Here is a 288,358-nt window from a genome sequence, read left to right as displayed (position 1 = left end):
TCCCTAACACCATACACAAAAATAAACTCAAAATGGATTAAAGACCTAAATGTAAGACCAGACACTATAAAACTCTTAGAGGAAACATAGGCAGAACACTCTATTTATTTATTTATTTATTTTTGGCTGCATTGGGTCTTCATTGCTATGTGCGGGCTTTCTCTAGTTGCGTTGAGTGGGGGCTGCTCTTCATTGTGGTGCACGGGCTTCTCATTGCAGTGGCTTCTCTTGTTCCAGAGCACAGGCTGTAGGCGCACGGGCTTCAGTAGTTGTGACAGGCGGGCTCAGTATTTGTGGCTTGTGGGCTCAGTAGTTGTGGCTTGCAGGCTCTAGAGCGCAGGCTCAGTAGTGTGGCACACAGGCTTAGTTGCTCTGCGGCATGTGAGATCTTCCCGGACCAGGGCTTGAACTCATGTCCCCTGCATTGGCAGGCGGGTTCTTAACCACTGCACCACCAAGGAAGTCCCCAGAACACTCTTTGACATAAAACACAGCAACATCTTTTTTGACCCACTTCCTAGAGTAATGAAAATTAAAACAAAAATAAACAAATGGGACCTAATTAAACTTAAAAACTTTTGCACAGCAAAGGAGACCATAAACAGGATGAAAAGACAACCCTCAGAATGGGAGAAAATATTTGCAAATGAAGTAACTGACAACGGATTAATCTCCAAAATATACAGGCAGCTCATACAGCTCAATATCAAAAAAACAAACAACCCAATCAAAAAGTGGGCAGAAGACCTAAATAAACATTTCTCCAAAGAAGACATACAGATGGCCAAGAAGCACACTAAAAGCTGCTCAACATCACTAATTATTAGAGAAATGCAAATCAAAACTCCAATGAGGTGCCATGTCACATCAGTTAGAATAGGCATCATCAGAAAATCTACAAACAAATGCTGGAGAGGGTGTGGAGAAAGGGGAACCCTCATACACTGTTGGTGGGAATGTAAATTGGTACAGCCACTATGGAGAACAGCATGGAGGTTCCTTAAAAAACTAAAAATAGAACTACCATATGACCCAGCAATCCCACTACTGGGCATATACCCTGAGAAAACCATAATTCAAAAAGTCACATGCACCCCAATGTTCATAGCAGCACTATTTACAATAGCCAGGACATGGAAGCAACCTAAATGCCCATCGACGAATGGATAAAGATGATATGGTACATATATACAATGGAATATTACTCAGCCATAAAAAGGAATGAAATTGGATCATTTGTGGAGGTGTGGTTGGACTTAGAGAGTGTCATACAGAGTGAAGTATGTCAGAAAGAGAAAAGCAAATATATAATAACGCATATTATGTGGAATTTAGAAAAATGGTATAGGTGATTTTAGTTGCAAAGCAGAAATAGAGACACAGACGTAGAGAACAAATGTATTGATACCAAGGGGGAAAGGGGTGGGGTGGGAGGAATTGGGAGACTGGGATTGGCACACATACATTATTGATACTATGTATAAGATGGACAACTGATGGGAAAATGCTGTACAGCACAGGAAACTCACCTAGTGCACTGTGGCAACCTAAATGGGAGGGAAGTCCAAAAGGGAAGGGATGTCTGTATGTGTATGGCTGACTCATTTTGTTATGCAGTGGAGGCTAACACAACATTGTAAAGCAACCATACTCCAATAAAAATTAATTAAAAAAAAAAATAAGAGATTCTGATTCTCGAGGTGTGGGTTAGAGCCCAGAAATCTGAATTTCTTTGTGTTTCTCCAAGTGATTTTTGGCTGTGTCGGGTCTTTAGTTGTGGCACACGGGATCTTTCATTGAGGCACGTGGGCTTCTCTCTAGTTGTGGCGTGCAGGTTTTATCTCTCTAGTTGTGGCGCGCAGGCTCCAGAGTGCATGGGTTCTGTGGCACACAGTCTCTCTAGTTGAGGTGCCTGAGCTCAGTAGTTGTGGCACGTGGACTTAGTTGCCCTGTGGCATGTGGGATCTCAGTTCCCTGACCAGGGATCGAATCCACATCTCCTGCACTGGAAGGCAGATTCTTTACCGCTGGACCACCAGGGAAGTCCCGTGATTTCTAATAGAACAACTGAACCCATGGTCACAAAGGTCTCCCAGCTCTAACACTCTACGGTCCCACGAAGTTTTTTTGACTCAAGACTTTGGGAAAAAGAAGAGAAGGAACAAAGAAGAGAAAATAAGGCAACCAAAAGGAAGACACAATAATGGAAGCATAAATAATGATTACCAAGCTATATGGCTCTGTACAGTTTGCAGTGCCCCTTCACACATGTATCCCATGTGACATGCACAGCAATCCTGGGGTGTAGGCAGGTCAGGTATTATCAGTATCCCATTTTACAGATGGGGGCACTGAGGTTCAGAGAGACTAAGTCCTTGGAATGACTTACCCAGTTTGTAAATGGCAGAGCTGGGATTACAGTCCTCGGCTGTCTGACCCCACAGCCAATGCTTTTTCTGCCATTGGGGACATGAAATGTTTTCCTTACTGTGATCATCACAGATTGTGTTTATAGTTTAATGGTACCGAATAGCTTTTCACAGAAAAAAAGGGAGACAGAAAGCATAACAATAACTGACATTTAATAAGCGCTTACTCTGTTCCAGGTCCTGTGCTAAGCACTTTTCATGCAGTATCACTGTTAATCCTAAAATAAGCCAATCAAGTAGGTACTATTTTCACCCCCATTTTATAGATGATAAAACTGAGGCTCAGAGAGGTTAAATAACTACCCCACATGGATAAAAGTTGGTAGTGGGATTGAACCCAAGTCTTCTATCTGAAGAAAAGAAGCAGATAACGAGAAAGGAAGCGGGAAGAAAGTGACAGAGCAATGGGTGTGTTCTGATCTCCAGTTTCTCAAAGCTGTCATCATCCCACACAGCAAGGGCTCCCAGGGACCTTTCAGAAGGAAGGCTCAACCCACTGCCCAGCCCAGCACTGCCGGGCTGCCGGCCAGCCTCCCTCCCTCCCACAGTATATTTCCTTTGCCTACATTGATAGGTATCCAGTTTCACCAAAGGCTCCAAGCTCCTGGATCTGGTTTTAATCAGGAACTAGAGCTGAGCCCTAGAGCAGTTGCCTGGCAGTCTTCGGTGAGGCCCCGATGGAGGCCAGCCACCTTCTCTTCCCCAGAGGCTTCCTGGAGAAAGGTGCTTGATTTCTGGAGCCTCTGCCTTGGGTGGTAGCCATGTGGATGCACCTTTCAAGGCTTCTTCCTTTGGGGAATATCTCCAGAGGCTGCGTGAGGGGAGATAGACAGAAGATGCACAGATCAGGCCAACAGTCTTTTGTGACCAAAGTGCAGGGCTCATGTTCCCCTGTAATTGACTTGGGCAGCCACAGCTAGGAGAGAGGCTGTGGCAGCAGGGAGGACAATTCTGTTCTCTTCCCATCCACTGAACAGATCCCGCCTGTGCATCCCTCCTGCCAGCCAGGAAGGGGAGCTCAGACCCACTCCATGTCCTCGTGGAGCCTGTCTTCAGCCAGATGAGGAGACACAGATGAGGAATCACAACTGTTCAATTGTAAGATCATGACTGAGGCAGAAGTCATAATTCTGAGGGCTTATGGGGAACTCATGGCTCATCCCAGCCAGTTCATGGAGGAGTAGGCATTCGAACAAGGACATGAAGAATGAGGAGGGGTTTTCCAGGCAGTCTTGAAGCACTGGGGAAAGGAAAGCGTGGTCGACTTTGTAAAGCCCAGCAGTAGTCCACATGGCCACCTTTGTGTGAATTAGAAAAAGGAACACCCTCTGGGAAAATACGGAAGGCACCCCATCCTCCCTTGCACAGTGTACAAACTGTGTAACTGTTCTAGCGGCCCTGGGACCGTGGCAGCTAACTTTTGTCTGCCCTTCACATTTTCTTTTTCCATTCTAGTTACAGAACCCTTATTTCTTTCTTTCTTTTTTTTTTTTTTTTTAGGTTATAAGAAAAATTTAATGCAGTTATTCAGCCAAAGACACCATTTTCAAAAGTGAACACAGAGGCCATGAGTTCAACTTCTAAGAATGGTGAAGGAGCAGGTAATTTTAAACAATAAACACCCTGAAAATGATACAAAATATTTGAAAATCTACAACTCTTATTTCTTATTTATTTATTTATTTATTTATCTTTGGCTGCATTGGGTCTTCATTGCTGTGTGCAGGCTTTCTCTAGTTGCCGCGAGCGGGGGCTACTCTCCGTTGCGGTGCGTGGACTTCCCATTGCAGTGGCTTCTCTTGCTGCAGAATACGGGCTGTAGGGTGCACGGGCTTCGGTAGTTGCAGCACACGGGCTCAGTAGTTGTGGCTCGCAGGATCTAGAGCACAGGCTCCGTAGTTGTGGCGCACGGGCTTCCTTGCTCTGCGGCATGTGCGATTTTCCCAGACCAGGGCTTGAACTCGTGTCCCCTGCCTTGGCAGGCAGATTCTTAACCACTGAGCCACCAGGGAAGTCCCTAGAACCCTTATTTCTTGAAATGAAGTGATTCTATGTGGTAACTGCAGGGCTAAAAACTAACCCTTAACCCCTACTAGGGGTTAGCTTGATTCAGTCACAGCCAGTCAGAATACTACACGTTTGTGGCCCTGGTGATTGGATCTGGGAAGGGCATATGATCGGAGCTGGGCCAATCAGAACCCTCTTTGGGAAGGAAGCTCGAGCGTTTGGGGAAGAAGAGCCGTTTGCTGCCTCTCAGTATTAAATAGTTAAGCCTAGAGTTATCCAAGCTACTGATCGTTACTTTTGAGGAGATGCTACCTGAAAATGAAGTCAACACAGAAAAAATGCAGAGCTGAGAAATTGAGAGGAAGAGATAGAATTCTGGTATTGTTTAAGCTCCATGATTTGTTTCTAGAACATTCTAGTTACAAGAACCAATAATTTCCCTTTTTTGTTTAATCTAGTCTGAGTTTTTACGCCTGGAATCAAAAGAACTAACCATTATGGAAAGAATTGCTGGGATTCAAGCCAACAGACACAGAGCCTTCAGTGCTTTGAAAAACCAAACCAAGAAAATTTTGGCTGGGCCTCAGTGGCTTCTAAATCAAGAGCTGAAGATGAGAACATGGACGTGGGGAAGGACTAGACTCTATTCAAGCCTCTCCCAGGTGGCATCTCCCTGTGTGCTCACTACGGCCTGGGGAGCCAAGTGAGACCGCTGGGACGTGGATTTGCCACTCAAGCCCTGATCCGGATGAGCCCTCTGTAGAGGAGCTGGTGTCTGAGCTCTGGGCCCCAGCAGTCTGGGGAGGACCAGCAGAGGATGGCTGCCTGCTGAGAGGCAGGAAGGATATCTTTGCTGAGCTCCTAGGAAATCTGATAGGACTTATTTCATGTAATACAATCCATTCTTGTGTCCCCGGGCTTTTGCATATGCTGATCCCTCAGCCTGGGACACCCTCCACACTTTGTCCATCTGGCAAATTTCTAGTTTGCCTTCAAAATTTAGCTCAGAGAATATCTCTTCCAAAAAACTTCTGTGACAGTTTGAAAACATGGCCGCAATGGGGGTTTTTTTGTTTGTTGTTTTGTTTTTGTTTTTGTTTTTTTGCTTCTCCTCCCATCAAGAGGTAGATTCTACAACCCCATCCTTTGAATCTTGTTGGTCTTTTTTTTTTTTTTTTTAAATAAATGTATTTATTTATTTATTTATGGCTGTGTTGGGTCTTCATTGCTGTGCGTGGGCTTTCTCTAGTTGCGGTGAGTGGGAACTACTCTTTGTTGTGGTGCGTGGGCTTCTCATTGTGGTGGTTTCTCTTGTGGCGGAGCACGGGCTCTAGGTGCGTGGGCTTCAGTAGTTGTAGCACACAGGCTCAGTAGTTGTGGCTGGCAGGCTCTAGAGCACAGGCTCAGTAGTTGTTGCACACAGGCTTAGTTGCTCCATGGCATGTGGGCTCTTCCCAGACCAGGGTTCAAACCCATGTCCCCTACATTGGCAGACGGATTCTTAACCACTGTGCAACCAGGGAGGTCCCTCTGGTTGGTCTTATGACTGCTTGACTCGTAGAGCATGTTGGAAGAAATACTGCATGTCTTCTGAGGCTAAGTCGTAAAAGGCCATGCAGCTTCTGCTTTATTCACTGGGAACACTCAATCTTGAACCCCTGAGACACCATGTAAAAAGTCCGACTACCTTGAGACCACCATTCTGGAGAGGCCACAAGTAGGCACTTTGGTCGACAGTCCCAGCTGAGCTCATTCTTCAGCCAGCCCAGCCCAGACACCCAATCTTCAAGTCACCTCCAGCCATTAGAGTCACCCCCACTGAGGCCCCAGGCATCATAGAGCAGGGAAGACACAGCCCCACAGTGCCCTGTCCAAATTCCTGATCTACAGAATCTGCAAACACACATGGTTGTTTTGTGCCACTAAGTTTTGGGGTGGTTTGTTTTGGAGCAAGAGATAACTGGAACACCACCCTTGACTCCTCTGGGCAAACTTCAATGCTTCTTCCCTTATTGTTTTTTTCAGAGTTCCTCGTGCATCGCTCCAACAGAACCCTGGCCTACTGGGCTGTAGTTGTCTCAATACATGCCTGTCTCTTCTGCTCAACTACGAAGTCCTGGGGAGACAGGAGACCAGGGTCTGTATCTCCTTCATCTCCATATTTCCATGCCCAGGAGCTGCACTTATCAGACATTAGCAGATGAGAGAGAGAGAGAGAGAGAGAGAGAATGAGGATGGCTTGGGGAAGCCCTCGGCAGGTCCAGCTGTTACAGGCAACAAGGGAAGTCTAGCCAGGTGAGCATCTGCAGGATCCCGTGGGAGCTGACACAGCAGAGGTAGCACTCTAGGCGGGAGGCCACAGTGAGACCCACAGCAAGGATGACCTGAAATTAAGCCACTGAGGTAAGTGGCAGCCTCAGGCTCCTTCCATTGGTACCAGCCATTGACAGAATCAGTCTCAGAGGCTGGAGAGGGGCTGAGCCCACGATGAGGGTGAAGTGGCCTCCATCACACAGAAAGGAGAGCTCTGGGGCCAGGAGCCAGGGAGACTCATTTGAGAAACAAAGGTTACAACCAGCCCCGTTCAATAATAGATCTGGTTGCTTATTTAGATCATCATGATCTGGGGGTGGGGAGGGGGTGGGGAGGGGGCAGGTATGAGGGAGCTGAGCAGAGCCCCAGGTGTGCTAACAGAAGTTCATCTGCCAGAGAACCCACTTAGCCCTGCCTTTGAGCGGTGTGAGGCTCAAGCTGAGAGAGCGTTTTCATTTCTTTTTCTTAGGAAAATTGTTCAGAATTTACTTGGGAACGCAGTCCTGGAAATGTTAATAGCAGGGAAAGTTAACCCAACCTGCACTCACTGCCTTGAGTTAGGAGGAGAGACGGCATGCCAAGTGAATCTGGATCTGGATTTCAGGGTAGAAGGATTCAGGATGCAGAGCCCAGCTCCCAGGCCTGCCCATGGGACGTTTTGGCATAGCCCGAGGCTTCTGGAGAGAGGGCAGTGTTCTTGTTTGAGCCTCAAGCAACCTGTGAGGTTTCAGAACAAGGATACAAAAGAGGAGGAAGAAGGGGATTCATATTTGTTGAGACATATGTGCCAGAAGCATTACAGTCGTTGGCAAACGATCCTCATCATAACCTTTTAGACGTGTATTTGTGGTCCCACCTTACAGCCAAGAAAACCGAGATTCAGAGAGCTTCAGCGAGGAATTGCTGCAGTCTGATTTGGGATCCCCTAAGGGACAAGGGAGGAAGCACAGAAGGGCACAGACCCCTGGGCAGATGTCTCTGTGACCCCCTTGTTGGCCTCGGAGTTCCTGTCTGCACAGAGAGAGGGCTGGACTCGTGATTCCACCCCGATCTCAGTTGAATCCCGCCCCTGCCACTCACAAGCAGTGCGACCTTGGGCAAGTCGCTTACACTTCCTGTGCCTCTGCTTTCTCGTCACAGAGTTCAACAAGAGTTAATTTTCAAAGAGAAGAGGGGGCCCCCTCCCTTCTTCCACTGCCCTTCTTTATGGAGTATTGAATATAGAACGTGGCATCAGTCAAGGGCAGAGCCCAAGAATACAGGGACCCACACCATCCTCCCCGTGGGCGTCTGGGGCTTTGGCCGTGGCAGGCAGTGTGCGCTGTTCCCTGGGGAAGGGTAAGAGCCCCACGTCGGAGCAGCCGCCCCTCCACGGAGGTGGTAAGCCCTGTGCTCTGACAGGCAGGCGCCGCTCTGGGCTGTGAGCTGAGGCCTTCCGGCAGGCAGTTCTCTAAGTGGCTACAGATGTGGTGTGAGATCATCAGCAGGCCAGCTGCTGACGAGAGGAAAAGATCCTCCAGCTCTCAGGCCTCCGCTCAGGGCTGCGCTTCCACCTCTCAGGGATGGGGCAGTGAAAGGAGGGATGGGAAGAAGACACTTGTGAAAAAGACCCACAGAAAAACTGCTGTGCTGTCTAGGGGTGGGCTGTGTAATCACAGGAGGTTTGGGGGGAGATTTTGCTGGCACGTTTTTTCCAGGATGTTTTCCAATGAAAAAATTTAACAGCCTTGCCCTTTCTGATGTACTAAATATGAATGTCAGGCAGGCATCTTATTCCAAATAGGCAATATGGTACAAAATTGAGAAGTACCAGGGGGAACTTAATACAAACTAGGTCTCCCTCCCAAGTCCCCAACTCCTAGAGGCCATACCATTACTACTTCTTATGTGGCCTCTGGGAGATACGGTCTCCCTCCCAAGTCCCCAGCTCCTAGATGCCATACCGTTACTACTTCTTTTGTGGCCTCTGGGAGATACTCCGCATTTTATAAGCATGTACTCATGCTCATGACTGTTACACTAGCCCACAGGTCCACGCCTTGCTCTCCCCTGCTCTTCTTTGTACCCGAAGAGGCTGCCCCTCACAGGCTACTGTTTCCAAGGTACTGGGTCAGCTGGCTTCAGGTTGAGCACAGGTCAAGGGGAGGCACCCGGCAGGAGATAAAGGGCAGAAGGGGAAGAAAAAAGGTCCTCTCTTCCCCTCCCTCTCTGCCTTGGGTGGTTTCTCGGCAGCAGCTGCGTCTCCTGCATGGATGGGCGACAGGTCTTCCAGGATTCCAGACCCACTGAGACTCCAGCCCCTCAGCCCCAAGGACAGCCTCATTCATTTGTCCCTCCAGTGGACAGGTCCAGCAGCTTCCTTGAGCCGCTAGTTTCTGAGGTGCCTTGCCTTCCGCTATTTGATTTCTCAGCTCTTGCCTCACGTGTCTAATCAATTTCCTGAATTAAATTCTCTCTGTCTAAAACACCTTGGGTGGTTTCTGTTTTTCTAACTGGACAGACTGATTTCCTCATTTTTTAAAACTCTTGCGCAGCTGAATACTCATGGGTTCACATAAATATTTCTCCTTTTTTCACCTAAATTTTGACATGTTATATATGGTTCTGCATCTTCCCCACCCCCCCTTTTTATTGTTTACTGATATGCCTTGTAGGATTGTTGTTGGGTTTTTAAAATATATATATATATAAACCTATATAGAGCTACCTCTTTTTTTTTTTAATAGCTGCATAGCATTCCTTTGTGTGCACTACAGTTTATTCAACCAGTCCCTATGATGATCACTGAGGCTTTTTCAGATGTTTACTATTATAAATAATTTCTTGGTTAATATCCTTTCCTTATGTTACTTCACTCATATGGAGATCTAGCTGCAGGATAAATACCTAGAAGTAGACATGCTGAGTAGGTACATTTACAATTTTGATAATGTTGCCAACTTGCCCTGCAGAGAAGTTGTGCCAACTCAGTCCCTTGTGCAGCATCCTGCATTGAGAGGCTTGTGAAACCCTGGACTATAAGTGTCCTGAGGGCAGAGACTTTGTCTCTTTTGCTCAGTGCCCAGCATGGTGAAAGACTCTCAATAAATATTGTTGAGTGAAATTGGTAAATGGAAAGGTGTATGGATGAGGCCAGGTCAGCAGCCTGCTGGTCTTGAACAAGTCCCTTGGATGTCATGATCTCAGAGCCCCCTCCAGCTCTGGGATCAAGGGCTTCCAAACCTGGCAGAGCATCAGAATCATTGGGAGAGCTTTAAAAATGAAAGGTCCTGGACTCCATGCAGGGATTCAGCTGCAGTGGGCCTGGGGTGGAGCCTCTGTTGGACTGTGAACCATCCCCCAGATCCCGCTCAGGAATGAATGGCTTTCTCCGCCAGCTTCTGGGAGTGCTGCTGGCAGGGAGTCCTCAGCTGCCAGCTCTCTCTGGAAAATGTCTTGGCTGGAAGAGCAGCCTTGCCCAAGGTCATATCGCTTTCCGGGGGCAACTGCATCTAATAACTGGTCAACGTGGGGATATAAAGGCCTGGCCCCGATACTTCAACTCATGACAAATTTGAAGAGTCATCCCAGCCTCAGAACTATACACAGGGCCAGCTGAGGCTTCTCTGGAGACTACATCTTTTCCCTCTGCCCAATCCTGCTTCCATCCTCTCCTTTCCACAGGTGTTGATTCCAAAGGCACTTCCTCATAAACCCCATCTCAGAGTTAGCTTCCCAGAGAACCCAACCTGTGACAAGGCCCTGGAATCTGTATCTTAACCCCCTCCCCCTCAGTGATGTGACCTGTAGCTTCTGCCCACTGTGAAGGTTATTCTGGATGCATGAGATCTTAATGGTTTTACTTTCTTGGTGCCATAGACCACCTTCTCAGAATAATGCTTTTAAATACAAAAAATAAAATACATAGGATTGCAAATGAAAGCAATTATATTGAAATATGGTAATCAAAATATTTTTTGAATTCTGATATAGTCATGTTCGTTTCTTTATTAACCCCTCAGTTAGGATCCAGCAACACATCTAACAACTACCCTAATTTTGAAGTAGTGAGGAGCATAAACCATATCTCAAGGTACCCACGACAACTGTAATGTGATAGGAAAGTATCGGTGATTTCTGTGGGGACAGAATTCCAAGTGCTGCTAATACTACTGGGGTTTGTTGCTTGCATTCACGATGGGACAAAATGCTGAATTACATTTAGAGGTTAGGGAAAATAAAGGTGTCATTTTTGTGTGTCTAAGTCCACAGACCCCTCTGAATTCTATCTGCAAATCTCTGCTCCAGTGGGTGACCTGCTCCAGTGGGTCCCTTGATCTAGTGGGTTCCTTGGTCTAGTGGCTGTTCTCACTGTAAGTCTCCAGGTGGGATCTACTGCCAAACTGAGGGCAGACGGTTTTTAAACAAAGGGTGGGTGGGACGTCTGGGGGCCTCTCTAATCTCTGCCCTTCGGCGGGGAGCAGGCAGAGAAAGCTGAGCCTAGAGCACCATCGCTCAGCAGTGCAGGGGAAACCACGCCTCCCGGTCAGAGCAGGTTTCTGGTTACACCCAGAACAAGGCGCCAAAATGTTTTCCAAGTCCTCCAACTGGGCTGCCTCTTCCTCCTGTCAGCAGGGGTTGAGTTTCATCTGCTTTTGGCCCTGATGCCCCGTGAAAGGCCAGCCAGCTCCTGCCCAGGTGGGATGGCCCTTAGCCTAGACCCACAGCAAATGCACTGGCTTGTTAAATTAAGGGCAAAATCCATTCAGGGCATGTTAATTCCCTCACTCCTTTGAATAAGTAATTGTGATTTATCTGCCCTGAAGCCTGTAATGTGGAACCTAATGTAATGATGCTGGGGGCGGGGGGTGTTGACTGAGTGTCTTAGAGATGTGATCCATCAGAAAAAGAGGGAAAAGTGAGAATGCTGAAGAGGGCAGGGAGGGGTGGGGAAAGTGGGTAGCTTTCTAAAGAGGAGCCTCCTGAAGTCTGGGCCTCTGGCAGCAAGTGACAAGATGGAAAGCTTGCCTGCTACAATGCGTGCCCCACTCCCTGCTCCAGGGCCACCTTGCACTGAGTGATGTCACAAAGGCGGCAGTTCTACATCCAGCCCCATCTCGTACTAGCCAGCTGACATTGGCAAGTCATTCACGTCTTTTAGCATCAGTTTTCTCATCTCTAAAATGGGACAGTAATACCAACATGGCCAATCTCGCAGGGTTGTTGTGAGGATTGAGTGAGAGGACATGGGGGAATACTCTGAGAGTTTGTAAACACTGAACTTCTGTGAAATAAGTTCATTATTGGGGCGGGGGTGATACAGCTGGGTGAGCAGGGCTGCTGTGTCCAAATCTACATGTTATTGACTGTTCAAGGGAGTCTGGCATCCAGCTCCTACCCTACTTGCCAAGCCATTCACCCTGGCACAGGACCGTGGAGGGATGCCTTTTTATGGTACACAGAGTGTCCCTGCCTGTCCTTGCAAACCCAGGCCACATCCAGCTGGAGGGAGGGAAATGAACTTCTGCCTTTTCTCTAATGGGCTTTTGTGGCGCTCTTAGACTATAACTATTTAGTGGAGACATAACCGCAACAATCTCAACTTGTTATTATCTATAGAGATAATTTTTAAAAACAGTACATAGGGTTTTTGTTGTTGTTGTTGTTGTTTTTACAGCTTAGTACGTAGTAAATGCAGCTGCAGTTCAGAAGGCAGACTGTCCCGTACTGAGGAGAGGTGGCTGTGACCTGGCTGTGTGGCAGGCAGATGTCACACTTGCTTTGTGGACTACCCACAAGCAACCAGATCGTCAGAGCTGCCTTTAAATTCTCCCTCCTGACTTCCTGATTCCCCAATATATTACTGTTTTCAGTATAAAAATCCTAGTTTGGGAGGTTTGCAAAACTTTCCCTTGCTCTTTCTGATCCCCGACACAGAACAGGGTCGGTCCCCCATAGTTACAAGGGATGTGGTGGCTGGGGGAAAGGGTAGCCAGCTCTCAGCAAGGGGTGATATCTCGGGTCCCAGGGGCTGAGGGGAATGGGAACTGCGGTAGACTGAATGATGTCCCCCAAGAATAGATTCCATATATATGTGTTAGCATATGGTATTTGTTTTTCTCTTTCTGATTTACTTCATTCTGTATGACAGACTCTAGGTCCATCCACCTCACTACAAATAACTCAATTTCGTTTCTCTTTTTTTTTAGATGCTAAATATCATTAAATTATTATATAATTTAGACAGTAAATATGGTCTGTTTTTGCTTCTTTCCAATAGAATACATTTGATCACATTTTTACCAAAGAAATATGTCGGGATAAAGTTACTACTCGTATTAAAAAATAAATTATAATATTTTAAAACTTAGCTTAACCATGTGTATTTACTTTATCATAAAAATAATTTTTTCATCTTTGATTTTATTACTCATTGTTAGACATGTGTTCATTCATACCACCACAAAACATAAAATCTGAAGTACTATTTTCTTCGTATTTTGAAGGTGCGTCATCAAATTCTGGGTGTATGTCAGAAGATGCAGCTGGTCTGTAAATGTCAGCAGAAGTAAGTTTGAGAGGCATTTTTTTACAGTAAGCCACAGCTGCAAGATATTCTGCTACAAAAAGAGCTATCCTGTGTCATTGCATTTCTACAAACCAATGTCTAGGGCATGGCAGTGAGGAAAGTGAACTGAAGATTGTAACACTAAATGGTAAATAATATCTTTTTTTTTTTTTGCCAATGGTAATGGATATGTAAGGATATTGACAACAACATTGGAATAGCAGAGGAATTGAAAATGCTATACATTGATCAATGGGAAACTAGCTAAATTAATTATATTGCATATATACAATAAAATACCGTGAAGAAAGCAAACACATATATAGTCTTTGGTTGAATCATATACCATTCTAAGTGCTCTACATTACATATACTATCTCACATAATTTCCCAACAATACTACTACTATCCCATTTTACATATGAGACAAGAAGTCAAGTAACATGCCCAAGATGACACACATATATATATATTTTTCTATGTCATAATATTGACATTCAGTCCAGTAATCCTCCACTGTAACAGCTCCTTTACTTTGCAGTGAAAATTGATTTGTATATTTTTTGCCTCTGAGTCCTTGTGGGATTTTTTTTTTTAATTCAAACAGAAAGTCACAAAAATTATAATCATCCTCATCAGTTCACTCAGTCCCACGTAATTAATTTTTTTTCATCTTGATCTTTTGTTAGCACTTTTATGAATTCATCAGTTTTCCATTAGAGTTCTGAAAATGCTTATTCATTCAGTTCAACAGTATAGTCAGTTACCAGAAACCTGTACTTGTCAGAGTCTTTTCTATGAATTCCTTGAAGATGAAACCCTTTTATAGGAACATTTTTGCAAAAGTATCAGAGTACACCCAGTACTGCCTGTAAATGACAAAACACTTAAAAATGACCACGGTTAAAGATTTGATGAAAGTTCATAATAATGCAACTGACAAGGAAATTTAGTTATTTCTGAGATATACATTTTAAAGTAATAACTAGAATTATGAATTATTACATTATACCAGAACATATAAGATTTTTAGAAATTTCATGTAATGTCTGAAACATTTATATTAACATATTTCCATACAAATAACCCAAAGAAAGTTTAGTATTAGTTGCTTTTTGTCTGTTTGTTTGTTTGTTTTATACTGCAGGTTCTTATTAGTCATCAATTTTATATACATCAGTGTATACATGTCAATCACAATCACCCAATTCAGCACACCACCATCCCCACCCCACCGCAGTTTTCCCCCCTTGGTGTGCATAAGTTTGTTCTCTACATCTGTGTCTCAGCTTCTGCCCTGCAAACTGGTTCATCTGTACCATTTTTCTAGGTTCCACATATATGCATTAATATACGATATTTGTTTTTCTCTTTCTGACTTACTTCACTCTGTATGACGGTCTCTAGATCCATCCACGTCTCAACAAATGACTCAATTTCATTTCTCTTTATGGCTGAGTAATATTCCATTGTATAAATATGTGCCACATCTTCTTTATCCATTCATCTGTCGATGGACACTTAGGTTGCTTCCATGTCCTGGCTATTGTAAATAGAGCTGCAATGAACATTGTGGTATATATCTCTTTTTGAATTATGGTTTTCTCTGGGTATATGCCCAGTAGTGCGATTTCTGGGTCGTATGGTAGTTCTATTTTTAGTTTTTTAAGGAACCTCCATACTGTTCTCCATAGTGGCTGTATCAATTTACATTCCCACCAACAGTGCAAGAGGGTTCCCTTTTCTCCACACCCTCTCCAGCATTTATTGTCTGTAGATTTTTTGATGATGGCCATTCTGACTGGTGTGAGGTGATACCTCATTGTGGTTTTGATTTGCATTTCTCTCATGATTAGTGATGCTGAACATTCTTTCATGTGTTTGTTGGCAATCTGTATATCTTCTTTGGAGAAATGTCTATTTAGGTCTTCTGCCCATTTTTGGTTTGGGTTGTTTGTTTTTTTGATATTGAGCTGCATGAGCTGCTTGTAAATTTTGGAGATTAATCCTTTGACAGTTGCTTCATTTGCACATATTTTCTCCCATTCTGAGGGTTGTCTTTTCGTTTTGTTTATGGTTTCCTTTGCTGTGCAAAAGCTTTTAAGTTTCATTAGGTCCCATTTGTTTATTTTTGTTTTTATTTCCATTTCTCTAGGAGTCATTATTTACTGAGAACCTGCTATGTGCCGGGCATGATGCTAGGTCATTCTTTTTTTTTTTTTTCAACTTTATTTAGGTATAATTTACATATTGTAACACTCATCCATTTCAAGTATACAATTCAATGATATTTAGTAGATTTAATGAGTTGTATAACTACCACCTTAATCCAGTTTTAGAACATGTATAAGATCCCTCTGCCCACTTACAGTTAGTCTCTATTCCCACGTGTAGCCGCAGGCAACTGCTAAGCGATTCTGTCTCTATAGATTTAGCTTCATTCTGATCTCTTTGATTGCACAATTTGGGTTGTACCTCACAATGGCAGCCCTTCTTGGTGTCGCTCAGGGCATTCATAGCAATCCTTGGCCCTTTAACACCCCAGTGCCAACAGCCCAATGCCAATACCCCTTTGCCCATATGCCATCATTACCAACCCAGTGCCAATATCCACAGCCAGCACCCCAAATCCACACATCCATCCCATTACCAATATATCCCACTGCCCCATCACCAACAGCTCTTCCAAGAACTAGGTGGTCCTTTGTTGCCAGGTGCCCTTCTAAATGCCTGGTAATGCCATCTCTGTCCCATTCATGTGTTTCCATGCCACCCCACTTTCTGACAGTCCCTCACCACCAATAAGTATCCAAGGAGCCAAAAGAGCACAGATGAAAGACTTCTCTGCCAAAGAAGAATCAAGGCAGACCTCCAAATGCAGAGGGACCCAAATGAAAAGGAAGTAATTCCACCCCCTCGCTCCCAGAGACACCCTCCCCTCAACTACTGCACTTCGATTTTATGACCCCAGACTTCAAGTGGACACTCAGTACTGCTAAACAAACCTATCACAGCTGCCCTAGGAAATTTATTTTTCCACTCCCTAGAATAACCATTTCATACACTCCTCTTGAATCTCCAATATCTTCTCCCACACCCAGTCACACTTAACTGATGGTCTCATCATCCCACCATCTATTCACCATCCCACTGTACTTAAGCCTACACCCCACCTTCCTTTCTGTTACATGAGATGAACTGTCAGTCTAATGGCAGCCCCTACCCCCCACTCACCCCTCGCTCCGGATCCCATCCCATCTCTGTGGCCTCTTGCAGGATCTTGCTCCTGCAGCCATCCCCTCCCCTTCCTATATTACCCATTTCCCCCTCTCTGCCTGGCCACTCTCATCAATGTATAAACATCCTTTAAAGAAAGCTTTGCTGATGCCACAGCAACCCATTTCTCTCTTCCTTTTCACAGGAAAACATCTCCCGAGTGTTGTCTCTATTTGATATCCCCCTCTTGTTTTACTGCCCATTCTTTCCTCAACCCATTGGGGCATTTTGAATAGGTGCTTGTAACAGTGTATAAAAGAAACACAAAATGATATACAGTGAAAAGGAAGGTTATCCCCTTCCCCTGCTCCCAGCAACCCAGTTTCCCTCCCCAGAGGCAATTGATAGTCCTCGTTTCTCATTCCACATAGAAGTAAATACCTCAATCCAGTCTGAATCTACTTTTATCTCCACCCACACTAGTGACCTCTCTCAGGCCAGAGACAGTTCTCTGTCTCCATCTTACTCAAGTTCTCAGCAGCATTTGACATGGTCCACCATTTCTACTGTATTTTCCTCCTTTCTCTCTCTGGCCATTTTTTCCCAGTCTCCTTCATTAACTCCTCCATCTCCTTTCGTTCTCTAAGTGGTGGTGTGCCCTGAGTCTCAGTCTTTGATCTTATCCCTCTCTAGCCATTCTCTGTTCTCAGGTGACCCTGCAGCTCCAAATCTTTTCTATATGCTGACAACAACCACATTTTAAAAATCTCCAGCCCAAGATCTGGAGCTCCAGACTCCTAAATGTTAACCCCTTGCATATCTGAATGGCATCTCTGACTTAGAGAAATACTGATTTCCTGCTCCAAATATTTTCCTTTCAGGAAGTGATGGCATCATTCACCCATTTGCTCAGACAACCAAGCTTGACCTTCCCACAAGCATCCAATTCACCGGAAGACCTGTCTGCCCCCTTTTCAGGATATATCTTGAATCCAGCCTCTTCTTACACCTCCACTATGACCCCCCAACCCAAGTCTCCATCTTCTGTCATCTGGAACACAAGAGCCTCTTCCCTGTTCTCCCTGCTTCTGTTCTTCCCCCCAAAGCTACAGTCCTTTCTCCATACGGCAGCCAGAGTGAGTTGGAAAATATGACTCCTCTGCTTGAGACACAAGCCTTCTAATGGTTTCCTGCTTTGCTTAGAATAAAATCCCACCACTTTACTGTGGCCTAGCATGATCCACCCTACTCTCCCCGCCACCAACCCTCCACGCCCATCCCCTGTCATTCTCCTTGGAATTCTTTTCTCTCAGACCTTCAGGGGCTGCCTTTTCTCACTACCTCTAAGGACACAACTCAAATGTCACTTCCTCCAGGAAGCCCTCTCTGACCACTATCACACCTCTCTACTTGTTTTTTTCTTCTTTACAACCCTTCTCAGTTCCTGAAATTACTTGTGTACATGTCTATGCCCCACTGGAATGCAAACTCCTTGAGGATGGGGTCTGTGATTTGTTTCATACTTTTTAATCCCTCAACACCTAGAACAGTGCCTGGCACATGGAAGGAGCTCAATCCATGTTTGCTGATTGACTCTTAAAATGAAAGAGCAAGCTTATCAGTGAAGGGTAGGGTCTGTAAGGGCTGGAAGCCCTTCCAAGCATTGTCAGATCATCTGTGGTCTCTTTAGAGTTAAAAAAAAATTCTCCAGTGCAACCTTCCCCATCAGTCCCACCAGAGACTTGGCAGAGGTCAGAAAGGTAGTCTTATTTAACTCCTTCCTCCACTGTCCTCACACCCACAAACCCAATAGAATCTGCATCTGGCTGCATCGTACTACAGGCTTGTAAATGTAAAGCCTCCTCTCCCCCCACCCTTCCTTTCCCTCTCTCTCCATATTTCCCCTGTGATGTCAAGGGGAAACAAGCTGGCTTCACATCAGACGCAGAAGTGGGAAAGACTTCTACACTAACTTATCTCCCCACAGGGAGATGCAAAATTTGCCCATATATAAAAGATTTTATTATTTAGCTTCAACATTAAATTTCATTGGTCTACAGCATGTGTTTCATTACAGCAGACACTAACATGTACTTTAAAATGAAATTCTGAAATGCAGCCCTGGCTTGCAGAATTCTAGCAGAGATTCCAGTGTGGTCTTAGAGAGATGCTCCAGATTTCACCTTCCCAAACAGCACTGGTCATCGTGATTGTTACATTCGCAGGGCACTTTGTGCTGATTAAACATGTGGCATTAGAGGCGTCAAAGATGCTCCCATAGTGCCTCTAGCTGCTTCTATCTACTGCTGCTTCCAATCTACTGCAGGCTGGGGAAAAAAAAAATCCCGCAGCCAACGATGTTAGAATGGACTCCTAAGTAAGCATCAAGACCTCCCAAATGAGAGCTGAGAATTCTATGTGAAAGACACAAAGACTTCATGATAGCTGTTCTTTCTGTCCGCTAGCCTTTCCTTTCTTTCTTTTTTAAAACCTTCTTTGTTCTTGACTGTGCTCCAGAGAAATGCTTCTCAATTGTAAATATGCATCACCTGGGATCTTGTTACAATGCAAGTCTGATTCAATAGGTCTGGGTGAGGCTTAGGTCTAATAAGCTCTCAGGTGATGCTGATATGCTGGTCACTGGAACGCACTTTGAGTAGCAAAACCCTGGAAGTGCCCTCTCCAATATGATAGCCACTAGTCATGTGTGGCTATTTAAATTAAAACTAATTAAAATTAAATGCAATTCAAAATTTAGTTCCTTGGTTGCACTAGCCACGTTTCAAGGGCTCAACAGCCACATGTGGCCAGGTGCTACCATCCTGGACAACACAGATGTTGAACGTTTCCATCATTGCAGGAAGTCCAATTGGACAGCACTGCTCTCCAGAGCTGAAGGAGTTGGAAACATAACCCCCAAAGTGTGATATGTGACATTCCCTGACACCCCCAGAGTGGCCAAGGGCAGACAAAAATCTACTTGAGATCAAATGCATAAGCACAGGTATCATTCTTTCCAGATGAAGTCCTCAGTCTTACACTGCATTTTTCCTCTTCCTCACGGCCAGGCCCACCACTATAGGTGCACCTTGGTCAGTCATGACCGTGGCCGTCACTTCTGGGAGACGTGGAGCAGTGATTCAGTGCAGAGGGAAGGTTTACAACCTGCCCCCACCCACCCCACCTCCCTTCCCCTCTTTATTTGCTAGAGGGTCTGGAATGTGGAGGGGAGTTTACAGGACAAACTGCAAAGAAACTGAGGCCCTTTGTCTACTGCTTCCACTTCTCTGAGCATCTTCATTCCACGAAGAGGAGGGGAGAAGAGAATGCCAGAGAACTGAGTTGATTCCACACACATTGGAGTAATAAAGCAACGAGACCCAGCCCCCTCCACTCAAACCGATCTGGGCCGCCAATTGCTGCAATAATTCACAGCACAAAATTCTCCAGCAGGGGAATGAGGGAGGGCGGAGAGATTTTCCAAGAATGCCTTTCATGTGGACCCAGAGCTGTCATTTTCCCAGCAATTCTGTGAACCAAGACCTGGGGCAATTGCCCGGAGTGCATTTGGTGAACACGTGGCCAGCTGTAGCAATCACCCCGAGAGGCGCATAACTTGGGGCCCCAGAAATGCCTGCCTCACCACCCTCAGAGTTCATGGCTCAGCAGGGCTGGAAAGGACCAGAGAATGGGGCCGCCTTGCTGTCTGCCTGGGGAACTGTTGTCCACAGCTAAGCAGTGAAAGGCTGGCCTGGAGCTGAACCCAAGCAGCCTCCTTCCTTGGGCAAGGACTCTGCTAATTTGCATTGGAACTGCAGCCTTATGTCTATAGGTTCACAAGCAAGGCTGATGCCGTCCATCCCAAATAGTCGGGTTAATCCTTCAACCAACCAGTAGAGATGTAGCGGAAAGAATGCTGGTGCCTGAGTCAGAAGAACTGGATTCAAAGCCCGCCTCTGGCCCTTACAAAGCATGGGATTTTGAGCAATTCTCCTTTCCTCTCTGGGTCTCAGTTTACTTCTCTGTAAAGGAAGGATAATACCTATTTTTCGGGGTTACTCAGCATTTGGTACACAGGCCCCGGTGCTCAGTGAAGGTTGACCTACACATTCCATACTTACTAAGTGCCAGGTGCTAGACAAGACAGTGGGGGAGATGATGGTGACACAGTCCCTGTCCTCATAGACTTGACTGTGTGGAGAGGGAGACAGACACTCATCAAAGAGGCACATGAAAAAGCATAAAATGACAACTGTGGCAGATGCAACAAGGAGAGCAACAACCTACAATGAGAATCTGTTTTGGGGAAACTGACCTAGTCAGGGACTTCTCTGAGGATGTGATGACTGAACTGAGCGCTCAAAAGTTATACAGGTTAACTAGGCAAGTAAGGGGGTGGGGGGGAAGGACACTCTAGGCTTAGGGAAGATATGTACAAAGGTCCTGTGGCAGGAGAGTACTTGGTTGTCCGAGGATCAGTGAGTCAGAGGACACGTGGAGGGAAGAGAGACTGGAAAGGGTGTTGAGATAAAACTCCGCATCTACCTCCTAGGACCCTATGCTAGGTCTTGGAGGTCAAGCCGATTATAAACATGCCTGCCCTCAAGGAGCTTACAATCTATTAAAACAGGATGATAACTGCTAAAAGTTTCCTTTCAGTGTTCTTTGGTGTATCAAATACATTATTGCATCTTGGCCCATGGCCTGTAAGAAATTAAGATGATGTCAAACTTGCCCACTTGGAATTTCTAAAACCCCTGACCTCTTACACACACACCTAGCTCATCTGCAAGGAACCGAGAATGAATCAGACCTAGCTTCCCAAAGAGGTCCAGAGATGGTTACAGAGAATGAATCCAGCCTGACCAGAAATGTCCCTTCTCTGCAAAATGCCCTGCCTTCTCCATACAGGCCTCTTGAAAAAGAAGGTAGAAAGTCCATGTGAATCACATCCCATTTTCCTTCTGACTACACAAATGGTTTGCATTAGGCGACCATAGTGCTTTGCTGCCTTCATTCTTTCCAGATGAGTGTAGGACTGCAGGCATAATTGGATGAGTGAGTGGGGTGATTGATGCCTCCAGCCAATCGGAGGGAGCTTTCTGCTGGAGACAAGAGAAGTGCCCCAACCCAACCCACTTGGAATGGCTTAACCTAAGAATGAGAAACCCTTGACCGGGGAAGAGGAAGCTGTATTCCCAGTAATAGGTATATCTTTGTTCTTACCCTAGGTGTGGTGGCACCCTTTCCTGCTCCATAGCAGGCAGCCTAATGGTGGTGACAGTGGCAGGAGAAGCAGCAACAGCAGGGAGTAGCGCTGCAGTACTAGGTGGTTATTGGAATGGGAATGAATGTTAGTCCACAAACACTTTATTAATCTATAACTGAACTAAATTTGACTGGTGAGCCCCCTTCTAGCAGGTGGTAGAAATTTAATCTCAGTCAATTTGCAAGTTTCCCTCCCTGTTTTATTTGGATTGTGCCTAAGCTTTGGGGAGGTTGATGGGGAGCCAGGGGTGGGGGGCGGGGAGTGGGTGGTTCGATATGGAATCTGATCCTCAGTGCGGTCAAGGATCCATGGGGGCATCATCCACCAAGGCAGCCTGATCTTAGCAATACAGTGGAGTGGTTAAAGGAACAGATGCCAGAGCCGGACTGCCTGGGTTTAAAACCTAGCCGTCTCTTTTACTGGCCCTGGGACCTTAGCTAAGTTATTTATCCTCCCAGTTTCCTCATCTGTAAAATGGAGATAATAATAGTGCCTACCTTACTGGATTGTTGTGAGGACTAAATGAGTTAATGCATGTGAAGTGCTTTAGAATAAATGCTATATATAATGAATATTTACTCCTCTTTATATGGGGGTTTGACATTGTCTTCCTCCCCCATGCCCAGTGGCCTGGCCTCTCTGCGTTCCCAGGACCCCATCCAGGCCATTTTTAATCACACAGGACTAAATGTGGTACCAGCATCAAGCTGGACCCAGAGGGCTTGGGGAAGACTCTCTGCGACCCCAGCTGGCCTGGACACACCCCACAGCCACCCCTTCTGCCCCCATTCCACACCGGGGACTTGATCTAGAAGAGGGCAGAGCACAGACCCCATTCAATGCCACCACCCAGACTCCAGTATCCACAGTCTTCATTTTCCTCTGCCTCCCCTCCCACCTCCCAACCATAAACTTGTTTCGCCTCACTCACGCTCATGTCTTAGTGCCATAAATATTGCCAGGACCTTGGCGTTTGTGACTCATAGCCAAAAAAACTGTTTTGGGGGGTTCTGCTGTGTCATCTCTTCCAACAAGGAGCAAGGGAGGAATCCTTTGACTGGTAGAAAGGGGAAGGGCCAAGAGGTGGAAGGAATGTTGGGGGTTGGGGAAACAGGGCCCAAATAAGATGTCAAATGTTTTCTCCCCACATGTGTTGTCACCTTACTGAGGATTCTGCTCAGGGCTAGTGCCTGGTTGTAGGAATAGTGGTGTTAGTGCTGGAGGCCTGCTGCTACGGGACCATGCTGTACCTCTATACACTCCAAACAGAGCTGCAGAGCCCTTTAGGTCAAAGGCGGGAGCACTTGAGAATCCCTGCAGTCAGTGTGTCAGGAAGCATGTTCTCAGCACAGCCAACTGGTCCAGCCAACGACTGTCCCCAGGTGCACTGGGCACTCTGCCAGCTGCTGATGCCAGCATTGCAGAGTGTTTCTTGCTAACCAGCCCTATCAAGCTGATTCTGATTACACAATGGTACTTACCCGTGGCAGAGAGGACCAGCTATATACATCCTTCTAGAGCCAGTTTCTATGGAAACCTACTGCTCTTCCTTTCCTTTCTAGCCCTACTGTCCTCCTTACTGGGCCTTGAACACACCAAGCTTGCGACCACCCCAGGGCCTTTGCATTAGCTGTTCCTTCTGTTCTGATAGCTCTTTCCCCAGATATCCACATAGTTGTCTCCTTCACCTCCTTCAGATCTTTGATCAATTGTCATCTTATCAGTGCGGCTTTCTCTAAGCATCCTATTTCAAACCGTTATCTCACCCCTTCCCATTCTCCATGCCCTTCCTTAATTTATTGTTCTCCAAGGCATTTAGCACCATCTCTCCTATTTATTGTTTATTCTTTCTCCCCACCCAAAGAGGGCAGGGACTTTGTCGGTCTTATTCACGGCTTTATGAAAGAAAGATGAGATGAAAGGGCCTCACAAGAGCTCTCTGCCTTCTCTGTATTGTGTACACAAAGCAATAAAGCCCAGAGAGGTTAGGTGACTTGTCCAAGACCACACAGCCATTAAAAAGAGAAGGGGAATCTCTCCTAGTTAATTTCTAGTGAACTTGCACATCCTGCTTTTTCCAGGCTTCCTGTGGGTTTCTCACACATTGCCAGTACCTGTCATTCACTCCTTTCCATCTCTAGCTGTAGAAACCCCTCATCCTTCCAGGCACAGCTCAAAGCCTTCCTGGGTGCCCTCGTTGGGAGTGACCCTTCCCTCCTGGGAACTCCAGGTTCTCTTTCTCTGCCTCATGAAGGCACTTCCCGGAGTCAGCCTTGTATTATAGTTGTTTGTGTACTGACTAGGCCTTGTGCAACCCGAGGAAGGGGCTGCACTTCCCATCTCAGTATCTCCCGTCTGCACCAGCCCCCAGGAAGGGAGTACAAGTATGAAAACAGACTCTCTTCAGCTTCAGTCCTTCCACATCCGCCCCCAAACTTCCATTTCTACCTGAGAGCTCGAGAGAAGGATAGGGACTTGGTGACAGATTACTGACCCAGAACATGAAAGAATGAACGGTGGGATGACTCTCTCTGACCTCTTTCTAGATTGTTCTTTCCTTATGGGCAGCATTTGTGTGTGGTAATTCTTCGAAGCCCCCCACAGTACCTGCCTCTGGGTTTGCAAGAGGCGTTTAGCCCTCCTTATGAAAGGAAAAATGGAAGGAATGGTAGAACGAGGTCCAGACCCGTTTCAAGTTCAGTTCTGGTACTGTGACTGTGCTGTCAGCTCTTTCCCGATGCTTTGCCCCACACCCCACACCCCCCAATGGGAGGGTCCGGCCCAAGTCAAATGCTCCGCCCCCAAGCCCAGCGGGGCTGGCAGGTCCGCAGCAGGTGCACCCAAAGGGCGGGACCACGGCTCTCGGGGAGACTCCAACAGGGCCAACATCAACAGGGAAAGGATGAGGGGGGTTGCAAACAGACTTTCCTGGGCCTTAGTTCTCCTGTCTCCCCCCAGCACAAATCTAAACAATTCAAGCACCCGCTGACAGCTGAGATTGGAGAGGCAAACCCCGGCTGGGGCTTCCAGCTTGGATTTCACATAATGAGCCTCTGGAATCTGGGAAGTGATTACAAGCCCACTGGGGAGGGACCACCTACAGGTCCTGGAACCTTTCATCGCTCTCCCACATGTGGTTCGACGGATGTTGGGCTCACCACGAAGCTGCACTTAGATGAGAAAGATGCAAAACACAGACTCCATAACAGCACAATTCAGCAGGGCAGGGCTTGAGAATTCTGTGATGGAGGCAGGGACACTGTAGGGTGAGCCCAGGGGAAGAGGGATTGGGTCTTGGTTTTCAGCATTCTCCAAGAGGCGAGGCTTGAGGAGGGCCCAGAATGCACCCTAGCAACTCCACATCTCGTGCAAGTCCCATCTACCGGCCCGGATGCGTTTACTGAGTACCTGTTTTAAAATCAGGGAGCTGGAGAGAACTTGGGTTTCACAGTCAGACTGCCTCATTTACAGATGAGACCACCAAGACAGAGAGAAGGAAGGTGGGTTGCCTGGCATCATACAGGCTGCGAGGGGCTCAGCCAGGCCTCGGTCTCAGGCTCCTGTCCTGGTGCTGTTAGCCCACCTGGCCATCCTCACCCAGTTTAGAGCCAAGAGGGAACCAAGCCAGGCTGGGATCCTACCCACTCATTCCTTGTCTGAGGAGCTGAGCTACTGGAAGCCCAGCCCCTTGATGGGTGCTAGGGTTGGGTTGGGGGGGACCAGTGACAACCCTGTATGCTGGTCACTGTGCCAGGTACTTTACCACATCCTCTCACTTCCTCCCTAGACTCCTAGGAGGTGGTGGGACTCGTGTTCTTTATTTTACAGATGAGGCAACTATGGCTCAAAGAGGTTAAGTCACTTGCCCACGGTCATACAGCTGGAAAGTAGTGAAGATGTGATTCGAACCCAGGCCAATCTGACACCAAGCCTTTGCCCTTCCAGTGTGCTAGGCTCAGGGAAGATCACCTGGTACAGCTGAGGCAGAAGCTGTCATACAAGGTTAGGAAGAACTTTGGGAACTACAGCTAGGAAGAGAGAAAATGGCATCTTTGAGGCCAGAGATTCTTAATCACAGAGGTATTAAGAGGTTACCAGGCCCCCAGGTGGTCACATAACCTCTCTGGGCAGCTTTTTTCTGCTCTGACTACAAACACAGAAACACAGATTCTCCAGCCAAGAAAGGCCAGCTCGTAAAACAGAAAGCTTCACAGAGATGGGGCTTCAGGGAAAGGTCACAGGAATCGTCCTCAGGTTCCTCTGGGGAGGCCGAGGAGTTCAGGGATGCTGGCAACAAGATAATACCAGCCTGGGTATCTAGAGGGCACTGGCCAGGGTGAGGCTCAAGGGAGCAGGCAGGGCAGGGGACGTGGAAGCCCACCAGAGTCCAGCCTGGCCTTGGGCCAGGCCCAGAAACCAGTCCTGTTAAGCAAAGCATTGCACAACCACCTCACTAACTACATCAATTGAGAAGGTCAACTAACTCATTCCAGCTCTGTGAGGCTCTGGTCAGAGGGGGTGGGAGAGGGCAGACTCCTGAGTTCCAGGGCAGTGTGTCCATGTTGGTTTAATTAGCTGCATGATTTCTGCTTCCCTTGGGCAGAGCCTCGCATGCCAGGCCCCTGGCAGCTGCCTGGCATCCTTAGAGGAGCCAGGAAAAGAGAGGTATACCCTAGGGCAGTGGGCGGCGTGCAGACGGGAGTGGATTGCTTGCCCAGGGCAGCCAGGGCAGGAAGTCTGGGGTGGCAGAGCAGTAATACAAAGACCAAGGCTGGAGGTGCTGTTGGTAGAGCTCAGGTCAAAAGGACCAAGAGAGGGCTTCCCTGGTGGCGCAGTGGTTAAGAATCCGCCTGCCAACGCAGGGGACATGGGTTTGAGCCCTGCTCTGGGAAGATCCCCCATGCCACAGAGCAACCAAGCCCGTGCGCCACAACTACTGAGCCTGCGCTCTAGAGCCCACGTGCCACAACTACTAAAGCCTCCACGTCTAGACCCCGTGCTCCGTAACGAGAAGCCACAGCAATGAGAAGCCCGCTCACCGCAAAGAAGAGTAGCCCCCGCTCACTCCAACCAGAGAAAAGCCCACGTGCAACAACGAAGACACAACGCAGCCAAAAACAAAATAAAATAAATAAATTTTTTTAAAAAAGAGAAAATGCTTAACTTTAAAAAAAAAAAAAAAGGGCCAGGAGAGGTTGTCAGTGGGAAAATGAGACCAGCAAGCTTGCCTTGTAAGGCAAGTCAAGGCAACCAGTTCAAGACAGAGTCATAGGAATGCAAGGGTATCATTGGCCAAGTTTGGGGCATTGCCAGCTATGCATATGACAGACTACAGGCCCTCAGCAGCACTGAATTTTCACAAGCAATTAGGACTGCAGACCTCTAGAAAAGTCACAGAACTCAAAGGATGCTAATAAAGGTAATGAAAAAATTGGGAAACTAGAACAATGGTTCTCAAAGTGCAGTCCTGAATCTGTAGCATTAGGGTCACCTGAGAACTTCTTAGAAATGCAAATTATCAGGTCCCACCCTAGGTCTACAGAATCAGAAAATCTGGGAGTGGGGCCCAGCAACATGTGTTTTACACCAACCTACAGGTGATTCAGATGCATGTTAAAGTTTGAGAACCACTTGGCTACTCAAAGTGTGGTCCACAGACCAACATCATCAGATCACCTGTAAGCTTGTTAGAAATGCAGAATCTCAGGCCTGGCCCCAGACCTACTGAATCAGACTCCACAGTTTAACAAGATCCCTAGGGGGTTCACATGTACCATACAGTTTGACACCTGAGCTCCAGCCCTGGGATTCTTTGGTCTGAGTATGGATGGGTCTGTAGGACAAATAGATGCAGATGACAAGTGGGCCACATAGATCCTGTCATAAGCAAGGACTGGCCTCGTCTCTTCATGAATCCACGCTACTCCCAGAAGATGTCGCCGAGAAGAATAATGGCTTCACTAAGCCTGCAAGCATGCCCCACCTGGACATTGTGCCGAAAGCAGATTGCAAAGGCGACATTACAAACAGCCTGATGGGAATATTGATATTCCACAGGAGACAGCTGGGGCCCCCGAGATGCAGGCAGGCTCCCGGTCCTCTGTGATGTGGAGATGATTTAAGGAGAAGCAGCTGAGGGTGGCTGCAAGCAAGTGAAAGACCCGCAGAGACACTCCTGGGAAGACAAAGCTGCTGAGACAGGAGGCTGGACCCATGACCTGTCATCCTGTCTGCCCACGGTGACCCGGGTTCTCATTCTTTCCAGGGAAACCAGCAGGGCAGCAGTGGTGATGAATTATAGGAGAGGAGCTTGCCTCTGAGGGCTCTAAGCCAGAATATGAATGGCTTTATCCTCATGACACCAGAAATAATCCCTTTCTCTCCCATCTCCCTGCTGGCTTCCTGGTGCCTGATTCTATCAGACTAGCCTTTCCATACCCGTTAATAATAGCTGCTAATTATTATTTAGTGAGAGTTTACTCTGTGCCAGGCTCTGGGTTAAGTACTATGTACCTACTTTTTTCACTTAATCCTTTTAACAATTCCATTAAGTAGATAGCACTATTTGGGGTTTTCACTAATAATTAGGCATTTACTAAATACTACTAGGATTTACTACTCTACCGATGGGGAAATTGAGACTAGGAGAAGTTAAGTAGCTTTCCAAAAGTCAGCTGGATGGAAAGGTGGCCAGACATCCTGACTCCAGCTTCTCCACCAAACCACTGTCTCTGTTACTCAGAGTGCGGTCCTAGGGCCAGCAGTTTCAGCATCCATTTGGAAGCTCGTTATGCAGGACCCAGACTGGTACAAACTCAGACTCTGCATTTTAACAAGATCCCCCAGGATTGATATGCACGTTACAGTTTGAGAAACATGCCTGGTTATAAATGCCTCCCTCCCTCCCTTGTAAGGATGCAAATCCCACTCGCGTGAGGGACACAGCTGATATAAGTCAGAGACACTTCAACAGGGATGTTTCAGATTGTCTTTGGGGAGCAGGATGTTAGGAACCCAGAGGGAGCACTGGGTTCTAGAGGGACACAAGGGAGGGGGAGGGAGGGAGAGAGAGAGAGAGAGAGAGAGGGAAGGAGGGAGGGAGAGAGAGGGAGAGAGAGAGGGAGGGAGGGAGGGAGGGAGGGAGAGAGGGAGAGGAGAGAAGTGCATGCCTTCTTTAGAAACACATTGTCCTAGAAATCCGCCTTCCCAGGGTGAAGTTCTGCCTGCTTTTGTTTTCTGCATGTTGCAGTCTGGAGAATTGATGGCTCCTGCAGACACCAGTGAGAAAGAGATGCAAGAAAGCATTTCTGAGTTTCACTTTCCTTGGGCCTCAGCAACCTTATCTGGTGCGGATCATAACCCTGCCCACCTCCCTCGCAGGTGTGATTTAAGGCCTGCCAGTGTGGGAAACGGTTCACAGGGTTCAGAGTAGAACACAGTCCTTATTATTAGGTTGACCAGGTGCCTGATCCCTCTGCCCTGCAAAGCCGCATTATAAAATTATTTGCTGAAAGGCCAGATCTGGATCCCTCTCAGTGCTACCCCCACTCCCCTCTGCTCCTCGCACTAACTCGAGGGCACTCCTGGACCAGCTTCCTCTCTCCTGATACTGGCACAAAAACAGCATCTGCCTGTTTATGATTCTGCTCTTTCTCATGGAGTGTGGTCCTTTCAAGGCCTTTGATGACCGTGCCTTATGTCCTTCATGGTCACTGCATCACAGATCCGATTCCAAAGGTCAGTGTTACCTGTGTTTAAGAGTTCAGGATCAGGGGACTTCCCTGGCGGTCCAGTGGTTAAGACTTCACCTTCTAATGCAGGGGGTGCAGGTCGGGGAGATAAGATCCCACATGCCTCGTGGCCAAAAAAATCAAAACATAAGACAGAAGCAATATTGTAACAAATTCAATAAAGACTTTAAAAATGGTCCACTTCAAAAAAAAAATCTTAAAAAAAAAAAAAAGAGTTCAGGATCATCAGAGCTTAAGTCCCAGCTCCGCTATTTATTAGGTGTATGATCCTGAGTGAGTTTCTTAATCTCTCTGTGACTCGGTTTTCTCATTTGCAAAGAGGGAATAATAATAGTCCCTAATTTACAGGATTACTGAGAATATTAAATAAAATACTACATGTAAAAAACTTAGCGAGTGCCAGCATTTAGCTGATACCCAGTAGCTATTATTTATTAAACTGTATTTCAAAGTCTCTTAAGATACATCAATTGTGAGACATCGTAATTTCAGAGATGTTAAAATATTTTTATTCATTCAATGGGAAAAGTGTTCCAAAGCCAAAGATGTTTGGGAAACATCAAGTTTCTTTCCTGCCAGATATCTCTGAACCTTTAAATGCTGCCTTCCAGTGTGATTTCCAGGGTAGTTATGGCATTCAGTATTTCCCAGACTTAGTAGACAGGAACCCCTTTTCCACGGAGCATGTAGAGCATTCTGTGGAGTACAGTTTTGGAAGTGCTGACCTAGCCCAATGCTCTAATTTCATAGATGGGGAAACTGAGGCCAGAACTGAGAACAGAAGAGGCTTCCTGAAGTTAGCTGGTTAAGTGGTGGAGCCCAGGTCACTGAACAGCCCAGCTGGAGCCTCCTCTGCTAAACCACTTCTCCCCCACACTTAACCTATCACCTGTGGCACTCCTCACGCTAACCCTGAGAGGTCCCAGGGAAAGGGACCCTCTCCATTGTACAGACACAGTCCCCTGGACACAGGGTGATGGGCAGAAGTGGAACCCAGATCCGATTCCTTGGCTTCCTGCTGTATTTTCTTAATACCCTAAAAACTGTGACTCTGGAGGGAATGAGGTACGGGACTGGGAGGGAGCAAGTGAGGAAGGAAGGTCTGAAAGGCCTGGGGCAGGAGGTGGTCTCAGTACAGACAGGCTCCAAACCAGGCTGACCTCACTTCCTGAAGCAGTATTTCTGGGCCAATCCTGTCCTCTCCCCTGGTGGGCTGAGATGCAGGCCATCATCCGTCTGCGCCACCAATCTTGGTCAAACAGTGGGGGGTGGGATGAGGGAGGAGGTACCAGAGGTACTGCCCCTCATTTCACATCTGCCCATGTGCAGAGCCCTGTGGAATGGAGGGCGGACCTCCAGGTTCAATGTTATTCCATCGCCAAAGAACAGCCACAGGGACTCACTGGGCAGATCAAACCACATATATGAAGTCCACTGGGAAGTTCTTTCAGCACAGCAGTTAATTTGATGACTGCTTTGTTTTAAGAGCAGTTTGTGTTTCACTGGCTAAGGTGAATTACTCTGAGGAGTTGTTAAGCAATTCTTCAACTTTTAAACCTCAGTATGATGTTTGTGGTCAAACATGATTATTTTCACAGACTGAGTGACTCACAACCTTTTCCCCTTTGAGATGCACATGATGGATGATGTTTATCCACGTGCTTGACCCACCCCCAATGGGAATAGACTCCCTCGGATCAGCAAAAATGGTAAAGAATGGCCGCCCCAAGTGTTGGTGGGAAAAGTTAACTTTTATACATTGCTAGTGAGAGTATAAATTGATATAGACCCAATAGAGAACAATTTGGCTGCACCTGATGAAACAAAACATGTAATTTCGACTGTTTTCCCTATAAGCCTGCAATTCCATCTTTAAGGATGTTCCAGAGAGGAGTTCAGCTTGTACACAGGAAACACCTCCAAGGATAGTCACTACAGGCTGTTGGTATTCATAGAAAACTGAAAACAACTCAAATGTCCATCAATAGGAGAGAGACTAAGCAAAATATGGTATAGTCACATAATGGAATATTTCACAGCAGTTGAAAGGAATGAATTAAATCTATACGTATCATTTGGGATAGATCCCAAAAATATATTGTTAAGTGAAAACAGAAAATTACTGTTTGATACAAAATTTAAATTCTATTTATATAAATTCTCAAATAGAAAAATCAGTACTACATATTTATCATAGATGTATACAAATTTATAAATGTAAAAGAGAATAAAACAGCCTGAAAGGAACATACCACATACATGATAGTGGTCGTCCCTGAAAAGGGGGAAAGGAGTGGGATGGTCTGAAGGACAAAGGGAACTTCACTTTCTCTGTAAAGCTATCATGTCAGTTGCATCTGATGAATCTCAGATTCTCCTGACTTCCTCTGTCTCCTGAAACCTTGACCACTTGCTCTGCCTCTGGCACTCCACAGCAACTGACGCTCCGCAGGCCCACCAGATTCCACCTAAGGCTGACTGGCCGCATGCCCAGAATCTTGGGTTCTCCCATCATTTCTGGGTTTGAATGAAACAGAACCTGGGATCTGCAGCAGGGCCTGGGGTCTGGCTTCCTCAGTGGCCACCCAAAGGGGCCAGGCATAATGCAGTTGTTCTCAGCTGGGGTGATTTTCCCCCGCAGGGGATATTTGGCAATGTCTAGAGACATTTTTGGTCGTTAGACCTGGGTGTGTGTGGGGGGTACTACTGGTATCCAGAGGGAAGAGGCCAGGGATGCTGCTAAACAGCCTACAAGGCACAGGATAGCCCCCCTACAATAAAGATTCATCTGGTCCAATGCCCATGGTGCTGGAGTTGAGAAACCCCGGTGTAGCGGTTAAGAACAAAGTCTCTAGAAAGACTAGCTGTGTGACCTCAGACGAGTTACTTCACCTCTCTGTGCTTCAGTTTCCTCATCTGTAAAAAGAGCATAATAACTGTATCTACTTCATATGGTTGTTGTGAGAATTAAATGTATTAATAATTAAATACATTAATAATTTAAAAAATAAATTTATTTACTTATTTAAGTTTTGGCTGTGTTGGGTCTTCGTTGCTGCGTGTGGGCTTTCTCTAGTTGCGGCAAGCAGGGGCTACTCTTCATTGCGGCGTGCAGGCTTCTCATTGTGGTGGCTTCTCTTGTTGTAGAGCACAGGCTTCTAGGCACGCAGGCTTCACTAGTTGTGGCTTGCGGGCTCTAGAACGCAGGCTCAGTAGTTGTGGTGCATGGGCTTAGTTGCTCCGTGGCATGTGGGATCTCCCCAGACCAGGGCTCGAACCTGTGTCCCCTGCATTGGCAGGTGGATTCTTAACCACTAGCCCCACCAGGGAAGTCCCTTAAATACATTAATAATTTATGTCAGTGAATGTCACTTCGAGAATGTAATAGTAATAATAGTAGTAGTAACTCTGCCATGGAGAATAGTAACATTGAACACAGTAATATTTTTCAAGGAAGCCACTCACAAATTTCAAGCTTCAATAGTTACAAATATTTCACAATATACTTCACAAGTTATGAATTCTTAAATGCACACTTTCCCCACACTTTGACCTCTCTGTACTCAGGGTGTATCATACAATCATGGTTGGCAGGTGGCCATCACACAGAGCTGTCACTGTCTGCACATGTGCATAAAACTTGGAAGGAAATTCTGGAGACAGCAGAGAAGACCCCCTTTTAAGAATGGTGCATCGGGCTTCCCTGGTGGTGCAGTGGTTAGGAATCCGCCTGCCAGTGCAGGGGACTCAGGTTCGAGCCCTGGTCAGGGAAGATCCCACGTGCTTCGGATCAACTAAGCCCGTGTGCCACAACTACTGAGCCTGCTCTCTAGAGCCCATGAGCCACAACTACTGAGCCCACATGCCACAACTACTGAACCCTGCACGCCTAGAGCCCGTGCTCTGCAACAAGAGAAGCCACCGCAATGAGAAGCCGGCGCACCGCAACGAAGAGCAGCCCCGGCTCGCCGCAACTAGAGAAAGCCCGCATGTAGCAACGAAGACCCAATGCAGCCCTAAATAAATAAATAAATAAATTTTTTAAAAAAAGAAATGGTGCATCACTCACTGTTGATGGCTCAGAGGACAATATTATGTGAAAATATGGTCATTAGTGATGCTGAATCAAAAAGTGACCCAAGATTTGCACTCTTCTGAAGGGAATTCATTTTGCTTACACATTTCTTCTTATGTATGTACAAAAGTGATATATTATCAAACACCCATGTCTAAATAAATGAGAGATTTTTTAATAAGGACATGTTTAAAAATTCTACATGAGAAAACCTTGTGCCATTGTTTACTAGGTAATGTTCTTTTTCTAGTGGTACATAAAATAATGGTGCATCTTACAATTTATGACATCATAGATTTGATGAAATGTGCAATAATCATACTGTCATTTACTGAGTCCTTATAATGTGTTAATCAGACTGTATATATTACCTCATTTAATCCTCTTAACAGCCCTATAATGTATGTACTATTATTGTTCATACTTTGCTAGTGAATAAACTGAGACTCAGAAGTGAAATAACTTGTCCAAGGTCAACAGCTGATAAGCAGAGCTGGGACTCCAAAGCCTTGGGGCTCAACCTTTGAATCCTGGTTCAGAACTACAGTCAGAGCCTGTGTCTTATTTTCCAGGTGTTAGCAGCCTAATGCATGGATAGTAAAAACAGAAGGTAGCTGAGCCAATGCTCAGCAACCTGTGGGCTGGTCTTCCCGCTGCTATTTGTCCTTCCCTACCCCCGTTTCTTAGCACCACCAGACCTTCCCCAGCATAGCTCCCTTGCCCAGTCCAATGGTAGAATACAACCAGAACTGTGATCAACATGGAGCACCACATTTCAGAGACTGCTGGTCTCCAGGCTTCCCTAAGGAAGGAAAGTTCATGTGCTGCACAGCTGAGAAGGGCTTAAAAGGATGGAGATGTTTTACAAGCTTTGGATAAAAATCGTGTGGTCCTAGGCTGAACCACATCTTTGGAATTTTTCATTTATTTTCTCCCTTATAGTAAACTTCTGTCTCTGCAGATTCCAGCAAATTGCAGAGCAAAACACAGAGTCATTGTAACGAAACATCCAAAGGTAATTATACAACGGCATTACCAATGTGCAAATAATAAAAGCCCAATTGTGAAGCCTAGCAGATGTATCCTATTAGCATCACCAAGACTTAATTCCAAACTGTGTCTCCTCTCCAGCAGCACAGGCCTTCCCAAGTCTCCCTGTGTGTTGGTGGAAGGGAAGATCGGCTGTTTGCAGGGGGTGTGGGGAGATGGTAAGCATTGCACCGGGAATCGAGAGACCCGTGTTCTTAAAGCTTGTGTGACCTTGAGCAAGACACTTGACTGTCTATGCCTCATTCTCCCCTCCTTTAAAATGTGTGCCTTCCCCCCGCTACCCCAGTTTCTAAAACTAAATGGCAGCTCTAGTTTACTCTCTCCCATAACGCTGTGGAATCTGGTTTTCATTCTCATCATCTTACAGGGCCTCTGAGCAAGTTCCTGTGCCCTGTTTCTCTCAACAAGGATAACTACTTCCACCTGCCTTTGTAATTGGTTCCTGGGACAAGAAAAGCCTCTTGACAAGCCTGGGCTGCCTCGCGTGTGTTGGATAAATGCTTGAAGTATGGACTTTCTCCCCCCTCACACACCCGTCCCCAGGGTTCAGAGCTGAATGCATCAAGAAGTGCTGCTGTTGGCATTGCAGGAGCAGAAGTTTTGCTTTTCCTCTGCTTTGTGACTCACTCACTCTGATGAGCAATGAAAAGATTGGGGTCTAGACAGTCTTGGATTATTTCCCGCCCCATTCTCCCACTCAGGTCATGGAAGTTGGCAACTTCAACCACTCTTTGCACAGAGGCCTAGAGAGGGGACGATTTTCTCAGTGTCTCACAGCAACTTATGGCTGAACTGGGATGTCAGTCCTGGTGGTCTGACTCCAAGTCCAATGATCAGAGTGAGAGAGTCAGAAGAGTCTGGGCTATGGATTCAAACTGACCTGAATTTAAACCCAGCATTGCCACTGGCTCACTGTGTCTCCTCCGCTTCCTCATCCCTGAAATGGAAATAATAACCACCTCACAGAACTGTGAGCATCAGACAGGATAATGTACATGGCACTCATGTTGTCTTGGGCTTAAAACTAGAAAAGGCCCAAGTGACAACTGCTGGCACTTTAATGGGGATAGAGAGGAAGTGTTATTGCCCCACAAAAACGGGGAATTTAGGTTAAGGTAAGATACCTAGCAGGACAGGACTCTTTTTACTTGAAGGACCTTAAAACACTCCCCCATCACTTAAACATATGAAGAGATAGGAGTCTCACTTGTTAAAGGGAGAAGTGTGAATCAAAACTACCCTGAGTATCATACGTAAATCATACCTAAATAAAGCTAATTTTAAAAAAACTACCCACAGACCTACCAGAGAATGGACTTGAGGATATGGGGAGGGGGAAGGTTAAGCTGGGATGAAGTGAGAGAGTGGCATGGACATATATACACTACCAAACGGAAAATAGCTAGCTAGTGGGAAGCAGCTGCATAGCACAGGGAGATCAGCTCGGTGCTTTGTGATCACCTAGAGGGGTGGGATAGGGAGGGTGGGAGGGAGGGAGATGCAAGAGGGAAGAGATATGGGAACATATGTATGTGTATAACTGATTCACTTTGCTATAAAGCAGAAACTAACACACCACTGTAAAACAATTATACTCCAATAAAGATGTTAAAAATAAAAAAACACCCTGAAATTGGTAAAGATCAAAATTCCTGGTAACAGACGGGTATCAATGGGTGTGGGGAAGTGGGGGCATCCAATGCAAAGTCCGAGGGGGGCAACTTGGCAAGAGTCATCAAAATCAGTAATGTCCACGCTGTTGGGTGCAGCAATTGCACTAGCGGTAGCTGGTTGCAGACGGCCCCTCCGCCAGTGCGGTAACGACCTCGGCTCCTTTGGTATAAAACACGCCACCCGCACTCGAGGGTGGAGTGGGCAGAGGCAGCTTCACTTAGAACTGGTTGGGGTATGGGTGAGGTGATGGGCGTTGTTAGTACCTTGAGGGGAAACAGTTTTGTGCCACTAGAGTCGCAGAGGGGGCTGGGGCTGGGGAGCAGCTCCTGGCCACGAGGGGACCACTCTGGGAGGGCTTGGAATCTGGCAGACCTGCCCATTCGTCCCTGCTCTGCTACCTACTAGCTGTATGGTCTAACACAAGTCACTTTGAGTTGCTTTTCTCCATCTGCTCACTGAAGATGGTACCACCTTCCATGAAGAGTTGACGTGAGGATTAAATGAAATCCACAGGAGGACCTGGCTCAGTGTCTAGTGTCTGGCCAGCAAGCAGTGAAGGTTTTTCTCTTCTCCAGTTTATCCGTGTATCCCTCTTCCTATCTTTTTCTCTTCACCTCTCTGTTGCCTTTTTTGTAGTTGTGGCCAACACTCCCCTGCATCACACCCCAGCAGCTTGGAAGAGCATATTTCAGACAGTGATGGACCCAAGAGGCAACGGCTCACGCCTTAGCCTGAAGCTCCAACCTGTTCTGTCCTCCCTCCCTCCCCCTGGTCCTGAATGCCTGGTACACTGAGTTGGCTTGAGCCTTGCCTTAGGCGCCTGGATTTCCTCCACTCCCTGACAGGGCCCCCAGCCAGCTCCCCAGTGTGGTTTCGGTTTGGCTTACACCTCTGGTGCCGGCTTCTTCCTTTGTCTGACTGTGGAACCTCCCCCAACCACACACCTTAGCAGAGGAGGTGGGAATTCAGACCCTGTCTCCACTAGTCATATCAAAAACAATGCGCTTTAGAAACAAACAAACAGCCCTTTTATTTTAAAATAATTATAATCTTGCAGAAAGTTGCAAAAATAATACAGAGGTCCTATGTACCCTCCACCCAGCTTCCTCCTATGGGGACATTTTACATGTCAGCATTACACTTCTAAAATATGTGTTTGGGCTTCCCTGGTGGCACAGTGGTTGAGATTCCGCCTGCCAATGCAGGGGACACGGGTTTGAGCCCTGGTCCGGGAAGATGCCACATGCCACGGAGCATCTAAGTCCGTGAGCCACAACTACTGAAACCTGTGCGCCTAGAGCCCGTGCCCCACAACAAGAGAAGCCACCACAATGAGAAGCTCGTGCACCACAACGAATAGTAGCCCCCGCTCGCCATAACTAGAGAAAGCCCCTGCACAAGAACGAACACCCAACGCAACCAAAAATAAATAAATTAAATAAATAAATAAATAAAATATGTGTTTGGTACTTGTACCATCTGGGCAAGGATCTAGTATAGAAAGAAGATTTAGTGGTTCAAACCTTGTCATTGCAAATCTTCTGTTCCATCCCTCCCTGAAAGGCCTGGTCTTTCCTTTCTCCAGGACATTGTTCACTCACTGCTTCTGCCCAGAAAGTATTCTTTATCATCCAGAGACTCAGGTGAGCTTAAGTCAAAATGGAATTTACTGGAAAGCTATTGAACTGCACCAGAATCCGTGGGAAGACCGGGAGGCAGAGCAGGAGCCAGGAGAAGGACCAGGGCATCCAGAACTCCTTGGTCACTTCCTCAGAATGCTCCCAGGGCAAGGAGCAAATGTCCACTGCTTTGTTTTGTGCTGTTTTTCCTGTCCTTTGCCATCTCTTTGTGAAGCGTTTCCACTTCACCCCAGGCAGAAGTGGCTCACACATACAGCCCTTCCCAGCTGGACTGTGTTTCTTCGGGGTCAAGTTCTCGGTCTCTATATAATCCATAATATTTATTCAACATAGGCAACCAAGAAGTATTACAAATAAATACATTTGGCACCAGAGGCAGTTAATTTATTTTACCGAATTCTTTGGCCTTCATACATCACCAAAATGAGGGGAAAACTGCCTCTTTTCTCTTCATTTTTGACTCAGTGAGAGTGCCAAAGCAGTCAGTGAGTGAATTGGGCTTTTAAAATCATTAACAAAGCTTTTAAGGAGCCCATGAACTTGTAAATAACAGCTACAGAAGGTTTTAATTAGCATGATGTGAAAAAAAGTCACTTGACCTCTAGGTGCCCTTCTTTAAAAAGTGGGATAATGAGAGTGGCCACCTGCCTAGCTCACGGAGGCACTAGTTCATTAATGAGACCAGTGGTAGCAAGGTGCTTGGAGCACTTTGGATGAAAGAAGGAGGATAAAGCTCTCCTGATACTAACTGTTATAATGATGGTTTTAGCCAAAAGTCCTATTATATCTAGACTCCCTCTGGTGACCAATTTAGCATACTGTATATAACACATTCTGAATTAATTAGTTTCTACTGCCTCTCGGTAGACTGGGAGTTGCCAAATGACGGTGGTTATGCCTTTGCTGAGCCACCATGAATATATTCTCTTGGTGGTTAGCCCTGCCATCTTTTTCATGCCGGGCCATCTCTCTGCCTTTGCTTTGGTGCTTTGCTCTCCTCGACAGTTTTCCATTTGAAAGCCAGGCTTTTCAGTGCTGCTGTGCAGTTTGGGGAACATCATCGTCACCATCCTTAGATCTCTGGACATGGACACAGGAACTGATTCATTCTGTTTGGTGCCAGAAAGCAAAACTGGCACAGGTGAGACAGAGAAGCACAGGTTTCAGCCCAACATAGAAAACGTTTTCATAGCCACACTTGCATATTCAATGGGCATCTCGTAGTCAGTGCCCTGTCCCCAGAGACAGAGCCTGTTTGACAAGGGTCCTTGGTTTGTAGACATCCAAATGTGCTCCAGTGAGTTTTAACAGAAAAGAGTTTATACAGGTAGACTGTGCTTAACGTTGACTCCCTTCCGCCTTCATGTGTGCCTTCCTCTAACGGCAAGGCCGGAAAGCTAGTCTGTGTTTCCCAGGCTGGCAGATGGGCTGGCACAGAAGGTAGAGGTGAGGAGGAAGCCACAATTCTGCTGGGTCTACTGATTTTTTCAGTGGCCCTTGCAGAAATTCCAGTGTCCAATCACTAGCTTTATGAGTACTGGGAAGCAGAGCACAAGGCATTCACTGGTGTAGACGAACAGGCACAGTGTGACTCTGTGGTGGAGCTGCAGCGCTGGTTGTGGTTTCTGATCATGGTGGCGTCCTGATTGTGACAGCTTGATAACCATAGAGGCTTCTGGACTGTGGCAGCATCCGTGTGGTGCTGGAACCAGTGGCGTCCTGATCACAGACGAGGTAGCAGCTCTCTTGGCCCCTCTGAGAGTCATTCACGTGACTTCAGCCTAGAGTCGTGTCTACAGCTCTGCCATCAACTCTAAGCCCTTTCATACCCTATAGTGGATCATTTTCTGCTTAAATGAACTAGAATGGACTCTGTCCTCTGTTATAGAGCCCTAGCCGATACAAAAAGATACATAGAGCCTAACAAATCACTGGGACTCTGTCTAGGGTGAGTTTACAGGAACAATTCACAAAACTACCCTGCAGATCTGAGCTACCAAGGGAGCTGTTATTATGTGACAATCAGGACTCTGTCCTCACCTGCTCACCCCAGAATCATGCCAAATCTACCCCGTCCTGTGCCAGCAAAACAGATGTCCATGCGCCACCTCCTTCTCCACATAATTCAGTTCTGAAACAGAGTCTCACACGGATGCATTTGACCAGCAGAATATAAATCACAACCAGATCCTGACCTGCAGAGGAGCCTTGGAAACGTAGTCATTAGTGGTTTAGCCTCTACAGTTCAGAAAGGAATCATGTGAGCCAGTCCACAGTATGTACTACAGAATCACTGACTTTTAGGGCTGGGAGAGATTTTAGAGAGGAGGATAGTTCAGCCTTCAGAGACAGATGAACTGGGGTTGTCCAAGTTAGAGTCAAAATTACAGCTGGTTAGAGACAAAATCCATGAGTACGAACATCTGACCCTGTCTACCTGCTCCACTTTCTCCCTCTGAAACTCTGACGGGTTCCAGAAGGAATCCCTGCATTTGTTGGAAGTCTAGACCATATATACACAGTGTCCAGGGATCCATATCATTTTTCCAAAAGGAAACACTATGGGATTTGGAAAACTTCTTTCCTGTGAGTTAGGCTAAACTGGTTTCAAATCCTGACCGCTACATGTCGTCGGTGTGGCCTTAGACAAGTCACTTACCCTCTCTGAGCTTCAGTTTCCTCTTGAGCAAAGTGGGCAATTGTAATGTCTGTTTTAATGGGTTTTTGCAAAGAGTGAAATGTCAAAAGCATCTGACATACAGTAAGTGCTCAATAAATATTAGTCCTGTGATTCCCAACTCTTTGGTATTCAGTCAACATGTAGTTATATTTTTATGCAACATGAAGATATTTCCTAAAAGAGCAACAGAATTTAGAATTCTCAGAATTTGCCATGGAAACTTAACCCTTCAGTTACTGCATAAGCCTGCAAACATCTCCAGGCCCATTCTTATGTTGGCAATTTTTCAGGCAAATGCCCCAGTGTAAGCTATATCTAAGATGAGAGTTACTGGGAAAGTTTAGTGCCTTCCATAAATTTGGTGTTTATTCATTATGAAGCAGAAGGGAGGTCCATTAGGACCTGTTGCAGGAGCACACACTGACTGAGAACTGTTCCTAAGATGTATGACTTGGAGCTGAACCAAAGGAAGCCTTCAACTTAGGGCAGTTTGATGTTTCCCACGGGAAACACAGGCTCTCCCAATTCTGACTTCTTTCTTATTCTTTCCAGGGACAACTGGTGAGGCTCAGAGGAAAGAGTTGTGCCCCAGGAATCACTGGAAAGCTAGATCTCACCTCCCCTTTTCTCTCTCTCTGGGCCTCAGTTGCTTCATCTAACAAAAAGGGCTAGGGCTAGAGGGACTTCCCTGGTGGTCCAGTGGATAAGAGTCTGCGCTTCCACTGCAGGGGGCACGGGTTCGATCCCTGGTCAGGAACTAAGGTCCCGCATGCCACTCCCCCCCCCCAAAAAAAAAGAGGGCTAGAAGACTGTTATATCCTCGTGCCAGCCCCCACCTCCCTCCCAGTGCTCAGATCTGTGATTCCAAGGCTTAATGGTGGGCTCACACCCTAGAGGGGAAGCATCCTGGGACTCAGGAGATAGTATACAAAGGCAAAGGTCTCTACCTATGCAGAGCAGCTATTTGTTCAAACAGAGTCTTAATTCCTAATGAGCTCACGAACTATACATATTGGACTCATAGCTCATACAGGGTTAGGTCTTAAAGTCAGGACTTAAAGTAAAAATCCTCTTTAGTCAAAATTACTCTTGAAAATCCCCAAGGTTGTATCTGCATTGCGTGACAATATCATCTTTCAATAAGATCAATACAGCCAGTTTTTCCTCTCATTTGGGATATTTGAACACCAAATATAGTAGTGGGCTTGTGTCTGGGGGCTGTGTTGTATGAAAATAGAAAATGTTCAATGCTATAGACACATCCAGTGCTGGGAGATAGATGCTCACGTTATGAAAGGTTGAGTTCCACTGAGGCGAGAGATGCAGGGGCTGGGCAGGCAAAGGGAAGTCCAGAGGAAGGACAGGAATGGTCCTTGACACCAGGAGCAAGGGGAGTGTGTAGGGTGGGACTCCAAAAGGTCAAAGGCCAGCATGTTGGGGGAGGGGCTCCAGAGATGAGGCCAAAGTGACGCAGTGATGCTGAAGGGGTCCTCAGCAACCCTGCCAAGCGCCCTCCAACCCAACCACCCTTCTGCTCAGCACTGCTTGGTCTTAAAGGGCCCTTCCCCTAGGTCTGCAAAGAGATCTTCAGAAAAGGCTCAGATAATTATGTCATCTACGTTGAGAGAGAAGTGATCTTACTGAGATGTGGAAGGTTGGGAAGACTTCGGGGAGAACAAGGGTGCTGGGTGGGTCTGCATAGCCGGGGAGGATGGGGGCAGCATTCTGGCATGGGAGACAAGTGGGAGGCGGGGCAAAAAGTGCAAAAGCAGAAATGCTGAGTTGGGGAAGCTCAGGACCTGTTAGATGGCCAGGTGAGCCAGGAAGGTGAGACATTACCTTCCTGGAAACAGGTGTCCTGAGCCAGGTACCAGAAGGCTCAAATATCAGGCTAGAGACTTTGGACTTTGGCCTTTGTGTAGAGACTAGGGGTTTTGAGCAGGAAAATTACTGTAATCAAAGTTGATTCTCCTGGAAGCCCAGCTGGTCAGTGGGGTGCAGGTGGATGCCAGTTAGGAGGTCAGACAGGAACCCAGGCTAGAGATAATCCAGGTCCCAGATGGGGTAGTGGTGAGAGCATGGAAAGGGAGAAGGTAGGAGAAGGATGCAGCATGCTCCGAGCTCAGGTACCTGGGAGCCAAACTTCAATTCCTTCCATGTAACACTATGTTGATCCCCTACAGTTCTTTCTGAATGTCAGGACCAAGTCACCCCATTTCCAGAGACAAAGCTTCTTGCTTTAGGAACACACAAAAGTATTCTGGGTCCTAAAACTAAGAGAGAGTGTGAGCTTTTGTGACCTCTGGCCCAGCACTGAGAAGTCTTCCCTAGAGCTATGGGGCTCTCTGCTGCATGGATTTGAGGAGTCTCAGCTTGTATGGCTTCTGCTTTTAAACATTTTCCCACCATCACTGCTGCTGACACCATAGGCATACTCTCAACCGGGAAAAACCTTTCCAATTTGAAACTTTAAGCACTCAGCTAACTAAGGTCACAGAGACGGATCTGACCAGAGATCGGTAGAGGTCCCTGCCTCTGATGTTCTCCACTCTGTGTTCAGAAAAACAAAGTAAGTACTCTCTGAGCTTGCGTATGGGGTGAATTGATTCATGTATCCACTCAACAAGTATGAACTGAACACCTACCACGTGCCAATTCTAGGCACTTGGGATACAAGAGTGAATGAAACAATCAAGTCCCTGTCCCCATGGAGTCCACATTCTAGTAGGGGATAGACAAAAAACAGTGAGTTAAATGTACAGCACGTGAGATCATGATAAGTGCTACAGAGAGGAATAAAGCAGAATAATAAGCATAAGCAATGCTGGGATTTGCCATTTGTGTTGAGTGGTCAGGATGGGCCTCAATGAGCAGGTCAAATTGGAGCGGGGACCCAGAGAAAGTGGAGGGCAAGTCATATGGGTGTCTGGGAGGCGTGTTCCAGGCAGAGAGACCTGCAAGTGCAGAGGCCTGGAGAATGGATTGGGCTGGGTGCTCAAGGAATAGCAAAGAGGCCAGTGAGGCTAATGTGGAGTCAGGCGGGGAGAGGGGTAGGAGGTGAGGTCAAGAAGGAGCGGGCAGATCGCGGAGGGCCTTGGAGGCCACGGTAAGGACTTTGGCTTTTTCTCCAAGTGAGATGAGAGCCGGTGTGGACTTCTGAGCAGAGGATGACAAGAGCTGGTTCCCATCTGGACAGACTCCCTCTGGCTGTTGTTTTGAGACCAATCAGGAGGCCACTACCATAATCTGGTGGTTGTTCAGATCAGGGTGATCTTATCAGTGGGGGAAGAGCAGACGTTTGTAGGAGTAAGGCCCAGGGCACCTGAGATTTGGGGAGGAAAGGTCAGATTTTAACATTATGAGCTTTAGATGAACAGCCCCCGAACAGCTGCTCGCCCTCAAGCCTGACCCTTCTAGTCCAGCCCTGGGCTCTGAGGGCTGTTCTGAGAGAAGAGCTGCTGCAGTGTTCTGAGTGGGGACAAACTTTTTCTCTTTTTTAATTAATTAATTTATGTTTTGCTGCATTGGGTCTTCGTTGCAGTGCGTGGGCTCTAGGCGCACGGGCTTCAGTAATTATGGCACATGGGCTTAGTAGTTGTGGCTTGCAGGCTCTAGAGCGCAGGCTCAGTAGTTGTGACGCACGGGCTTAGTTGCTCTGCGGCATGAGGGATCTTCCCGGACCAGGGCTCGAACCCGTGTCCCCTGCATTGGCAGGCGGATTCTTAACCACTGCGCCACCAGGGAAGCCCAGGGACAAACTCTTTTAGAATAGATATCAAGCCTAGCAGGATGGCTGCTTTGAAAGGGCCTTCTGGGTGTCCTAAGTGTAAAAAAGAAAATCAGTTTTCATTGCCACGTTAGAGGACACAATTGGGAACTTCATTCCCTGATTGCTCCCTCAGTGTTTCATTCACCACTGGTGCCAAGGTCATTCATTCAGTCCTTAATGTCGCTGTCATTCGAAGGGACAATGCCTCATGCTGCTGCCCCCCAGAGGCTACTAGTCTAATTGCAGCCCAGGCTGTACCTCCCAGACTTCACCGTGTTTTCTGAGCACAAACCATGGGCTCCACGTGCAGAGCAGCATGGCAGAGCCCTCAGAGAACTGAGACCAGAGGGGTGACTCTCTAAGATGCCCAACCTCGGGGCATCTGGCCTGCATTCCCATAAGGGATGTGGGACTGGGGGCCCAGAATCTGGTTTCCCATTCCTGCTTGGCTCTCATCTCACTGGATAACTCACCGTGGAACTCAACCAAGACCCATGCTCAAATAGCAAGCCCTTAAACTGGACAGTTTCTCATTTTCCCTTCCTGCTCTGACATTTTAAAAGTGCTTATGGAATCTATACATTAAATGGAGTATGGTCTCCATATCATCCCCAATTCCTTTAGAGATTCTTGCACCCTTCATCTCTCTCTCCTCAAACATCCCTCCTGGCACCCAAGGAAACCTGGGAAACCACACTGCAAGGCTCCTTCTGGGCCTGCCTTTCCTGCCTGTACCCCAAGATTTTTGGAGCTTTTTTTCTTCTTTTGCTCATCAAAACTGACCACTCCTAGTTCCATCAACTAACTAATGAGTGCTAATGAGGGATCATATTTTTCCACATCTCTGGAACCTCGGTTTTTAAATCTGTACAACACAGCTAATAATAATATTTATCTTCAGGGTTATTATGAGGATTACAAATTCTTTATGCAAACTGTCTGGCAGAGTGTCTGAGGTATTCGATAAATGGCAGACATTAGTCTAGAATGGACTCAGCTTAGACATCATCTTCTCTAAGAAATCTTCTTTGATTCCCACCAAGTGGGGTTAAATGTTTGTCATCTGTGCTTTAAAGACTATGGAAGTAATTCATTGAGTACTGGATACATGTCCACAACAGGCTAGACACCTATGGTCAGCAGAATAATCCCCTCTACCCCCGACTCCCAAGATGTCCACATCCTAATCCCTGGAACCTGTGGGTATGTTACCTTACATGGCAAGAGGGAATTAAGGCTGCAGATGGAATTAAGTTTGTTAATCAGCTGACTTTAAGATGGAGAGATTATCCTGGATTATCCAGTTGGCCCAATATAATCACACATCTCCTTAAAAAGTAAAAGAGGGAGGCAGGAGAGTCAGAGGAAGAGATGTGATGACAGAAGCGGAGGTCTGAGTGAGACCATTGCTGGCATTGAAGATGAAAGGGAGAGCGGAGCCAAGGAATGAGAGCAGCCTCTAGAAACCAGAAAAGGTAAGAAAATGGATTCTCCCCTAGAGCTTCCAGCAGGAATGCAGCCCTGCTGACTCCTTGATTTTAACCCAGTGAGACCCATTTCAGACTTCTGGTCTCCAGAGCTATAAGATTATAAAACTGTGTTGTTTTAAGCCACTAAATTTGTGGTAATTTGTTACAGCCACTGTTAGGAACTAATACAACCCCTCACATACATCTAATTTGTACAATTATCCAAGTCATCATTGTTATTGTTACCACTTTACAAGTGAAAAACCTGCAGCTCAGAGAAGTAATTTGTCGAAAACTGCACAGCTAATAAATAGCTATCAGATCTTTCAATGCAAGTTACAGAAAACAAACAAACAAAACACAGATTGGCTCAACCTATCAGGGGGAGTGGGTATTGGCTCAACCTGTCGGGGGGTGGGTATTGGCTCATATAACTGAAAAAACATTCCAGAGGAGGTACTTGTGGAGACCAGGCAAGGCTTGATCCACAAGCTAAAAGGATGACACCAAAAGTCCAGTATTTCTCTATCTCTTGTGTCTGTTTTCAGAATCTTGGCTTCATTCTCAGGTTCCACACAGTGGACCCCATGGCTCCAGGCTCACCACTGTGGTGGCAAAAATGGCTACAGCAATTCCAGATGTCACAACCTCACTCCCCACAACTTCTAGAGGAAAAAAGAAAGCTTCCCTTTTTCAGACGGCCCAGCAAAACTCTTGTAGTAATTTTTTGCTTCTAATTATGTTAAACCCCAATTCCTGGGCTAAATACTGAGCCCCATGGTGGACCTGTGAATGAGGGGTGGGGAAGGGTTGAATTGCCTGAAAGGAGATCAGAGTCCTTTGGGCAGGAGAAACAGGAAATTGATATCAAATGTCCACAGTGCTGGCTAGGAAAGGTCCACCACAAAGTTTCTGAGTTCAAACACTACTGCTTCCCAGTAAAGTCATTTTCTGACTCTTTGGACACATGGTCATTGTCTGTTTATCTTTCAGTGAGACTAAGGGACAAGCCTGGAGCCATCCTAATCTCCTCTGTGTTCCCAGCCCCTACCCCATGGCCTAGCTGAGATCGATCATCAGAGAAATGTTTGTTGGTCACTGCGGCTGCTCTCTCCAGGGAAGTGAGCCATTTAGGAAGTGTTACCTTTCTCTGATTCTGTGTGAAGCTGTGATGGTGCTTAAGCAAGCTAAATGTTTCTGAGATAATGTAAGTACTCCAATGGATATAAGCAGTGGCCTGGATTTAAGCCAGTTTGAGTTTGATGTTTCTTTTACTTGCAGCTAAAAACATCCTAACAGTTACAAATGCCTTATGGGGTGGGTGTTGTGAGGATTTAAATGAGATAATGCATGTAAAGTATTTAAACACGTTTAACAGGTGTTAGCTATTATTATTTTTATTACCACTTATAATGACATTATTTATGAGTTCCTCAAGGGCAGGTTGAATCCTGCCCATTCTGGAATGTAGTTAATAATATTTAGGTAATGGTTGAAACAAATTGAAGTATCCAGGGCACCACTTTACAAGGGTTAAGTTTCCATCAATCGAATTTTTAAATGCGAGTTATATTTTCAAATTCACTAAGATAACTTGCTATTTACAGAATTTTCCTGTAGAAAATTATTTTTCAAAGATAAGTCATTTCATAATTCAAATCATTTATGTTTAATTCGCCTGTTGTACAAATTTGGAAATTCTTATATGCATGATCAGGTTTCTTTCATTTATTCAGTAGTTCACTCATCCATTCATTTACTCAGCAACTTTTTGGAGCAACTGTCATATGCCAAGCCCTGTGCTAGGACATAGGCAGATAGAGTTAAAACTTGGCCCCTGTGTTCAGGGAGTTCACAGTCTAATGAATGAACAGACAATAAACCAAGAATTACAGCAAGGTGGCTAGGAGGGCAAGAAAGAGGAAGCCCAGGGCAGAGGTGGTGGGAAGTGGGTGAAAGCAGTGAAAGCTTCGTAAAGAGGAGCCTCTACTGTTCCTGAAGGACAACTAGAAGTTAGCTGGTGAATGTGCAAAGGCTTGAGGTAACATAAAGCTTATTTTCAGGGAAATCCAAGTATTGACAGCATTGGTTCTGTATGGGTACAGCTTATGTAAGAATGGCGCTTGTGTCAAGAGGTAAGACGGAGAATAGGTGAGGATGAGGTCCAAAGGGCCTCAAATGCTGTGCGGGAAAGTTCAGATTTTATCTTGAAGACAATGGGGAGAACTTTGAGGGATTTTAAGCAAACATGATCAGATTCGTGTTTCAGAAAGACTATCTTGGTGGTGATAAAAAGGGTGATTGGAGCTGTGGCAAGAGGGTAGAGGAGGCAAGCCTGAAGCAGTCAGGGGGAGACCAGTTAGGAAATGACTGTTAGGTGGAACCATGTAAAATCGTGATTTTTTTTTTTTAGAAAATGGTCAAATGTCATCAATTCCATATGGTTCAACCTAATACATGGTCCAGATAAGAAATGATCAGAGCCCCAGTGAAGGCAGAGGCAGAGGAGATGAAACTAAGAGACATTTAGGAAGTCTAATTTGATAGGATACCATGATTTCTTTGGTGAGAGGGACAAAGGAAAAGGCATATGTCCTAAACTGGAAATATACAATCACAGACTATATAAAATAATTCTTGAACCTAGAAGAACAGTTACTTCAATTAGTCTTACAGCTGAGGACTGATAAATTCATTCATTTGGATACAGCAACACAGTGTGTTTGGGGCTGAGTTGGGATTGAAACCCAGGTCTCCTGACTATTCTACTATTCTAGCTTCACTGCACCTTGGATATTCCAAGAAGATATTTGTGTTAGTTTCCTGGGGCTACCATAACAAAATACAACTAACTGGGTGGCTTAAACAACAGAAATTTATTGTCTCACAGTTTTGGAGGCTGGAAACCTGAAAACAAGGTGTTGATAGTGTTGGTTCCTTCAGAGGGCTGTGGGGGAGATTCTGTTCCAGGCCTTTCTCCTTAGTTTGTAGGCACGTCACCCTGATCTTTGCCTTCATGTTCACATGGCATTCTCCCTGAGTGTGTGTATGTGTGTGTGTGCCCGTCTCTTCACATGGCTGCCTCCACTTTGTATATCCATGTCCCTGTTTTCTCTTATAAGGACACCAGTCCTTAGTGTCCCCACAGGAGACACAGTCATAAGGACAGAGTCATAAGACCCACCCCACTCCAGTATGACATCATCTAAACTAATTACATCTTCAACGACCCTATTTCCAAATAAGGTCACATTCTGAGGTACTGGGGGTTAGGGCTTCAACATATGAATTTGGAGGGGGGCACAGTTCAACTCATAACACTACTTCTGAAAGTCCTATGTCATGTTACTGGTGGTAATTCTGTCTTTTCCCTTGGAAAAGGAAATACGGATCTGAGGAATAAGAGTCTTTTTAAGGAAATAAGAGTCTTTTCCTTCCTTTATATCTTATCACAATGCCAAGGATAGCGTTCTACCCTTCAAGTCTGCGTTGACATACCTGCTGGCAAGAGACAGGGATTTCAGTGAGCTTCTAAAAATTTTACTGTGTGGTCTACTCTTATTGGCGGAAAGAAAAAACTCTTAACTGCATTCCATTTGACTAGATGGGCAGAACATGTGGTTACCTGCTTTGGGTGTACAATGGTTCCCTTTGATTTCATATGCCAAAGGCAGGCAGCCAACTGCTCTTACTTTACCTGTGATCAGGCTCAGCAGTGGCTTCCAAGGGGAGCTGAGGAATGGCAGGTGTTCGTGTTCATCATGATGTTGGTTTTTTAAGACATGGCCTTTATTTTGGAACTATCAATAATCAAATAGGCTTTCTCTGGGTAGAATTAAAATGTAGGTTAGAAGGACACTCAGGGCTTAGCTATTGAGAGGCCTTACTGAGAAGATTTAGAAAAGTGTTGGAGTCTCCACCCCACCACTCACAGTAACTGAGACCATGTTTAACCACAAAGCTGTGGATGGGTAAAAACATGGGCTCTAGAGTCCCACAGACTTGGGCTTGAAACTCTGCCTTGATTTTACATTAAGAGTTGGCTTAGTTACCAAAAAGGGAACTAAGTAAAATCAGGTGCCTCCTGATATGATGCACTGAAAAGGACACAACATTGCTTATATAGTGCCCCCACCAAAAGCGCATAATCTAAATTTAATCATAGAGAAACAACTGGGCAAGCCCAAATTAAAGGACATGCTGCAAAACAATAGGTATTCTTTGAAAACGTCAATGTCATAAAAGAAAATGAAAGGCAGGAACTTCCCTGGTGGTCCAGTGGGTAAGACTCTGCACTCCCAATGCAGGGGGCCCGGGTTTGATCCCTGTTCAGGGAACTAGATCCCGAATACTGCAACTAAGACCCAGTGCAGCCAAATAAATAAATAAATATTAAAAAAAGAAAAGAAACTGAAAGGTAGAGGAACTGTTCCAGATTATAGGAGACTAAAGAGACATGACATCTAACGCAATACTCGATCCTGAATTAGATTCTGGATTGGGGGAAAAAGTTTCTTGAAAGAGCAATATTGGGAAAATTGGCAAAATTTGAATATGGATTATAAATTAGATAATAGTATTGTAGCAATGTTAAGTTTCCTGAATTTGATCATCATACTGTGGTTATGTAAGAGATTTTCCTTGTTTTGGGGAGATACATGATGTATTTAGGGTTGAAGTGTTATAATTTCTGTAATTTACTCTTAAGTGGTTCAGGAATAAAACTAGAATAAAAAATAATGAGGATTGGTAATTATACTTAAAAATACTGCACTGATATTTGAAAGTCACTAAGAGAGTAAATCTTAAAAGTTCTCACTACCAGAGAAAAAGGTAACTATGTGAGGTGACGGATGTGTTAACTAACTTTATTGTAGTAATCATTTTACAACATATATGTATTATCAAATCATCACGTTGTGCACCTTAAACTTACACAGTGTTGTATGTGAATTGTACATCAATTAAGCTGAAAAATAAATAAATAAACCCCCCAAAATAATGAGGATCTTATTTATGTAATATGTAAATAGAGAGAGAGAGAAAGCAAATGTGGCAAAGGGTTAACATTAAATAAATCTAGGTGAAGTGTATTAGAAAATTTATTATAATTTTCTCACAATTTTTCTCTATCCTTGAATTTTTCCAAAATAAAAAGTTTAATTAAAAAAGAAGAGATGAACCAGACTGGATATTGTCCAAGACACTGAGCTAAAAAGGTGCAAAAGTATTACTGGAGTGTTAAAAATCTAACTAGAAATGTAACTTGAAAAAAACATATTGTGAAAACTTCTCTTTGGAGAATACGAATGTGATTGGGAAAAAATGCTTATACAACTCACTTGTGGTCGAGAGATGAAGTTCCTAAGGGCAAAGCAAAGGATCCGTGGACAGTTACTGTCATTTTTGGCTTTTTAGGGAAGGTCCTCCTTCTCTACCGCTCCCCTGTGAAGTTCTCAGTCTCTCTTCTAAATAAAAATGAATTACATATTTTTTTTAATGTTTAAAAGAGAACCAAATTACCAGCCTCTCTTTTTAATCTGGTTCTGCCAGTTGTACAACCTTGAACAAGTCACTTCATCCATTCAACAAAGGTTTATTTAGTACCCACTCTATGCCAGGTACTGTTTAGATGTTGGAGACTTGGCATTGAATAACATAGATATGGCACCTGCCCTCATGGAGTTTACAGAGCAGTGATATGTGACAGATACTAGGGGTTGCCAACATTACAGGAATTTCCTTTTCTTCCTTGCTAATAAAACTCCAATTTTGCAGAAAGCAATGTGTGAGGGGGAAAGCCATGTGTGCTACAGATTGGGAGAAAATAGTTGCAAACCACATATCTGACGAAGGACTAGTATCTAGAATGTATAAGGAACTCTCAAAAGTAACGAAAGGAAGAAAGAAAGAAAGAAAGAAAGAAAGAAAGAAAGAAAGAAAGAAAGAAAGAAAGAAAGAAAGAAAGAAAGAAAGAGAGAGAGAGAGAGAGAGAGAGAGAAAGAAAGAAAGAAAGAAAGAAAGAAAGAAAGAAAGAAAGAAAGAAAGAAAGGAAGGAAGGAAGGAAGGAAGGAAGGAAGGAAGGAAGGAAGGGAGAAAGAAAGAAAGGAAGGGAGAAAGAAAGAAAGAAATCACTCCAATTAGAAAATGGGCAAAAACATAACACACTTTTTACCAAAGTGGATATAGAGATGGCAAATAACCACACGAAAAGGTGTTCAATCGCATTAGTCATTAGCAAACTGGAAATTAAAACCACAATGAGATATCACTTCATCCTTATCAGAATGGCTAACATAAAAATAGTGACATCACCAAATGCTGGTAAGGATGTGGAAAAACTGGATCAATGGACCACTCATATCTTGCTAGTGGGAATGTAAAATGGCGCAGTCACTTTGGAACAGTTTGGTAGGTTCTTTAAGCACTAAATAGGCAACTACCATACAACTCAACAACTGCACTCTTGGGCATTTATTACAGAGAAGTAAACATTTATGTTTATGCAAAAACTTGTACATGAATGTTCAAAGCAGCTTTATTCATAATAGCCCCAAACTTAAGTCAACCCAAATGTTTTTCAGTGATAGTTGAACAAACTGTGGTACAACCACATCATGGAATACATCCAGCAATAAAAATGAACCACCTAGTGATACAATAACCTGGATAGATCCCCAGGGAATGATGCTGTGTGAAAAGAAGCCAATCCCAAAACGTTATATACAGTGTGATTCCATTTGTATAACATTCTTGAAATGACAAATTATAGAAATGGAGAACAGATTGGTGGTTACCACGGGTTAGGGGGATGATGGGGTATAGCCTAGAAGAAATGTGGATGTGGTTATAAAAGGGCAACATGTGGGATCTTTGGAAATGTTCTGTATCTTCACTGTGCTGGTGGTCACACAAATCTACACATGTGATAAAATCACATAGAATTAAATACACACATGTTCCCAACAAAAGAGTGCTTGTAAAACTGCTGAAATCTGTTTAAGAACTGGGGAAGACTGGGTGAAGTGTTGTATGGAATCTCCATTACTCCTTTTTTTTTTAATTTATTTTTATTTTACTTATTTTTGGCTGCGTTGGGTTTTCGTTGCTGCGCGCGGGCTTTCTCTAGTTGTGGCGAGCGGGTGCTACTCTTGGTTGCTGTGCGCAGGCTTCTCATTGTGGTGGCTTCTCTTGTTGCAGAGCACAGGCTCTAGAGTGCAGGCTCAGTAGTTGTGGCACATGGGCTCAGTAGTTGTGGTGCACGGGCTTAGTTGCTCCGCGGCAGGTGGGATCTTCCAGAACCAGGGCTCGAACCCGAGTCCCCTGCACTGGCAGGAGGATTCTTAACCACTGCGCCACCAGGGAAGCCCTCCATTACTTCTTATAACTGCGTGTAAATCTACAATTATCACAAAATAAAAAGTGTTTTATATGGGTGACTTAAATCTCAGTAAACCTGTTAAAAAAACACACACCAGAAAATGGGAGGGTGTTTTTGATTGTCACCATGGGAGGGAAGCACTTTTAGAATTTAATGGATGTGAGATTCCCATATTCCATAGGACAGAATTTTACAACAAAGAATCAACCTCCCCCATGGAACATGCTGCCAGATATTCAGGTAGATAACACACACACAAACAGAAGAACAGTAACAACATATATGTTTATACTTATCTGAACCTAGAACTTAATCCCATTTACAAATAAATGTAAAAGTAATCTGTGTATTATTTTAATACACTCTGAATTTTCCAGGAATGCTAATATTGTGTAAAAAGAGGAAAAGTTGTTATTTTGTTTTGCTTGGAACTTTGCCAAGAATTGTTCCTCATTCCAGAAAATCAACAATGACAATGCTTCCAATAATATTTGAGTCACCAATACATTTCATTAGCCTCCATTTAAGCTGGTCATTCATGATATATATACACATATGTGATTTATTATATAAATGCATTTATTATATACATGCATTCATTATATATATGTATATAAATATATATATATATATATATATATATATATATATATATATATATATTTTTTTTTTTTTGCCACATGGCATGCAGGATCTTAGTTCCCTGACCAGAGATCAAACCTGTGCCCCCTGCAGTGGAAGTGCAGAGTTGTAACCACTGAACCACCAGGGTAGTCCCATGATATATATTTTTGAATGATATATGTATTTAGTCCTTATTTTGAAATGTCAAATATAAAGTGTTGACTATATTTGGTTAAATATTATCTTATGTTCTGTAAAATCATTATAAGTAGATGCAAGCATCTGATTGCATCATGTTGTGTAATGTAGATGTGCCTGTGTACCTCCATATTGTAATACATATTATTTTCTAATAAATTACTTTTAATACTTTTAAAATACTATTAAAATACTTTTAATACTTTCTAATAAGTTTCTAAAAAACTACTTTTATTTCTCCTTTATATTACAGTTAGGGCATTGTATAGATTATTTGTAATATGTGTAATATTACACATTACATTACACATATTTGTAATATATGTAAGTTACATTATCTATGAGTTTCATGCCAGGATGAGTAAAGGAGACATTACAAAATATGTGTCTTGAAAAGAGGGTGTTGAGTTTGATAGAGTTGAGAACTACTAGTCTAATTTCTGGTCAATGAGAGGTCTGTGGAGGATCTTCAGGAAAATATTTTATTCTCCGATAAAAAAAAGAGAGGGGCTCTGCACCACTTTCCCTCCCTCTTTTGGAAGTTCTAGGACAACATAATGCTTCTGTATGATGCAGTCATCTTGCAACCAGGAGGCAACAAGTCTGAGAAACAAAAATTAAAATGCTGAGAAGTGTGGGGCCAAAAAACAAGAAGTATGGAACGAGCCTGGGTATTTGATGGTGTCACTATCTGTTGCACTAATCCTAGAACTGCCGGCTGTGGATAATTATAGGTCTGCATTGTTTAACCCACTGTTAGTCAGGTATTCTCTTGCACGCAGCTAAAAGTATCTAACCAAGATATGGAGAATACAGTAAATGGGCAATTACAATCAAGTATAATAAAGTGCTCTAATTGAAATAGAGGAAGATAGGGAAGCATTTCTTCACATTCCCAACCCAAACTGGGGGTTGGGGGGTTGTCAGTGAATATTTCCTGTAGGAAATACCTGGTCTAAGGCCTGAAGAATGAGTAGGGGGTTAGCAGGACAGGGCACAGGAGAGTGTTCCATATAGAGAGAACAGCAAGTGAAATACTACAGAGTGACAGAGCAATGATTCTGCCAGAAAGGAGGTTTCCTGAAAAAGGTATAAACAATAGGTATGAGATACCAGATCAAATCCTGACTCAGTCACTTGGTAACTGTAAGTTACTTAGCCTCTCTGAGTTCCAGTTTCATCATCATGAAAATGACAGTTATGGTAGTTCTCATGTCCTAGGGTCTTTTTGAGGAGAAGATTGTCACAATCATCTAGACAGGATATGTTCAAATCTAGACCTGGGTGGTTATAAAGGTGCATAAATAGAGGAAACATACTGGGGTTTGCTTCGACAAGGCTTGTTGAGTCAGTGTTTAAAGGGAGAGGGTACAGGATCAAGGATGATGTGTTGGTTTCTGGCATGGGTAACTGAGTGGTTGATGTGCCATTCACTGTTCCAGGCAATACAAAAGGAGTAGTGGATTTTAAGGGGGAAATTACAGGGTTCCGTTTTGCAGATTTTGAGTCTGGGGTGCCTGTGGGATGTGGAGGCATCCAATAGGTACTAGAATATACACCTCTGAGCTTAGGAGATGTGTTTGGGTTGCGGGTAGACAGGGAAGCAACAGCATATAACTAATAACTGAAACCAAAGGAGAAGGTGGGATGTGCCGGGACAAATGGTGAGAGGTGGTGTAAGGCCAGAGCCCTGAGGTATATGTAATACCCAGGACATTTAATGGCTGGGTAGAGGAAGAGGGGCCTGCGGAGGAAACTGAGACGGAGCACCCTTAAGGATAGGAAGAAAAAACAAGAAGTAGCGTCTGAGATCACGAAAGCTGATAGAAGAATATTTCTCAACAAGGGGAGAGATCAAGTAGAGTAAGAGTTGAGAAACGTGAGATTAACAAGTGGAGTTATGGCTGACCTTGACCAGAGGCGTTTCTAGGGGGTGGAAGGCAGATTGGAGAGAGATAAGGAGTGGGAGGGGAAGGACGAACACAAGCAGCTCTTTCTGCAAAGTTGGCTGCCAACGGGAGATAAGACGGCAGAGAAGAACGTAGGGACTTGAGGAGCGGAGGTGGAGGAGGGATGGAGGCTTAAGCATGATTAACTGCCACTGGGAAGGAGCCAGTAGAAAGGGAGAGACTGAAGCTACAGGAATGTAAGGAAAATTCATTCAACAATTAGTTGAGCGCTTCCTACGTGCCAGATCAGTTCTCCCATCCTCTCCAGAGAATACGCGTGTAGGCTACACATATGACAGGTTTAACCTAAGGCTTTATCTTCAAGGGAAAGAGGGTCTCAAGCTGTTTTTCGTAGGAGTTCCAATTCTGCCCCTCTGCCCCTCCCCCCACCCTACCCCCCACATCACCGGATACCCCGAAGGAGCCCCAACACCGCTGGATCTCACAACCTCAATTGGACACTTGAAGCCACAACTAACGGGTCTCTAAGAAGGCCAAACTAGTGACGCCAACGCCACAGCCTCCCCGGCGTTTCGCCCCAGCTCGCGAGAACAGAAGCGATTACGCAAGGAATCGCCTTCTGGCTGGCTCCGCCCCTTTCCTTTCTTTGTTTCCAAGCCCGAGGATCTCGCGAGAGTTGGGCGGCAAATCCCGCGAGCTGAGACCTGGGGCCGGTTCTGCGGCTCTCGCGGTGTTTGCGCGAGACTGCTCCTTTCCTGCTTCCCTTGCCGGTCCGGCTGCTTTCCTCCCCCTCTTCCCCGCCCGACCTCCCCCTCCTTCCCCCGCGGGCCCCCTCCCCGCAGGGATAATATGGTCTCCGGCGATGGACGCCCCAAGTGCAGGTTAGTTTCAGTTCACCGACTGGATCTGGCAGCTGGAGACGCGCGCTGCCCCGGCCCCGAGTTCTTTGCTTCTCTCTCCTGGAGTTTCTCGGCCGGCGCCGGGGCCCTCCGGGCTCAGGTTGTGCTCCCTTGGGGCCTGCCTGCTGGGCCGCACTCTCTGCGCCCAGGCCTCGAGGGCCCGGCCTCGCCGCCCTCGCCCCTCAGCGTGACCCCACCAAGGGCCGTCCGCTCCGCCGCTGGCCTTGACCCGTGCCGGCCTCGGCCCGTTGGCCACTGCTGGCTGCCAGCGGCTTCTCGGTACTCCTCAGTAGCATTAGGGTCGAGGAAAGGCCCACCATCTTCTCCCCGCCCCCCATTTGTAAGAGATGAGGGTGGGGGCTAGTGTCTCCTTGGTGGCGTCTCACGTAGCTAGTTGTTTATTCCGCTGTCCAGCCTCGAGCCCCTCCCTCTCTCTTTGCCTTTAGAAGCAGAGGTGGGGGGTGGTCAAGGCCGAACACTGGTCAGCCAGTTCTCGGACCATTTATTGCAGCGCTGGATCTCCTCCCCCCATCCACCTCCCTCGCTTAATCCTCAGTAAAAAAGGGAAAACATTATATAGTCTCAAAAAGTGAACAGTGCTTATCGCTTCTCATTTCGGACCAAGGTCCTAGCAGTGTTGGGGGTCCTGCCCACCTACTGCAGTGAATCTGCACAAAAGATCTGAAGGTTCTTTAACCTCAAGGCTGCCTCCCCGCCACTTCCCCCAAGAACCTTAGGAGCTGGGGCACATTCAAATAAGTCCCCTGGGTCTTTGACTTTGTAGTTAAGCTTCAATTCGTACAAAACCAGAAAGACGTGTGTTTTAGGGAGAATCTGCTAATTTACCCAGATATTTTGTTGTTCACCTTTACCTTTAGTCTTAAGGCCTGTGAAGGTCTTACCTGATAAGTTGTTTGTTTTGGTTTGGTTTTGGTTTTATTCCTGTTGTTGAATGCTGTGTAAAAGTCCATCTTTTGGTTATTTTTTTAAAAATCAGTTCTTCTAACATAATTGTGGCGTTGTCCTGTCTGTATTTATGCAATTTTCAGGACATGTCTTCACAAAACATGCCTATTCATCCTTTAAATCATTCTTATTGTCCCTTTCTAGGTATTCTTTATTATCACATTTTCAGGAGTTAATTATTTTACTTTCTAGGTATTCTTGTCCCTTTCTAGGTATTCTTTATTATCACATTTTCAGGAGTTAATTATTTTACCAGTTTTTATTTGACAAGGGTCATGGCTTAGAGTTTTACTATCCAATACAGTGGATACCAGCCACATGTGACTATTTAAATTTAAATTAATTAAATAAAATTAAAAACTCTGTTCCTCAGTCGCTGTAACCACATTTCAAGTGCTCAATGGCCACGGCTACCTATAGAAAATATAGGTAATATAGCGCAAATATAGAAAATTTGCGCCATTACAGAAAATTCTTTTGGACAAAGCCGGTTTCTAGGTATTTTCACTTTGAATAAGGTAATTTGTAGCAGTGTTTAATGAAAGTATAATTTTTTTTTTCAGGATATGCCTTTGAGTACCTTATTGAGACATTAAATGACAGTTCACGTAAGAAGTTCTTCAATGTACCTAGACTTGGAGGCACCAAGTATGGTAATGTTGCTTAAATTTTCTTGGATTTGTTTAGTTTCTAATAATAAAAATGCATTTGTTGAGCTGAGTTGAAGAAATTTTAAATTTATTCCCACCATGTCGTAGCAGGTACACCTACACATACGTCTAACATTTTAAAAGCTTCTTGGGCTAGCTTTTGTTTGAGGAGGATGTAAGCCCATACCATAGCTTCTCATTTTAAAATCTAAGTTAGTTTAGTAATGATTTTTACCCCCAAGAAATTACTAGTACAATTTTAAAAACAACAGAAACCTGCCGGATGATATTCTAGAGCTATTAAATGTATATTTTAATTTTCCAAGTGAACAGTGCCACTATCCTTTGAATAGGAATCATCAGCAGGGCCCACTGATTTGAGTTGTTGACCAGGGCATGGTTTGCCCTGGCTTGTGCCCTGACACTCTTGGCAGACCTTTGCAGGCGCCTGACCAGGATCAAACCTTTCACTGAGATTTCAGAAGAGTGAACTTGGCGGAACCTCAGAGTATTGGATGGAAGTCTTTACTTTTTGACCACTGAGTAATTTTCTCAACCAGGCCGGTGAAGGGAAGACCTGTTTGGAAGAGTGATTTAGATTATTCTTTTCTGACTTTTCAGTGAAAAGAAAAATTAAATGCCAAATCTGTTGCAGTTTTGGAGGGAGCTTTTCCTTAACCTTGGTTATGTTTTTGTTTTTGTTTTTTCCTTCTTCTTGTGTTACTTAAGAAGATTGCTTTTGTGATTTTTCTGTAGATTTTGGTGGGTTTAAATGTTCTAGACTAGCAGTATTTTCTTGTACATTCTGAGAAGATTTGGATATTTTAGAGTATATTTTGGAGAAGATCCCTATCCTAGAATTAGGTTGCCATTTAAAAATAAACAGTTCACCAAAATCCTTTCTTTACCTTGCATGTTTAGTTGCTGTGATTTGTATTGAGAGGTTGGTCTTTTCTTAGTGCCATGTGTCTTTCATTCACATTTATTTTATTTCTTCACTGAAGATGAGTTTGTATTAATTTTGAAAAGGGAACAGCTAAGTTGATTATATACAAGAAAGATCTTTTATTTCCCTTCTCTCAAATATCTAGTGATTCTGGCCTGGAAGTTTCTTAACCCACATTTTATAGTTTAGTAAAGTAAAAGAACATATATGAGGATGTTTTTTAATTTGAGTATAAGTTCTTTCTATGGATAATTTGTGGAAATGTGCCTACTTGAAGATAGCCTGTATTTCCCAAATGCAGGAAATCAGTGGGAAACTATCAAAACAACTGTAAAATGCATTGAAAGAGTGATTAATAAAGTAAGAGCTATATTATCTCTGGAAAATAAGCTGTCACAGGCATCTGTACATAACTGAGTTCCAGAGTACCAGGGTTTTTATAACCATGATAAATTAATAAGAGAATACCTGTAAATACAAATGCCTTTAAAACAGAAATTTGGTGGTTTTTTTTTTTAATATTTATTTATTTATTTTTATTTTATGGCTGTGTTGGGTCTTCGTTTCTGTGCAAGGGCTTTCTCCAGTTGTGGCAAGTGGGGACCACTCTTCATCGCGGTGCGCGGGCCTCTCACCATTGTGGCCTCTCTTGTTGTGGAGCACAGGCTCCAGACGCGCAGGCTCAGTAATTGTGGCTCACGGGCCTAGTTGCTCCGCGGCATGTGGGATGCTTCCCAGACCAGGGCTCGAACCCGTGTCCCCTGCACTGGCAGGCAGACTCTCAACCACTGCGCCACCAGGGAAGCCCCCAGAAATTTGGTTTTTATTTCTGTGGGGTTAAAACATTGTTTTTAATAGAATGGTTTTATGAGAGGTTTATTAAGTAATTACCTAAATAATTTCTTAGTAATTACTTAGTAGGGAATAAAATTTGAAAGAAGAATTGACTTTGAAAGAAAGGAGCAACTTGAGTAGAAAAACAAAAAATCCTTGCTGCATTTTTGGAGGGACCAGATTGAATGGCCTCCCAGACATGTGCTTAGGAGACATTGCTTTGGTAATCACCAGGGTTCTGGACCACTGCCCTCTCTGCTTCCCACATTCGGATGCCTACCAGGCTGAGAATCACAGTTGTAGTGAGTAACTTAATGAAGGGCAAGTGTTCTAGCTCTCTTATATGTTGGTGAGGAAAGATAGTTGAGAGCGCTCTTCGAAGCTCCCTGCGAACTGTATCAGGAATGCCTGCAGCTGCAAGGAACCGAAAACCTACTGTACAGTGACTCTAACAAATAGGGGTTTATTTTTCTCACCTAACAAGAAGTCTGGATGTGGACATACTGGGACTGTATAGCACCAACATCAGCAAGGACCTAGGCTTCTCACTTTTTTCTGTTTTGCTTTCATTTTTGGGGTTGCAAATAGCTGATGTACCTGCATTAGGTCCATGTTCTAGGCAGCTGGAAGAGCAAAACAGAAAGAAAAGCCCACCCCAGGAGCTTTCGCCTGTATCTCCTTGGCCAAAATGTCATCTCCACTCTCGGCTTTAAAGGCTGAAAGATGGTGTATTTAGCTTTCTGGATTTTGCAGTAGAGAAAGACAAGGGAGAAGTGGTTGAAGTGGTTGGGAGTGAGTAGTGAGTGAACTAGCCTAGACTATCTGCCTCACTAACAGTACCTTCCCTTATTAAGTCTGTCTTTAGATAGAATACAACACAAATTACTTGATTTCTCCTTTTTTATTGCCATTTTATCTTTTTGCTTCCCAAGTTTATACTCAAGGTTTTTTTTTTTTTAAAATTAGTTAATGCCAGCTGTTTCCTTAGTCAGTAGTTCTCAAACTTCAGTGTGCATCAGGATCAGCTGGAGGCTTGCTGGGCCCCATCTCCGGAGTTCTGATCTGGGGTAGAGACTGAAAATTTGGATTTCTAACAAGTTGCCAGGTGATACTGATGCTACTGGCTTGGGGCCATATTTTGAGAGCCACTTAGTCTTTTTTTTTTTTTTTTTTTTGGCTGCGTTGGGTCTTCGTGGCTGCGCAGGGGCTACTCTTTGTTGTGGCGCATGGGCTTCTCATTGCAGTGGCTTCTCTTGCTGCAGAACACGGTCTCTAGGCGCTCGGGCTTCAGTAGTTGTGGCATGCGGGCTCAGTAGTTGTGGCTTGCGGGCTCTAGAACGCAGGCTCAGTAGTTGTGGCGCACGGGCTTAGTTGCTCCGTGACATGTGGGATCTTCCCAGACCAGGGCTCAAACCCGTGTCCCCTGCATTGGCAGGTGGATTCTTAACCACTGCGCCACCAGGGAAGTCCTATACTCAGAGTATCTTTATGGAAGTGGGCATATGGTACACGTTGACCACATTTTAAACTTTCATAATTTCACTAGTGGCAAAATCTCTTTTTAATGATCTGGAGCTGCCTGTCTGGCACTCCAGTGCATTGACTACAACCTTAGAGATTTTGAGTGACTCTCTTAAGTAGATCTCTGAATTTGAAAATATACCTGGTTCCAAGGAAGAGAGAAATCACTGTTGCCTGGAATAGTCAGAGACTGCTTTCTGAAGGAAGGAGGACTTGAATTGATGTTAAACAGAGGGATCACAGAGGCCAGTCAACACTTGGGGAATTAGAATGACCAGCAAGCATAATGGAAAATGAGTAAGGGGGAAGACAGTGAAGAGACTGGCCTGGCTCTAGTGAAACATATTTTAGAGAGTAGCTGTTATTGGGCAAGAGGGCCTTCAGCCTGGTGTAAAGCCTCAGGCCCCTTTCTTTATCTCAGGTTATCTCATTCATCTTTCCTTTTTCCTTCCTAACTGCTTGCTTTTTAACCATGGTACTGCTTAGTCCTGTAGTAGAGCCAAGACTTGGTTTTCCAAATCCTACCTTGTAATCTCTGAAAGAAAATCTGTATTTAATTTTTTAGGAGAGTTTTTATTTTAAGAAATTAGGTTGGGATTGGTAATCAAAGACAAAAACATTATAGGTAGTGTAGAAACAGTTTCATTTTTACGTGCATATACAAATATATGTAAATGTGCTACTTAACAAAAAATACAGTATATATTGTTTTGTAACCTTTTTTTATTTAGTATATCATGAACATCTTTCCATGTCATTGAATACAAGTATCCCTTGCTATCTGAATCTGTTCGGTTTCTGAGTCAGGGATTATGAGTTTGAGTAGAAGGGGATACCTGTACTTTTCTACAGCTTCTACTGTACTGGCTGCACGGTATTACCTATATGAATGCATCATGGTTTAGTTAGCAGATCTTTGAATATTGAGGTTACCAACTTTTCCCTATTTATAAATAAAGCCGCTGTGTGTGTGTAGTAGTTAAATTTGCATGCAACCTTATTATATAGTTACCGGTTGAAAGTATTGTTTCCTCCACCCGCATCACTTTTCTTTTTCACTTTTACTGTATATGTACTGTCTTTTCCAGTCTTTGTCCTTGAATATAAGGAACAGAAACTCACTTAACTCAGCACTCAAGAAAGAAGATGCTGTTAACAGTTTCCAAACATCCAAAGGCAAAGGAAGAAAGCACAGTCAGGCCTCTTGGGAACTAGAATTTCTAAGCCAGAGGCTGTTCTTTCTGTCACCTGTTTCTTTTTGAAGATCTACTCTCCAGTCTTCTGTCTCCACAGCCCACTTTACTTATTGGTATTGTGTAATACCCAGTATAGCCACTACCAGCCATTCTTTGTGTGTTATGATTAGCTTACCAGCCAGTTAAGACTGTATCTCTAGATGACTTTTTCTCCTATTGTTTTAACCTATAGTTAACCTGTGGTTTGGCTGGGCAAGTCAGGCGTCTGTTGCTGGTCAGTTATCTTGCTGGTAGGAACACAAGTCCATATTTTCTAATCTTGTCTCTTCCATGGACTCTGGAAAGGGCTGTAAGTTCGGTAAGCAATGAAATCGTTTGCTTGTAATGTTTACACACAATACATAACTTTCTAAGGATTACCTTTACCTAATGTGATTCTATTCCATCTACAATCATGCACTCACCAACCCTCCACATTTTGTCCAACGGTCTGTTGGTTTTAACTGTGCTTTTGTAGACAATTTCTATTCTAGATTAGGTCCTTTTGGTAGCAGAGAACAGACACCCACTAGCTCAAGTGAAGAAAGAATTATTGTAATGATACAGAGCTCCCGGGCAAATGAAAGGTGGCTGTATCTCAAGAAAATGGGCAATGAGCCAGAAGTGAGGGAGCTCTATATTTTTTCTTTCAGGGCTTCAGATTCCTGGCCCTCCTCCACTCTTCTGCTCCCTCTACTTCACTGCAGACAAGCTGCCTCTGCCTATTAACTTTTTACATGGCCACAAATGGCAACCTCTGTCTCTAGCTTAGCTCTTAACAACTTTCTGCTTCAGCCTGTGTTCTGATTGCAAATTCCTGAGAGAGGAATCTATATTTTTTCCACCAGGCTGTTGGTCATTCACCTGCCAAGGGGTTGGCTCTTGCTTCAGCACTGTAGCCAGGGAGGTAATGGGGCACTGAGCACTGTCCATTTCATGGATGGCGGTTTGGACAAGCACCATGAAGTATGCCTGTTATGTCAGCAGATAGTGCTAGATGACATGCTTACCAGGAGCAAATGAGAAGAGTGAGTGTGTCTGTACCTTTATCAATAATAGATATTATTTTTCTGGTTTTCTCTACCTTTGTCAGTGCGTGAAAAAAAAAATCTTAAAGAAGCAGGAATCTGTTTTCTCTTTCTGCCTTCTTGGACTCTCCATGGCGATATTAAAAAACAAAACAAAACAAAAAAACAAAGGTCAGAGTTCTTTATTGGAAATCAGTTCCATTCCAGCCTGGTACCAGTTAGAGATATAAACAGTACCTTGACTAGTGAGACATGGGTGTGAGTTAATCCTGTTGCAAAGTCTGGGGTTACAGGGCCTTCTAGAACAGTTTCTTAATCTTTTCTCCAGGCTCCTGGCCTTGAACAGGGTTTTTAGGTTTACCCTAAAGCTACTCTACCAGTCTCCTTGCTTTCTTAGCCTGGACTCCAAAGATAGCCTCCTTGAGGCTTTAGGCAGGCCTAGAGTGTTTGAGTGTTTCCCCCTTTCCATCAGTCTTCAGTGTATTTCTCTTTCATATTTAGTTTATCTAAAGCCTGTTGTTAATATTGATATTTCCTATGGGTAATTTCTCCATCTACTGTTTAAACCTGGAATTAATCACTTTTGAGAAATAACAAAACCCTTTTACATTATCTGTCTTCACTACATTGCTTTATGTTAGGCAGGGAGGATAGTTTTATGCACATGAGGAAAATGAGGCTAAAAATCTCAGTAATATGCCTAAGGTCACATAGTTTCTAAGTGAGGAGATCTGGTCTTAGACTCTTATCTTCTGACTTCAGACCAACACTTTTCCCCCCTTAATACCATTCTGTTTCCCAGCTTAATAAGGGCAGTAATAAAGTGCTAGTGTTTATTGATTATTTACTATATCCATTCTATAAGTTCTGTTATTACCCACTTGGCCAGGGTCCCGCTACTAAGTACCATTACCTAATAAATGATAGAGGAGAAACTTGATCAAAAATCTGAGATTCCGAAGTCTATGCTTGTAAAACTGCTACACTGGGGGTTGTATGCTCATGCTTATAAGGACCATAGAGGCACCATAAACAAGTGAAATGGCCCTGGCTGGAATTGTGGCAAGCAGGAGAGCAAATGCCCTATATAAAAGAGTAGGTGCTACTCAGTTCCAGCAGAAATGTGAGGTTGGTGTTGTAAAACTTTCTATTTATCTTAAGCCAGAAATTTGGATATTCATGTAAAAAAATCTCTGGTTTTTCAGTGTTGGCAATTAAACTTTAAAATGTTAAAACTGTGTAGAACAAATGAAACACATCTGCAGGCCAACAGTTTGCGACCTCTGCACTGAGAGATAAATTATATTGCCTAATCATAGTAGCAGCCACTTAGCCTTGAGTGGAAAGATCTACTGTCCTGGAAACCTGGATATGCCTTTCATCAGCTGCCTCCCATGTAAAATAGCAGACCTCGGCATCTTTTTTTAAAGCCTGAACCACCTCTTGGATCTTAAACTGAGTAATTGATCAAAAGGATATCTGTTGTTAGCAATTCATTTCAGAAGTATGATAACACACATTGTCGTACTTTTTCAGTTTAAGTCACAGGCTTGTTCTGGTTCCCCACATGTCTTTTTGATTACCTATCTTTAGAGGATTAGCTTTCCAGATTCATAGGATTCTGGAAATTCCTGGTTACAAGAGGTGGTATTAATCCAGCCCAGTTTTCTATTGATACTTGGTGCATGCATCTCTCAACAATGCTGTTTAATTCATTCAGCTAAGATTGAGTACTCACATGTTTCTGGCGAGTGAAAGATGGCTAAGATAGCATCTTTGTGCTAAAGAAAGCACACAGTTTAGTAATGGAAAATGTAAGTACAGTGCCTTAGTATGTTGTAGCAGTCTCAGTCCAATCAGGACATAGAATAGGGGAACTTTAATGTAAATAATTATTAACTGTGATAAAAGAGTAATTGTAAGATGTAAGGAAATTCTTTATGGTACCTGTAGGGCTGACAGAGAATACCCAAGGAAGGAAAAATTGGAAGGGGGTCAGGTACCATTGGAGAAGGTGTGGTTCAGCTCATTAGATCGCAGAGAAGTTTGCTGGTTTGGTCAGACTGGAGCTGGTCTGGAGTTGCTGGGCAGGCAGTAGGCCGTCATCTTGAGTACATGCAGGGGAGTAGGCAACCAGCAACTGGTACTGTGAACGTGTATTGAGAGAACAGATGCTGGCAGGGGCAAGAGCCCTTCATGATGCATGGGACACATGGGGGCTTGCAGAAGCAGCAGCAGCTCGTTGTGTGACCCTCCAGGCAGCTTGCAAGGGAAGTCCACGCAGTGGCAGGGTAAAAGGGTCTTCTGCGTGGAGCGTCTTGGTCCAGGTTCTGGCACAGGCAGGAGGAGTCTTTCAGAGTGCACAGCTTCATAGGAGCTCTGGTTCCCGTGTTGAAAGGGCTACGGTGATAATAACAAATGTGCATGTCTGTATTTTTTATATATTGTATAATAAAATGTGTCCACATTTGGAAGATCTGCATAACTCAGTGAACCTTTATTTCTCAAAGATCTTCAGTGAACACAGTGAGCAGAGAGTGGTGGGACAAGATAATGAGCAGACAGGCTTATTACTTCATTCATTTTTGAGAAAATGTCTGCCAGATATCCATATTTGAATAATCATAGTTGGTCATTTGTTCTTTCAAGTGAAAATGGTGTTCTTTGGAAAAAGTGGCTAATTTAGCTTGTCATTCAGTCATACAAGTGTTTTTCCCTTGAACAACGATGGTACTGTGGTTTTGAGCAGAAATGCTATATACACTTCATTGTTGTCACACAGAATATTGAGAATTGACCTCAGTGGTTGAGATTTAATAAAATTAACTTTTTCTGCTTTGTCAAGGACATTTTTTTTTTCCTTTTTTTTTTTTTTTTAATCAGTCATCAATTTTATACACATCACTGTATACATGTCAATCCCAATTGCCCAATTCAGCACACCACCATCCCCACCCCACTGCAGTTTTCCCCCTTGGTGTCCATACGTTTGTTCTCTACATCTGTGTCTCAACTTCTGCCCTGCAAACCGCTTCATCTGTACCATTTTTCTAGGTTCCACATACATGCGTTTATATACGATATTTGTTTTTCTCTTTCTGACTTACTTCACTCTGTGTGACAGTCTCTAGATCCATCCATGTCAAAACAAATGACTCAATTTCGTTCCTTTTTATGGCTGAGTAATATTCCATTGTATATATGTACCACAACTTCTTTATCCATTCGTCTGTCGATGGGCATTTAGGTTGCTTCCACGACCTGGCTATTGTAAATAGTGCTGCAATGAACATTGGGGTGCATGTGTCTATTTGAATTACAGTTTTCTCTGGGTATATGCCCAGTAGTGGGATTGCTGGGTCATATGGTAATTCTAGTTTTAGTTTTTTAAGGAACCTCCATATTGTTCTCCATAGTGGCTGTATGAATTTACATTCCCACCAACAGTGCAAGAGGGTTCCCTTTTCTCCACACCCTCTCCAGCATTTGTTGTTTGTAGATTTTCTGATGGTGCCCATTCTAACTGGTGTGAGGTGATACCTCATTGTAGTTTTGATTTGCATTTCTCTAATAATTAGTGATGTTGAGCAGCTTTTCATGTACTTCTTGGCCATCTGTATGTCTTCTTTGGAGAAATGTCTATTTAGGTCTTCTGCCCATTTTTGGATTAGGGTGTTTGTTTCTTTAATATTGAGCTGAATGAGCTGTTTATATATTTTGGAGATTAATCCTTTGTCCGTTGATTCGTTTGCAAATATTTTCTCCCATTCTGAGGGTTGTCTTTTCGTCTTGTTTATGGTTTCCTTTGCTGTGCAAAAGCTTGGAAGTTTCATTAGGTCCCATTTGTTTATTTTTGGTTTTATTTCCATTACTCTAGGAGGTGGATCAAAAAAGATCTTGCTGTGATTTATGTCAAAGAGTGTTCTTCCTATGTTTTCCTCTAAGAGTTTTATAGTGTCCAGTCTTACATTTAGGTCTCTAATCCATTTTGAGTTTATTTTTGTGTATGGTGTTAGGGAGTATTCTGATTTCATTCTTTTACATGTAGCTGTCCAGTTTTCCCAGCACCACTTATTGAAGAGACTGTCTTTTCTCCATTGTATATCTTTGCCTCCTTTGTCATAGATTAGTTGACCATAGGTGCATGGGTTAATCTCTGGGCTTTCTATCTTGTTCCATTGATCTATGTTTCTGTTTTTGTGCCAGTACCATATTGTCTTGATTACTGTAGCTTTGTAGTATAGTCTGAAGTCAGGGAGTCTGATTCCTCCAGCTCCATTTTTTTCCCTCAAGACTGCTTTGGCTATTTGGGGTCTTTTGTGTCTCCATACAAATTTTAAGATGATTTGTTCTAGTTCCGTAAAAAATGCCATTGGTAATTTGATAGGGATTGCATTGAATCTGAAGATTGCTTTGGGCAGTACGGTCATTTTCACAATATTGATTCTTCCAATCCAAGAACATGGTATATCTCTCCATCTGTTGGTATCATCTTTAATTTCTTTCATCAGTGTCTTATAGTTTTCTGCATACAGGTCATTTGTCTCCCTAGGTAGGTATATTCCTAGGTATTTTATTCTTTTTGTTGCAGTGGTAAATGGGAGTGTTTCCATAATTTCTCTTTCAGATTTTCCATCATTAGTGTATAGGAATGCAAGAGATTTCTGTGCATTAATTTTGTATCCTGCAACTTTACCAAATTCATTGATTAGCTCTAGTAGTTTTCTGGTGGCATTTTTAGGATTCTCTATATATAGTATCATGTCATCTGCAAAGTGACATTTTTACTTCTTCTTTTCCAATTTGTATTCCTTTTATTTCTTTTTCTTCTCTGATTGCCGTGGCTAGGACTTCCAAAACTATGTTGAACAATACTGGTGAGAGTGGACATCCTTGTCTCGTTCCTGATGTTAGAGGAAATGCTTTCAGTTTTTCACTGTTGAGAATGATGTTTGCTGTGGGTTTGTCGTGTATGGCCTTTATTATGTTGAGGTAGGTTCCCTCTGTGCCCACTTTCTGGAGAGTTTTTATCATAGATGGGTGTTGAATTTTGTCAAAAGCTTTTTCTGCATCTATTGAGATGATCATATGGTATTTATTCTTCAATTTGTTTTTTTTTTTTTTAATATTGGCTATATTCCCCATGTGGTAAAATATATCCTTATAGCTTTTTTTTTTTTTTTTTTTATGGCTATGTTGGGTCTTCGTTTCTGTGCGAGGGCTTTCTCTAGTTACGGCAAGGGGGGGGCCACTCTTCATCGCGGTGCGGGGGCCTCTCATTATCGCGGCCTCTCTTGTTGCGGAGCACAGGCTCCAGACGTGCAGGCTCAGCAATTGTGGCTCACGGGCCTAGTCGCTCCGAGGCATGTGGGATCCTCCCAGGCCAGGTCTCGAACCTGTGTCCCCTGCATTGGCAGGCAGACTCCCAACCTCTGCGCCACCAGGGAAGCCCTTCAATTCGTTAATATGGTGTATCACATTGATTGATTTCCGTATATTGAAGAATCCTTGCATCCCTGGGATAAATCCCACTTGATCGTGGTGTATGATCCTTTTAATGTGTTGTTGGATTCTGTTTGCTAGTATTTTGTTGAGGATTTTTGCATCTATATTCATCAGTGATATTGGTCTGTAATTTTCTTTTTTTGTAGTGTCTTTGGTTTTGGTATCAGGGTGATGGTGGCCTCATAGAATGAGTTTGGGAGTGTTCCTTCCTCTGCAATTTTTTGGAAGAGTTTGAGAAGGATGGGTGTTAGCTCTTCTCTAAATGTTTGGTAGAATTCACCTGTGAAGCCATCTGGTCCTGGACTTTTGTTTCTTGCAAGATTTTTAATCCCAGTTTCAATTTCATTACTTGTGATTGGTCTGTTCATATTTTCTATTTCTTCCTGGTTCAGTCTTGGAAGGTTATACCTTTCTAAGGATTTGTCCATTTCTTCCAGGTTGTCCATTTTATTGGCATAGAGTTGCTTATAGTAGTCTCTTAGAATGCTTTTTATTTCTGTGATGTCTGTTGTACCTTCTCCTTTTTCATTTCTAATTTTATTGATTTGAGTCCTCTCCCTCTTTTTCTTGATGAGTCTAATGGCTTGATGGCTAATGGCTTATCAATTTTGTTTATCTTCTCAAAGAACCAGCTTTTAGTTTTATTGATCTTTACTGTTGTTTTCTTTGTTTCTATTTCATTTATCTCCGCTCTGATCTTTATGATTTCTTTCCTTCTGCTAACTTTGGGTTTTGTTTGTTCTTCTTTCTCTAGTTCCTTTAGGTGTAAGGTTAGATTGTTTACTTGAGATGTTTCTTGTTTCTTTAGGTTGGCTTGTATAGCTATAAACTTCCCTCTTAGAACTGCTTTTGCTGCATCCCATAGGTTTTGGATCGTCGTGTTTTCATTGTCATTTGTCTCTAGGTATTTTTTGATTTCCTCTTTGATTTCTTCAGTGATCTCTTGGTTATGTAGTAACGTATTGTTTAGCCTCCATGTGTTTGTGTTTTTTACGTTTTTTTCCCTGTAATTCATTTCTAATCTGATAGCATTGTGGTCAGAAAAGATGCTTGATATGATTTCAATTTTCTTAAATTTACTGAGGCTTGATTTGTGACCCAAGATGTGATCTATCCTGGAGAATGTTCCATGCGCACTTGAGAAGAAAGTGTAATCTGCTGTTTTTGGATGGAATGTCCTATAAATATCAATTAAATCTATCTGGTCTATTGTGTCATTTAAAGCTTCTGTTTCCTTATTTATTTTCATTTTGGATGATCTGTCCATTGGTGTAAGTGAGGTGTTAAAGTCCCCCACTATGATTGTGTTACTGTCGATTTCCTCTTTTATAGCTGTTAGCAGTTGCCTTATGTATTGAGGTGCTCCTGTGTTGGGTGCATATATATTTATAATTGTTATATCTTCTTCTTGGATTGATCCCTTGATCATTATGTAGTGTCCTTTCTTGTTTCTTGTAACATTCTTTATTTTAAGGTCTATTTTATCTGATATGAGTATTGCTACTTCAGCTTTCTTTTGATTTCCATTTGCATGGAATATCTTTTTCCATCCTCTCACTTTCAGTCTGTATGTGTCCCTAGGTCTGAAGTGGGTCTCTTGTAGACAGCATATATATGGGTCTTGTTTTTTGTATCCATTCAGCAAGCCTGTGTCTTTTGTTTGTTGCATTTAATCCATTCACGTTTAAGGTAATTATCGATATGTCTGTTCCTATGACCATTTTCTGAATTGTTTTGGGTTTGTTTTTGTAGATCCTTTTCTTCTCTTGTGTTTCCCACTTAGAGAAGTTCCTTTAGCATTTGTTGTAGAGCTGGTTTGGTGGTGCTGAATTCTCTTAGCTTTTGCTTGTCTGTAAAGCTTTTGATTTCTCCATCAAATCTAAATGAGATCCTTGCCGGGTAGAGTAATCTTGGTTGTAGGTTCTTCCCTTTCATCACTTTAAGTATATCATGCCACTCCCTTCTGGCTTGTAAAGTTTCTGCTGAGAAATCAGCTGTTAACCTTATGGGAGTTCCCTTGTATATTATTTGTCGTTTTTCCCTTGCTGCTTTCAATAATTTTTTTTGTCTTTAATTTTTGTCAATTTGATTACTATGTGTCTCAGCGTGTTTCTCCTTGGGTTTATCCTGTATGGGACTCTCTGTGCTTCCTGGACTTGGGTGGCTATTTCCTTTCCCATGTTAGGGAAGTTTTCGACTATAATCTCTTCAAATATTTTCTCTGGTCCTTTCTCTCTCTCTTCTCCTTCTGGGACCCCTATAATGCGAATGTTGTTGCATTTAATGTTGTCCCAGAGGTCTCTTAGGCTGTCTTCATTTCTTTTCATTCTTTTTTCTTTATTCTGTTCCACAGCAGTGAATTCCACCATTCTGTCTTCCAGGTCACTTATCCGTTCTTCTGCCTCAGTTATTCTGCTATTGATTCCTTCTAGTGCAGTTTTCATTTCAGTTATTATATTGTTCATCTCTGTTTGTTTGTTCTTTAATTCTTCTAGGTCTTTGTTAAACATTTCTTGCATCTTCTCGATCTTTGCCTCCATTGTTATTCTGAGGTCCTGGATCATCTTCACTATCATTATTCTGAATTCTTATTCTGGAAGGTTGCCTATCTCCACTTCATTTAGTTGTTTTTCTGGGGTTATATCTTTTTCCTTCATCTGGTACATAGCCCTCTGCCTTTTCATCTTGTCTATCTTTGTGTGAATGTGGTTTTTGTTCCACGGGCTGCAGGATTGTAGTTTTTCTTGCTTCTGCTGTCTGCCCTCTGGTGGTTGAGGCTATCTAAGAGGCTTGATGGGAGGCTCTGGTGGTGGGTAGAGCTGACTGTTGCTGTGGTGGTCAGAGCTCAGTAAAACTTTAATCCACTTGACTGTTGATGGGTGGGGCTGGGTTCCCTCCCTGTTGGTTGTTTTGCCTGAGGCAACCCAACACTGGAGCCTACCTGGGCTCTTTGGTGGGGCTAATGACAGACTCTGGGGGGGCTCACGTCCAGGAGTACTTCCCAGAACTTCTGCTGCCAGTGTCCTTGTCCCCATGGTGAAACAGAGCCACCCCCCACCTCTGCAGGAGACCTTCCAACACTAGCAGGTAGGTCTGGTTCAGTCTCCCCCCGGGGTCACTGCTCCTTCCCCTGGGTCCCAATGCACACACTATTTTGTGTGCACCCTCCGAGAGTGGGGTCTCTGTTTCCCCCAGTCCTGTCGAAGTCCTGCAATCAGTTCCCACTAGGCTTCAAAGTCTGATTCTCTATGAATTCCTCCTCCCGTTGCTGGACCCCCAGGTTGGGAAGCCTGACGTGGGGCTCAGAACCTTCACTCCAGTGTGTGGACTTCTGTGGTGTAAGTGTTTGCCAGTCTGTGAGTCACCCACCCACCAGTTATGGGATTTGATTTTACTCTGATTGCGCCCCTCCTACCGTCTCATTGTGGCTTCTCCATTGTCTTTGGATGTGGGGTATCTTTTTTGGTGAGTTGCAGCGTCTTCCTGTCAATGATTGTCCAGCAGCTAGTTGTGATTCTGGTGTTCTCGCCAGAGGGAGTGAGAGCACGTCCTTCTACTCCGCCATCTTGGTTCCTCCCCCAAGGACATTCTTAAGTGAAACTGGTATTTTGCCTGAAAATGAACGATACAGTGAGTACAAGTACAATTTGGTGCCACTGCTTTGAGTCCTGCTAAGGCATCAGCAGTTTTATCCACTATTGTATTTGAACCTTCAGCACATATGTCAAAATGGTGGAAAAAGCAAATAATGTCTTAGTTGACCTTACAGATTCCCTGAAAGAGTTTCAGGGCCCCCCAGGAGTCCAGGGACCACACTTTGAAAACCACTGGTATGGGGCATGTATGGAGATAGAAAGATGAACTAAAGAATCTGGGTGAGAGATGACATAGTGGTGACTTGTACTAGTTTTAGTGGTGGTGGTGATAGAAGTAGACAAACTCAAAAGATATATGAGAGAGGTGTCAAGGATGTTGCCTAGATGCTTTGGCCTAAGCATCTGGGTGGAAGGTGGTGCCGTTTACTGAGCTAGGGAACACAGAGATGGTAGTGATATGGGACAGGGGCAGAGGGGAAATCAGAGTTCAGTTTAGGTACTAGTGAATTTGGGAACATATCAGTATTCAAGTAGAGATGTTTGTGAGGCAATTAGCTGCATGGTTCTGGAGCTCAGAAGACAGATCTGGACTGTAGAAAAATCTTTTGGAGTTATTGGTGTAGAGATAGTCCATTGAAGCCATAGGATCAGTTAAAACTCCTGAGAGGAGACGATATGGAGTGAGAAAAGAAATAAGCCTAGATATGAACTCTGAGGAACTCCTACATTTAAAGACCAGGTAAAGGAGTAGAGGTCAGCCAGGAAACCGAAACAGTACTGCTAGAAAGTGTTGAGAACTGTAAAAGTGCCAAAATTTCACTCTCCTTGTAAGTTAAACTGACAGTTTCATAGATGCTGGCAGAAGACACAAAACTCTTGGATCAGAGACAGTGGACAGTTTATTACCCATAGCAAAGCAGTGTGCTTGGTACCAACATTTGTTGAAGAGGGCCAGGTAATACCTGCACACAGAGATTGTGTTACAGAAAAGGAAGTCTGACTTAGGGAACCCAAATCTCTTATAATGGACAGTAAGCATGCCTGCCCTTTGCTCCAGAAAGAGACCCTATTTTTATCTTCCAAGGCTATTCACTATATTAACATCTTTTTCAAGATAGCCTGGAACAAAGGCAGTCATTGCTTCTGCTTGCAGGTAAGGCAGAAATGTGAGATTGGAGACATGGAGAATGGTATTGTGAAAGCCAGTAGAAAGAGTGTTTCAAGAAGGAGGAAATTGTTAGCTCCATTTAGTATTGTTGAGAGAATATTGAAACTCTAGTTAGAGCTGTTTCATTGATATTTTAAGAAATCAGATTGGGCTGGGCTGAAGAGTGAATGGAAGTGTAGAAGTATAAAATGAAATGTGTAGAAAAGTGGACATTGGGAATATAGGTGACTCTTTCAAAAAACTTGGTTGAGAGTTTGAAGAAAATAGTACTTGGAAGCTGTGTGTGTGTGTACACACGTGTGTGTGTGTGAAACTGGGGCTAGAGACTTCAAATGCTGATGGGAAGAATCCAGTTGAGGGATAGATTACAGAAGAAGGAGAGAGAATTGATGACTCATGGGTCCTAAAATGTATCACTGGGAATTGGATGTGGAGCTCCTATAAAAGTTGGCATTTAGGAGGAGGAGGTCCACAGCTGCCTTCTTAACTGGGAAAAGGATAAATCGAGAGGTATCTAGGCTTGTGTGTAAAGTAGGAGGAAGTGAAGATAGGAACTATTAGTTTTTATTTATCTAGGAGGTAGGAAGTGGGGCTAGATCCTGTAGGAGGCAAATAGAGATTCGTTTTTAAGGAGAGTAGTTGAAAGTATGAGTGAATTATTGTGGAGTGTGGGAAAACAAGCAGATCAGAGAAACAAAGTAGAATTTCTGAGTGAATGGTGAGGACCCAACTGAGGTTGTAATCGTGTATTTATATTGGTACCAGTTTCTCTGGTTGATATTTTAGGGATTTGTTTTTTCCTTCCTCCTCCTTTACACATCACCACCAATAAAACCACAGTGAACTACTTCGCAACCACTAGAATGGGTATTATATAAAAAACAGACAATAACAAATGTTGGGAAGGATATGGAGAAATGAAGTCACTTCGTACACTGCTGGTGGGAATGTAAAGTGGTGTGGCCACTTTGGAAAATAGTTTGACAGTTTCTTAAAACATTAAACATAAATTTAACATATGACCCAGCAATTCCATTCTTAGGAATCTACCCAAGAGAAATAGAAACGTTTTCTACACCAAGATTGGCAAATGAATCATCTCAGCAGCATTATTCATAATAGCTGAAAATTTGAAACAATCTAGATGTCCTTCACTGGGTGAATGGATAGACAAACTTTGGGATAGCCATACAATGGAATACTCTTAAGCAATAAAAAGAAATTAACTATAGATACATGCTACAACATGGACAGACCTCAAAAGCATGCTCAGTGAAATAAGCCAGCCACAGGAGACCTTATTGGATGATTCCATTTGTATGAAATATCCAGAAAAGACAAAGCTATAGAGACAGAGTAGATCAGTAGTTTCCAGGTGTAGGCAAGGAGAGGACAGGGATTAACAGCAGATGGGCATGAGGAATCTAATTAAGTGATGAAGTATTCTAAAACTGATTTATGGTGCTGATTGTACAACTTAGTAAATTTGCTAAAAAAAAATCATTGAATTGTATCCTTGGAAAGGGTGAATTATGTGTAAAATATGCCTCAATGAAGTTTTAAAAAGAAAGAACAGTTCTTCATAAGTGGGAAAGTGATGTGGGGTTCACCAACTGAAAGGACAAAACAGGTTGGTGTTTTGGTGTTTTGATGGACAGATAGGATAAAAGAACAAAGGGGAAAAAGTGTACAGTTTGGGGAAAGGAGAGATTTGACCACATAGAACCTAAACTGCTTATGTGAGGGGAGGTACAGACAAGCAGGTGCTGATGGATAAGGGAGAAAGTAAGTCCTCATGGTGTTGAAGAACAGGTGTGAGAATGGGGATCAGAGAGGTTTGGAGAAGGAACTTTTACGATGGTATAATTGGAGCATGAGATAGTATGTGGTGGGGGGCCATAGGGAGAATAGGGAAGAAGAAAGAGATTAAGGGCCTTGGTGAACTTTGTGCCTGATCCAGAGTGGGGATATGGAATTAATATTGCTAAAAACAAACTAGAGCACATGTGTCCATTTTTCCACACCTGCTAGCTTATTCTCTACTGTTAGGGCTCTGGAGTATCTACCTATAGATTTACTTTAAGGATTAAATGAGATAATGTAGGTAAAACACATTGATATTTTCTCCTTAGTAGATCCTAAGTAAATAACTGTAGACATTACTGTTTAAAAAGTTGAGGAAGAGAATTGTATCAGTTTTCCCTCACTACATAATACATTAAACCAAAAGCTTTGTGGTTAAAGCATTAGTAAACATTTATTATCTCACAGTTTCTGTGGGTCAGAAATTGGAAAATGGCTTAGTTGAATAGTTCTGGCTCAGGATCTCTCATGAGGTTACAACAGGGGTTAGTTGGGGCTGCAGTCATCCGAAGGCCTGACTGGAACTAGAGGATCTGCTTCTAATGCGGCCCATTCACACATGGCTGGCAAGTCAGTGCTTGCTGTTGGCACAGAGGCCTCAGTTTTGCTCCACATGAGCCTCTCATCAGTGCTGCTTGATTGTCCTTGTAACAGGCTGCCAGCTTCTCGCAGAGTGAGCAGTCTGAGAGAGGAAGGCTAATGCTGGAATACTTTTATAACCTAGCCTTAGAAGTCACACACTGTCATGGACCTAGAAATTATCATACTAAGTGAAGTAAGACAGAGAAAGACAAATACAGTATGTTATCACTTATATGTAGAATCTAAAAGAATGATACAAATGAACTTTTTTACAAAACAAATAGACTCACAGACATAGAAAACAAACTTATGGTTACCATTGGGGAAAGGGCAGGGGAGAGGGATAAATTAGGAGTTTGGGATTAGCAGATATGTACTACTATATATAAAATAGATAAACAACAAGCACCTACTGTATAGCACAGGGAGCTAGATTCAATATCTTGTAATAAACCATAATGAGAAATACATCTATATCTATATCTGAGTCACTTTGCTGTATACCGGAAACTCATACAACAGTGTAAATCAACTATACTTCAGTGAAAGAGAGAGAGAGAGAGAGGAAGAAAGTCCTCCACTGTCATTTCTGCCATACTCTTGGTAATACAAACAACTGATCTTCAGTGTAGGCTATGTGAGAGCATGAATGCCAGGAGGTGAAGATTACTGGTATCATCTTGGAGGCTGGCTACCACAGAGAGAAATAAGAAATAAATTGTTTTTGTTTGGGGGAGAGGGTGTTTATTTGCATCTTCCCTTGCTGTAGGCCTCTAGTAGTTATTATGAAATTAGACAAATCTGCAAGTTAGTGCTCCTTAGTGACAAAATGTCCAGTTAACATTTGTGATTCTTTTTTTCTTAGCACACTCTTGTCTGATAATTGCTTTTTAATTTAATATTAATTTTCAAATGATAGAGTTAAAAAACAGTAAGACCACCGAAATTATAACCAAAAGAGTAACCCTGCCCCAAATTTCTACTCTGCAGAGAATACTTATTTTTAATTCTTTTGACTATTTGTTTTGGTAATGTCCTCCATATTATTAAATAGCCTTGCTTATACAGCTGTTTCTTGATTTTTCCATTTTAGACTTTACTTTTTACTATGGAAAATGAGAATTTGGCGCTTTTCTTCTCCCCTACATATATCCCATGTACCTCTTCCTAGTATAGTTATAATTTTTGGTTAAATCAATGTTCAGTGCTTATATTATGACTGTAAATATTCTCAGCCAATCCATGTAGTAAATGATGATTGCATCTCGTTTCTCTTGCAACTTTGTATTTTTTTCCTGGAATTAACGACTGTCTTTTTTTGTTTGCTTAGTTTTCTATGTCTTTATCAATACTTCATCTCCAAACTCTCCAAAAGAACTAAACTCCTTTTGGTATAATCAGGTAATCTATCAATTAATTTTTTTCCCTTCTCTTAGCAGCATACCATCTGGACTCCATCTTCTATTGCACTGTGGCTTACACGGTGTTGCCCTAGAAGAGTCTCTGCGCTTTCCTGTGTCAGAGACTATTTCCTAGATTTCATGATTTTTTATTTTCCACTTACTTCCTTGTTTTATAGAACATATCCCAGTAGCTTCCTAAGAAAGGGTGCCTGAGAAGTAAATTTTTGAGACGTTGCCTGATTAATTGATAGTTTACCTGTTTACAGATTTCTAGGTTGGAAATTATTTTCTCTTGGAATTTTGAAGGTATTGTTACATTGCCTTCTAGTTTCTTACACTCCTCTTAAGAAATTGCAGGCTATCCTGATTCCTAGTCTTTGTTTCTGATTGCCTTTCCCCTATGTAGACATTTAGTTTCAGCTTTCTCTATTCTGCTCAGTCCATTACCAGTCAACCAAGGACTATTTTCCAAAATTTTGTTAGTTTTGCTTCTGTTTCTTTCTTTGTTCTTGTGAGTTTATAATTTTTTAATTTCTTTACTATTATCTTAGTGGGTTGCAGGAGAGAGTGGAGATAATTACTGGTGTTTATTTTACCATATTTTACTAGAAATCTGACAAAATGCTTTTTATGAAGATGTTTAAAACAAAAAATATTCCTGAGATTGTTTTTCCAGAATAATTAACCAAAGTTAATTTTGTGTTTGCTTCTGGGATAATATTTTACTTCTCATCATTTCCAAATGTTCTGTTAAAAAAAAAATGTCCCCCCTGTCATTCCTCTTGGCTTTGGGGGCTTCATTATGTTTTTCATTGAGGTAAGAATGGAAACTAATATTTGTTAAGTACCTACTGTTTGTCATAATATGTTTGTTTGAGGGTTTTACATGTACTAGATAGATGCTGAGGTAAGATATTCTTCACATATATTAGGTAGCTGGCATTCCCAATTTAAATGAGAAAATGCATCAACTTGAGTTGCTTTCCAAAGGTCATACCTATTGTAAATAGCAAATACTGGCTTTGAATCTAGTATTTCTGATTATGTAGTCCTTTATCCTATTTACTTACAACTTCATTAATCTTCAATTTGTGTGTGTTAAAATTTTCAAGCATAAAAGTAGGGAGAGAATAGTATAATAACCCACCATGTATTTGTCAGCTAGTTATCAACATTTTGTCAATCTTTTGTTTCAAATATTCCACCATTTTTAAAATTTGTAAATGTACTCCAGTATACATCTCTGATGTACGAAAGGACTTCTTATAACTAACAAAATTAACAGTAATTCCTTAATATGATCTAAAACCCAGTCCAAGTTCAGATTTCTCTGGTTGTCTCAAAAATACATTTATTCAGTTGGTTTGTTCACACGGTATCCAGATAGGATCCACATGTAGCATTTGGTCTTTTTGCCTCTTAAATCTCTTTTAATCTATAATATTCATCCTCTCTCCTTTTTCCATGCCATTTTTATTTTGAAGAAATCAGGTTCTTTGTTCTGTAGAATGTACTACATTCTGGATTTGATTGCTTCTTCATGGTTTTATTTTATTGTTGTACTATCCCCCATATTTCTTGTTATCTAGAAGTTAGAGCTGGATGTTTGATTAGATTCAGGTTTATTTATGTATGTATTTATTTTTGCAAAGAACATCTCCTAGCTTATATTTCCTATTTCATCAGGAGGCAAATAATATCTATAATGTCCTACTTTTGGTGATGCTGAGTTGGGTATAGTTGTTCTCAGCTTGATCCGTCCATTATAAGTTCCCCATTCATATTACCACCTCAGGATTTTAGCATCCACTTATGATCATTGTACAGATCTATTATTTCATTAGGTGCTGCACATTGGTGATTTTTCTAATTATATCACTGCCCTTCTACATTTATTAGCTGTAATTCTGCTATTACGAGGAACTTTCTCCTCTTTACTGTTTTGTCACTTGAAATCAGGAAAGACAAGATTAATGATTGATTTTCCCCCCTTTATTTGTGAGTTTTCAGAGTAACGAGTTTCTGTAGCAAAAGAGTCATTATGAACTAAGGGCTATTTATATATATGATATATTTTAGTGTATTATAGTCATTATTCATTTTGTTGCTCAGGTTGATCCATTAGTGTCCCCGTTAGTCTTTGATAACTTCTTTGGTTTCTGACACAGGATGTTCCAGGCTCATTTTGTGCATATCCTTCCGCAAATACGGAATTAACCATTTCTCCAAGGAACTCTATTTTTTTAAAAATGGGAAATAGTATTTAGAAACAGCAACCTGAGTTGCTAGTGGTTCAGTACTATTGGATTGTCATCATTTTAGGCATTTTCACTGATCAGAGATAGGAAATACGTACATATTTTTTAGAAAGAGAAAAATCATGAGTTTGTACTGATGATACCTATTGAAATGTAAGGTTTTTTTTAAACTTAGCTACTCTGATTTTATACTTGTACGTCATTACTCTTAAATCTTGGTTCCCAACCATAGTAACAAAAGTACTTTTTGCTTTCTTCTCATTGTATATATGACAATTTCGAAACTACAATATCAGTACTGATGACTGAACATAATTTGTTTTCTTTGTGGATCTTTTTGCCCTTAGTATATATCCTGCTAGGGAGATAGAACCAAAATACTGTATGGCATATATACTAAGTTTTTTATTTTATCCTTTCATTGTTCTTTCTTGGGGGGGGGAGTATATATTATTATATATTTAATATATAGTATTTTAAATTATATATTTAATATATTTAAAATTACAGTTTTTAATTTTATATTTAATATATAATAGTACATATTCTTTTTTTTTTAACATCTTTATTGAAGTATAATTGCCTTACAATGGTGTGTTAGCTTCTGCTTTATAACAAAGTGAATCAGTTATACACATACAATATGTTCCCATATCTCTTCCCTCTTGCATCTCCCTCCCTCCCACCCTCCCCATCCCACCCCTCTAGGTGGTCACAAAGCACCAAGCTGATCTCCCTGTGCTATGCGGCTGCTTCCCACTAGCTATCTATTTTACATTTGGTAGTGTATATATGTCCATGACACTCTCTTACCCTGTCACATCTCACCCCACCCCCTCCCCATATCCTCAAGTCCATTCTCTAGTAGGTCTGTGTCTTTATTCCCATCTTGCCACTAGGTTCTTCATGGCCTTTTTTTTTTTTTTTTCCTTAGGTTCCATATATATGTGTTAGCATACTGTATTTGTTTTTCTCTTTCTGACTTACTTCACTCTGTATGACAGACTCTGACTCCATCCACCTCATTACAAATACCTCCATTTCATTTCTTTTTATGGCTGAGTAATATTCCATTGTATATATGTGCCACATCTTCTTTATCCATTCATCTGTCGATAGACATTTAGGTTGCTTCCATGTCCTGGCTATTGTAAATAGAGCTGCAATGAACATTTTGGTACATGACTCTTTTTGACCTATGGTTTTCTCAGGGTATATGCCCAGTAGTGGGATTGCTGGGTCGTATGGTAGTTCTATTTGTAGTTTTTTAAGGAACCTCCATACTGTTCTCCATAGTGGCTGTATCAATTTACATTCCCACCAACACTGCAAGAGTGTTCCCTTTCCTCCACACCCTCTCCAGCATTTATTGTTTCTAGATTTTTTGATGATGGCCATTCTGACCGGTGTGAGATGATATCTCATTGTAGTTTTGATTTGCATTTCTCTAATGATTAATGATGTTGAGCATTCTTTCATGTGTCTGTAGGCCATCTGTATATCTTCTTTGGAGAAATGTCTATTTAGGTCTTCTGCCCATTTTTGGATTGGGTTGTTCGTTTTTTTGTTATTGAGCTGCATGAGCTGCTTGTAAATCTTGGAGATTAATCCTTTGTCAGTTGCTTCATTTGCAAATATTTTCTCCCATTCTGATGGTTGTCTTTTGGTCTTGTTTATGGTTTCCTTTGCTGTGCAAAAGCTTTTAAGTTTCATTAGGTCCCATTTGTTTATTTGTGTTCTTATTTCCATTTCTCTGGGAGCTGGGTCAAAAAGAATCTTGCTGTGATGTATGTCATAGAGTGTTCTGCCTATGTTTTCCTCTAAGAGTTTGATAGTGTTTGCCCTTACACTTTGGTCTTTAATCCATTTTGAGTTTATTTTTGTGCATGGTGTCAGGGAGTGTTCTAATTTCATACTTTTACATTTACCTGTCCAGTTTTCCCAGCACCACTTATTGAAGAGGCTGTCTTTTCTCCACTGTATATGCTTGCCTCCTTTATCAAAGATAAGGTGACCATATGTGTGTGGGTTTATCTCTGGGCTTTCTATCCTGTTCCATTGATCTATATTTCTGTTTTTGTGCCAGTACCAAACTGTCTTGATTACTGAAGCTTTGTAATATAGTCTGAAGTCAGGGAGCCTGATTCCCCCAGCTCCATTTTTCGTTCTCAAGATTGCTTTGGCTATTCTTCTTTCTCTAATTGCTTTAGGTGCAAGGTTAGATTGTTTATTCGAGATGTTTCCTGTTTCTTGAGGTAGGCTTGTATTGCTATAAACTTCCCTCTTAGCACTGCTTTTGCTGCGTCCCATAGGTTTTGGGTCATCGTATCTCCATTGTCATTTGTTTCTAGGTATTTTTTGATTTCCCCTTTGATTTCTTCAGTGATCACTTCGTTATTAAGTAGTGTATTGTGTAGCCTCCATGTGTTTGTATTTTTTACAGATCTTTTCCTGTAATTGATATCTAGTCTCATAGCGTTGTGGTTGGAAAAGATACTTGATACGATTTCAATTTTCTTAAATTTACCAAGGCTTGATTTGTGACCCAAGATATGATCTATCCTGGAGAATGTTCCATGAGCACTTGAGAAAAATGTGTATTCTGTTGTTTTTGGGTGGAATGTCCTATAAATATCAATTAAGTCCATCTTGTTTAATGTATCATTTAAAGCTTGTGTTTCCTTATTTATTTTCATTTTGGGTGATCTGTCCATTGGTGAAAGTGGGGTGTTAAAGTCCCCTACTATGATTGTGTTGCTGTCGATTTCCCCTTTTATGGCTGTTAGTATTTGCCTTATGTATTGAGGTGCTCCTATGTTGGGTGCATAAATATTTACAATTGTTATACCTTCCTCTTGGATCGATCCCTTGATCATTATATAGTGTCCTTCTTTGTCTCTTGTAATAGTCTTTATTTTAAAGTCTATTTTGTCTGATATGAGAATTGCTACTCCAGCTTTCTTTTGATTTCCATTTGCATGGAATATCTTTTTCCATCCCCTCACTTTCAGTCTGTATGTGTCTCTAGGTCTGAAGTGGGTCTCTTGTAGACAGCATATATATGGGTCTTGTTTTTGTATCCATTCAGCCAGCCTGTGTCTTTTGGTGGGAGCATTTAATCCATTTACATTCAAGGTAATTATCGATATGTATGTTCCTATTCCCATTTTTGTAAATGTTTTGGGTTTGTTATTGTAGGTGTTTTCCTTCTCTTGTGTTTCTTGCCTAGAGAAGTTCCTTTAGCATTTGTTGTAAAGCTGGTTTGGTGGTGCTGAACTCTCTCAGCTTTTGCTTGTCTGTAAAGGTTTTAATTTCTCCATCACATCTGAATGAGATCCTTGCTGGGTAGAGTAATCTTGGTTGTAGGTTTTTCTCCTTCATCACTTTAAGTATATCCTGCCACTCCCTTCTGGCTTGCAGAGTTTCTGCTGAAAGATCAGATGTTAACCTTATGGGGATTCCCTTGTGTGTTATTTGTTGTTTTTCCCTTGCTGCCTTTAATATGTTTTCCTTATATTTAATTTTTGACAGTTTGATTAATATGTGTCTTGGCGTGTTTCTCCTTGGGTTTATCCTGTATGGGACCCTCTGTGCTTCCAGGACTTGATTGACTATTTCCTTTCCCATATTAGGGAAGTTTTCAACTATAATCTCTTCAAATATTTTCTCAGTCCCTTTCTTTTTCTCTTCTTCTTCTGGGACCCCTATAATTCGAATGTTGGTGCGTTCAATGTTGTCCCAGAGGTCTCTGAGACTGTCCTCAGTTCTTTTCATTCTTTTTTCTTTATCCTGCTCTGCAGTAGTTATTTCCACCATTTTATCTTCCAGGTCACTTATCCTTTCTTCTGCCTCAGTTATTCTGCTATTGATCCCATCTAGAGTATTTTTAATTTCATTTATTGTGTTTTTCATCATTGCTTGGTTCCTCTTTTGTTCTTCTACGTCCTTGTTAAATGTTTCTTGCATTTTGTCTATTCTGTTTCCAAGATTTTGGATCATCCTTACTATCATTATTCTGAATTCTTTTTCAGGTAGACTACCTATTTCCTCTTCATTTGTTAAGTCTGGTGTGTTTTGACCCTGCTCCTTCATCTGCTGTGTGTTTTTCTGTCGTCTCATTTTGCTTATCTTACTGTGTTTGGGGTCTCCTTTTCACAGGCTGCAGGTTCGTAGTTCCCGTTGTTTTTGGTATCTGTCCCCAGTGGCTAAGGTTGGTTCAGTGGGTTGTGTAGGCTTCCTGGTGGAGGGAACTAGTGCCTGAGTTCTGGTGGATGAGGCTGGATCTTGTCTTTCTGGTGGGCACGTCCACGTCTGGTGGTGTATTTTGGGGTGTCTGTGGCCTTATTATGATTTTAGGCAGCCTCTCTGCTAATGGATGGGGCTGTGTTCCTGTCTTGCTAGTTGTTTGGCATAGGGTGTTCAGCACTGTAGCTTGCTGGTCATTGAGTGATGCTGGGTCTTGATGTTGAGATGGAGATCTCTGAGAGATTTTTGCCATTTGGTATTACGTGGAGCTGGGAGGTCTCTTGTGGACCAGTGTCCTGAAGTTGGCTCTCCCACCTCAGAGGTACGGCCCTGATGCCTGGCTGGAGCACCAAGAGCCTTTCGTCCACACGGCTCAGAGTAAAAGGGAGAAAAAATAGAAAGAAAGAAAGAGGCTATAATATAGTGAAGTAAAATAAAGCTATTATAAAGCAAAGCTATACAGACAAAATCTCACCCAGAAGCATATACATATACACTCACAAAAAAAGGAGAAGGGGAAAAATTAATATATCCTGCTCCCAAAGTCCACCTCCTGAATTTGGGATGATTCGTTGTCTATTCAGGTATTCAACAGATGCAGGCACATCAAGTTGTTTGTGGAGTTTTAATCCGCTGCTTCTGAGGCTGCTGGGAGAGATTTCCCCTTCTCTTCTCTGTTCGCACAGCTCCTGGGGATCAGCTTTGGATTTGGACCCGCCTCTGCGTGTAGGTTGCCTGAGGGCGTCTGTTCCCCGCCCAGACAGGACGGGGTTAAAGGAGCAGCTGCTTCGGGGGCTCTGGCTCACCCAGGCCGCAGGGAGGGAGGGGTACAGAGGAGGCGGGGCGAGCCTGCGGCATCAGAGGCCGGCGTGACGTTGCACCAGCCTGAGGTGCGCAGTGCGTTCTCCCGGGGAAGTTGTCCCTGGATCACGGGACCCTGGCAGTGGCGGGCTGCACAGGCTCCCGGGAGGGGCGGTGTGGAAAGTGACCTGTGCTCGCACACAGGATTTTTGGAGGCGGCAGCAGCAGCCCCAGCGTCTCACGCCCTTCTCTGGGGTCCGCGCTGATAGCCACGGCTCGCGCCAGTCTCTGGAGTTCGTTTAGGCGGCGCTCTGAATCCCCTCTCCTTGCGCACCGTGAAACAAAGAGGCAAGAAAAAGTCTCTTGCCTCTTCGGCAGCTGCAGCCTTTTTCCTGGTCTCCCTCCCAGCCAGCTGTGGTGCGCTAACCCCTTCAGGCTGTGTTCACGCCGCCAACCCCAGTCCTCTCCCTGCGATCCGACTGAAGCTGAGCCTCAGCTCCCAGCCCCGCCCGCCCCGGCGGGTGAGCAGACAAGCCTCTCGGGCTGGTGAGCACTGCTCGGCGCTGAGCCTCCGTGCGGAATCTCTCCGTTTTTTCCTCTGCGCCCCTGTTGCTGTGGGATCCGCGCTGATAGCCGCGGCTCGCACCCGTCTCTGAAGTTCGTTTATTAGGCGGCGCTCTGAATCCCCTCTCCTCGTGCACCAGGAAACAAAGAGGGAAGAAAAAGTCTCTTGCCTCTTCGGCAGCTGCAGACTTTTTCCCGGACTCCCTCCCGGCTAGCTGTGGTGCACTAACCCCTTCAGGCTGTGTTCACTCCACCAACCCCAGTCCTCTCCCTGTGATCCGACCAAAGCCCGAGCCTCAGCTCCCAGCCCCGCCCGCCCCGGCAGGTGAGCAGACAAGCCTCTCGGGCTGGTGAGTGCTAGTCGGCACTGATCCTCCGTGCGGGAATCTCTCCGCTTTGCCCTCCGCACCCCTGTGGCTGCGCTCTCCTCCATGGCTCCGAAGCTTCCCCCTCCGCCACCCGCAGTCTCCGCCCGCGAAGGGGCTTCCTAGTGCGTGGAAATCTTTCCTCCTTCACAGCTCCCTCCCACTGGTGCAGGTGCCGTCCCTATTCTTTTGTCTCTGTTATTTCTTTTTTCTTTTGCCCTACCCAAGTACGGGGGGAGTTTCTTGCCTTTTGGGAGGTCTGACGTTTTCTGCCAGCGTTCAGTGGGTGTTCTGTAGGAGCAGTTCCACGTGTAGATGTATTTCTACTGTATCTGTGGGAAGCAAGGTGATCTCCGCGTCTTACTCTCCCGCCATCTTCCCACCTCCTCCTCGCTTTCTCTCTTAATGGTACAGTCTGGAGATCACTTCTCTTCTATTTTATTTATTTATTTATTTTTTTGGCTGCTCTGGGTCTTTGTTGCTGGGCATGGGCTTTCTCTAGTTGCGGTGAGCGGGGGCTACTCTTGGTTGCAGTGCGCGGGCTTCTCGTTGCGGAGCACGGGCTCTAGATGCGCGGGCTTCAGCAGTTGTGGCACATGGGCTTAGTTGCTCTGCGGCATGTGGGATCTTCCTGGACCAGGGTTTTGAACCCATGTCCCCTGTGTTGGCAGGCAGGTTCCTAACCACTGCGCCACCAGGGAAGCCCTGGAGATCACTTCTTATCAGCATGCAGAGATCATCATTCCTTTAAACAACTGCATAGTAATCTATTATGTGGGTTACCATGACTTAGCTAATTTCATACTGATTCAGTCTTCCATTTAAGTCCTAAGGAAATACTTCTTCGTGGCAAAATCCAGTGTGAGAATTTAATAGGATCAAAAATTTTTAAAATATTGAAATCTATTTCTCTCCTTAAACTGGTAATCAAGAGTTAATGACAATTTTCGTGAAATGAATTTTATTCACCTAAGCACCCTGGTTTATTTTTAAACCTTAACTATTTTTGATGGAAATCCTTTAAATTTATTACAAACTTTTACACAATTTAAACATTTTTTGTCATAATTGGGATGTTTTCATTATTGTATTTAATTCTAATTTTCTGTGCTTTTCAGTTTTCCTGTGTTTTTCCATGTTTTCCCTGAATGTTAAGTACTTGTCAGTCTCATATGCCCAAGTCAGTACAGCTGTTGTGTGAAGTTTTTTTTAAAATTAATTAATTTTTCATTCTATTAAAGTTTAGGTGAAGGTTTTATCTCTGCTTTTTCAGGACCTCAGCTTACATACAGGAAAGTCAAATTTATAGAAAGCCTGGTATTAACAAGAATGGTGTTTCACTCCCTGTTTACTAGACTAAAAAAATTTTTTATATTGAAATATAGTTAATTTACAATATTTTGTTTCAGGTGTACACAAAGTGATTCAGTTATATATATATTTTTCAGATTATATTCCATATAGGTTATTATAAGATATTGAATATAATTCCCTATGCTATACAGCAAATCCTTGTTGCTTATTGACTAGACTAAAATTTTTTTAATTGAGAAAACAAAGCATTTGTGTCTTTATCATTTTGCTACTGTAATTTTTACAATATGTAGTTATGATTATTCCCTTATTAATAGTAATATTTTCTCTTGAATCAGATGTTCTGCCTTATTCAATACGGGTCCTGTTGGAAGCTGCTGTGCGAAATTGTGATGGCTTTTTAATGAAAAGGGAAGATGTTATGAACATTTTAGACTGGAAAACCAAACAAAGCAATGTTGAAGTGCCCTTTTTCCCTGCCCGTGTTCTTCTTCAAGATTTTACGTGAGTGATAGGTTTATTTTTCATGATGAATTTTCAGAGTGTTCGCTTTTTAAAATTCAGACTCCCTGATGGCTCTCTTGTTTTTTAATTGTGAAGATTAGTTTATAAATTTAAAAAGTTGCTTTTTCTAAACTAAAGCCATTTGTTAAAAATTAGGCACTTTTTTTTTGTACCATTTATTTAAAAACTACTTTTATCTAACTGCCTACTTGTCATCTCCACGTAGCCAATAGGCTTCTCAGTCTTAACATATCCAAAACTTCATTGCTCAGCCCCCCTCATGTATTCCTTTCCAAGTTTTTTCTGTCATATTGAATGGCGCTGTAGTCTCCTGTTTGTTTAGAGCAAAAATCTAGGAGTTAACCCTGGTTCCTCTCCTTCGTACATAATCGAGTCTATCAGCAGGTTCTGTCAACTTTACCTTTGAAATATACATATCCTGAATCCAATTCTAGCCCCATTCTCACTTACCTGGACTGTAACTATAGCACTCTGTTAGCTGGTATCCCTGCTTCCATACTTGGAATGTACAGTCTTGTCTTTTCACAGTAGGTGAAGTGACTTGGTGAAAAGATGTTAATCAAGGTCATATCACTCCCCTATTCTCCAATTGGCTTCCATTACACTTAGAATAAAGTCTTTACCATAGCTTGAAAGATTCTGCCTAATCTGTGTGTCCAGGGATTACTTATTGGAAGAATTAACCTTTAGCTGAGTTTTGAAGGAGGTGTAGGACTTAGCTAGGCAAATAAGAACATCCCCTTCACCCACCCACCTAAATCTGGTTTGTAAGCTACTGCTGTGTGTACCCTGTATATGCTGCTACTGTAGTACTTATAATACTATTCTATAATTGCTACTTTATCTTCCCTACAAATTCCTTGAGAACAGTTACTCTCCCTTATTTGGCCTTATACCATTGGTATCTAGCACACTGAAGGCATTTGGTAAATGCTTCTTATATAGTTGGCTGGAGATATATATGTAGATATAGATATATAGATATAGATCCATCTATATATCCATATATTTAGTGGATAACTTTGGAGACAAGAAGGCACTGGGAGTGAAGGGGCTGGAGCTGGGGAAAAGGGAGGGGTATCTTAAAATTTAAGGCAAGAGAAAGAATTCCATAGGCATTTCCCTTGAAGTTCTCTTATGCCTCTAAAAATCATCTGTTGTATTTTTGGCACATCTACCTTTGAGCCCTCAAATTCTCAGATAATATTTAATATTAATTCTCATTAAACCAGGATACATCTAACTTTGGATAACCTGTACATTATCAAACATGAATGCAAATTTAAAAGGGATACTTTTTAAATTTAAAAATGCATATTGATCATTTGAGCATATATAAAAGAAGAATTAGAAGTTGATCATTCTTTATTTTTTAGTGGAATACCGGCAATGGTGGATTTTGCTGCTATGAGGGAGGCAGTGAAAACTCTTGGAGGTGACCCTAAGAAAGTCCATCCTGCCTGTCCAACAGATCTCACGGTTGATCATTCTTTACAAATTGACTTCAACAAATGGTACTTTAATACACATATTTATAAAGACAGCCACGCACGTTGACTGGCAGCCAGTCCACTGGGAGTGTGTGGTATAGAAGAAAGGGAATAGAGATAATTTGTGCCAGAGTAAAGTTTGCTACAGTTAGTATTGACTAATGTACAAAAAGAAAAACTGGTGAAAACTTTTATGTATTGTTGAATTTTCTTTTTAACTCAGTCTAAATTTAAAGTGATTTTCATGTTTGTATATTTCTGCTGCCATCTTTTATAGATATGTGTGAGCCTAGAACCTGCTTTTTGGCGTGAATATCTGAATTAAGGCTTCATTTCCTTTTTGTTTTTTAACTTCCAGAGAGAATTTAAAGATGTGAGCCTTTAGTGTCTAAATTGGTGATTGAAAACACTGAGCTTACTACAGCTGTATTTTCCTTTCACTGAAATAAATTTCTTATATTTAAAAGGTCCTTTTGACCAAAGTCAAACTAGAGAAGACATGATTCTGTTTTCATGTACCAGCTTTCTTTTTACATTCCCTGGAGTAATGGAATAAGGCTACAGTTTATTAAAACCTGTGAGAGCCTTTGCCCTCTAGATTAAACGATGGCTCTGAACTTCTTTTAAGTTGTTAGATGGGAAAAAAAATCGATTTTGCTACTTGCCAAAAGTTACTATATGAAAATGATATTAGTGGCACTTACAATTTTTTTTTAATCTCCATAAATTTATATAAATCAACTTTTTTTTTTTTTGGTAATCTGAGATTTGCTTTTGAAACCTGAAATAAATGATATATTAACCTTTGAATAACATTCAGTTGTTACTTCCAGATAGCATTGCTGTTGTGTGCTTTTTGAAGAGCTAAATTTCTGTAACTTTTAAATGGTTTTATTTTGTTTCCTTTTTTGGAACGATAGTGCAATACAGAATGCTCCAAATCCTGGCGGTGGTGACCTACAGAAAGCAGGAAAGCTTTCTCCACTTAGAGTGCAGCCTAAGAAGCTTCCCTGCAGAGGCCAGACTACGTGCCGAGGATCGTGTGATTCTGGAGAACTAGGCCGAAACTCAGGAAGATTTTCTTCGCAGATTGAAAATACACCCATTCTATGTCCTTTTCATTTGCAACCAGTGCCTGAGTATGAGATGTTTTTAAAAATATTTATTAGTACCAGATTATTTTTCAGTTAAGGAAATCACGTTTATTCTCCTTCCCCTCCTGATTCCTATTACATTGCCTTCATATTTCACTGTGCTTCCTATTGTACTGAAAGAAGCAAAGTTAATTAAAATGGTAGTCTCTAAATACCATGATTTATTTCTGTTCTTTCAAAGAAAACTTTTCTTAAGAATTTTCTATAAATATATTTAATTTTTGTAACTAATATAGACAAAATTATCTTGAACTGTAAATTTTTTATTTTAGTGAATTTATACCATTCACATGCTCATTATTCATTCAGATTTCTTTTATGAAATCTCTATTTATATTTTTAGCTTTATTTTCCTATTAGGAGATTTCTTGTTCTTTCTTATTGCATTGAGACCTCTATGTTAAGAATATTATCATTATCATATGTTATAAACTTAATAAGCCCTTTTAGATAAGCAATTTCCTATATGGTACCGTGGAAAGTAGTAAACCTGCCTGGAAAAGAATCCCGTTCTTAAGAGTTGGTTAAATTTCCTAATAGGGGGCTTCCCTGGTGGCGCAGTGGTTGAGAATCTGCTTGCCAATGCAGGGGACACGGGTTCGAGCCCTGGTCCGGGAAGATCCCACATGCCGCGGAGCAACTAAGTCCGTGAGCCACAACTACTGAGCCTGCGCGTCTGGAGCCTGTGCTCTGCAACAAGAGAGGCCACGATAGTGAGAGGCCCGCGCACCGCGATGAAGAGTGGCCCCCGCTTGCCGCAACTAGAGAAAGCCCTCGCACAGAAACGAAGGCCCAACACAGCCAAAAATAAATAAATAAAATAAATAAAAAATTAAAAAAAAAAAAACATTTTAAAAAAAAAAAAAAAAAAAAAAAAATTTCCTAATAGGTAATTTTTCAAAATAAAAAAAAGAGTTCTATAATTTGAATTTTTATATGCTATAAAGTTTCCAAAGTCTTAGTCTTACTTTAAGAGAGTTATGTTGTTTATCCCATTGTTTACTAGACTGTCAAGTGTTTTAAAGATGAGTTAAAAATGACTTACACTTTTTCAAATTGAAAAAAATTTAACACATTTAAGATTTAGGCTAGCTAAGAATAATATCAACACATGTTTCATCATAAGTACCAAATAATATATTAGTTCATTTGTCCCTAATTTGGATCTTTTAAATTCTGGGTAGTTCTAAATTTTGTGCTCAGTATAGCTGTAAAGCCTCAGGTTATAAGTGAACTCAGGTGCTCTTGCTTTCTAAGAATTCAATATAATCTGTGGGTCCTTTGCCATCAAATCATGACAGTTTTACATTTATGTAAGTACTCCTTATTCCCTACCTGGCTGTCCTGATTGTTAGGGACATGTTGAATTTTGAGATTAACTTCTCTTCTTATTTAGAAATTAATTTCCTGAAAAGGAAGATTTATTGATTCAAAAAATCACTGATTTTCTTGGGTATCTTTTTATAACTGGTATGAAGTGCTAAGATGGTAAGTTTTTATTTCTAAAAATCCAATCTGGTGTAACATTTCCCCTCAATTTTGACTCTAAATTACAAAGTATTAAGATCAGATATGTTATAGTCCCTGGTTGTATGAAAATAGTAACTCTTTCATGTGCTTTAATGCATCAGTGAAGTATTAATTATAGACTCAAACAAGAAATTGAGGGATAGAGAGTTGAGAGCATACATTTGGCACTTGAAATCACTGCCTGATTTGAAGTCAGGTTATGAGCTAATAAATGTTTGTGTGGTACTTTGTAGCTATATATACTATGAAAAGGTAAGATAATTGGAGTGGCTCTAGAAAGCTATGTTCCCTGAGGTCCTAAGAAAAATCTCATTAAGATGTGCTATGGCTTCAAATGATCACTCAGCAATGAATTATTAATCCTTGTTTTTTTTTAAAAAGTTGACAAACAACTATAATTATCTGGACCCTGGAGGACATGTATAATTTAAGTTATATTGATATTCTAGTCAACACTTAAATCACCAGCTGGCAAGTGAAATAAACAACTTAAAGCTGTTAGAAATAATTTTTTTTTAAATATCCATTACATAAAAATAGCTTCCTAAAAATGGCACTATGTTTACTGCTTGGCAGTGAATTGTTTTTATCTCTTAGTTTACATAATTCATGTAAAATATATTTATAATCCATATAAAGTAAAATACTACTTTATATAAAATAGAACCTTCCATTTTGGGTGAGATGAATATAAAATTTTTACCAAAAGCTCTTTTTAAACTATAAAGTGACGTTGAGTTGTTTGTCATTGCTACATTGTGATAATCAACAAGCATCTCCTAGTTTAACTGGTACAAGAGTTAAGTGGGTGGAGATGTACATGCTTATTTTTCATTAAGCTACAACCCTTCTTTTTCCTTGCGGTGGAAAATCCAACAAAGGTTACCATGCTACTTTTAATATTTTAGCCAAATCTCACAGTGATACATGTTAAGTACAGTTTGGGACACTGGTGTGGACCATGGCTTAAATAATAAAGTCCTTGCAGTAGCTTTCTAGTGTTACTTAAAGCAGAGCTTCCTTGTTGAAAAGAAAATAACTGATTCTGAGAAGTCTAGTAAACTGCTATTCCCAGAATTTTTTAAATATGTAGACTTAGAAACAAGGCAAGTCTTTTCTGTAATACATATATTTAATGCCAGTTCTTCTTCTTTTTAGACCTGAAACAGTATTAAAAAATCAAGAAGTAGAATTTGGCAGAAATCGAGAGAGGCTTCAATTTTTCAAGGTATAAATGATTTGGGGGAAATTTTTTAATAGGAGTTTATGAAATATTGAAAGGTTTGATTTTTATATCTTTAGAAGTTTTTAAACACTAGCAGTAGAACCCTTTTTTACTTTTTTTCCTTCAAATAAAATCTTAATCAGAAACCCTAGTGTATAACAAAATATTAAAAACAGTGGCTCTAATTCAAGTGAGCTTGGAGGGTCTTCTACTTGGGCCTACCCCTTTTCCCATCCCTGAGAATCCTTGGAATGTAGTTGAAAGCTACTGTTTATCTGGACTATTAGAACATTTTTCTTTGACTTAATTTTGTTTTAATAATTTGCAAAATGAATATATTTAGGTTTAGTATCTGTGTATTTGTTTTTATGTACTGTAAACTTTGACCATGATGAACATTGGTAAAATATTTTTAGTGTCAGTATTTATTTATATGTTGATTATGAGGCAAATTCAGATATATGCTAACAGTTGGATTTCTTAAATTTAAATAAAATATAGTGGAGTTCAAGAGTTTTTAAGAATGTGGCTGTAATCCCTCCTGGAACTGGAATGGCTCATCAAGTAAACTTAGAGTATTTGTCGAGAGTGGTTTTTGAAGAAAAGGACCTCCTCTTTCCGGACAGTGTCGTTGGCACAGATTCTCATATAACCATGGTGAATGGTTTGGGGATTCTGGGGTGGGGTAAGTAAATGACTAAATATATTTAATTCTTTTGGGGAGAGGATGTTAGGAAATTTATAAATAGCAGGGTCTTTATAGCCTCTATGAGGCTGTTTTTTCACCTATAACAGCAACAGCAAAAGTAAATCTTAATTCAAGTGTTTGTGGACAGTGTGGTATAAAAGAGAATTTATGAAAAGAAATGTGGACCGTGCCCAGCACAGCACTACCATTTGTGGAGTGGTTAGTGATGATGATGATGTCTATGAAGGTGATGTGCTTACTCCCTTATTTAAAGTCCTTCAGTGGCTTCTCCTAGCATTCTTTGTAAATCCAAATTTCTTCATGTTTTTTATAGGGCCCTTCACAACCTGTTGCCTCTTTAGCCATTTACCCAGATACATCTTTTATTTCCCTGAGTGGGCTGTGCTATTACACGTCATGGCTTTGCATCAGCTATTCCCTCTGGCAGAGTGCATGTACTCTTTTACAGAGTGCTATAATTGTTGGCTTTTTGTCTTTATCATTAGACTGAGCTTCTTGAGGTTGACAGGGGCTGGGCTCTATTCATACTGTATCTTGAGCATAGCATAGTACCTAGCATAATAGATACTAAATGTTTTCTGAATTTAAAATAAAGGTAAAAATCAGTTTTTTTCAACCATGTGAGTGGAGTCATTCTTTTGAGAAGACTTGAGTTCCATATCTACAGTAATAGCATTATAACAATTCTGTGCAAGGTACTGTGTAAGACAAGCTCGTGAAACACCTAGAGATTTAGATGTTACAAAGATAAATTATCTTTAAATGCGCTATACTCATATACCTATCTTTATTACATTAGGGGTTGGAGGTATTGAAACAGAAGCAGTTATGCTTGGTCTGCCAGCTTCTCTTACTTTACCAGAGGTGGTTGGATGTGAATTAACTGGCTCATCGAATCGTTTTGTTACATCCATAGATGTTGTTCTTGGCATTACAAAGGTAAGTTAAAATTTTGCTAGCTGTATAACTTACTGGATATGATTTTTTTTGTAAGTAGAAGAGCCCCATAAGAGCAGGGATTTGGGTTCATCACCTCATCCTCAGCACTCTAATGTTATTAGCTATTTCATCATAGTTATCATCATAGTAATAATAGCAAAATTTAACCCTTTATACTAGTAAGTACAAAACAGTTTGTTGTGTCGTTGTTCGCTTGACATGTTAACTCATTTATTCCTCATTACAAGCCTATGAGATTGTTACTATTACCATCCTTATTTTAATTCTGTGAAAACTGAGACACAGTAAGGTTTAATGACTTAACCAGAGGGTCATAGGGCTGAATGGTCAGTGTAGAACAAGGTTTCCCACCCAGGCAGTCGGGTTCTTAAGTCCATGCTCTTAACCATTATGCCTTATTGCCTCAGTGAATGTTTGTTGCCTTCGTGAATTAAAAAAAAAAAAAAAAATCGTATTTAGGAAATGTCTAATTGCATCTCCTTTAACACTTATTTGAATCATTTGTCCCCTGAAAACTATTACTGTATTAGCTAATACTTTAAAAAATATAGGCTGTAAAAATGTGGTAGTGTCAAATTTTTCTATTGGCTATTTTAACATTTAAAAAAAAAATGTCACTCTGCTGTACACCTGAAACTAACACAACATTGTAAATCCACTTCAATTAAAAATAAAAAGAAATGGTAAAAGTATTATATAGAAATTTTTTCTCTGAATTTTTAAAATTTTGGCTGCATACATTTAATATATATACTGTAGGGTTTCCTAAAGACAATAATTTGTAACTCTCCATCCTAAATTTCTAGTTTTCACTAACTTTATTGTAATGATTAAGTCCCATTTTGTTAAATGAATGAACCTGGGAAATGTTCCACAAATAATTCCAATTTGGATCCCAGCGTCTCAGCATTTTCGGTTAGATTACTGGTCTGAAGGCTTTCAGAATACTCCGCAGGGAAAGTAAATGGTATTGCCTCCCTCTCACCATTTAGTATTGATCCCTCTTCCCTAATTAGAAAAAAAATTGACGTCTTGCAGAAATGATTGATTCAGTGTGTGGTACCAAAAGATCAAGAAGTTAAATAGAGAATTGAAGGATTATTCCTAAAGGAAAAGGAATATCCCATTATAATTTTAGAAAAATCAATTCTTTTCCTTCACACATCCTGAAAATTAATGGTGCTTTTTAGATTCCTCCAGCTATATTTTTTCTTAACAATGTTCTACATATACTTTTGACATTTTGGCTTATTGATGCAAAAATTAAATCTATTATGTAGGTGTACCTTTTTGATTATTTTGTCCCATATTTGAGGTCCTGTTTTATTCATGATCTTTGTAGGATTAATCATATATTGTTTTCCAAAATGTATATTGTGGTACCTCATTAATTTGGGGAAAGCAGCATTTGGCTTGCTGTATCTAATCTGTATTGCTCTTATCCTCAAAAATAAAACAGTGAAAATTAGGAAACATCTTTCTTTTAGGGTTGAGTTTCTGCATCTATAAAACGTTTGGATTAAGTGATCCTTAGGACTTATAAAATGTTAGAGCTTAACATTATTCATAGGTTGAATGTTGTTTCATACTTCATCACTGTGCTGAGCAGTCTCTCTATACCATTCTGACACCATTTTACAATTGAGAGAAGGTGGGTAGCTGTTTTGGTTACTTAAAAATGAGTAATAAGAAAAATGATTTTAGAAGGACTTAAGTTTGAGGCCACATGTTAAATCCTATCAAAATGAAATTTACCTAGGGGGACTTCCCTGGTGGTCCAGTGGTTAAGACTTCGCCCTCCAGTGCAGGGGGTGCGGGTTCGATCCCTGGTCAGGGAGCTAAGATCCCACATGCATCGTGGCCAAAAAAACCAAAAACATAAAACAGAAGTAACATTGTAACAAATTCAATAAAGACTTTAAAAATGGTCCCCATCAAAAACAAAAAATCTTAAAAAAAAATTTACCTATAATTAATGATGCTGTAAATATTTGGATCAGTAGTTGGAATTCAAAGAATTTTTATAGCAGTATATAATTTTTTGAATTTAAATACACAGTTTTATCAGTATATTAGTATTTCACTAAATCTAAGATGCCATCATTGGTTAGAAGCACCACTGTTTTATGTGCTGCTAAGAAAGAAAGAAGACTGCCAGATAATAGACACACCATAGAGTCTAAGGTATACGCTGATTTCAGAGACATTAAAATGGGAATCTTAGCCATTTTGAACTTTCAAGCCCTTTTCTACCCTAATAGTAACATTTGACCACTCTTCTAATGACTGTTTACCTTAAAATACCTGGAAAACCAGAATGAGTTGATGTTTCATAAAAATAACAGAGGACCTCTTTCACTGTCAGTAGTAATGGATTAAAAATTAGATTTTATAGTTTTCAGAAAATCCATGCTAATTTTATGTGTGTTTCTATGTATCTCTTTATATAGCACCTCAGGCAAGTAGGAGTGGCTGGAAAGTTTGTTGAGTTTTTTGGAAGTGGAGTTTCACAGTTATCTATAGTAGATCGAACTACAATAGCAAACATGTGTCCAGAATATGGTGCTATCCTCAGCTTTTTCCCTGTTGACAATGTGACATTAAAACATTTAGAACATACAGGTAAGAAGATATAAGATCACTAGGATAAATGTGTTACATTTCCAATGTGTCTATCTGAAATATTGTATAATAAATTACTACCTTGTACATGTTATTTAATGTTCATGAAATTATCTTATTTTAAAACAGCAGCTTTGAAATAAACTGCATTGGATATGTTTAAAGAGTGTTGTGTCCTCAAACCCTAGTCCACTGCGACCCATTTACAGCAGTTTAGAGGAGTTATTCAAACTGCTGATCTTTGCCTCACTTTTTCCCAGTAATTAATAACGGATACCTCCACCCTGTTAGTGATCAGAGGTTGCAATTTAATGGAAGTCAGGCTTGCGCACATTCACAGCTGTTCTCTTCTACATCCAGGAAGAGAGGAGCCACGAGACAGAGTTTGGGAACCAGTGCTCTATCTAAAGAATAAGCACATAATTTTGTGAAAAGCAGCATAGGGTTACAGCTTCCAGATTCTTATTGTAGCCTGATTAACTAGGAACTTTGACCACTCTTCTGTTGACTAATATAGAAAATACTTGCAAAACCAGAATGTGTTGGTTTTATAAGGCCCCTATTCTTTAAAAAGCAGGGTCTCTTTATTTGATCCACTTCTTTTTTTAGGAGATCATTACTGAACTACTAATCTCATCATAAGTATATTGGGGAGATATATTCTAGTATTCTTCAGTTTGGGGGCAGATTATGATAAGTCAGATGGCAAAATGGATGACTGGTCCTTTGGAACCTTGGAAGGAATGGTCCTCATAGAATACAGAGTTTTCTCTAAACTGGATTTTGGGTGGTAGAATGTTCAAGAGAGAAATGCCTTATTCCTTACATATTGATATGAGTTAATGTCATAATGATCTGTCACTGTGTAATAAATTGTCCTAAAACTTAGTGGCTTAAAACAGCAATAATTATTTATTGCTGCATAGTTTCAGTGGGTCAGTAAGTCAGACAGGTACAGATTGTCTCTGCTTCATGATATCTGGAGCCTCAACTGCAAGACTTAAAAGCTAGGGCCAGGAATCCTGAAGGTTTTTTCACTTGAATGTCTGGCAGTGAATGCTGGCCGTCAGCTGGGAACTCAGCTGGGACTGTCAGCCAGAACACCTATTTGTGGTTTCTGAATATATAATCTGGCTTTCTCACATGGTGGCTTTTCAAGGGTTAGTAACCTGAGAGAGCAGGGGTGTGGGGGGTTGGGGAGAGAGAAGGTACATGCCAGTTAGCCAGCTAGCCGGCTAGAAATTACATTGCTCAGGTTTAAGAGGAATGAACAAAGATTCTACCTCTTGATGGATGAATGTCAGTGTCACATTGTAAGAGAACATATAACTTGGGATAGATATTGTTGTGGCAATCATTGGCAAATATAATCTGCCACAGTTACTTACTTCTCATCAAGCTTACAGATAACTACCAAAATGTTTAATTGGAAACTTTATTGTTAACATCTAAGTTCTTTTAATTTCTGGAAGATCTTGTTAAATCTCTATCTTCTGCTCTGTAAAACTATTCTTAACTTTCATTTACTTTATTCTTTCATTGTGACTATTATATTAATGTTGCTTATTGTTTAGGGAAAGTAATGAATTTCATCTTTCATGGTGGCTAGTAATTTATTATGTTGAATTTTGTTATTGGTTTTTCTCTTGCAAACAAAATTTTTGTGAGTTTTATATAACTGGCTCAGTATTTCTGATCTTGTCTGTGATTGAGTAACTTTTAAAAGGGGGGGTTCTGGTATATATTTTATAAAGAGTTTTCATGAAGGATAAAATGTTTACTATTGGGAATAATATCAATTTGTAAAGAAATCTTTCCTGAGTGCTTAGTAATAAGTAATATTTGTTTCTTGCTCATCACTGAAATTCGGCATCGTTACCCCCAAAGATTTAAAAATTTCTGAAAGGATTTTTATTGTTGTTAATCATCTTTTTAGGTTTTGACAAAGCCAAACTCAAGTCAATGGAAACATACCTTAAAGCTGTGAAATTGTTTCGAAATGACCAGGATAATTCAGGAGAACCTGAGTATTCCCAGGTATATACACAATAACCCTCCTAATAGTAGTTAAGACTGTAAATTCTGGAGCCTGACCACCTGGGTCTGAATCCCAGCTCTAAGACTTACCAGCTATACAACCTGGGCACTTTTTTAACCTTTTTGCCTCAGTTTCCTCATCTCTGAAATATGAAGATAATATCTACCTCATAGAATTCTTAAGAGGTTAAGTATAAATTCATTATGACAGTTTCAAGCACATAGTAAGTCCTCAATAAATGATGCTGTTATTATTTAACAAGTTAATGTTATTTGTGACCCAACTCTGACTTTATTCATTAATTTTACATAGATTTATACTACAGTAAATTTTGTGACATTTTATCAAGTCTCAATTTTTAGTACTTAAAATATAAAATTGACTCAATTTATCAGTCTAATTTTTTTCTATTTTAGGATAAGAATACTATAATCTACTCCCCAAATATCAATTTTGATGATGTCTGCACCTGGTTAATGTCTATACTTTGTAAAAAATCCACCGTTTTGAAGGGGGATATACAGTTATTTGATCTTAAATGTTAAAGATATTTTTACAGTCTAAGCAAATATTTCTTATCTTTTGGAAATCTATATTGAAGTAGGTAGAATTCACTTTCAGGAAAGTTGTAATAAAATTCACTTTCTAGAAGTGTGTCAGGGATCTAAATCAACTTGATGTTATCATTGGTATGGTTAACTGTTAAGCTCTTTTTTCTTGGGAAATCCATTTTCTCACCCAGCTTTATTTTTCTTCATAGCTTGTATCCCTGCCTGATACCTATCAATTTGTATAATTATTTGCCTGTCTTTCCCTCACTAGAATGAATACAAGTAGGCTCCACGAGGACAGGAACTTCACCTGCTTTGTTTGGCACTCTATCCCCAGCTCCTAGAAGAGTGCGTGGCACATAGTGGATGTTCAGTAACATGTTAGGTGAATAAGTGAATACATATAGTATATTGAGTGCCATATAGAACCCATAGGAATTGAATTTGTGTGACATTCTGGGCAAATCTTTCAACTTCTCTGATTATTTTCTGGTCCCTTTCAGTTCCATTTATCAAATCTAGTGCTCTGTCCACACTTTTTTTAAAAAGGGAAAGAATAAGAACAGTTAAATGGAAACATTTTGGTGGTATAATGAAATGTAATAAATGTGCCTATTAAAAACCTGACCAGATAGATGATAAGAAATAAAACTAAAATTCATCAGGACGTTGATTTCAAGAGAAACTCATACATACTTAGACACAGACTAGGATCACCTGGATCCGTGACATAAAAGTGTAAGAAAAGCAGGTGTTTCAGTTGTGCTCAACCAGAATAAACAGGGCTGTTAAATAATGATGAAAGCCATAGTGAAGAAAAACTTGTTTGAATTGATTATACACAAATAAAATGTACATAGGGAAATGGTAGAAATACCAGAAGAAATTAATAGAAACCTAGCTGGGAGGTGGAATTTTTATAAAATGTTTTTTTTTTAAACCAAGGGATAAAAGCATGGTCTGCAGGGGCCTGGCTAGCTAAACTAGAACCAGGAGTAGAAAAACCCTTTTCTGCTGCGTCCCCCAAGCACCCTCTATTGACCAGACTTAACATCGTACAAGCTGAGAAAGGAGAAGTGTTTACTAAGCCCACCTCTGTTACCACAGAGCAGGCAAAGAAGGATGACTTTGGAGCTCAGAACCAATAAACTTAGCTGGCACAGGCACCTACTTTATCATCAGGCATGTGTGAAGACAGTGTTATCTTTGTGGGAAAAAACCATTTGGGGGGAAAAAAATTTTATATAGACTGTATGGTTGTTGTGCTACTTTGCATACTGGTCTGCTAGTCTTTTAGCAAATTTTTATATATTATGTTTCATAAATTAAATGGCGTTGTTTTAAAATATTTCTTGGGAGTGTATATCACCATTAAAACAAATTGCATTCAAACAAATGTGAGTATATTCATTCTGCATCAGAAAGTAGTACTCAAGTTGGAATCTGTACTTACGAATTCTAATTACTTTTCTCCCTCTTTTCTCTCATTTCCTAGGTGATCCAGATTAATCTGAATTCAATAGTTCCATCTGTCAGTGGTCCAAAAAGACCTCAGGATAGAGTTGCTTTGACAGATATGAAAAGTGATTTCCAAGCTTGCTTAAATGAAAAGGTAGATTACCTTATTTGTCAATACACTTTGTGCTAAGTAAGTAGTGAAGAACTAGCAGGATGACCCATGAACTCAATCAACTGCTGTATTTTTATGTTATTGGCACACACCAGCAGCCCCCTCCTTTGCCTCTGTCCAAAGTGCAAGTCAGACATTTCATGAGCTTGTTCCCAGATCCACTGTGAGGACCAGAGGTTGATTGGGCATATTTAAATAAAAATTTAAAGTTAAAAATTAAGTTTCTTAGTCATGATAGCCTCATTTCAAGTTGAATAGGTACATGTGGCTATGGCTCTTGTATTGGACAGCATAACTATTGAATATTTACATCATCACAGAAAATTCTGTTGGGCAGCACTGCTCTAGACTTTTGTGATTTCTCAGACTAGGACAAAACTACTACACTGTTGTGATTACTCTCTTAAAGTCTGGTAAATTAACTAAATACCAAGTGACCTCTTTGACTTTCAGGGTTTGTACTTCCTGTCTTGAGAATCATGGCTTCAATCTTGTCACTTTTTCTATTCTGAGAACTAGTAGCTGGCTTTCTTTTCAGAGCCTTTCTTTTTATAATTTCTTTTTTCTTTTTTTTTGAGGAAAATGTCAAACTTGTACAGGAATAATAAAATAGTGTAATGAATTCCTGTGTCCCTCACTTCAACAATTACCAACTCATAACCCATCTTGCTTCATCTGTTCTACATACATATAGACACACAGGATCATTTTGAAGCAAATCTTCAAGGCCATTTTTAACAGAAAAAGTTTGTACCATCTCTTGAGAATTACTGTTAAGTAGGAATGAATAAAGAACAGCAAAGCCAAATAAGATCTGGATCCTGAGTAGTTGGCTGGACTCAGATAAAAGCTTAGGAACACCACCGGACTCCTGTCATGATTATTCAAATTCATGCTTCAGCTGAATTATAACTACTGAATGTCATGGACCTTCAGCATCACTCACAAATAGTCAGAACTTATCAAATGTCAAGGATCTGCCATATTTTCTACCATTCTTTTTTTCTATACATATCCACAATATTTAGTTTATATTTATGTGCAAATTTGTATAGGTTGGATTTAAAGGCTTCCAAATTGCAGCTGAAAAGCAAAATGATATCGTCTCTATTCATTATGAAGGAAGTGAATATAAGCTGTCTCATGGATCTGTGGTCATTGCTGCCGTTATCAGTTGTACCAATAATTGCAATCCATCTGTCATGCTCGCTGCAGGTAGGTTGTGGTTTATAGCCATACATTTTCTGTTATGTTCACATTCTGTTTCTTAGATTATGCATGAGTATTGATGCCTGTGTTTGATATTGAGAACCTGAGTTTTTAATTAGGTTTTAAGGAGCCTAAGTTTGATTTATGTTATTAATTTTGTTTTATTACAAAGAAGGTGAATTTTTAAAATTATAACATGTATCTATGAGTTTTAGGTTGTATCTGTTATTTCTGTCTACTTAGAAGTATAGTTAATTAGCAGATCTCTTGATCTACTAGACATTTACCATAGCAGTGTACTAGAGTCAGTTGAGACACAAAGGAAGTAAAAGATTATTGATAAGGAATATAAATGAAATCAATTATATGTATGTGGAACAATTCATTAATTGTATAAAATCAAGTATAAATGTTAAATTGCTATTAGTTCATTACGATTATAGCATTTAAAATGGTTCATTTAATGATATGTATTATATGTGTACATGATGTTATTATATATCCTTTTCCATTTGTGTGCATGATGCCATGATATCAGATTGTATCTTAATAATTTATAACGTAAAAGCTAGTATATCTACCACAATTTTTTATTTGTTTTAAATGAAACAAATCAGTAGAATAATGTGAACAAAATAATGACAGTAAATGTGTGAATTTTAGACTTTTACCCTAACCTGTATTGGAGGTGACCTGTAAAATAAACCATAAACCCTTTCTTACTTCCTACTTTAATATGAGGGAAAGAGGGAGAGAAACATTGCCATAATAAATTATTGTTTATTTACTGTTGCAGGTCTTTTGGCTAAAAAAGCTGTTGAAGCTGGTCTGCATGTTAAACCTTATATAAGAACAAGTTTATCTCCAGGCAGTGGGATGGTTACACATTACCTCAGTTCAAGTGGAGTATTACCATATCTTAGTAAGCTCGGGTAAGTGATGGTTACCACTCTTTATATTGACATTGGTATTCAGCAGTGATTGAAACTACTTGTTAGGACCTTTCATATACAAAAAGAAGATAGAAGGACCTTTCATATACAAAAAGAAGATAGAAAAAAATGCTTTAGTTCTACTTGTTGCCTTGCCATTACCACAAAATCTTTGAGGCCGTATCACTCAGCAGACATTTACTAGGCATATTTAGTGAGCAGCAAGGCATTGTGTTGGCTACAAAGAAGTAGGAGATGTGATCTCTAATTTAAAGATGGAAACACAAGACAAACAAGTAAAACCAAGTAACAGGGCTTCCCTGGTGGCGCAGTGGTTGAGAGTCTGCCTGCCAATGCAGGGGACGCGGGTTCGAGCCCTGGTCTGGGAGGATCCCACATGCCGCGGAGCAACTAGGCCCGTGAGCCACAATTACTGAGCCTGCGCATCTGGAGCCTGTGCTCCGCAACGAGAGAGGCCGCGATAGTGAGAGGCCCGTGCACCGCGATGAAGAGTGGCCCCCGCTTGCCACAACTAGAGAAAGCCCTCGCACAGAAACAAAGACCCAACACAGCCATAAATAAAAATAAATAAATAAATAAATAAAATTTAAAAAACAAAAACAAAAAAAACAAAAAACCAAGTAACAGTGACAGACAGGTAAGGGATGGTACCAAGTACTGCATAATTTGCATGAGTCATGTAGATTATCAGTTTTCAGAACAGAGTGAGATCTTATAGGTTGCATTATTAACTGAGTAAATTGTCTTAATTGAGGTTTTGTGAGATTATTGTATCCATTAAGCATAGGTTAAGTTGTCCCTGAACTTTGGAGAAAATAACTTATATTTCTTATATACTCAAAAAAATAATTGATGCTAGCTGTGTTTTCACTGTGTATTTTGGAACATAGTGTCTTACGTAAATCGATTCTTTTGCAAAACTGCCAAGTTTTAGGTTTTTTTCTTTGTTTAGACGAGCAGCTGAAAGTAATTTTGAGGATTATACCTGTAATTTTTAAGTTATATCATCTTGGAGTTTTTGTCAGGAGCTTTTCTTGGGTTTAGTTGGTTGAGAATTAAAAGATTACTCCTATCAGAGTACCCAATTACAGTGCCTCTTTGGGGGCCTTTGGTCGGATTGTTGCAGCCAGGTCCTCTTGATATTTGACAGTTTAAACCCCTTTGGAGGAAAGTATAATATCGATTTTTTGAATGGTCATGTTATATATTCCTAGCGAGTAGTATCTGAAGAATTTTCTTGCATAGTGTGATAAGTTGTGTCAGATTTAGTTAACCAAATTTAACTAGGGAGTGTCCTAAGTATCGGGACTCTTTAGAGGTTTGCATTCAGTACAGATAGCGTGCCTGAGGGTCAGACTTGATTGCTCAAAAGCTGTGAAATGAACATGTTGATGAAGGTTCGTGTGTTGTGAATATTCTCTTCAGCAATCTTAACTACAGTGATGGAAATGAAAGATAAGACTTGTCCTTTCTTTACAAATGTTGTGATTTTCTGTCCAATCACATTTATTTTTTGAAATGCAGATTTGAAATAGTTGGCTATGGATGTTCAACATGTGTGGGAAATACAGCACCCTTATCAGAAGCAGTTTTAAATGCAGTAAAACAGGTAAACTGTGTGGATCAGTAAGACATCCAAATGGTTTTTCTTAACTGTATTTCACTATTATCAAAAATATATATTAATGTATTTATATTTCTGTAGTCCTTGCATCTCTTGGGAAGAGTAACCTATCAATCATAAAATGATTCTTTGAAGCCATTTTTAGAACCTTGAACTAATTCCTTAATAGTGTAAGGAATTATTTTAGTTTATTTACAGTATGGATAGTTCTGTACCTAATAATTGGAAATAATGCTTTTGGTTATCATGCCCTCAGAAGTGTAATATTTGAGATTTCTTATATGTGATTATCCAAATTTGTACCATCTCTTGAATTGAATATATTCATTTGTGCTTTTTGTTTTTTTTTTTTTCAGGGTGATTTGGTTACTTGTGGAGTTTTATCTGGAAATAAAAATTTTGAAGGTCGTCTTTGTGATTGTGTTCGTGCCAATTATCTTGCCTCTCCACCCTTAGTGGTAGCTTATGCCATAGCAGGCACAGTGAATATAGATTTCCAGACAGAGCCTTTAGGTATCTTTTCCTTTATATGTATACATATATACCTGGCGCACACTTTTTTCCCCAAAAGTTGTACTTTTGAAATGTTTCCTAGACTGTTCATTTTTTGAATTATTTCAGAAAATCTTATCACGATGCATTATTAATTTTTGATTCATATGGAGAATATATAATGTGCAAGTAATTAGTTCTTTCAGCTGCTTACACCTGAAGCACTCTTGTTGAATAATATACTTGGTTTCTATGATGTGTCTTTGAAAAGATGTGAACATTTTGAGGGAGTTACTTTTTATACTAAATTTCATATGAAAAATTTTTAACCAGGTACTGACCCTACTGGCAGGAATATTTACCTACATGATATTTGGCCTAGTCGAGAAGAAGTTCATCAGATAGAGGAAGAACATGTTGTGTTATCCATGTTTAAAGCATTAAAAGAGAAGACAGAGGTAAGACTCTCATTTGTTTCTTAAAAGGTTTAGTAAAGTGGCAGTGTTTCTTTATTTCACGTATCTTTCTGAATAGAATCAAAATTAAAATTACATTATTTTGAATACACGGTTTTTAATGAGTGACATTTTGTATCTGGAATCTAGTATCTAAGAGTATCAGAATTTTATTTATTTACTCATTAGAAATGTATAGCAAAAACATTTATATTTGGCATCCTGAACGTGGACACACTTCATAGAAACTGCCCTTGTTTGTTGTTCCCATTCAAATGGTTCAAAATTCAAAAGAAATAAGAGCAGACATTGATATCTCCCTCCCACCCATTCCTTAGCCATCTACTTTATCTCCTCAAAGGCAACCAGTTATGTCAGTTTCTTAAGCATCGTTCCAGAGATGTTTTGTGTATCTAGAAGCTAATACATACATTCACACTTTTTAAAAAGAACTTAGAATATAAACATGAGAGCAAAAATGATAGTTATTCACTTAACAAATATTTATTGAGCCCCTAGTATGTGCCAGGCACTCTTCTAGCTGTTTGGAATATATCAGTGAAGAAAACACAAAGTTCTCAAGGGGAGAGGCAGATAGTAAACTGTAGACAGAATAATTAGGTAAATTATACAATATGTTAAAAAGTAATGAGTGCTGTAGAAAATTACAGAACAGGGTAAAGAGAACCAATTGTGTGAAATTTGGGGAGTAGATTGCAGTTTTATATAGGATAGTTGAAAACATGGTATTTGAGCAAAGTTTTGAAGGAGGTGAACAAGTTAGTCATATATCTGAACAAAGAACAGGGCTTACCAGGTAGAGGGACCAGTGTAAAGGCCTTAAGGAGGGAACCATAATGAAGGCAGTGTGACTAGCACATAGGAAGTAAGAAGGATGGTGGTAGGAAATGACGTCCAGATTACATAGCGAATTTTAGGCCATTTTTAACATTTAATCTTGTACTCTGAAGTGAGATGGGGAGCCATTGGAAGGTGTGGAACAGGAGTGTCATAATCAAAAAGATTGCACTGTCTTTGAATTGAAACTATATTGGGGCAAGAGGGTTGGGTAATACGAAGGATAGAGTCAGGAGGACCTATTGTATGTAGTAGTCCAAAGTAAAAAATGGTAATAGCATGGAACATTTGGGGTAGCAGTGGAGGTGGTGAGTAATGGTGAGATTTTGAATATAGTTTGAAGGCAGGACTAATAATACAGTGATGTAGGACAAATATGTTGGAAAAAAAAAGGTTTTCTCCATGATAATATTCTTAAATATTAAAAGTATACCCCAAAACACACTTAATGTTTTGTTTAAGTTAAGCAACATGTTTAGATTTTTCTAACTTCTTTAGCTTTTCTGGGGCTCTGTAAAGTCTTTCACATTCAGTTTGTATTGAAACTTAACTCTTAGGGCATTCCTGAAAATCTGGTGTGCTGGAATTCGATGAGCAAATTTTATCAGTTCAGTCCAAAAATGTCATAATTTTATAGAATGCAGTATCTTAGCTTTCTTTCCAAATGGATGAGGCCTATTTTCTTTTCTTAATTCTAACCTAAGTACTATGTTAATTTCCTCATTTTCATAAACCTCTTTTTCTGACTCCATTTTATCTTTCTTTTGGTTTATCAACCAAAACCATACTCACAGATGGGAAATAAACGGTGGAATTCTTTAGAAGTACCAGATTCAGTTTTGTTTCCATGGGATTTAAAGTCTACTTATATCAGATGTCCTTCATTTTTTGATAAGCTTGTGAGTACTTTTTTACTATTTGATATTTAAAAAATTGTTTGAAGTTTAAAAAACCTCATGAAGAGTTAAATGCCTTCAACATTTTTTACCTTTTAGACCAAAGAGCCAGTTGCACTCCAGCCTATTGAAAATGCCCATGTCTTATTATATCTGGGAGACTCTGTCACGACAGATCATATATCACCTGCTGGAAGCATTGCTAGGAGTAGTCCTGCTGCTAAGTATTTGACAAACAGAGGGTATGTGTACATGGTTATAGGCTGTTTTTGTTTTATCTTTCTCATTAATTAAGAGGCTTTTACTGGTCATGTTCCTTTATCCAGTAAATTACATGCTATCATGGGTGTCTGATTGTCCATGTATTTGACCTAAGCAATAACTGGGATACCTGTTGTACCCGCTTTTGCTTGTAACTTTAGAAATTGAAATTGCTATTTTAAATTGAGCCCTTGTCCATTAAATAAACAACTAATTGGAAACAGGAGTTTTCTTTTTCAGTGCTACTTTGTTGAAAAGTCAGATTGGTTTGACCTACCAAACAAAGCCTGATGGTTCTAACCATCTTCCAGTGTTGGACTGCACAATTTAAATGTGTGTATTTTGGGCTATAAAATGTACATGCGTGAGGCTAGGCTTGATCTGTATCAAATCAAAAGACAGTGAATTTCTGCTTCTTGAGTGTAAAATTTCACAAGAATAATAAATGGGAATGTAAAGGAGATAATTTACATAAGATATATAAATCCAAAACTAGAAAGATTTTGTTTCATTTCTGTGTGATTAATAACGTAGAGTTGCTCTGTTATCAAAGAACTGTTTTGACACCAGAGACAAAATTTTGCTAAAGGTAGAATTTGTGGTATTGCTGCCTGATTAGCTTTTTGATGCTTGAGCTATGCAAATGATAAGACTCTTCATTGAAATATCTTATAAAAATCAGTGCTACATAGCTTGGTTTGACATGTAATACTGCATAGCTCTTACTATAATCTCATTAGTGCTATTGTGAAATCTGTGTTTGAATTTATTTTCTAGTTAATTGTAGTTTGGTGGGAATTAAAACACTTTTTGGTAGAAATTGCTAATAGCAACTCCATTTGGTGTAATTTGATGAAGATAAATCAGTTTGTTTTACATACGGCTTTTGTTCATAGTGGTGAGAAATAAAATAAGTTTTATTTCTCCCAAATATTTTTTAAAAGGTGATTTCCATCTTGGTCATAATTGTGACAAAGATTCCAACCCCCCCCCCAAAGAAAAAGCCACCACTTCTCTCAAATACACAATTTTTATATTTATTGTAATTGCTGATATGGATTTCTTAGCACAGTTAATACCGTAGTTTTCGTCAGTTAAAAATTTTATTTTTAAAGACACTCAAACCTCTCACCATCTCCATCCTGAAGTACAATGTTTAAATGTACATCCTGAGATAAGATGTTTAAATTAGAAGAATATTTGTTGTCTTTACATAAAAGACCAAATTAGAGACTGATGGAAGTTGGTTGTTGATTGTTGAGCTGCTTATGCTCAGTTTTCTCTTGTCCCTAAAAGGTCATTTATATAGTAACCAATCCTGTAGCAATGAAAACCCATAGCACACAGATAATGGTGTCTAAATACCAATTCTTAGGACAAGCAACCAATTCGTCTTAGAGAAATGGTTGATTCCAGGTTTGGCCCTGGAAAATATACAAGATGATTCTAGATGTCTTATACCAAAAGCAAAAGAGCTATAGAGACTACCAAAGAGTGTTTTAATTCCCACCAAACTGCAATTAACTACCAGGCTTTCTGTCAAAAGGTCTCAGGAGCCAACTTGAATCTGTCACTGCTCAAAGATGGGACATGTTGAGCATCAATAAAGAATAATAACTGGAATGGGTTGAAACATAATGAATATGTTTAAATCCATGAGTTCATAATAATATTAAAAGAGAAAAACTAAAAACTCCAAGTTGCCTTTGGAAGATGATGGGAAACCATCTCATTATTTAACAAGTAAGTCTTTTCTGTATGGAATGTATTTCATTATAACCAAATCATTGATGAAGGAAAGTTTGTCTTCATAGAAGTTTTCCAGCTAAAAAATGAAGAAGGAATAAGAGAAATAGAGTATCATTTTGCAGTCCCTAATGCAGTCTAGACAATGATGATCAATCACTGGTAGCATTCCAGAAAGAGAAAACTGGGTATCATGTGCCCCTGATGGAAGTATGACCTATGCAGCATTGTTGCAAAAATTAAAAACCCAAATCTTGTCAAGTCACTAGATTTGACATCTGGTTAACAAGAAATACAGGAGGGAGAACAACATATGAAATGGACTGTGGAGATGCAGTGAGCGCAGTCTACATATAGGAAACTACACTACAAATGACCTAATTTCTTTAGATAAAGTATAAGAGGAGACAAAAAAGGAGAGGGAACATATAGATTAAAAGACTTGAGGGGGGCTTCCCTGGTGGCGCAGTGGTTAAGAATCTGCCTGCCAATGCAGGGGACACGGGTTCGAGCCCTGGTCTGGGAGGATCCCACATGCCGCGGAGCAACTGGGCCCATGCGCCACAACTACTGAGCCTGCGCGTCTGGAGCCTGTGCTCCGCAACAAGAGAGGCCGCGATGGTGAGAGGCCCGCGCACCGCGATGAAGAGTGGCCTCCGCTTGCCACAACTAGAGAAAGCCCTCGCACAGAAACGAAGACCCAACACAGCCATAAATTTAAAAATAAATAAATAAATAAATAAAAACACACATTTAAAAAAAAAGACTTGAGATCAACTGGATGAATTTATAAACCATATTTGGATCTGATTGGAGCAAACCAACAACTAAAAAAGTAGTAGGAAAACCAGGGACATTTGAATATTGACTGGCTAGCTGGTATTAAGAAGTTCGGAGGGTTTTGTTTGTAACAAGGTAGTATTTTTAAGTCCGTATCTTTTAGAGAAACATACTGAAATGTATACAGTTAAAATATGATATCTGAGTTTTCTTCAAAACAGTCTAATGGAGGATGATTATAGGAGAAACAAAGATTCCATGAATTGATTATTGTAGAGTAGTGATAGGCTCCTGGGCATTCACTGTTCTGTTTTCTCTACTTTTGTGCATGCTTGAAATTTTCCATAATAAAAAAGTGTTTATGAGTAAGTTTTACAATTTAATAATGTGATTATTTTCCATCTAAAATAAAAACTAACTTCCATAACTTTGTTGCAGCCTTACCCCTCGTGAATTCAACTCTTATGGAGCCCGAAGAGGTAATGATGCCGTGATGACAAGAGGCACTTTCGCAAATATCAAGCTTTTTAATAAGTTCATTGGAAAACCAGCTCCCAAAACAGTTCATTTTCCATCAGGACAGACGGTAAGGATGTATACAGAGTATTTAGGCAGTTGCTAACTAGATCAAAATTTGTATTAAAATTTCTTATGTTTGTTTTAATCTACAGCTAGATGTATTTGAGGCTGCAGAGCTGTACCAGAAGGAAGGTATCCCACTGATTATTTTAGCAGGGAAGAAATATGGTTCAGGAAATTCAAGAGATTGGGCTGCCAAAGGACCATACTTGCTGGTATTGATTCTTAAATTTTATGTTAAACTTCAAAGAGTTTTAAATATTCCCTTTTGTCAGTAACATCCTGTCAAAGTTCATTTTGTTCATTTAGACTTTTTATGCCTACTTGGATCTCATCTGTGGGTGTTTTTAAGTGACCTTATATAATACGTTGTACTAATCTAGTTGCATTTTAATACTCTGAATTTAATTATACCTACATCAGTCTTATTTGTGAAAATAAATGTGGTAGAGGGAAAGGATATTCTGTCTTAAATTATTGCTTTATAATAATAATTATTTATACCCATTGGTAGTTTTACTTGCCCCCTTTTCATTTAATTTTCTCTGATTTGCTCCATCAAAGGTTAACAACTCAGAGATAGTGGGCCACGTTTTACTTTTATCTTTTTCCAAACAGGTGATATTGGTCCCTGGCTGTCTGCTAGGAAGACATTTCTGTTGAGACTGTTTCCTTGTTGAAGAGCAAATAGGGGATCTGTTGGAGAGAATAGTCCTGTGACATGTGCTCTCTGCCATTTCATACTCATACTGTGCTTCTCTTTACAATTGTAGTTGTTGAAGAGGCTGGTCAAAATACAGCCCTCATAGCTATCATAATCATACAAACGTCATTTGTTTTGAATCTTTAATTCCCCTCCCCCTAAAAATGTAAATACTCTAAGGAGTTGTGGGAATAAGTCTAATTCTTCCGTCTTTGTAAGATAATAATTTTAAGTACCAACATACTTCAGAGATACTCCAGTCTCAGTTCTTCACCACTGCAAGAAAGTGATTATCACAATAAAGCGAGCTGCACAAGTTTTTTGGTTTCCCAGTGCGTATAAAAAGTTACGTTTACACTGTACTGTAGTCTATTAAGTGTGCAACAGCATATCTAAAAAAAAATTGTACAGGGCGTCCCTGGTGGCGCAGTGGTTGAGAATCTGCCTGCCAATGCAGGGGACACGGGTTCGAGCCCTGGTCTGGGAAGATCCCACATGCCGCGGAGCAACTAGGCCCGTGAGCCACAACTACTGAGCCTGCGCGTCTGGAGCCTGTGCTCCGCAACAATAGAGGCCGCGATAGTGAGAAGCCCCCACACTGCGATGAAGAGTGGCCCCCACTTGCCGCAACTAGAGAAAGCCCTCGCACAGAAACTAAGACCCAACACAGCCAAAAATAAATAAATAAATAAATTAATTAATTAATTTTAAAAAATCGTACATACTTTAATTAAAAAATACTTTATTGCTAAAAAATGCTAACCATCATCTGAGCCTTCAGCAAGTCGTATAGTAACATCAAAAATCACTTGTCACAGATCACCATAACAAATAAAATAATAATGAAAACATTTGAAATATTACAAGAATTACCAAAATGTGACACACACATGAAGTGAGCAAATGCTGTTGGAAAAATGGAGCCTGTAGACTTGCTTGACACAGAGTTGCCAAAAAACTTCAATTTGTTAAAAAACATAGTATCTGCAAAGCTCAATAAAAACAAGGTATGTCTATATCGTGAATATTAATTATAGGTATAGGTTCCCTTTTATTTCCTGAAGTTTTTTTAGCTTTTTTTGTTGTTGTTGTGGGCTTTCCTCATATAGCTGTTGATCCTTGGCTGTCCATTCAGTTGGACATTAAAAAACTGATTACAAGCTGTAGTTGTGAGCTGCATTTTGTTAGTTGGCCTTACTAATGATAAGCTACCTTTTTCATTGAGATAGCCCTATATGTTAGTATCTGTAAATATTTTCTCTGGGCCATTCAGTTTCTTCATGGAAGGAGGCCCATTGAAGAAACAGACTTACTCCCCCCATTTCTGATAGTATTCTCACCCAGCCTTCCCGTGAGCCTAGTGTTCCTCCTCGGTCTAGAGCATCCATCCTCTGCAGGGTGCTGGCACTCCCAAGGGGTGGAACAAAATCTTACTCTTTTTATGTATGAAGTATAGATATACATATACATACATAAACAGATACACAGTATATTTGTGACATTAAATTTAGGGGGGGGGTGATGAGGAGGAAGATGTGATTAGAAGGGAAATGTCTAAAACTCCTTAGGAAGATAATAATGAAAAAAAGTAGAGAAACATGGGTCTTTAGCTGATTTTGTCCGGAGAATAGCCTCCTCTCTTGAGTGGGAACTGAGCTGGAGATCTTACTGCTTTTTATAGACTTCTAACTAGTATCCCAGTGTTCTGAGAACCTCATGCCTCTGAGTCTCAAGCCTTTTCTAGGTTCTTTGTTGCAAATTGACTCAAATCTTACTGGTATCACCCTAGTTTCAGTTTATCAGTTTGTAGTTTCAACATTGTCTGCTAAGTCAGTTACCTGTCTCTGTTTTCCGAATATTTATAGAATTTGCACATCCTATTCCCTTTGTTGCTATGGGTTTACACTTCTTTATTCTTTTATTTTAGTGGCAATTTAAAAGGGAGTGTTGATGAACACATACATTAGATCTACCATAATTAAACAGAAATCCTCCTGAGCACTTTTTGAGTTTAAAGCAGCCGCCCCCAGTTATAGAGAGCGCTTACTATATGGTAGGCACTGGCAGTACTTAACCCTGGAGTGGCCGAGGGGCAGTTAGAAGGAGTTAAGGAGCTACTTAGAGAAAAATAACCTATAAAAGACTTCTTTAAATACTTTGATGTAACATTGACATTTAGTATGGGGTATTGGGTTTAAAGTTTTTACAGAAAAGCCAAAAGTAGAAATTTTTTCCCTTTAAAATGCTCAGTAAAGCAACTTTCAGAGATGAATGGAGGAAATAAAATGCATGTTTGTTACAGGGTGTGAAAGCTGTTTTGGCTGAAAGTTATGAAAAAATTCACAAAGATCATTTGATTGGAATTGGCATAGCTCCACTTCAGTTCCTTCCAGGAGAAAATGCAGATTCTTTGGGCCTCTCTGGCAGAGAAACATTTTCTTTAACATTTCCTGAAGAACTGTCTCCTGGAGTTACATTAAATATAAAGGTATATCTAAAATTCTCAAATATATGATTGTGTACTATATATTTAAATAGATGGTTGTAAATTGAGTGAAAAACAATTACTGTAAATTGCATACTAATGTCAGTTAGTGAACAAATTGTAGTTTAAGAAGGCTCTGTTTTCTCTGTACTTAAACCGATGTTAATATAGTTGATGTTCTCCGAGGAAAAGTAGAAAACACTGTATACTTAGTCCAGAAAGAAGACATGGACTTGCAGTTACACGCGTTAACTTCCTTTTCCTCGTTATCAGCTCTCTCTCTCCTGATCTAATTTTATCCCAGGCACTTACACCACTTTAGGAGAAGCCAAAATTGAGTGTTCAGGGTTAGAGTAACACAGACTTTACAACCAAGAAAAAAGGAAAAAGAGTAACAATATTATATGCAATGAATATTTAATTTAACATAAAATGAACATGAGTAACAACTTCCCTAATTAGTAAGTCAAAATCTAAATCATTTGATTTAATGTTTTAGGTGATACAATACTTGTTATTTAGAATAAGGGACGAAAATAACATGTTTTTCTACTTAGCTGTGAAGTCTGTGGTTTGGTATATGAGGTGTTTTCAAGCAGGAGAAATGTTTCTCAGACAGAATATGAGTATAGTCACTGAATATGAAGACAGATGGTCTTAACCACTAAGTAAAACTTTGTAGATTTTACCACTCATGTGAGATGTTTTTGTTTGTTTAAAGACAAGCACTGGAAAAGTATTCAGCGTGATTGCTTCCTTTGAAAATGATGTGGAAATAACATTGTTCAAACATGGAGGATTATTAAACTTTGTGGCACGAAAATTCTCATAGTATCTACTCACCATGGATACCTTTCATAACTGGTAACTGCAAACAAAGCCTTTTGTGCTGGACCCAGGAACCCTTACCATGGAGCTGCAGATAGTCCCAGTATGCTCACTTATCTCATCCATGGATGTAAATGATTATGAATCAACGTAGTGACTGAAATGAAATCTTCTTGATTTTAAATAATATACGAATGGTGCTATTAACATTGCTAAAATCAGCGTGTGAAGTGTGTTGTGGAAGAGGCCTGTAAGTATGGGGGGATATTTTATCAGACCATTTTGTAAATAAAGGCAGAATTTGAACTTGTGTTAAAGATTCTTATATGAGTAACCTTCCTGAAGTCTTTCGTTTAGTTTTGCACCTATAAAACTGTATACTACTGTTTGTTGGTTTAAGAGTAGCAGATTGGAATATAACAAGCCAGATAACTTTAAAATTGTGGAAGGTGAAGTCTGATTTATACGTGGATTTTCAGATATATTCGTTCCTTTTCAGAATTGAGTTGCACATAGTTGTCATTCTTAGTTTGTAATATAAGCCAGGGTTATCCTAAGTCTCAGTCTAACTGCAAGGGATAGAACCTGCCCCAGACACAATCATTCTGTCCAATCCAGCCAAGGTTTCCTCCACACCAGAAGGTGGACTGTTAACAGAACACAGTTGATCGCGTAGCACCATGTATTGGCAGTGAAAATATATATCACACATGCAGCCCTTAATTTTTCAGTAATTTGCTACTGTGACCCTGGCAAGCCTCAGATGGCATTATATCAGTTGGATTATTTTGCTCACTCTGTGTGATACTGTAACTTCCTGTAACCTAATATTTTAGGTATTATTAACTAAAATTCCACACTCATTTATGGTTGCTAAAGAGAACTTTATTTAATCATTAAATGCTAACATGATTTCCTCTAGATTTTTAAATTATCCACCCTAAATTATATGGTTGCTCAACCCTAAACATTTTTTAAATGTTGGTTACTTCTTAATTATTTAAATCGATTTCCTGTCATTTTGAATCATTTTACCTGGGATGCATGATACTATTAATTACGTATGCTTTTGCTAACCGTCAGGATAGAACACTTAAGTTATTGCTGTCTGAATACTGTATTTTCTCTATTTGCATGTCTGTTTATCACATCAAATGTTATGTCAACAAGAAGTTTGTCAACTTTTAAGAAAAAGGTTGGATAATTAATTCCAAAAAGTCCTATACCTTTTTTTTTTTAATTAAGAAATTAAACTTAGCAGGCAGAAGGTTAATTGTAGTGATTTTTTTTCCCACATGGAGATCATCATATGACCTAGTTAAGTTACTGCAATTCAGAATTAGCTCACATTGCACAGAATAAAGAATTGTTTTAAGCTAAAATGCTGAAATTACCAAACCAGTGGGTAAAGACCACTGAGAACTTTGCACATAATCAAATCATACAATCTTTCAAAAATATTCTGCAAATATGTGTTTAGACAATTAGATGGACTAGAGTTTGGCAAAACGATTTCCCTTTTATTTAAATTTTTTATAAATATTTTCTTTGATACTTTCAAATCACATTGTGTTCTTGATATTTTATAATGCTGTGTATTTGTCAGTGCATATGTTTTTAATTTACATGAAAACATGAATTAGGGATGGAGAATTTACAAGTTGAACATTAAAATATCTGTTACAGGCTTTGAAGAAATGATAATCCAGATTGTTATGTGTGGGGAAAACATCTGTTTTATTTTTAAGCCATACTGTTATATAATATGTAACCTATGGGCAGAGGCCTGGGCATGATCATAAACAGCACATTTAGGAGATGAAGAGATGATAAAGCTAGCCAGCTATGAATTAAGCATTTATATTTCCAGTCTACCTAGTCCAGTAATAAATAACACAAGCAGATCTTGTATTTCAGGAACAAAATCAAGGTTCTCTTAATCTCTTGCTTATATACAATGAACCAAAAAGCTTGGTAAGCAATGGCTATCAATTTTTGAGGAGAGTCATGGATGTATGTCCCAGAGCATACCTGTATTTCTGCCTCCAGCCAAATTCTGTGTTTGCAAAAATGTGGCCCCTGTTGGTTTTTATTGTTTTACTTATCTCCTTTGTTGAATATATCTGGATAATTTTGTGTTCTAAAAAAAATACACAAATATTGTGGCAGGAAGTATAATAGGCCCCTTAGAGAAGCAAATTAGTGTTGTGAATTTAAAAGTACAATTTCAAAGGTCATTATCAACAGCAGCATTTTTGTTATATTTTAAGAAACATTATGCTACATACCATTGCCATATTTCATGCCTTCGGGTTGCTAATCGCTGAAAATGTCATCCAGTCACTGAATTGCCATTAGTATACCTAAAAAGTTTCCAAGATGACAGTTGTTACTTCCTGTTTTATCTCCAAGCTGACACTTGAATGAGAGGTATTAGACTCCTTTAGCTAAATTGCTCAGTTTTTCACTGGGAATCAAACTTCAGTGGTACTAAAGGACAAAAAGTACAGCTAAGACCTAAGTCAGAATTCTAGTTGTTTGCATATCTGGTAACAGTGTTGTGTGCATTCGCCTTCTCAGTGTTGAGTGAGAGGATGAGGAGAAATTATTTGACTGACATTTTTCTGTGGTTGAATTAAAAGACACCTTTCTTTTGCCTTTAGGTTTAGGAGAAAGTGCTAAGATACTGGATGTTGACCCTATCTTAGTTTGATTTGGAGTTATAAAAGAGAGGGGAAGGAGGTGGACTTAGTCTTCTTTAGTGACTTTTCCCCTAAAGTGTGATAGTGCTGATGTTTCTATCAATTTTACACATAGTATGTAATTATGAAACCATATATCTCACTTAAGTAAATATAAATCATTGTCTATTATTTAAAGCCAACAAAACAGTATAACAGTTTTAAGTTCAATAATTTTAAGTATTGTATAGAAATATATTGGAGGCAAAGTTCAGTTGATGACAATTGTGTATATGTTACTGATGCTGTAAATTATTTTTAATAAAGAAAATTGTATTATCACATATTTGACTCTTGTTATAAAATATTTTGTGGTAATTGAAAAATAAAATATGATAACTTAAAAAGAAACAGGATACCATCCAGAAATTTCTCTTCAAACATGTTACTTAAATGTTCAGACATTAATTATTCCCAATATAACTGCCAAAATGAGAATGAAAACCAAGATAAAGTTTGCAGTAGGAATAGCCTCGAGGAAACAATAAGTAAAGTTGAACTTGATTCAAGGGTTGTTCCAGCAGGTACTGAGATTCATGGAATAACATTTTTAGAGTTGAAAAGACTAATATCTCACCCAAAGCAGGATCCCTTGTCTAAATAACATCTAACTGGGCAAACTTTTCTTGAACATTCAAGAGATGGGAGACTGTGCTAGGCAACCCATTCTGATGAATAAGTTGGACCCTCCACAAGTTGCCCTGAACATAACCTCCATACTCTAGATCTTTTTTTATGGAGGTAATTTATGTTAAAGTGAACATTTAGGACTGAATTCATCTCATGCTACAAAGTTGTGTATTACAGGAGGAAAGGGCCTTTTCTTGATGGTTGCAGGATGGAGGTGCTATGTTTTCATGAGCCTCTATGCTTTAGGACCAGCTGGTGGTGTTACTTCCTCCTTCACTGGCTATTCATCAGCACTCTCTTGAAGCAAGTCATCTGGAGCTGGGAGCCAGGGCCATGAGCCTCTAAAGTAATGTTTTGTAAGTATGGTCAGCTGCCCACTGATCTAAAAATATCTGCCCTTTCTCCCACTCTTAATAGCAACCTAAATGAGTAATTGAAATCTACTGAAATTTGGTATTCATAAACTAAAATTAGTACATTATTAGTTTTCTAAGGATTCCAATTCAGTATTCTAAGATTTATTTGCTTTACAATATCAACACAGACACATGATGATAGTTTGAATATTTGAATATCCAGAGTTTTCGAGGAAGCCTAGTGCAACACCAATGTTTTGTTTTCTTAGTTTATGGTTTTCACTTGATGCCACTTTTGCTTTTTAATTATAAATTAGTTTAGCTTCAGCTTGTTTTAATTTGATGTGAGTTGTTTGGCTGATAAGTTTTCCAAAATATCAGATTATAAAGCTTGTGTTTAGTATACAAAAATGGAACATTTATTGCAGAAGCAGATGTATATGTAATCCCCACAGAATTTGCTTGTGTAATGACAATTGTGTTGTCTCTGAATTTTGTGTTTACATGATGATGGCACTGAATTTTTAGCATTTTAAACAACCTGCAATATATAGTTGTATCATAAAACTAGTGGGCTATTATGTTTTATAGGATGTTTTATAATATAAAATCATACCTATAATCTCACTCTGCAGATTGTTCATTTTGTTTCACTCCAATTTTTGATCACTAAACTCTTTGAGAGCCAATACCTAAGTGTCCTAGTGGCCAGATGGAGAAGGAAAAAACTTGTTAATACAACAGTGACATGACATTTCTTGTCTATCAGATTGGTGGAACTTTTTTCATTATCATGGTATCCAATATTGGCATTATTGAGGAAAAACATGATTTGGTAGCATGTATTAAGAGCCTTAGAAATGTTCATTCTCTTAGACCCAGTAATATGACTGAGCAGTGTATCTTAAAGACATTAACCAGATCAATAGAGGTGGAATAGTGAGAGGGTGGAGAGAATTCAGGACCTGCCTGAGGGAAGAGAATGCAGAGGGGCCTAACAAGGCCATTGGGAGTCAGATTCTGGTTACAGATAATCCAAATCAAAGTTTGTCTTTGACACCCTAAAGGAATGAGACATCAAGAATACGCCCTAGGGCTGTAAAAAAAGCCCTGCTACTTGGAAATTAGAAGTGAAGCAGATAAGGACCATATCTAAAGGGAGAAAAGAGGCGATCTCTCAATTGGTGGTTGATAGCGGTTTGGGAAACCACCAAGTCAATCAATCAAGGTCACTAACCAGAGTGTGCTGTATCCTGGGCGGGGGCACAGGGGGAGAGGGAGGTGTGTATGGACAAAAACAGACCAAGTTGCAGACATGAGTTATGTCTAGAACTCTCCAGTAGAGAGAGTGCTCTGTACTACCAGGTTCTGCTTGGTTGCAGACGTATATCAAACTGGCTATCAGAGCCAGGTGCCTTTGACAATTAAGGTCACCCAGCCAGCCTGGCTGTTATGCCATGATTCCCAAGGCAGCCTCCTGATAATCATGTGGTGCTGCACTTCCCTGCAGAGGGAGAATCCACTGATTGAACTACCTAAATAAGGATTCTGATCCAATTACCAGTTCTATTTCTCAGTGTAAATGAATTACTTATCACACCAGACCTGAACTGTGGTCACCTCAGCCCCAGGGGTGACCTGTTAGGGCGGCCTTCACGCTTCCTTTACATCTTGAGAATAGAAAACTCTGCACTGTGCAAGAGCTTAAACTAGAAGTTGGGTGACCAGGTCTGGTTGAGGCTCTGTGCCCTCTAGACTTCAGTTTCCCCATCAATACAAGGAACGTGTGGACATAACTGATAAATTACACAGTTTCACGTTCTAACATTCCAGTATCCCGGGAGAGCCAGGTCCTGTGCAGAACGCTGCCAGGCCAAACTCCCAGGTCCTCTGAGCGGAACTCTTGCTGTTTGGGGGGACACGATGGGTTTGAGGCCACCTTGGCCACGCTTGCGAAGCCTCTGGGATACGAATTTCTGTTCGCAGCCTCTTAGGCAGGCCGGGGACGGGGCTGAAATAGCCCAGCAGGAGGGAAGGGAGGGCGAGGAAAGAAAAACGAGGACACGAATTCTACCCAGACAACTAGAATCCTGAGATAAGGCCAAGAAGCCTCCACAGCTACGTGGACTGGGAGGAACTGCAAGGTGCCACTCAAGAGCTGAAAGCCTGCTAAATGGCTACTCACCAAAGGGAGGGGCGGGGCGGAATCTGGAAGAGCCAATCATAAACAAGAAATCCAGTTTTGTAGTGAGGTAGCCGAGTTCTGACTGGGGTGACCACCGAGAGAAGGCGGGGCAGGATTGCAGAAAGACCATCCGAAACCCGATCTCGGAATTTCTGTTCGCAGCCTCTTAGGCAGGCCGGGGACAGGGCTGAAATAGCCCAGGTCGGCCTGGACGGGCCTCGCCTTCCAAGAGTCTGCGCTGATTGGCGGCGGTGGGATCTCGAGGAGCCAATCAGAAGTCAGGACTCTCGGTCCCGGACGAGGGGCGGACCCAGGAGCTGTGAGTCAGGCGAGACCTCCGATGTAGAGCGCAGGACTGCGGCTAGAGTCCCTGGCTGCTGGAGAGCGGGAGTCACCTCAGGACCTCGGGTCGTTGCGGGTGAGCTGGGTGGGGAAAGCAGAGACGAACCCCAGAACCCTCTGGGAGGCTGGCCCAGAGAGCAGGGAGGCTTGCTGCAAGTCGGGCCAGGAGTCATGAGCCTCGGGCTTCTCCCGTCCTTGATCCACGTCAGACTCGCTGCGTAGGTGATGCGCAAGTCACCTTCCTCCCTGGATCGCACCTGTAACCCAGAAGGGCTGGGTTGAGATCCCAGAATTGGGGCGAGGGACCCGAGAAGCCATCTGGTCCAACCCTGCCAGACCTGTGTGGAGACCCTGACAGAGGGGAGGTACGGCGCCTGGCACTCACGGCCAGGTGTCTGGTGGGAACAATTTCTAGGGCTCGACTGGACCTCACTAACGTAATAACGCTCTGAACTTGTGCGTCCTCCTCCTCCCTTATTTTCCTGACTCTTCTGCAGCCCGCTCGCCCACCACTCTTTCCCTCTCACCCAGAAGGAAGACACTCACAGCACCCGTTGTTGTTGTCTGAAAGACTACAGATTCTAGTTTCCCTGCCTTTCTGTTTCCTGATCCCCTTTGAGGGTAAATGGCCCCATAAGCCTATTGAGTAAAGGCAACCCTCCTTTCGTTAGTTCCTCTGATATTTAATAAGACTCTGGGCTAGAGTCTGGGCTGGGGATACAGAGATTTACTGGGTATAATCCTTGCTCTCCAACCTTGGAAGGACATAGAAAGAATTGCAGGTCAAGAAGGGCAATTTGGAAGACATGCTAAGGTAGAATTTACTAGACTTGGTAACACTTTGAGAGTGAGCGAGGGGAATCAAGAATGACTCCTGTTTCTTTTCTGGCATACTTTACACAAAGTGCAGCGTTTAAGGTCCAGCTCCCCTGGTTGTAGGACAAAGGTTTCGAGATTCTGGCATAAGCCCTGGAGTTGGAAAACATTTGCTTGCTGAGTGCTTTCTCAGAAGCCAAGTGAAACACTGTTGGCAGGAAATACAGATCAACTACCTACAGGATTTGAGGTCCCTTCTTTGCCCCCTCCACCCATACAAAAGACATTTGGCTAAGACAGATATCTCTTAACATATTTCTCTGTATTTACTTACTTACAGCAGCTGACTTGATCTGTGTCATTAGTTCCATAATTTGGAGTCTTTGTAGACAAAGAAAAAAAGGCAAATTTAAGCTCAAAAAGACAGAACTTTAGAAAGAGAATGTTAGCACTAGAAGGGATTTTTAGGGATGACCTAGTCCAACTCCCTTTTAGAGGAGATGTGAATAGTCCAAAATTTCAGAGGCTAGGTATAAAATATGTTTTATTTCTCCCAGCAGAGCAACTCTTTTCTTCATTTAAAAAAAAATTGTGGTAAAATACACTTAACCAGCACAACTTTTTCTTACACCAGGCTGTCTTTTGATGGCTAGAGCTGCCAACATTGCTTTACATTGCTTTAGAAAACAAGGGCGCTTCATGTAGAGGCTTAACAAACCCCATTCAAGAATGTTATAGAAACATTTTCTAGACTGGAAGGCAGATTGGCCTTCACTAACTGCCTCTAAGGGTCCTTCCAACTTTAAGTATTTATAATTCATATCAAATTCAGAATTATCCTGATAACTTTAATGCTTTAGGATTTGAAAAATTACTCCAGGATTTCATCTTGAATTTAAAGCTTTAGTTCATATTACATTCTGAATATGGGCCTTACACCTGTTTATAAATCTCCAGAAGGAATGTTAAAATCCCATGTGAAGTCTTAAGCCCATATACGATGTGACGGGATATATTGGTTCCCAGAAGTTTCAGGTGCAAAGATGGTTTCAAACCCCATTTAGACTTTGTCACATGTCTTTAGTAAACAAAATCTGAACGACTTAATTTGCTTCTGAAAGCAAATGCACTGGTCAGAAAGCAGACATGAGAAGCAATTGGCAAGAATGCAATAACTATAACAGGTGGTGGAAACCTACAGTGGCACAAGGGGCTATGCAAGTTTAGAGGCAGGAGGAATCACTTAGGTTAGGAGGATCAGGCAAGGAGGAATGGGGAGGGGACTGGCATTTGGGGTTTATACTCTTATCACTTGAGTCATCAGGCTATAGTCTTGGGGCTGAGTCAGGGAGGGGGTCATATAGGAGAGCCCTAGTGTACCTCCCTGAATTTTATCCCTTTCCCTTCACTGGAATAAGTTGGACTTTGGCTGTCATAGATCTGAAGTGATTAGACAGTAACAGGCATATGCTCTGATTTGGGGAGCTCTGAGAAAGTCCTAAGACCCACCCCACCACCTGTCCTAGCCAGTCTCTCACAAAGCCTTTTTTTTTTTTAAGGTAAAATTTATATACAGTGACATTCACAGATCTTACTCTGACCTAAGTTTTAAGCTAAGTTTTGGCAAATGTTTACACCCATGTAACCAAAGCCTAGTCAAGATACAGAACGTTTGCCTCCCAGAAAGTTGTTCCCTCATGCCACCTTCTTGCCAGAAGCAACAGCTGTTCTGATTTCTGTCAACAAGAGCTGTTTATGAGATTCTTTTTATATAACATTACATCCTTTGAACAGCAATCTAAATTGCACCCTAAAATGCAACCCATCCCCAAGATGTTATTAATTATTTACAATTTACTATGAAGGAAGGATTGGAATAAAACTATTTTGGGAAAAGGGGGAAGCGAGATTGCAAGGATTTTAAATATTTGGGTCCTAAAGGATATTCAGAAGCCTTACATTGCCTTCTATATATATATATGCTCAGGAAATATGCCAAGTATGTGCAGCAGAGGGTGGCATTATCAAGGGGAAGAAAACAGTCTCCCCCATCCTATATATCCAACTCATATTTACTAACTCAATTCAAATCCATCTTCTCAAGAATATCCTTAGGCTGTAGTAATTTCTGTCTCCCCTGAATTTCTACCACAGTTTTTGTAGATATTAATTTCATAGGTCATAAACTCAGAAGCACCTTTACTTTTTGTAAGCGACCTTAATTTTTATTTTAAGCCCCTATTCTGCTTAACAGTAGAAATTTTATTCTTTACAATTTAAGGTAAACTCAGTCACTCCAGTGATAATTCAGTCATTTCAGGTTTATACTCAATTCAGTGTTTTCTTTGGCATTCTATCAGTTTATCACTTACTGCCTTATAACTTGTTTTGAACAGCTTTTATGTTTTTTTATTATTTGGGATATCTGTGACTCTGAGTTGACTTTTCAGAGCCCTCTAAGTGCATTTCCTGTCTCCCACAGCACTTCACGTGATGCTTTGCACATCAGTACACCCTTCAAAGTATGTGCAATAAGCTAGATGATGACCTTTATAATTTAACACAGAAAAGTAAGATCACTGTATTTGAATTTATATTTTAAACCAAAACTGATGGTAATATAGTCCAAAGTACATAATTATGGATTAGGAGTCTAGAGTGCTGAGTTCTCACTGTAACTTTATATATAACTTTGGGCCAGACACTTAACCTCTCAGGACCGAACTTCCCCCTTTAAATAAAGTTCATGGTACTGGGAGGGGTGGAGGAATTGGTGATACCAAGGTGCTTTCCTGGTCTTCATTCTGTCCCTGGAAACATACCTTTTGCTTGCGAGGTGAGTTTAGAAATCATTTATGGTACAAGGATTTTTATTCACTGCTTTTTTATCTCATACACTCATTTGATCTTTTTAACTTTATGAGTGAAAATTCATAATCAAGAGAAGTACAGAATCAGTACTGGGAAACATTATTGGTCTGTCTAAGAAAAATATTTTAAATAAGTATATTCATTATATGTCCCCTTTCTAGTTTATTTGTTTGGGTTTTTTTTTTCCTTAGAAATAATGTCAAGTGGAGATGGTCAGCAATCACAGGCTCTTACCAAACCCACTTTCAGTGAGGTACAAGCCTCTGCATTAGTGGAATCGGTATTTGGATTAAAAGTTTCCAAGATCCAGCCACTTCCTAGCTATGATGACCAAAACTTTCATGTATGCATTTCAAGAACCAAAGACACTACAGATGGCCCAAATGAGTATGTCCTCAAAATAACCAACAGCGAGTCAAGCAAAACTCCAGACCTGATTGAAGTGCAGAGTCACATCATCATATTTCTGAGAGCGGCTGGATTTCCAACAGCCTCCGTGTGTCGTACTAAAGGAGACAACATAACCTCTCTCATGTCAGTAGGTACGAGACTACCACTGGTCGTCACCTGTCCATGTGCATTACTGCATTTTGGCTACACGTAGAAATATCAAGAACAGGTACGTCATTCCAAGTGTAGACAGGGTTACTTTTTCAGCAGTTGGGAGAAGCCACAGCATCACCCAAGTAGAGACTGGGGCTGTGATTCAGAAGTGGTTAGAGCCTGGGTCTGGTGTAACTCTTCTGCCTGGGAAGGATCTGATGGATGAACAACTAAGGGGACATGTGGAAACTAAGGGAACTTTTATTTTTAATTAGGAAAATAATTAAATATTTTTATTCATCAGATCAGCTGTATATTTCAGTGCTGTGATCTTGTAGAAAGAACACAGAATCAGGAATTTTAGATCCCAGCTCTGTAATTACTGTACATGTGACCTTGGGTGCACAACTTAAATTCTTAAGGAACCCTCATCTGTGAAACTTGGTTCCTCTCAATTCTAAATGCTAAGATGTATCTTTTTTTTTTTTTAAGGTGTATCTAATAGAGTTCTCCAAGCAGCAGTTTGTCCCTAAAGAAGCTTGTGATTCTGAAACACTCATTTCTTTATCATACCTTCCTCGATTTTAAATTTATAAAAAATGTTTTTTAGGCCTTCTCTTACCAGAGCAGGTGATTTGTGTTTAGAGCTAAGGCCAGCAGACTTGGGGCCACAGTTATGTTAGTATGTAAATGGCTGGTCCCAATGTTCTAATGTCTGTCTGTTGTACCTGCTTGCTTGATCCATTTGGCCCTGCTTCACAGAATCCTGCTGACTTGTCCTAGGTTAGCGTGTTTTTTCTTTTGTTCTGTATTATTCTTTGCAATAGTAATTGGAAAGGCAGAATAGCTTCTACTCTTTTTTTTTTTTTCAAGAATAATTGACAGGATATATACTTCCATCCATCTAGATAGCGGCTCTGAAATCAAAAGCTACTTGGTGAGGCTGCTGACTTATCTCCCAGGAAGACCTATAGCTGAGATTCCCATCAGCCCCCAGCTATTATATGAAATTGGAAGGGTAGCTGCCAAATTGGATAAAACACTGGAGGTAAGATTTGAGGTTTTATTTTGCTTATAAGAATTTTTTATTTGTTGGTTTTGATTTATTTTATTTTAAATACACCTAGGGTCAGACTCTCTTTTTATATGGCGCCTCTTAACATGTGTTAGGAAGGAAATAGTGTAGTAGATGCATACATTTTATGACAGTAAAAGATTTCTTTCTGCCCAGGTCTGTACTTTACTAGTGTATTAGCAAGATTACCTACATCTTTAGAAATCCATGGTATTCTTTATGCTGCTCACTGAAAACAGTCTGCATTCACAAATTAAATCCTGAAGTTTTCATCCAGATAAGACGTAGCCAGACCTCTATATGAAGCAATAGCTGTGTTACAAATGGATTGAAATGACTTGTGTTAAGGATGTTGTGGTCCTATAGAAATGGTACCTTGTTTGACAAATATTTTTCCAGACCTACCGAAACATCTTCATTTAATCAACAAATGTTCACTAAGTACCTCTTCTATGGCAGGCACTGCGGGGAAGGTAAAGACTCCTCTGTCCTAGAGGAGTGTGCTCCAGGGGGACAGATAGACACTTTCTTGAAAAAGCAAACCACAGTTTGTATGAGTAAAACACTTCCAATTACTCACTAAATCCTAGCCAGTCTACCTCTCAAATGTCTCTACAGTCCATCTTCTTCTTTCCATTCCTGCCTTGACTATCCCTCCCTGCATTCAGGTGTTTTTCTCCTTCAATGTATTCTTTATACCAGTTCAGAGTTACTTTTTAAAATTACAGATCTGACTATGTCAGTTCTATTGTTAAAACCTTTCGGTGGCCTCTCACTGACTTCAAAGTAAAGGCCAAGGTCCTCCGCGTTCCTTTCAGACGAGGCACTGTGTGGCCTCATCCCTGCCTCTCCCCTGCTCAGTCTCATTGTCCGTGTCTCCCTTTTCATACTTCTCTTACCACCAGAATAGAACTTCCCGTCATTCCCTGAATGTGCCTTTCTGTTTCATGCATCTGCGCCTTTGCATATGCCATCTTCTCAACCAGTAATACATTTTCCCCTGCTCTGCAAAATTCCTACTTATCCTTCAACACACAGCTCAGGCACCACCTCCTCTGTGAAATCTTCCCTGGACCCTTCTTTCTCTTCCCAGGCTGTACGAAGAGGATCACTTCCTTCTCTTTGCTTCATCGGAACTTGTACATCTTGTCAACCCATATGATTTGGTGGGTTGACTGGCCTCTCTGCTCTTCTTGGTGTTAATTGGGGTCACTCATGCAGCTATATTCACCTGGGAGTTCAGCTGCGGTGCTTCAGATCCTCTCCATGTGTCCTCTTCTCTTCACCTGGTGTCTCATCCTCCAGGATGGCCTTGAGCATCCTTACAACACAGCTGCTGGCTTCCAAGAGAGAGTGCCAAGAGGACAAGCCCCAGTGTACAAATGCTTATCAAGCCTCTGCTTGAATCATGCTAGCTCATATTCCATTGGCCAAAACAAGTGACATGTCTAATCCCAAAGTCAACCGGGAGAAGCTGCATAAGGGCATGCACACCAGGAGGCATTGTTCATAGGGAGCCATGAGGGTAACAGTCTATCATGTATGATGTTGTAATTTTGTTGCTTGTGCTTCCTGTTACATATGCTACATAAGAAGAAATGACCTTCTTAAGAAATTGGTCTACATCTTAATTACTCGTCTTTTATCCTTCATGTCTAGCAATGTCAAACACATAGTAGGTATTCAAGGAGGGCTTCATAAAAAAAAATTTTTAACTAAAAAAAAAACTTTTGAGCTAGTTCTTAGAAGTTTCAAATCCATCAGTCAGTCAGAGAAAAGGAGGAAGGGTGCTCAGTGAAAGGAAAGAGCATGAAAAAATCATGGCAGTACAATGACTATGTTCTAGAACCTCTGAATAATTCACTGTGGCTGGAGTATAGGGGTTAAACCTGAGAGAGACAGGGGATAAAGTTGGAAACATAAGGTGGAGTCAGATTATAAAATATGTTATCATATATGACACTAAGGAGTTTGAATTTTGTCTTATTTGCTTGCTCAGCAGGGAGACTTGGAGGGTTTTTAAACAGGAAAAAAAAAATCTAATTTATAGCCCTCTGAGGGCCAATATGATAGGTAGATTGGCAGAAAGCCAGAATGGAGGCAGGGAATGCATCTAGGAAGCTAATGCAGTAATCAGGAAAAAGCTGATTGAGGGCTTGAACCAAGAAAAGGTTCAAGATATATTTAAGAGACAGAGCCAACCAAATTTGGTGACTGATTTAATGTTAAGGGTGTGAGAGAGGAAAGGACTGAGCAGGACATGGACTGTAGCCTGGGTCTGCTGGGACACAACTCCATTCTAAAGTAGGCAGGGCTCTCCTCTGGTAGCAATCAAGTGGTTGCCTCCACAGCCTGGAACAAAGGACCAGAGGGAGGGGAAGGGGGAAAATATCAGAGATGGGGTCTAGAAAGTGTTGAGATCTGTGGAAGCTGAGGCTTCCTGCCGTACAGGAAAGCAGATCAGCCTCTACGCATTTCACATGTGCTCCATTAGTACCCGGTGGGATCAGCCTGCCTGCTCCCACTCCCTGATTCTGTCCACAATTTTTTTTCCTATCTGGTTGGTGCTTTAGAGAAAAGAGTAAGGTAGAGCCTTAAGGAGATTTAAGTGAGAGATGAGACAGGGCTGAGAACACTTTAACAATAAGCTTTAGGAGATTTTTAAAATTCTCTCTACCTTCATAGACTTGATATTTATAGTCTTCTGGGAACGAGGGAAAAATTCTTTGCTACTTTATAGTAGAAGTGTATTTCTTGTAGGCAGCATATACATGACTCTTGCTTTTTTATCCAATCTGATAATCTGTGACCTCCAGTTGGGATGTTTAGACCATTTACATTTAATATGATTTTTTATATGGTTAGGTTTAAGCCTATCATCTTGTTATTTGTTTTCTATTTGTCACATCTATTCTTTATTCTCGAATTTGCTTTTTTTTCTGCCTTCTTTTGGTTTGTGTATTTTTTGTGATTTCATTTAATCTCCTTTGTTGGCTTATAGCTATAACTCTGTTTATTTTAGTGGTTACTTTAGGGTTTATAGAATACATCTTTAACATCACAGTCTATCTTCAAGTTATATCACTTCATGTATGGTATATACACCTGACATAGTATACTTCTGTTTCTTCCTTCCTGTCCTTATTCTATTGTTGTCATACCTTTTACTTATACATTGTTATTATTTTTGTTTAAACTTTCAATTATCTTCTAAAGAGATTTAATTAGGAAAAAATGATATATTTGCCTATATGGTTACCTTTTCCAGTGCTCTTCATACTTTTTGTAGATCCATATCATTTCCTTCTACCTAAAGGACTTCCTTTAATATTTCTTGCAGTGTGGGGCTGCTGGTAATGAATTTTTTCAGCTTTCTTATGTCTTTGTTTCACCTTCATTTTTGAAAGATGTTTTCATTGGACATAAACTTCTAGGTTGACTGTCTTTTCCAACGTGCTTTAAACACATTGCACTACTTTCTTCTCCTGCATTGTTTCTGACAAGAAATCTGCTGTCAGATGGTTCCTCTGAACGTAATATGTCCTCTGTGTGTGTGTGTGTGTGTGTGTCCTTAAGATTTTCTCTATCTCTACTTTTGAGCAATTTGATCATGATGTGTCTTGGTATAGTTTTGGTCATGTTTCTTGTGCTTGGTGTTCATTGAGCTTCCTTGAGTGGATGCAGTTGAAGCAGTTTGGTGCTTTTGTGTCTTGCTTTCAATACTTGCTGGGTGGGACCAGGGCTGGGTTTAGTCTAGGGACAATTATTTCCCGCTATTAATGCAAGACCCTTCTGAGTTCTCTACCCAATGTCCCATGAACTATGAGTATGATTGGTGGGAACAGGCGCTATTTCTGACCCTGTGTATCCAAGTACTATTCCCTCTAATCCTTTCAGGTGGTTCTTTCCCCAGCATTGAGTAGCTTCCTCATACTCATACACTGATCTGCCAGATTCTCAAAGGGAACATTCTGCAGGTCTCTAGAGTGCTCTCTCTCTCTTTCTGTAGCAACCTGTTTTCTGGTCATTTATCCTGCAAACTCTAGCAGCTTTGGTCTTCCTAGATGCTCTGCCTCCTCAACTCAGAGAGTTCCCTGGGCTCTGCCTGGGTCTTCCCTCCCTTCACTTCCACCTCTATCAAGGCCAAAATCTGAAACAAACTCACCTCGTTTGTTCTCCATCTCTCAGGGATCCCTGTCCTTCATTGCCTGATGTCTAGTAACTTTAAAACTATTGTTTTATATATTTTGTCCAGTGTTGTAACTATTTCAACCAGGAGGGTAAACCCTGTTACTCCCTCTTGGCCAGAAACTGAAATCTATATTACACTCAAAATATTTAGTATTTATTTACCTTTTTATCCCCAAATAGAAATAACTCTCTTTTCTGATTAAAAGCCCTTTCAGTGACTCATTAAAGAAAGTCAGATAAACATACAAAAAAAAATTAAAGTTAATAGTAATCCCATCACCCCAAAATGAGTCACTAACCTATACATTCTGTGAGTCTGAGACCACACTATCCCATAGTTAGTGCTCAGTAAATGTTTGTCAATTGAAAGACTTTTCTCTATGTTGACAATAATTACCATTTCACCTTGCACTCTATTTGTTTATTCAATAGATATTTACTGAGGGTTTGGTTAGTAAATGTTTAAGCATTTCTGTCGTAATAGTTTTCAGTTAATTTGGGGCAAATCCATTTGTGGACATCCATTAAAAACATCAATTTCTGAACATTAATATAATTTGGATTGGGGTAGGCTCTCCTAATTAAGTGTACATTTAGGAAATTTTCTTCATATATTACTTTTATTTAGAAAGACCTTTGAACGGATTGGAAGGCTCAGGAAAGTCTCTCTACCATCCTCAGAATCCAATCTACAAAATGAGCTGTTGAGATGAGTGTCTGTTACAGAGGACTTCTTTATTACTGATTTTTCCTTCTACACTACCTGTGGCCTTTATTAATATGCCCGTTGCCATTGAGGTTTCAACTTTTGCTGCTAAATTCTGAAATGGAAAATACAGTTCTCAGGGGGAGATAGCACCACATTATTGCTGACAGTGAGTTCTGCTGTGTAGTTAACCATCTGCCGCTCTGCTGTGCAACTTATCTTAAGTTGTCTCGCAGGGGACAGGGGAGTTATAGAGGAAACCAAGAGAAGCATTCCTCACTAGGTATTATAATGCATTTTATCATGCTTTATTCCCATTGTTCATCCCCTCACCTAACCTCCCCCCATGCCTTTGCAGGTGGTAAGTTTCTAATTTCTGTATAAGCACTAGGAACCACGGAGTCTGCACAAGATACCACACAGGTGCAGAATTTTAATCCCAGGGGTGTGGCAGAGGCTGTGACTGCTCTGCTGGGGATGTGGCTGGGCCATTGAAGCTTCCAGTGGCTGGGCAGGCCTGGGGGACCCAGAGTACAAGGAGCCCAGAGTCCAACGCAGTTCTGGTTATTGCCAGAATTGAGTGTTCACAAGTGAAGGGACCAACTGATCTGTACTGGAATTTGGTTGCTGCTTGGTTCACAAATGGGCTGGAGGTCAATCTTAGGAGATTCATTTAAGTATAAGAAAGAAGAAAATATAGGGTGGGCTTATGAGTATGAGTGTGGTCAGAGCTTCATAGCAGAGAAAACAAGGTGCTTGAGAAATGGGAATTGGTGTGAGAGGTAGAGTGAGGAAGCTGAAAAGAGGTAGGCTTAGATAGGCTAATAAAGGGTAATGATTAACGTCAGAAACTCAGGTTGGTGTGCTAAGGAGCTAAAGGATGGAAAGGCCAGAGAAGCCAGGCACATAAGCTGCAAGGTTCACATTCAATAAACATTTATTTAGAACCTATTATGTATGAAATCTTTATTTCATGTCTTAGTTTATCAACAGATGACTATGAGGTTGGTATTTTTTAAATTTTATTTTTTTGAATTATAGTTGATTTACAATGTTGTATTAATTTCTGCTGTATAATAAAGTGATTCAGTTATACTTGTGTATATATATATATTCTTTTTCATATTCTTTTCCATTATGGTTTATTACAGGATATTGAATATAGTTCCCTGTGCTATACAGTGGGACCTTGCTGTTTATCTGTCCTGTATATAATAGTTTGCATCTGCTAATCCCAAACTCCCAGTCCTTCCCTCCCCCACCCCCCCTTCGCCTTGGCAACCACAAGTCTGTCCTCTCTATCTGTGAGTCTGTTAATGTTTCATAGATAAGTTCACTTGTGTCATATTTTAGATTCACATGTAAGTAATATCGTATGGTATTTGTCTTTCTCTTTCTGACTTACTTCACTTAATATGATAATATCTAGGTCCATTCATGTTGCTGCAAATGGCATTATTTCATTCTTTTTATGGCTGAGTAATATTCCATTGTATACATGTATCACATCTTCTTTATCCATTCATCTGTTGATGGACATTTAAGTTACTTCCTAGGTTGGCTTTAGGTTGCATTTAGGTTGGCTATTGTAAATAGTGCTGCTATGAACAAAGGGGTGTATGTATCTTTTCAAATTATAGTTTTGTCTGGGTATATGACCCGGAGTGGGATTGCTAGATCATATGGCAACTCTAGTTTTTTGAGGAACCTCCATGCTGTTTTCCATAGTGGCTACACCAATTTACATTCCCTGTGAGGTTTGTATTGATACCTGATCTTACTGTTAAGGAAACTAAGATCTGAGATATTAAGTGATAAAGCCAGTTGAAACCCAGATCTGTCTGATTCCAAGTCCAGATCCCAAGTATTCTTCCCACTACTCCATACCAGAGTGGGATGCACGGGGTAACAGTGCTACCATTTTAGAAACTGACTCGGAGCCTTCCCTGAATGGACAGTTGCTCCACTGCAAACCCAACAAGAGTGTTATATTTTTCCTTCTTTAAAAATAAAAGTAATATATGCACATGGTAAAAATATCAGTACTGAAGCAGTACTGAAAGGTGTAAAATGAACCTTTTTTCTCTCTACCATCATTTTCATTGTTAGTTCCTTTCCAGTCCTACTCCCCAGAAGTCACAACTCCTAACTATTTTCAGTGCTTTCTATGTAGAGTATTTTTGTGATCCACAGTGACATTTAACACAGCAGATGGTCAGGAGATTCAAAACCATGTCATGTGAGGAACAACTGAAGGAACTAGAAAGGTTTACTCTGCAGAAGAGACTGAGGGGCAGAAGTGCTGTCTTCAGATATCAGGAGGACAGTCATGTGGGAGAGAACTAATCCTGTTCCCGTGGCCCCAGAGGTCACAGTTGGAACCCATTGCATAGACACTATGGGAGAGGCAGATTTTAGCTCTGCAAAAGAGAGAACACAGAGCCATCTCAATAAGGGTAAAAAGTACCTCCTGCAGGAAGTATTCAAACAGAGGCTACATGACCACTTAGCAAGGACATGATAATGGTAACAGGAGCATCAGGGGGAGGTTTTCAAACTCCAGGTCATGAGAGTGGGTGTTAAAATCAATTTAGAGGAACATTTTTAAAGAAATAGAATAAAGTGAAAAATCTCAGAATACAGCACATGTAAGGTTGTAAGTATTGTTACAGAAACATTTTTCCCCTGGGTGCGTGTTACCTGTATACCAGGTTGCAATGTAAAACATATTTCTTACTGCAAGTCATGGTCAAAAAAATTTGAAAGCTACTCCACTGGGTGGACACCAAGACCCCTTCAGGCACTCACTGTGTGAAAGAGGTCTGGACTGGAGTCTGCAGACCCGGGTCCTCCCTCAGCCCCATTGTGGCAACTCATCATCCTTCTCTGAACTTTTCTTCATTTGTGCAATGATGGTCAAAGTCATTTAGAACTTTAGATAGAGTGGTCAACATCTAAAGGCCTTTCCAATTCTAGAATTTTCTATGCTAAAAACATTCATTTATTCAACAGATATTGCTTGAGCAGTGCCTTCTATGTGCCAGGCACTGTTCTAGATGTGGGGATACAGTAGTGAACAAAACAGGCCCAAAACAAGCTCCTGACCCTCATGGAGCTTATGTTCTAGCAAGGATAGCAAGGTAAGTAAGGGAATCATGGTGACTGTTAGACAGCATTTTGTGCCAAGTGCTTACAAAGAAAAAATAAGCAGAGAGGAGGGATATAAAATATTGGAGAGAGGGTTGAAATTTTAGATGGAGTGGTCAAGGAGTCCTCCCCCAGAAGTTGATGTTTGAGTAAAGACCTGGTAGAAACGAGGGCATTAGCCATACGGATTCCTGGGGTCCCCAGGAGGAGGAAACAGCAAACGTAAAAGGGTGGGAACGTGCCTGGCATGCCTTGAACAGCAGGGAGGCCAGTGTCAGTGTGGTTAGAGGAGAGTGAAAAAAAGTTGTTGAAGATGAAGTCAGAGAGGGAGCAGGGGGCCCAGTGCAGAGTTCTTTAGAGCTGCCTCCATTCCTTTGGTAGGCCGCAGATAGTGACACCTGTCTTTGCCCAGTTGTGAGGATCGGGGAAGATGGGAATGTGTTCTCAAAACTATGAGATCCTCTAGAAATATGATGTTATTACCACTTTGTGGATTAAGGTAAATGGAGCAAGTCAGTGACCATGAGAGAATGCCAGCTCTTTCCCTAAGGCACACCCAGCCCACCCTTTGGAGGGTACGGACCTCTCCATAGTGGTTGTGCTGTTAAGAGTCTAAGAGGTTCTTTGCTTTTGATTTAGAAATTCCATCACCCAAAGTTAAGTAGTCTTCATCGGGAGAACTTCATCTGGAATCTGAAAAATGTTCCTCTTTTGGAGAAATACCTGTATGCCTTGGGCCAGAATCGGAATCGAGAGATGGTTGAACAGGTTGTTCAGCTGTTCAAGGATGAAGTAATGACCAAATTAAGTCATTTTCGAGAATGTGAGTATTCCCCCATTCAAATCAGTATTTTTCTTGATTTTTAAATTGTCAAATTTCAAAGCATCAGCAAAGTATGGAGGTACAACTTAGCTTTATCAAATCTTAAAACTTTGTCAGATTTGCTCCTGTTGCTTTTAAAGAATAATACTTTCACTTCCCTTAAAATTGCTACATTTGAAGCCCCCGCTAATCCCTTAAAATTGCTACATTTGAAGCCCCCTCTAAACTTTACATGATTCTACCTCTCCTCTCCCTACTAAATTTGCATACATGTTTAATATTACTACATATGTAGTAATTCATAAATTATATTTATGAATTCATAAATTATATGTATTCATAAATTACCTACAGTAGTATTTTGCATGCTTTCAAACTTTAGATAAATGGCATCACACTGTATATTATCATTCTACAACCTGCTTTTTTATTCAACATTGTTTTTCAGATTGATCCATTTAATATGTGTAGTTCTAGTTCATTTAGTTGGTTAGCTTTAAACTGATGAATAATATTCCATAGTGTGTGTGTGTGTGTGTGTGTGTGTGTGTGTGTTCCATAATTTATTTTAATGTAATATTTTTGGGTCTATCCTCTTGTTAATGGAATTTTAGTTGGTTCCTTTTTTTTTTTCTGTATAAATGATGCTGCAATGAGCATGCTAGGGCATAACTCCTTATGCACATGCACAACAATTTTTTTTTTTTTTAACTTTTTGGGTTTATTTATTTATTTATTTATTTATTTATGGCTGTGTTGGGTCTTCGTTTCTGTGCGAGGGCTTTCTCAAGTTGCGGCAAGTGGGGGCCACTCTTCATCGTGGTGCGCGGGCCTCTCATTGTCGCGGCCTCTCTTGTTGCAGAGCACAGGCTCCAGACGCGCAGGCTCAGTAGTTGTGGCTCACGGGCCTAGTTGCTCCGCGGCATGTGGGATCTTCCCAGACCAGGGCTCGAACCCGTGTCCCCTGCATTGGCAGGCAGATTCTCAACCACTGCGCCACCAAGGAAGCCGAACAATTTCTTTAGTGTGTAACAAACCTTCTGACCCAGAATGAAGTACTGGTCAAAAGGCAAGGAACTGAGGAGGCATTTCTAGCAAAGCCAAGGATAGGCTTTGCACATCCTTTTTGTCCTCTGCTTTCTGTAATAGTCAGCTTAGGCTGCCATTAAAAAAACACAAACGACTGGGTGGCTTAAACAACAGAAATGTGTTTCTCATAGCTCTGGAGACTAGATGTCTGAGATCAGGGTGCCAGCACGGCCAGGTTCTAGTAAGGACTCTCTTCTCTCTGTGTCCTCCTCACATGGTGGAGAGAGAGCCAGCAAGCTCTCCAGTATCTCTTCTCATGAAGATACTAATCCCATCATGAAGGCCCCACCCTCAGGACCTCCCCTAAACCTAATTATTTCCCAAAGGCCTCATCTCCCAATACCATTGCACTGAGGGTTAGGGCTTCAACATATGATTTGCAGGAAACTCGGTGTGGGGGTGTGAGCGGGCACAGTTCAGTCCAATAGCACTTACTTTGTGTAAACACAATATGGTTAAAAAAAAAAAAAAAAAAAGGAGTTGATTTTTTTCCCCCTCAAACCTGTTTCCCCCTCCCAGTCATCTTCATCCCGTTAAAATAGTACCCACCATTCGCTTAGTTTATCTGACCAAAGACTTACAAGTCATCAGCTTGACTTTGTTCTTTCTCCCACACTTCACATCCAGTCAAATTCTATCAGTTCTAACTTCAAAGAATACCCTACTTCTAACCCTGTTCCCCACATTTACTACCACCACTTGGTCCAAAATACCATCATTTCTCAAATGGATTATTGCTGTAGCCTCCTAACTGGTCTCCCTGTCCCATCTGCCTCCCTGCAGTATATATTCACTTGTGTCTTCCCTTTTTTTTTTTTTCTTAATATTACTTCTGTAAGATTATCCACGTTGTTGCATGTGGCTATAGCTTATTTTAACTTTTATTACTGTAGAGTATGCGATTCATAAATATACCACACTTTAGCTATTCTACTCTTCAAAGATATTTGAGTTCTTTCCAGTTTTGGTCTGTTAAGAACAGTGCTCTGTGAATATTCTTGTGTCTCTTGGTATACATGTTCATGAGTTCTTTGGGTATATGACTTCATGAGCTCAGGGGTAGGATTGCTAAGTCATAGTTCATGTCCATTTTCAGCTTCAGAGATAATGCCAAACAAGGTGGCATTATTAATGCCAAGGTGGTTGTATGACTTTGTACCACTACTAGCAGAGAATAAAATTTATATTCCTCTACACCCTTGGTACTATCAGACTTTAATTTTTGCCAATCTGATGTGTGTGTAATGGTTGCTTATTGTGGTTTTAATATACATTTCCCAATTATTGGCCATTTGGATATATTCTTTTGTGAAGTGCCTTTTCAAGTCTTTTGCTTGTTTTTCTATTGGGATTTTTTTCTCATTGATTTTAGAAGTTCAAAATATTTTCTGGATACAAGCCCCTGGTTGGTTATATGTGTTACAGATATTTTGTTCCATTCTGTGGCTTGTCTTTTCACTCTCTTCATGATATGTTTTGATGAATAATCCTTAATTTATTGGTTTCAAATATATCAATCTCTTACCTCAAGGTTAGTGTTTTCTGAAAAACTTTTTCCCTACCTGTGGTCATGAGATATTACCCTATATTATCTTCCTAAAGTTTTAGTTTTTTGCCTTTCATAATAGGCCTATAATCCATCTGGAATTTATTTTTATATATGGTGTGAACTTTTCTTATGGCTGATAAATTTTCTCACCAACATTTATTGAAAAGCCATGTTTTTCCTTTTGTTTTCCAGTACTACCTCTGTTGTAAATCAAATATGTCTTTGGACTCTATTTTACTCTATTGGTCTATTTGTCAGTCTCTGCACCCATACCACACTGTGTATCAGCTAGGCTAGGTCATGCTGCAGTAACAAATAACCCCCAAATTCTTGTGGACTATAATAACAAAGGTTTAGTTCCAACTCAAGCTGCAGGTCTATCATGGATTGACTAGGGCTCTGTGTTTTCTCACTTTGGGATTTAGACTGATGGAACTTTCACCAACTGGAATGTTGCTATGGGGAAAGAAAATGTAGTAAATTGTACACTGGATCTTAAAGCTTCTGCCCTGAAGTGATATCATTTCTGTTCATATGTAAGTGACCAAAAAAAGCTGCACGGCTGCATACAGCTTTTGGGGAAGCAGGGAATTGCAACCCAGCATGTTCCTAGAAGGAAGATAACTGGAATATTTTTGAGCATCCCTAAAGATTACCGTAGTATCTTAATTTCTTTAACTTTTAAAGTCTTCATATCTGGTAGAACATGTCCTCCCACCTTCTTGTTCTTCTATAAGAGGGTCTTGAGTATTTTTGGTCCTTTACATTTCCATATCAATTTTGGAATCAGCATGTCATGTTTAAAGACAAATTTTGTTGAGATTTTGGCTAGATTTTGGCTAGAATTGAATCTATATACACATTTGGAGAAAATGGGTATATATATTTATATTATAAGATTGAGTAAGATAATCCGTGAACATTGGTCTACCTCTCCATTGATATAGATCAATAAAAGATATATATGATGAAATTTTTGATTATCCTTTTACTGTTGACTTCTACTGTAATTGCATTATGGTCAGAGAACATATTTTGTATCAGTGCTGTCGAGTAGAATTTTCTTCAATGATGGAAATGTTCTGTATTTGTGATGTCTAACACACTAGCTTTTGTGTGGCTACTGAGCACTTGAATGACTAGTGCAACTAAGGAATTGGATTTTTTTATTTTATTTAATCTTAATGAATTTAAATGGTAACTTGTGGCGAGTGGCTATTATGTGGGACAGAGCAGCTCTATATGAGTTCATTACTCTGAAATTTGTTAAGATTTACTTTATAATGAAGCATTTGGTAATTTTTAAAAAATGTTCCCTGTGTGCTAAAAAGAATTTATTCAGTAGATGCTGGGTACAGAGTTATGTATATGTCCAGTAGGTCAAATTTGTTAATCATGTTGTTTAAGTTTTCTATACTATTGAGTTATCTTTTTGTCTGCTTGTTCTAATAATTATTAAGAAAAGTATATTTAAAATCTCCCAGTCTGATTGTGGATTGTCTATTTTTATTTGTATTTCTGTCAAATTTTGCTTTATATATTTCAAGGCAACATGCATATAAAATTTGAATTGTTGTCTTACTAGGAAATTGTATCTTTTATCAATATAAAGTAGCCTTCTTTATCTCTGCCATTGTTTTCTGCCTTAATGTCTACTCCATCTGACATTATATAGCTATCCCATCATATTTTGTTCTCTTGATTTTTTCTCTTTTCCATTTTTTCTTTTCCTTTTCCCCCTTCTTTTGAGTGAATTGTTTTTGTGCTAATTATTTTTGTCTTTTTTTTTTTTCTCTCTCTCCAGCAGTTTGAAAATTATATACTCTCTATTCTTTGAATGATTACCTTAGGAATTCTAACATGCGACTTTAACTTATCAAAGTCTGATATTATTCAAGACAATGCAAGGACCTTAAAATACTTTCATTCCATTTATCTCTTTCCTGACACATATGCTGCTGTTTTAGTAAACTTTAATTCTATATTTTTACCACAAAAGACATTATTATTTTTGTTTTAGAGTCTAGTTTATTTAGATTTACTTATATGTTCCCTTTTAATCTTCCAGCACCCCAAACCTTCTGTCTGGAGTTATTTTATTCCTGCCTGAAATACAACCTTCTGAATTTCCTTTAATGCAGTTCTCTAATGGTGAACTCTCTCTGATTTTGTCTGAAAATGTTTTTTATTTTGTCTTCGTTCCTGAAGGAGATTTTCACAGCCTATAGAATTTTAGATTTCATGGGTTTAGAATTTTAGAATTCCACTGTCTTCTAGCTTCCATTGCTGCTGAGAGGCCAGCTGTCAGTCTGTTGCTTTTGTCTTTTTCTCCTTTGGGATGCTTTTCAGATGTTTTCTTAAAATAATTTTCTTTCTTGATCTACTCAGGTTTCTCAAATCTGTGTGTGGACATGATCTTTCATCATTTATGGAAAATTCTTGCCTCTGCACCTTTCTCTCTTTCTTCTCCTTTTGAGACTCCAATTAAGCTCATGTTAGACCTTCTCACTGAATCCTCTATGTATATTACCTTCTCGTGTGTGTGTGTGTGTGTGTGTGTGTGTGTGTGTGTGTGTGTTAATCTTTTTCTCTGCCCGTGCTGCATTTTCGACAATTTTCTAGTTTATCGATTCTCTCTTTAGCTATGTCTAAACTCTTAAACCCAACCATTGTGTTTTTAATTTTTTCATTGTGTTTTTCAGTTTTAGAAGTTCTTCTTGATTATTTTTCTAGAGTAACTGCCTTGTGGCCAGAGAACATACTCTATATCAGCACACAGGGAAATAAGGTACCATGAGCAAGAACAAGAAACTGACTATAGACACTGAACCAAAGACTTCAGTAACTACAATGATCAAGCACAGAATATAGTCACACAGCAGCCTGGTTTGGCATTTGGTTTCAAGGCTATATTTTGTCCTTCTGCCTCTTTGGACCTGCAGTAGTCTAAACAGTGGGTTGTAGCAGATTTTGTCATCCTTTTAAGAGTTGGGAAGCCCTCATCACTGCCTCCAGCTTCATGTGGTGAGTCTGTTTCCCAACCAGCAGGTAGCATTTTAAGTTCCTTCTCCCAAAGGGGGAAAGCACACTGCTGATCTGGAACACAACAGACAAACCTGTGGCTTTATTCCTGCTCACTGCCCTGCTTGTGCTTGGCATTTCTATTCTGTTTTTAGTGTATAAATCTATCTTTGTTTTGAGGCTGGCTGTATATTTATTGTTTTCTCTTTTTACTTTTATCATTGCTATGTATATTGGGGTTATCAAAGAATGAATTCACTCTGCCATCTGGATCAGAACTCTTTCTTTTCTTTTGTTAATTCTCAAATTCAACAAATTTTGTCATTTTATTCCAAGCATTAAGTCGCTGTATCATTTCTTAATAGGCCATTGGACATGTGAAGAGAAGCAACAAAATGAGAGAGGTTCTTGCATGTACAGATTGCATTAGTGAAGTAACATTTCATTGATTCTAAAACGCCATTTGACTGTACAAGATATCCAATTACTTTATGAACCTCTAGGAAGAAAAAATATTGCCAGTGAAACTATGACATGGCATCAATTGTATGATGAACCCCAATATCAGAAGCATGTAGTTTACAGTAATATTCATTGCTTTTACAGGCCACCAACTGTGCCATATCATTTAACATGAATTACACAATACTAACTCATATAGAAGAAATCAGCATTATATTTAGAAGCTAATATTGTGGACTTTCTATCATGTACTTATTATAAAGTACCTGACTCACTGCTTCAGTAGGCATGGACATCCCCATCTCCTCCTAATCCTCACTCAGAGGTTTATTTATTTATTTATTTATTTATTTAACACATTTATTTATTTATTTATTTTTGGCTGCATTGGGTATTTGTTGCTGCATGCAGGCTTTCTCTAGTTGCGGCGAGCAGGGGCTACTCTTCGTTGCAGTGTGTGGGCTTCTCATTGCGGTGGCTTCTCTTGTTGTGGAGCACGAGCTCTAGGCGTGCAGGCTTCAGTAGTTGTGGCACAGGCTCAGTAGTTGTGGCGCACGGAGTTAGTTGCTCCGTGGCATGTGGGATCTTCCTGGACCAGGGCTCGAACCCGTGTCCCCTGCATTGGCAGGCGGATTCTTAACCACTGCACCACCAGGGGAGTCCCCTCACTCAGTAGTTTAAATCAGTGCTTCTCAAACTATCCATGGTAAAAGTTTGGGTTTTTCTCCCAACCCACTGCAGCCTGATACATGGCCCTACTGTTCAAGATTAGTTCACGGCTCACACCACATATGACTTACCATGCACATTTGACAACACCCAAACTGGCCTATACTGTTAATGAGATAAGGCCCCTGTCATACTCTTTGATGAAAAATCACTATGAAATTATCTAAACAGTCTCAATTTCTGTTTTTATTTCATGCAGACTAATAACAGTTTGTGGGCCAGCACTAGCCACAGGCCCCCCACTTCGAGTGGTACTGACTTAAAATAACATCACCTTTTCCAGTAATCAAAAGACTGGGGACATTCGGAATTACCTTGTCATCAGAAATTTCTTTTAGAAATCCTAGGTTAAAATAAAGGCACATCTGGTTCATTCCAGGACTCTTTGCTTCTTATAATAATATGAATACACACACACACGTAGGTGTGTGTGTGTGTGTGTGTGTGTATACAGTTATTTTCCCTTTACTTGGCTCATAGCCAAAATCAGGTGTTCACAATGACTACAGTCTCCATCTTCTGGCCTTGTATTGATGAGAAGCAAAAGCAAAAAACAACCACCAAAATTAACTGCTTTTATCCTTTTCAGAGGAAATTATTTTATTTCAAGAAAAAGAGGGATTAGCTCTTTATCTCTGACTGCTTATCAAATTATCTGAATGTCCATACCTGAGGAAGAGAAAAGGAAAGAGAATGAACTAGGGTATTGAACAACTGTTTTTACTTGGCTTGATTTTTCTCCTTTCAGGTATCAATCATGGAGATCTTAACGACCATAACATTTTAATAGAGTCCAGCAAGTCAGCCTTTGGAGATGCTGTATATCAAGTGTCTGGGATTTTAGACTTTGATGACATGAGCTATGGCTACTATGTGTTTGAAGTGGCAATCACCATCATGTACATGATGATTGAAAGCAAGACTCCTATACAAGTAGGAGGTCATGTCCTTGCAGGGTTTGAAAGTGTAGTCCCACTGACACCTGTGGAGAGGAGTGCTTTGTTTCTACTTGTATGCAGTCGTTTTTGTCAGTCACTTGTCTTAGCTGCACACTCTTGCCAGCTATACCCAGAGAACGAAGAGTATCTCATGATTACTGCAAAAACTGGGTGGAAGCACTTGCAGCAAATGTTTGACATGGGCCAGAAAGCTGTAGAAGAAATCTGGTTTGAAACTGCCAAGTCCTATGAATCTGGGATCTCCATGTGACCAGATAAAAATTCACACTAACTTGGGTAATTAAAAACCAATAGGACCAAATCTAATTCCATAAAGGGTTTCCCTGCATAGTTAAAGATGAATTGATGAAACATTGCAATGCACATGAAACCACTAAGGTCTTCTAGCAATTTCATGACCATTTTTTAAACCTAAGAAAGTACTACATGAACAAGCATGTCTTTCTATGGGTCTCACTTGCCTTGTGTATCAAACGTGTAGAGTGATATTCTGAATCAGATAATCTCTCAAGGTCTGTTGCAGCCCTGAGATCAATGATTTTTTTAAACTTTGAAAGGAATATATATATATAGACATATTCACATATTTTAAATAAGTGTATGTAACACGCAGACCTAGTTAACATACCACCAACTCTATGAAGCCTTCTCCCATCTCTTTGTTGTCCAGAATCCCATTGTACCCTGTCTTCTGTATGGCACATCACTTGGTATCATGGATGATGGTTGTGTAGTCATCTAGCCTAAGAGCTATTTGAGGGCAAAAACTATGTAAAACTTTTTTTGTCTTTCATCTCTTCTTACACCCGGTATAGTGTCTTTCCCATGGTCTTTAAAAATATTTACAAAATTAATGTATCCTAGAAGAAAGGCTGGAGAAAATAAGGCACACATAATGCCTTAGGAGGAAACACAGATGGTATTCATAAGAGAAAGCTTTAACTTGTTTGAGAGAGCAGTTGAAACTGTAACTCCACAGATAGATGCCAGAACTCACTGGAACTGCAAGGAAGCAAATAACACACCCAGGCAAGGCCACTAACTCCTGAAGTACTGAAATAGTTTTCACATCGATACTAAGAAAGACCCTAAGCGGATATTTTTAAATTCTCTACAATTTATGTTTCTTTTCGTATGAATATGTAATATTGAAGAACATAGCTCACATGTACTTGACTTTAATCATACCACTGTATTTCCTTCACTGATTTCTCTTCATGTCCCCCCTTAGTATGATATAGTAAATAGCTGTTTACTTCTTGTCATTTTAACCCTCCATTCTCTACAGATGACTCAAGTCTAGAACCCTGGCCATTCAAACACCTTCTCAGTAGTTATCTCTTTCAATATAAATGAGAACACATTGATTCTGTATCTCTCCATCTAATGACCTACCTATAGAGCTATCTATACTCCCCAAACTAGGTCTCTCTCTGAATTTTCTTGTATCATTCTTATATTCACCTTTAACTTCTCTGCACCTCAATTTCCTTATCTGTAAAGGTGAAGTAGTACCTATCTTATAGTGCCTGTAGTACCTCATAGAGTTAGTTGTGAGGATTTCTTTAGAAATTAATGCAAAGTTCTTAGCACAGGGCTTGGCACATAGAAAAGACTTAATAAATACTTACTAAATGAATGAACCAGGTTACCCAAACCCAAAATATTGGAGAAGTTTTCTTTTTGCCTCTCTCATATCCAATCAGTGATCTGATTCTTAGGAATCAGAATTTTAGATCAGTAAACGATGATCAAATCCCTGTCCTTCCTGCCTTACTGTTTAACAATATATAATAAAAACAAATATTTATTGAGCACTAAGTATTTAAAAGAAAACTCTCTCTACTCTCACAACACTTCTGACGCTAAACATGTGGAGTTTTCCTTCGCATTAAACAATCCTGACACTAACTGTTTGGAGCTAGAGCAGACCCCCAGGTTAAGGGCTCAGTCCCACAAAACTGCCTCCACTTCAGATGCCAGCCTCAAGTCCTAGGTTGTACTTCTGACCAACTGGCTGTAAGTTGGGGGTTCCCATGACCCCCTCCTCAGGTTCTATAATTCACAAGTACAGCCCAAAGAACTCGGGGAAATGCTTACTTATGTTTATTAGTTTATTTTAAGGGTATGATAATAAATGAACAGACAGAGGAAGAAATACATAAGGTGAGATCCAGAAGGGTCCTGAGCACAGAAGCTTCTGTCTCTGTGGAGTTGGGGGCGCACCATGCTCCTGGCATGTAGATCTGCTCACCAAGCCAGAAGCTCTTGAACCTCTTTGGTTAGGGCTTTTATGCTGGCTTCGGTTAATCAGATCATTGACCCCTGGTTGATCAAATCATCTCCCCTCCCCAGAAGGTGGGGGGTGAGGCTGAAGTTCCAGCCCTCTAGTCACTTGGTTGGTTCCTCTAATAATCAGCACCCATCCTCCAAGACTCACTTCATTAGCATAAATTCATGTGTAGCTGAAAGGGTCTTATTATGAATAAAAAAGACGCTCCTCTCTCCCCTACTGCTCAGGAAATTACAAGAGTTTTAGAAGCTTTGTGCCAGAACCGGGGACAAAGACCAAACATATATTTCATATTATATCACAGGACTTTATATGCATTATCTCATTTAATCTCCACAAAAAAACCCGTGAGAAAAGTACTGTTATGATTTTTTAATAGATCTTTATTGGAGTATAATAGCTTCACAATACTGTGTTAGTTTCTGTTGTACACCAAAGTGAATCATATGTCCCCATATCCCCTCCCTCTTGAGCCTCCCTCCCATCCTCCCTATCCCACCCTTCTAGGTCATCGCAAAGCACCGAGCTGACCTCCCTGTGCTATGCTGCTGCTTCCCACTAGCTAACTATTTTACATTCGGTAGTGTATATATGGAACTTAAGTAAACTTAAAAGCTTTTGCACAGCAAAGGAAACCATAAACAAGCCAAAAAGACAACCCTCAGAATGGGAGAAAATATTTGTGAATGAAACAACAGACAAAGGATTAATCTCCAAAATATACAAACAGCTCACGGAGCTCAATATCAAAAAAACAAAAAAATCCAATTAAAAAATGGGCGGAAGGCCTAAATAGACATTTCACCAAGGAAGACATACAGATGGCCAAGAGGCACGTGAAAAGATGCTCAACGTCACTAATTATCAGAGAAATGCAAATCAAAACTACAATGAGGGGCTTCCCTGGTGGTGCAGTGGTTAAGAATCCACCTGCCAATGCAGGGCACACGGGTTCAATCCCTGGTCCGGGAGGATCCCACATGCCGCAGGGCAACTGGGCCTGTGCGCCACAACTACTGAAGCCTGCGCACCGAGCCCATGCTCTGCAACAAGAGAAGCCACCGCAATGAGAAGCCTGCTCACTGCAACCAGAGAAAGCCCGCACACAGAAACAAAGACCCAACGCAGCCTAAAATAAAATAAATAAATTTATAAAAAAAAAAAAAAAAAAACTACAATGAGGTTATCACCTCACACCGGTGAGAATGACCATTATCAAAAAATCTAGAAACAATAAATGCTGGAAAGGGTGTGGTGAAAAGGGATCCCTCCTGCACTGTTGGTGGGAGTGTAAATAGTACTGTTGTGATTAATCCCCATTTTCAGATGAGGAAATAGATGCTTAAAAAGTTGAAGCAATTTGCTCCAAGAGAGCCAGGGACCCATACCACTTCCTCCTCTCCTCCTTTCTCCCCTCCCCTCCTCTCCTCCCTATGGGCTCACATACACACCTGTGTTAGGAGGATCAAATGAGATCATTCACAGGAAAATCACTTATGCTTCTCAAATTTAAGGGGTTGTGATTTTTATCTGGCTTGACCATTCAGGAAACTGGGGACTAGAAAAATGAACTAAAACTTGCATTTCACTCCCAGACCAGTGTTCGTTTTCTTATACCATGAAACTCTACAGATTTCCTGCTTGCTTTGCTCCTTCTGCTAACATGGATTCTCTTCCACTGAATTATCTTAATGCAAATATTGCTGACCAACTCTTTAGATATTTGAATACCGGCTGCCTTGCATTGATATTTTACTATTTGGTGTTTGCCCTAGCTTATCTCCAATCAATCAGGTCAATGTAGTTTATAAACTCTTTGGTGGCATAAACTGAATAATATTTATTTCATTATCTTCAGAACCTAGCTTGGTGCCAGGCCCCTAGCACAGCCTTAATAGAGAACCGTCTGATGAACTGTTAGAATGAACGCACGTCTACAAGTGCTGGTCTTTGGTTCTTTCCACCAATGAGGAGGAAAACCAGTTCTAGATTTGGGAATCAATACCATACCTCCAGCAAAGACTCTACTCTTGCAAGTATCTTTTTCTGTCCGGGTTTTTATCCCCTCTAGACTGCAACAGAACTTTACTTTCTGGCGTTATTATCCTTAATCTCTCCACCTTACAGCCTTCATATCAGGGCCAGATAAAAACTCTCATTACAATACGTTGCTGTGTGACAATTTAACCAAAAACATAGTAGATTAAAAGCTCAATTTTTTATATCTTATGGATTCTTCAGGTCACGAATTCAGACAGGCCCTGGGACAGCTTGTCTCCGCTCCACAATGCCTGGGGCCTCAGCTGGGAAGACCTCAGTGCTGGGGGAGATTCAATGATGGGGGACTAAAATCATCTAGAGGAATCCTCACTCACAAATCTGGCCAGTCATGCTGGAACCTCATCCAGGCTGTTGGTGGACTCTCTCTCCATTTGGTCTCTGCTCGCTCATGGCATGGTGCCAGGGTTCCAAGAAACACCTTCCCAAGAGAACAAGACAAATTTATTTTTTATGACCTGCGTTTGGAAGTCATATGATGTTACTTCCGTTGCAGTCACAGGCCCACCCAGATTCAGGGGAAGGGGACACAAAACCTCTCAATGGGAAGCATCCATGCCACATTGTAGGAGGAACATGTGGGATGGGAGATCATGAGGCTTCATCATCCTAAAACATCACTTTAATCCTCTTTTCCCACCACCTACAGAGAAAAAATTCTGGCATTGAAGGCATTCTACAGTTTGGCCTAAAATGCCTTTCCTCCTTTCCTCCCTTCACTGACGTCTTCACTCTAGCCAGACTGAGCTACTCTGTCACCCAAACTTGTCAAACTCATTTTTACTTCCGCTCTTTTATCTCAACTGATCCCTCTTCTTTTGACCTAATAAATTCTACCTCTCATTTAAAACTCTTAATGCTCAATTCGTCAGAATGAACTAAGGTGGCAGGGATCCTCAGAGAGATTCCATAAGTTACACTGCCACCTAAGGATGCTTTCAGAACACCACCTGTCTGGGTGTGGCCCTTGCCATTTTGCCTTGGCTCACCTCCCTGTGTGCCTGGGAAGCAGAAATGAGAGACCTCAAACCACAACTCATTCCCAGGTTACCTCCTTTTCAAAGCTCAGATCCCTCAATAATAATTTTTTGCCCAACATGAAGAGGACGAAGTCCCTACCCTGTGGACCTCTTCTTGGAGGAGACTATGATCAAATGACTACACATCAATTCAGACCTAGTCAAGCGTCTAGCTCGAAGAAACTTAAAACATGAATAGTAGATAGTTTGCATAGACTGAAGCCAGATGAAAAAAAGAGTGGAAAGGAGAGATGGATAATGAACACATAAATAAACATGACAATTTCTGTATAGAAGATAACGGTGTGTGTACGGTGATGGTAGGGTATTGCTTTAACTAGGTTGGTCAGGGGAATCCTTTCTAACGAGGTGAAAGACAGAGGAGGAGACTAAGGTGAAAGTTCTCCCAAAGGTGTAAACCCCACCATAATATGCTTTATATGCCCCAAAAGGCATGTATCAGCAATAAAAGTGGAAGACAGATTCAAGAAGGGAGATGATAAGAGGCAGAGTGAAGGGTAACGTCTGACGTGCTTGGGTCCGTTTTGAGAACAGGGCAGGAAAGGCAAGCAATTAACAGGCGGTCCCACACCAGTGCTCTCCTGGGCCTATGGCTTAGTGCTGAATAGAAAGCGAAAGTGAAAATAAAGCGCAAACAGTGGAAAAGGGACATTAGCTATAATTCCACTTCCTCCTTGGCCAGGGTCTTCCTGCCCCGCTCCCCGTGTTCTAGTGCCCCCTCATCGGGCTGAGGATCCCTGCCAGTGCCTCCGAACCTCAATTCCCCAGCTCCCACGAGGACAACCGGCGCTCGCTCCGCCCCCCAGAAGGAGTTCCGCGTCCTCGGCTGCCCCGCCCCCCCCGTTGGCTCTGCGCACGCGCGGGGGCCATATTAGCAGCGGATACTCAGGCAGTGGTGGTGGATTTTCTCTCGCGGAGAAAGAGCTCCGTGTAGGCTCTTCAGCGTCTCCCCTCGGTGAGCCTTTGCCCCTTGCGCACTCGCGGAAGCTTGGCCGCTCTCTCCGCGGGCGGGGATCCTGAGCGTCGCGGCAGAGCTGGTCCCGGCCTGCAGCGGCCGCCGAGGAACCGTGGACATGATGACTCTGCACCGGCTCCTTGGTGATGGACCGGCCGCGGGACTGACTCCGGACGGCCGCCGTCGGGCTTCTCTGCACTGAGCAGGCACCACGGGGCTGGGGACGCTCGAGCGGCGGGGCGGGCGCGGGGCCGGTGGGCAGGACAGAGTTGTAGGGCTGCTTCCGTCACTGTAAGAGTCCGTAGTTAAAGTAAACCTGCGGGAAAGGAGGTGCAGGTGAACTCGCCTCGGGCCGTTGTCCTGCGTCTGGCGTGGAGATGAGAAAGTTGTGTTCTCTCGCGAATCAGAAGCCCCGGCCGTCTCCTGTCTGTGCTCTCCTGGCTCTCTGCTCCGGGCTAGCCTTACCTTTCACCTGCGTGTTGCAGCAGCCTCATAACTGGTTACCCTGCCCCAGTCTTCACCAGCCAGAGCGATCTTTCTAAAATGCCGGTCAGCTCCTGTGGCGTTTTGGCCCAGCATCATTCTTTGGAGCCCCATTGCTTAAGAGATAGAATTCATAGTTTTTACCTGGGCACGCGGGCCTTCGGGACCTGATCCCTACTTATCTTTCCATTTTTAATTACCGATATTCTAGAATTCGGGAAAATTGGCTCTGGAGGCCGAAGTTTGGCTTTTCCACCAAATCACGCTGAGCCCCAGTGTTGTCTTTTGCAGTAATAGTAATGATGCCAAAGATTACCATCCCGCTCCTCCGCTTCATAGTTCAGGACCCCGTATCATTCTCTGGAGAAAGCCTAAGCCTCTTAGCTTGGCATTCAAAGCTCTACATGGTCTGGATACTTGCTTAGTTCTTTCGTTTTTTCATATTTTTTTTAACTTCAGCAATTTCTCTCGCCCATTAAGCTATCCTGCCTCAGTGCCTTTTGCTCAAGCTTTCTCCTCTGCCTGGAATGCCTTTCCCTTCTTTCTTCCCCTGTTCTTCCTCTTAGACCTAAATGTTCTCAGCCTTATTTCTGCCTCTCCCATCTCTAATTTGGGCTCATTTTCTGTATGTGTTTCGCAAAAAATACTTTCTTGATTTTCTCCAACCCTCTTCCCACTCTACCCTTAGTGCCTCTGTTTCCGCATTGCTTTATAATTGTCCTTCTGTGTCTTCCTCCCTCACCTGGCCACCAAACTGTACGCTCTTTAGGAAAGGGATTGCTCTTACCCATGCTGGCATTCCAACATTTAGCATAGTGCCTGGTGCACCGTAAATGTTGGCTGAATGAAGAGAGTGAAGAAAACTTTTTTCAAGTCAAGAAATGCTTTTTAAATTGTAAGTTTCCTTTTAATAATTATCCTATTTTCTTTTTACAGGAATTATCATAAAGTTCAGAAAACATGGTGAGTTAATACACATGCCAGTAAGCTGTTGCCTGATAAATTGTATTGCTTGTACTCAGCTTACAGACTTGCATGAGAAAACTGAAATGGAATGATGTCTTACCAGTTTCCTCCCACTCTCTGAATTTTGTATACCAGGATGTGTTCTGTAAAATGATTTGTGGGTTTACAGGAGTTGGCTTACTAAAAGTGGGTAGGAATCACTTGTATGTTTTTCCTTTGCAGTCTCGAAGATATGACTCCAGGACCACCATATTTTCTCCAGAAGGTAAAATATACATTGTTTGATCTGTCTCAAATAAAAAAAATTTTTTTTAAGTGTTTGAATTTTAGGGGTGGATGGGGAATCTACAAACTTTTTTTAATACTAAGTTGTTCATCCTTTCTGTAGTTTGAAGTGATGATCACCAGGTTGATTATGTACATCATAGGACTATGAGTAAAAGTGGGACTCTTGTTTGTAGCCCTCCAGTGTTGTTGCTGATTCTCTTGAACCAGTGGTGCACGAACAAGGAAGAGAGTCTCGGTTTCTCACTGCTTGTGTCTTGTAGGTCGCTTGTACCAAGTTGAATATGCCATGGAAGCTATAGGACACGCAGGCACCTGTTTGGGAATTTTAGCAAATGATGGTGTTCTGCTTGCAGCAGAGAGACGTAACATCCACAAGCTTCTTGATGAAGTCTTTTTTTCTGAAAAAATTTATAAACTGAATGAGTAAGTGAAATCTTAGGGAAAACATCTCATCATATTTGGGAGGGCTATTGCATGTGACATGATAGAATTGAACAGTTTGTTCTGTTTTTACTTCTGAAATTGTTTCCTTTTAACTTATTTGCTTGAAACTTCCTTGAGGCCCAGGATCATATGTTATTCTTTTTAAGTGCAGGGTCAAGTACTTAGTGGAGAAACAGCGTTGTATAGTGATAAGAGTACAAGCTTGGTAGTCACACAGCTTTGGGTTAAATCTGGGCTCCACCAATGCAAGCTGTGACTTCACACCCATTGTTCAACTTCTCTGGGCTTCAGAGCCTACTAGAGTGGTTGTGGCAGTTTAATGAAATAAAATAAAATGAATGAGATAAATTAGCACAGTGTTTGGCATATGGGAGGCCCTCAAGGTATTGTTTATAATAATGGTTACTCAGGAATTATTTTGAATTATAGTGAATCTTACCAAAGAGCAGGCCTCCTGAAGGTCTGGGAAAAGTTTAGACAAACCCTGTACACTTAGTGAGTTTCTGTTACAGTTGGGTGTTCAGGGCTTTGCAGCTAGCAGAGAGCTGGATTTGCTCATTGGAGACTTTCCCTTCAGTGGTGAGCCAGGTGAATTCTGGTTATAGGGCCTTTTTGATACACTCACCCAAGAAAGTGTCATTCCTCCACAGAGTCACTGTTGGGCCCCTCAGCAGCTTGCAGGCTTGATTAGGCACAGTGCCAGAGGGTGTCAAGGCTGTAGGAGAGCCGGGGCAGCTTTCAGGGAACAGGGGGGTAGAGAAAGGAAATGCATACTCCCTGTAAGCCTAGCCCTGAGCTTCCTAGGCAGGCTCATAAAATATCCTGCCCTTCGGGTCCCCTCACCCTCACCCCCATCACGTTAGGCCTTAGGAGGTGAGAGTACTTACTACCCAAGAGCGTGGGGTAGTCTGTCTTCCTGTCTGGCAAAACCTTTTTCTTCCTTGTGGTTGAATCCTCTTGGGATTTACCCTAGCTTCCTAGTGTTTATTCTCTTGCCCTGTTCACAGGATGGTGATGGTAAATACATCTGTTGTGAAGAACTTAAGTGTGCATTTGTTTATCTTATGTGTTGAATGACATCAAGTTGAAAGTTTCCTACAAAGATAAAACACACATAGGTTTTGTCTGAAGGGTGTAGCAGCTGAGAGGAAGCATGGTGAATTTCTAATAGAGCTTAGTACTTTCTAAAACTTGTAAAATACCCCTGGTAAACATCTTCCCTGCTTACAGATAAATGTCTTTCTTTTCCTCAAGGGATATGGCCTGCAGTGTGGCAGGCATAACTTCTGATGCTAATGTTCTGACTAATGAACTGAGGCTCATTGCTCAAAGGTATGGTCATAAATAGGATAATTGATGATATGTAATATTAGTTTCGATGTTTCTAAGAACTCATTTTTGTAAAGATTAAAGTCATTAAAAACCTATTAATTGCAAATTACAGTGTTTTTTTCTTTAACCAAACTTGTAAAATATTAGTTACTGTATGATTATTAAGATGTTGCCATGCCCTCTACTCTCCCCCTTTAGATTATTTATAAGTGACTATTATGTTGACCCCATGGCAGAGATTTCTTTTCAGAGGGTATTTTGCTTAGAGTGTGTATATAGAGTGTTTTAGAGAAAACTATTCATATGCCAGTTTCTTTATCCTAGGTATTTGTTGCAGTATCAGGAGCCAATTCCTTGTGAGCAGTTGGTCACAGCACTGTGTGATATCAAACAAGCTTATACACAGTTTGGAGGTACTGAAACTTTTGGAAATTTTATTCCCAAAAGATAAAACGTTTTATGAGTAATAACCTTTTTGAGATGGTAAAATGAAATTGAAAATGAAATAAGTAGACACTTTTCATACATTCTCACTTCATGAACTAACTGGCTTCCACTATGTGGACTATCAAACATTTTATTAATAGACTACTGAAAGGCCAAAATAACCTTTTCAAATGAGGAAACAAATTGCTTTTTACATAATGATGAAATTTAGCACTGGTCCTCTTTGTCTTTATTCCCTCTCCTGGCTGCATCCAAATCCTAGAAACAAAAGTGGAATGTTTGATGGAGCTTATCTATGGTGGCCAGAACACGGAACGGTTTATGAATGCTTAACTTCACAGAAAAGGGGTTAGCCACTGAGCTCAAGTAACCATAGTGATACTAAATTTAGATTGTTGGTATGTTTGGCTTTTTTTTTCTCTGTTAAAGGAAAACGTCCCTTTGGTGTTTCATTGCTTTACATTGGCTGGGATAAGCACTATGGCTTTCAGCTCTATCAGAGTGACCCTAGCGGAAATTATGGAGGATGGAAAGCTACATGCATTGGAAATAATAGCGCTGTGAGTATTTTTGTGTTGCTATAGAATGTAGCGAAGGGTCTAGTAACTGCCATAGTTTTAAAGTAGTGATGAGTGTAAACAACATTTTAAGGTAGCTGCAATAGCCTTAATGTGATATGAAAATATCTGTGATTTCTATTGGTGATGAAGTCACAGGTACTACTAATACTACTAGGGTTTATTGCCTACAGTAATAATGAAAGGAAGTGCTAATTTTCAGTTAGAAGTTGTGAAAATAAGATCTAGTTCCCCAGTCTCCCACATACTAGTTCACAGACCCCCTGAATTCAATCATGGATACCTGGGATTCATTCATAGATCATCAACATCCCTCCTTCGCACCCCTATCCCATGTCAACCCTCCCTGCCATCAAAATTGTTTATGTTGGTTATAATGCCAATAATAATTCAGGCATTATTCATGTTCCTAAAAAACGCAAAAATTTAAAGGAAATTCTCTATGTTGATTCTTCCTTATGTTTTATAGGCAGCTGTGTCGATGTTGAAACAAGATTACAAAGAAGGAGAAATGACTTTGAAGTCCGCTCTTGCTTTAGCTATCAAAGTCCTAAATAAGACCATGGATGTTAGTAAGCTCTCTGCTGAAAAAGGTAATTTATGTCCACTCCTCTAATTTGTTTGCTTAGTGAGGGAATTGATTGAGTAGGCTTTTAACATGTTATCATAGTGCACTGAAACAGCAGCCCTATAAGTTAGGTGACCTTACAGCTATTTCCTAAGACTTGACCAAGGTCAACACTGACAAGTTCTGGAGCCACCATCCCACACTACATAACAAGCTTAAGGACTTGAGCCTGAATGTTCTCAATATTCATAGTTAAATCTGATCCATGCTATTTTATCTTATCGACTTCTTGACAATGATATCTATGCTCATGTGTACATATAATAAAGAATATGAAAGTAATTATATGGTTATATATGTTTGGTGTACTTTATCAGAGGTATATCATTTGCATGAGTTGTACCCTCTGTTCTTCTGAATCTACTGATCTCTTATGTTAAGCCCATGTTTGCAATTGTAAATGCTTTATTTAGCTAAAGTTATATGACCATATAAAAACAATATTTGTAAATAATGTTTTTCAAAAATTGTAGTAAATTAACGTATTGATTTAGTTTAGGATAACTTAGCTCCTGGTGTTGCTTTAAAAAATGCCATTTACTTGCAGATTGTCCTCTTGTCTACTTCTACCTAATTTCAAGGAGGCACTACTCAATTTTCCCTTCTCAAAATTTCTCCTCCTTTTGGCATTAGTCTGCTTTTCTCATCCATAGTCATGGGAGCTGCTTTTCATGCCTTTGTTTTGAAAAGTTCATGAAAAATAAGTGTAAGTACTGGTTAAAGATTTTGGCTGAGCCTTCAGAAGTTCTAACAAGGAAACTGGTTCCTTCTGGTCAGGCCAGCTAGAGCAATTGGCTGGTTGTACTTTTTCCAAAAAAGTAACAGAACAGCAGCTCAGAAAGTTAGTATGGGTGAAGATAAAGATGATATTAAAGTAAAAATATTCATAAAAACATTACAATATTGAAGGTATTTTGTTTCCATGAAAGTACCCATGAACTATATTAAGCAGAAAACTTGGAAAAGTGGTGTACTAAGGCTCAAATGGTATGAAGAGATTAAACTGGTTGCTTATTAAGTGTGTTGGCTATGTATGGCTGCCTGTATTACAAGTGTGTGTGTTTGCTTCTAGTGGAAATTGCCACACTAACAAGAGAGAATGGAAAGACAGTCATCAGAGTTCTCAAACAAAAGGAAGTGGAACAGTTGATCAAAAAACATGAGGAAGAAGAAGCGAAAGCTGAGCGTGAGAAGAAAGAAAAAGAACAGAAAGAAAAGGATAAATAGAAGACAAAATCAGGGATTTTATAACTCATTTGGGGCACCATTTCAGTGTAAAAGCTGTCCTATTCTTCCACATTGAGAAAGCTTTGCCTTTTTTTTTTAACTTGTCTAGTGGGAAAATAGGATGGTACCAACTGAATTGGGTCCTTGTTATTGCTGTCCAGGTGAATATTGTAATGACGATTACTCTTTATGGACATCTTAATCACCCTCCCCCTCTTTTTTTTTTTTTTTTGAATAAAACTTGGAAAGAATGGAAATGGTGAAGGAAAAAATTCTCTAGCAATAACTGTTAAAGATACCAGGATTAATAGGGCTGTGGTCTTTTCACGCTTTATGTATACTGTGGCTACTCTTGCAGTTACTTTTTTTTTGGCTGCGTTGCGTCTTCATTGCTGCGCGTGGGCTTTCTCTCGTTGCCGCCGAGCCGGGGCTACTTTTCATTGCGGTGCATGGGCTTCTCATTGCGGTGGCTTCTCTTGTTGCAGAGCACGGGCTCTAGGCACAGGCTTCAGTAGTTGTGACCCATGGGCTCAGTAGTTGTGGCTCGCGGCTCTAGAGCACAGGCTCAGTAGTTGTGGCACACGGACTTAGTTGCTCTGCGGCATGTGGGATCTTCCCGGACCAGGGATCGAACCCGTGTCCGCTGCATTGGCAGGCGGATTCTTAACCACTGCGCCACCAGGGAAGTCCCAGTTACTTTTAAATAAGATGTTAAAATGGACAGAAATGTAAACATCATAAAAAGAGAAAGATGGGAACTGTGCAGTGAAGATTTTCTATTCGTTGTTCCCCTACCATCTTGGAGAACCTGTAGCCCAATTTGAGCAAAACGGAGAGCTGTCCTTCTCCTAGGTCTCATCTGATACTACCCTATCAGAAGTCTATCTAGTGAAATAAGAGTCGTTTGCCAGCCTTTGATATTGATGGATGTTCATACTGGACTTAAAAATTGTGTGTGTGTGTATGCACATACATATGTGCAAACATAGTAAAACGTGAAAGGTAGAATTAAAATGAAAGCCCTGTGTATCCACTACCCAGCTTCAGAAACAAATTAATCAGTACTTTTGAAGCCCCCTGTGTGTCCCTTTCAGGTCTCATTCTTCTCTGTTTCCCTCTACCCCCGAGAGGTGACCACTGCCTTGAGCTCATCATTCCTGTAAGCTACGGGTTTTCCACTCTGGTTTTCTGCCCCTCTACTCCAGGTGGTCCTGGTAGGTCTGTCAGTCAGATAATCCCACTCCTTTCACAAAGGTGAGCACATCACTCAGTCTGGCCAGATTACCGTGTCTGTCTCCAGGGATGGGTTTGAGAATGAACATGTGGGCTGAGCCAAGCCAGACTTGATGTGTGGATGTGAGGAAAGAATACTGAGGATCTTGCATTAGGACCAGCTCCTCCCAGTCGGCAGCCCAAGCTATGTGGAAGGTTATGCAAGAGAAACTAAGGCCACAGGGGAAAAGGAACCAAAAGATGAGAATAGTTCAGTTTGGCCAAAGGGAGCTCCATCGCTGAGCTTTGCTTTAGGATGCTGTCACTTAGAATAGAACCCTCTGATGGAAGTGCTGTAGGGCAGTGCTACTTAAAAGTGTGGTCTGTGGAGCGTCACCTGGGTGTTTGCTAGAAATGCAAATTCTAGCGTCCCATCCCAGGCCTCCTGAATAAATATCTTGGCATAGAGCCCAGCAGTCTGTTTTACCAAGCTCTGCATGTGTTTCCAATTCATGCTGAAGTTTGAGAAGTGCTTTGCTGCATATTGGAATCATCTGAAAAGCTTTTAAATTTCTTTGTACCCAGGCTATACCCCATACCAATTAAAGCAATCTCTGCAGTGGACCCTGGCATTACCATTGCTGCAAATCTCCCCGGGTGATCTAATGGACAGCCAGGGATGAGAACCAGTGCATTGAGCCGTAGCAGTGTTGTCAATCAGATATGGGGTCCCAGCCTAATCCCTCATTAAGTGCTCTTAAGGAATAGCAGTGTCTTGGAGTTTTCTGCACGTGGTGGTGTTCAAGCTATTTCCAAGCCCCTTTGACATAGTGCTTTTTGAATCTTCTAAATTTCTCTTTATACAGTTGATTCTTGTTCGTGGTAGCCATGTTCTGTAAAGTCAGCATGAATGCTGAATTAGCAAATCCTGAGCCATTGCTCCTAGTGAAATAACAGGTTAGGTTCCTTTGTGCCTCTGGTTACAACACTTTCATCAACAGATCAATACATAACCTTGTTTTATGTGTGTTTCTGTTTAGAGACACTTAATGTACGTTGGTACTTCATTAATATTGAACTCATGGCCAACAGCACTTTAACTCATACCTAAATGAAGCTTATCTAACGCATATATTTTCTATGTAAGGCACATCACAGCCACCTTGTGTTTAGGAACACTAGCGAGCACTATACTGAAGGGACATTTTAAAAAGTGAAATCACCGACAAAAAGCACAAAAATTCAAAAAGCATAGCACAAAAATGACCAAAAGAACACTTGTTTACAGTATGAGCTGAAGCAAGAAGGCAGAGTGGACCTTTGTTTGACTTCAGCTGGGAAAATGGACATCAGGCAACAAATATTTCCATGGCTCTGTGCGTGTCCACAGTGACCAGGAGAGCACTGTGAGTATTGGTTTTGGGGTTAAAGGCAAACTTGCAAATGCAGAATCTGTACATAATGAGGGTTGACTGTATGTCGTAAAATGACCTTTCAGTCTCGCTATGCACGGAAGTAGAGGTAGATGGAGAAGTGAACTGATAAATCCTGTTGGCTTTATCTCCAGAATGTATCTGGAATCCAACCATTTACCACTGCAGGTACACTGATTCATGCCACCATTCTCTCTCACTTGGACTATTGCTACAGCCTCCATCTGCTTCCTTCCCTTCAGCCAATTCTCAACACAGCAGCCTTTCAAAATGTAAGATTGTGCTACTGGTTTGGTCGAAACTCTCCAATGGCTTCCCTTCTTGCTCAGTAAAAGCCAGATTCTTTACACTGGTTTACAAGGTGCCCCATACTCTGGCCCCTCTGCTACCTTCTCTTCCACCTTGTGCTCCCTTCCTCACTCTGTGTTCATCAGATGAGCCCCTTTGTTCCTTGAAATACCAAGCACTCTTCCATCCCAGGGTCTTTGCACTTGCCATTCCCTCTGACTTGGGAATACTCTTCCCCAAGAACATCAGTATGGTCCACTCATCTCATGCAGGTCTCTCTTTCAATGTCGCCTTATTTGGCTACTTCCTACAGAAGAGCAGTCTATTCCCCACACACTCACATTCTCCTTCTCCCTGCTGAGTTTCCTCCATAGCACTCAACACCATCTGGCCTGTTTACTGTCCGTCTACCCCACTGGAATATAAGCTTCCAGAGCAAGGACTTTGTTTCATTCAACAGCTATGTTCCAGTACCTAGAACAGAAACTGGTACCTATTAGGCAACAAATAAATATTGATGAAGGAATGAATAGTGGCTCTTGATATAGTGGAGTGAAATCCTAAAATACACCTCTTTTCCATCCAGGTCAGTAGAACTGGTGGGTTTTCCATATTCTGATCACCCCTTCAACACGTGCTTAAAGTTGTGACAACTTCAAAGACTGTAGTGGGTAAGACAGCTTAGCATATTTTACCACCACATTAGAAGCAAGTCTTCAGAACTTCACCCAAAAGATGGGCAAATTTTGACATATTCTCCCGTTTGTTGAAATAATTTCATACTGTGGGGGAAAAGTAGAAGGTGGGGTTGCAGCAGGGGCTATTCTATAACTGGGGTTTTTCCTGCTCTTGGGCTGACTGCTAGCCTAGATTCTCACCCAGCTTCTTTTTCCTCTGTTCTGTGGTATATTTTTAGCCCTAGATTGCAGACCCCTCTGGTTCCTGATGACGCATCCCAAATGTAAGCTTAGCAATCCTTATCTGAACAGGGGCACTCCTCCACCTACAGCAGGCATTTCATCCTCTCACCTGGGCAAAACTTGTGGGTTCTCACAGGGGCACTACGGGTACAAGAGCACCTTAACAGAAACAAATAGGAAACCAAAAGGCTAAAAGTTTCAAATCTTGAGTCAAACTTTAAAATCAAAATCTTGAGTTGATTTCATTTTGGTGAGTTACAAATCACGTTTTTAAAAATAAATCGTGGAAAAAAATCATGTTCCTGCATATAATTTTATTGCTGGTGTTTTAATCAGAAAATAAGACTATGGAATTTCTACAGTCCAGCACTTTGAAAGTTCCATGAAAGTATTTGTTTTAGCAGTGAAAAAATATTCTACATTCTGGAAAAAAATCAGAAAGTGGATTCATTTCTTTATTTCTTTATATTTACCATGTTCCTGGTAATTTTAGGTGATGTGGATTCATGGATGAGTAAGACATGTCCTCAGTTCTTTTTTTTTTTTAAATTGAAGTACGGTTGATTTATAATGATTCAGGTGTACAGCAAAGCGATTCAGTTACATATATACATATATTCTATTTCAGATTCTTTTCCATTATAGGTTATTACAAGGCATTGAATATAATTCCCTGTGCTATACACTAGGTCCTTGACGTTTATCAATTTTATATATAGTAGTGTGTATATGTTAACCTCGAATACCCAATTTACCCCTCCCCTCATCCTCAGTTCTTAATGTTCAGTCTTGCAGGAAAGGCAGGGCTGTCATCAACTACTTAACAATGTGGAGGATGTGCTAGACTCCAGGTGGCTGTACACTGAGGTTAGGGAGTAAAGGCAGAAGGAACTGCTTGTGTAAAGGCCTGGCAGTGGGAAAGCTTCACATTTTTACAGAAAATCTGTCGCTGAGCAGAGCTAGAGCATAGCTCGTTAGGGGAAGAAGAGGAACAAGAGATGAGGTTGGACACGTATGCTAAGGAGAGAAGACAGCTTCACAGATCTTGGAGTTTGTGCTCGATACAATGCAGAGGCTGCTGAGATTCTTAAGTAAATGAGAGAAACAATTAACACTCTAACTCTTGGAGTCCAGAAGATGGATTAAGTAGGAAGAGACATAAGGCAGGGAAACCAGATAGGAGGCTACCGAAATAGTCAGGCAAGGAAGGATGAGGGTCTAAGAACAGAGAGGAGGGAGGCTCCCACGCAGTGAGGGATGAGAGAGAGGGAGTAGAGGATGACTAGTGTCTCTAACTCAGATAAGTAGTTACAATCTAATTTAAAAAGACATTAAGTGAATATGATGAACTACTCTTAAAATTTCCTAACGTCTTTTTTCTTATTGCTGTTTTGGCTTAAAACCAATATCCCTGGGAGGGAAGAATTCTGCAAACAATATTGCACATTACACAGTGAGTAAAACCATGTCAAATGCTTTATTTTTCTTTTTCTTCCAGATAGTGTTCATTTGTATTCTTTTATGCACTGTCCATCTCCTTTGCTCAGTTTTCTATCAGAGCATTTAACTTCTAAATAATTCATTTTTGATGCAGGTATACTGAAAGCTTTTTGTGTTTATGCAGGCAAAACTATCATTTATAGTTCTTGTTGTTAGTATCATGCATATAAAGATATTCCCCATGCCAAAGTCTATAACATACTTCTAGTAAATTTGTGGTTTTATCACTTCTATCATGCACAATTTTATTTATTTATTGTTTGAATTTAATTTATTTTATTTTATTTTATTTTTGGCCACATTGGGTCTTCGTTGCTGCACGCGGGCTTTCTCTAGTTGTGGTGAGCGGGGGCTACTCTTCGTTGCGGTGTGCAGTCTTCTCATTGTGGTGACTTTTCTTGTTGTGGAGCATGGGCTCTAGGCACTTGGGCTTCAGTAGTTGTGGCATGTGGGCTCAGTAGTTGTGGCTTGCAGGCTCTAGAGTGCAGGCTCGGTAGTTGTGGTGCATGGGCATAGTTGCTCCATGGCATGTGGGAACTTCCCAGACCAGGGCTCGAACCCGTGTCCCCTGCATTGGCCGGCAGATTCTTAACCACTGTGCCACCAGGGAAGCCCCTATCATGCGCACTTTTAAATATACAATTGGTATCTATTTTTAAAAGACACTATTTAAGTTAATCATGCAACTTTAATTCCATTGTTCAGGCTAATTGGGAATTGTCCATTCTTTTTTTCTTTGGCTAGATATTGTTTTAATGAGAATTATAAAAGACCAAAACCATTTTTTTGCAAACTGCCCTTTTTTTAAACAAATGATTTGCTTTTAATTACAAATACTGTGTAAGACGATGCCTTCTTTTGCAAAACCAATAAATACAAGAATAAATTTTAAAAAGATGTAATTTGTCCAAGATATTTGGGGGGAGGAAGAAAGCCTGATTTTTTTTCCAGTATTAAAAAAAAGTGAGTCTTCCCTAAACTTTCAAAGAAAAAGTTTGAAGGTATGACTCAACTGGAGAAAAAAAAGAGAGAAAGACCATCTTATAGCTGCTTTAAATAGCTTCTGATAATTCTTCCGATGTTACCTTTCCTTTCCAAAACTCATATCTTCACAAAATAGTTGAATTTAAAATATTTCTAATGAACTGATTAATGGGGGAAAAAGAAAATGAATGAATTCAGAATGACATGAAATAAGATAGTTATTTGCCTTTCTTGGTTTATTTACTTATTAATTTTTTGGTGACAGCTTTATTGAGATATAATTCATAGACCATACAATTCACTCATTTAAAGGGTACACGTCAATGACTTTTAGTATAGTCACAGAGTCGTACAACTATCACCACAATCTTAGAACATTTTCATCATCTGGGAAAGAAATCTTGTACCAATTTGCCATCACCCCCAGGTCCCTCCTCAGCCCTACACAACCACTAATCTACTTTCTGTCTATACAGAGTTGCCTATTCTGGGAATTTCATATAAATGGAATCATATACTATGTGGTCCTCTGTGACTGGCCTCTTTCACTTAGTGTAATGTTTTCAAGGTTCATCCACGTTGTAGTGTGTATTGGTATTTCATTTCTTTGTTTACTAAATGAGAGAAATAATAGCATGAATTCATCTCCTTTTATTACTGAATAATATTCCATTGTGTGATTATACCACATTTTATCTATTCATCAGTTTGGGGACATTAGGGTTGTTTCTGTTTTTTGGTTATTATGAGTATTGCTGCTTTGGATACTCATGTACATGTTTCTGTGTGGACATGTGTTTTAATTTCTCTTTCTCTATATACCTAGTAGTGGAATTGATGGGTCATATCTTGGTTAATTTTTAATCCATCTTTATACTATACATTCATATTAACAATTCAGATTTTAAAAGGAGTACTTTCCCCTATTTTCTCCTGTAAGAGCCCAATAAAAATGGGAACTGGATTGACCCCTTGAGTAAATGTACATATATGAATTCATTTGTTATCCTTGAAGTGGGTCTCACAGTTGGAGAGGATTTTGGCCTCCTTTCATCCTGGCAGGAAGAATGTCTTCTCTAAGTTCCTTTATGCCTAACACTAGGAAAGACCACGTCTTTGATTCTGTACCCAACAGCCTTATATAATAAGAGTCTCTGAAAAAGTCAGACCGAATTACTTTGAGAGAATACAGAACGAGAGAATCCGGGGTAAATTGTCTTCTGAGTCCTAAACAATCTAACAACTTGCTTTTTCCGATCACAAAAGCAGTACATGCTCACTTTGGAAAATACACAAACAATTAAATAATAATTGCCCTTACTATCTTGCCCAGAGTTAGCCACTGTTAACTTATTTCACTGGCCCAGTGTAGCTGCAGAATAAGTGTACTGGTAGACTCTGGCAAATTACAGAAAAGCTATTTTATTTATTTATTTATTTTAGGTTTAATGTGAGGTTTATTTATTTGTTTTTAAATTAATTTTTATTGGAGTATAGTTGCTTTACAATGTTGTGTTAGTTTATACTGTAAAGCAAAGTGAATCAGCTATATGTATACATATATCCCCTCTTTTTTGGATTTCCTTCTCAGTTTGGTCACCACAGAGCATTGAGTAGAGTTCCCTGAGGTATACAGTAGGTAGAAAAGCTATTTTAAAATAGTCTTAAAGGAGAATTTAAAATACGTTTTTTCCTTTTCATTGCTCTTCTAAAGCATTTTGCAGCCTTAGAACACCCTGTTTCTCAATACAACAGAATAGAAGCTATCATTTGTTGAGTACACAAATGTGTCAGTTACTGTATACTTATCGGTGCTAATTCTCACCATAACCTTGTAAAACATTTAGTATAATTGTAGCACTGAGGGCCTACAATGTGCCCAGTGATTTAGAGGCAAACTTTCTATTTATGTAGCTGAGAAAACCAAAGCTCAGAAGAGGTGAGTCACTTGTGCCAAGTCACACAGCTCCAGTGCCACCACTGCAGTGCAAGCCATTGCTGTCATCCCTGGCCTGGGCTTCTATGGGAGCCTCCCACACTTGTCCCTCTCCAGCCCTTTTCCCCTTAACTTCTAGAGTGTTTTCAACTTGTTGAAAACTAAAGAATACTTGAAGTCACCTGTAAGGAAAAGGATATATTTGATCCTTGGTTACATCAGATCTTCTCAGTCACTGGTGAAGCAGAGTTGAAATTGCTTGTTGTTCTTTTTTTTTTTTTAAACAAAGCAGTTTTTTGTGTTTTTTAAAAATTTTATTTATTTATTTATTTATTTTTGGCTGTGTTGGGTCTTTGTTTCTGTGCGAGGGCTTTCTCTAGTTGGGGTGAGCGGGGGCCACTCTTCATTGCGGTGTGCGGGCCTCTCACTATCGCGGCCTCTCTTGTTGCGGAGCACAGGCTCCAGACGTGCAGGCTCAGTAATTGTGGCTCACGGGCCTAGTTGCTCCGTGGTATGTGGGATCTTCCCAGACCAGGGCTCGAACCTGTGTCCCCTGCATTGGCAGGCAGATTCTCAACCACCGCACCACCAGGGAAGCCCGCTTGTGCTTTTGATGCCCATTTGATCTCTCCAACACTCTGCGAGATAGTAGATTGGGAAATACAGAAAGTTCTTGATATATTGGGGAGTGCAGTCTTTGGTCTTTGATGTCAGATAAACACCAGTGTGAATCCTTGCTCTGTCACCTCCTAGCTATTCATTCAACAATTATTTGAGAATCAGCTATTTGTCAAGTTCTCAGGATGATACAGTGAACAAGATAGGTAATGTCTCTGCTTTCACGGAACTTACTGTCTAGGGGAGGAAAGCAGAAAATAAATAAGATTATTAATCAGGCGTGTTATAGAAGAGCAAGGAGAGATTGTGTCTCGTGTGAGACAGCTGTGGAACTGGAAATTACCAAATGATTTCCAATTTGAGAGACTTGGATCAGGTGGCTTAGAATTAGGTTAAAGAAAATCGATTCTCTGGAACAATCAGTGCCATACATTAACTTTCAGAGGGAGTTTTTTGTATTGCTAAAAGGTTGCTCATCTGGTCTTGCTTCTTATGCATATAGAAAACTTGACATCAATTAGTGATCACTAGCTAGATGAGAAAGTGAACCTTGATAAATAAATTAGAGGAGCAGATAATTAGAGCAAAGTCCCAAACATAGTAGAGAAACAGCTCCATTTTGGTTTTAATTTAGCCTCACATCCCTAAACGCATTACATGGCAGCTTACAAATTACAAATGGAAGAGAAATATATTTAATTTTGAATTTTTTGAGTGCTTTTGAGGATCATAATTTCTTAATATCCCTTGACTGAGGTGGGAATAGTCTAGGGACAATTAAATTGGCAATCAATGAATTAAATTCTAAGAGGACAATTCTCCTGGTGCATAGCTACAAATTTCTGGAGCATTTGTGGTCTATACCTGCAGTATAATTTGTCCTTTGGATTTATTTTTGGTATATGTGGCAGGGTCTATAAATGCCTCTCATTTCTAGAATAGAAAGAGAGTGAGATATAGGCTGTATATTTGATAAGAATATTTAAATTCTACCTTTTGCACAGAGTCAAACATTTGCAATTGTGTTTTGTGGTCATTAAGTAAGGGCATAAGTTTCTTTTTAAAACTTATAATAGTATATCACCTATGAAGAACAGTTCATTTAATGCAATCAATATTTACGTATTTCTAATAAATTGTGTTGATCTAATACACAAATATTGAGCTTTTGCATAGTAATTGCAAATCTGCTGAAGGAATTTATCTACAGAAATCCATATTTGTGGTTTTTTTACTGTAGAAATTATATTTTAGCAGCTTTATGGAGCTGTCATTGATGTATACAAATTTGATGTTTAATATACATATACATTGTGAAATGATCACCACAATCAAGCTAATTAACATATCCATTACCTCTACATAGTTACCATTTTGTGTGTGTGTGTGTGGAGAAGATTTAAGATCTATCCTTTTGCAAGTTACAAGTACACAATAGAGTATTGTTCATATTTGTCTTTAAAAAAATTCTTCCATGATATGATTCATCACTTCCAGATATAAAAGTTTTCAACATTTAGAGGGCATGGGATTTTACAGTGTACTTTCTTAAGGTGGAAAACAGTATCTTCATTTATAACAAGAGCTGGTATTTGTTCAGGACACATTATAATTTATTTTGTTTTGTAATGAACTGCCATTTCTTTGTTCTCTTGTGTTTTTCTATTGGTAATTGGGTCTGTGACATTGTGGTGTATATATATACGCATATATGCTATTATTAAATTCTATTGAGACAGCTCAGTTTTATACATGGTTTATACTTTTTGTGATATTTGATTTTATGTGCTATTTAGCTATTACAATCTAATAAAAATGTGGCCAATTAGTTTTCTTTTAAAGCTCTCTGCATTAAAATATGTCTGCTCTTTTACATTTTGATCACAGCCATTGAAATAGCCCCTGAAAGGGGCCTTTTATTTTTATATCATTTCTTTTGAAGAATTGGATTTTAATATCCTATCAATACTTGCTTTTTTTCCTTTAATCTGTGAAAATGCATTTAACTTCAACAGTAAAATTGACAGCATCCATTTTTATCTTTAATTACCTTTTCAGTTTGGCTCTCCAAGGCTCACAGCAGAATTTATCACCAAGCCATAATGGAAATGCTGAATGGAAGATTCAGAGAATCTGCCTAGCTCTGAATTTAGCTCAGTTGACCCCGTTATAAAAAAGAAAAGTCAACAACAACATTGATATAAAAGACAACTCATTAGGTCATACCACTTGCAAACGACAATGTTTATTTTTGATTCCTCTTATTTATTTGGCCCCCTAATTCCCTTCTCATGTGCTCTTTTTTAACTCCAAAGCACCAACTCCCCTTTGCTTAAGGGTTTCGTAAGTGCAAAAGCACATCAGAGAATAACTGCCACACAAATAATAATAGCTGCCAGCTATTGAACACTTGGGCCCTGCAGCTGAGTGCTTGCTTTGCCAGCTTTATGTCCTGCAAGGCAGCTTTTAAGGCTCTGGTTTAAAGATTAGGGATGGGGTCTACAGAGAGAGATTCAGTTTAGTTTGAAGTCAGGCCACCTGGGTTTGAATCCCTGCTCACCATTTTCTACCTCGCTAGCTCAGAGATCTTGCCCAAACTACTTAACATTCATTTATTCATCCAACAAACATTTTGAGCATCAACTGTGTGCTCCATATACTGGGCACCCACCGGTGGATAACACACACAGCTGTTGCCCATCTGGAGCTAATTTTCTATAGGGAAAATCAGGCACACTAAAATTATGTCATTAAAAATTGTGACAAATGTGGTGAGGGGAGGGGACAGGGCACAGTGATACAGAGTAATAGGCAGAGGGAGTGGAAGACCCAGCTTAGGTTGGTTTGTCTCTCAAGAGGTGACAAATAAGCTCAGTCCTGAAGGAGGAGTAGGAATTAGGCAAAGCAGGGGAGGAGGAGGGCTGGGGAGAGAATAGGGCAGGCAGAGGGAGCAGTTCATGTCAAGGCAGGACCATGCTGGCTGGTTCCAGAGACTGAAAGGGGCCAGTGACCGAGGAACACAGGGTGTGTGTGTGTGGGGGGGGGGATGTCAATGCAGGCAGCAGGGGCCACTCTAACGGGTGGCAAGGACTTGGGATTTTGTTTCTGTTTTAAGACGATCACTCAGGCTTCCCTCAGAATGTGCTGGAGAGTGCACGTGGAGTCTAAGCTAGAGATAAGCATGGACTTGACTATAGTAGTAGGAGAGGAGGATTAAGATATGGATTCCAGATAGATTCAAGGTAAACAGCACTTAAGGTTGAATTAGACTTGGTGGGTGAAGCAGAGGGTAGAACCAATGATGACCTCCAGGTTTTTCGCTTGAATAATTAGTTGGATGGTGGTACCATGGATTGAGATGGGGAGACTAAGAGGACAAAATGTTTTGGGACATGATTAACTGACATGTCCAAGTGACGATGATGTCACATACACAGAGACACAGAGTTGAGATTAGCACCTGAGTGTGAATCTGGTCATTGCCAGTATGTGGAAGGTATTTAAAGCCAGGGAAATGGATAAGATCACAGAAGTGGGGGGAGTAGGGTGGAGGCAGGGGCAGAGTGTACAGAGAAAGAGATAGGTCCCAGATTTCAGCCTGTGGAATTCCCAACATGCGGAGTCTGGGTGAAAGAAGAGGAACCTGCCAAGAGCAGTGAGAAGGAGAGGTCAAAACAAAACAAGGGTAATAAAAGTAGCACACTTTTAATACTGCTGGAGTTTAAATGTGTTAGTATATTAAAAAGTGCTTAGATCATTATATTCTCCCACTACCTAGCAAGGTTAATATGATAATTGTTATATTCCACTTTCTATGGCAAGGCACTGACTGGCTAATGGGTATTATAAAGATGAATAAGACATAGACTCTAAGCCTAGGACCTCATTATCTAGTAGAGGACATAATATGTATAGAGAAATGGACCAAAAGATGGAACGTGGTAAGTGCTGTGAGAGAAATAAAAGTGTTCTGGAAGTTCAGAGAAGGGAGAGGCTGTGTCTGGTGGGGGAACCAGGCTAGGCTTCAAGGGGCAAGCGGCATTTGAAATGGGTCTTGAAGAAAGGGTGGGTTTGGATATTCAGGGAAAGGGAGGAGTAGGATGGGTGAAGGCAGGAAAGTTTAACAAAAATTCCATAATCTTCAGAGGAAATGTGGTGTCTGGGATATGGTGCACTGTAGACTGTATGACAGTCCCTTTGGTCAAATCTCAGAAAGTTGGTAGACAGATGCTACTTTAGGGAACCTTTGTAGGTGGTGGCCACAGCAACAGCACCAGTTTCCATTGTCATTTGATCAGCCAGCGTTTCCTAGCAGTGTGAAAACGCCTGTTACCAGAGTCAGGTGCTGCCACCATATCCAGCAACCGAGAGTAATTGGTGTATCATTCTAGAAAAAACCATCCAAGATGCATACATTATATTCTATAATTATTTGCTTGGATTTTAAAGTGCCCAACAAATTACACACTTTGCCTTTCACTTAAGAACAGTAACAACAAGTATTATTTTTTTCACAGATTATGTAAATAACTGTTGTTCTCGTGGTTATTTTTTTAAATAATTTTACCCCTTTAATCATTTTTTTTAAATTATTTATTTATTTGTTTATTTTTGGCTACATTGGGTCTTCGTTGCTGTGCGCGGGCTTTCTCTGGTTGCAGTGCGTGGGCTTTCTCTAGTTGCGGTGCGCGGGCTTTCTCTAGTTGCGGTGAGCAGGGGCTACTACTCTTCGTTGCAGTGGGTGGGCTTCTTATTGCAGTGGCTTCTCCTGTTGCGGAGCACGGGCTCTAGGCATGCGGGCTCAGTAGTTGTGGCACACGGGCTTAGTTGATCCATGGCATGTGGGATCTTCCTGGACCACAGCTCGAACCCATGTCCCCTGCATTGGCAGGCGGATTCCTAACCACTGCACCACCAGGGAAGTCCGTTCTCATGGTTATTGATATAACACTCTGGGGAGACCTAGGAGTTCCAATTATGCTTGCCATGGCTCAGCTAACAGCCATTTAATTCTATTTTTTCCACTGACAGGTGCTGTGACCTTCAACAGTTATTCAACCAGTCAGTTTCAAATCCCCTAGCTGTGAAGCAGAATAACACTTTACTTTCTCCAAATACTGTTAGGGTGAATTGCATAAGTGTCTACATGCCCCATAAATTCTTCAGAGCAAAATAGAAATAAGGGACAATAAGTACTGTCTTTCCTTCCTATGTAGAAGTGTAATTAGTGACAACCTGGTTATCATTTTCTGTGGCCCCTTTCTTTCCCTAAGTCCAGCTTCAGCAGACTAGTTTCAATGGATATTGTTTCCATTTTCCTGGTGGTACTTAGTTGGGGAAAAAAAGTCTTAACTAATTTTCACCCTTTGGATTCTTTGCAACCAGGTTTAGTTTTTAAACAGATTCAGAGTCTGGAGCTTGGAGTGATATTTCTGCTCACAAGGAGTCTTAGAGGTGTCAAATCCGTAAAGCTTTCTGTGAAGAATCAGAGAAACGCACTGCCACTGAAGTTCAAAGATGATTTGCCTGAATCTCTTCAGCCAAATGAAGCTTTCTAATCAATTATGAATAGAAGGGATGAAATGTATGATCTAGTGAGATTTGAGATGGAATTCATTATCAGTCACCATCGGAGTTGCTAGTGTCTGTGGCAGATGGAGTCACTAATATTTACTAACGTTAACTGATGGCAGCATGGATGGCGTTGTCCACATTTGAGACACCTGCAAATCATTTCTGTGGATGGCTTGAATGAGTGTCAGAGCTGGACCTTCAAAGTCCTCTAGCTTATCCTCCTCCTTTTAAGGATGAAGAAACAGGCCCAGAGAGGGAGGATGACTTGCCCAGTGTCGCCTCGCTGGTCTCCTGTTGGGGATCACTTGGCTCTCATAACAGCCTTTTGAGGCAGGCAAGCTGCGACTGGTATTTACCTCGCAAGGAAGAATTTAGTGGGCAGCAGGGTTGAGTGGAGAGAGCTTCAGCGGGGAGCCTAGGAGTAAGTCCCCTTCCACTATGTTTCAGCCTCCTGCCTGTTTCCTTTGCATCTCTCATCACAACTCAATAACTTTATTTATGTTTACTGGTTTTCTGTCTGCTGAGAGCGGTCTGTCTGTCTGGTTCCCCTCTTGGTGCTGGGCACGGAGCAGAAATTAATTAATGGTAGTTATCATAGGTATGCAGCGGCTTGCCCAAGGTCACTCTGTGGTTAGACTAAGGACCCGCCTGTGATGCCATCCTCTGGCCTTGCCCCTCCTGGGACTCTGAGCTCCAACATCTCACCCGCCAGGTGTCGGGCCTGGAGGCGGGGCCAGAGTGGTGAGGAGGGGCCAGGTGTGAAAAAGGCGGAGCTAGAATGGATAGTGTGGGGCCCAAACCCGGGCCTGGGGAATGACGGGGCGGAACGGAGGCGGGGCTATGAGTAGGCGGGGCGGGGCCAGAGAGGACGAGGCGGGGCTGGGCGGAACAAGAGGTGAGCGGGGGCGGGGTTTGGGCGGGGTTAGGCTTCCCGAGCCTTTTCTCGCGCCCAGAGCCAGCGCAAATCCGGCGGGCAGTGGAGGCTACCCCGGCCCCAGCTGAGGAGCCGGTCAGCCCTCCGCAGCCGCTGCTAGCCCTTGGCTCCAACCCACACTCCCCGCTCGGTCCCTCGAGTCCGCGTTCCTCACGCGGCCGTCGCGAGGCGGCTCCCTGCGTTCCCGCGCGGGTCCCGGGCGATGGCTGCGCGGGGGTCGGAGTGCACGGTCCTCTGCCTCGGGCCCCGCCCGCTCCACTTCCTCCTCGTTTTTCAGCTGGTCGCCGGGCGCTGGGGTCCGGAGGGCGCGGGAGGTGGCGTGCCCGGAGGTGAGCCTGGGCGGCGGAGGGCGGTCCGTGGGTTCGCCCTCGGAGCGGGCGGCGGGGCTCAGGGCCGCCGGGGTGCGCCGGGCGGGGACCGCGGGGATGCCGCGGCAGCTCCACGCCGGTGCCCGGAGAGCCGCGAGGCTGCGGCCCGCACCGAAAATCTTGTTACGGAGGGCGGTTATATTTTTCTCCTGGGGGCTTGGCGTGAGGTTTCAGTTTAAATGCTCAGATGTGTTCATTTAAATGCAGAGAAAAGGCCTCTTTGAATTTTGTTCCATGACCCGCATCACTGGAGACTGCTGGGTGACTTAGTGTGTACTTCGATACAACTTTTTCAATAAAAGATGCCGTCGTTATCCAGAAGGGCTTTCCTTTCTTGGTTTCAGCTGGGCTTCCCACGTAGTTACTTTATTCACAGGCAACTATGAAGGCTCCTTGGACTTAATACTAGGGATTAGGATTTGATCTTCAACCCCTTGGCCCCGTCCTCCTCCCCAACTCGCCTCTTAGCATTTGAAATCTTCCCTTTTGCCCGAAGATGAAACATGTTAGCTGTAGAAGGCTGGGCAGCGGGCTAACCATATGCATCCTAAATTCCTCCTTAGCATCTTCGAATAGAGCTTTTCCCCAGCCTTCTCTATTTCAAAATGTTTTTGACAGGAATAGAAACAACAAAAGAAAATGCTTAGTACTTTTTTAAATTCAAAGCTTCAGAAAGTTTGAGTCTGCCCTCTCAACACCTTGAAGAAAAATACTACTACTTACGGAACACCTATGGTGTGATCTAAACATAGAAAAAGTAAGACTCCTTTAAGCAAGAGGTAAAAGCTGAAGTTCACTACATCAGTATTTCAATTTTCATGAGTGAGGAAACTTTATGTGGGTATAAGCAGAACCTTTTCTTGTCTTTCCTTCCTTAAGGTTTTTAAACTCTGATTCCTGATTCTAGGAAGTGATAATCTTGAAGGCTAGAATTATTTATTGCAGGGTGTATTGCTTAACGAAGACTGTAGAGAAAGAGCGTGGAGGATGATTTAAACAAATAAATCCTGTGCAGAGAGATTCATAGTTTAACAGAAAGAAAGGAATGTGATTTTGGAGCCAGGCAAACCTGGGTTCAAATTATGACTCTGGTGTATCTTGACTTGGACAAGCTTGTCTCAGCAGTCCTCCTTCTTTGAAAAATGGGGATAATACTGCTTACCTCTGAGTCATTTTCAGGATTAAATAATACGTGTGAAATGCCAGGCACTCTGCCTGACACTCTAGAAAACAGTAGTCTCTACTCCTTTTGGTGAAAGTGGAACTTTTTTCATCTGTTTTAATATAAAACATTGTAGCCAAGATTAAATGGTGTAAATAGCTATCGGTTCATGCTTGGTGTACAGTGTTATATCCAAACAATCAGAGCTGATTAATTCCTTCCTGCCCCCACTCTTCTTAGTGAATACCTCTCTTACAATAACCATCTTGTTGGATTACATTTATATTTTTTTTTCTCTTGGTCCCACATGAGCTCCTTAAGAACTGTGATCTTATCCTGTGTATCTTTGTATCTCTAAAACCTAGCTTACTGCAGCAGTCCAGTAAATGTTTGTGGATGAATGAATGGAACAGTAAGATCTCTCTGGATATCAGTTTCCTCATCTGTAAGAGGAGGGATCATGAAAAGCTTCCCTCTCAGACTCTAAAATTCCAAGATTCTGATGCTCTTAGTAAGTGATCATTTGAAGAACAAAGTGATGTTGAAAGAATGATGGAATTGCACACTTGCTCCTAATTGTTAATATGCTTTTGTGTAAAACTGCTGAAGTACTGTCTGGAACTGGGAGACCTGCCATTAATTTGCTGTGTTTCCTTGGGCATATTGCTTGACCTTGCTGAACCTTTATTTTTCCATTTTTAAAATTAGAAGGTGGTAGTAGATGGATTTCAGGTCCTTCCAACTATAATTAATTTTATATTTACATTTTATTGTTTTCATATTCATCTCAGGATCTTAATAACTCTTCCTTATGGTTTTCTGTGAGCCAATCTCTAGGAAAAGAAAATGTGTAGTCTGTCAGCAGCCATACTTATTTGGCTGGTGGAAGGTTACAGAGCTGTGAAAGATACTCAGGAGGCAATTTTGTCTGTATTAAAGTATAGATAATTAACCTAGTATATTAAGATAATACGAGCCTTTTAAACTGACCTGACCATGATTAGGAGAGTGATTTATGGAAATTAGATGGTCATTAGTCAGTTATATTTCTTAGCTGTGTAGTTGTGTGACATTTTCAATGGTTGAAACTTTATTATTAGTATATGTAGTGGCTGAGTTCTGTTTCATTCAAAGGAAAATAAAATAATTATTTCATAGAAAATGAGAGCTATGAAAGATTCTTTTTCTTCTCACCTTTAGTCATTTTCATTAACGTCTTAAGAAGCTAATAGAAATACACATATAGCAACTGTCCTCTCTACTTTTGTTATGATTATATCCAAAAGAGTATCTGGATGCCTTATATAAACTTTTCATGCAGTTTAATTTGAAATTAAAAATTATTTTTGTTTCCTTGCAAATACTAAGTATGCTCTATGAGCTAGACTAAGCACCTGGAAGATAGGGTTTTATTTGTGTATCTCCTGATACGTTTCAGACAAGTTTGTAAATGTAGCCTATGGATGGAACTTCAAAAAGGTTTTCAGTCATTTCTCAGAATAGGGTTTTTTTTAACCTATAATCTACAAATTAGATCTAGTAAGTAATTTTTATAATTAGAATATGAGTTTTTAGTACAGTAATTTAAGTAAAAAACATTTTTCTTCTAATAGCATTATTTTTCTCCCCTAAGAATTGCAATTAAATTCTTTCAGATGTAATTTTAAGTTTAATATTAAATAAGCATGTCTTGACAATGAGAGTTGGTAAATACTGGAATAGTTTTGGAAAAAAGTTTACAATTTGTTTCTTTAGAAAACTGCTCTCCAGAACAGCATAGGTATCGTTTTATAATGACAATATAAAATTAGTCTGCTCTGTGACTAAAATTTTAATTTAAATGTTCTGTTTCCATTTTGGGGAAGGATGATATTATTTCTCCTGTGTTTAATTCAGTGACCTCATGTTCTTTTCTTCTAAAGAAGAATTATAAAATATAGCCTTTTACCAATAAAAATAGGAATTAAATATGAATATTTGAATTCTGACAAAAAAGGACAATATGAACTTTTGATATTATATTTCTTTTTATTTTACGATCAACAGTGTATATATGGAGTTGGGCAAAACTGCTTTTCCTCTCAGTCAGTGCTTCTCAACCTCTGACATTTGGGGCTGGATATTTCCTTGTTATGGGAGATTGTCCTTTGCCTTGTAGGTTGTTTGGCAGGAAGCTTGGCCTCTATCCACGAGATGCCAGTAGCAGCCACCAAAAAATACCTCCAGATATTGTCAAATGGGCCTTTGGGGACAAAATTGTCTCCCTCTTCCCCCATCCTTGAGAATCACTGCTCTAAGTCTTGTAGACCAGGGCTCCTCAAACTTTAATGTGCACAGGAATCCTCTGGGGATGTTGTTATAATGCAGGCACTGGTTCAGAGGTGGGACCTGAGGTTCTGCATTTCTCACAAGGCCCCGAGTGGTATCGATGCTGCTGGTCAGAGTACCACACTTTGAGTAGCAAGGTTGTAGACAGTTTCCCATTCATATGAATTGGATGGATTTTTAAGAGGATCCAGTGATAGTAACTATGGAAACAGAGAATTCACAATGAACTATAGCCCAAACAGGATAAGGCCAATAGAAACTAAGCACTATCCCACCACCCTAACAAATAGAGCTGTCTTCCCATTTCCATGTTTCCTTCCAGTCCCCACTATTCATTCATATTTGGACAATCCTAAGGAGGAAATTTGCAAGAATCTTTTTTTTTTTTTTTTAAGTTTATTTATTTCATCGTATTTATTTTTGGCTGTGTTAGGTCTTCGTTGCTGTGCGTGGGCTTTCTCTAGTTGCTGCCAGCGGGGGCTACTCTTCGTTGCGGTGCGCGGGCTTCTCAGTGTGGTGGCTTCTCTTGTTGTGGAGCACGGGCTCTAGGCGCACGGGCTTCAGTAGTTGTGGCGCACGGGCTTCGGTAATTGTGGCGCACGGGCTTCGTTGCTCCGCGGCATGTGGGATCTTCCTGGACCAGGGCTCGAACCCGTGTCCCCTGCATTGGCAGGCGGATTCTTAACCACTGTGCCACCAGGGAAGCCCTGCAAGAGTCTTAATCAAGGTCATACAGGCTATAGTGAACTGAGGCAACTTCATGTTCCATCGGGTGTTTTAGTTCATGACACTGTAAATATACTAGCTCATAATACATATTTATTGCCTGTTGAGAGGTGTCAAATTACGATAGTGAACTCTGCATTTATTCAATCTGATGATGCTTAAACTTTTAAAGTGTGCAAGTTGTCTCTTCTTGAAAACTATTGACTGGACCTAAATTTAACACTGCCTAAGGTCATTTTCTTACTGCAAGTGTTCTGAGAGGGCAAGATGTTAAATTAGGTTTACTAAAGCATATCAGTTACAGAGAGACTTTATCCGATAATTCTGTGATAAAAATCAATAGAAAATATAATGAAAATCCTAGAGTGAAAAAAAAACCCTCTGCATTTCATCTGTAACACTTACAATAATGACTTGTAAGCATACCTATTTGCAACATTGAAAATGTTGGATATAGTATGCATTTCTTCTAATTTACAAAATGGTTGGTTATATTCACTTTTTTATCTTGCTATTGCTTAAAATAGCCCTCCTAGCACTGCTGCAGAGAGGATCTTTAAAAAAGGTATACAAGACACTTTTTGTTAACTTAAAAAACATACAAGCAGACTTGTAGGGAAAGATTACTCCAGGACTGCCTTAATTATGAATTGAGTATATATAATATATATCACTGTTACAAACCTTTTAGGTACATTATCTTATTTCTTCCTATGGTGACCTGTAAAGGAGAAAGTGAAGGCTATTGGCAGTAACCAGCAAAATTTAAAACATGTATACCTTGACTCAGCAGTTCTACTCCTGAGAGTCGGTGTCATAGAAGTCCTTGTACAAGGATGTTAACTACCGCATTTTTCCGTTGTAGCATGGTTAGAAATAACCAAAAACTAAAGACTGTATAAATGCCTACCAGTGATGAAAGCTTACATAAATTATGATACACGCATAACCCAGACCGCTTTGCGGCTTATGAAGAAAGAGTGAGATGGATGGATGTACGTTGACCTAGAGAATTGAATGACAAAAGCAAGTCGCAGAAGTTAAAAAGAAAACATTTGTTCTTCCTCTGTGTGTGTGTGTGTATTTTAAGATGTGTACACAACAGACTTAACAGTGGTTAGCCTTGGAGGAAGGGAGATAAGGAGGAGGAGAGGGAGATTTCCTACTCTTAATGAATGTGCTTTTGGTTGGAATCTTGATAATGATCATACATTACTTTTGTAATTAAAGTATTATTTTTTTAAAGATTTTTAAAAATGTGGACCATTTTAAAAGTCTTTACTGAATTTGTTACAACACTGCTTCTGTTTTTTATGTTTTGGCTTTTTGGCCACGAGGCAAGTGGGATCTTAGCTCCCCGACCAGGGATTGAACCCGCACTCCCTGCACTGGAAGGCAAAGTCTTAACCACTGGACGGCCAGGGAAGTCCCTACAGTATTATTCTGAGAACAGAAACAAATCTGGGTCCTAGTTCTACACCTGCTGCTTACTAGCTACTGTTAGACCAGTGACTCTCAACCAGGGGCAATTTTGTGCATCCCTCCCTCCCCCCCACCAGGTGGTATTTGGCAATGTTTGGCCATGTTTTGGTTTGTCACATTGAAGAGGTGGTATATGCAGTGGACGGAAGCCAGGGATGCTGCCAAACATCTTGTAGTGCATTGGACAGCCCCCTGTAACAAAGAACTATCTAGCCCAAACTCAATAGTGTCGAGTTGAGAAATTCTTTGTTAGACTTCAGGGCTGCAGCCATGTTCACATATGCAGGGGGTGCCCTTCGCATTGTGGGGTGTTCTCTGCATAGCCATACAGTTTATAATTATGATATGATGAAAGTAAATAAATATGCAAACTTGTCCCCAGGAAGGCAGGCACCAGAGTTTTCTGCTTTACCTCTAGCACCTAACAGAGGCTGGCATGGGAAGCAGGCACTCAACAATTGTTCAATGAATGAATGAGCTAAACTAGGTATTACATGTTAGGCTCTAATATACTCAGGTTGTAGCAGATGCTAAAGATTTAAGAAGAATTATGGAAGAAACTTAAAATTATAGCAGGTGTTGTCTGTTAATTTATCTTTATCTAAAGATTGGCAAAGGACTACTATTATTCATATTTAGCTGCAGAACCCCTTGGCTGACTTTTTTCAATACTTTTTGATAAGAAAATCATGATTCTTCATGGAAGAATGCCAACAGAAGACACTATTGTGTCTTATCTTCCTAGAATTGGTTTTTAAAATCCTTATCTATTTAGCTACCTCCGAATTTAGTGGAACAAACTTTAAAAAGAGTTTTAAACTACCTTAGACACTACCTGACATAGTGAGATAATGTACTTTTTCATTTTTTCCGCATAACAGTGAGGCAGCAAAGCAGAAGTTATCCTTTTTATTAATGTTTTATAGTGGAAAAACTCAAACATACACAAAAATCCTCAAGTATAACAAACTCAAGAGTTCTTGCCTTACATGTTTGACAGTTTTCAACATTTTGCCAACAGATACCCTTATTTCTGTAAATTAGAAAATGGGGGGACTTCCCTGGTGGCGCAGTGGTTAAAACTTTGCGCTCCAAATACAAGAGGCCCAGGTTCGATCCCTGGTTGGGGAACTAGATCCCACATGCATGCCACAACTAAGAGTTTGCATGCCACAACTAAGGAGCCCACTGGCCGCAACTAAGACCCAGTGCAACCAAATAAATACATAAGTAAATATTAAAGAAAAAGAAAAGAAAATGGGGATATATGGAATTTAACACCTATTTAGTGGTGCCGAGTGTTCAAATCATGGTTTTCAGCTTTGCGGTTCTGTGCCCTTTCTTAATCACCATACTAAAATTAAGGATCGAGGTTACATTTCTTTGAAAATATATGTGGTTTCAGTAAGTGACTTAAAAGTGAAATTTATTCAATAAGTCATTCTTTTAATTCCTCAGACTTGAGACAATACCAGAGTAATGATACTTGGAGTTACAAATGGATTTGTAAAACCCAAATTTAAATTTCTCAGAGAGTTAATGACAGTATATATATTTGCACCTTTTACGTATTCAATTTAGTTTTTCTCTTGTATTTTTAGCTACTTCGGAAGAATTGCCCATTAATTATTTTTGTTGTTGTTCTTGTCCTATTTTCAGTGTGCTTCACAGCTTGGTTCTCTTTGTTTTTCTGAGATATGTGATTTATGTGCTATTAGTAGGTTGGTATTCTAATTATTATTATTAGCTATAAAGGATATAGACTTGAGGAGAGCTTTTCACTGAACTGTCATTGCACTGTGTTGAGAGTGCCCGATGCCACAGACATGTTCTTCCTTCTCTTTTTTTTGCAAGGTCCTGTTGTCTAGAGTAATGTGTAGGGAGATGATCTTTCTTGGGCTATCGTGGAAGTTTTAGGTAGAAATCAGTAGCTCTGCAGGCAGTGATTGCTTTTGTGGTAGTATTTTTGTGTGTTTGCCTTTTGAGGTCTATCAGTTATCATTACTTTAGCAATCATTTATGGACTAATAAGAATGACCCTGTGGTGGCATTTATAGGAACAGTTTTATTTAATCCTCACAATAACCTTATTAGGTAGGTATTGTTTTAGACCAGTTTTACTGATGAAAAAACCAATATGCCGAGAAGTTAGGTAACTTGCCTTCAGGTCAGACAGTAAGTATTAGAGGCTAGATAGAACCCAACCTGTGGACTTAAAATCCTGAGTTCTTAGCCAGTATATTACCTCTCTTCATTTTCAAATCTGAGTAAGACAAGGTCTCTCTAACTTCAAGAAGCTGTCTAGTGACTCGTAATCCTTAACAGCAAAATGTGACTCGTAATCCTTAACAACAAAATTGTGTATCTCTTGTAACAGTTGCTTTCACAACCAATGATGAAATTCTGAATTATTAGAGATAAATGGGAATCATCAGATGGTACTGACTCCTTTACCCATTCATATATTCATTCAACAAATGGAGCATCTACTATGTGCCAGTATGTTGTTAGGTGATAGGGTTATGATGGTGAATAAAACACAGTACCTGCTGCCATTAGTTTCCACCACAGTGGGGAAGACAGACTTTAATCAAATACATCCAAGATTGTATAATTACACCCCAGATAAGGAACATGGTTCTCTGCAGAGGAACCTAATGGAGACTTTGGGGGCAGGACAGAGTCCTGAAGAAGTTGCGATCTGAAAGATGAGTAGGAGTTAGCTAGGTGAAGGGGAGGGAGGACATCTCAGAAGTGAAGAAGAGCACTCCTTACAGGAGGGAATAGTGTGGTGTGTTTGAGAAGCTGAACTGGCCGTGTAGCTGGAGAGAGCAAAGGGGAGAGGCTACAGGGGACAGATCGGGCAACATTTGGCCTTAAGGATTTTGGTCTATCTTAATGGAATGCTACAGAAGGATTTTAAGCCAGGGCGTAATATCAGATTTGTGTTTTGAAAAGATCACTTGTGTATCAGTGCAGAGAACCAATTGGAGGGGGCTAAGAAACTGTGTGGACACCCCTTAGGGTAGTAGGCTTGTCCTCGTCCTGATGAGAGATGCAGATAGCATGTGCTAGGACGGTGGCCATGAGGCTGTTAAGAAATGGATGGATTTGAGAAATATTTAGGAGGTAAAATCAATAGTTTCCTTGTGGATTGGCAATGCAGGTGGTATGAAAGATGACTCCTAGGTTTTTAAGTTGTGGAACTAGGCAGATGCTGGAACCACTCACTGTGATGGGGAATACCATCAGGGGACCACTTTGGGGAAGGTCATGAATTTGGTTTTGCGCACGTTGATTTCATATAGATTAGAGAACTGTGACATGGAGGTTAACAGGTAACTAGTGGTGCTGAGTATTCAAATTAAAGCTTTCAGCTTTGTGGTTCTATGTCCCTTCCTCTTCACCATACTAAAATTAATGAGCGAGATTACATTTTTTTGAAACTATGTGTGGTTTCACTAAATGACTTGAGATTTTTTGGGGAAATGGGTATTCAGGTGTGGACCGAGAGGAGAGGTTTGTTTAGGAGATACAGATTCCATGAAAGCAATCTCTCTTTTTCCTTAAGCTTATTTTAGTTGTTGTACCCTTCGAAATGACCTTTTGGGATTCTCTGTTGTAAATAAATGGAGAACTAGAGTAGAATTTCTAGAATCTACATTGTTGAGTGCAATTTTATAAGCCTCCTGAAAAATTACTAAAAGTAATTGTTGGGTACCCTAAAAAAATTCCCTGCCAAAGTAAGGATTAGGTGTGCTTAAGCCAGTAGTTTCTGAAAGACTATGTTTGACTGGTGTTTCTGAAAGTGTGTCATGAAAACGCAAAGCATCCCTGAGGTCTGTCAGGTGGTCAGCACTGGAATAATATTTTTTGCATACATTTTACATACTTGAAATGTAAGATTAATTGTGCTTTTTTAAAGATGTGTGTGCCATTGTGTTCTTAATGTTTGCATTTTTAAAGAATGTATATGTAACGAATTGTCCTTGCTAACATGTTAATGTTGTGGAGTTTTACCAGGCTTCATGTAATTTAAGGGTAATTATTGACATTAGCTATTGCATTATATTCCATTTTTTAAATGGATCAGTGGCTCGAAAATAGTGATAATGAATAGTAATGTACAATTCAGAATTCTGCTATAATGTAGTGCGTGTACAGAGTATAAATCTATATGTGTTGGGACAAATGTATCTGCAGATATGGTGATTTCACATGTACTCCCCCCAAAGGAAAGCAAAACAATGATTAGCTGGCAATCAGATTTCACCCTATCAGTAATCCACTCCCCAGTAGCCAGGGGTTATTTTATTGTGAAACTTTGTCAAATAATGGCAGCCTGGAAAGCATTTGTGACATTTTCAAAGGATAGCAGCCCCTCTGGTGAACCAGTTATTTTCTTGAATAAATATAAAATAACTTTGCAGTACAAAATTGATGAATTTTGTTGCTGAAGAGAAGAGACCAAGATCCCAGAGACGACATTCGGAGTAGAATGAGTTCCATGCACCCAAAAGGGCTTTAAGGCCTGCTAGTGGTAAGCAGCTTGTGAATCCAGGCACAAGTTATTCTGCTAGAAGAGAAAGCAGAGTGACTATTCCTAAAGTCCCTTTATTAAATGACAGTGCTAGGGACTTCCCTGGTGGCACAGTGGTTGGAAATCCACCTGCCAGTGCAGGGGACACGGGTTCGAGCCCTGGTCTGGGAAGATCCCACATGCTGCAAAGCAGCTAGGCCCGTGTGCCACAAGTACTGAGCCTGGGCTCTAGAGGCTGCAAGCCACAACCACTGAAGCCCAGGCATCTAGAGCCCGTGCTCTGCAACAAGAGAAGCCACCGCAATGAGAAGTCCGCGCACCGCGACAAATAGTAACCCCCGCTCACCGCAACTAGAGAAAGCCCGCGCACAGTAACAAAGACCCAGTGCAGCAAAAAATAAATAAATAAATAAATTTATTATAAATAAATTAATTAATTAATAAATGACAGTGCTAGATGTTGCATGGTATTAATAGCATGCCAAGTGGAAGAGCTATTACTATCACTTGTGTGCTTTCTGGTATTTTGCTTTTTGGTTAGACAAAACCACTAAATGCAGAGCACTAATCACCCTCTGGTTTATGCCTGGTACGTATGAGGGAGGTGTGCCGGGTGGCATTTTATTTTTATCCCTGGGGACTCAGGTTACAGAAGAAGAGATTTTAAATTTCTTTTGGATCCTTTTGTTATCTCTGATGTAGACTGGAAAAGTGTGTTGAGAACAGCTCTGACAGCACCAACTCTGGGGGCAGCAGGGAAGGGTGTAGCTCTGCAAGTAAGCGGTGTTGCACGGCGTGGCCGGGTCCTGCACTTTCATTCACAGAGAGCAGCTGGTGGGGATAGCATGCTTCCTGCTCTCGGTTCAGTGTTGAAGGAGATATTAAACAGTTGTGAATAAGAGCAGATCACAGGCACCAGGCGTGTCTTTCAGCCTGGTGCATGAAGAAATGGGCACTCAGTGTAAGCCTCTGCTTTTCTGTATTGCACTGTCCTGGTTCTCAAGGGGAATAGTGCACACATGAGTTCTTAAACTTGTGGGATTTGAGAGAAACATTTTTTTCATGACATTAGTAATGCCATTTTTTCTGATTTCAGATGTTCTCAAGTAGCATAGCTCCTTGGTACAGTCATGCCTTGAATAGTTAGAACTGATCCATCAGATTTAGTTTTGAGGATGTCAATGTGACAAGATAATATTTTTGAAATATTAATGCCCTCTTTATGTTGTTCCTGGTTTTTCCTTTTACCTCTTGACTCTTCCCCCTACCTGCTCAAGCTAGCTAATTCTGTGCTCATACTTCAGAGAAGGAATGTGATATGCCAGCAGACAGTGGGTCTAGGAGTTCATTTTTGCCTTTTTCAGTTTCAAAAACGTGGACCATAGAGGGCAACTTAGCATAGGCTACATAATGTTAGAGCACAGCTTTTCCTTGATAGGAGGAAATAATTCCCTGGGCTTGTGGAGGAGGAAAAGACAGAAGAGATGGACAAGAGAAAGAGTCAGTAGGACTCAGGGTGAAGGGACTGGGCTTGAAGGACACTTGGATAGAAGCCCGTATAAAGCCCATATGATGCAGCACTCAAGGTCTTTTTTCAGTTCCGTTTTTTGTTTTTTTAATATTTATTTATTTATTTGGCTGTGCCTTGTCTTAGTTGCGGCACGCAGGATCTTCGTTGCCGTGTGCAAGACCTTCATTGCAGCATGCAGGATCTTTTAGTTGTGGCATGTGGGGTCTAGTTCCCTGACCAGGGGTTGAACCTGGGCCCCCTGCATTGGGAACGTAAAGTCTTAACCACTGGACCACCAGGGAAGTCCCCAGGTCCCTGTTTAAGTTGAATTTCTGGATCTACCAATGCTTGCTGCCATTCCTGAGAGACAGGATTTTCTTAACTAGTAGAAGTGAAAAATAAGAAATCAGTTAACCAAGGGGCCTGACCTATGGCTCAAGCACCAATCATAAAGCTAGATGGTGAAAGATGATAGCACCATCCACCTTACTACTAAGGTCCAGTTCTTATGTAAAAATATTTTTTCACTTTTATTCCAATAACTAAGTAATTTCAAAACTTTACCTAATGTGAGCAGTCTTCCTGTGTACTGAACACACACTGAGATGTGGGAAAGTTTAAGAAACTCGTAGCCTATCTGAGGAGTGTGGCTACTTGAGAATTTTTTTTTTCATTGAGTTTGGTATTTTCCCCCTTTCCTTTTTTGTACTCTCCCTTTCCCATCTCCCTCCTTCCCTAACCCACATCAATATCCCCCCATATAACCCTTGTTAATTACCCTTGTTGATTTAGTATGCAAAATGCCATAATTTTCCTCAGGCGTATATAATTATATAAGTAGATAGATATAGACAGATTTTAATAATTGATTATTTTACAAGAGTAGGATTACATTATAGTCTCTTTTCTATCCCTTTTTTCCCTTTAACAATACCTCATGAAAATCCTGAAGCCTTTTGCTGTGTTTTGTTCAGTTCAAGTTTTTATTTGATGCAACTTATTACAAACTCCTTGTCTTGTTGTTGAAATTTCAGTTGCCATCTCTCTGGGTGATAGTTTCAATTTTAGTTTTTTTTTAATAATTAAAAACTTTAATGGTGGTTTAAAAAATACATAGCATAAAATTTACCATCTTAACCATTTTTAAGTTCAGTAGTATTAAGTATATTCACATTGTAGTGCAACAGATCGCCAGAACTTTTTCATCTTGCAGAGCTGAAGCTCTATGCCCATTGAACAACTTTCCATTTCCTTCTTCCCCCAGGCCTGGGAAACCACATTCTACTTTCTGTTTCTGTGAGTTTGACTACTTTATATACCTAATGTAAGTGGAATCATGCAGTATTTGTCTTTTTGTGACTAACCTATTTCACTCAGCATAATGTCCTCAAGGTTCACCCATGTTATAGCCTGTATCAGACTTTCCTTCCTTTTTAAGGCTCAATAATATTCCATTCTGTGTATATATCACATTTTGCTTATCCATTCATCTATAGATGGACATTTGTGTTGCTTATACCTCTTGTAAATAAAGCTGCTATCTACATGGGTATGCTAATATATCTCTTTAAAATCCTGATTTCAGTTCTTTGGGAAATATACTCAGAATTGGAATTTGTGGATCATATGTAATTCTATTTTTAATTTTTTGAGGAACTGCCATATTGTTTTCCACAGCGGCTGTACCATTTTACATTCCTACCAATGCTGTACAAGGGTTCTAACTTCTCTACATCCTTGCCAGCACTTGCTATTTTCTGTTTCTTTAATAGTAGCCATCTTACTGGGTTTGAGGTGATATCTTGTGATTTTTCTTTTAAAGATGGTGTAGCTATCTTTTTTTTTTTTTTTTTTTTTTGGCTGTGTTGGGTCTTCATTGCTGCACACGGGCTTTCTCTAGTTGCAGCGAGCAGGGGCCACTCTTCATTGCAGTGCGCAGGCTTCTCATTGCGGTGGCTTCTCTTGTTGCTGAGCATGGACTTTAGGCACGTGGGCTTCAGTAGTTGCAGCATGCGGGCTCAGTAGTTACAGCACACAGACCCTAGAGCCCGCAGGCTTCAGTACTTGTGGCACATGGGCTTAGTTGCTCCACGGCATGTTGGATCTTCCCGGACCAGGGATCAAACCCGTGTCCCCTGCATTGGCAGGCAGATTCTTAACCACTGCGCCACCAGGGAAGTCCCCATTTTGTGATTTTTGATTTACGTGTCTTTAATGATTAGTGATGTTGAACATCTTTTCATATGCTTGTTAGTCATTTTAATGTCATCTTTGGAGAAATGTGTATTCAAGTCCTTGGCCAATTGTTTAATTGGGTTATTTGGCGGTTTTGTTCTTGTTGAGTTGTAGGAGTTCTTTACATATTCTGGATATTATCTCGTTATCAGATATATGATTTGCAAATATTTTGTCCCTTTCCAAAGGTTGATTGCAAAGAGACCGTTTCGTATTATTATTATTTTTAACATCTTTATTGGAGTATAATTGCTTTACAATGGTGTGTTAGTTTCTGCTTTATAACAAAGTGAATCAGCTATACATATACATATATCCCCGTATCTCCTCCCTCTTGCGTCTCCCTCCCGCCCTCCCTATCCCACCCCTCTAGGTGGTCACAAAGCACTGAGCTGATCTCCCTGTGCTATGTGGCTGCTTCCCACTAGCTATCTGTTTTACATTTGGTAGTGTATATATGCACATGCCACTCTCTCACTTCGTCCCAGCTTACCCTTCCCCTTCCCTGTGTCCTCAAGTCCATTCTCTACGTCTATATCTTTATTCCTGTCCTGCCCCTAGGTTCTTCAGAACCATTTTCTTTTTTTTTTTTTTTTTAGATTCCATATATATGTGTTAGCATACATTATTTGTTTTTCTCTTTCTGACTTACTTCACTCTGTATGACAGACTCTAGGTCCACCCACCTCACTACAAATAACCCAGTTTTGTTTCTTTTTATGGCTAATATTCCATTGTATATATGTGCCACATCGTCTTTATCCATTCATCTGTCGCTGGACACTTAGGTTGCTTCCATGTCCTGGCTACTGTAAATAGAGCTGCAATGAACACTGTGGTATATGACTCTTTTTGAATTATGGTTTTCTCATGGCATATGCCCAGTAGTGGGATTGCTGGGTCATATGGTAGTTCTATTTTTAGTTTTTTAAGGAACCTCCATACTGTTCTCCATAGTGGCTGTATCAATTTACTTCCCACCAACAGTGCAAGAGGGTTCCCTTTTCTCCACATCCTCTCCAGCATTTATTGTTTGTAGATTTTTTGATGATGGCCATTCTGACTGGTGTGAGGTGATACCTCACTGTAGTTTTGATTTGCATTTCTCTCATGATTAGTGATGTTGAGCATCCTTTCATGTGTTTGTTGGCAATCTGTATATCTTCTTTGGAGAAATGTCTATTTAGGTCTTCTGTCCATTTTTGGATTGAGTTTTTTGTTTTATTGATATTGAGCTGCATGTGCTGTTTGTAAATTTTGGAGATAAATCCTTTGTCAGCTGCTTCGTTTACAAATATTTTCTCCCATTCTGAGGGTTGTCTTTCTGTTTTGTTTATGTTTCCCTTGCTGTGCAAAAGCTTTGAAGTTTCATTAGGTCGCATTTGTTTATTTTTGTTTTATTTCTGTCTCTCTAGGAGGTAGGTCAAAAAGGATCTTGCTGTGATTTATGTCATAGAGTGTTCTGCCTATTTTTTCCTCTAAGAGTTTTATACTGTCTGGCCTTACATTTAGGTCTTTAATCCATTTTAAGTTTATTTTTGTGTGTGGTGTTAGGGAGTGTTCTTATTTCATTCTTTTACATGTAGCTGTCCAGTTTTCCTAGCACCACTTATTGAAGAGGCTGTCTTTTCTCCATTGTATATTCTTGCCTCCTTTATCAATAATAAGGTTACCATATGTGCGTGGGTTTATCTCTGGGCTTTCTATCCTGTTCCATTGATCTATATTTCTGTTTTTGTGCCAGTACCATATTGTCTTGATTACTGTAGCTTTGTAGTATAGTCTGAAGTCCAGGAGCCTGATTCCTCCAGCTCCATTTTTCTTTCTCAAGATTGCTTTGGCTATTCGGGATCTTTTGTGTTTCCATACAAATTGTGAAATTTTTTGTTCTAGTTCTGTGAAAAATGCCACTGATAGTTTGATAGGGATTGCATTGACTCTGTAGATTGCTTTGGGTAGTATAGTCATTTTCACATTATTGATTCTTCCAATCCAAGAACATGGTATATCTCTCCATCTGTTTGTATCATTTTTAATTTCTTTCATCAGTGTCTTATAGTTTTCTGCATACAGGTCTTTTGTCTCCCTAGGTAGGTTTATTCCTAGGTATTTTATTCTTTTTGTTGCAGTGGTAAATGGGAGTGTTTCCTTAATTTCTCTTCCAGATTTTTCATTCTTACTGTATAGGAATGCAAGAGATTTCTGTGCATTAATTTTGTATCCTGCTACTTTATCAAATTCATTGATTAGCTCTAGTAGATTTCTGGTAGCATCTTTAGGATTCTCTATGTATAGTATCATGTCATCTGCAAACAGTGACAGCTTTACTTCTTCTTTTCCGATTTGGATTCCTTTTATTTCTCTTTCTTCTCTGATTGCTGTGGCTAAAACTTCCAAAACTATGTTGAATAATAGTGGTGAGAGTGGCAACCTTGTCTTGTTCCTGATCTTAGTGGAAATGCTTTCAGTTTTTCACCCTTGAGAACGATGTTGGCTGTGGGTTTGTCATATATGGCCTTTATTATGTTGAGGTAAGTTCCCTCTGTGCGAACTTTCTGGAAGGTTTTTATCATAAACGGGTGTTGAATTTTGCCAAAAGATGCTTCTGCATCTATTGAGATGATATCATTTTTCTCCTTCAATTTGTTAATATGGTGTATCACATTGATTGATTTGCATATATTGAAGAATCCTTGCATTCCTTGGATAAACCCCACTTGATCATGGTGTATGATCCTTTTACTGTGCTGTTGGATTCTGTTTGCTAGTATTTTGTTGAGGATTTTTGCATCCGTGTTCATCAGTGATATTGACCTATAGTTTTCTTTCTTTGTGACATCTTTGTCTGGTTTTGGTATCTGGTTTTGGTGGCCTCGTAGTACGAGATTGGGAGTGTTCCTCCCTCTGCTATATTTTGGAAGAGTTTGAGAAGGAGAGGTGTTAGCTATTCTATAAATGTTTGATAGAATTCGCCTGTGAAGCCATCTGGTCCTGGGCTTTTGTTTGTTGGAAGATTTTTAATCACAGTCTCAATTTCAGTGCTTGTGATTGGTCTGTTTATATTTTGTATTTTTTCCTGGTTCAATCTCGGAAGGTGGTGCTTTTCTAAGAATTTGTCCATTTCTTCCTGGCTGTCCATTTTATTGGCATATAGTTGCTTGTAGTAATCTCTCATGATCCTTTGTATTTCTGCGGTGTCAGTTGTTACTTATCCTTTTTCATTTCTAAATCTATTGATTTGAGTCTTCTCCCCTTTTTTCTTGATGAGGCTGGCTAATGGTTTATCAATTTTGTTTATCTTCTCAAAGAACCAGCTTTTAGTTTTATTGATCTTTGCTATTGTTTCCTTCATTTCTTTTTCATTTATTTCTCATCTGATCTTTATGATTTCTTTCCTTCTGCTAACTTTGAGGTTTTTTTGCTCTTCTTTCTCTAATTGTTTTAGGTGTAAGGTTAGGTTGTTTTATTTGAGATGTTTCTTGTTTCTTGAGGTAGGATTGTATTGCTATAAACTTCCCTCTTAGAACTGCTTTTGCTGCATTCCCTAGGTTTTGGGTCATTGTGTTTTTGTTCGTTTGTTTGTTTTTTTAACATCTTTACTGGAGTATAATTGCTTTACAATGGTGTGTTAGTTTCTGCTTTATAACAAAGTGAATCAGTTATACATATACATATGTTCCCATATCTCTTCCCTCTTGCGTCTCCCTCCCTCCCACCCTCCCTATCCCACCCCAGGGTCGTGTTTTAATTGTCATTTGTTTCTAGTATTTATTGATTTCCTCTTTGATTTCTCCAGTGATCTCTTTGTTATTTAGTAGTGTATTGTTTAGCCTCCATGTGTTTGTATTTTTTACAGATTTTTTTCCTGTAATTGATATCTAGTCTCATAGCATTGTGGTCAGAAAAGATACTTGATACAATTTCAATTTTCTTAAATTTACCAAGGCTTGATTTGTGACCCAAGATATGATCTATCCTGGAGAATGTTCCGTGAGCACTTAAGAAGCAAGTGTATTCTGTTGTTCTTGGACAGAATGTCCTATAAATATCAATTAAGTCCATCTTGTTTAATGTATCATTTTAAAAGCTTGTGTTTCCTTATTTATTTTCATTTTGGATGATCTGTCCATTGCTGAAAGTGGGGTGTTAAAGTCCCCTGCTATGATTGTGCTACTGTTGATTTCCCCTTTTATGGCTGTTAGCATCTGCCTTATGTATTGAGGTGCTCCTGTGTTGGATGCATAAATATTTACAATTGTTATATCTTCTTCTTGGATTGATCCCGTGATCACTATGTAGTGTCCTTCTTTGTCTCTTATAATAGTCTTTATTTTAAAGTCTACTTTGTCTGATATGAGAATTGCTACTCCAGCTTTCTTTTGATTTCCATCTGCATGGAATATCTTTTTCCGTCCCCTCACTTTCAGTCTATATGTGTCCCTAGGTCTGAAGTGGGTCTCTTGTAGAGAACATATATATGGGTGTTGTTTTTGTATCCATTCAGCAAGCCTGTGTCTTTTGGTGGGAGCATTTAATCCATTTACATTTAAGGTAGTTATCGATATGTATGCTCCTATTACCATCTTCTTAACTGCTTTGGGTTTGTCATTGTAGGTCTTCTCCTTCTCTTGTGTTTCCTGCCTAGAGAAGTTCCTTTGGCATTTGTTGTAAAGCTGGTTTAGTGGTGCTGAATTCTCTTAGCTTTTGCTTGTCTGTAAAGGTTTTAATTTCTCCATTGAATCTGAATGAGATCCTTGCTGGGCAGAGTAATCTTGGTTGTAGGTTTTTCCCTTTCATCACTTTAAATATGTCCTGCCGCTCCCTTCTGGCTTGCAGAGTGTCTGCTGAAAGATCAGCTGTTAACCTTATGGGGATTCCCTTGTATGTTATTTGTTGTTTTTCCCTTGCTGCTTTTAATATTTTTTCTTTTTATTTAATTTTTGATAGTTTGATTAATATGTGTCTTGGCATGTTTGTCCTTGGATTTATCCTGTATGGGACTCTCTGGGATTCCTGGACTTGACTGACTCTTTCCCTTCCCATATTAGGGAAGTTTTCAACTATAATCTCTTCAAATATTTTCTCAGTCCCTTTCTTTTTCTCTTCTTCTTCTGGGACCCCTATAATTTAAATGTTGGTGTGTTTAATGTTGTCCCAGAGGTCTCTGAGACTGTCCTCAATTCTTTTCATTCTTTTTTCTTTATTCTGCTCTGTGGTAGTTATTTCCACGATTTTATCTTCCAGGTCCCTTATCCATTCCTCTGCCTCAGTTATTCTGCTATTGATTCCTTCTAGAGAATTTTAAATTTCATTTATTGTGTTGTTCATCATTGTTTGTTTGCTCTTTAGTTCTTCTACGTCCTTTTTAAACGTTTCTTGTATTTTCTCTATTCTGTTTCCAAGATTTTGGATCATCTTTACTATCATTACTCTGAATTCTTTTTCAGGTAGACTGCCTATTTCCTCTTCATTTGTTTGGTCTGGTGGGTTTTTACCTTGCTCCTCCATCTGCTGTGTGTTTCTCTGTCTTCTCATTTTGCTTAACTTACTGTGTTTGGAGTTTCCTTTCTGCAGGCTGCAGGTTCATAGTTCCCGTTGTTTTTGGTGTCTGTCCCCAGTGGCTAAGGTTGGTTCAGTGGGTTGTGTAGGATTCCTGGTGGAGGGGACTAGTGCCTGTGTTCTGGTGGATGAGGTTGGATCTTGTCTTTCTCGTGGGCAGGACCACGTCCCTTGGTGTGTTTTGGGGTGTCTGTGACCTTATTATGATTTTAGGCAGCCTCTCTGCTAATGGGTGGGGTTGTGTTCCTGTCTTGCCAATTGTTTGGCTTGGGGTGTCCAGCACTGTAGCTTGCTGGTCGTTGAGTGTAGCTGGGTCTTAGCCTTGAGATGGAGATCTCTGGGAGAGCATTTGCTGTTTGATATTACGTGGAGCCAGGAGGTCTCTGGTCAACCAATGTGCTGAACTCAGCTCTCCCACCTCAGAGGCACAGGCCTGACACCCCGCTGGAGCACCAAGATTCTGTCAGCCAGACGGCTCAGAAGAAAAGGGAGAAAGAAAGAAAAAATAAAGTTAATAAAATAAAAATTTTTTTTAAATATTAAAAAAATTAAAAAATAGTAAAAAAATAAAGAAGAGAGCAACCAAACCAAAAAACAAATCCACCAACGATAACAAGTGCTAAAAAATATACTGAAAAAAGACAAAAAACCCCCAAAAAACAGACAGACAGAACCCTAGGACAAATGATAAAAGCAAAGCTATACAGACAAAATCACACAAAGAAGCATACACATACACACTCACAAAAAGAGAAAAAGGAAAAAAATATATATATTAAAAAAAGGAAGCGAGCAACCAAATCAATAAACAAATCTACCAATGATAATAAACTCTAAATATTAAACTATGATAAACATAAAACCAGAAACAAATTAGATGCAGAAAGCAAACCCCAAGTCTACAGTTGCTCCCAACATCCACCACGTCAATTTTGGGATGATTCGTTGTCTATTCAGGTATTCCACAGATGCAGGGTACATCAAGTTGATTGTGGAGATTTAATCCACTGCTCCTGAGGCTGCTGGGAGAAATTTCCCATTCTCTTCTTTGTTCTCACAGGTCCTGGGGTTCATCTTTGGATTTCGCCCTGCCTCTGCGTTTAGGTCACCTGAGGTCATCTATTCTTCACTCAGACAGGATGGGGTTAAACTAGCAGCTGATTAGGGGGCTCTGGCTCGCTCAGGCTAGGGGAAGAGAGGGGTACAGAATGTGGGGCGAGCCTGCGGCGGCAGAGGCCAGCATAACGTTGCAACAGCCTGAGGCGTGCTGTGTGTTCTCCCAGGGAAGTTGTCCCTGGATCATGGGACCCTGGCAGTGGCGGGCTGCACAGGCTCCCGGGATGTGAGGTGTGGATAGTGCTCTGTGCTTGTACACAGGATTCTTGGTGGCTGCAGCAGCAGACTTAGCGCTTCATGCCCGTCTCATGTCTGCGCTGATAGACGTGGCTCGCGCCTGTCTCTGGAGCTCGTTTAGGCGGTGCTCTGAATCCCTTCTCCTCGCGCACCCCGAAACAATGGTCTCTTGCCTCTTAGGCAGTTCCAGACTTTTTCCTGGACTCCTGCCTGGCTAGCTGTGGCGCACTAGCCCCCTTCAGGCTGTGTTCACGCAGCCAACCCCAGTCCTCTCCCTGGGATCTGAACTCTGAAGCCGGAGCCTCAGCTCCCAGCCCCCACCTGCTCCGGCGGGTGAGCAGACAAGGCTCTCAGGCTGGTGAGTGCTGGTCGGCACTGATCCTCTGTGCGGGAATCTCTCCACATTGCCCTCCGCACCCCTATTGCCGCACTCTCCTCCGTGTCTCCAAAGCTTCCTCCCCCACCCACCCGCCGTCTCCGCCCGTGAAGGGGCTTCCTAGTGTGTAGAAACCTTTCCTCCTTCACAGCTCCCTCCCAGATGTGCAGGTCCTGTCCCTATTCTTTTGCCTCTGTTTTTTCTTTTTTCTTTTGCCCTACCCAGGTATGTGGGGAGTTTCTTGCTTTTGGGGAAGTCTGAGGTCTTCTGCCAGCATTCAGTAGGTGTTCTGTAGGAGTTGTTCCACATGTAGATGTATTTCTGATGTATTTGTGGGGAGGAACGTGATCTCCACGTCTTACCCCTCTGCCGTCTTGAAGGTCTCCTCGTATTATTTTTGCTAACACCCTTTTGAAACTAAAAAGCAACTATATGAATCCTGTGAATTAATTTATAAGTAGAGATGTTGAACAGTTTTGGAAATATATGCATCTTATAAATCAAAGCCTATTTAGCAAGTAGGTTAATTTTTTTTTAACATCTTTATTGGAGTATGATTGCTTTACATTGTTGTGTTTGTTTCTGTTGTATAACAGAGTGAATCAGCTATACGTATACATACATCCCCATATCCCCTCCTTCTTGCCTCTCCCTCCCACCCTCCCTATCCCACTCCTCTAGGTGGTCACAAAGCACCGAGCTGATCTCCCTGTGCTACGGGGCTGCTTCCCACTAGCTGTCTATTTTACATTTGGTAGTGTATATATGTCCATGCCACTCTCTCACTTCGTCCCAGCTTACCCTTCCCCCTCCCCCTGTCCTCAAGTCCATTCTCTGTGTCTGTGTCTTTATTCCTGTCCTGCCCCTAGGTTCTTCAGAACCATTTTCTTAGATTCCATATATATGTGTTAGCATATGATATTTGTTCTTCTCTTTCTGACTTACTTCACTGTGTATGACAGACTCTAGGTCCATCCCCATCACTACAAATAACTCAGTTTCGTTTCTTTTTATGGCTGAGTAATATTCCATTGTATATATGTGCCACATCTTTATCCATTGCTCTGTCGATGGACACTTAGGTTGCTTCCATGTCCTGGCTGTTGTAAATAGTGCTGCAAAGAACATTGTGTTACATGACAAGCAGGTTAATATTGTATTAGATAAATTGTTGTTTTATGGCAGGTATTAACACATTCACAGTGTTTCAGTTCAACTGTGAATTGTTGTTTTTATTTTTTTTTTTACTTTTATTTTTTGGACCTCAGTTTCGATGAGGAGATGGTAGAGTGTTCTCACTCATTTTGTTCAGATTTTCCAAGGAATGCATACAAGGGAGTCATCATCGATCTGAGCACATGCTGGGACACTGCAGAACCTGACAGGGCAGGCCGCGTAGTTCCGCGGAGGAGCCAGTGACTCCAGAGTACTCCAATAGCCTGGGGAATCCACAGCCCCCAGGCCACTCAGCAAGAGGAACAGTCAATCTGTGCTTGCAGCCACTGGGCCCATCCGAGGAAACCCTAATATCCAATGGCACATCTTGGGATGGCTGAAGGTCTACCGTCCTGTGGTATCCACAGCCACACTTGGCACCCTGGGCCCACCTCACTTCTTCCAGGTCTCCCTACCACCTCCAGTCCTCAGACCACGTGAAGGTCTTCTTGTCTTCGCCGATGGCCAGCCTTGCCCAGCAAGTGCACCTGAGAAGTGGACAGAAATCACGCAGGCTTCAGAATTGGACCCGGGTCCTCAGAGAACATGATTCATGCAAACATTTACCTGGGCGTGAGCCCTGCACCTGCTTCCCAAGTACCCCTATCACTTAGGAGAACTGAATGCATGTCTGACAGCACAACTGCAGGAAGGTAGGCACGTAGGTGGGCCCGCGTGTGAGGGGGTGTATGTGTGTGCGCGTGCGTGCATGTGTCTGTCATTGCGTGCAAGGATGTGCTTGCGGGTTTCTGTGCGTGCCTCTGTATCTGCGTCTGGGTCTCTGTGTGTCCCTTTGCTCCTCTGCAGAGCTTCGAACAGTAAAAGCCACACCTTATACGCAGAGCCCTGGCCGCGAACCCTCCCACTGAATGGAGAAAGACCCCAGCCGCCTTCAAGAGGCTGCATGCGAACTTTGACCCCGATGGGCTGTTGAAATAGGCCACAGGCTCCCACTCTCCAGCAGCCCCGCCTTCTGACCAAAGCACATAGACTTGAGGAACCGGCCTCCGGCCGTGGGTGTAACATCTATGTGAACCTGGAGACCCTGCCAGCTACTAGCACATCTGATGTGCACTTGGGGCCACTCCCAGCATTTCCGGGAACAAGGGAACCTCCCATGGGCAGGCTGACTCCACCCTGCAGCTGGCTACAGGCAAGATGCAGCCCGTCTTCCTCTCAAGGGGCCAAAGGAATTCAGCCCAGGTGCCACTTCAGGCCAACTAGGCCAGATCACCTTCCGGGGACCCGCGGGGACCCGCATGGACGCCGACCACGGGAAGCAGTGGTCTTCAGCAACCATGACCCAGGGTCAAACCCCATGGCGGAAACTAGGCCACCTTTCCAGTCACATTCCGGCCAGCTCCCCAGCCGGCAAGATTTGCGGCCCTGACCCCCGAGGAAACGCTCAAACGCTCAACAGCCTTGTCCCACGTGCCCTCCTCCTGCCCGCAGGGCGACTCGACCCGACTGAAAGCCACAGATGCCATGCGAACACGTGGACACTGAGCACCAGGGAAGACAGACAGCAAGCATGTCCGCTTGGATGACGGCGACCCCACCCCATGCATCCTGGCACCTCTCCTCTGACACAGCGACACTACTGAGGACCTCACAGAGATCCAAGGCGCTGTCCCCGAGGACCACAGAAAGACCTCAAATGGAAGACCTCTGCCATGCGAGGGGACCTGGAACCCTGAAAGGGAGGAAGTGGCTGTCCACGGCAGCCGTGAATTGTTGTTTTTACATGGCACAGTATTGTTTTTCAAACCTAGCTCAGTTTCTATCTGTAGCTTCCCTGAACTGTACAAAGACTTCATTCAGTGACCTGTGGAGAACAAAAATATTTATTTTTGTCCCAATGAATTGAGACTGCTTGTACACTTTTGGAGAAATATGTTAATTTATAAAGATTTTGTATATACTTGTTTAGAAAATTGATTACATCCTTTGATGCACAGAAGTTTTTAAGTTAGATATAGTCTCATTTGTCTATTTTTGTTTGTATCGCTTGTGCTTTTGGTGTCATTTCCAAGAAATCATTGCCAAATCCAGTATCATGAAGCTTTTCCCCTATGTTTTCTTCTTGGAGTTTTATGGTTTTGGGTCTTAAATTTAGATCTTTAATCCATTTTTAGCTGATTTTTGTATATGGTGTTAGGTAAGCATCCAACTTAATTCTTTTGCATGTGGCTAACCAGTTTTCCCAACACTATTTGTTGAAGAAACTGTCCTTTCCCACATTGAGTGGTCCTGGCACCTTTGTCCTGTAAACCTTTTAATGACTTCATAATATGTCATGTAATGGATATGTTATACTCTCATTGTTTGTTTTGTTTCCAGATTTTTGCTACAGTGTTTACTGTGGTAAACATTCTTGTGCATATGTCCTTATGTACTGGTGCTTTTATTGCTGTGGGAGTTAGGTGTGGGGTTGCTGAATCAAGGGAATATATACTTTTATTTTTTGATAAATTTTGCAAGATTAAAATATTACAAGATTACTTTTCCAAAAGGCAGTAACACTTTACATTTCTATCACCAGTGTTTGAGAGCAGCAGGATTCTTCTTCTATCCTAGGACCATTGGTATCAGGAAGGCCTCTCCCAGGGGAGGGATCACATATATGACTAAGAAAAATAAAGATGTTTCTCTATATCGTTATATATGTTAGTGCTTAACATTTAAATGCATGAAGAGTCCCCTATTCTCATTTTCCATAACCTCAAGAAGCCTACTGAGTAAGAGGAAAGAGGATTGATCTGGGTTGCAATTAGAGTTCTGTGATTAACTGGCACTTAACCTATAAAGGTGGAATCACTTGATGTGGAAAAACCATGGACTTGGGTGACAAACCTGGCTTCAAAGCCTTGTGACAAGTCAGCTTCCCAGCCTTTTGCTGTATGATCCTGGGCAAATGACAACCTCTCAGAACTTTAGTCTCTTCACTTATAAAGGATGTTTGCACATTTGCTGTTGACACTTTAAAAATGTGCTGTTGACACTTTAAAAATGTGCTGTTGAGGTTTACAAAGAAAAAAAATGTGCAGTTGATATTTGTATTACTCAAATGCTGGCTTAGTCCATTTGGGCTGCTATAGCAAAATGTCACACACGGAGTAGCTTATATGCAACAGGAATTTATTTCTCATACTTCTGGGGGCTGGAAGTCTGAGATCAGTGTGGTTGGATGAGGGCCCTCTTCCAGGTCTCAGACTTCTTGTTGTGTCCTTTTATGGCAGAATGTGCTAGGGAGCTCTCTGGAGGCTTTTTATAAGGCCCTAGCCCTGTTCATGAGGATTCCACCTTCATGACTTAAGCACCTCCCAAAGGCCCTACCTACCAATACCATAACCTTTGGAGGTTAGGATTTCAACATGAATTTTGGGAAGAAACAAACATTCAGACCATTCAAGTACCATAATCTATTATTAAAATAGTTATCAAAATAGACTATTAAAGGCAAAACCATGGAGACAGTAAAAAATTCAGTGATTGCCGGGGGTTGAAGGGGGAGAGATGAATAGGCAGAGCACAGAGAATTTTTAGGGCAGTGAAAATACTGTAGGATGCCGTAATGATGGGTTCATGCCATCATACATTTGTCCAAACCCATAGAATATATAACATCAAGAGGCAATTGTAATGTAAACTATAGATTTTGGTGATAATGGTGTATCAGTGTGGGTTCATCAGTTGCAAGGAATGTTCTGCTCTGGTGGGGATGTTGATAATGGGGGAGGCTATGCATGTGGAGGGGGCAGTGCATATAAAAATCTCTGTACCTTCCCCTCAGATTTGCTATGAACCTCAAACTGCTCTAAAAGGTATTATTTTTTTTAATTGTTTATGATCACCATAGTAAGTCTGGTTAACATCCGTCACCATACACAGTTACAAATTTTTTTTTTGTGATGAGAACTTTCAAGATTCACTCTCTTAGCAACTTTCAAATATGTAACATGGTTTTATTAACTACAGTCACCATGCTGTACATTATGTCCCCATGACTTATTTTATAACGGGAATTTTTTACGTTTTGAGCCCCTTCACCCATTTCTCACACCCCCCACTCCCTGTTCCTCTGTATCTATGAACTGGGTTTTTTTTGTTTTTCCTTTTTTTTTTTTTTAAAGATTCCACATATAAGTGAGATCATATAGTATTTGTCTTTCTCTGTCTGACTTATTTCACTTAGCATAATGCCCTCAAGGTCCATCCATGTTGTCGCAAATGGCAGGATTTCCTTCTTTTTGATGGTTGAATAACATTCCATTGTGTGTGTGTGTGTGTGTGTGTGTGTGTGTGTGTGTGTGTGTGTATCACATTTTCTTTATTCATCCATTGGTGGACACTGAGGTTGTTTCCATATCTTGGCTATTGTAAGTAATGCTGCAATGAACATGGGTTACATATATCTTTTTGAGTTAGTGTTTTTGTTTTCCTTGGGTAAAGCCCCTGAAGTAGAATTGCTTTATCATATGATAGTTATATTTTTGATTTTTTGAGGAACCTCCATACTGTTTTCCATAGTGGCTGCACTGATTTACATTCCCACCAATAGTGCACAAGGGTTCCCTTTTCTCTACATCCTCACCAGTGCTTCTCAGTACATTTTCATGTACTTGTTGGCCAGCTGTATGTCTTCTTTGTAAAAGTGTCTATTCAGATCCTCTGCCCATTTTTTAATTGGATTGTTTGGGGGTTTTTTTTGCCATTGAATTGTATGTGTTCTTTATATATTTTGGATATTAACCCCTTCTCAGGTGTATGATTTGCAAATAATTTCTCCCATTCTGTAGGTTGCCTTTTCATTTTGTTGGTAGTTTTCTTTGCTTTGTAGAAGCTTTTTAGTTTGATGGAGTTCCACTTGTTTATTTTCGCTTTTGTTGGCTTTGCTCTTGGTGTCAAATCCAAAGAATTATCACCAAGACCAATGTCAAGGAGCTTACTGACTATGTTTTCCTCTAGTTTTATGGTTTCAGGTCTTATGTTCAAGTCTTTAATCCATTTTGCGTTAATTTTTGTGTATGGTGTAAGACAGTGGTCCAGTTTCTTTCTTTTGCATGTGTCTGTCCAGTTTCCCCAGGACCATTTATTGAAGAGGCTGTCCTTTCCCCATTGTGTATATCTATCTATCTATATACATTTTTAAAATTGAAGTATAGTTGACTTACAATATTATATTAGTTTCAGGTGTACAATGTACTGATTCAATATTTTTATAGATTACACACCATATAAAGGTATTGACTATGTTCCCTGTGCAGCATATTACATCCCTGTGACTTATTCATTTTATAACCCATTGTATATTCTTGGCTCCTTTATCATAAATCAGTTGACCATATATGTGTAGGTTTATTTGTGGGATCTCTAGTCTGTTCCATTGATCTATGTGTCTGTTTGTATGACAATACCATACTGTTTTGATTGTTATAGCTTTGTAATGTAGTTTGAAACCAGGGACTGTGATCCCATCAGCTTTGTTCTTTCTCAAGATTGTTTTGGCTATTTGGAGTCTTTGGTGTTTCCATACAAATTTTAGGATTGTGTATTCTATTTCTGTGAAAAATGCCATTGGAATTTTGATAGAGATTGTATTGAATCTGTACATTGCTTTGGGCAGTGTGGACATTTTAACAATACTAACTCTTCTAATCCATGAGCATAGTATATCTCTCCCTTTATTTGTGTCTTCTTCAATTTCTTTCATCAATGTCTTACAGCTTTCATTCTACAGGTTTGTCACCTCCTTGGTTAAATTTATTCCTAGGTATCTTTTTCTTTTTGATGCAACTGCAAATGGGATTGTTTTCTTAACTTCTCTTTCTGATAGTTTGTTATTAGTGTATACAAAAGCAACAGATTTTTGTATATTCATTTTGTATCCTGCAACTTTAAACTGAATTCCTTTATTCTAAAAGTTATTTGATGGAGTCTTTAGGGTTTTCTCTCTGTATAATATCATGTCATCTGCAAACAGTGACAGTTTTACTTCTTTCTCTGCTATTTGGATGCCTTTTATCTCTTTTTCTTGCTTAATTGCTCTTGCTAGGATTTCCAATACTATGTTGAATAAAAGTGGTGAGAATGGGCATCCTTGTCTTGTTCCTGATCTTAGAAGAAAAGCGTTCAGCTTTTCAACATTGAGTATGATGTTAGCTATGGACTTGTTGTATATGGCCTTTATTATGTTGAGGTATGTACCCTCTATATCTGCTTTGTTGAGAGTTTTTAATCACAAATGGATGCCAAATTTTGTCAAATGCTTTTCTGCATCTATTGAGATGACCATATGATTTTTTAAAATATAAATCTGATTCTTTTTTTAAAATTTATTTATTTATTTATTTATTTATTTTTGGCTGTGTTGGGTGTCCATTTCTGTGCGCGGGCTTTCTCTAGTTGTGGCGAGCGGGGGCCACTCTTCATCGCGGTGCGCAGGCCTCTCACTGTCGCGGCCTCTCTTGTTGCAGAGCACAGGCTCCAGACGCGCAGGCTCAGTAGTTGTGGCTCACGGGCTTTGTTGCTCCACAGCATGTGGGATCTTCCCAGACCTGGGCTCAAACCCGTGTCCCCTGCATTGGCAAGCAGACTCTCAACCACTGTGCCACCAGGGAAGCCCGACCATATGATTTTTGTGAATTTAATTTAATTTGACTTTTTTATTCAGCAGGTTCTTATTAGTTATCTATTTTATACATATTAGTGTATATATGTCAATCCCAATCTCCCAGTTCATCCCACCAGCACCCCCCAACACCCTGCTTTCCCCTCTTGGTGTCCATACGTTTGTTCTCTCCATCTGTGTCAACCATGTGATTTTTATCCTTCATTTTGTTAATGTGTATCACACTGATTGACTTCTGGTTATTGAATCATCCTTGCATCCCTTGAATAAATCCCACTTGACCATAGTGTATGATTGTTTAAATGTATTGTTAAATTTGGTTTGCTAATATCTTGTTGAGGATTTTTGCATCTATGTTCATCAGGGATATTAGTCTGTTATTTTCTTGTGGTATCCATGTCTGATTTTGGTATCAGGGTAGTGTTTGCCTTGTAAAATGAGTTTGGAAGTGTTCCTTCCTATTTTTTGGAAGCGTTTGAGAAGGACTGGTATTAATTCTTCTTTAAATGTTTGGTAGAATTCACCAGTGAAGTGCTTGTTTTGTCCTGGACTTTTGTTTGTTGGGAGGAACAAAGTCTTAATTTTTAAAAAATAGGCTATTCCTGGGAAAGTTATAAAACATCAAAAAGAAATAAGGAAAATAAATGCAGTGGCATTGCACATTAAGTTTTATGTTTATTAAGAAAACTTATGGGGTAATTGTTCAAATAGGTTTTCTGAAGGTTATACCTATACTGTTTGTTATATTTTCTCAATTCTGATTTACTATTATATTTGTACATCTATTTCTCAGTCATTAGTCATAAAGAGGTTCTCTTTTAATAACAGCTTTATTGAGATACAATTCACATACCATATAATTCATCTATTTAAAGTGTATAATTCAGTGGATTTTACTATATTCAGATGCAGCCATCACCACAGTTGATTTTAGAACATTTTCATATCCCCCCCAAAGCACCCTCTCTCTAGGCAATAAAAAATCTGCTTTCTGTTTCTGTAGATTTGCCTATTCTGGATATTTCATGTAAATGGAATCATATAATACGTGGTCTTTTGTGACTGGCTTCTTTTATTAGCATAATGTTTTCAAGGTTCATCTAGGTTCTAGCATGCATCAGTAATTCATTCATTTTTATGTCCAAATAATATTCCATTAGAAATACTATGTTTTATCCATTTATCATTTGCTGGGCATTTACGTTGTTTCTACTTTTTGGCTATTATGAATAATGCTGCTATGAACATTCATATACAAGTTTTTGTATGGACGTCAGTTTTCATTTCTCGTGAGTATATACCTAGGAGTGGAATTGCTAGGTCTATGGTCACCCTTTAACTTTTTAGGAACTGCCAGACTGTTCTCAAAAGCAACAGTACCATTTTACATCCCCACTAGCAGTGTATGAGGGTCCCAATTTCTCCATATTTTTACCAACACTCGTTATTATCTGTTATCTATTATAGCCATCTTAGTGGGTATGATGTGGTATATCATGGTTTTGATTTGCATATTCCTGATGGCTAAAGGTTTTGAACATCTTTTGATGTACTTGTTGGTCTTTCTTCTTTTAGATAACTTACCTACTTTTAAATTGGGTTGATTAGGTTGTTGGGGCTTTTATTATACAAGTCCCTTGTCAGATGTATGATTTGCAAAAACTTTCTCCTGGTTCCCTCTTTTTTATTTTTAATTTAGTTTTATTTATTTATTTATACAGCAGGTTCTTATTAGTTATCCATTTTATACATATTAGTGTATATATGTCAATCCCAATCTCCCAATTCATCACACCACCACCCAACCCCACCACTTTCCCCCCTTGGTGTCCATACGTTTGTTCGCTACATCTGTGTCTCAATTTCTGCCCTGCAAACTAGTTCATCTGTACCATTTTTCTAGATTCCACATACATGTGTTAATATACAATATTTGTTTTTCTCTTTCTGACTTACTTCACTCTGTATGACAGTCTCTAGATCCATCCACGGCTCTACAAATGACTCAATTTCGTTCCTTTTTATGGCTGAGTAATATTCCATTGTATATATGTACCACCTCTTCTTTAACCGTTCATCTGTTGATGGGCATTTAGGTTACTTCCATGTCCTGGCTATTGTAAATAGTGCTGCAATGAACATTGGGGTGCATGTGTCTTTTTGAATTATGGTTTTCTCTGGGTATATGCCCAGTAGTGGGATTGCTGGGTCATATGTTAATTCTATTTTTAGTTTTTTAAGGAACCTCCATACTCTTCTCCATAGTGGCTGTATGAATTTACATTCCCACCAACAGTGAAAGAGGGTTCCCTTTTCTCCACACCCTCTCCAGCATTTGTTGTTTGTAGATTTTCTGATGATGCCCATTCTAACTGGTGTGAGATGATACCTCATTGTAGTTTTGATTTGCATTTCTCTAATAATTAGTGATGTTGAGCAGCTTTTCATGTGCTTCTTGGCCATCTGTATGTCTTCTTTGGAGAAATGTCTATTTAGGTCTTCTGCCCATTTTTGGATTGGGTTGTTTGTTTTTTTAATATGGAGCTGCATGAGCTGTTTATATATTTTGGAGATTAATCCTTTGTCCGTTGATTCGTTTGCAAATATTTTCTCCCATTCTGAGGGTTGTCTTTTCATCTTGTTTGTAGTTCCCTTTGCTGTGCAAAAGCTTTTAAGTTTCATTAGATCCCACTTGTTTATTTTTGTTTTTATTTCCATTACTCTAGGAGGTGGATCAAAAAAGATCTTGCTGTCATTTATGTCAAAGAGTGTTCTTCCTATGTTTTCCTCTAAGAGTTTTATAGTGTCCGGTCTTACATTTAGGTCTCTAATCCATTTTGAGTTTATTTTTGTGTATGGTGTTAGGGAGTGTTCTAATTTCATTCTTTTACATGTAGCTGTCCAGTTTTCCCAGCACCACTTATTGAAGAGACTTTCTTTTCTCCATTGTATATCCTTGCCTCCTTTGTCATAGATTAGTTGACCATGGGTGCGTGGGTTTATCTCTGGGCTTTCTATCCTGTTCTATTGATCTATATTTCTGTTTTTGTGCCAGTACCATATTGTCTTGATTACTGTAGCTTTGTAGTATAGTCTGAAGTCCAGGAGCCTGATTCCTCCAGCTCCATTTTTCTTTCTCAAGATTGCTTTGGCTATTCGGGATCTTTTGTGTTTCCATACAAATTGTGAAATTTTTTGTTCTAGTTCTGTGAAAAATGCCACTGGTAGTTTGATAGGGATTGCATTGACTCTGTAGATTGCTTTGGGTAGTATAGTCATTTTCACATTATTGATTCTTCCAATCCAAGAACATGGTATATCTGTCTATCTGTTTGTATCATCTTTAATTTCTTTCATCAGTGTCTTATAGTTTTCTGCATACAGGTCTTTTGTCTCCCTAGGTAGGTTTATTCCTAGGTATTTTATTCTTTTTGTTGCAGTGGTAAATGGGAGTGTTTCCTTAATTTCTCTTTCAGATTTTTCATCATTAGTGTATAGGAATGCAAGAGGATTTCTGTGCATTGATTTTGTATCTTGCAACTTTACCAAATTCATTGATTAGCTCTAGTAGTTTTCCGGTGGCATCTTTAGGATTCTCTATGTATAGTATCATGTCATCTGCAAACAGTGACAGTTTTACTTCTTCTTTTCCAATTTGTATTCCTTTTATTTCTTATTCTTCTCTGATTGCCATGACTAGGACTTCCAAAACTATGTTGAATAATAGTGGTGAGAGTGGACATCCTTGTCTTCTTCCTGATCTTAGAGGAAATGCTTTCAGTTTTTCACCATTGAGAATGATGTTTGCTGTGGGTTTGCCATATATGGCCTTTATTATGTTGAGGTAGGTTCCCGCTATGCCCACTTTCTGGAGAGTTTTTATCATAAATGGGTGTTGAATTTTGTCAAAAGCATTTTCTGCATCTTTTGAGATGATCGTATGGTTTTTATTCTTCAATTTGTTAATATGGTGTATCACATTGATTGATTTGCATATACTGAAGAATCCTTACATCCCTGGGATAAATCCCACTTGATCATGGTATATGAACCTTTTAATATGTTGTTGAATTCTGTTTGCTAGTATTTTTTTGAGGATTTTTGCATCTATATTCATCAGTGATATTGGTCTGTAATTTTCTTTTTTTGTAGTATCTTTTTTTGGTTTTGGTATCAGGGTGATGGTGGCCTCATAGAATGAGTTTGGGAGTGTTCCTTCCTCTGCAATTTTTTGGAAGAGTTTGAGAAGGATGGGTGTTAGCTCTTCTCTAAATATTTGATAGAATTCACCTGTGAAGCCATCTGGTCCTGGACTTTTGTTTGTTGGAAGATTTTTAATCACAGTTTCAATTTCGTTACTTGTGATTGGTCTGTTCATATTTTCTATTTCTTTCTGGTTCAGTCTTGGAACGTTATACCTTTCTAAGGATTTGTCCATTTCTTCCAGTTGTCCATTTTATTTGCATAGAGTTGCTTGTAGTAGTCTCTTAGGATGCTTTGTATTTCTGTGGTGTCTGTTGTAACTTCTCCTTTTTCATTTCTAATTTTATTGATTTGAGTCCTCTCCCTCTTTTTCTTGATGAGTCTGGCTAATGGTTTATCAATTTTGTTTATCTTCTCAAAGAACCAGCTTTTAGTTTTATTGATCTTTGCTATTGTTTTCTTTGTTTCTATTTCATTTATTTCTGCTCTGATCTTTATGGTTTCTTTCCTTCTACTAACTTTGGGTTTTGTTTGTTCTTCTTTCTGTAGTTCCTTTAGGTGTAAGGTTAGATGGTTTATTTGAGATGTTTGTTGTTTCTTGAGGTAAGATTGTACTGCTATAAACTTCCCTCTTAGAACTGCTTTTGCTGCATCCCATAGGTTTTGGATTGTCCTGTTTTCATTGTCATTTGTCTCTAGGTATTTTTTGATTTCCTCTTTGATTTCTTCAGTGATCTCTTGGTTATTTAGTAACGTAATGTGTAGCCTCCATGTGTTTGTGTTTTTTACGTTTTTTTCCCTGTAATTGATTTCTAATCTCATAGCATTGTGGTCAGAAAAGTTGCTTGATATGATTTCAATTTTCTTAAATTCACTAAGGCTTGATTTGTGACCCAAGATGAGATCTATCCTGGAGAATGTTCAACGCGCACTTGAGAAGAAAGTGTAATCTGCTGTTTTTGGATGGAATGTCCTATAAATATCAATTAAATCTATCTGGTCTATTGTGTCATTTAAAGCTTGTGTTTCCTTATTTATTTTCTGTTTGGATGATCTGTCCATTGGTGTAAGTGAGGTGTTAAAGTCCCCCACTATTATTGTGTTACTGTCGATTTTCTCTTTTATAGCTGTTAGCAGTTGCCTTATGTATTGAGGTGTTCCTATGTTGGGTGCATATATATTTATAATTGTTATATCTTCTTCTTGGAGTGATCCCTTGATCATTATGTAGTGTCCTTCCTTGTCTCTTGTAACATTCTTTATTTTAAAGTCTATTTTATCTGATATGAGTATTGCTACTCCAGCTTTCTTTTGATTTCCATTTGCACGGAATATCTTTTTCCATCCCTCCATTTTCAGTCTGTATGTGTCCCTAGGTCTGAAGTGGGTCTCTTGTAGAGAACATATATATGGGTGTTGTTTTTGTATCCATTCAGCAAGCCTGTGTCTTTTGGTTGGAGCATTTAATCCATTCACTTTAAAGGTAATTATCGATATGTATGTTCCTATTACCATTTTCTTAATTGTTCTGGGTTTGTTTTTGTAGTTCCTTTTCTTCTCTTTTGTTTCCCACTTAGAGAAGTTCCTTTAGCATTTGTTGTAGAGCTTTGGTGGTGCTGAATTCTCTTAGCTTTTGGTGGTGCTGAATTCTCTTAGCTTTTGCTTGTCTGTAAAGCTTTTGATTTGTGCATCGAATCTGAATGAGATCCTTGCCAGGTAGAGTAATCTTGGTTGTAGTTTCTTCCCTTTCATCACTTTAAGTATACCATGCCACTTCCTTCTGGCTTGTAGAGTTTCTGCTGAGAAATCAGCTGTTAACCTTATGGGAGTTCCCTTGTGTGTTATTTGTCGTTTTTCCCTTGCTGCTTTCAGTAATTTTTCTTTGTCTGTAACTTTTGCCAATTTGATTACTATGTGTCTCGGCGTGTTTCTCCTTGGGTTTATCCTGTATGGGACTCTCTGCACTTCCTGGACTTGGGTGGCTATTTCCTTCCCCATGTTAGGGAAATTTTCGACTTTAATCTCTTCAAATATTTTCTCGGGTCCTTTCTCTCTCTCTTCTCCTTCTGGGATCACTATAATGCGAATGTTGTTGCGTTTAATGTTGTCCCAGAGGTCTCTTAGGCTGTCCTCATTTCTTTTCATTCTTTTTTCTTTATTCTTTTCCACAGCAGTGAATTCCAGCATTCTGTCTTCCAGTTCACTTATCCATTTTTCTGCCTCAGTTATTCTGCTATTGATTCCTTCTAGTGTAGTTTTCATTTCAGTTATTGTATTGTTCATCTCTGTTTGTTTGTTCTTTAATTCTTCTAGGTCTTTGTTAAACATTTCTTGCATCTTCTCGATCTTTGCCTCCATTCTATTTCCCAGGTCCTGGATCATCTTCACTATCATTATTCTGAATTCTTTTTCTGGAAGGTTGCCTATCTCCACTTCATTTAGTTGTTTTTCTGGGGTTTTGTCTTGTTCCTTAATCTGGTACATGGCCGTCTGCGTTTTCATCTTGTCTATTTTTCTGTGAATGTGGTTTTTTTTCCACAGTCTGCAGGATTGTAGTTGTTTTTGCTTTTGCTGTCTGCCCTCTGGTGGATGAAGCTATCTAAGAGGCTTGTGCAAATTTTCTGATGGGAGGGACTGGTGGTGGGTAGAGCTGGCTGTTGCTCTGGTGGGCAGAGCTCAGTAAAACTTTAATCTGCTTGTCTGCTGATGGGTGGGGCTGGGTTCCCTCCCTGTTGGTTGTTTGGCCTGAGGCGACCCAACACTGGAGCCTACCCAGGCTCTTTGGTGGGGCTAATGGCAGACTCTGGGAGGGCTCACGCCAAGGAGTACTTCCCAGAACTTCTGCTGCCAGTGTCCTTGTCTTCACGGTGAGCCACAGCTACCCCCCACCCCTGCGGGAGACCCTCTAACACCAGCAGGTAGGTCTGGTTCAGTGTCCTATGGGGTCACTGCTCCTTCCCCTGGGTCCCGATGTGCACACTGCTTTGTGTGTGCCCTCCAAGAGTGGAGTCTCTGTTTCCCCCTGTCCTCTTGAAGTCCTGCAATCAAATCCTGCTAGCCTTCAAAGTCTGATTCTCTAGGAATTCCTCCTCCCATTGCTGGACCTCCAGGTTGGGAAGCCTGACATGTGGCTCAGAACCTTCACTCCAGTGGGTGGACTTCTGTGGTGTAAGTGTTCTCTATTTTGTGAGTCACCCACCCAGCAGTTATGGGATTTGATTTTATTGTGATTGCACCCCTCCTACCGTCTCGTTGTGGCTTCTCCTTTGTCTTTGGACGTGGGGTATCTTTTTTGGTGAGTTCTGTCTTCCTGTTGATTATTGTTCAGCAGTTAGTTGTGATTCCGGTGCTCTCGCAGGAGGGAGTGAGAGCACGTCCTTCTACTCCGCCATCTTGAACCAGTCTCCCCTGCTTCCCTCTTTAAGTAGTGAGGGAAGAAAAAGTACTCTTAAGTAACTACTGTGATCAATACTAAGTATTATACTTTAGGAATGCCAAACTAAAGAAATGATTCGTACGTTCCAGGACATTGGTTTCTTTGGTGACCCAAGACTTATGTGACATAATTGAAAAATAATGCAGAACAGTATGATATAAATGAGAACAGTATAGTATAAATTCCCCTGGATTCCAAGGAACCTAGGTTGAAAGTGATTGATTTAAAGTATTTATTTTGAGTAGGATGAGCACACGTTAACTATTCACAACTTTTTTTTATATATATAAATTTATTTATTTTTGGCTGCATTGGGTCTTCACTGCTGTGTGTGGGCTTTCTCTAGTTGCGGCGAGCAGGGGCTACTCTTCCTTGTGGTGTGCAGGCTTCTTATTGTAGTGGCTTCTCTTGTCGCGGAGCACGGGCTCCAAGCATGTGCGCTTCAGTAGTTGTGGCACGCGAGCTCAGTAGTTGTGGGCTCTAGAGTGGACTCTAGAGTGCAGGCTCAGTAGTTGTGGCACACAGGCTTAGTTGCTCCATGGCATGTGGGATCTTCTTGGACCAGGGCCTGAACCTTTGTCCCCTGAATTGTCAGGCGGATTCTTAACCACTGCACCACCAGAGAAGTCCTCACAACAACTTTTAAAAAATAATTTTTTAGTTTGATTCAGTTTCTATAGAATTTAGTTTATATACAGTATCACATTTTCGGAGCCAGTCCTTACTACTGGGCTGTAAATGTGGATGCTGTCTTTGATTACCAGTGTATTTCCAGCATTTGGCATGGTGCCTGATACAAGGCACATTCTGTTAAATATTTGTTGAATGAATGAATGAACAAACACTGGTGTGGGCTTGAGGTCTTGGCATGTGATATTAAGCTCTTTTAGAAAATTGTCACAAGGTGGAAGATTTTAGGGTGGAAAGAGCAAAAGGTAGAGGGGAGGCCTTCAGAGCTCTGCCACTGATGAGCTCTGTAGCACTGGCCTTTCTGGTCATATATCCTCATTTGTGAAGTGAGGGAATGTATTGGATCATCTCCCTTTTAATATTTTGAGGTTTATGAGCAGTATAAACTTAAAACATTTAGAACCAGCTAAAGAAACATGACCTCTAAGTAGAATTTGAGTGCACCATTAAGGTTTTGTGCTAAAATGCCACTGACCTTTGCACCTGGCTTTTCTGTAAAGTTGTGCTAAGAAAACGGTATTTCTAATATTGGATGTACTAAGAAGGTATTCACAAGGCAGTATCTTAAGCGTTCTCATTAAGTAGAATGTTAGGATAAATTTATCATTTTATTTATTTATACCCTATCTACTTTCTTTCAAACAAAATTTGAGGTGGCAATTCAAGTTAGTATTTTTTTTCCTAAGGCAAAGTTGCCTTAGATTCTGTTAAAAAAACATTTTGTTATCTCTGTCTTTTAAACAACCTTAAACTTTTGTTGTTTCCATTTTAAAATAGGATCAGAATAGGAGAAATGGTTCAATAATGCTATTTTAACTTGAACCTCTGAAATTAACAGCTTTTGAACATTAAAAAGAATGCTTCTCTAGTGTATAATATTCTAATTGAATTGAAATATCTCCAGTGCTGCACATTTCAGCATAAGGAGGCTTTTACAGAGGCATGGCGCAAACTCTATGATATTTATAGATTAAATCAAATATCTTAAATTGCCCAGGGAAGCAAGACATAAACTCTGAGAAATAAGCTGCTCTATTAATGAAGAAATAAGCAGTGAAAGAAAATCAGGGAATGGGTTTCCTCTAGCTAGAGTAACCAGATACTTTTTAATAGCTCCAAATAGAAAACATGGTCTATCACAACAAAAAGAGAAGATTTTGTGAAAGTGCTAATTTTCTGTTAAATCATTTCTTTTAGGTTAGAGAAAGGCCAACACTAGCTACTCTAAATCCCTATGTATATACTTTATGATAAATAAGCCAGTGACATTTTGTTTTAAATAAATGTTTTTTCTTTGTAAAATCATGAGTCTTGAGTAAATGTCATCCTTGAATTTCACACATTCCACATTTCCTTAATAGAGACTCCAGTGTCCATAAAACACTGAAAACTCATTTCTTTAAAGAGGCTTACTTAAGCTTATTAGAAGTGTAAACATAACTGTGATCCGTAAATCTAACCAGTCTTTGGCTTATGGCATCTAAAACTTTTTAAATTTTATCTTTTTCTTTTTTAGTCTTAGGCCCTAAGGTAATTGTATACAAATGTATAGCAAACAAAGGTATGACAAATCTGAATAATTTGTTCAATATTTATATATTTGTATATTAAAAGCATGTAAATTAAAGCATGTTTATTTTATATTTATAGTTGATCAATAAACTTTAATATATCTGTTTTCTAGGTTTGGAATTTTATGACAAGCAACCCCCCTAGCCCTGGTAATTTAAAAGCTTTTGTTACTTAGATTTTAAATTACTATGTATTAAGTACTGAGTGCTTCTTACGGAATTCAGCATATTTCCATGTGAATAATCTGATTTAACTAAGAAGTATATCTGAACCAGAGTGTCCCTTATTGATCACAAACATTTTAAAATCTCCTTCATTTTAAAATCTCCTTTGACAATAGCCTAAATAATACTTTGGTTCATTAGTAATGCCAAACTTTTTTAAAGTAGAGGTATTTGGTGGGAGAGAAGCCAATCCACTAACTTTTAAAAATTTGTTATACAGGATTAGCTGAACCATCCTTTGTTGCCAAACATGAAGATAGTTTGTTTAAGGATTTATTTCAAGACTACGAGAGATGGGTTCGTCCAGTGGAACACCTGAATGACAAAATAAAAATAAAGTTTGGCCTTGCAATATCTCAATTAGTGGATGTGGTAGGTGTGCATATCATTCCATATTCAATTTCACACAGGTCTATGGAGAGCATATTGTGTGCCCAGGCACCGTGCTCGGCTGCAAAGATTACAAAGGTGAATGAACATAGTGCTTTTCCTCCAGGAACTCACCAGGGAAAAACAATTATTACACCACAGACATAGGAATACTGTATGTTTATATAATCTTATATAGTTTAGAAATCATTTTATCTCATTTGGTAATTAAAATAGGTCTGTTTTTTAATAAATTCAAAGATATTAAACCTTTTATATGGAAGTTGCTTCTTAAATGTGTTAAAAAATATGACCAAAAGGTCAAAAATTTTAAAAGAAAAAACCCAAGAGTTAGAGTTGTAGATTTTTAGGACTGAAAAGGGATCTCAACAGATCATTGCCTCAGTATCACACTTAAAACATTTCTTAGGTTTTTCCATGTGACATTTACCAGGTAGTAAATTCCCCATCATAACTTGTTCTTATTGTCAAGAGATTATTTCTATTTTAAACTAAAAGGTTCACGCTAATTTTTAAACTAGTTTCTTCTTTTTCTGATCATGTCAATCAATAATTGTTTCCCTGTTGTGTTCCCAGAATAGTCAAGTATGTGTGTGTGTATGTATGTATGTATGGATATAGATAACATTTATAGGTGTGCCTTTATTTTCTGATTAGAGAAGCAATGCATGATTTTTGGAAAGAGTTTAGAAAGTTCAAAAAAATACAAATAAGAAAATAAAATAAAGCTTGACTGTAATTCTACCACCCAGAAATGACCATTGGTAACATTTTGTTGTGTTTCTTGCCAGTTTTTTCTTTGTGAATATGTTACAAAATTGAAATATTATTTTAGATATAATTTTGATTACTGCTTTTTCCCCTGTTATTACATGATGAACATTTTCTTATGTTATTACATAATCTTCAAATGTAATTTTTAATGGCTATATTTCATTTATAATTTATTTAAACATTCTCCTTTTGTTGGCAGAAGCTTGTTCCCAATTTTTCCTATTATAAAGGACAATGATGAATATTTGTACATAAATGTTTGAATTTCTGCTTTCCTTAAGAAAGGTGATGAATCAAAGGATATACATTTTTGAAGTCTGTTGACTGATAAATGTAACCTAATTGCTTCCAGCAAGATCAGTGAATATGGACTCTGTGCTTGATCCTTTGCTAGGCAATACAGGAAGATTTTAAGTATAAATTAAACATAGGGAAGTAGGAAGTAAGTTAGTAGGGCTTGCTTTCAACTTCTTTCTAGCTGGGACTGTTAGCATGTAAATGGAGTAAGTGTAGAATGCTGCAGTACTAAATCGTGATGTCTCAGAGATCTGGGATTTCAGATCTTGATGATTGAGATTATCAAAGAAGCCTAGGTAGAAGAAGTGGCACTTGAGCTGGCCTTGTGCTAAGTGTAGGATCTGGCATGCAGAGAGGGAAGAACTTTAATAACAAGGAACAGTATAATCACAGGTACATAAGCGATACTGAGCCTTATTGTTCGGCTGTTTAGATCGATGGTCTGACTGGATGGTAGAGGAGGTGAGGAGTGATGCCTGTGTGCCACTGTGCCTTTGCTCCTGCCATTGCTTCTGTTTGGAGAACTTTCCTTCTCAGCACAAGCCATTTATCCTTCAAGGCCAAATTCATCTGTCAGACTCTGAAATCCAAACTTCCTAAGACAGTCTCTCTTCTGTTCCAGTTACACTGACTGGCACTCATGTGCTGGCAGGGCCGCCTCAAAGCAGAGTGAGCTTTAGTCCTTGTGTCTGTCCCAGAGCCTAGCATGGTGTCTGGCACATAGTAAATGCTGAGTGAATGAGAGATCTGATGGGTAACAGACATGGTAAAAGCAGTACTTTAAGAGGATCCATAAGATAGTTAAATACGTGGCTTCAAAGAGTGAAAGATTAGAAGCTTGAGAGGCAAGTTAGACCAAATATAAGAAGGAACAGGACTCGACCACTGAATATGGAGGGAGGCATCTTATTTTGAAGCCTAGGAGGTTAGAAGGGTAACCAATTTGAAAGAGAAAATTGGTTGTTATGGGGGCAGGGCAGAGAAGACGATGGGTTTGCTTTTGGTATGAGGTCATTATGGTACATTCAAAAGAAAATGTTCACTGAGGCCCTTGGAAGGTCAAGACTGGCTCCGAGGTGAGAGGTCAGGCTGAGGATGTCAGTTTGGAATTGCTGGCCTGGGGGTGATTGTTGAAAACTTTGAATTGATGCAGTTATAAAGCAGAGAGAGCAGGAGCCTGATCCTTGAAGAACATTCATAGAAAGTGGTAGAAGCAAGGGTTAGCCAAGCAGAGACGTTGAGGAAGGGTTGCTTCTTGAGAGAAGGGCCCAGAAAATACACGGTCAGTGACAATGAGAGGGGAGGAGGACTGGAGTCAAGGAAGATGAGGGTCAAGGGCCCTGGACATTGATAGAAACTTCACTGAATTGCTTCTCAGTGGGTTTATGTTCCTTTTAATCGCTAAGGTCTTTGCCCCGTAACCTTGTGATCATGTTTAGTGGCTCTTCCTTGAAGTTTCATCAGATTCCTATCTTATTTCCTATGTGTTCTCGCTCTGTCTTTTTAAAATATCAGTGTTGGCTTGTTTGTTTTGATTTTATTTTTATGGTCAGGTTAAAAAAAAACCCTATTACCCCTAAAACTTTTCTGGTATGCTTATGAGTAGTTAACATTTCTTTATCTGTGGTTTCCTCCTGAGTGTCATCCTACATTTGTCTTCACTCAGTTTGGGTTTTTTTTTTTTTTTAATTAATCTATTTATTTATTTATTTATTTTTGGCTGCGTTGGGTCTTTGTTGCTGCACGCAGGCTTTTTCTAGTTGCAGCGAGCGGGGGCTACTCTTCATTGTGGTGCGCGGGCTTCTCATTGTAGTGGCTTCTCTTGTTGCGGAGCGCAGGCTTCAGTAGTTGTGGCTCACGGGCTCTAAAGTGCAGGCTCAGTAGTTGTGGCGCACGGGCTTAGTTGCTCTGCGGCATGTGGGATCTTCCCGGACCAGGGCTCGAACCTGTGTCCCCTGCATTGGTAGGTGGGTTCTTAACCACTGTGCCACCAGGGAAGTCCCTCAGTTTGGTTTTTGTTGCATCCTCCACTGTGTTGAACACGTGATAGATGCTGAAGAGATACTTGTGGTTAAAAGAGGCTGTATACCCTAAGGCAATGGCTAACCCACATCTTTGGGGCCAGTTGTGAACTTATGGGTTTTTCTTTTATCTATGTTACTATTAAAGATACTAAGTATGGACTAGGTCCTAGCTCACAGAGCAAAATCTATGTGTGTTCACATTTTTCTGGTGAAAAGGTCTATAATTTTCATTAGATTCTCAAAGACGACCTACTGCCATGCAGCATCACAGGTAATATGTTTACCAGAACTTTCCTAATTTTTAATGCCTCTGGTTAGAACTTTTGTCTGAAAGGCATATTCTAATACAGGGCTCAGCAGTTATTCTGGATGGTGTGTGACTTTGGGGTGGACAGTAGAGCTGGTGGCGTAGCGTTTAAATTTAGGAGTTTTGAGTTCTAGAATCGGTTTTACCACTAATTGGTGGTGTGATTTTAAGCAAGTTGCCTCACTGGGCCAGTTTTCATATTTGCAAAATGAAGGGATTACAGTAGATAAAATCTCTAGGTCCTTTCCAGCTCTAGTGTTTTAATCAAGGAAAATTGCTCTTTGGAAGACACAGTGTAAGAGGGATGGCCATGCTGTATTTCCTAGGACCCATTCTTTCCACGTAGGGACCTAACAGCTGTCTTTGTACCTAGGGATGTGCTTCCTTCTGGCCTCCTCCTTTCCCCTAGGTCATTCACCTGTTGTTCGGATGGGATAGGGAATGGAAACACTCCAGTCACCTAAACTATTTGTATCCCATCCTCTCTACCCAAGTGTAGGGATTGCCTCGTGCTTCCTTGTGTCTGTGTGCTCTGAGCATTGTATCCTACACAAGGTCTGTTTGTGGTTGATGATCACGATGATCTTTTACTGGTTCAGTTGGCTCCATGATATTTCAGTAAAACTTAATGAAAGAGTTATCACTTTAATTAGGCCTTGAAAATTCAGTGAAAGACTGGCGTAAGTGAAGGTAAGACAGCAGGAAGGTGTAAGTAGCAAGGACCCCTGGTTCTCTAGAAAAGTAGGATGTAAAAGCTTTATGAAGTTGCCATTCAAGGCTCTGACCTCCATATTTTTTTCTACGTACAGCTCCATGGAGAGATTCAAATATGTGCCTCAGCAGAAGCAAATAACAAATTATAGTCCCTCAAGAATGCACACATTGTATCTCACCGATTGTAAGATGCACATTTTAGCACTTCTGAAGTCAAGACGTCTTATAATTAATGACAACTTACAATTCATTATCAGCCTTTTTCTTTCTTAGTGCTAAGTACATAAAATAATGTTGTGATTCTTAGACTGCATCTTAGATTTGAGGAAATGTAGTAGCTGAGACTATTAATATTAAATCTAAAAATGCCAGTGGTGTCCTTTCGGGCAGCTTATCTGAAATACAGAGTATGTTAGAAGGAATAATGTGAAATTAGGCTGGAAAAAAGATCCTGCTTTTCTAGAGAACCGGATTGATGAACAGAACGTAGGTGCTATATAGAGAGGAGTGTTTATATAAAACTGAGAAAATTCTTATTTAAAGAATTATTGTTTCTGTAATTGAAATAATCAGCCTTATTTAAATTTTTATTTCATAGGATGAGAAAAATCAGTTAATGACAACCAATGTCTGGTTGAAGCAGGTATGTATAAAATTCAAAGGGCCACCCAACTGTTGACTGGTGCCACTGTTATTACAGGGTTTGTAGCATGAGTATCTGGTCTTGGTGGATTGGCAGGAGGCAGAAGGATGAGGTAGATGGAGTCTTGTATTCATTCAGTTAATATTATTTGAGTGCCCACTCTATGCCAGGCACTGTTCTGGGCACTGGGGAAACAGCAGTGAACAAAACAGACAAAAGTCTAGGCCCTCAAGGAACTTCATTCCAATGGGGGAAATAAATAGGAAGTTGTATAGTACCTTTCAAGCTGATAAGCTTGGAGAAAAATACACTGGGAAAGTGGATAGGGAGTGTTGGGGACTGTACTTTTAAATAGGATGGGCAGGAGAAGTACCACTGAGAAGGTAATATTTGCACAAAGACTTGAAAGAGGGGGAGAAGCAAGCTATGTGAGTATCTAGGGGAGGACTGTTCCAGGCAGAGGGACACAAACGTGCAAAGGTCCTGAGGCTGGAGGGTGCCTGGCGTGTTCAGGGAGCAGCAAAGAAGCCAGCTGGCTGGAGGTGAGTGGCCATGGGACAGGTGTAGGAGATGAGGTCAGTGAAGCAACAGGAGGCCGATGGGTGTTCCTAGCATAGGTTATGAGTAGTGGCTTCTAGGCCACTGTAGGATTTTGGCTTTTATTCTAAGTGAGATGGGAACAGGCAAGAATGTAATGATTTATTTTTATGTTCATAGTCCCTCTTATATAAAGGACTTCTTTTCTTTCTGGGCCAGACGTCCCCAACTGCTGTTGAGTGCTTCCCTTTGTTTGTTCTTTATTATTCCTGATTTTTAATACCTACTGCCAGTTTCCTAACCCCAAATTCCTGAAAGACATGTGTGCTTTCCTTGGGGTGCAAGTCTTGATGTGATCACAGAATTGTTACTGTGTGGAGGTGGGACAAGGTGTTTAACTATGTGGAATGTGTAATAAATCCAAGTGCTCTTTGCATGGACCAGTCCAGCCAGTCATTGACAAGACAGCTAGAAAAGAGAATGTTTCCCTTGAACCTGGACCTTAGGTGCCCATGGCTGCCACTCTTGGGCATGGTCAGCTGGTGGGAGAAGAGGTGTTAAGCAGATCCATGAACGTACCCAGCTCTGGTCCTCGCCTGTGTCTCCTGAGGACCATGGCTAGAGCCACCACATGAGGGGACAGGGCTATATCATCCAGTGCCCATAAGAAGGACGTGGAGGTGAGTTTTCTTTATTGGGAGTAGAGGTGACTTCGTGTCTAAAATGTCTGGATTTGGCAAAGAGTATAGTTTTCACTGTTTTTGACTGTTAATTGTATTGAAATTGAGTCAGGTTTCTTTGTTTTAAAGGAATGGATAGATGTAAAATTGAGATGGAACCCTGATGACTACAGTGGAATAAAAGTTATACGAGTCCCTTCAGACTCTCTCTGGACTCCAGACATTGTTTTGTTTGATAAGTAAGTTATATCCAGAATACTATTTTCTGTTTTCAAAAGAAAACAATTGTATTACTATTAGGCACTAGTAATTTTTTCTTCCTTTTGAAAATTGTTTAGCTATGAAGTCACAGGACTTAGTCTTGTGTTCTCTCATTTCATGAACCTACAAATAGGTTCTGTGGATCCTCTCCCTTTTTTGGTACATTGTTTTCTGATCATAAAAGTGTTCTTGGATTTCAAAAATTTGTAAAACGTTTGGGAAGTCCAAAAAGGTATAAGGAAGTTGGGGGGAATATAATCAGTCCCGTTATCCCATCACTTGGTGGCAACCACTGTTATAAACTTACACGTATGGTGGACTTACTCTGTGCCTGGCATTGTGCTCAGTGCCTTATCTTTATTCATTCAGTTCTCAAGATAACCTTATGACCTAGGTACGATCACATCTATTTGACAGATGAGAAAATGGGGGCCAAAGATAGTTACACTTGTCCAGGATCACACAGCTCACACGTGGTGTGTGGGGAGTAGCCTGACATCCCCATTTACACTCTTATTTTCTAGACTACATATTTGGCAGACTGCCTTCCAGATTTTTTGGTAATGGTTAACAATAGTTAAGGTCATACTTTATGTTTAAATGTGCATCCTTCTAATTTTGCTTTAAATACTGTATAATAATTTTCCCACGAGGAATGTTGGATTAATTATTAACTCATATTTATAGGTATTCTACCTAAGTTTGTTTTGAGGATGGTTTTTAACTTAGGGGAGAGGATACTTCTGGATGCCAGTTTCATTTTTTTCTAGGACCAACCACTCCAGGACGTTTCTGGGAATTTGTGCTTATCCTAATGCACTTTGTCTTGTTTGCAAGAAGGCATTGACATGAGGACAGAGCAAATGCTAAGCAAAAAATATCTTTCACTTTTCAAACCTTTACCTCCATGCTTCTCAACATGGAAGGAGTGAACAAAGCATGATGCAGCTTCCTGGAGCATCATTTTACTCTAAGTCATTGCAAACATTTTTATATTTAACATGGATATATTACATAGGAGTGTGCAAAAGTCACATGAATTTTAAAATAGAGAACAGTATTTCGAAGATAGCTCACGTTGGTGGTGATGTTTCCTGCTAGACTTCTGCAGTGCGTGAGTTCACATGATGGCAGAGTTGGAGAGGGACGGCTGTTTTCCAGGGCTGTGCCCAGCTTGGGGCTATTGTTCTTTCCCTGTCAGTGTAGGAAGCGTCCAGTATCTTTCATGGAGGGAGAAGAGCACTGAGGGGAGAGGGGGGCATCTAGGAATGTGGATTCAGGTTCTGGCTCTGTGCACATCCATTGTTATAAATAGCCTAATTACATTTTGTGTGTAATCAAAGTGAAATCATTTCAACCACTTGAATCTCAGGATTCTGTGAATATAGATCTGTCAGTCCTGGAGTAGATATGGAAATAGGGGTTTCGTTTCAATAGAGTTAGATATTTAAGGGCAGTGTCCTTAAACTAGAGTCCCCTACATGGAGCAGGTATATCTCAAGTGTAATAATTTTAAAAGTATTTCATGCTATGGTATAGGTTTTCTTTCATATTAGGCTTGTAAAACGCAGGCCCGGGTTGTTTAATCTCTGCATTGTTACTGTGCATGTGTGTATTTCAGTGCAGATGGACGTTTTGAAGGGGCCAGTACGAAAACTGTCGTCAGGTATGACGGCACTGTTACCTGGACTCCACCGGCAAACTACAAAAGTTCCTGTACCATTGATGTCACATTTTTCCCATTTGATCTCCAAAACTGTTCCATGAAATTTGGTTCTTGGACTTACGATGGATCACAGGTTGATATAATTTTGGAGGACCAAGATGTTGACAAGAGAGATTTTTTTGATAATGGAGAATGGGAAATTGTGAGCGCAACAGGAAGCAAAGGAAACAGAACCGACAGCTGTTGCTGGTATCCTTACATCACTTACTCATTTGTAATTAAGCGTCTGCCTCTCTTTTATACCCTGTTCCTTATTATACCCTGTATTGGGCTCTCGTTTTTAACCATACTTGTCTTCTATCTTCCTTCAAATGAAGGTGAAAAGATTTGTCTCTGCACTTCAGTACTTGTGTCTCTGACTGTCTTCCTTCTTGTTATTGAAGAGATCATACCCTCATCCTCCAAAGTCATACCTCTGATTGGAGAGTACCTGGTGTTTACCATGATTTTTGTGACACTATCCATCATGGTCACTGTCTTTGCTATCAACATCCATCACCGTTCTTCCTCAACACATAACGCTATGGCTCCGTGGGTCCGCAAGATATTTCTTCAGAAGCTTCCGACACTGCTTTGCATGCGAAGTCATGTAGATAGGTGCTTCAGTCAGAAGGAGGAAACTGAGAGCAGCCACGGACCAAAATCTTCTAGAAACACACTGGAAGCTGCACTTGATTCCATTCGCTACATCACAAGACACGTCATGAAGGAGAATGATGTCCGTGAGGTCTGTGACCGCGTATATTTACAAATGCAGATCTGTTTTGATTCTAAGTCGGGCAAACAGCATGACCCTTAAGACTAAGCGTAGACTGAGGGCCAGAGATGTTGACACCCTGTTCTGTAAAAGATCTTTACTAACATTTCAGTTAAAACATCTGCAAAATGTGGCATGTACACAAATCTCATGTCTCCTTTTCCCCCATCAGCATCTTGGATGACTTTTGAAAACACTTTGTGTTATGCTGACTGTTCTGTTATTCTAAGGCATAGTAATCCTGCCGTTTGGTTTTTGGCTCTGACATGATTAACTGTTTTAATTTGATCTTCAGTAACTTTGTTTCTGGATTCTATAGTAATCTGCAGGCACAACTGCATTATAGTTTATCGAAAGTGATTTCATTTTTTAAAGAATGAGTCTAATGGAGCCTTTATAAATACAGCCAAGATATTTTTCTAGAATAAATCTTCTTGTTGTTCACTTATAAGAATGTTAGCGAAATCAAAAGCAGTAAGGTATTCTCAGGTGTTATATATTATACATCAACGTGTACAAGTGAAGCTTAGTGTAGTACTTAATAATATGCTTAATTTGCTTAAAAACAAAAATTTGCTCAAAACTTTATTATAGAAAAATAACTCACTGGCTCCTTATTTAAGGTTAATATTTAAAATGCAAGAACTGAACTATGAATACATCTTATTAATGTGATCATATTGAACTGGAGTTTTCTTTCAAAACATGTAATATTTCAGTCTTGTCACTATTTATTTCTATTGTATAATATTTTTAAAGCTATGACTATAGTACTATTTTCATAATTGAATTTACTTTGAATAGTCGCATTAAAATTATATGAATTCTCTCACAGATATAGAGAACAAACTAGTGGTTACCAGTGGTGAAAGGAAAGAGGGGGGAAAGGTAGGGGCAGGGGACTAAGAGGTACAAACACTATATATAAAAAAGCTATCAAGATATATTGTACAGCACAGGGAATATAGCCAATATTTTATAATAACTTAAATGGAGTATAATCAGGGAATATAGCCAATATTTTATAATAACTTAAATGGAGTATAATCTATAAAAATTTAGAATCACTATGTTGTACACCTGAAACTAATATAATATAATCAAAAAATAATAAAATAGTACCTAGAATAAAAAATGTATATGAATTCTAATCTCTAAAGCTTTTTTAAATGGAAAAATTTCTAGCAGGCATGGTAAGCAGGTGGAATGAATCCGGTAAAATAACAGCCCTCCTCCCAAAGGGACATTTGACATATGTTTCTAATAAACTTTTTAAAAATTTTTATTTAAGTATAGTTGATTTACAATGTTGTTTTAATCTAATAAACTTTTAATGCTTGTGGATCATAAAGTTTCTATTTGGTGTAAGTATAATTAGTTTATAAGGTGAAGCTATCAATGGAGTCTTAAAAAATACAGATATTAGGGGCTTCCCTGGTGGCGCAGTGGTTAAGAATCCGCCTGCCAATGCAGGGGACACAGGTTCGAGCCCTGGTCCAGGAAGATCCCACATGCCGCGGAGCAGCTAAGCCCGTGCGCCACAACTACTGAGCCTGTGCTCTAGAGCCCACGAGCCACAACTACTGAGACCATGTGCTGCAACTACTGAAGCCCGCGTGCCTAGAGCCCATGCTCCACAACAAGAGAAGCCACCACAATGAGAAGCCCACGCACCACAACAAAGAGTAGCCCCCACTCGCCGCAATTAGAGAAAGCCCGTGCACAGCAACGAAGACACAACACAGCCAAAAATAAATAAATAAAAATTTAAAAATACAGATATTAGATAATGATATGGATTGAGATGGGATTTAATGAATGTCTGCAAAGTGTTGTGCAAAAGGATCTGGGCTCCTTCCAAGAGAGCCAGTAAATGGGGTTTATTTTCAGGGGAAAAACTTATAAGTAGAGAAGCAGTAGGGTGTTTATAATCCTCTAAATTCTGCATTATTCTGAAACTTGGGGCACAGTTCCTGTAGAAGACCCGGTGCTTCATAGAGAACAGGGGCTAGGGAAACTCGTGGTCAAGGAAGTGGCCTGGTGGGAGGGAGCCTCTGGCGCTCGGGGCCTGGTCTCAGCCTGCCCTTTCCTTGAGGTCACTCACACCTGCTGAGCCAGCTCCCTGCTTGCGCTGCGAAAACAGGGAGGGAATGAGCTCACCAGAAGCTCTGAACTCATGAGCTTAGGTTAAAATTGTCCCTAGGAAATCCTAGGAAAATAAAGCAGGTGAGGTGAGGAAGATTAACAGCTGTTGAATATATATTATTCTGAACCAACTTTTAATTTGTCATGAAATTAACTTCAGGCTGGATTATCTTTAAAAATTAAAATAAGTAAACACTACTGGGCCGAACAAGTAATAAAGATAACTGTATATAGTAAGAATTAAAAAGATGTTTTAAAGTTTATTATAAAATATCTAAGTACTATATTTTATTAAAATTCTATCAAAAGAACCCACTTATAAGTCGATGTGTAAATTTACGGATTTTGTGTCTTAATTATTTAACGTGGGTTTTTTGTTTTGTTTTGTTTTTGATACAGGTTGTTGAAGATTGGAAATTCATAGCCCAGGTTCTTGATCGGATGTTTCTGTGGACTTTTCTTCTGGTTTCAATTGTTGGATCTCTTGGGCTTTTTGTTCCAGTTATCTATAAATGGGCAAATATAATAGTACCAATTCATATTGGAAACACAAATAAGTGACACTTCCCTAGGGGCTGTAGTAGGAATTTAGTTAAAAGGCACATATCTCTTATGGCACCTATAAAATTATGAAAATGTAAATTGTGTTTAAAATTTGATGCAAGCTTCAACAGATTAACAGACACTAACATCAGTTTATCTTAATAGATTGCCCATTAGAACATCTACCTGCATGACTGAAGTAATAACTGGCTGAATAACATTTGATCTTTTAAAAATAGCAGCATAAAATATTATCTAAACTGTACTAGTAAAAATCTAATGTTTATATCCTGTCAAATCTGCTTTGTAATCAACAGTTAAGTTCATCTTTTGACTGTGCTGGAAAATTCCTGTTGTATTTGAAGACTGATTTCATTTGGTAAAGGTACACATTTAAAAATTCTGTCTGTCCTGTATTCATTGGGTAAGAGCTAATCTTAATATATTGCTGTATTAAATAAGCTGACTACTTGGTATGATAATGATTGAATGTGATGCTGCTTTTCTATAACCAACATTTTTAAAAATGTTGAATGAAAAATGTTGAATGAAAAATGGGAATTGGGAACTCCTTTAAGGCTTACTTTATTTTGTAGATGCGTAAACTGAATAATTATTAACTATTTTTACAGCCTACCTTCCATCGTGAAATCATACAATAGATAACTCGTGTCAACATGCAGTAGCATATCCTTAACATTCATTTCAATCCTTTTGTCCACTTTTTCCCACAATTAATAGAACCACCTTCTATATAAATTCTGGTAGCATCTTTTTATCTTTGATCTTAGAAGTGTCCATGACAACTAAGTGAATCCCATTTTAAGGACACGTCTGTGGATACTACTAAATTGTTCTGTGAGAAAACCATCTTCTAAGATTAAAGGTGGTATTGTAATTATGTATAAGTACATTGTTACATACCTGTGATGTTTCAATTTTATCTCTTTCATTCCAACAATTACAATACTAGAATATTAGTGTTGCAAGGGCCTTTAGATGTAATCTGGTCTTAGCCTATTACTACTTACTTATTCAATACAGTATCATGTATCACAGGTAGACAAGTTAAAATTTCATCTCTACTGTCATACAGAGTGAAGTAAGTCAGAAAGAGAAAAACAAATATTGCAAATTAACACATATATGTGGAACCTAGAAAAATGGTACAGATGAACCGGTTTGCAGGGCAGAAATTGAGACACAGATGTAGAGAACAAACGTATGGACACCAAGTAGGGAAAGCAGTGGTGGGTGGGGGTGGGGGTGTGATGAATTGGGCGATTGGGATTGACATGTATACACTGATGTGTATAAAATTGATGACTAATAAGAACCTGCTGTATAAAAAAATAAAATAAAATTCAAAAAAATAAAAAAACAAACAAAAACAGAAAAAAAAAATTTCATCTCTAACGTCCCTGACTCAGCTATGACCAGGAAGAAAATACCGACAGAAATCTTGTATTCGATTTTGAACTCTTAGCTCTTGAGAGAACAGATGCCTTATTTATTTATAGTAAGTAACAGGTCTAAGTTCAATTCAACACTCTTTGGAAGGCAGAAGGGCTCCTGTCTAATTTGCCTTTTATTTTAGGCAGGTGTTTAATGCTATTTAGTGAGTGAAAGTCTCCTCGTTCGATGAGTTTAAATTGCCAGTTGGCTATCATAGCATGTATATATCCCCGATCCCTCTTATTATATCTCCACTACTAATACTTTAAAATTTTACATGTAAATACATTTTATAGAAATCTTCTTTTGGCTTATTGAAACATGAATCAGTGGGCTGCAATTTTGTCAGTTTTATTTTTGCATAGGAAAAACATCATAATGACTAATGAGAAGATTAAAATGGTCTCTGTGAATCATCATCTCTTGCCAGTGGTTATTCAGATTCAGAAGTGGAGTATGGGATACTCTCTCCTTAATAATTTGTCTAAGCAATGGTGCTCAACCAGGGGCAACTTTGCCCCTGAGGGGATATTTTTGGTCATCACACCTGGCAAGGGATGGGGGTATGTTACTGGCATCTAGTGGGTAGGGGCCAGGGTGCTGCTAAAGAAGATCCTACAACGTACAGGACAGACCCCACCCTCCCCCCAACACGGAATTATCTGGCCCACAATGCTACTAGTGCTAAGGTTGAGAAACCCCATTCTAAAGGTTCATTAACAATGACTGTGTGACTAGGCATAATTTCTCATAGTATAATAATTTAGAATTATGCAAGATAAATAACTGAGGCCATCTACAATGAGGGCATGGTCCTTAGACTCTTGAAAAACAGTAAAAAAAAAAAAAAAGGTGCATGGTAAGAAATGATAGTAATGAGATCTTACTGAAATAGTATAAACTGCAAGGAGATTGTGAGCTAAATAAGAAAACCATTGGGAAATCTGTTGTGATACTGAACAAAACGATTTTTCGCATTTCTGAACAGTAAGGTTTTTTTTTTAATCCAGTTACATCTCGACCACTAAAAAAAAAAAGTTTTCATATTTAGTCCATTTTTACATGGTCCATAGCATAGCATGCTACTTATCACTGTAGAAGAATTATATTCTGACATTACCTTACCCGAAAGGCTGGTTAAATATTCATTTAGCCATAATTCTCTTGACATTTTTCTTGCATGAATCTTTTTTTTTTTTTAAACAGAAGTCAAGACAACTGGATAATAAGTAAACCTTGAACTGTCAAAAGCAAAGCCAGTAGCTTGATGATAGGAAGTGATGATTGGTATGAAGCTCTATCAAGAAAAAGCTTAAATGTAAGACCTAAAACAATAAAACTCTTAGAAGAAAACAGGACAAATGCTTTATGACATTGGATTTGGCAATGATTTCTTGGATATGACACAAAAAGCACAGGTAATGAAAGAAAAAGCAGACAGATTGGACTTCATGAAAATTAAAAAATTTTGTGCATCAAAAGACACTATTGACAGTAAAAAGGCAACCCACAGAATGGAAGAAAATATTTGCAAATCATATATCTGATAAAGGATTAATATCTAGAATACATAGCGACCTCCTAAAACTTAACAATAAAAAAAAAGCACAATTCAAAAATGGACAAAGATCTTGAATAGACATTTCTCCGGAGAAGATATACAAATGGCCAATAAGCACATGAAAAAATGCTCAAAATCACTAATCATTAGAGAAATGAAATCAAAACTACAATGAGATACTGACTCACAACCAATAGGTTTGCTATTATCAAAAAAACAACAATAAGTATGATGAGGATGTGGAGAAACTGGAACCCTTGTGCATTGTTGGTGGGAATATAAAATGGTACAGCCATGGTGGAAAACAGTATGGCAGTTCCTCAAAAAATTAAAAATAGAATTGCCATATGATCAAGCAATTCCACTTCTGGGTATATCCCCAAAGGAACTGAAAGCAAGATATCGGAGAGAGTACACCCATGTTCATAGCAGCATTATCCACAACAGCTAAAACATGGGAGCAACCCAAGTGTCCATCAACAGATAAATGGATAAGCAAAATGTATATACTTAAAATTGACTATTATTCAGCCTTAAAAAGTAAGGAAGTTCTGCAATATGCTACAACATGGATGAACCTTAGGGACATTCTGTGAAGTGAAATAGGCCAGTCACAAAAAGACAAATACTGTAAGATTCCACTTATATGAGGTACTTAGAGTAGTCGAAGTCATAAAGACAAAGAGTAATGATGGTTGCTGGTGGGAGGGGAGAATGGGGAGTTATTGTTTAACTAGTCTATAGTTTAACTTTTACAAGATGAAGAGTTATAGGGATGGATGGTGGTGATGGTTACACAACAATGTGAATATATTTAATACCACTGAACTGTGCACTTAAACATGGTTAAGATGATAAATTTTATGCTAAGTGTATTTTACCACAACAAAAAATAAAATTAAAAAAACAGTGAGCCCCCTCTCCCCCAACACACATAAGTAACCTCGTAAGTAACACACAGTTTAGTGCTTATGCATCATCCCTGGCCATCAAAGGTTGCAGAAACAATCCTGCTGTCCCTAAAATGCACACCAGAATGAAAACCCACAGAAATATACGATCAATCACCATGGCAACATACTTCCAGTCGTCTTGAATCTGAAAGACAAAAACAAAAATCATGAAAGAGGAAAAAATAAAGCAGGAAGGAAAAGGCAAAGTGAACACGTTTTCAATATTGAATATTTAATAAATGTGTTTCAGTAGAAGAAGCCATTCTGCTTGCCAAAATGCAAGAAACCTTTTTTTCCTAACTGATGTAGTCTGAGGAAATCTACCATTCTCAAGTTTCTCTTTATGCACTAGAGAAACAGGAATAAAATATCTGTCATATTAAGTCTGTTTTAAATCAGAAATTTCTTAACATCTACGTAACCCTTTTTTTCCCCCCAAATTGAATTCCAATTTATAAAGTTAGTTAAAACCAGTTACTTGATTTACACCTCTGCAGGAGGATTCTCGGCCTTTGTTAGAATAGCTAATACAATCCAACATAATTCAAGTACTAGCTCTTATCCAGTTTTAGATACTAATTTCCTTCTAACGTCTGTTTCAAAAATGAAATAAGCACATCAGGGCAAGCCCATCATCACTCTTCCTCTCCCACCACCCCCTCTCCACAATGCCCAACTAGTCAAATACATCTTCAATTAGAAGGCCAAAGTATCATGGAATTCTATACAGTTACAGAACAGGTTCAAAATCAGAAATAAATTCTGACCATAAAGTAAAAGATGGAAGAAAGAGCAAGACTAATTGTATATAAGACAGCTTCAATTTAGGCTTGAAACAGGAAGGAGAACCGCACATTAATTATACTCCTAGACAACTCAGAAAGGAAACCATAATTGGATTGAGAAAAAGAGAACCCATGAATCAACTGATTTTGAAGAAATAATCACATAATAAAGAGGCAGCATGTGATTTAGTAATTTAATTAAGTGCACTGAAATGGGGCTGGGAGACAAGGATTTTATTTCACCATTATGAGCTTGAGTGAATGTGTCCCCCCCATGACACTGAGAAGTCAGTGGATTAGAGCTATAATGCCCTATTTGCCACCGGTTACTTTATTTGAATTCCTAAGACTTTGGGTGTAAAAGATTCCAATATACAATAGACCCTGTGATTCTGCCGACCCCCTACTGGCTAAACCTCCTAGGGCCTAGGAGGCAGTGGGGTGGGAAAACCAAGACTTGTTATAATCCCAGCTCTGCTCCTTTCTAGGCGTGAGAATCTGGGTAAATTATGTGACCTCTCTCAGCCTCAATTTCCTCATTGGTAAATCGGGGATAAGAACAGTACCTACTTCAGAGAGTTGTTATGAGGATTAAATGAAATATGTGCCTGGCACAGGGTCCTTAATGAATAATACCTACTGATATTAATGCTGGTTTTAAAAATGACCATTAACCAAGTATAAATCTCCCTCTGAGAGCACTTCACATGGTTTAGCCTGGTGAAGAAAGAGGGGACTTGGGTTTTACACATGAATACAAACAGTGCTGCAAATAGAGCTGGGTGAAACTTAATTTTATGTCTAACTAACTCTGAGTCTTTAAGGCACAATGATACTGGTCATTCTCTGGAAACTTTGGCACTAATGATGCGTGAACAGGTAGATGAGTGTTAGGCAGAATGGTGAACTAGCCCAAGCCCCTGGCTCTGTCTCCCAGCCCAACCCTGGAGATGTCCCAGAAACAAGAGGAGACTGTGCCTTAAAGACCGTCAGAAACCTGGGCAGGTGTGGCCTGCTGAGTGTGAGCGTGGGGTTGGAAGAGGAGGGTCTCGGTGGAGGGAAGGACTGGGGAAGGCTTGGTTGTGCTCTTCTCTCCCCCAACCCTGTGCCTCTTTCCAGCCTGCCACTCCCGGCCCAGAGATGCAGGCAGGGCCACTTGTCAGCAAAGTAGGGCCTGGCTGAAGGGAACAGCAGGGCAGAGAAGGTGCCCACTGACTGGTGGGGCCTGAGGCTTCCCTCCTCGCTCCCTACATCAAAGATGAACAACTGCAGTTGAGTGAAAGGGATGTGGAGGAGATCCTCAGGGACAAGGTCACCTGGAGGGGAGGAAACGCCCCTGAAGGGGGGTCTAGCCCAGTTTGTGGCCATGTGGGTCCTCTGCCTTGGGAAGCCTGGGTTTGGGCCCCTCAAACACAGTTCGGTAAGGATGGCTGACACCCCCAGAAAAGGTGAGTTTACAGGCCCCCAATACACAAACTTAGGTATTTGAAAGAAAATTCATGGAACAGGTAGGTTAAGGATTTAAACTAAACAAGATAGATAGTCTTTTGAGACTATCCAGATAGTCACTGGATAGGAGAGAACATTGGAAACACGAAGTTAGGAACAAGCAGTGTTATAGAAGAATCAAGTGGAAATACAAGTGTGAACAACAGGCAAGTCGCAATAAAGAACTCAAGAGCTGGGATGAATGGCAAGGGTAAATACAGCCCCGGAAAGAAACAGGGAGGAGAGTAAGGACCTCACCTGGGGCAGCGATGTAAAAGAAAAGCTAGGAGATGGAGAAGCTGGGAGCAGAGGTATCCCATCTGTACAACAACAGTTCAGGGTAAGAGAAAAGAGGGTGAACAGGAGATCTTTACAGAAATAACGCTGACTTCCCCAGAGTTAAAGCGAGATGAAAAACCTTGGAATTAAATGGCTCACAGGAATGCCAAACAGACTAGGAGAGACCCACACCAACACATGTGTTTGTTGTCATTCGATTTCTCTACAAACAGAAAATTCTAATAGCTCCTAGATAGAATAGATTACTTGCAAAGGAACAACATTCAGATTAACTTAAAACTTTTTCAGAAACGACACTGAGGCAAAAAGGCCATGGAGTGTTATTCAAGTATTTAAGGAAAAGAACTTCAACCCTAGAATTTCGTATCCAGCCTAACTCTCACATAAAAGTGAGGGCACAATACAGTTTTTTTAAAAATTTTATTTATTTTTGGCTGTGTTGGATCTTCCTTGCTGCATGTGGGCTTTCTCTAGTTGCGGAGAGTGGGGTCTACTCTTCGTTGCGGTGCACGGGCTTCTCATTGCGGTGGCTTCTCGTTGCAGAGCAAGGACTCTAGGCGCGTGGGCTCAGTAGTTGTGGCTCGTGGGCTCTGCAGCACAGGCTCAGTAGTTGTGGCGCAAGGGCTTAGTTGCTCCGCAGCGTGTGGGATCTTCCTGGACGAGGGCTCGAACCCATGTCCCCTGCATTGGCAGGCAGATTCTTAACCACTGTGCCACCAGGGAAGCCCCACAATACATTTTTAAGCCTACAGGCCCCAAAAGGTTTATCCATAAACACTCTTGAGAAGGCATGCCAACACAAAGAAATAAATCCAGGAGGACACCATAAGATAGATGTGAGGGGTGACTACAGACTAAAAAAAAAAAAAGGAAGGTCAAAAACCAAAACATACATTCATGAAAAACCAGAACTAAAGCTCTAGTAACACCCAGGTAACCAAAGCAGTGAGGAAGATCAGAGGGGAAGGACAGTGGGGTGGGGGCAAAATACAGATACTTAAAAATGTAAGAGACCGATTGATATGGAAAACAGAACTTGAGCATGGGTTTAAATCAGTTAGGAAGAGCTAGTAGAAGAATAAAAATAAAACACATGACTTTCAACCAGCAAAAAATATTCAAACTTTCTAGTAAACAGCAAGAACTGAGGCAAAAAAAAAGTAAATGGAAAACATGAAATAAGATGGCCAAAATGTAACCCTAGAAAACAGTAATTACAACACATGTAAGTAAATCATTGATCAGAAGTCCGACTCTAGTTGGAATGAATGAACTAACAGATATACATACATATAGATATATAGATGTATCTCTGTATCTATATCTGAGCCAAACAAAACAAGTTGTATCAGGGTTATTAGCTCAGAAGATCATGGCTCTGATCTATGCACACCTCCAAGACCTCAATAACTCACACAGTGGAACCAAATGACCAGCCGTCAAAACCGTAAAACGGAGAGTATTAACATGAGACCACAAGCTCCCTAACTAGTTTCCTAACTTGTAACCCACTCCTAGCCCTAACTCTGAATTTAGAGTATTAAACACCTCACAAGTGTGAGGGGTGACCAACACAAACAACTTGAAAAGAGAACAGCCAAGGCAGGTGACACTCCTGTCCCTTTGGGACCTGGCGTGTCCAGGGACAGTCATTCACAGGCTCTCAGCACCCTCAGGAGATGGCTCTGGGAGAACTAAGCCTGTTCATTCCAAGTTCCTAGGAGCCCAGGACAGTTAAAACCAACCAAGTTGGAGCCAGGGAATTAGGAAATTAAAATACCTCTAGAAAACTCTATGTAAACAGCAGCCTGTCAGTCACACGGTAAGAGAGAAAGAAGGCATCCTTCAGACAGCCCGACTCTCCTCAGTGCACTGAGTAGGCATCTTTATTCTAACGCTTGCCACCCTTTCATAAACAGGTTGCAATCCACTGGACGGTGGTCCAGATTTCTGCTTTCTCTGGAAAAATAATGGGACCACATTCACCTGTGGTAACAGATGACCAGAGGTGAGGAGTGGCTGCCCCTTGAGATGAACCATGTGCCTCTAGCTGGCCACAGTCAGGCTATTTCACTAATTTACCTTCCTGGCATTTCAGCTGTGACTTCCCTTTCAGTAACATTTTTGTTTTACTGTCTGCCTCCATCACATGTCTTGTGGAAACTCTGACACTAACTAAAACCCTCGTGAAATTCTAACACCTTGTATGGTTCCTAGTAAATAATTTTTGGAATAAAGATAGTTTCTAATAGCCTGACAAAGACGATGGGTACTTAGATCTCAATCTTTAGTAAATTATCACTCAAAAGAAGCGATTATTTTAAAAGTGGATAAAGAAAGGGTAGAGAATATCTGCAAAAGTGATTAGCGTTAGACAAATGAGATTCTCTAATCATGTACTTAATGTCCAACAACTGCTTCAGGGACTTCCTGGTGGTCCAGTGGTTAAGACTTCGCCTTCCAATGCAGGGGGTGCAGGTTCAATCCCTGGTCCCGGAGCTAAGATCCCTCGTGCCATAGGGCCAAAAAACCAAAACATAAAACAGAAGCAATGTTGTAACAAATTCAATACAGACTTGAAAAAAAAAACAACCAACTGCTTCAACTGAATTTAAAGGAGGGCCTGACTTTTTGGCTAAATTTCTGGCATCGGTGGGAGGTTTTGCATTGTTACAGTCACAAGACGGGCTCAGAGTTGCTCAGATGGGTGGGGTGAGGACACAGGGCCACTGTTGCTATCTCCCTCCTGTCTCATCTACTTTAATATGCCATTCACAGCTGAATAAAAGAGGCTCCAGACATTCCCTACCAACATTAATTACCTACATACAGTGCATCAGGAGCTGAAATTATCTGGTAATTAGCTCTTTGCTAATAATCAACTTAAAGCAGAACCAGTTAATTTTAAAGCAGAGCTTCTTAAAAAATTATTGAACATGATTCTGGTAACCTTGGGGGTAAGCAGAGTGGGAGCAGCCAAACACATAAGTGTAAAGCTTCCCCATTACTAATACCTATCACTAGTTCTAGCATAAGATTTTTGAAGGAAATAGAAGTTCACCCAATTAAAAAAAGATGGGCAAGAGTGTAAATAGATATTTCACAAAAGAAGATATCCAAATGTCCAATAAGCATATGAAAAAGAGCCCTAATCATTACTCCACAGGGACAAGAAAGGCCACTTCACCCCCGTTTGGCGGCGAGCATGGGCAGCAGCTGGGACTCTCAAACATTGCCAGGGGGCGTGTCAATCGGCTCAACCCTTCGGAAACCTGACAGTGTCCACTAAAGTGAAAAACACACCTCTCCAATGATCCAGCAATTCCACCCCTAGGAATGTAGCCAGGAGAAACGAGTGTATATATTCACCAAAAGATATGTATAAATTTATAGCAGCTTTATTCATATCACCCCCAAACTGGAAATAACCAAATGTCCAACAACTGTAGAATGAATAAACAGAAGGCAGTGTTGTCATACTGTAGAATCTTACGAACCAATAATAAACCAAAAGGATAAACCTCAGACATCTTTGTACACTTTGCTGAATGAAAGAAGTCAGATATGAAAGTTTATACTATGCGATTCCACTTATATGAAGTTCAAGAATAGGTAAAATTAATTAACATAAAAGAGGTCGGGATCAGTGGTTACTGAGGAGGGAGGGAGGGGGTTACTGACTGGGGAGGGGCACAAGGGAACTGTCTGGGGCACTGGAAATGTTCTGTATCTTTACCTAGATCATGGTTACATGGGTGTACACATAATGTAAAAATTCACTGAGATGCAGACTTAAGAGGTGTGTACTTTATGTAAATTACTCTTAAAGGGGAGTAGGGAGACACAATTAGTAGAGTTTAAAATGTCAGCTCAGCACATCAATACTAATTGGAGATCATCTGGCCTCATGCCCTCTTCCAGCCTACCTCCTAATCCACTCACTGAGCATCAGGTGTTCCAATGGTCCAAACTGCTGGCAGCCCAGCAGCTAAATGCAGGGCACCACATACTCACAACCTTTATCATCCCATTTTACAGATGAAAAGACAGGCTCACAGAGGTGAGGCGGTGTATCCAAGGATAAATAACTGGTAAATGAGGAGCTGGTCTGAACACAAGCCACTGATGCCAGTCTAATTCCTTAACCCCACCCTAAGCCTTGCCCACAAGGAACCAATAAAATGTTTGTTGAATGAATGAATGACCAATGTAATAACAGACATATCCTTACCTCTTTGGCTTCATTTTGTGCTTTCATATTTTCAGCAATATACTTGACACTTTGGATAGCTTCTTTGATTTCCGGTGACAGAGCAGAGAGGGAGAGCACGGCATTGACAGATTCAGAACTGGAACTTCTCGTGAGATTGGCACTGAAATTTGGGATTTTTACCATGCGGTGGTGGCAGTAGTCACATAGCCCGTCCTGGCAGGGGTAGCCTTCTTTGCAGCTCTTGGACTCTATGTGGCTGAAGCAATTCAGGTTTGAGAGCTCAGCGCTATTGAAGGGTCTTGGCCTCTGAGTGTTACCCTCATTGCTTGCCGGCCTGGTCATGAACATGACCCTGGGAAGAAAGTTCAAGAATATGGTCTTCACCCACATGGGCATAGTGTGCGTGGTGGGGGTCCTGTAGTGCACGTTGAGCACGAAGACGGTGATGACGATGGACAAGGTTACAAAAATCATGGTGAACAGGAGGTACTCGCCGATCAGGGGAATCACCAGAGAGGTGGACGGGATGGTCTCAGTGATCACCAGGAGAAACACAGTCAAGGACAGGAGGACCGAGATGCAGAGGGTCACCTTCTCGCCACAGTCGGAGGGCAGGTAGAAGACGAGCACAGTCAGGAAGGAGATGAGCAGGCAGGGGATGATGAGGTTGATGGTGTAGAACAGGGGCAGGCGCCGGATGTACAGCGAGTACGTGATGTCCGGGTAGATCTCCTCGCAGCAGTTGTACTTGATATCATGTTTGTAGCCGGGGGCTTTGATGATGGCCCACTCGCCACTCTCCCAGTAGTCCTTGAGGTTCATGGAGGAGCCGATCAGGACCAGGTCGATTTTTGCCTTGTCGTAGGACCAGGAACCAAACTTCATGGTGCAGTTCTGGTAATCGAATGGGAAGTAGGTCACATCGATTTTGCACGAGCTCTTAAAGATGGCCGGGGGGATCCAAGTCACTTCCCCCGTGTACTTGAGCAAAGCTTTGGTCTTGTCGTCCACCTGGAAGTCCCCGACAGCACTGTGGAGACAAAGAGGAGGTGTGCGGTACACAGGTCATCACCACGTGGTCACCTAGTCCAGCTTCTCACGCCGCCAGCAGGTGAACGGCAAGTCACGATTTGTAAAACTGCAGATTATGAGCTCAAAGTGCTGTAAAAGGTCTCGCAGTTCACCATCCCATTTACCAATGGGGATACTGAGGCCCAGGACCTCCCCAGCCCCCAACAATCTGACACGCTCATCACCCCCTGCCCTGGGGCGTGTCATGGGTTCATTCCACACCATACAACTCCCAACTTGATATTTATGGAGACACTCCCAAATGCCAGAGATTTTTTTTCTCCTTTAATTGAAGAAATAAAAGAAATTAATGAAAGTGGTCATCAGGAGGCAGGTGTTTAGGTGACCTTCGGGGATATTTGCCACTCGCTGTCCTTATGGTTTGGCCCTGGTAATGCCTCCTCATTCTGTCTGCATTGGGAGCCCAAAGTGTGTACACACATGGATGTCAAACTGGACCGAGGACCTGGAAGGGGCTGCAGAGACGACCGTAGGAGCCCACTGCCATTAAACTGAGCCTGTTAGATGGGTCTGTTACCAGGCCCTATCTCCGGACCCTGGTTCTACCGTTCACCAAACTCCCCAGTCCTCCCTGCACTGTTTTAGAATGAATAATCATGTTTTCTGATTCCTTGTCTTTCAAACCCAGCATGACAGGTTCCTTTGCCTTCTGTGTCCCTATCCTTCCCCATTTTCTCCCCATGTTCCTTCTCCCTTCTGTTTAGCTATGTGCACCCTTTCTATGCAGAGATATACATTATTCCTAGAATTGGCTTGTTGGCATTTATCAGCTGGTTTGTGCAGTGGAAGATTTGCTGACGACCAGCTCAACACGCTGTCCAGTCTCGCATCTGAGCACGATGCCAGCCGGTCCTCATGACAATGGCCTTGCCCAGTGAAAGCTCTTGACATTTCTGTGGGTCAGCCCTGTTGATTTCTTAGAGTTCTGCATTTGAAGGCATGTATGTCCTTCTAAAGGGAGCAACCACTATACCCATTTGCCTGAAGAGCTGGGAAAAAAAAAAAAAAAAAGACCTGAACATTTAGGGATATCCTGTCTGGTTGTTACTGGATAGCACTGTGTGAAGACAGGAGGGGGTGTGTCCGGGGCCTGTCTCCTTGCTGGTCTCTGGCCCTCCCACCCTCATGTGTGTCTGTCGAGCAGGACAGTCGTTACACGTGAAGACTTGATGTCAAATCCACTACCCGCCTTTACTCCAGCCGGCTGGGTTGTCCCAAAGGTGCCCTGCTGTGTTTATATGTTCTTAGCCCCACTTTATCCTACTGTGCCCTCAGTTTCCCACAAGAAGATGATTCCCAGCTCCAGGAGGAAAGGAGGGGTATGAGAATTGGGGAGGGGGTGGGGACCCGCACAGCCCCAAGCGGACTTGACCATGTTGGGCACCAAGGAGTCCTGGGAGGCTGGCCTACACTATGCAGAGGGCTGAGAGGACCCCTGGGAAGGCGGAGGCCTCCAGAACAACTTTCCTTAGGGCATCCTGGAGCAACAAAATGGACCTGCAGAGCCCAGGGACTAGTCCAGGGCAAAGTATGGCCCACTGGCCTGCCCTCTATTTCTGTACATAAATTCTTATTGGAGCACACAGCCATACCCATTCGTGGTCTATTGTCTGCAGCTACTTTTAAGCTACAAGGGCAGGACTGAGTAGCTGCGACGGAGACTCTTAAGGCCCACAAAGCCTAAAATACTTAACTCCCTGGCCCTTCACAGAAAAGCTTAATGATCCCTGCTTTAGTTTGATCCCCTCATTTTACTGACGAGGAAACTGAAGGTCAGAGAGCAGGACTCGCTTGCTCAGGGTCACAGAGAGTTTGTGGCAGAGCCTTGACCAGTCGGAACTTGAGTCCTCAAGTCTGTGTGTCCAGAAGGCCAAACACTGGAGATCAGCTTACCTTGGTTGCTGGTGCACATGTCTGCTATTTTCCAGGGCTCCTGGTCACTGTGGCAGCTGCCTACAGACCCCCGCAGCTGTGTCTGCCCAGACCAGGAGGCCTGCTTGCTGACGGTGTCAGCGGCCTAGCTCTGCCACCAGGAGACCGAAGATGAAGACCTCGCTGGGTACCAGGGTCTGGCAGAGCCCCAGCCACAGTGAGGGCGCTCGGTAAGTACTAGCTGACTGAACGGATGACCAAAAAAATAAACGAAGCTCTCACCCCCCTGGCTGCCCAAGAGATGGCTGGCAGCAAGGGTCAGCAGAGGGGGGAAAGGTCTCACTCAGCCAGTGTGTTGCTGAACCATGTGAGTTGATTAAAAAAAGAAAAGGCAGGGTGGGTGCAAATGATTAGTTGAGGTATCACTTTAATAGAAGGAAAGAGTAAGAGCTGAAGTGGGGCGAGGGTGGTGAGTGGTATGAGAAAGATGACGATGGCATCCGTTTCTTTAACCTTTCCAAACTTCCTCAGAAAAACAGGGCAACAAGAGAGCAAAAGAAAAATCCCACTGCCCACGTGGTCAACAAAGTTAGGTTACGTGGAACTCCAAGAACCTCAGGTGTGAGAGAGTGGGGTCGAACCACCACCACCAGCGGGACCTGCGTGGGATTCGGGTGGGGTTAGCTGCTGTGGAGGTGGCTGAGGGAAGAGGAAGGGGAGTTCTCCTGTCCCGAGAGCCCCAGACAGAAATCACCAAGAGGTATCTGCCCCTCAAAAAAGAGGGCCCCACTCTGCACTGCATCCTCAGCAAGGGGAACGGTGAAACAGAGAGGGGGCCACTGGTTCCAGTTTGTGGGAGAGGACAAAAAGATGGGGAGCCACCAAGGTCTGCAGAGGAGGCTGGGCTGGGCTCGATCTCAGAAATACCTCCCACCCCAACTGCCTTCCAGAAGGACAGAGACCCACCCAGAAAAAAGCTGCATAGGGTAGGCTCCAAATTGAACAGCGTGGGAAACTGAGGGTAAGAAAAAGAAGATGGTTGCGAAACTAGAGAAGCGGGTGTCTAGAAGTGGCAGCTCTCAGACTGTGGAGGTGGCTACACGGAGTATTTAAATGCTTCAAGGGAACCACTTGAGGAGGGAACTCCCAAGCAGGTGACACAAGAGACCCACCCTTACCCACTCCCATCCCCTCTGGGAACCTGTCCTAAAAGTACAGCAAAGGCCATCTATTTAAACAAGAGCAACAGAAGAGGATTAGACTGAACCCCATGTTAACATATTGTAAGAAAACTATGAAAAGTAATTGAATAACAATTACAAGCAGACAAGTGTACACCACAAAAATATAACCTCAGAGCAGATGAAACTGATAATCCGACATTACAAATTAAGCTAACAGAAAGAACGATCTTTAGAAACTTTGAAAGAGCAGCATAAATTAGAAATAGAAAAGTTAAGAATCTGGGTAAGCAACAGGAGGATGAATAAAGAACTGACAGAACTTAGGAAAGAATGGGAAAAAAGAAATTTTAAAAATCATTTTAGAAATAAAGACTAAACTAAAACGTTAACAACAAGCAGACACCAGGGAAAGTATCGTGATGAAAATAAAAAACAGAAAGGAGAAAAAAAATTATTTTAAATCAGAGACAAAGAAAAAGAATTTGAGAGAAAATAATATGGAGAGAATATAGGTAAAGCAGTTCAAATATATGTGAAAATGGAGTTCCTGGGAGAGAAAGCAATAGAATAGATCTTAAAAACTCTAATTCACAAAAAATTTACTGGAATAAAAGAAGGCTTATAATGTATATGGTACAGAGTAAAACAACTAGATTTTAAAGATAAAGGATAAAATATCTTTGGGTTACCCAACAAAAAGAACAACCCCCTTGTAAACAAGCTGACTATGCACCCCAATTCGTCCAGGACAGTCCTGGTTTACATCTGTAGTCCTGGCGCACTTATTAATAGAGTCCCTTTTCTCTCCCCAAAGTCACCAGATTTTACAAGAAAAAAAGAAAATTAGATTGGCGATTGTTTTTGACAGCAACACTTCATACCAGAACATGAGTCAGCATTTTTAAGATTTTCATGGAAGGAAAATATGAGCCAAGGATTTTATATCAGCAAGATGACCTAAAAGTATTACCTAAAAAGGTTACAATGAGTTATGAACTTGTAAGAACTTAGGGTATATTGTGTCCACGAACACTTTCTGAGGATTCTACTAGAGAACGAACTTCAAAGAACAAAATCATGGCAGGAGAAACTGGCATAAGAAGGTAAAAAGTGTTTCTAGTGTGTTGAAATGAAAAGAAACTCTCACCAGAGGTTTAGAGAAACTGAAGTTTTGGTTAGGAGAGAGGAATTGAAGGATATTCTCTAAGTCTTATTTTCAGCTTCAGATTCCAAGGAAATTCCTTATGATATTTGCTCCTCTCCGCACCTGATTTGAAGCTTTTCACTATGTCTCTCAGTATTGTTAAAAGCACACATCCCTAAAGTACCCCAGCTGTTCACTGAAGATTGCCAGCAAGAAAACAGCTAAGAAATTCAAATCATAAGATTAAGATCTGTGCCCACTTTCTTAATTCTAGCTTAGCAAAAATTCTCACCACCCTGCTCAGCTCCTTAAGAACCTTTGGGCCAGGAGATTTCTAGGATGGCTCACATTCTGCAAACCAGTTAATTTATCTCCTGTCCCAGTTCTTTAAGGACCAATTTACAAGTTGCATGAAAGAAACATATTTATGAATGCTGTCTTTTCTTGGGAAAGCAGTAAACAAAACATGGACCTCTAAGAGTTTTATAGTGTCTGGCCTTCCATTTAGGTCTTTAATCCATTTTGAGTTTATTTTTGTGAATGGTGTTAGGGAGTGTTCTAATTTCATTCTTTTACATGTAGCTGTCCAGTTTTCCCAGCACCACTTGTTGAAGAGGCTGTCTTTTCTCCATTGTATATTCTTGCCTCCTTTATCAAAGATAAGGTGACCATATGTGCGTGGGTTTATCTCTGGGCTTTCTATCCTGTTCCATTGATCTATATTTCTGTTTTTGTGCCAGTACCATACTGTCTTGATTATTGTAGCTTAAACCATAATTCAAAAAGAGTCATGTATCACAATGTTCATTGAAGCTCTATTTACAACAGCCAGGACATGGAAGCAACCTAAGTGTCCAGCGACAGATGAATGGATAAAGAAGATGTGGCACATATATACAATGGAATATTACTCAGCCATAAAAAGAAATGAAACTGAGTTATTTGTAGTGAGGTGGATAGACCTAGAGTCTGTCATACAGAGTGAAGTAAGTCAGAAAGAGAAAAACAAATACCGTATGCTAACACATATATATGGAATCTAAAAAAAAAAATGGCTATGAAGAACCTAGGGGCAGGACGGGAATACAGATGCAGACCTACTAGAGAATGGACTTGAGGACATGGGGAGAGGGAAGGGTAAGCTGGGACAAAGTGAGAGAGTGGCATGGACATATATACACTACCAAATGTAAAATCGATGGCTAGTGGGAAGCAGCTGCATAGCACAGGGAGATCAGCTCAGTGCTTTGTGACCGCCTAGAGGGGTGGCATAGGGAGGATGGGAGGGAGGCAGACGCAAGAGGGAAGAGATATGGGGATATATGTATATGTATAGCTGATTCACTTTGTTATAAAGCAGAAACTAACACACCATTGTAAAGCAATTATACTCCAATAAAGATGTTAAAAAAATTAAAAAAATAAAAACATGGACCATCTTTGGAGTGGTTAAAGAACGCTTTTCTTTTAACCCATGACTAGAAAGTGGGATTCAGCCAAAAACGTAGCTTCTCTAGTCCCAATACGAACAGTAAAACATATTGATTTGTACTAATACGGCATACAAATCTAAACACAGAATGCTTTAAAATCAGATTAGACTAATTCTATATGAAGTGTTTTGCTGAAAAATGCTCAGTGGTTTTTTTAAGACATTAGAACTCCAGAGACAAAGCACAGTTACAAAATTGAAGTCTGTCAATACCTGGAGAACAAACTAGTACATGCTGTAAAATATCAATTAAAATTATGTTTGTCTAATAACAGAGGTTAAATGTGGAAGGTGTCAGGTTTGTATGGGCTTAGGAAAGAGGCAGGTTTTGGAGGTGCCACAATGGGCAGATTCAGATAGGCAGAGGAAGAACATTTGAAAGAGAGAAAAAGGCGCAGCTTCCTGCAGCTGGTGGGCAGATGCGCATGTGCAGCGTGAGGCAGGGGCAGGGAGCATTCGTCGGGTGAGTAAAAGAATGAAGCTTTCCTGTGGTCTAGCCATGGGGCGCGGCTACAGCCTGACTTACAGGGAAGATCAGGTCCTGCCTTGGTGACAGAAGCCCACCCCCATGTATTTCCTTCCTTGCCCTTCCTCCAGTCTGTAATTGCATATTTGGATACTGTAACTCATTCCTGTCTTCCCTGGTGTGTCTGATAAACTCCTAGAGGCAAGGGGGAGGGTATCTATCTTGTGCCACAGTATCTCTAGGACCTGGCGTATAGTAGATCAATAAATACCTGTGGAATGAACCAAATGAATGGAGCTCTCTTGGAAAAGGTCCCAGGAAGACCAGGCTGTAAAGCACAGCAGGCCAAGGACCCAGGTCCAGGCTGACAGCCCTGAGAGGTGGGGGCCACCCAGCACCTTACTTGTTATACAGCACAATGTCTGGCTTCCAGATCTTCTGTGCAGGGACACGCATGAACTCCGCTCCATTGTAGTCGGAGGGGTCCCACTTCAGCTTGTAGTCATTCCAGATCTGGGGGGAGAAGGCAAGGAGGGAGAGGGAGGCAGTGGAAGGACAAGCATGGTTTTACTTCTTTTGACACCACTCATCTTGGTGACCTCCCCACCTCGGCTGCACGTCAGAGCCGCCTCTGCAATGCAGACCACACTGGCCCATTCCTCATGTGGGTGCTAGTGGGGGGACAGCACTGGGCTGGGTGTGCAGGCTGCCTCCTAGCTGCCCCCATGAGTGGGGCAAGCCCAGCCCCCATCAATCAATCAGGACCACTAGGGCTTTCTCCAGTCATTTCCAGTGCCAGGTCCAGGTCCCTGCCTTAAGCTCCTGCTATTTACATTCCTGAAATGGCTTGGACATGCCATTAAGCCCCAATAACGGCACTAATGACACACAGAACCCTCTTCCACCTCTGGGTTGGGCAGGGTTGGCCTCTGAAGGGTCTGGGGAAAGAGCCACGATCCCACCAGGGCCCAGGAAGTGTTTGGGTGCAGAGGCTGGGAGATGTGAGTCCTGAGCACCTGAGGGGAGAGAGGTGAGGCTGTGGCTGGAGGGAACGTGTGCCATAGGGCGCTGAGTGGGCACCGTGCCCATCTGGCTTGCCAGACTCCTAGGAAGGAAGGCTGCAAGGCTCCTAGGAAGGAAGGCCACTTCCTCCAAGGAAGTGGCCAGTTGGCTGAGCTGGTGGAAGGATCACCCTTAGGCCAGTGAGTTATCTGTCCATGTCTGCACAAAGCCTCCCTGGGGAGAACATGTGGAAGCCCATTTCTTTGGTCCCAATCTGAACAGGAAAATCCAGAACCCCGGCTCCCACCCTCCCAACAACAACAACGGCATATGATTCTGACTTAAGGATGAGTTTTTAGCAAGAGGAAGGGGAAGAGGTGCCTCAGGCGCCACCCTAGAGTCAGGGCCAGGGCTCCAGGCCCGGGTCAGCCCCATTTCGTCTGAGCATGGAGGTCTCTCTTTACAGGACGCAGTCTATCGTCTGTGACTTGAGGGGCTGGGCCCTGCAGACCTTCCACAGGGGTGTAGAGCAGTGCATATGACCCCAAGCCCAGGTAGAGACAGACCAGCCAGTCAGTGGACCTCAATCTGGGTCCACAGGAGTGAAGTAGGGGTTTTGGCCCTTGGTTCACAGACAGCAAATAAAGCAGTCACCACCAGGGGGCAGCTGTGCCCAGGGTCTGGTCACTTACTTGCTTGAGCCACAGGTTGGTCTCCATGATCTGGTTTACTTCATCCTAGAAGGAGAGATTAAAGTAGATGGTGAATTACAAAAACAAGGCTGGTTCTGGGAAAGGCTATTCCAGAAGCTCCATACCCCACGGCCACGGCTTGTGGCTCTGGCACTCACCACCTTCACCAGCTGAGACATGGACACTTCAAACTGGATGATGACTGGGTCAGACACGTTGGCCACTGGCCGGATGATCTCATTGTAATCTTCGAACAGTCGCTCAAACAGACGATGCTCGGCCTCGGAGGCTCTGGCCACTGAGGGAAGTAGCCCTGTCAGATCCTGGGGAAGTCACTTTCCCCCTCACCAGGGACACCATCCACCTACAGCTTCCTCTCCATCTGCTGAGGGTACTCTCTGGAACGCCAGGCTTTCAGACTAGTCCTGCTCCTTGAAGTTAAAGACTAGGAAACTGAGGCCCAAGAGAGGAGGGATTCCATCAGGTCACACACATTCGTTGAGAAGCATAACGGTTACAAGCCTGGGCTCTGAATTTGGATAGATCTGGTGCAAATCCTGACAGACTACTTGTTAGCTGTGTGAGCTTAGGCAAGTGGCTTAACCTCTCTAAACCTCATTTCCTTCATCTGTGACAGATTATAAATGTATCCACCTCTTAGGGTTGTTATGAGTTACGTGCTTAGCTCCATGCAGGCATGTGGTAAGAGCTCAAGAACCATCCTCACCGTCTTTGTTACTGCACGGCAGCAGTGTGATACAAATGCAATCTGCCTGCGTACAGCCACAATGGAGAGATGACCAGTCCATTCCCAGGGCAGGAGTACCGCAGGGCCGGAGGGAGACTACAACCTAGGACTGGGGCTTTCCTTCTTCCCACCCAGGACCCTGTAGGGGTTTGGCCACCAAACATCTTTGAAGCGGGTGCCTACGTGGCTCCCATGATCTCAGAGTGCGACCCACGATTCCTGCTGATGTTGTCTTCACATCCTGATCAAAGACCCTTCCCTCTCTGAAACCCTTGGGGACCCTCTTTGTTTATAAGCCACACTCCAGGCATCTTGAGTCAGCTGTCTGTTGCTTCTCACAGATCTGGGGAAAATCGGGGGAGGGGATGAAGGGAATCCTTTAAGTCCAACCCAACTTCTCCAGGGATTTTGACTGTCCCCTTCCGCCCCCCCCCCAAAATAAAGAAGGGGCCACATTCAGGAGCTCCGTGGGGAGTGTTCAGCGCTCTGAGTAGTGGGGGCCTCAGCACCGGCGGGTCAGGAACAGCGCTCTGAGTGCACGGTCACAACGTGGTCTCCCAACAGACTTACCCGCCCAGCTGCAGGGACCGCCTGCAGCCCTGCCAAATCCCTCGTCCCTTGGTATCTACCACCGCTCCCAGGACACTCAGAAGCCTTTCTGTCAGGGCCGGCTTCTCCCTAACAGGCTCCTTAGAGACCGGGCAGAAGGCGAAGGCGGGGGGGTACCAGGAGTGCGGAGAGGCGCGGACAAGGAGGAGAGGCTGGCGCCCCTTAACGACTCCCCTCTGCCCCAGGTGGCCTTGATCAAATCTTGAGCCCTCTCTGGCCTCAGCTTCCCCATCTATTCGTAAAACGAGGAGGTGGGCGGGATGCAGACAGTGGAACCCGCGGCCTGGGCGCGTCAGCTCATCACCCGGTGCGCCAAGCAGGACGATGGGCAGGGCCGAGACTCGAATCTGTAACCCTGGGCTGTGGAAGGAAGGGCACCAGTGCGGGCCCTCCCCGCGCCTCCCGGGAGCGCACAAATGACTCTCAAGGATGGGGCAGCCGAGGGGGAAACACGCACCTCCCACCTAACTCGCTGCCGGGCAGGAGCCAGTCCACGCGGGTTTCGGGTCCCCAGCCACGGCGCCCTTCTCCCCACCTCGCGCTGCGCTCCGGGCCGCCTCCCCTTCGGACCCCGCTCGGGCGGGGCGCCCGTCCCTCCAGTCCCCCTCGCCCCGCGCCCGTACCTGGCAGCAGCAGCAGCAGCAGCAACGGCGACGGCGCCCAGGGCGGCAAGAGCTTCGCGACGCGGACTCCGCGCGGCTGGGCGCCCATGGCTGGTCTGCCCTCTGGCAGAGGCTCCGCGCGGACCGGGCGGGCGGCGTGGGGCGGAGGGCAGGCCGAGCAGAGCCGGACGGTCGGGAGCCGGCGGGACAGTTGCGGAGACAGACTCGCCTGGCCGGGCTCCAGGCGCTCCCCGCCCACTCGGAGCGGAACCGGGGCGCAGCGCGCGGAGCGCCGGCTGCTCCAGCCCCACCCACAATCCCGGGCGCAGCCCCGCCCGCCGCCGTGGGGTTTCCGAGCCTCTGCTGGGGAGAGAGGTGCGCTCGCGTCCGAGAGCAGGAATGTGCTGGCCCTCTAGTGCGCTGTGCTGGGCGGTCTCATCCCTCCCTCTGTGGTCGGTGCAGCCCACGGACGGCTCCGCGCCGGGCCAATCCGAGCAGGTACTGGCAAACCACGGGAAAGAATAGGGGTCGAATCTCTGTTCCTGGCTTCCCGGGTGAGTGCGAGTCTCCCCTTTCCCCGGGCTTGGGGACCACCGGGCTAGACGGACAGTCGCCGGCCTGCCTGAAAGGTTCTAACGCATCCTTAAGATGAGGACTCAAGATTTTGACACTATTAAGTAATTGTTAAATATTTTAGGAGTGATAATGGTATTTGTGTTTTTAAGAGTCCTTAGGGTTACCATGAGGGGGAGGGTTGGAGTCAGTTGAAACAATATCGGCCATTGAGTTAGTAATTGATGAGGCTAGATGAGAAACACCTGAAGGTTTGTTATCCTAGTCTACTGTCGAATATGTTGCAATGTCTCGATAAAAAGTAAAACAAAAGAAAGAAATAACAAAATTAAAAATAAGTCTTGGAGATGGAGCCATTAGAGGAAGCACTGCCCTTCCGGGCCCCTGGACCCTGCAGAGCCTCCTCTGCCCACCGGCCCATCTGCACCCTGGGTGCACCAGGATGGTTCTGTGATGGAGCAGACCACCTTGGGGCCCCTTGGTCTCTCGGACCACCCACCAGGAGTGGGGTGGGGTAACTGCAGGCTTCCTTGGAGTTCCTCTATCACAGGACAGGTCAGTCACCTTTATTATTTCCAGAATGGGTCACCTACCCACATTAAAACCAAACAAAAGGAGACATTTTGCAGGATTCAGAAAATGTTTGTAAGAATTGGGGCTTACTGTCAGGACCCCATTTAGAGAATTTTCATTCTCCTGACAAGAAGCCCTTTATCTGGAAGAATATTGCAAATCACATATCCAACCAAGGACTTGTATCCAGAACATATAAAGAACCCTCAAAACTCACAAGGAAGAATAGGGATCTTACTGGGGTGATGTCAAGTGTTCTAAAACTGGGTTATAGTGATAAACTTACTAAACTCATTGAACTGTACACTTAAAATGCGTGAGTTTTATGATATGTAAATTATACCTAGTTATTTTTAAGATCTCAGCAGTAAGAAAACTAAAACCCAGTTTTAAAAATGAGCAGAAGAGTTAAACAGACACTTGACCAAAAAAGGCCAAAAGCTCACGAAAAGATGTCCATTTGCTGCTAGTGTTGCAGCAAAAATAGAAATGAGACTTCTGTTTTCTGATAAACAAGGAAAATAAGGCAACAATGAACAGGCTGGGGAAACAACATAAACAGGCCTGAAAGAGTTAAGCAATCGTGGTTATTCTTTAGCTGTTACTTCTAACAGACACTTGTAGCTAGACTTGTCCTTCACAAAGCTGATTACTCTCTGACTCCATATGAATTACCCTTTGCACCTGGCATTTCTTCTCCCCCTACACTCCCTTGTAGCACTCTTCATTTGGGACAGAAGGTCACGGGTGGATAACTTCAGGGGCACCAGACCCGGTTGTTGAGTGACCTGATGACAGCTTTGGCCATGAATTTGCAGAACGAAAGAAATGCAAGACCTTCATTACTTTGAGCTTTATCACCTACCCCAGACCATGAGCCCCAGGCTATATAACCTTTCCCTATTCCCCAGGGAAGGGGGCACAGCTCTTGAGGCACTAGCCTGCTGTGTTACCCCCTTTGCCAGGCAAAGATTAAAGCCATTTTTCTTGTTTCTCCAAAACTCTGTCTCCATATTTCTTTTTGGCATCGGTGCACAGAGAGCCAAGATTTTGGTATCACTAGCCATTAGGGAAAGCAAATTAAAACCAGGGTGATATACCACTTAATAGCCACTGGGATGGCTAAAATAAAAAAGTACTGTCAATACCAAGTGCAGATGAGGAAACAGAGCAACTGGATCTCTCATACTTTGCTGGTGGGAATGCAAAACAGTATGGCTGCTCCAGAAAACAGTTCTACAGTTTCATACTGTATGTTAAAAGTTAAAAGTTTAAACTAAGTTTAAAAGTTTAAACATACTCTCCCCATATAACCCAGCAATCACATTCCTGAGTATTTAACTAGAAAAATGAAAAGTTTTGTTCACACAAAATCCTATATTGTGAAATGTTTATAGTAACGCTATTGATAATTGCCCCAAACTGGTAACAACCTAAATGTGCTTCAACAGCCATATGATGGATGCAAAAGAACAAACTATTGTTACAATCGTCAACTTGGATGAATCTCAAAGGCATTATGCTGAGTGAAAGAAGCCACTCTCCAGTGGTTCCATACTAACATTGGTGCATGCGGGATCTTTAATTGTGGCCCGTGGGATCTAGTTCCCTGACCAGGGATCGAACCTGGGCCCCCTGCATTGTGAACATGGAGTCGTAACCGCTGGACCACCAGGGAAGTCCTCATTAGAGGTTATTTTTTTTTTCTTATAAATTTATTTATTTATTTATATTTGGCTGTGTTGGGTCTTCATTGCTGCACGTGGGCTTTCTCTAGTTGCGGTGAGCGGGGTCTACTCTTCATTGTGGTGCACGGGCGTCTCATTGCAGTGGCTTCTCTTGTTGTGGGGCATGGGCTCTAGGCGGGTGGGCTTCAGTAATTGTGGCTCATGGGCTTAGTTGCTCCGTGGCATGTGGGATCTTCCCAGACCAGGGCTTGAACCCATGTCCCCTGCATTGGCAGGCGGATTCTTAACCACTGCGCCACCAGGGAAGTCCCTAGAGGTTATTCTTGAAGAGACTAAACTATAGTGATGGAGAAAAGCTCAGTGGTTGCGGGGGGGTTAGGGGTGGAGGGACACGTGACCATAAAGGAGTAGCAGGTGGGAGCTGTTTTGGGTGATGAGTGACTCCTACATCCTGATTACATGAATCTATACATGTGTTAAAATTAATAGAACAGTACCTAAAAAGTCAGTTTTATTGTATAATAATTTTTAAAATAGATTTTTTGAAAAGTCCTCCTCCATCGCACAAATATTTTGAGTGCTTACGATGTGCCAGGCACCGTGCAAAAGACAGCAGAACATGACCAGGGCCGCGGAGCATGGAGGAGAGAGCCATTCCTTTCAGGTGGGGAACCAGGGAAAGCTGATGAGGGGAGCGGGCATCTGAGATTGAAGGAGGAATAGGAGTCATGTCTTCATTCAGCAAACATTTATTGAGCACCTACTATGGGCCGAGATCTGTCCTAGGCCCTGAGGATACTGCAGTGAACACGAAGGGCCAGGTCCCTGCTCTCACGGAGCTCACACTCTAGCGGGTGAGAGCCTCGGGTACTGAGGGCTGCTGGAGGAAGGTGTCGGGGTAACGTGGCTGTGGGGAGAATGCTTTGGAATGAGTGACTGGGGAAGGCCCCTGGGGGAGGTGACATTGGACAGATGATGGATTGGAGCAGAGCCCTGAATGATGCAGCCATGGGAAGAGCTTACGAGACATCTGGGGAAGAAGGTTTGGGTAGAATGTACAGCAAATGCAGAGGCTCTAAGCTGGGAAGATCTTGAAGCATGTGAGGGAGTAAAAGAAGGCCAGTGAACCTAGTGGACAAGGAGGAGTGGAGGGAGATGGAGTGAGAGGGAAGCCGGCATGCAGACCAGATGCCTGGCATACTGTGGGTGCCACCGTTACACGCATCTTTATCCCCAGTGCCTGCTGCAGGGAAGGAAGCCAGGCCGGAATTAAGGCGTCCAAAGACCCTCCTGCAGCGGGTTTCCTGGGGTTCCTCCAAGGCCTTCAGAGAGGACGGTCCAGGACCCCCCATCTTTGCCCCTCCCATGGCCATGGCTGTTTGATGGGGCTGATGGCTGACAGACTCACTTATTTAGGGCCTCATCAGCCGTGACCCAGAAGGAAGCAGCAGACTGTCCGTCTGGCCACTCATATCATCTCACCCCACATCCTGGGGGCCTCAGACACGCGGGGCAGCCTAGGGCCCTTCAGAAGGTGTGTGGGTCTGGAAGAGGGGAGGTAGGAAGAGCCCCACGGTGCCAAGCACACACACAACCACGAACACCCACAGGAACAGCCGGTCCACCACCATGGCCACGTACTTCCAGTCCTCAATGACCTGTGGGCAGACAGAGGGGCCGGTTACAGGCGCCGAGCGCGGAGGTCCTCCCTGCTTTCCCTCCTCCCCCGAGCTGGGGCCTCACTATCTGGCCAGGGACCCCGTAGGCCACTTAGAACATGGAGTGGTAAGTTCTGAGTCTGAGGCTGGTCTTTCAGCTGGGTACCTGTGTGCCTCTCGGGTCCTCAATCCACCCCTACCCGCCCTGCATGGCATCAGGGAGCCACTGGGAACCAGGCTGTTTGGGAAGGTTAGGAATGGAAGGGGTTATTAACGCCACATGTGTGATTCGAAACCAAACTGGATTATAAATAAGGGGAATGAGACCTGAGGATCACAAGGCCCCTGCTCTCATTTTCACCCCAAGCCCCCTGCCTGAGCTGGCTTCACCCAAAGGAAGACTTGAGGTGCACCTAGCTGAGAGGGGGTTGGGCAATGGGACCTGCAGGACACCTGGAAATCCTGTTTAATTTGCTCAGTTCCATTAACGGCGTTGTCTGCTAGTTCCTGTAATTAAGACCCAGCCTCCTTCCACATCATCGGGGTTTCTCTCCACCTCCTTCCCCGCCCCCCCCATCTTCTCAGGCCCAGGTGTGGGGTATAGGATTGGCAGAAACATGGCTAGCCTCCTGAGGTGCCACCACAGATGTGCCTGCCTCCTTGGCCTGGGGGAGATGCCCCCAGAGAGACCCAGCATTCTGGTCTCTCTTCCCCTCACCCGCTTTCACAGCCCAGCCTGTCTGGATCCTTCTGCATGCGTACTTGCCCTGGTGGAGAGCGGCTGGATCAGCAGAGCTCAGCAGAGGCTCTGGAGCTGGAAATTCGGGCAGCAATGGGCAAGCTGATGTCAGTGACCCAATTTGTCAGAGCCCTGGTCAGTGGTGTGCATCTCCCCTCCAGGGTAATCCCTGCTCAACCAGCCCCACACCCCCAGCCAAACACAGCAGCTGTCTGTTTCCTAGATGCAGCAGGCACCGCCCACTTTCCACAAGGCACTCTTGGGTTTCTTTGTGACAGCCCTAATTGCAAACAACTGTGTGTGTGTGTGTGTGTGTGTGTGTGTCTGTGTGTGTGTGCCTTTTCCCCTCTTTTTATATTTTTGTGCTATTTATAGTGACCAGTTAATCACCAGGGAGGGTGAAAGTGCTGCAGATGAGAAACAGCCCAGGCTGGCATAGGGGCGGGCATGCTCTGGAAGGGAAGAAAGCCTCTTCTCTCCAGCTAGACATGAGAAAGTCGATCAACCAATAAGGCCCCCATGTGTCAGTTCAGGGCAAGGCACTGCGAAGGGCAAGGAATGTTAATGACATCAGAAAGATCTGAGTATGGAGCTTGGCTCTGCTCTGTGCCAGCTGTGTGACCTTGGGCAAGTTAATGAGCCTCTCTGGGCCTAGCTTTTTCTATTGTAGAATCGGGATTCGAGTAAATGACACTTCACAGGTTCCTGGCAGAATTAGCAGTAACGTATGTCACGTCCTGGTAGAGTGCCTGATGTGTGGTTGGAGCTCAATGAACACGGGCAAATATAATAACTGTGGGCCCTGCCTGGCTCCTTCCCACAAAATGCTTTTAATTAATTGAGTTAGAAAGAGGCGGAGGCCTGTGAGTGTCTAGGGGGTAGTGAGACCTTTAGAAGAGAGAGCTCAGGATGCGGGTGGCTCAGCCAGGGCTGCAGGAGACCAGTTTCTCAACCTGCATATGCACAGGAACCAGCGGGGATCTGGTGAAAAATGCAGCTCCTGGACCACCTGCCACAGAGATCCCAGCTCAGTCAGAACAGGTAGCCCCAAAGCTGTATTTTGAAAAGTTGCCCAAGTGGTTCCTAATTAGCCAGGAGGGCCCCAGTCTGTATATTAATATTTGGGAGTCAATGAATTAGGTGATGCTGAACTACTGAATGGTTCTGAACTAAAGCAAGCATAATTAAATTAATTTTTTAGAAAGTGAAATCTGATAATCCTATAGAGCTGTGCTTCTCAAATCCCCTGGGGATCTGGTGAACATATAGCTGCTGAGCCAGCAGGTCTGGGGTGGGGCCTGAGATGCAGCATTTCTAAACAGCTCCCAGGTGAGACCGGTGCTGCTGGTCCAAGGACCACACTCTGAGGACAAGGGTGTAGAAGAACTTGTGTCCTATATTCCGCTTGTTAGCAATTCTTTCTTGTTTTCACAGTGTAATTTTGGAGCTTTTCCACCCTGCTCTTTTCTCTTGGCACTAAATAATGGAATCCCCGTGCCTTCCCTTGAGAATGTGGCTAGTGAAAAGGAATCACAGAAAGGTAAGAACAAGGCGATGCCCTCTTTTTCGCATGCAGCTGCGTGTTGTGGCATAAAAACCTGTTCAAAGAATCTGATCTGATAAGGTGTTAAAATGCGAACATTCCCAAGACTCTGAAACTTGTTCTCCAACCCAGTCTGGAAATGTGTGTGAAAATTTCTAACCGTACCATCACGTTCTGTGTTTAGTTATAAAATTGTCCTTTGAAGCATTAACTTGTTCAGAGGAGTCGGTCAAGACACCTAAACTCTAGAACTCACGGCTTTGTCCTGTGAAAGTAAACTTAACCTCTTTTTAGAAATCTGTAATTGTCCTTGATAGTTTATTATCCTGGTAGCAATAATATTTAAATGGATGGTTCTATACTCCTAAGAGTTATAAATGTTTGTATGGCTTCTTGGCAAGCCTGACAAGGATGGGAGCATATGCCCTTGGTGCCCTGGCCCACCTGTGTCCCTAAAGGCTGTAGAATCATTTTCCAGCCCACGACAGCCTTCCACTTTCTGCCTGCTTCTCCTCTCTTCTCTGCCCCAGGGCTTTCTCCAGCACCAAAACTGCTTGCTCCACAACCAGCTGGCAAAACCAGGAGGTGCAGGGGAGTTAATGCCCCCAAGGTTACTAGAGCCTTGGGGATGGGAGCTAATGGGCAAATACCCTCCTCCCTCCTGGGGGATGATTCTGAGGCTTGCTTCCATGCTTCCAGCTTCCAAGAGGCTCTCTGACTGGACTAGCCCCCAGAGCCCGTGGCAGTATCCTGCTCACTGATACCGACATTGGCTTTCCTCCTTTCCCTGTCTCACTTTCTCCACTTCCTCACTGTGCTTCCTGGGATCACTTCTCAAAAAAACTCCCTCTGCCCAGGTCCTTATATCAGGCTCTGCTTTTGGGGAACCCACAACAAACAAAAAAGGATCCCTGGTACTTCCTTCCTATCCCTCGATGCACGAAACTAGAATAAAACTCATTTCAGTCTTGGATTCCTTATTCAAACAAAGAGTTTGAGAACCCTTGTCTCATGAATTAACTTCAGGAAATGGGAAACTGACTATTTTATCCCAGCCTCTTCCATTGGGCAGGTGTTGGGAGCTGGGCTAGCAACTTACACTCTGGTCCTGATCGTCACACTTCATGTGCTGGGCAATGAAGCTGACACCCTCTAAAGCCTCCTGCACATCCTGCTTGAACCTCCCGGAAGACCTCAGCCAGAAATCCCTGGGGATACCCGCTGAGTCAGAACCGGCTGGAGACTTGGGAGCTGCAGAGGCAGGGTTCACAAAGTACATGGAGTTCCTGTAGAGGTTGGAGGAGCTGGCGGGGCCCATGGCCAAGGCAGTGGTGGTGGCCTTGGACTTGGTCAGGTGAGCCTGGCTGGGCTGGGGGGCCCTGGAGGGGCTGCTGTCAGGGCGCTTCATGAAAAGGAAAGTGGGCAGCTTGTGTAGGAAGCAGCGCTTGACCCAGGGCGCCATGGTGTGCGTGCTGGGTGAGCGGTGGTGCACGTTGAGCACACAGACGCTGGTGACGATGGAGAAGGTAACCAGCACCATGGTGAACATGAGATATTTGCCGATGAGCGGCACGTCGAGGGAGGTGGGTGGCACGATCTTGGAGATGAGCAGCAGGAAGACGGTGAGCGCCAGAAGCACAGAGATGCACAGCGTCATCTTCTCGCCACAGTCGGAGGGCAGGTAGAAGACGAGGATGGCCAGGGAGGTGATGAGCACGCAGGGGATGATGAGGTTGATGGTGTAGAAGAGCGGCTTGCGCTTGATGATGAAGTCGTAAGTCACGTCCACATAGCTGGGGTCCTGCGGGTTCACCGTCCTTCGCCCAGGGAGGGCAACTATGTCCCATTCACCACTGGGGGTGAAGTCATCCATGCTGGCCGTGGGCGACTTGAGGACCATGTCGATCTCCGTGTGGTCGTAGGTCCAAGAACGGAACTTGAGGGTGCAGTTCTGCTGGTCAAAGGGGAAGTGCTTCACCTCGATCTTGCAGGCACTCTTGTAGATGGCAGGGGGCAGCCACATGATGCTGCCATTGGAGCGGACCACCACATTGGTATAGAGAGACACCTCGTAGGTACCGTCGGCACTGGGGGTGGGGGCAGGGCATGGAGGAGAATATCATGAAATCCATAGATGACGCCTGGCTGTTCTTAGAACTTGCCAAAGAGCCCTGCAGGATTATTTCTCACTAATCACTCTTCCAAACCCCCATGCCCTCACTGGAAAGGCCTGCTTTACTTGGCAACTGCCTGGCGGTGAGAGCCCTGCCATGAAACAGCTTGAAGGCTTTACATAGATTAGCTCATTTAAGCCTCACAACAGTCCAATGAAGTAGATATTATTATCATCCCCATTTTACAGATGGGAAAAACAAGGCTCAGAGAAGTTGTCCTCTTCAAGGTCAGAAAACTAGTAAGCAGTACAGCTAAGATTTAAAGTCAGGTATTTCTGTCCTTAGACCACCTACTCCTAATCATTTCTTGCTTCTGCTGGTACAACTACGACCTGGGAAGTCTCTTTATCCCCCTCCACCTACCTGAGATATTTATGCATATCAAGTCAGTGCTACCAACACCCAACACTGACAAAGCAACCGAAGGTCAGAAAGAGGACAGTATGGAGGACAGAAAGAGCACTGGACTTGGGGTCAGGATGGTGGCCCTGGTCCCAGCTGTGCCTGAGTGAGTCACAAGGCCCTCCCCATCTCTGGCCTCCAATTCCCCATCTGTAACTGAGGGTGCTGGCTCTGCTCATCTCTAATTCCTCTTGCAGCCTGACAGCTTGGAAGTCTGGGTGAAGCACAGGACTGGAGGCCTGGCCCTCACCACCTTGGCCAACCCTGCCACTTAACTTGTTGTAAAGCACGATGTCAGGCAGCCAGATGCGCTTTGCGGGAATCCTCAGGATGTTCACACCCTCATAGCGGGAGCTGTTCCAGGCCAGGCGGTAGTCTGTCCATTCCTGAGCAGACAGGCAAGGCCCCGTCACTTGTAGGTCCCTCGCCGCCAAGGGGCAGCCCTGGAGAAAACGCCTCCTTGGGCTGGGGACCCTGCAGGGCACTTACCTGTTTCAGCCAGACGTTGGTGGTCATGATCTGTTCTCGCTCATTCTGGGGAGGGAAATGAGGTTATCAGTTCACCTGTCAGGAGGTGATAGACCCCACTTTATCAAGCAAAAGTCTCTGAGCTCCAGGGCCACGTGACCAACCACCAACTTAACATCCTCGGAGGGCTCAGACGTAGTTCACACCCAACGTGCCTGAGACAAACCTCATGATCTTCACCCAGACCTGGGCCTCCACTGGCATTGCCGTCTCAGTGACTGGCACCCCCCAGCCATACAATTCCACAAGCCAGAAACCTGGCAGTTGTCCCTGATCCCTTGCTCTCTGATCCATCAGTAAGTCCTGTAGATTGTACCTCCTACACGAGTCTCAAATTTGTCTGCTTCTCCCCATCTCCTCTGCCACCATCATCTGTTGCCTAGACTATTGCAGTAGCCTCCCAACTGGCCTTCCTGCTCTGCCTTGGCCTGCCTTTAGTCTGTTCTCTATAGAGCAACATGGGTAATCCTTTTAAAATCTCAGCTCCTCAGACTACGTCTCTCTGCTGAAACCCTCCACTCCTCTCCCATCTCATCTAAAGTGAAAGCCAAAGTTCTGCCCAGGGCCTACAAGGCCATCCATGATCTGCCCCCCTCCCCCACCTCCATCCCTATTAGCTCTAGTACCTCTTATCTCAACACTTTCCTGTTTGCTCATCCCACTTCAGCTATACATGTCTCTTTGCTTCTGCCTTTGCATGTTATTCCCTCTTCCTGGAAATCCACACAGCTGACTTCCTCACTTTCTTCAGGTCTTCCCTGACCTTTCTATATAAAATAGCACCCCGTTCCCCTCTCTCCCTGCTTCATTTTTCTTCTTTTTTTAAATTAATTAATTAATTAATTTTTTGGCTGCGTTGGGTCTTCATTGCTGTGCACAGCCTTTCTCTAGTTGTGGCGAGCGGGGGCTACTCTTTGTTGCAGTGTGCGGGCTTCTCATTGTGGTGGCTTCTCTTTGTTGCAGAGCACAGGCTCTAGGCATGCGGGCTGCAGTAGTTGTGGCTCGCGGGCTCTAGAGCGCAGACTCAGTAGTTGTGGCGCACGGGCTTAGTCGCTCCGCGGCATGTGGGATCTTCCCGGACCAGGGCTCGAACCCGTGTCCTCTGCATTGGCAGGCAGATTCTTAACCACTGCGTCACCCCTACTTCATTTTTCTTTATAGCTCTTATCACCACTGGCCACCTCTATTTGTGTATTATATGCCACCTCCTACTAGCATCTAAGGGTATCTGGGATGTATCAGATATGCAGTAAATATTTTCTGAAGACTATAAGAATCCTACCACAATAATCCAGGCCACCATAATCCATCTCTCACCTGAACCACTGCAAGACCCTCCCAACTGGTCTATGACCACTCTGCACACATACCCCATACAGACACACATCTATTCTTCCTCTGCAGCCAGAAGAAACTTCCAAAGTTCCTGCCATTTCCCCCGTAATCCTATTTTTACTTAGGTCACTTCTGTGGCTTCCTTCACATATAAAATAAAAATCCAACTCCTTCACAGGGTCTGCAAGGTCCTGCCAACTTTCCCAGCTTCATATTACCTTTATTCTGTGCCCTTCCCCCGACATCCGCCCCCACCCTGGCCTTCTTTAGTTCTCCGAATGTGTCTTGTGCTCTCAGTCTGTACCAATTTCCCTGCCTCCTCTTCACCAAGATAACTTCCAGCATCTTGATATCAGCTTGGTAGTCACTTCCTCTAGGAACCTTTCCTGAATCCTCAACTAGGTAAGCATATCAGTAGAAAAAGGTTCAGTTGCCAGTAACAGAGAGCCAGAGTAACACTGCCTTAAATAAGTTTATTTCTCTCTTGCAACAGTTTGGACGTACAGGCATACCTCGTTTTATTGTGCTTCACAGATACTGCATTTTTTCCAAATTAAAGTTTCGTGGCAACTCTGTGTGGAGCGTCTGTTGGCACCATTTTTCCAATAGCACTTGCTTACTTTGTGTCTCTGTGTCACATTTTGGTAATTTTTGCAATATTTTAAACTTTTTCATTATTACTGTATTTGTTACAGTGATCTGTGATCAGTATCTTTGATGTTACTACTGTAAAATATTACAACTCACTGAAGGCTCAGATGATGGTTAGCATTTTTTAGCAATAAAGTATTTTAAAATTAAGTTATGTACGTTGTTTTTTAGACATAATGCTATTACACACTTAATAGACTACAGCATAGTGTAAACATAACTTTTATATGCACTGGGAAACCAAAAAAATCATGTGACTTGCTTTATGGTGATATTCACTGTGTTGCGGTGGTCTGAAACCAAACCTGCAGTATCTCTGAGGTATACCTGTAATATGGTGGCTTTGCTCTGCAAAGTCCTTAGGGACCCAGGTTCCTTCCGGATTTCTTCTCTACCACACCTAGAGTGTGGCTCTCATCTGCATGGTCCACAATGACTGCTGCAGCTCCAGTCATTACACCCACATTCCAGACTGTTGAGGGGTAGATGGGAAGAGGAGAGAGAGGATGCATGCCAATTGTCTCCCCCCCTCCCCAAATGTCTTGTTTTAATTAGAGTATTTAGGCCATTTACATTCAGTGTAGTTACTGATAAATTTGGGTTTAAACCTACCATCTATCTGTTTTCTGTTTATTCCCTTTCTCTCTTTTCTTGCCTTATTTTGGATTAACGATTTTATTATCCATTTCTCCCGATATTAATGTGACTGTTCTTTAGGTAGTTACTCTGGAGTCTGCAATATGCATATACTTGACTTTTTAGCATCTAATATAAATTAGTTCTTTTATCACTTCCAGAACAAGGCAAGAACTTTAGAACATTTCAATTTCATCTACCCCCTCCTTACTTTTGGGTTATTGTCATGTATCTAATTCTACATATAATTAAAACCTTGCAAGATATTTTTTTCAGTTTTTTTAATGCTGTCAATATCAATTCAAATTCACCCATATATTTACCCTTTCTGTTGTGCTTCATTCTTTCCTACATTTCTATATTTCCATCTGGGATCATTTTCCGTATTGGGTCTTCTTGTATTAAATTCTCTCTCTCTCTCTCTCTCTCTCCTGAAAACATCTTTATTTCACCTTCTTATTTTTTTTTTAATAAATTTATTTATTTAGTTATTTGTGGCCATGTTGGGTCTTCGTCACTGTACGCAGGCTTTCTCTAGTTGCAGTGAGTGGGGGCTACTCTTCGTTGTGGTGTGAGGGCTTCTCATTGTCGTGGCTTCTCTGTTGCAGAGCACAGGCTCTAGGCGCGCAGGCTTCAGTAGTTGTGGCACGTGGGCTCAGTAGTTGTGGCTTGCGGGCTCTAGAGCTCAGGCTCAGTAGTTGTGGCCCACAGGCTTAGCTGCTCCGCGGCATGTGGGATCTTCCCGGGCCAGAGCTCGAACCCGTGTCCCTTGCATTGGCAGGCAGATTCTTAACCACTGTGCCACCAGGGAAGCCCTCACCTTCATTTTGAATTATATTTTTACTGGTGGTATATTTCTAAGTTTGCAGTTTTTTCTTACAGCACTTAAAAAATGTCATTCAATTTTCTGGTTTCCCTTTTCAGCTGTTAGTTTTATTGTTGCTTCTGACTTTTGTTTCCCCTGACTGCTTTTAAGATTTTCTTTGTCTTTGGTTGTCAGGAGTTTGAGTATGATGTACCTGGGTATGATTTTCTTTGTATTTACCTCTCATAGGGTTCATAGAGCCTCTTGCATGTGTAGCTTAATGTCTTTAGTCAGTTTTGGAAAATTCTCAGTCAGTATCACTTCAACCTTTGCTTCTTATTTTTATTCCCATTCTTTCTGGAACTCCAAATACACGTTAGACCTGACATTTTTATCCTGTATCATATTATCTTCTTTTCTGTATTTTCCTTTCTTTTTTCTATAATTTGTCTAGATATTTTCAATTGACCTCTCTTCCTGTTCCTTAACTTTCTCTTCTGCTACGACCAATCTGCTATTAAACCCATCTAATAAATTTTAAATTCTCCATCATTATAAGTTTCTTGAACATATTAATGCATCGCATTTTCTTTTTAAGAATGTTTATTTATTTTGTTTATTTTTAATAGTGGTAAAATACACATAACAAATTTTACTATCTTAACGGCAGTTATTTAAAAGTCTATGTCTGAAGATGCCAATATTTGAATCATCTGTGTGTCTGTTTCTCTTCTTTTCTCTCTTGGTTTTTTCTTATTTAGTCTTGTCTTATTGCCTGCCTAGTAAGTTTTTATCTGACTTTATCTGCCTCCAGGGACGACTGACTTTGGCTTTATGGCAGGCAGTTAGAGGAGGGACAGATCACCTTCATCTAGTCTGTGACTGAGCTGGTTCAAAGCAGGTTTTAGTTTTTATGAGGGCTGGTCTGTTCTTGATTCATTTTGACTCTCAGCGATGCTCCTTGCAAGGTCCTCACCAAGGCCCCATCTCCTTAGTGGGGCTCCAATTCCAATTTGTGTCATCCTAGCCCTGTAAGAGTGCCAAGCATTCAGCTAGGCTTCCCAGCCTCTTAGCCACCACTCTGTACTCAGCTCCCTTGGCTCTATACTGTTTACCAATCATCAAATGACAGGAAAAGCACCAGAAGCTATCAGGGTCACCTCCTGGATCCTGGTCCTTCAAGTCCTGGCTAAGCTCTCTAAGACCTTCAAACAGATTTGGGGGAGGACAGGCATTTTTGTCCGCCTTTTCTAATTGTTCTTGTGGAAAAGTTAATCTGCAACAAGATACTCTGTCATTACAGAAAGTTGAAAACCTTCAGCTGTCTTAAAAAATAATTTTTTTAAAGTTGAGGTACAATTTACATACAGTGAAGGTGAGGTACAATTTACATACAGTGAAATGCACAGATCTTAAGGGTACAGTTTGATCAGTTTTAACAATGCATTATCCAGGTAACCTACCTCCTTTCAAGGTATAGAACATTTCTACCACCCAGAAAGTTCTCTCCTTCTTTAGTCCGGTGCCTCAGTCCCCTTTACTCCCCCAGCAGCTGCCTTCCCAAAGGCAGTCCTGGCCTTCCCGAAGAGCTGCTTCTGAAGGCTTGCTGGCCTTACACAGCACAGACTCCCTGCCTGCTCCCTAGAAACTTCCATCTTTAAACTGGTTATGCCCATAACCCTCCCTCCTTAAAAACCAAACCCTGAAGTACAAAAGGAAAAATAACCCCCCAAACCTCATATTTGTTCTGTACACAGCTTTCAGGATTATGACAGCTCACAGTGCTACACTCATAGGCATGGGGCTGGAGGCTGTGTGCCCTCCTCCTTCTGGTAACTTCTGTTATCCAACAGGGACCACAGAGCAGATCTGGCAGGGGCAGCCTTAGCCTGGAAGTGTGGCTAGAGCTGCCTTCCTGTTCCCCCTCACCAGGGCAGCAGCTGCAAGGCAGCAGCTGCAAGGCCGCAGCTGGGCTCACTCCATTAAGCAAAAAGCCTTTGGCTGGACAGTAACACTCAGACACCAGCCTGGGAGCGGCCTGGCCGGAAGCACTTATTCCTTCCAGTTGGCCTGCGGAGGGGAGAGGGACAGAGAGCACAGGCTTTTCACCCCTCCCCCATTCTTGGGCTGTGCTTCGTCCCAGGGGAGGAAGCCAGCCATTAATCTGGCCAAAGCCTTCGTGAGGGCTATAGGTTGGAGGGGCTGGGTTTGTAAGGGCTGAGTGTGCTAGAGAGAGAGGGTGGCAGTAAGAACGCAGCCACCAGACCAGAGGAGGTTCAGCCGCATTGGTTGGCTCCCCAAGGCTCAGGAGGAGAGGCACGGTGGATTTCCAGTGCACTGGCAAGGTCTTGGGAAAAGGAGTGGCCAGTCAGTGTGCAGGGCTGGGAGTCAGGCAATTTGGGATCTACTTCTGGCATCGCCAGAACTCCTGGACAAGGTCCTAGGTTGTTCATCTGATCTTTTTCCATATGCATAAATTAAGGAATTTGCCTAAACTTTGAGACCCCTGACTCGGCCTCTAAGTCATGACTCTTTCATTCCAAAAATGCTGTCTGTGCCTTTGCACGTGCTCTTCTCTTTGCTAGGGATATCCTGCCCACTCTGTGCACTCTAGTCTGCCAGTTTGGAGTCACCTGCCAATCCATATCCCAGGACCAGTTAAAATGCTTTGGCTTCAAGCATAGCTGGAACACAACAAAACATCCAACTACGAGTGGCTAAAACAATAAGGACATCTGTCATATCACATAACAAGAGAGCAGGCCAATCATTTCAGTGTTGGTTAATGCAGTAATTCAATGATGTCAGGATTCTAGGTTGTTGACAGTGACGTTAGGACTCTGTGAGTCTCTTGTTTTTCCCCCACAATCATAAGATGGACGCCATGGTTCCAAATATAAAACCTTCACATGACAATGTCTATGGCAGGAAATGGCAAATCTTTTCTTGGGTCCCTTTTTGAGTGTGAGGAAAACTTTCCCAGAGACCCCCGCCCCTACATCCCAATGCCAGGGCTACAGCTCTTGCCTAAGCCTTAACTGATTATTGGCTGGAGGAATAGAATTACCATGGTTAGCTACGACTTGACAATACGTGGCAAGGAGGCCGGAGAAGGGCCCATGAAGTTCATGAGTATTCAATATCAAGTCATAGTTTTATTAACAAGGAAGTTGTGAGGCAGGAATGTCCACTGGGTAGGCAGCCAATGGGCCTGCCATAGACAAGGTGGGCCTCCAACTTGGCCATAAGCTTCTCCTCCTTCTACCCTATCATCTCCCCCAGTCTGCTCAACAGATGACCTCACATACCCCCTACCTACTGCGGGGAGATAGGAACTAGGGTACAGAAACCAATGGGTACAGAGGCCCAGGTGTAGGGACAGGACCAGAGGCAGCTGCTGCATTGGTCTAGCCAACTGAGGGTCTGGATAAATGAGGGTGGTCACTGCAGGTATGGAAATGAAGAATGGATTACAGAGTGCAAAAGTAGGGTTGTCAGGGCTTGATGTGTGGATGTGAGGCCTGGTAGGGAGTGCTGAGGAAGGCTGAGGCACTAGGGAGCTCCCCTTCTCCCCTCTGCTATCTCTGAGTTGGGAGTGCCTGAGGGAACCATGGCTCATTGTTAATCTTCTCTGTGGCCCTTTCCACATCCCCACGCACAGGTTTGGAACCCCGCCCCTGGAAGCAGCTCTGAGGGGAGCATTCATATGAGGAGCATGTAGCATACTGTGTCCAGCTGTGGGGAAGGCACAGCTGCCCCCCTGTACCTACCACACTGATGAGCTGGGCCAGGGAGAGCTGCAGCTGGATGGAGATGAGCTCTGAGGAACTGGTGGCTGGGCGGATCAGGTTGTTGTAGCGGGTTTTGTTCAGGAGGTCATCCATGAGCTTCTCCTCTGCGTTGGCCACGCGGCAGTCCCCTGGGAAAACACATAGTCATATCTGCTGGGTCCTCATCCAGCTGATGGCAGTGAAAGGGAGAGCTGCGAGGGCCAGAGAGCACAGGTGCCCTCGGGGCCAGCTGGAGCAGCTAAGGTGCTGGCAGGCCTGCCTCTCCTTGGAGACTTCAAATTAGGTCTATCCAAGACAGAGCTCAGCTCTCTCCTCCCACGCCCTACATCTTCCTCCTCCTGTTCCCTCTAGCAATGAATGGCACCCCACGCTCTAGACATCTAGTCCAAAACCTGGGCATATATTTTGACCCCTCCCTTGGTTCATCCAAGTGGCCACCCAGTTCTATTCTACTTTCCAAATCTCTCAGTCTGTCCTCCCCTCTCCATCCCTCCTGGTCCTGGCTCACCACCCTGCCCCAGGCTCTTCCAGTAGCCTCCTTGCTGGTCTCCCCACCCCCACTCTGCCCCTGCCATCATGTCCCATTCAGTGCCAGAGTGGTCTTCCTACAGCTACTGAGCCAGAGCCCATCCCTGCCCGTAACCTGTCAGAGCTGTAGGCAGAGTTCAAATCCTAACGTTTCGGCTTGGCATCCAAAGCCCCTGGCACCAGCATTTCTTCCTCAACCTGATCTCTTCTTACCTCTCCACCTCTACGCCGAGGTACTGTATATTTTGGCCATATATACTGCTTTCCTTTCCCCATGTGGCCTTCATTGTCTCACTTCTAAATCTTCAAGCACACTCCTTCTTCTGCCAGGACGGCCCCCAGGCGACCAGCCATCAAATATCTGAGAGTCTTTCTTGTGCCAGGCACTGTGTTATGCGCTGGGGGTAACAGCCAGCAAAAACCCTGGCTCCTGCCCTCAGAGAGCTTCCCGTGTAGTGGAGGAGAGATATTCTTCAAACGTGGGTTTGTGTGCAGAGCTGGGGAGATGCTTTCACTAAAAGAGAAAAGGCCTGGGCTAGGGGGAGTTTCCTGGGTTCAGTCTCGGCCCTACAGGGTGCAGGGTGCACCTTGAGACACCAAATGGAGGGGTCCAGCTGGCAGTTGGCTCCTGGTCTGGAGCTTAAAGGAGAGGTCTGGGCTCAGAACCATACTTGCGAGCCAGCAAACGCAGCCTCCTGCAGGGAGCCTGACCTGGCCGGGAGCCCCACTGAGCTCCCACAGCCCCAGATCTGCCCCTTTTCACAGCCCAGATCTCTTGCCATGTGGTGTTTGGGTCTTTGTCCCATCTCCCTCACACGTCTGGGAGTGAAGGGAAGGTTCAGGAACTCGATCTCAATCTCGATCTCGTTCACTCGTGACTTCAGGTAAGGGCAGTTTGGGGAGGGGCCTGGGAAAGAGGGAGCCTCAGAGGAAGGTCAAGGACACCTGAGCAGGAGACCCCAGGAACAGGGGAAGAGATGCGGGTGTGCAGAGGAAACAGTGTCGGGGCAGGCAAGAAAGTGGGAAAAGGATAAGGGAATACGGGAGGCTGAGGAGGTGGGGTTGGGTCTGCCAGCTCACCAGGCCCAGGACTGGGGTTACATCCTCCACTGAGGGGCCAGTTCACTCTGTCTTACCAAATCCCACCCTCTGGATGCAGCCACAGGGCCCAGAGTGTGAATTGCCTGACAGAGCAAGTCTGAGGTGGACTCCTGGGTGGGTGCTGGGCTGGACACGAGGCCATGGGGGGCAGCCACCGCCCTGCCTGCTCCCTGCACTTTCCAACTCATTGCCCATCTGGAGCAAATGCAGTATTTAGTGCCTGTGAAAGATGCTCCCAGGGCACCTGCTGCCCACTGTCCCTCCCCCAACCTGCCCCAGGCTGTCCAGAGGGGGTCCTGTGGATGCTTGGCCTACATTCTGAGCCCTGCCTCTCATACCCTGGACCCCCTCCCAGAGGCCAGCTGCTTGAATACCCTGGAAGCCAGTCTGTAGCCCCAGGTTATAGCTGGGCCTCTCCCATAGACCCTCTTTATTATACATATTTGAGTTGACCCATCATGTCAGCAGCGTATGACTTGCCCAAGTCCATCAGGCATGTCTGGGACAGCTCGGGTCAGAATCTGAGGCTCCTGGCCCCCAGCCCTGCAGTGCTGGGGGAGGCTGGATCCCACATCTCTGCAGCCCCAGGAGGCTGGTGTACCTAGGTACCTGAGAGGCATGGGCTGCTCTGCAGACTGTGGGGGCTTGTGTTCCAGCTCCAAGCCCACCTGGGATGCTCAGGTTGCTCACCTTTGGGCCTGTCCTGCCTCTCAGTCGTTCAGCTGTCCCCCAGGGACCCTCGCCCATCTTGAGGACCAGCTGTGGGATCCAGAGAAAGAGGTTCCGAAAACCTTAGACCATTTAGCCCACTCTCTATTTCTTATCTGGGGAAACTGAGACCAAAGAGGGTGAGGAACTTACTCAAGGAGTCCCAGCAAGTCAGAGGCAGAGCCAGTTAGAGGCCCTCCCCTAACCCCTGTGCCTTCTTTCGCGCCCTTGCTAACTTCCCCGTAAGGAGCTTGTCCCTTCAGAAGCCATGTTGGTGTCCAGAGCCAAGTGTGTACTCATGCCTGTGCCTGTGTTTGTACTTGTATACATGCATGGGGGGCAGAGGGGTTTCCAAACTATATTTGTTTAGGCTTTTCAATCTGCTGCTTTATGCCTATGAGGCCTGCCGGGTTCAAAAGACAAGGAACAGGCCTCTCACCCCCAGATGACAGGGGTGGCCCAGAATAGGTGGAATCTTCTGGGGCACAGTTGGGGGTCACCTCCCAGCCCTGGGGCCGGCACAGTTACACAAAGAGGCCACCACTAGGGGTCAGTCATGACCCAGTGATTCTGAGAAGGAGTGGGCCCGCCCTGCCTCTGTCCAGGGCCTTGCCTTCCTTGGCCTTCTCTGGAAAAACTGCTCCCCACCAGTAAGGGGTTAACAGTCTGAGAGGAAGCCATGGCTGGAATTCTAAAACGTGTGAGTGTGTGTACAGTCTGAAAAAGCAGAGCTAATGGTAAAAATCCATATTGGTAAGATGGAAAGGCAATACCTATTGGTTTGGAATACAAACCACAGAAAGTAAAGGGTCAGTGGAATCTTGGCAAGTGGGCACCTGAAAGGCAGAGTGATTTTCAGTTGGGGATGTTTGTCCTTAACTGAGGAAGGGAACAAGAGATTTGTATTTATTAAAAGGCAGCTATGGATTTTTTCAAAAAGTTGAGGTTTTTACGTTTTACAAAAAGCTCACAATATATTATCAGTAGCTTCTCCAATCATGTGCAAGAATCACTTGGATGCTTGTATAAATGCAGATCCCCAGGCTCCATTTCCTGAGATTCTGGTCCTGTGAGCCTAGGATAGGGCCCCGGGGATGTGTAGTGGGTGTTTCTGATGCAGGTGGCCCCAGAACCATACTTAAGAAACACTGCAACTGACTCACATCTGAGTCCCTAAGTATGTAGTCAAGGCATATCATCCCCATAGAACAGATAGGGAAACTGAGGCCCAGAGAGGGTCACTGAGCAAGTGGTGACAGATCCAGGATGCACACATGGAGTGCAGACACCATCTTTGGTGAGATCTCCGCTTCCCTATAGGAACTTCATATGTCCCCCTACCCCTTACCTCCAACACCCCTGGTGGTGTGTCTCTGTCCAAGGAAGATATAGCCCTGGTCCTCTAGGCTGACTAGGGCTTGGAGGACAAGCTTGGGCTGGAGGGTAGGAGCTGAAAGAGTCCTTGGAACTCAGCTGGGGAGACTGAGGCCAGGAGCAGACAATCCTCACCGTATCTGGACTCTGCCTGGGAAGGGCTGACTGGATTTCCCTTCTGGGTGTCTGCAGGTTCCTGAGGGGCAGGCTGCACTTCACCAGCCCCGCACTCAGCCAAGCTGGCTGTCCTGGCCGGCCAACCCCTAGGAGTGGGTGACCAGAGGCAGAGGTGCCATAAAAGTGTGTTTTCTAAGAGATCCACCCCCAAATACACTTGGGCTGGCGAGTTGGGTAGCACCCCCCACCCCAGGCTAAGTTTCCCTATCTACAGTAGCGCTGGGATTGAGCAGAGCTGCCTGTCGAGCGGGTACCACTCAGCCCCACTACCCAGCCCAAAGGCGCTCCATATGGAGGGTGGCCCTGGCGGCCGCGCAGAGGACAGGCGGTCCCCACCCCAAACGTCGCAGACCCACTCATCCTGACCCGCCCCTGCTGCCGTGAGTGGGCTTAGCCCCGCCCACGCCCCCATTCGTCCCGGACAATCTCGGGCCACTCCCCTGGGTGCTGGACACCCTCCCTTCCCTCCCACCTGTGGCAAGTCCAGCCGGGCTCTGGCCGACCCAGGCGTCCCTCCCTCCTTCCCCGAAGAGAACTCACCTCGCCCGCAAAGGGCAACCAGGGAGAAAAGGAGCAAGGGGAGCGCGCTTCTCATGACGGGCGGGGGCTGGAGAGGCAACCTAGGCGAGTTCAGCGGTCGGACCACCCGGGCACCGGCGGCCGCGGGCAGGCTAGTGAGAGCCGGTGCCCACGGCCTCGGAGGTTTGAAGTCGTGGACGGCGAGCACTAGGACCCCGCGGAGAGCCCAGCCAAACCCCGCTGGGGGGCAGCAGCTGTGAGCTACGCCCACAAGGGGATGGGGCGGGGCCGGCACCATCCGGGCTGGACCGGCTCTTTTCGGCCAACCGCCTAGGGTCGTCTCCCAGGGGCTGTCCTCTGCGCTTCCCGACCTCGTCCGGCCTCCAACTTTCCTTGAAGGGAGTCCGGCAGGACAGTGCATGCACCCTTTGTACAGTTAGGGAGACTGAGGCAGACGCTGGCTCTGGATCCCTCTACTGTTGGGGAAAGTGGTTGTACTCCAGCTGGGAGGTCCCTGGGCTTTGCCTGCCGTCAGGACTCAGGAGGTCTTTCAGAAAAAGATCTCAAGTCTATGCTCATGGGCTTTGCTGAAAAAAATGAGCACTGCAGGGAGTGGGGAGTAAGCCAGCTGGAGTGGGGCGCAGCTATCTGCAGACATTGGGGAAAGGGCGCTTAGGAAAAGCGTGTGGAATTTGGGAGGGTGAAATAGCTCAGGGTCCCCTTACCTAGATTGGGTGACTTGGGAAGGGACAGGATGGAGCCGGAGTGGGCTGGCTGTGTCCTCGCCCTTGAGCCTTACACCCTGTGCTGACCACAGGCAGCTCTGGTGACTCAAGGGAGCAAGCACCCGCTCCTCCAGCCAGGTGGTCCTGGGTAAGTGTTGGAATCAGTATCATTCCCTTGGGAGCTGGGGGACCTCACAGGATAGGCATCAGCTCCAGGGCAGCCCTACTTTTGGACCTGGCCAGTAGTGGTGCCTCAATCCAGGATCCAAAAGAGCCTTTGGCATATTCCTCTAGCCCATGACACTTCTCCCTCTCACTCCAGCTCCCCACCCACCCCCTCCCCTGTCTGGGTCCCAACAGGCAAACCTAACAACTGGGACTTCCCTGGTGGCGCAGTGGTTAAGAATCCGCCTGCCAATGCAGGGGACATGGGTTCGAGCCCTGGTCTGGGACGATCCCACATGCTGCGGAGTAACAGACCCGTGCGCCACAACTGCTGAGCCTGCGCTTTAGAGCCCATGAGCCACAACTACTGAAGCCTGCGTACCCTAGAGTCCACACGCTGCAACTACTGAGCCCGTGTGCTGCAACTACTGATGCCCGCGGGCCTAGAGCCCGTGCTCCGCAACAAGAGAAGCCACCACAATAAGAAGCCCGCGCACCGCAACGAAGAGTAGCTCCTACTTGCGGCAACTAGAGAAAAGCCAGGCACAGCAGTGAAGACCCAACACAACCAAAAAAAAAAAAAAAAAAAAAAAACTAACAACTGGAGGGAGGGTGGGAAGGGCAGGGTCTGGGAGAGTGATCGCCTACAAACGGCGCTTTGCCACCTTCTCTCCAGGACTCTCAGTCTTGCTATCATATTGCTTCCCCCAATGTCTTTTTTGCTATAATCTGACATGTTGACATATTCTTTTAAAAAGAACACTGTTGAAATGGAGCTGACTTTCCCTTTAAGATGGCTTGGAGAATTAAGGTTTGAGTGCATCCTCTCTTCTCCAAACTGCAGCAATAAATAGGTGAAATATATAAAGCAAACCAAAAAAGGCATAGCCAGGCTGAAAAAATAAGATCTCCATGAACTAAAATCAAAAAAGAAATGCAAAGTGATGGGAGGCTGAAGCCTGGAGCCTGCTGGGCTCTGGAAGCCAAAGGCAGTGGCAGGTCCTTAGGGATAAAAAGGGACTAAAAGACTCCTGGCTAGAAGCTGGGGGCTTGGATGTACACCAGTCCCTGAAAGGATGCTAGGGTAGGGATGCTGCTGATGATCTGTTGTCTGAGGCTCTAACGTCATAGGATGTGTATTATCCCTCATATACCACAGTATGGGAGCTTGAAAATGCCATAAAACTTGGAGGCATCTGCAAAACCTTAAGTTAGGTAAGCAGAGGTGGGAGGGTAGGAAGGAAGAGAGAGAGGGAGAGAGTATGATGTCCATTCAAAACAGCCTAACTTGTGCTGGAACATAAGTGAAGTGCTCAGAGAATGATGGGGAAAGGATTCCACTGACCAGATCTGGGACAATTTTAGCATTAAAATAAATAATGGTGATGATGAATACTCATTGAATAAAATTAGAAATTTTAAGACTATATTGAAGTAAATAAATGATGAAAGTTTGATGAGAAATGAGGAACTTACATAGTTTCAAAGTACCTCTCCACAAAATACTTATTAATTATAAGGGGGAAAAGAGTTGACAGAGGAGAAGCTTTGCAGATACCACCTGTGGTAGGCTGAATAATGATCCCCAAAGATGTCCACATCCTAATCTTGGAACCTGTGGTGTCACTTTATATGGTGAAAGGAACTTTGCAGATGAGATTAAATTAAAGGTCTTGGGATGGGGAGATTTTCCTGGTGGGACCGATGTAGTCACAGAGGTCCTTCTAAAGGGAGACAGGGGATCAGAGTGAGAGAATGTATGTGAAGATGGAAGCAGAGATTGAAGTGATCTATATATGAGCTAAGGAATGCCAAGGCAGCCTCCAGAACTGGAAGAGGCAAGGAAGAGATTCACCTTTGGAACCTTCAGAAAGAACCAGTCATGCCAGTACATTGATTTTAGCCCCGTAAGACTGATTTTGGACTTCTCACCTTCAGACCTGTAAGAGAAAAAAATGTATGTTGTTTCAAGCCACTACATTTGTGGTAATTTCTTACAGCATCATTAGGAAACCAATATACTACCTTAACCAAGTGATCAAAATTAGTATCATGAATAATGGGGCAAATCAAAATTGTACATTACCTGATAGGATGCAGTACACAGAATTCCTTCTGTGATATTTCTGCCAAAGATGTATGACTTGAATCTAATCATGAGGATACATCAGACAAACCCAGATTATGGGACATTCTATAAAATAACTGATCTGTTATCATCAAAAGTGTCAAGGCTGTGAAAGTCAAGGAGAGACTGAAGAACTGTTTCAGATAGAAGGAGACTCAAGTGACACCACAACTAAATACGCTTGATTCTGAAACAGATCCTTTTGCTATATAGGACTTTAAGGGGACAACTGGCAAAATTTGAATGGGGTCTGGGGATCAGATGGTAGTACTATGTCAATGTTAACTTCTTGATATTGATGGCTATATTTTGGCTATATAAGAGATATCTTTGTAGATAATGCACGTGAAAGTGTTCAAAAGCTTGTGTGGTAAATGTATTCAAAATGATGCAAGGGGGAAAAGTTCTGTGTATGGTACTTGCAACTTTTCTGTAAATTTGAGAATTTTTTTAAAAAAAGCAAAGTGAGCCTACAAACCAAGATTTGAAAACGTAAACAATCAAAGGCGAAGAAAGGTAGCAAACGAAATAAAGAAATCGGCGAATTCACTCCAGATGAAATACATTTTTATAGAAGTATGACAAATAATTTTTAGAAAGAAAAGAAAAAGAGGAAAAGCTACCCAAACTTATTTGTTGAGGATAGTATAATCGTGGTACTAAACCAGACAAGGACATACAAGAGAATTATAGACCAATATGATTTATGGGTATTCGTCACAGGGAGATGGCATGGATTAGCGGTTAGTACGTGGCCCCTGGAGCAAGGCAGTCTGGATTTGTATTCTGGTGTCACTGCTAATATTCTCTGTGACCTTGGGGAGGTGACTTGACTTCTCTGTGCCTCAGTTCTCTCATATTTCAGAGGAGGAAATAACCTTCAAAACAATAGGCCTTCTAGGATGAAATGAAATAATTCATGGAAAATGCCTTAATGGTGCCTGAAACATAGCACCTAATAAATGTTAGCTATTATTAGTTTTCATGAATGTAGATTCAAAAATTCTAAGTAAAATAATACCAAAGTTGAAAACAGCAGTGTACACACAAAAGTAATGCATCATGGTAAAGTAGGGTTTATTCCAAGAATACAAGAGTGAGTCAACATTAGATAAATCACTAATGTACCTTAACAGATTACTCATGCAATGCAAACTGTTAGCAAACTAGCTTCCTTAACCTAATAAACATGTAGCAATGATCAGACTTAATGGTAAAATTTTAAAAGCAATTTCCATCAAAGTCAGGAATTAGATAAGGATGCCTTCTATCATGGTTTCTATTCAGCACTACACTGGAGGTCCTGGGCCTTCATATGCTAGCTTAAGTTATATGAAATTGCCATTATTTTAGGTCACAGGTTGCCCAACAGCAGCAATTTATATGATTCAACCTATAAAAGAAAGAAAGAAATTTAAGAATTGGAAAGGAAGACTACCTGTATGTGAAGACAATATGATTGTCTATGTAGAAAATCCAAGAGAATATACAGATAAATAATTAAGACTAGTAAGAGAGTAGGTTGCTGAATTCAAGATCAACTTTTAAAAAATTATTAGCATTTTATACATGAGTAATACCAAATTATAACATGTAATAGAAAAAGAGATTCTATTTACAACAGCAACAAAAATCTGAGAATGCATCAAGCAAAAGATACACAAGACCTTTCATGTAGAGATTATAAAAATTACTCCAGGACTTAAAGGAAGAACTGACTAAATGGAACTATATAACAAATTTATGAATGTAAGGACTCAAATTATAAAATGGAAATACTTATATTTATGAACAGGAGGACCTATATTGCAATTATATCACTTATTACCAAATTAATCTATAAATTTGATGTGATTCCCACACAAATCCCAATAGAATTTTTCATGGAACTTAATGCATGGATTGCAAAGTCCATGTAGAAATCAAGTGGCCAAGAATAGTGTAGCAGAAACCAATGGTGCCCTGCCCCTATCCCTCAGCATCACCAACCCCATACATGCCAGGGAGTTGATGCCTCCAAGAGCAGCCTTAGTGTATTAATCATGCCTTTTTTTTTTTTCAAAGATTTATTGATTGATTGATTGATTGCTATGTTGCGTCTTTGTTCCTGTGCTAGGGCTTTCTCTAGTTGCAGCAAGCGGGGGCCACTCTTCATCGCGGTGCGCGGGCCTCTCACTATCGTGGCCTCTCTTGTTGCGGAGCACAGGCTCCAGACGCGCAGGCTCAGTAGTTGTGGCTCACGGGCCCAGTTGCTCCGTGGCATGTGGGATCTTCCTAGACCAGGACTCGAACCCACATCCCCTGCATTAGCAGGCAGACTCTCAATCACTGCACCACCAGGGAAGCCCCAATCACGCCTTTTTATTTTCTGATGTTTTGACATCAGAGGCTTTGCTGATCCTGGAGAGACTCCCCCTCCCAGGGGTTAGCCAATTTCTAGAGATAATAAAGGACTCACCTGGAAGTGCAACTTTCATATGCAAACCAACTGTCCAAAGCCCATAGCCCTCAACCACCTACTTATCAGGCTGTTATACTCCAGGCCACTATCCATCTGCCCTAATCATCCTAGGGCCAAGTACTAGACAACTACAGATAGCTGATATGCCCCAGAGGCCACTGAAATTATTCAAACTAATCAATACTAAACCTGCTTACCTTGCCTTGCCTCTCCAGCAGAAATCACAATAAAGACTCATGGTGCGTTTCCTCTCACTCCCTCTGCCTCCTGACTGAACTTGGTGCTTCCCCCTGTGGCCCTACATGACATGCCATGCCTCCTGTTTCTAAAGATCTGTGGGTATGGAAAACTTCTTCCTTTATGACAGTCATTTCTATGTCTGTATGTCTTACCTTACCAGATTAAAACAAAGCCTGGGTACATTTTAAAAATAGCCAATGAGGAATGAGAGTGAGTAGATAAATACTCTAGTTTCTTTGCCCCTCAGTTGGAGTAACTCTGAAGTGCCCAGTGAGACTGCACTCAGGGGACCTTCCATCTTGCTCATTAATGCACCTCCATTGACTTTCTTCCTTTCCCTATCTCACTTCCCCACTGTCTTACCGGTTCTTCCTGGGACTGCTTTCTAAAGAAAATTCTTACACCCAAATCCTTGTCTCAGGCTCTGCTTCTAGGGCAACCCAAATGAATACATTTTTAAAGAATAAGAATGGTATATGGTGTGGTGGTAATGGAACTTATTAAGATATTTAGACATATGATAGTGCCACAGAAATTAAGACAGTGAAGTGTTGTCAAGTGGGTGAACAAATAGACCACTGGAAGAGAACAAGAACCCATCAAGAGACTCGTGGCACATGGAAATGCGAAATGAGACAGATGTTGCCGTGTAGATCAATGAGGAAAAGGATGGAATGTTCTATAAATGGTGTTGGGACAATGGATTATCCACATGGAAAGTAAATACAGTTAGATCCCTAGGTCCCATCATACGAAAAATAAATACCAGGTTGATTAACGATCTAGTTGTGAAATTAAAAACTTTCAGAAGGAAATATAGGAAGATATCATGATGACTAGGGTAAATGTCTTAGTCAGTTTGGACTGCTATAACAGAAAACTATAGACTGGGTGGCTTAAATAATAAACATTTATTTCTCACAGCTCTGTAGGCTGGAAATCTGAGATCAGATCTGCCACATGGTTGAGTTCTTGGTGAGGGTCCTTTTCCTGGTTCACAGGCAGCCACCTTCTCCTTGTATCCTCACATGGCAGGGAGCAGAAAAAGAGAGGAAGCAAGCTCTCTCATGTATCTTCTTATAAAGACACTAATCCCATTCATGAGGGCTCAACCCTCATGACCTAATCACCTCCCAAAGGCCCCACCTCCTAACCATCACATTAGGGGTTAGGATCTCAACACAAGAATTTGGGGGTTGGCACAAACATTCAGTGCATAACCCATAAAAAGTAACTTCTTAAACAAAATATTAAAAACATAATTCCCAAAGAAAAATGTTGTTAGGTCTGACTTGACTAAACTATTTGAACTTCTCTCCAACCAAACATACCTCAAATTAGGTTTCAAGAGAAACCGCAGAGTGAGAGAAGATCCTTGCAATTCATATAATCAACAAAGGATACATTCCAGAATATTTAAGGAATTCCTATAAACATTAATATTTTTAAAAGTTAACCAACCAAAGAGAAAAATAGGCAAATGTCACAAACACATAATTCACAGGAGAGGAAACTTAAATGGCCCACAGACATAGGAAAAGATGTGGGGATTTTTGTTGTTGTTTTCTAATTGAAGTATAGTTGATGTACAATGTTGTGTTACTTTCTGGTGTACAGAAAAGTGATTCAGCTCTACATATATAAATATATATATATATTTTTAGATTCTTTCCCATTATAGTTTATTACAAGATATTGAGTATAGTTCTCTGTGTCCTTGTTGTTTATCTATTTTATACATAGTAGTGTATATCTGTTAATCCCAAACTCTTAATTTATCCCTCCCCACCCTTTCCCCTTTGGTAACCATAAGTTTGAATTCTGTCTGTGAGTCTGCTTCTGTTTTTTGGGTTTTTTTTAAACATCTTTATTGGAGTATAATTGCTCTACAATGGTGTGTTAGTTTCTGCTTTATAACAAAGTGAATCAGCTATACATATACATATATCCCCATATCTCTTCCCTCTTGCATCTCCCTCCCACCCTCCCTATCCCACCCCCTAGGTGGTCACAAAGCACCGAGCTGATTTCCCTGTGCTATACAGTTGCTTCCCACTAGCTATCTATTTTACATTTGGTAGTATATATAAGTCCATGCCACTCTCTCACTTTGTCCCAGCTTACCCTTCCCCCTCCCTGTGTTCTCAAGTCCATTCTCTACGTCTGCGTCTTTATTCCTGTCCTTCCTCTAGGTTTTTCAGAACCTTTTTTTTTTTTTTTTAGATTCCATATATATGTGTTAGCATACGGTATTTGTTTTTATCTTTCTGACTTACTTCACTCTGTATGACAGACTCTAGGTCCATCCACCGCACTACAAATAACTCAATTTCGTTTCTTTATATGGCTGAGTAATATTCCATTGTATATATGTGCCACATCTTCTTTATCCATTCATCTGTTGATGGACACTTAGGTTGCTTCCATGTCCTGGCTATTGTAAATAGAGCTTCAATGAACATTGTGGTACATGACTCTTTTTGAATTATGGTTTTCTCAGGGTATATGCCCAGTAGCGGGATTGCTGGGTCGTATGGTAGTGCTACTTTTTAGTTTTTTAAGGAACCTGCATACTGTTCTCCACAGTGGCTGAATCAATTTACATTCCCACCAACAGTGCAAGAGGGTTCCCTTTTCTCCACACCCTCTCCAGCATTTATTGTTTGTAGACTTTTTGATGATGGCCATTCTGACTGGTGTGAGGTGATACCTCATTGTAGTTTTTTTTTTTTTTTTAATTTATAGAGAGAATGTTTTTGCTTATCTCTTTTAAATTTTATTTATTTATTTATTTATGGCTGTGTTGGGTCTTCGTTTCTGTGCGAGGGCTTTCTCTAGTTGTGGCAGGTGGGGGCCACTCTTCATCGCAGTGCGTGGGCCTCTCACTATCACGGCCTCTCTTGTTGCGGAGCACAGGCTCCAAACGCACAGGCTCAGTACTTGTGGCTCACGGGTCCAGCTGCTCCGCGGCATGTGGGATCTTCCGGGACCAGGGCTCAAACCCGTGTCCCCTGCATTGGCAGGTGGATTCTTAACCACTGCGCCACCGGGGAAGCCCCTCATTGTAGTTTTGATTTGCATTTCTCTAACAATTAGAGATGTTGAGCATCTTTTCATGTGCCTATTGGCCATCGATATGTCTTCTCTGGAGAAATATCTATTTAGGTCTTCTGCCCATTTATGGTTTGGGTTGTGTGTTTTTTTGATATTGAGCTGCATGAGCTGCTTGTAAATTTTGGAGATTAATCCTTTGTCCGTTGCTTCATTTTCAAATATTTTATCCCATTCTGAGGGTTGTCTTTTCATCGTGTTTATGGTTTCCTTTGCTGTGCAAAAGCTTTTAAGTTTCATTAGGTCCATTTGTTTATTTTTGTTTTTCTTTCCATTTCTCTAGGAGGTGGGTCAAAAAGGATCTTGCTGTGATTTATGTCTTAGAGTGTTCTGCTTATGTTTTCCTCTAAGAGTTTTATAGTGTCTAGCCTTACATTTAGATCTGTAATCCATTTTGAGTTTATTTTTGTGTATGGTGTTAGGGAGTGTTCTAGTTCATTCTTTTACATGTAGCTGTCCAGTTTTCCCAGCACCACTTATTGAAGAGGCTGTCTTTTCTCCACTGTATATTCTTGCTTCCTTTATCAAAAATAAGGTGGCCATAGGTGCGTGGGTTTATCTCTGGGCTTTCTATCCTGTTCCATTGATCTATATTTCTGTTTTTGTGCCAGTACCATACTGTCTTGATTACTGTAGCTTTGTAGTATAGTCTGAAGTCAGGGAGCCTGATTCCTCCAGCTCTGTTTTTCTTTCTCAAGATTGCTTTGGCTATCTGGGGGTCTTTTGTGTTTCCATACAAATTGTGAAATTTTTTGTTCTTGTTCTATGAAAAATGCCATTGGTAGATTGATAGGGATTGCAATGAATCTGTAGATTGCTTTGGGTAGTATAGACATTTTCACAATATTGATTCTTCCAATCCAAGAACATGGTATATCTCTCCATCTGTTGGTATCATCTTTAATTTCTTTCATCAGTGTCTTATAGTTTTCTGCATACAGGTCTTTTGTTTCCCTAGGTAGATTTATTCCTAGGTATTTTATTCTTTTTGTTGCAGTGGTAAATGGGAGTATGTCCTTAATTTCTCTTTCAGATTTTTCATCATTAGTGTATAGGAATGCAAGAGATTTCTGTGCATTAATTTTGTATCCTGCTACTTTACCAAATTTATTGATTAGCTCTAGTAGATTTCTGGTAGCATCTTTAGGATTCTCTATGTATAGTATCATGTCATCTGCAAACAGTGACAGTTTTACTTCTTCTTTTCTGATTTAGATTCCTTTTATTTCTTTTTCTTCTCTGATTGCTGTGGCTAAAACTTCCAAAACTATGTTGAATAATAGTGGTGAGAGTGGGCAACCTTGTCTTGTTCCTGATCTTAGTGGAAATGGTTTCAGTTTTTCACCCTTGAGAACGATGTTGGCTGTGGGTTTGTCATATATGGCCTTTATTATGTTGAGATAAGTTCCCTCTATGCCTACTTTCTGGAGAGTTTTTATCACAAATGGGTGTTGATGTTGTTGAAAGCTTTTTCTGCATCTGTTGAGATTATCATATGGTTTTTATTCTTCAATTTGTTAATAATGGTGTATCACATTGATTGATTTGCATATATTGAAGAATCCTTGCATTCCTGGGATAAACCCCACTTGATCATGGTGTATGATCCTTTTAATGTGCTGTTGGATTCTGTTTGCTAGTATTTTGTTGAGGATTTTTGCATCTATGTTCATCAGTGATATTGGCCTGTAGTTTTCTTTCTTTGTGACATCTTTGTCTGGTTTTGGTATCAGGGTGATGGTGGCCTCCTAGAATGAGATTGGGAGTGTTCCTCCCTCTGCTATATTCTGGAAGAGTTTGAGAAGGAGAGGTGTTAGCTATTCTCTAAATGTTTGACAGAATTTGCCTGTAAAGCCATCTGGTCCTGGGCTTTTGTTTGTTGGAAGATTTTTAATCACAGTCTCAATTTCAGTGCTCGTGATTGGTCTGTTTATATTTTGTATTTCTTCCTGGTTCAGTCTCGGAAGGTTGTGCTTTTCTAAGAGTTTGTCCATTTCTTCCAGGTTGTCCATTTTATTGACATAGAGTTGCTTGTAGTAATCTCTCATGATCCTGTGTATTTCTGCAGTGACAGTTGTTACTTCTCCTTTTTCATTTCTAATTCTATAGATTTGAGTCTTCTCCCGTTTTTTTCTTGATTAGTCTGGATAATGGTTTATCAATTTTGTTTATCTTCTCAAAGAACCAGCTTTTAGTTTATTGATCTTTGGTATTGTTTCCTTCATTTCTTTTTCATTTATTTCTGATCTGACCTTTATGATTTCTTTCCTTCTGCTGACATTGGGGGTTTTTTTGTTCTTCTTTCTCTAATTGCTTTAGGTGTAAGCTTAGGTTGTTTATTTGAGATGTTTCTTGTTTCTTGAGGTAGGATTGTATTGCTATAAACTTCCTTCTTAGAACTGCTTTTGCTGCATCCCCTAGGTTTTGGGTCATCGTGTCTTCATTGTCATTTGTTTCTAGGTAGTTTTTGATTTCCTCTTTGATTTCTACAGTGATCTCTTGGTTATTTAGTAGTGTATTGTTTAGCCTCCATGTGTTTGTATTTTTTACAGATTTTTTTCCTGTGATTGATATCTAGTCTCATAGCGATGTGGTCGGAAAAGATACTTGATATGATTTCAGTTTTCTTAAATTTATCAAGGCTTGATTTGTGACCCAAGATATGATCTATCCTGGAGAATGTTCCATGAGCACTTGAGAAGAAAGTGTATTCTGTTGTTTTTGGATGGAATGTCCTATAAATATCAATTAAGTCCATCTTGTTTAATGTATCATTTAAAGCTTGTGTTTTCTTATTTATTTTCATTTTGGATAATCTGTCCATTGGTGAAAGTGGGGTGTTAAAGTCCCCTACTATGATTGTGTTACTGTCGATTTCCCCTTTTATGGCTGTTAGTATTTGCCATGTGTATTGCGGTGCTCCTATGTTGGGTGCATAAATATTTACAATTGTTATATCTTCTTCTTGGATTGATCCCTTGATCATTATGTAGTGTCCTTCTTTGTCTCTTGTAATAGTCTTTATTTTAAAGTCTATTTTGTCTGATATGAGAATTGCTACTCCAGCTTTCTTTTCATTTCCATTTGCATGGAATATCTTTGTCCATCCCCTCACTTTCAGTTTGTATGTGTCCTTAGGTCTAAAGTGGGTCTCTTGTAGACAGCATATATATGGGGTTTTTTTTTTTAATTTTTAAATTTATTATTTATTTATTATTTTTATTTTTGGCTGTATTGGGTCTTTGTTTCTGTGTGAGGGCTTTCTCCAGTTGCGGCGAGTGGGGGCCACTCTTCATCGCGGTGCACGGGCCTCTCACTATCGCGGCCTCTCTTGTTGCAGAGCACAGGCTCCAGACGCTCAGGCTCAGTAGTTGAGGCTCACGGGCCCCGTTGCTCCGCGGCATGTGGGATCTTCCCAGACCAGGGCTCAAACCCGTGTCCCCTGCATTGGCAGGCAGATTCTCAACCACTGCGCCACCAGGGAAGCCCTGGGGTTTGTTTTTGTATCCATTCAGCCTGTCTATATCTTTTGGTTGGAGCATTTAATCCATTTACATTTAAGGTAATTATCTGTATGTATGTTCCTATTACCATTTTCTTAATTTTTGGTTTGTTATTGTAGGTCTTTTCCTTCTCTTGTGTTTCCTGCCTAGAGAAGTTCCTTTAGCATTTGTTGTAAAGCTGGTTTGGTGGCGCTGAATTCTCTTAGCTTTTTCTTGTCTGTAAAGGTTTTAGTTCCTCCATCAAATCTGAATGAGATCCTTGCTGGGTAGAGTAATCTTGGTTGTAGGTTTTTCTCTTTCATCACTTTAAATGTGTCCTGCCACTCCCTTCTGGCTTGCAGAGTTTCTGCTGAAAGATCAGCTGTTAACCTTATGGGGATTCCCTTATATGTTATTTGTTGCTTTTCCCTTGCTGCTTTTAATATTTTTTCTTTTTATTTAATTTTTGATAGTTTGATTAATATGTGTCTTGGCATGTTTCTCCTTGGATTTATCCTGTATGGGACTCTCTCTGCTTCCTGGACTTGATTAACTATTTCCTTTCCCATATTAGGGAAGTTTTCAACTATAATCTCTTTAAATATTTTCTCAGTCCCTTTCTTTTTCTCTTCTTCTTCTGCGACCCCTATAATTTGAATGTTGGTGCGTTTAATGTTGTCCCAGAGGTCTCTGAGACTGTCCTCAATTATTTTCATTCATTTTTCTTTATTCTGCTCTGTGGTACTTATTTACACTATTTTATCTTCCAGGTCACTTTTCCGTTCTTCTGCCTCAGTTATTCTGCTATTGATTCCTTCTAGAGAATTTTAAATTTCATTTATTGTGTTGTTCATCATTGTTTGTTTGCTCTTTAGTTCCTTTAGGTCCTTGTTAAACGTTCCTTGTATTTTGTCCATTCTGTTTCCAAGATTTTGGATCATCTTTACTATCATTACTCTCAATTCTTTTTCAGGTAGACCGCCTATTTCCTCTTCATTTGTTAGGTCTGGTGGGCTTTTACCTTGCTCCTTCATCTGCTGTGTGTTTCTCTGTCTTCTCATTTTGCTTAATTTACTGTGTTTGGGGTCTCCTTTTCACAGGCTGCAGGTTCATAATTCCTGTTGTTTTTGGTGTCTGCCCCCAGGGGCTATGTTTGGTTCTGTGGGTTGTGTAGGATTCCTGGTGGAGGGGACTAGTGCCTGTGTTCTGGTGGATGAGGCTGGATCTTGTCTTTCTGGTGGGCAGGTCTGCGTCTGGTGGCGTGTTTTGGGGTGTCTGTGCCCTTATTATGATTTTAGGCAGCCTCTCTGCTAATGGGCGGGGTTGTGTTCCTGTCTTGCTGGTTGTTTGGCATAGGATGGCCAGCACTGTAACTTGCTGGTCGTTGAGTGGAGCTGGGTCTTAGCGTTGAGATGGAGATTTCTGGGAGAGGTTTTGCCGTTTGATATTACATGGAACTGGGAGGTCTCTGGTGGACCAATGTCCTGAACTCGGCTCTCCCACCTCAGAGGCACAGGCCTGACACCCGGCCAGAGCACCAAGACCCTGTCAGCCACATGGCTCAGAAGAAAAGGGAGAAAAAAAGAAAGAAAGAAAGAGAAAAAAAAAGAAATAAAATAAAGTTATTGAAATAAAAAATAAAAACAATTATTAACAATTAAAAAATTAAAAAGTAATTAAAAAAGAAAAAAAAGAAAAGAAAGAAGAGAGCAACAAACCAAAAAACAATTCCACCAATGATAACAAGCGCAAAAAACTATACTAAAAAAAAAAAAACCAGACAGACAGAACCCTAGGACAAATGGTAAAAGCAAAGCTATACAGAAAAAGTCACACACAGAAGCATACACATACACACTCATAAAAAGAGTAAAAGGAAAAAAATAAATATATATCGTTGCTCCCAAAGTCCACTGCCTCAATTTTGGGATGATTTGTTGTCTATTCAGGTATTCCACAGATGCAGGGTACATCAAGTTGATTGTAGAGATTTAATCCTCTTCTCCTGAGACTGCAGGGAGAGTTTCCCTTTCTCTTGTTCTCACAGCTCCTGGGGTACAGCTTTGGATTTGGCCCCGCCTCTGTGTGTAGGTCACCTGAGGACGTCTGTTCTTTGCTCAGACAGGACGGAGTTAAAGCAGCTGCTCATTAGGGGGCTCTGGCTCACTCAGGCGAGGGGGAGGGAGGGGTACGGAATGCGAGGTGTGCCTGTGGCGGCAGAGGCTGGTGTGACATTGCAACAGCCTGAGGCACGCCGTGTGTTCTCCCAGGGAAGTTGTCCCTGGATCACGGGACCCTGGCAGTGGCGGGCTGCACAGGCTCCTGGGAGGGGAGGTGTGGATAGTGACCTGTGCTTGCGCACAGGTTTCTTGGTGGCTGCAGCAGCAGCAGCCTTTGCGTTTTATGCCCATTTATGGTGTCTGCGCTGATAGCCGCAGCTTCCGCCCGTCTCTGGAGCTCGTTTAGGCGGTGCTCTGAATGCCCTCTCCTCGCCCACTCGCACACCCCGAAACAATGGTCTCTTGCCTCTTAGGCAATTCCAGACTTTTTCCCGGACTCCCTCCTGGCTAGCTGTGGCGCACTAGCCCCCTTCAGGCTGTGTTCACCCCGCCAACCCCAGTCCTCTCCCTGCGATCCAACCAAAGCCCGAGCCTCAGCTCCCAGCCCCTGCCCACCCTGGCGGGTGAGCAGACAAGCCTCTTGGGCTGGTGAGTGCTGGTCAGCACCAATCCTCTGTGTGGGAATCTCTCCGCTTTGCCCTCTGCACCCCTGTTGCTGCGCTCTCCTCCGTGACTCTGAAGCTTCCCCCCTGCCCACCCCCCGTCTCCCCCAGTGAAGGGGCTTCGTAGTGTGTGGAGACTTTTCTTCCTTCACAGCTCCCTCCCAGAGGTGCCGGTCCCATCCCTATTCTTTTGTCTCTGTTTTTTCTTTTTTCTTTTGCCCTACCCAGGTACGTGGGAGTTTCTTGCCTTTTGGGAGGTCTGAGGTCTTCTGCCAACATTCAGTAGGTGTTCTGTAGGAGTTGTTCAACATGCAGATGTATTTCTGATGTATTTGTGGGGAGGAAGGTGATATCCATGTCTTACTCTTCCGCCATCTTGAAGGCCTCCTGTTTCTGTTTTGTAAGTTCATTTGCTTCATTTTTTAGATTTCCCATATAAGTGATATCATATGATATTTGTGCTTCTCTGTCTGACATACTTCACTTAGTATGTTAATCTCTAGGTCCATCCGTGTTGCTGCAAGTGTCATTATTTCATTCTTTTCTATGGCTGAATAACATTCCACTGTATATATATATATACCACATCTTCTTTATCTATTCATCTCATGATCTATTCCATGTCTTGACTATTGTAAATAATGCAGCTATGAACATTGGAGTACATGTATCTTTTTGAATTAGTTTTCTCTGGATATATGCCCAGGAGTGGGATTGCAGGATCATATAGTAACTCTAGTTTTAGTTTTTGAAGGAACCTCCATACTGTTCTCCATAGTGGCTGCACCAGTTTACATTTCCACCAACAGTGTAGGAGGGTTCCCTTTTTTCCAAACCCTCTCCAGCATTTATTATTTGAAGACTTTTTGATGATGGCCATTCTGACTGGTGTGAGGTGATACTGCATTGTAGTTTTGATTTGCATTTCTCTAATAATTAGAGATGTTGAGCATCTTTTCATGTGCCTATTGGCCATCTGTATGTCTTCTTTGGAGAAATGTCTATTTAGGTCTTTGCTCATTTTTGGATTGGGTTGTTCATTTTTTGTATTGAGTTATATGAGCTGTTTGTATATTTTGGAAATTAAGCCCTTGTCAGTTGCATCGCTTACAAATATTTTCTACCAATCTGTTGGCTGTGCTTTCGTTTTGTGTACGGTTTCCTTTGCTGTGCAAAAGCTTAAACATTTGATTTGTTTATTTTTGCTTTTATTTCTACTGCCTTGGGAGACTGAACTAAAAAAACATTGATGTCACAGAATGTTTTGCCTATGGTCTCTTCTAGGAGTTTTATGGTGTCTTGTCTTGTATTTAAGTCTTTAAGCCATTTTGAGTTTATTGTGTGTATGGTGTGAGGGAGTGTTCTAACTTCATTGATTTACATGCAGCTGTCCAGCTTTCCCAACACCACTTGCTGAAGAGACTGTCTTTTCTCCATTGTATATTCTTGCCTCCTTTGTTGAAGATTAATTGACTGTAGGTGTGTGGGTTTATTCCTGGGCTCTCTATTCTGTTCCATTCACCCATATGTCTGTTTTTGTGCCAATACCATGCTGTTTTGATTACTGTAGCTTTGTAGTATTGTCTGAAGTCTGGGATCGTTATGCCTTCAGCTTTGTTCTTTTTCCTCAGAATTGCTTTAGCAATTCTGGGTCTTTTCTGGTTCCATATAAATTTTAGGATTATTTGTTCTAGTTCTGTGGGAAAAAAAAATAGGAAAAAATGTTTATCCTCAATAGGAGTGGGAGAATGCAAATAGAAACAACAATGAGATACTATTTCATATGATTTTGAAAGCCCTATAATAGCAAGTGATAGTAAGGATACAGAACAACTGGAATGCTCATATGCTGCTGCTGGGAATGAAAACTGACACTGATTACAGATAGAAATTGGTGCTGTGTCATGAAGTCAAAGATGCTTATGCCTGAAGCCCAGCCCTTCCATGTCTTGTTGCGTACTCACACATTTACACAATGATGTTCATAGTTGCCCTATGTGTAACAGTGAAAATTTGGAAACCACTGAAATGTCCAGTAATAGGAACATGGAGAAATGAACTGTGGGATAGTCATACAATAGAATATGACCTAGAACCAAATCTGGCCTATGACCTGTTTGTGTACAGCTGGGGAGCTAAGAAGAATGGTTTTTACATTATTAAAGTGCTGTAAGAAACAAAACAACAGCAACACAAACAGAACAAAGAATGTGCAACAGAGACCACATGTGGCCTGCGAAGCTAAAATATTTACTATCTGGCTTTTTACAAAAGAAGTTTGCTGACCCCTGACCTAGAGTCATGTTAATTAACATTAAATAAATCTTTAAAAAGTAGGGATAGGGCTTCTCTGGTGTCACAGTGGTTAAGAATCCACCTGCCAGTGCAGGGGGCATAGGTTCAAGCCCTGGGTGGGGAAGATCCCACGTGCCGCGGAGCAACTAAGCCCGTGTGCCACAACTACTGAGCCCGTGAGCCACAACTACTGAAGCCTGCACGCCTAGAGCCCATGTTCCACAACAAGAGAAGCCACCACAATGAGAAGCCCGCGCACCACAACAAAGAGTAACCCCTGCTTGCCACAACTGGAGAAAACCCGCGTGCAGCAACGAAGACCCAACGCAGTCAAAAATAAAATAAATAAATTTTTTTTAAAAAGTAGCGTTAAGCAAAAAAGTAAATCTTGAACCATCTTTACAAATCACATATATTATATATGGATATATACATATTCACTAACATTTAAAAATATGTTTAAAGATACCCACATAAGTAGCAGAAGTATAAAAATTACAGGAGTGATAAACTCTAAGTTCAGAAAAGTGGTTACCTCTGAGGACAGGAAGAGGATTAAGCTTGGGGAGAGGTTCTGGGGGTTTCACTTGTATCAAAAATGCTTTTATTTCTTAAAACAAGAAAAGGAGATCTGAAACAAATATGACTAAGTGTTATTAAGTCTGAGAAAGCTGGATAGGGGTACACAGTTGTACATAATATGATTTCCTATAGATTTATGTATGTTTGAGATATTTCCTAATTAAAAAAAATTTTTTTATAAAACAGAGTGCCTTTGGTGAGTAGGCCCAGGAGGACGATGACTAAGAAATGAGTAACACCCTCCCTGCTGTGTGCCAGGCCCCTTGGCTGGCCTGGCCCCAGCTGCAGGCTGAGCAGTTCTCCAAGGGCCAGAGAGATAGGCTGATGTCCTGGCTTGGGGCTCTGCCCATGACTGGTGCGTGCTCTTTTTGTAGTTGCCCTGGCAGTGGGTCGGGCCAGCTGGCTCACCAGCTGAGACCCAGGCTGCAGTGGTTCTGGCCAGAGAGAAAGAGTAGCAGCCTGGGATCTGCCACAAATCTACAGCAGACTCAGAGCCTGGTTTCTCCATCTGTAGTCAGATGGTAGATTGTGTGGTCTCCAAGTATTCACCCAGCTCTATTTTCTTGTGTCCAGGGTTGGTCCTGAGGCCTGTGGCTGATGCCCTGGGCTCCAGCTTCTCTAACCAAGGTAATAGGGGCTGAGCATAGGTCCGCCTCCAATTCCTGGCATTTAATCCCCATCCTGGACTTGCCTTTTCCTGTTAGTGCTTCCCTCTTAAGAAGAAACAAATACTGGACACACACACACACACACACACACAGAGACACATTCTTAGGCATCACCCAGCCACAAGACATATAACTCTCCCCTTATTCCCGCCTCCAAGGAGCCCAGAACTCTGTGAGGTTGCAGGCCAGCATTGCGTCTGAGGCCTTTGAGCTCAGGGTGAATATAGCCCACATGAGCAGAAGTGTACTGAAGTCTGCCACTGACTTTGAAATGTACAAAAAATAAGATGGAGTGATGGATGGATAGAGGGATGGATTGATAGGTGAGGAAGCAAGTATAGTAAAAGGTTAATTAAAGAATCTAGGTGATGGGTATTTTAGAGACTACTGTTAACTTCCCTTAACTTTTCCTTTTTTCATTTGTTTCAAGCATGTTTGCAATTGCCTGTTGAAACATTTTTATGATGGCTGCTTTTAAATCCTTGTGAGATAATTCCTACATCTGTATCAGCTTGGTATTGGTGTCTGTTGATTGTCTTTTGTCATTCAAGTTGAATTTTTCCTGGTTCTTGGTATGACATGTGATTTTAGGTTGTGTCCTAGACATTTTAGATATGATGTTTTGAGACTCCAGATCTTATTTCAACCTTGTGTTTTAGTGTTCAGTGTGGGTGAAAGTGTAGGCTCCCTCCGGTGTCCTTGGTTGACACCAGTGTGGCTGGGAAAGGGAGGGGCATCCTATTACCATTCCCCAGTGACCCCCGCTGACACCCTGGTCGGGAGTTAGAGGCCCCTTGCTACAGCAGGGTAAGAATGGAAATCTTTGCTCATGGGATGTGGCTGGGGCCACAGTCTTTTCAAGGATGTTTGGCTGGAGGAGAACAGTTATTGTCTAGAGCTTGCTGTCTTGCTGGGCTGCTGCTTGCCCCGTCCTTTGGTTAGAGAGTAGCCTAGGTTAAGGCATTTTGTTTTTTTTTTTTTTTTAACTAAGTTTTTTTTTTTTAATTTTTATTTATTTATTTATTTATTTATTTATTTATTTATTTATGGCTGTGTTGGGTCTTCGTTTCTGTGAGAGGGCTTTCTCTAGTTGCGGCAAGCGGGGGCCACTCTTCATCGCGGTGCGCGGGCCTCTCACTGTCGCGGCCTCTCTTGTTGCGGAGCACAGGCTCCAGACGCGCAGGCTCAGCAGCTGTGGCTCACCGGCCCAGTTGCTCCGCGGCATGTGCGTTCCGAGACCAGGGCTCGAACCCATGTCTCCTGCGTTGGCAGGCAGATTCTCAACCACTGCGCCACCAGGGAAGCCCCCTCTTATCTTTCATTTGTATATAATATACAGGGGGTTTTGGTGAATCAGTGAAAGGGTCAGGAGAAGTGCTTCGATTCCATTTTCTTTTGAAACTGGGAGTTGTTTCAACTTTTGTTTGAAATTGTTCATAATAAAATGTCGGGGAAAAAGTTTTTAAGTACCCGGGACAGATTCAAGAAAGGAAAAACGAACAAACAAAAACACTCCCCAAATCAAACCATATCGTCCTCTGCTGGGAATGTGAAAAGGAAGTGGGCAAGAGCTGTAAAAGATGAGGTCAGAAGTCAACACATTTTTGGAAGACCAAGTAGAGCCTTAAAGCCTTCCCGTGTCTTTGTGACTTCCACACAGTGCCCTGAGCTGGGGGAAGGGGGAAGGTGGGAGTCTAGAGCTGGTCCAGTCTTAGGGGAGGGATGAGGGTGCTGTTTTTAGGGCACGGGAACACCCCCAAAGGCTGCCTTGGTACAAACTGCCTCCCCATAAACACCAGTACTTCCATATACTGTCCTTCCTGGCATCTCCTGCAATTCTCTGAACAACTCCCAAGTAAGGTTGCCAAACCTTAAATGAAATAATGTCCCAAATATTTCATGGGACATAGTTAAACTAAAAAATTATTCATTGTTCATTTGAAGTTCACATTTCACCAGTGTTCTGTGTTTTATCTGACAACCCTATCTCAAGGCAGGTACCCCTGATGCTTCTCTAACTGTTTGACAAGTAATCAGATAAATAAGTCAACTCCCTCTCCACCCCACTCTCCTTGCATTCAAAGGGAGAGACTTTGGGCTGAAATTTAAGTAAGTACTTTTAAGAAGGCCGTTTTCAAGTTCCTCTTTGGAAGTACAGAGAAATAGAGGTTCGGGGGTAATGGACCCTTTTAAAAAATTAAAATATGATAAGTACATTTAATGCCACCTGTATTTATCTCTATTTAAAAATATTATATGATTGCTTATAATAATCACTGCTTAATGGGTATGCAGTTTTCTTCTGGAGTGATGAAGGTGGTTTGGAATTAGATAGAGGTGGTAGCTGCACAGCATTGTGACTGTGCTAAATACCACTGAACTGTACACTTAAATGGTTAATTTTGTTACGTGAATTTCACCTCAAAAAAGGAAAAAAATTTATTATTTTAAATAATTGTGGTTCCTGGCTCTGAGGTCCTCACTGTCTGTTCGAGGTCTTGCAGTGATGTGAGTGCTACAATGTGCAATCGATGAAAGCATGGAGGACCTGGGAGAACAGAGGAGAGAGAGACTGATTCTTCAGGAGTCAGGGAAGGCTTCCTGGAAGAGGTGATCCTCAAGCTGAGTCTTGAAAGAAAAGGCTGCAGTTGTCAAGCTTGGTGAGGGTATGGGCAGGGAGGGGGCTCCAGGTAGTGGAAGCAAAGTTGACAAGAGGGGGGTTGACTTGGAGGAAGTGACACAGTGAGGGAACCCCGAGGAGTTCACTGTGATTTGATATGGAGCATGAG

General features: G+C 41.7%; 6 protein-coding genes and 1 long non-coding RNA gene across 20 annotated transcripts; 4 read left to right on the top strand and 3 right to left on the bottom strand.

Annotated features, from left to right (window-relative positions):
* Positions 1–56,678: 56,678 nt before the first annotated feature.
* Positions 56,679–119,075, top strand: IREB2 (iron responsive element binding protein 2). 2 transcript variants are annotated; one of them, XM_082452621.1, is made up of 22 exons: positions 56,679–56,883; positions 58,431–58,520; positions 88,084–88,249; positions 89,647–89,784; positions 90,681–90,899; positions 93,603–93,672; positions 94,171–94,354; positions 95,178–95,317; positions 97,789–97,960; positions 99,897–99,997; positions 102,045–102,161; positions 103,235–103,394; positions 104,185–104,320; positions 105,866–105,950; positions 106,322–106,478; positions 106,791–106,915; positions 108,565–108,669; positions 108,766–108,908; positions 111,892–112,039; positions 112,125–112,247; positions 115,038–115,223; positions 115,942–119,075. In XM_082452621.1, exons 1-22 carry the CDS (start codon positions 56,865–56,867, stop codon positions 116,050–116,052), a joined length of 2,895 nt encoding a protein of 964 aa, XP_082308747.1. In that variant the 5' UTR covers positions 56,679–56,864; the 3' UTR covers positions 116,053–119,075. The 2 variants fall into 2 exon arrangements, with proteins under 2 accessions (XP_082308747.1, XP_082308748.1); XM_082452622.1 differs by lacking the exons at positions 56,679–56,883; positions 58,431–58,520; positions 88,084–88,249; positions 89,647–89,784; positions 93,603–93,672 and having other exon boundaries at positions 90,771–90,899.
* On the bottom strand, positions 64,248–279,000 carry LOC309656371. Its single transcript, XR_014261306.1, has 2 exons — positions 274,914–279,000; positions 64,248–73,159 (listed from the first exon to the last, which is right to left on the bottom strand). It is a non-coding gene; the product is annotated as an uncharacterized lncRNA (long non-coding RNA).
* On the top strand, positions 121,803–146,100 carry HYKK (hydroxylysine kinase). 3 transcript variants are annotated; one of them, XM_082452678.1, is made up of 5 exons: positions 121,803–122,378; positions 126,181–126,531; positions 127,441–127,580; positions 136,291–136,474; positions 144,073–146,100. In XM_082452678.1, the coding sequence occupies exons 2-5, from the start codon at positions 126,186–126,188 to the stop codon at positions 144,531–144,533; spliced, it is 1,131 nt and encodes a 376-aa protein (XP_082308804.1). In that variant the 5' UTR covers positions 121,803–122,378; positions 126,181–126,185; the 3' UTR covers positions 144,534–146,100. The 3 variants fall into 3 exon arrangements, with proteins under 3 accessions (XP_082308804.1, XP_082308806.1, XP_082308805.1); XM_082452680.1 differs by lacking the exon at positions 144,073–146,100 and adding an exon at positions 139,538–143,989; XM_082452679.1 differs by lacking the exon at positions 121,803–122,378 and having other exon boundaries at positions 126,470–126,608.
* PSMA4 (proteasome 20S subunit alpha 4) lies at positions 150,504–157,279 on the top strand. 2 transcript variants are annotated; one of them, XM_082452702.1, is made up of 9 exons: positions 150,504–150,629; positions 152,049–152,075; positions 152,301–152,343; positions 152,627–152,789; positions 154,065–154,142; positions 154,467–154,555; positions 155,019–155,149; positions 155,637–155,760; positions 156,868–157,279. In XM_082452702.1, the coding sequence occupies exons 2-9, from the start codon at positions 152,073–152,075 to the stop codon at positions 157,020–157,022; spliced, it is 786 nt and encodes a 261-aa protein (XP_082308828.1). In that variant the 5' UTR covers positions 150,504–150,629; positions 152,049–152,072; the 3' UTR covers positions 157,023–157,279. The 2 variants fall into 2 exon arrangements, with proteins under 2 accessions (XP_082308828.1, XP_082308829.1); XM_082452703.1 differs by lacking the exon at positions 150,504–150,629 and adding an exon at positions 150,662–150,835.
* On the top strand, positions 172,419–223,810 carry CHRNA5 (cholinergic receptor nicotinic alpha 5 subunit). 5 transcript variants are annotated; one of them, XM_082452664.1, is made up of 6 exons: positions 172,419–172,750; positions 212,252–212,403; positions 217,136–217,180; positions 218,527–218,636; positions 220,280–220,573; positions 220,929–221,065. In XM_082452664.1, coding segments are annotated over exons 1-6 (729 nt in total). In that variant the 5' UTR covers positions 172,419–172,623; the 3' UTR covers positions 220,930–221,065. The 5 variants fall into 5 exon arrangements, with proteins under 5 accessions (XP_082308790.1, XP_082308791.1, XP_082308789.1 ...); XM_082452665.1 differs by lacking the exon at positions 220,929–221,065 and adding an exon at positions 220,768–220,888; XM_082452663.1 differs by lacking the exon at positions 220,929–221,065 and adding an exon at positions 220,702–220,831.
* Positions 223,404–245,624, bottom strand: CHRNA3 (cholinergic receptor nicotinic alpha 3 subunit). 6 transcript variants are annotated; one of them, XM_082452637.1, is made up of 7 exons: positions 245,509–245,624; positions 243,687–243,826; positions 243,529–243,573; positions 242,238–242,347; positions 234,603–235,614; positions 227,914–227,943; positions 223,404–223,792 (listed from the first exon to the last, which is right to left on the bottom strand). In XM_082452637.1, exons 1-7 carry the CDS (start codon positions 245,594–245,596, stop codon positions 223,643–223,645), a joined length of 1,575 nt encoding a protein of 524 aa, XP_082308763.1. In that variant the 5' UTR covers positions 245,597–245,624; the 3' UTR covers positions 223,404–223,642. The 6 variants fall into 6 exon arrangements, with proteins under 6 accessions (XP_082308763.1, XP_082308765.1, XP_082308762.1 ...); XM_082452639.1 differs by having other exon boundaries at positions 243,687–243,981; positions 245,509–245,615; XM_082452636.1 differs by having other exon boundaries at positions 243,687–243,841; positions 245,509–245,609.
* On the bottom strand, positions 247,922–267,190 carry CHRNB4 (cholinergic receptor nicotinic beta 4 subunit). Its single transcript, XM_082452643.1, has 6 exons — positions 267,012–267,190; positions 262,563–262,711; positions 255,327–255,371; positions 255,114–255,223; positions 253,361–254,348; positions 247,922–249,979 (listed from the first exon to the last, which is right to left on the bottom strand). Exons 1-6 carry the CDS (start codon positions 267,064–267,066, stop codon positions 249,839–249,841), a joined length of 1,488 nt encoding a protein of 495 aa, XP_082308769.1. The 5' UTR covers positions 267,067–267,190; the 3' UTR covers positions 247,922–249,838.
* Positions 279,001–288,358: the final 9,358 nt, after the last annotated feature.

The sequence above is a fragment of the Balaenoptera physalus genome (genome assembly GCF_965194825.1).
Source record: "Balaenoptera physalus genome assembly, chromosome: 2".
NCBI classification, from domain to species: Eukaryota; Metazoa; Chordata; class Mammalia; order Artiodactyla; family Balaenopteridae; genus Balaenoptera; species Balaenoptera physalus.
This window is presented reverse-complemented; position numbering and strand designations above follow the sequence as displayed.

Bases quoted from the DNA above. Each gene is read 5' to 3' on its own strand.
- CHRNB4 (XM_082452643.1), bottom strand. From the start codon at position 267,066: ATGAGAAGCGCGCTCCCCTTGCTCCTTTTCTCCCTGGTTGCCCTTTGC. The intron at 254,349-255,113 runs GTTAAGTGGCAG...CCCCACCCCCAG, and splicing joins GACATCGTGCTTTACAACAA to TGCCGACGGTACCTACGAGG. The intron at 249,980-253,360 runs GTAAGTTGCTAG...GTCTGCCCACAG, and splicing joins GTGACGATCAGGACCAGAGT to GTCATTGAGGACTGGAAGTA.
- CHRNA3 (XM_082452636.1), bottom strand. From the start codon at position 245,596: ATGGGCGCCCAGCCGCGCGGAGTCCGCGTCGCGAAGCTCTTGCCGCCC. The intron at 227,944-234,602 runs GTAAGGATATGT...TTTGTCTTTCAG, and splicing joins CACAAAATGAAGCCAAAGAG to ATTCAAGACGACTGGAAGTA. The intron at 223,793-227,913 runs GTGATTGATCGT...GCCCATTTATAG, and splicing joins ACTGGAAGTATGTTGCCATG to ATAACTGGAACAAAAAGCCC.
- HYKK (XM_082452678.1), top strand. From the start codon at position 126,186: ATGTCAAGTGGAGATGGTCAGCAATCACAGGCTCTTACCAAACCCACT. The intron at 126,532-127,440 runs GTACGAGACTAC...CCATCCATCTAG, and splicing joins AACCTCTCTCATGTCAGTAG to ATAGCGGCTCTGAAATCAAA. The intron at 136,475-144,072 runs GTGAGTATTCCC...TTCTCCTTTCAG, and splicing joins ATTAAGTCATTTTCGAGAAT to GTATCAATCATGGAGATCTT.
- IREB2 (XM_082452621.1), top strand. The intron at 106,479-106,790 runs GTATCTTTTCCT...ATTTTTAACCAG, and splicing joins TTTCCAGACAGAGCCTTTAG to GTACTGACCCTACTGGCAGG. The intron at 108,909-111,891 runs GTATGTGTACAT...ACTTTGTTGCAG, and splicing joins AAGTATTTGACAAACAGAGG to CCTTACCCCTCGTGAATTCA.
- CHRNA5 (XM_082452661.1), top strand. From the start codon at position 172,624: ATGGCTGCGCGGGGGTCGGAGTGCACGGTCCTCTGCCTCGGGCCCCGC. The intron at 172,751-212,251 runs GTGAGCCTGGGC...TTTGTTATACAG, and splicing joins GGGAGGTGGCGTGCCCGGAG to GATTAGCTGAACCATCCTTT. The intron at 217,181-218,526 runs GTATGTATAAAA...TTTGTTTTAAAG, and splicing joins CCAATGTCTGGTTGAAGCAG to GAATGGATAGATGTAAAATT.
- PSMA4 (XM_082452702.1), top strand. The intron at 152,790-154,064 runs GTAAGTGAAATC...CTTTTCCTCAAG, and splicing joins AAAATTTATAAACTGAATGA to GGATATGGCCTGCAGTGTGG. The intron at 154,556-155,018 runs GTACTGAAACTT...TCTCTGTTAAAG, and splicing joins AGCTTATACACAGTTTGGAG to GAAAACGTCCCTTTGGTGTT.